Genomic DNA, 274,236 nt, shown 5'->3' on the forward strand with positions numbered 1-274,236 from the left:
GTGTCCAAAGCCTTGTGGAAAAAGGAAAAGAGCTCAGTTGGCGTTGGGGAGCCTCGGTGGGCTGTGCGGGATGGAAGTCTGGATGGGCGCGGCTGACCTGGGCCATCCAGAGCTTGCATCTCTGCAAAAGTCCACCTTGTCACTGGCGTAATAATGGCCACTGCAAGACCAGGCCTTCCACTTCATGCAGAAAAGCCTGTGACTCCAGAAACTAGTACTGGAGTCTGGCACCCGGATGTGACCTGCTGTAATGTTTCATGTGGCAGCCCAGGACACACATGCTGTGCCACTGAAAGAAAAGTTGCCCGAACATAATTATGATGGCGCTCTGACCTAACTGCATTTCATTTCAAAACAAGCTCACTGCAGTGCACGACAGAATCTTTGTATCCGCTCACTAAGAGGTCTTATTCAAGGTTACCTCTGTTTGGGTCTGTGGACTGTAAGGGAAATTTCCCATACTGAAGGACCTCTTTCTTGTTCATGCCCCAAACCAACATCATCCCAGTGATCAGCACCACTCCCCTAAAATATCTCCTCTGCGAGTCCTAGCTCTGACCATCAGGAGCAAGGCAGGGGGAAAGTTAAGACTAGGACTCAAAAAAAAGAAAAAAGACTAGGACTCAAGGAATTTACAAATACTAGAATTCCAGTATTAACTCCACAATCCTGAGATGAAGTATCTGAAAGAATCAGACGGTAACAGGGTAACAGTTAAGCACTTAGGTTGTCAACAGTTTTGAAGAAATATCGAAAACTTTAAGCAAATAATGTTTATTTTTATATCGATCATACACTTAATATATATATGTGGATTCGAGATACAAAATTCATTTACAAGAGTTCACACCTGATGAATGTAGTCACATTCCTAGAGAACATTTATCAATGCAAAATGTTTTCATTACACTGACATAATCAAATACTCTGTGATTGTAATTCTGTTATTCAGTAAACATCAAAACATTGCTTAACTGACTGTCCTCTAGAATTTAAGTGCCCTCTAGTTGGTAGGCACCATATAATATGAGAAAATATTGGAAAGACAAGGGCCTACTGAATCTGCTCTGCAGAATCACAGTGTTTACTCTGAAATTCATTTAGTGAAGTTGTGAAAAGTTTTCTATCCTTTTTGACAAATCACATATCATACAAGAGTCAAAATCGATGAACTCGAGAAAATAACATGATCCAATAACTTCTCAATTTCTAAAATCTATGAAGTATTAACCTTACCAGGAAAAGACTACTGAAAAGAAACAAAACTAGAAAACATCTTTAAAAGTATGTATGGCTTAAGCAATTTAGAAACACAACAGACAAGACTTTTACAGTATCACAAATGCTCAAGTCAAATGATATTGACAATATAATTTCCCCCCTTAATCACTGGTAGTAAGTAGCCCCTTCAAAATTTATTCTACTAATAACAACAACAATAACAACAACAACAAAAAAAACCTAATAAAATGATTTGCTGTCTCATACAGTTGAGTTGATGGTTTTGCTTTAAAGTAGTAACCCACACACCCAAAGTTTAATACAAATGGACAAGACTATGTCTCGAAGATTACAATGATTTATAAGTAGCTAGAGGCAACCAAATAGCTTCATTATTTGCACAACAGTTTAGCAGCACTTGGATAAGAACTGTTACATGAAAAATTATTGTGCTTCAATCTCTTGAGGAAAGCTAATAAATATCATTGTATAATCCCTATAGTATTACAACTCTATAACATTTTAGTTACAGACAAGCACAATTTTTAAAAGGTATTTCACACCACTAGAAAATCAAGTAATTATATTCTTCAAATGTTATTTCTGCTATGATTGAAATAAGTGCATTTCTGTCTAATATCCATAGTATAGACAATAGGTTCACCATTATCTTTAGGGAAAAAGATATAACATAACTCCAATTTGATTATCTTAGCTTTTAGCAATTTGAATAAAGATAAAAGATTTCCAACTTTACAATGGAAACTATTCAGAAAATATAATAATGTGGTTCAAAACAATCTTTAGAGCAAAGAAAAATGATTTATAACTGCTTCACTTGATTAGATGATTAATGAAAATTTGTACTGGAGACATACAAAGAAGACAATCTACTTGAATAAATTCTTTCACTTTTAAGAGCAACTATGAAAATATTAGGACATTTGTCTGTCTGTCCTATTACCTAATACCTTTTCTACCTCACTTGAAGAAATAGCTTCCAAAGCTTTGAAGAAGCCTTTGAAATGTACGACTTCCAGATTATTGAAAAGCAAGACTATTGAATTAAAAACAAACACACACCCCATCTCCACCCCAGAAGTAGCCATAAGCCTAAGAAGCCACAAACAAAATTATTAAATGGCCACAAGATAAACAAAAGTTCATTCAAATACCCCACTCTTGAGGTAACAATATTTCTTATTGCCCTAAGATATTTTAAGGAATTGTACTGCAAATAGTTAATACATCACAATGAAGTTATAATCTTAAAAAAAAAAATCAATTCAGGGGTAAATAGCATAATGGTTATGCAAAAAGATGCTCCTGCCTGAAGCTCTAAAGTCCCAGGTTCAGTCCCCGCACCACCATAAGCCAGAGCTGATCAGTGCTCTGGTAAAAAAAAAAAAAAGTACTGTATATAGATTATAGGAATCTAATCTTTAAAAATACAGTGGTTTTTTTCTCTTATGGTTTGGAACTATTTACTTTGGGATTATCTCACATTTTATAATGGTACTTACTGAATGTTTGATAGAATTTATGGATGGAATTATAATGTCTACAATTTTTAATTTTCAAATATTGACAAGCAGACATTCATGACTGCTTCAAAAGAGACTAGTGCTGATATAACATAAAAATTTAAATATCATTTATTGCAGACCTATAGGGAAGCTATGTAATATGAGCTAGTTCCTAACTCATTCTGAAAGTGATATTATCAATTCAGTCTACTAACCACCTTCATTCCATCGGCCTATTAGAAAAGTAAAAATCCGAACCCTGAAATTACCAGTGTCTTAATGAATAAAATTACATCTAGAAAGATTGTCTTCGGGTATAGACTGGACTTGTTTACCAAAGTAAGAAATTATGCTTTATTTGTAGTCTGTCCTCCGACCAAATTCACGATTAAGTGAATTTGGAGTACAGAATTCATATATATACTTCAAGTTATTTTTTAAAAAACTAGTGTTCAAATATGTTTTAAAACCATACTGCTTAATTTGTTAACTAATCTGAAAAATAATGTGAAAAACCACAAAAGAAACTAATAAAAGTAATTCTAAATGAAGAAGTGGTGCTTCAACTAGTGATTAAGTGATTAAATGGAATCCTCCTTAAAAGCAAACATCACACTAAGTAAGTGAAAATACCTAGTTTAGCTTAAGAAATCATTTCATATCTACTGAATTACAAAGGAAATATCTATATGCCACCAAGAAATCAGTTATACTGAATTTAATATAATTATTTTGCCCAATTAAGAGCATATTCCTCAACATCATCCTAATGCTATTCCCTTCAGTAAGTGATTGAGTCCATTCACACATCAAATATTTTTCCTTAAATACATGGCATATTTAACTAAATCTGTTCAAAAGCTGAGCAAAGCTGGGGTGTAGTAATAATATGTCTTTAAATTCTAGTTTGAGGACAATGAACTGGCGACTTTTTTTTTTTTCCTAAGGTAAAATTGCCACAGTATCTAGCAAAGACTGGGAGGTACAGCAGGGATAAAGTATCAATGTATTCAGAATACTGGAGACTAGAGAAAAAGGGACTGATTTTCTAAGCAATTCTTTTCTGGTTTAGCTGTAAAGCAAAATTGGCTTTACAACTGTTGTGAGTCAGAGTTCACATTCACAAAGTCAATCTCATCTACTGCACTTTTTTTTTTTGCTCTGCTCAAATTAATGTCTACACTGAGCCTGAGTCAGTTCCAGGACTTTTAAAAAGCACATCTGCTCTCCTGTTCTCCAGCTCTCCAGCTGCGATACAAGATTCCAGACACTATGGGCCTTTCCACTGACTTTTTTTTTCAGAAATAGTACATGACAGAATTTTAATGTTTATTTCAGAGAAAAGCTAGTATAATTTCACTTTAGATCTAATAATGTAATTGAGAACTGTTATGAATAATGAGGTTTTATAAGCATACAGTGAGGCTGGGAGAGATAGCATAATGGTTATATAAAGAGATTCTCATGCCTAAGGCTCCAAAGTCCCAGGCTCAGTCCCCCACACCACCATAAGTCAGAGCTGAACAGTGCTTTGATTAAACAAATAAACAAACAAAAAAGGCAAATGTAACTATTTGGGGGGGAAGTAAAACTAACTCCTGACTCTAAATTCTCTAATTCATTGTGGGGTCAGATAGCTTTATCTTCTCAGGAATAAAGGGGGTAACAAATTGCCTTGCAGATACATTTTATCATGCAAAAATGCTGTGAATGTATTAAAGGTACACTAAACATCTCCTACATTCTATCATGCAAATAAACATGCCAAATAAAGACAGGAGTAGTTGAACATTGATATTCTGTGGTCCCACAGATTCACAAATTGGCACTGTAAATGTTTACTATTCTGTTATCTCCACCTATCCCATCATCCTTGGTAGAGGCTTGAAGACCCAGATTTTATAACACGCCATGCACCTAATATTAAGAGTCCTACTTTACGTGTGAATATACCATCAATTTGCAGAACACAAATGGTCTCATAGAGACAAAGAAATACAACTGGAGGCATTTATTCACTGGAAGCATTTTCCTGGATGAGCACACTCATCTTTAATATGCAGTTCCAATAAGAAAAAACTCTATAGTCAAAAATGCCAATAAGAATTAAAGTAATCACAGCTGCTGGAAATATACAGATTAATCACTTCTAGTCCTCATTAAATCCCACCCCACCTTGGTAAAACATTCCCCTAGCCAATGCCTTTTTTTTTTTTTCTTTTCTTTTCCCTGCCTCAAAGAGACAGACATAAATATAGAAACACAGGTGAAAAACATTATTCCAAACTTAAAAATTAGCATCAAGTACTGAAATAGCAACTAGGAACATTTTATTTTATCTGTTTTGCCCATAGGCTCTTGATTTTCAAAATAAATATATTCTACTACTCAGTTTTATACTCAACTATGGGTCCAAAAATAAAGGACTAACAATATAGACTAAGAACTTGCTGGTGTCTCAGTTTCACATAATTAGATTTTTTTTAGGTTTATATCACAAATTCATTATCAGTTTAAATGGAAATTGGCAGATGATTTAAAGCTAAGAATGTCTTGCTTTCTGTTGAGACTTTCATATTCTCATTTCAACTCCCAATCAGCCCATTTTACCCAAACACAAGCCCCTCAAAATAGAGGCTCATGTATGAGATACAGCCACAACCTAATTACAGCTGCATGAACAATGCCACTATGATGTCCTCACAGAACTTAAATAAATTCAGCCCACAATGGGTATGGGTATATCGTATACACATACTGTATCGTTGCATACCAATATATTTACAACTATGTACATATATACAAAAATTGTACATAGATTGCATTTAGCATCACAAAATATACACATGCCATTACAAATAATAATTTCAAATAAATAAGGTCGACAACAACAAAGCCCTCAATGTAAATGACTTTTAGAGTCTCCAAAAAACCACACAGAACATATACATCCTAAATATCACCAAGAAATTCATACCATTCCTAGCCATATCAAATCATCTTACTCACTTAGGGTGAAGAGGTTCTGAATCACTGACAGTAGCCAAATCTGCAAGCCTTCCTGCATTTCCATTCCTGAATGTCCTCTTTATATCAGACCGATTACAAGTCACTATGGATAACTGAGTACAATTTACTAACAGACAGTCACGCAGGTCAGAGATTAAACTGGGAGGAGAAAGCACCACAGCATATAAATCAGCTTTGCTTTTGTTCCCTTTACCTCAATGGAATTCAGTACAATGACCACCTAACCTGTTTCAGGGAATTCTACGGCAAGACAGAAATAAAAGGTAGTAGTCGTTGAGAGTAGGGGTAGAGGTGGGGGGAGTCTCAACCTTTTATCAGTAAAGGGTCATGAGTAGATTGTACTTTGCCTGTATAATCGCAAAACATTTCAACTTGGTAAAAAAATATAAAGAGTACAGTAAATTCTGATGTGCTTTTGAGAGGTTTGGAGAGCACCACTTCCTAGGAAAGAAAAACATACACACATAACAAGAATATAATCTGGCTAAAATCAAAGATAAAGGGACTGATTTCTGATTTTTTTTTTTTTGATAATAAAAATTTGCTTGGGTTGACTGAATCACTGAGTTCAGTATTTGATACATATTTTTTAAAATGCCACAATCTTTTGCACCACATATATTTATTTACTTGTTTATTTTGCTTGTTATAGAAGACAACCTGAACTAATGGAAAGATTGGGCTGAGACTAGAAGAGTTTTAATTAAAAAAAAGTTTTGGGGGTGGGGCAGTAGCGCAGGGAGTTAAGCGCACATGGCATGAAGCTAAAAGACTGGCATAAGGATCCCGGTTCGAACCCCCATCACCCCACCTACAGGGGGATTGCTTCACAGGCATATCCCAGTTCAAGCCCCTGGCTCCCCACCTTCAGGGGGATCGCTTCACGAGTGGTGAAGCAGGTCTGCAGGTGTCTTATCTTTCTCTTCTCCGTCTTCCTGTCCTCTCTCCACTTCTCTCTGTCCTATTCAACAGCGACAATATCAATAACAACAACAACAACAATAAAACAGCAAGGGCAAAAAAAGGGGGGGAGGGGGAAAAGCAAATTAAAAAAATAAAATAAAAATATAAGAAAAGTTTTAGTTCTAGCTCTATCAGTATAAAAAAAAACTGTTTTGGGTGTGAAGGAGGAGGGTTCCCCTTTTTTTCTTCTGTAAAATAGGGAAGTTTCTTCACCAATTTCAGATGAGAGAGACTATTGTGCTTAATTTTTTTACAGTAATTTTTTTTTACATTTTTAAGATTTATTTTATTTATAGAGAAAGAAATTGAGAGGGACAGGGAGACAGAAAAGGAGAGAAAAACACTGCAGCACTACTTCACTCCTGCAGGTGGGGACCAGGGGCTTGAGCCCAGGTCCTTATACATGGTAACATGTACACTCTACTGGGTACAGCATTGCCTGGTCCCTGTAGTGTTTTTTTTTTTTTTAATATATGTATTTACTTATTAACATGAAGAAAGAGAAAGAACTAGAGCATCACTTTGGGACCTCATGCATGTAAGGTTGGCATTCTACCCACTGTACCTCCTCTCAGGCCACTATTTACAGTGATTGTTATGGGAGACAAGAAACTATCAGAATCTCCAGGGGAAGTTTATGCAATCTGAATGTAATGAGAGGTTCTTTGCCATTGCTTTGTGTTTTTCCAAACACCTAAATTCCAATTCCTATGGACCCTAAAAATCAATAAACATAGGACCTAATGCTTTTAAATAAGAGGAATGATGTGCACTGAAAAAACAGAGTTCTTCAAGACTGTCATCTTGAGTCCACTGATAATTGTCCTTTTACATTTCTTCGTCCTTGATGAAAGTCTTCAATTTTTACAAGGTAAATTATATATTATGTAGAACTTATTTGATGGGTACAAGAATGTTCATCAAATCTAGTGTATGTTTAAAACTTTCATAATAAAAAAACAACTTTCATAATAAAAAGTAAATAAGGTACTGGACGATAGCTTACCCAGTTAAGTATCATATGGAGGTGACAGCTTTGATTTCCCACACAACATGGGAGCACCACCCCTACTAGGATGGTAGCTCCACTGGTGGTGGAGTGGTGCTGTGGTTTCTTTCCCTCTCTATCTTTATATAATGTAAAAAGAGAAAGTTGGCTCAGAGTGGTGGAATTGTGTATGCATGAAGACCCAGTGGGGGAAAAAAAGGCTAAAAAAAAAAGGGGGTATGGTAGCACAATGGTTATGCAAAAATATTATCATGCCACAAAGTTCTAGGTTCAATCCTTAACCACCTAAGCCTGAGCTGGTCAATGCTCTGGTAAACAAAACACAGGAGAGGAATGCAAAAGAAACAAGAACTGGGTAGGGGTACATAGCATAGTGGTTATGCAAAGAGACTTTCATGCCTTGGGCTCTGGACAGAGTCCCAGGCTCAATTCCCCCATTTCACCATAATCCAGAGCTGAGCAGAGCTCTGGTAAAAAAAGAAAGGGTGTCTGGCGGTAGTGCAGCAGGTTAAGAGCAGGTGGCGCAAAGCACAAGGACCAGTGTAAGGATCCCAGTTCGAGTCCCCTGCTCCCCACCTGTAGGGAGTCACTTCACAAGCAGGTGTGCAGGTGTCTATCTTTCTCTCCCCCTCTCTGTCTACCCCTCCTCTCTCCATTTCTCTCTGTCCTATCCAACAACAACAACATCAATAATAACTACAACAATAAAAATAAGTGGGGGCAAAAAGGAAAGAAAATAAAAATTAATAAAATAAAATAGTTTTAAAAAATTGTATCCACACATATCTCCTCAATAAAGTCTAAGAGGATTACTCATTTAAATAGCCAATACAAGGGGAGGGGGAGATAACATAATGGTTATGCAAACAGATTCTCATGTCTGAGGCTCCCAGGCCCCAGGTTCAATCCCCAGCACCAACATAAAGCCGAGCTGAGCAGTGCTCTGGGAAAAAGAGAATGAAAAAAAAACACCAAAAAACAATCAAAACCCACAGCCAATACACAAATGAAAGATTTTTCTTATACTCTAAATTATCTCCACCCTACTTAAACTTTCTAATATAAAATTACTTGTTACATGTTTGATTCTTCCTGCTAAAATGTAACCTTCAAGAAGACAAGGATCTTTTTTGGCTTACCTTATTTGTTTCCCCAGTAAGAAAATCTGGAATACTTTGGAATTTTTCATTACACTTTTTCACTTTTTTTTTTTAAGGTTTGAATGAGGACCAATGAAATAGCTCACTTGGATAATGCACTACTTTACCATGTGTGCAAGCAAGCTAGGCCCCCCCCCCACTGCAATGAAGCTTTGATCTGTGCTGTTTCTCTCCCTTTCTCTACTTATGCTACTATCTCTCTCTCCTTGTGTCTGCAAAAGTCAGCATGAAGCTGAATAAGGAGAGAAAAAAAAAAAAGATTTGAACACACGAAGCAGTAATTTAACTTTTCCAGCATAGATTTTTTTTAAACTTAGAAATTCAAAATCATCACAGCCCACTTAAAAAACATTTTAATGGGGAGTCAGGAGATAGCGCAGTGGGTTAAGCGCACATGGTGCAAAGCGCAAGGACACGAAAGGATCCTGTTTCGAGCCCCCGGCTTCCCACCTGCAGGGGAGTTGCTTCACAAGCGGTGAAGCAGGTCTGCAGGTGTCTCTCTCTCTTCCTCTCTATCTCCCCCTTCTCTCTCAATTTCTCTCTGTCTCTATCCAATAACAACAACAAAAAAAAAACCATTTAAATTTATTTATTACATATGAATGAGAATCTCATGTGAGGCAGAGAGGAGAGGCAAGTCAGAGCACCACTCCTGTACATGTAGTACCAGAACTAGGAGCCTCAGGGATGAAAGGCCAATATTCTTCCAATTGAGCTATGTCCCTGGCCTCTAGTTTTTGTTTTAAACTACCATTAAGGAATTATAATACTATGAACATAAGAAATAATGTCATAATGTAAACTCAAATTGTGGGCTTTAATTAATTTTTTTTTTCATCAGTGGAACTTCAGTGTTCCAGGTAGACTTTTTCAGATAGAATGAGACAAAGAGCATAATGAATGAGACATAGAGCATAATGAGACAAAGAGCATAACAAAGACAGCATAATGGTTATGCAAACAGACTCTCATGCCTGAGGCTCCAAAGTCCCAGGTTCAGTCCCCTCCACCACCATAAGCCAGAGCTGAACAGTGCTCTGGTTAAAAAATAAAATAAAAAAAGAGACAAAGATAGAATAATATCACAGTGCCCAAGTTTCCTTTGAACTGAGATGTAAAACTTTCTTTGAATTTGGGTTGTGCCATGACAAAACAATCACACTATCCAAGTAATCTTTTGATGATCTGTTCTTGGACAAGCATGCTTCTAATCATGAAAGCTCTAATTTTTTTTCAGGACAGGATCCTTCTAATTAGTTTCAACAATTATGTGGGGCCCAGGTTATTAGCATGAACAAAACTAGGTAAAAAATTATCTAGAAAAGAAAATGCATTGTGAATTCAAACCAGGAAAACTAAATTTCCAGGCATCATGAGTGTAGAAATGAGTCCCATGAGTGCAACTATGAGTTCAAATTACAGAGCCATAGGATTGAAAAGAACGTTGGCCAACACTTTTTTACAGATGAGCTTGCTAAATAGACACAAGAGAGCTATCAAAGGGCACAGAGCTAGGTGCCAGGAGAACCAGGATTAGAACTCATGCTCTGGTAAAAAAAAAGGGGGGGGGGCACATCATAGCTATTACCTGCAAAATTATAAAAGAGATGACAGAGAAGGAAAACACAAAGATCTCTGTGATGTAAAGATGCAAATGTAACTTCCATTTTTAGTTAAATAACGAATCGTTGCCTCCAAGTGAAATTATCTGCATCTCTGACTTTGAAGTCTCATGAATTTGAGTGAGGTAAAAAGATTTCAAACTCTGAACCATATGCCACAGATTTCAGTCCTGGCAGTTTTTAAACTCGGTCTTATGAATTAAGAGTTTAAACAGAATCCCTTCTGGGAATAGTAATTATATTATAAAACTAGCTATCTGGTTTTTGACTGATCTATTTGAAAGCTATTGTTCTTTTTCATTTCTAGCTTACAAAGAAAACAAAATTGCAAACATATTTTAAGATAACACAAGACTCACATTCTAAATGATATCCCCTTAAGAACCCAACAGAAGATTTAACTTTGATATGCAAACTGATTCTTTACAGTTTCTGAAATTAACAAGATTTAAGCAAAGTAAATGATTTAAAGAAAGGCATTGATGCTTCAAAGAATCACACATCTTTCTACCTACTATTTTGGAATGAAAAGAAATGTTATGGAAAGACTCTGTTCTTGATTTTAGTAGTCCACGTTGACTAGTTTCATCTTTGTGAACAATTAGATATTTTCCAAATCCACACATTTGAGGTCCAGGTATAAGAATTGGATTTCCTCATTATATAAAAATAAATGATTTACTCTTCTCAGGGTGAGAATTGTGAATATTTTGAGTGTAGGATTAGATGTTGGAGGTAAATATCCATACCTCAAAACCAAAAAAATAAAAACTTCAAGATTTTTTTAAAAGACCTGAAAGACTGTATTTTAAAACCCTAAAAGTTTGAACAATTTCTTCAGTTTCTTTTTAAAATGGTGGTTTTAAATTAAAAAATAAAAACTAAGTAACACCTCTATGTGTCTCTCATAACATTAGAAAACTGCACCATTTAAAATCTGTGACAAATGAAAAACTGTTTCAATGAGAGGATTTTTAATAGTCATCTATGGTATTCTCAAAGAACACGTTTCGAACATCCAGAATGGATGCTAATTCCAAAATGTGCTTCTGGAGATGAGGGTTTTCTACTGTTTCATCTCTTGGTAGCTGTGGATATGATTCAGGGTAATTCCGTGTTTCCTAAAGGGGGGAAAAAAACAAAAACAAAAAACACAAGGTTTATAATTTAATGAAAAAAAGGTTACCTATAACATTACTAACATTACTGTCTAATGTAAAACATTAATTCCCCAATAAAGAAAAAATAAAAGGAAAAAAAAGTCCTAGAATTTCTTTTTGTACTTTTTTATTATCTTTTATTTATTGGATAGAGACAGCTAGAAATGAAGAGGGAAGTGACAGAGAGGGAGAGAGACAAAAAAAACCTAAAAATCTTCAAATATTTAGATATATAACAACAAATTTCTAAATGATTCAGGCATGTAAACAGACATACAATAGATGAAACAAAACTGTTTTAGATACATAATACACTCACTACCTCCAATTTACACTATAAAAAGTGATAAAGGAATTTGTAGTGGTTAGGAAGATAGCATTGCAGTAATACTCTGGACTTGTATGCATGGGTTCCTAGCTTGATCCCCAGCATCACTTTTTTTTCCTTCCTACAGAGTTATCACTGGGGCTCAGTGCCAGCACGACAAATCCCCTACTTCTGGTGGCCATTTTTTCCATTTTATTTATTTATTTATTTTTATATTTATTTATTTTCCATTTTGTTGCCCTTGTTTAACATTGTTGTGGTTATTGATGTCATTGTTGGATAGGACAGAGAGAAATGGAGAGAGGAGGGGAAGATAGAGAGGCAGAGAGAAAGAGAGACACCTGCAGATCTGCTTCACCGCCTGTGAAGCGACTCCCCTGCAGGTGTGGAGCCAGGGGCTCAAACTGGGATCCTTATGCTGGTCCTTGTGCTTTGAGCCATGCGCTTAACCTGCTGCGCCACCGCCCAACTCCCAGTTTTTTCCATTTTACTAGACAGGGCAGAAAGAAATTGAGAGAACAGAGGGAGGTAGAGAGGAAGGAAGAAAGAAAGATAGACACCTGCAGCAGGCCTGTTTCACCACTCTTGAAACATCCCCTTTGCAGGTTCTTTACACAGGTCCTTGTGCTTAGTACTATGTGCGTTTAACAGGGTTTGTCACCACTTAGCACCCAGCCCAATAACACATATTCTAGAGTAATACTCTGATGGTCTCTCAGACATTCCCTCTTTAATCTAAAAAAAAAAAAAAAAATCCATAGGGGGAGTCGGGCTGTAGCTCAGCGGGTTAAGCGCAGGTGGCACAAAGCACAAGGTCGGCAAAAGGATCCCGGTTCGAGCCCCCGGCTCCCCAACTGCAGGGGAGTCGCTTCACAAGTGGTGAAGCAGGTCTGCAGTTGTCTATCTTTCTCTGCCCCTCTCTGTCTTCCCCTCCTCTCTCCATTTCTCTCTGTCCTATCTAACAATGACAACATCAATAACAATAATAACTACAACAACAATGAAAAACAACAAGAACAACAAAAGAGAAAATAAATAAATAAAATATAAAAAAATTAATTAAAAAAAATCCATAGGGTCCATAAAGTAACAAAGTGTATAAAGCACTGAACACTTAAGCATGAAATCCCGAGTACAAACTCCAGCATCCCATGTGTTAGAGTGATGTTCTGGTTCCTCCCATCATGTTAATAAATAAATAAAATATTTAATAAACAAATAAATCTTTATTTATAACAAGAGAGATAAAATCAATAATAAACAAAGAGGACTACATCAACTACTACAAAAAAGTCAAAGAAAGTAAAAGAAAAACAAGACTGCAAACTACTATTTATTTATTTATTTATTTACTTTGGATAGACAGAGACTTTGAAAAGGAAGGGGAGGTAGACAGGAAGTGAGACAGAGAGACACATGCAGCACTGCTTCAACACTTGTGAAGCTTCCCTCCTGCAGGCGATTGGGGGCTTGAACCAGGGTTCTTCTGCACTGTAATGTGTCCACTCAAAAAGGTGCACCATCACCCAGCCCCCAAGTTACGAAGTGGAAGAAGACATATTTTCAACAAGGGGTCGATGTAAATAAGGTATATAGAAATTATACAACTCAACAGCAAAAATCCTACTTAAAACATGGGTAAGAAGCTTAAACACCTCTCCACAGAAGACATATAAATGACTCTCAGGCTTATTAAAAAAATTTTTTTTTCAACTTCCCTTATCATTAGGGAAATGCACAACGAGATATCACCTCACATCTGTGAGGTTGGCCTCTATCAAAAACACCAGGAACAAGAAGCATTAGTGAGGCTGGAGAGAAAAAGAAACTATTTTTTTTCTTCTACATTTATAATTACCATCATCTTCTTCTTCATTATTACTATTTAGCCAAGCAGAGTCACTCATGTGTAACTGCTCTGGGATACTTTTTCTTCTTCTTTTTTTTAAAGTAGAGTATGTTTATTATTTAAAATTTTTATTTATGGGGGGTTATGGATAATGAGTACACTATCTCATTTCTCTCTCTCATTTTTTTGCCCCCAGGGTTATTGCCGGAGCTCGGTGCCTGCACCACGAATCCACTGCTTCTGGAGACCATTTTTTCCCCTTTTGTTGCCCTTGTTGTTCCATCATTGTTGTGATTATTATTATTGTTGTTGTTGTTGGATAGGACAGAGAGAAATTGAGAGAGGAAGGGAAAACAGAGAGGGAGAGAAAGATAGACACCTGCAGACCTGCTTCACCGCCTGTGAAGCAACTCCCCTGAGGTGGGGAGCCAGGGAGCTTGAACCAGGAGCCTTACACTGGTCCTTGTGCTTCGCACCACGTGTGCTTAACCCACTATGCTACTGCCTGACTCCTTCTCTCTCTCTTTTTCTTTTTTTGCCTCCAGGGTAATTGCTGGGGCTTGGTGACTGCACTATGAATCCACTGCTCCTGGAGCTATTTTTTTCCCTTTTGTTGGCCTTATTATTGTTGTTATTGTTATGTTATTGGATAGGACAGAGAGAAACTGAGAGGAGGGGAAGACAGAGAGGGGGAGAGAAAGACACCTGCAGACCTGCTTCACCGCTTGTGAAGTGGCCCCCTGCAGGTAGGGGCTAGGGACTCGAACCAGGATCCTTACACCAGTCCTTGAGCTTTGCACCATGTGCTCTTTTTTTTTTTTTTAATATTTATTTATTTATCTATTCTCTTTTGTTGCCCTTGTTGTTTTATTGTTGTAGTTATCGATGTCATCACTGTTGGATAGGACAGAGAGAAATGGAGAGAGGAGGGGGAGACAGAGAGGGGGAGAGAAAGATAAGACACCTGCAGACCTGCTTCACCGCCTGTGAAACGATTCCCCTGCAGGTGGGGAGCCGGGGGCTCGAACCGAGATCCTTATGCTGGTCCTTGCACTTTGGTCCGTGCGTTCAACCCACTGTGCTACCGCCCGACTCCCTGCACCATGTACTCTTAACCCATTGTGCTACTGCCAGGGCCCCTTATTTCTCTTTCGTAGGTATCTGCAAACACTTTCACCCCCAATTTAGGCCCATTAATAAATAAATAATTTTTCCCCCAAAAGACATGACCAAAAGCTATTGCCATCAACATGGTCCACTCTTGGGACCTTAATTCACTATTAGAATGTAAATGTTATTTCTGATCTATTAAAATTTTATTAGAATATAGAAAAACTATAAAACGTGAATCTTGAAGTTCCAAGAATGTAAATTTGCCTTTTTAGTAACACTCTTTGTCTTACCCGAAAAATCTTGTGCATCCTCATGGTGGCTGAGCAAAAAATAAATCTTGTGAGAAGCAAACGAAGAAATTCATCTCCAAAAAACTGGAGGAATGCCTGATCTGCAAAAAGGAGAAAGGTGACAGTGATAGAATACTTAATATGGAAAATCCAGTTCCAAAGGTAAGAAAAACTATGGGAAAAACTTCCCAGTTTTCCTTCTTGGGACAGGTACCTTTAAAAATTCAAACAATGGAAACAGTTTAAAGCCATTTTTATAAATTCAGTTAGATTAGTAGGGTACCTATTGAACGTGAATGGGTCAGTAGCTGGGCAATATCACGGTTTATTTTCCGAAGATACTCTTGACATTTTTCCCATAGGCCTCTACGCATGCTTGACAATCCAGAGACAAATAGGAAGGCCATTAGAGGATTGTTCAAAAAGAGAGTGAAGAGGCTACCTCGTTGAGATTGATCTGAAAAACAAACATGTTATATATAGAGACAACAATTTTTCAAAAGGTAAGAAAGGCAATTAAGGAACACCTAAATATGCTGATAATATTTTCAGTATACACATAGTAAACTGATAAAATTAAAGTTATACCATCAAATCATAATTCAAGAAATCAGGTTTTGCATAGATATAGCAATTGGGTACAATGCTTTCTCCTGAATAAACTTAAGACAGAGTCTGGTAAACATCTTCTTTTACATTTCACCTTCTCACAGATTCATCTGTATGTGGTATGTGCTGGCTCATGGGCTGTTCTTGATCAAATTCTCAGAGGAGAGCTAGAATGACTAGTCGATTTTTTTGTTTTCCTTAATTGTTTTTACTCTGCCTATCCCTTATCCATATCAATTTTTCCCTTTATTAATACATTTCTGATTTCACCTACTACATTTTAGTTGTCAGTTATTAGTTTATTGATTCCAAGTGCTCTCTCTTTTAATATATTTATTATTGTATAGACAGAGAGAAATTGAGAGGGGAGGGAAAGATAGAGAGGGAGAGAGATGGAGAGCTACCTGAAGCCCTGCTTCACCACTCATGAAGCTTTCCCCCTGCAGGACAGGACCAGGGGTTTTGAACCTGGGTCCTTGTGTGCTGTAGTATGTGCACTTAACCAGGTGTACCACCACCTGGCCCCTGATTCCCAGCTCTCTATCTGAAGCCTGGCTTGAGCTTCTTCCAGCAAGAACTGCACTTTCCTATAGCAACTACTAGACACTGAAAATGTGTCTGGTTGTGAAGGATAAAATATACATGGAGGGGATCAGGTGGTGGAGCACCTGGTTGAGAGCACATGTTACAGTGCACAAGGACCTGGGTTCAAGCCCCAGTCGCCACCTGCAGGGGGAAAGCTTTGTGAGTGGTGAAGCAGTGTTCCAGGTGTCTCTTTTTCTCTCTCCCTCTCCATTTTCCCCTATTGTCTCACTTTCTGGCTGTCTCTATCCAATAAATAAAGATAATAAAAAATTACAAAAAAATAAAATACACATGGAGTTTTAAATTTTCAGTACAAAAGGATATATTGTTAACATTAACTTCACCTCTTTGTAACTCTTGCTATTATTATTTTTAATACAATTACTAGATAACTGTTCTAGAGTGATATCCAACTTAATTCTCAAAGATCCTTCAAATTCAACATGTCACAAATTGAAAGCAAATTCTTTTCTGGGCAACTGAACATTCAGTTCAGGTACTCAGGTACTCAAATCTTTTGTGGGAGTCGGGTGGTAGCGCAGTGGGTTAAGCGCATGTGGCACAAAACCCAAGGACCAGCGGAAGGATCCGGGTTTGAACCACAGGCTCCCCACCTGCAGGGGAGTCCCTTCATAGGCGGTGAATTAGGTCTGCAGGTGTCTGTCTTTCTCTCTGTCTTCCCCTCCTCTCTCCATTTCTCTCTGTCCTATCCAATAACAACAGCATCAATAACAACAACAATAATAACTACAACAATAAAATAACAATGCAACAAAAGTGAATAAATAAATAAATATTTTTTAAAAACCTTTTGCATAACCATTATGCTATCTCCCCAGGCTTACCCAGCTCATTAAAAAAAAAAAAAAAGGGGTCGGGCAGTAGCACAGTGGGTTAAGTGCACACATGGCACAAAGAGCAAGGACCACCACAAGGTTCCCAGTTCGAGCCCTGGGTTTTCCCCCCTGCAAGGGAGTCGCTTCATAGGTGGTGAAGCAGGTCTGCAGGTGTCTTTCTCTCCCCCTCTCTTTCTTCTTCTCTTCTCTCCATTTCTCTCTGTCCTAGCCAACAACGACGACATCAATAACAACAATAACTACAACAGGAAAAAAGAAAGAAAAGAAGGAAGGAAGGAAGGAAGGAAGGAAGGAAGGAAGGAAGGAAGGAAGGAAGGAAAGAAGGAAGAAAGAAAGAAAGAAAGAAAGAAAGGAAGGAAGGAAAAACAGTAATTCGGAAAGGCACCAAAATAGTGCTCTATCCTACACGGTGTTGATGAGTAAGCCTAGGCATGGTCGCATCAATGTAACAGAGGTTTGTTCCAGCTTTGAGCTACGTCCCTAGTCCTATTTAAAATCTAATTACTCAACTGTTAAAGCCTCACGACAAATCTTAAAGGTTTTTTATAAACCAGCCACATAATTCCTACTTTAATTTCGCTGAATATTTCACAAGCTCTCTGATCTCAGGCCTTTGGCACTATTTCATTTACCTACAGTAGTTGCCTATTAGGTGGTTCCATCTGCTACCAGACCTTGGGCTCTGAGACAATCACAACTACATGTGTCTGCTCAGAATATTATTTCCAGCGCTTAGCATAGTACCTGATAAATGCTGAGTAAATATCTTTTCAGGGAATCAAGTAACTTTTGATTAAAGAGAGAACTAGAGGGACAGAGACATAGCTTAGAGTACACAATTTACCATTTGTGAGGATCTGGGTTCAAACCCCCAGCACTACAAAGAAGCACCATGTGTGGAAGGGGCTGTGGTATTCTCACTTCTCTGTCTCTTAAGTTAAAAGGATGGGGGTGGGTAAAGTCTCCCAGGAATGATGGGATAGTATAGGCAAAAACCCCAGCATGCTGAGAAAGAGAGAACAATAGGCATTAGATATCAGAGGCTTCTACATGAAGCCTTATCTGACATTTTAAGTACTTAAGCATCTGCTCATTTTATGCTCAGTTCAGGCTTATTATAGGAATTAGTGATGTAAGCTTTATAGCATAAAAGACAGACTACAAGATTAAAAACTATAACTAAGCACATTAGAAGTGGTGATTATTAGCACATATTAAATGTTATGTACTCAACGTTATGATGTAGGTACTGTTATTATCTCCAGTGGACTGATAACAAAATTGAAACAGAATGGCTAAGTGACTTTCCTAGTCATACAGCTATTAAGTTGTGGAATTAGGGTTTCAATTTAGTCATCTGTTGCAGAGTTAGTTTTTACTTTCTACACACATACACAAAGCCTTTCAGATCAAGTAATCTTGGGATTAACCCACTGGGCCAAGCAATTTTAAAGAGTTGCATCTTGACAGGACAAATTGCTAACAAAAGTACAATCAAATAGCTGGAAGGGTCTACATTTCTCATATCATTTCATGATATGAAACAATTTAACCAAGTCCTCAAAGCAGGAGAATTTTACCGTTGTTTGAAGGTAAGTTCTATCCCATAGTAATTTGACTTTTGGATACATGAATTTATATTTCCATATGTCTTTTTTTTTTTTCTTCCTGTTAAACAACAGAACTTACCTTAAAACAACGGTGGAAAGTCTCCAGCTTCTCTCAGGCATTCAAATGCTGACCATCACTTCCTGTGTCAAACTATGTCAGCAGACAGGACTTCTGGCTGGGAAGTAGCAGTACAATGCCATCTCCCACAGAGAGACATCAGCACTATTCACAGTTAGGGAGATAGTGAAACAGTGACAAGTACTGCTAAGACAGTGTTAAGGTTTGTATAGTAGTTCACCTAGCTTAATGTCTGGGAGTTAGAGAATAAATTTTATGTGTTGTTTACTAAGGACAAGTTATTAGGGACAAAAAAAGTCTTTCATTTCTCAGCTATCTGAGAAATGATCAAACACTGACCTGTCTCTCTGGCGATACAAAGTAAAAAATGTGAATAAAAGAAATTGTTTACGTTGTGCCAGTTAGGTTATCCTAACTCTTAGGTATAGGTTGAGAAGTTTTCTAGAATAGAAATCTTATGGCCTTAAAGGTTGCCTAAAGTATGTAGCCAGAGATAAATGAAATCAGGTTATATGGATGATGATAAGCACACCAAAAACAAAAACCTGGAAACAAATGTCTAAATTCCTAAATCATGAGTTCCCCAACAACAAGGGGCCAAAGCCACCCTTATTTCACCTTCCCTTCCTTTTAGAATTATCTCATGGACTAATGGTAGCACATAAAAGAAGTCTGGTTATTGGCAAGACTTCTGGGCACATTTCAGGTTGACACCTGCCACATCAGACACTAGAAATCCACATGGAATCACAGGTAAGGGAGACAAAGATCAGTATTATTCAAAATGTAGACCATGTTTACTTTGCCAGCTTACAGGTTTTTACAGGTAATGACAAAACATACCTTGTAAAGCTTTTGGATATGCTGTAGGAGAAAGCAAGCAGACTAGTGGCTGTCCAAACAAGTTTGTGAAATTCTGTAACAGAAGAATTTAAAATTTTCTTTAAAGATCTGACCAAAGATTGTCATGAAGTTATTTTCCAAAGCATATCATTAGTATATAGATTTGGTCCTTTCAATCACAAGCAGGTGCAGAAACATCAGGATTAACTGAAGACACTGCCATTCACACATAATTACCACTCATAACAGGCTTAGCAGTGAAGCTTCTGAGTGAATTATTGATTTTTTTTTTCATACATAGGCAAGTGCATGGTTACAGAGAAGTCATCTGAGTCTTTACAAAGAGGCTACCCACAACTGGCCACACACACTAGTATTCACAAGGGAGACTTTGAAAAAAGTGAGGATCTGACATTCCATTTCAGGGCCTCTAAAATCTGACTCACCAGCATTACTTGGATTGACAATTAGGTCATCATCATTTAACTGCTCATGGAACATGGAACAATGTACAAAGCCAATGTGTTCAATTTACACTGAAAATTGAACTGACCAACTAAAACACTTCCTGCATAATTAAGAATATATTCTTTCTCTAAAGGCAGCTCTACATGGAAAATGAAATCATAAACTAGTGGCAGCCTAGGAGGTGTTACTGAGCATATACTGTTTATGAGACCCTATTCTTTTTATTTTTATTTTTGTATTATCTTTATTTATTGGAGACAGCTAGAAATTGAGAGGGCTTGAACCTGGGTCCTTGCGCATTCTAATGTGAGTGCTTAACCAGGTGCGCCACCACCTGGCCCCTATGAGACCCTATTCTAGGTGCACAGCTATTAGAATGTAAGAAATGCAGGGGGGAGGGGGTCAGGTGGTGGCGCACCTGGTTGAGCGCACATGTTACAATGTACAAGAACCCAGGTTCAAGCCCCCGGTCCCCACCTACAAGGGGAAAGCTTCACAAGTGGTGAAGCAGGGCTGCAGGTGTCTCTCTGTCTCCCTATCTCCCCCTTCCTCTCAATTTCTGGCTGTCTCTATCCAAAAAATAAATAAAGATTAAAAAAAAAAAAAGAAATGCGGGGGAGGGGGTCCGGACAGTAACACAGCGGGTTAAGAGCACATGGCACGAAGTGCAGGACCAGCTCAAGGATCCCAGTTCGAGCCCCTGGCTCCCCATCTGCGGGGGGGGGGGGTGTACACTTCACAGGTATTGAAGCAGGTTGCAAGTGTCTTTCCTCCTGTCCCCCTCTCTGTCTTCCCCTCCTCTCTCGATTTCTCTCTGTTTTATCCAAAAACAACAACAGCAATAACAACAACAATAATAACTACAGCAACAAAAACAACAAAAACGGGGAAAATGGCCTCCAGGAGCAGTGGATTTGTGGTGCAGGCACCGAGGCCCAGCAATAACTCTGGAGGCAAAAAAAAAAAAAGTAAAACTCCAACAAGGTAAATATCACCATCACATTATTTTGGAAAACAGCAAATAACTGCCCAGGAGGCGGTGCAGTGGTTAAAGCATTGGACTCTCAAGTATGAGGTCCCAACAACCAGGTGTCACAGTGATGCTTTGACTCCCTTTCTACTTTTTTCTTTCTCACAACTAAATAATCTGTTAAAAGAATCATAAGTGGGCCTGGGTGGTGGCACCCTGGTAGAGCACAAGTGCTACAATGTGCAAGGACCCTGGCTCAAACTCCTGAGCCCCTCTTGTAGGGGAAGTTTCAGAGTTGGTGAAGCACTGTTGCAGATCTTTCCCTCCACCACCACACCTTCCCGCTTCTCAATTTCTCTGTCATTACCTAAAATAAATAAATAAATAAATAAATTAATTAATTAAATTTGGCAGGGGAGGGGGGCAGGCAGTGGCACACTGGGTTAGGCGCACACAGTATGAAGAGCAAGGACCTGAGGAAGGATCCGGGTTCGGGTCCCTTGGCTCCCCACCTGCGGGGGGGGGGGTGTCATTTCACAAGTGGTGGAGCATGTCTGCAGGTGTCTCTCTGTCTCTCTCCCTCTCTATCTCCCTCTCCCCTCTCAATTTCTCTCTATCCTATCCAATAAAAATTGGAAAAAGTCACTGCTAGGAGCAATGGATTCATAGTGACAGTACCAAGCCCCAGCAATAACCCTGGAGGCTACCTTTCTCTCTCTCTCTCTCTACCTCTACCTCTATCTGTATCTCTATCTCACAAGTGAGTAAAGCAACAACAAAAAATTAAACTTCATTTTCATACTAAGTAAACTTAGTATTTGAAAGAAGTAACTGAAAATACTTCTGAACAATAAAAATGGAGCTATGTTCTTAGGAAGAAAAGCCCATGCTAAAGATGCTGTTACACTTGTAAAAGTTTAAACCAGTGGGCTGGGACATGGGACAGTGGATAAAGTATTCGACAGTGGAGTATGAGGTCTTGAGTTCAATTCCCAGCACCATAACTGCCATAGTGATCCTCTAGTTTTCTCTCTCTTTCTGGTATAAATTGTTTAAACAAAGAAAAAAAGCTTAAAGCAAACTCAGTTAGGAATTGGGCCCCAAAACAGATATAATGTAATCCAGTTTAAAGAGGAAGTTCAAATTAATGGAGAAAATAGAACAACCATCTAGACAAACAATTCCAAATTTATCAGTTAAATGTAAAAAATTAAAGTCTCTTTCTCTCTCCCTCCCCCTCCCCGCTTTTTTTTTTTTTTTTTTTTGCTTCCAGAGATATCTCAGGGGCTCAGTGTTGACACTATGAATCTACTGCTCTTGGCAGTCATTTCCTCCATTTTATATGATAGGACAGAGAGAAATTGAGAGGGATGGGGAAGATAGAGAGGGAGAGAGAAAGACAGCTACTGACTTGCTTCACCATTTGTGAAGTGACTCCCATGTAGGTGGGGAGCCAGGGGCTGGAACCAGGATCCTTATGCTGGTCTTTGCACTTTGTGCACACAACCCAGTGTGCCACCGCCTGGCCACCAATGTCTCTTTCTCTCTATCTGTATGAGAAAGTTACCTAGAGGTTCCACCTCCACAAAATACAGCTGCAAAATTAAAAGCAGAATCAAGGACAACAAAAATTAAATAAAAACCCAAATGACAAATTGGAAAATATCTGTAACTCATAATACAAATGATTAATCTCCTTAATGTAGAAAGTTCCTCTAATTTTATAAGAAAAGACTACAGGCTCAGTAGAAAAATGGGTGGAAGATAACAGGGAATTCATAGTATAGGAAATACAACTGGCTCAAAAAGCTATGAGAAGATGTACAACTTAGCCATTGCTGGGGCTCAGTGCTGGCCCTACGAATTCACTGCTCCTGGCATCCATTTTTTCCTTCCTTTCTCTCTATTTTATTTGATAGGACAGAGAGAAATTGAGAGGGAAGAGGAGATAAAGAGGGAGAAAGAAAGACACCTGCAGTGGTCTGGGAGGTGGCGCAATGTTAATAAAGCACTGGATTCTCAAGCATGATGTCCCGAGTTCAATCCCCAGAAGCACATGTACCAGAGTGATAGCTGGTTCTTTCTCTCCTCTTATCTTTCTCATTAATAGATAAATAAAATATTTTAAAAAATAAAGTATACAGCCTCTATTAAAAAAGAAAGAAAGAAAGAAAGAAGGATACCTGCAATCAGGCCTCACCACTTGTGAAGTTTCCTCCTGCAGATGGGGACATGAGGTTGAACCCAGGTCCTTGCACATGGTAATGTGTGAGCTCGACTTGGACGCATCATTGCTGTACTCCAAAATGTCGTTTTTTGGGAGTTGCGCGGTAGCTCAGTGGGTTAAGCACACGTGGTGCAAAGTGCAAGGACCAGCTTAAGGATCCCGGTTTCAGCTCCTGGCTCCCCACCTGCAGGAAAGTCGCTTCACAGGAGGTGAAGCAGGTCTGCAGGTGTCTGTCTTTCTCTCCTCCCCCTCCTCTCTCCACTTCTCTCTGTCCTGTCCAACAACGACGACATCAGTAACAACCACAATAATAACTACAACAATAAACAACAAGGGCAACAAAATGGAATAAATAAATATTAATAAAAATTTTAATGTCTTTTTTTTAAGACACAGAGGGGGAGAGAAAGATAGACACCTGCAGACCTGCTTCACCGCTTGTGAAGTGAATCCCCTGCAGGTGGGGAGCTGGGGGCTCGAACCTGGATCCTTAAGCGGGTCCTTGCGCTTTGCACCACCTGCGCTTAACCCACTGCACTACCGCCCAACTCCCCAAAATGTCATTTTAACCTAACAGCTTAGCAAAACTTCCACAAGTTTGGGACTATACATTACTGGCAAGAATACAGAAAGCAAACACTTCTGGGAGTCGGGCGGTAGCGCAGCGGGTTAAGCGCATGTGGCTCAAAGCGCAAGGAGGGCATAAGGATCCCGGTTCCAGCCCCAGGTTCCCCACCTGCAAGAGCAGTCGCTTCACAAGTGGTGAAGCTGGTCTGCAGGTGTCTTTCTCTTCTCCTCTCTGTTTTCCCCTCCTCTCTCCATTTCTCTCTGTCCTATCCAACAACAAATGGCATCAGTAACAACAACAATAAAAAAAAAAAAAACAGGGGCAACAAAAGGGAAAAATAAAATATAAAAAAAAAAACACCCTAAAAAAAAAAAAGAAAAACAAACACTTCTATGGGAGTGTGAATATAAACTAGTGCAAAGTCTTTAGGAGACAATTTGGCAATCTCTACTCAGTTAAAATGCATATCCCCTTGAGAGAGCAACAGCAGTATGAGAAATTTACCTAACAACTATATTCCCTCAAACCTGTGAAGTAACCTAAGGTTATAACTTGCCTTATCGTTATTTATAGCAAAGAGCTGGAAACAAACAACCAGGACTAAATTATCACAAAACCACATGACATAATATTAATATAATTTTAAAAGGATAAAGAAGCCCTCTATGGGGGGGAGGGTCAGACGGTGGCACACCCAGTTATGTACACATAGTACGAAATTCAAGGATCTGGGTTCCAGCCCCAGCTCCCCACCTGCGGGGGGATGTTTCACAAACGAGGAAGCAGATTTGCAGGTGTCTTTTTTTTCTCTCTATCTCCCCCTCCTTTCTCAACTTCTCTCTCTAAATCAAAAGGTGGTCCACAGAGGTTCAAGAGCACATGCATGAGGTCCCAGGTAAAACAAGCAAACAAAAAAACAAGTAAACAAGCAGAAAACTGAATGCTAATTTTTATCAGACTTTACCGAATACCACTGTAATAAGTATTGAGCGCTTATCTCCTATTAAAACATTTACAGTTTTTACAGTATGAACTGATTTTTCAATACTTAGTAACCTTCATGCATAATTCAAATGAACTATTTTGGCAGAGTATGATACTACTAGTAAGTACACCCACTGACTTTTTTTTAAATCTTTTTTTTATTTACTGGATAAGGACAGCCAGAAATCAAGAGGGAAAGGGGTGATAGAGAGGGAGAGAGTCAGAGAGCAGAGAGACACCTGCAGCACTTGCAAAGCTTTCTCCCTGCAGGTGGGGACTGGGTGCTCGAACCCGCGTCCTTGTGCATTGTAACACATGGCTCAACCAGGTGCAACACCACCTGGCCCCAAACCCACCCACTGGTATTTTACTTAAAATTTTCTAATCTATAGTGATATACTGTGGCCTGGAAGCTGACTGAGTGACTAGAGAGATGGACTTACAAGTATAAGGTTCTGAGTTTGACCCCTAGCATCACATGTACCAGAGTGATGCTCTGGTTCTCTAATCTGGAGTAGAGTTTTCTTCTTCTTCTTTTTTTAATATTTATTTATTTATTCTCTTTTGTTGCCCTTGTTTTATTGTTATAGTTATCATTGTTGTTGTCATCGTTGTTGGGTAGGACAGAAATGGAGAGAGGAGGGGAAGACAGAGAGGGGGAGAGAAAGATAGACACCTGCAGACCTGCTTCACTGCCTATGAAGCGACTCCTCTGCAGGTGGGAAGCGGGGGCGGGTGGTGGGCTAGAACCGGGATCCTTACAGCAGTCCTTGAGCTTTGCGCCACGTGAGCTTTACCTGCTGCGCTATCGTCCAACTCCCTGTAGTAGAGTTTTCTTTTGTGTGCTATTCACTGAGTGCTACATACTTTCCAAGTACTATTCTAACTTGATTAGATTCGATTCTGTAAGATCAATATTGCTGATTCATTTCACAGAGAAGGAAGAGAGGGCAGAAGTGATCATGAATGTGTTCAAGGTCATATGAGTGTCTTGTAGCCCAACTGTTATATAATGAATTGGATAGTCTGGCTCTCGTCTGTTCCTCTGGAATGATGCATTCAATTGTAAAAATTTGAACTTATTTATCAGTAAACCTAGAAAGACAAGAAGAGTCATTCAGATGGGGAAAAGGGACAATTGATAACTGTTCTCTCTTTCACTGCTTGTGACTGGGCTTTTCAAGAGATTATCACCTCAACTGAGATTATAAGACATATTACTTGCTGCTTTGCCATGTATGTGACTCAAATTCGACCCCTACCACAATGAAGGAAGGTTTAGTGCTGTGGTCAATCCAGACCCCTACCACAATGAAGGAAGGTTTAGTGCTGTGGTCAATCCAGACCCCTACCACAATGAAGGAAGGTTTAGTGCTGTGGTCAATCCAGACCCCTACCACAATGAAGGAAGGTTTAGTGCTGTGGTCAATCCAGACCCCTACCACAATGAAGGAAGGTTTAGTGCTGTGGTCAATCCAGACCCCTACCACAATGAAGGAAGGTTTAGTGCTGTGGTCTCTTTTGTGTCTTTTCTGTCCCTCTGTCTCTGTTTAACAGACAAGCAAACAAACAACATATTGCAACTTTAGGGGCCAGGAGGTAGCTCATCCCATAGTGTGCATGCTTCATCAGGTGTGTGTACCCAATTTAGAGTCCCCAGTTACCACACAAAGAGGAAGCTTCACAAGCAGTGAAACAGGACTGTGGTTTCTCTCCTCTCTCTGTTTAGAAAAAAAAAACTAATGAAAAAGAAAGGAAAGGAAATATAGTAGACAGGCAGCAGTGAAAATTACCATTATAAAACAAGACTTAGGGGAGTTAGGCGGTAGCGCAGCAGGTTAAGCGCAGGTGGTGCCAAGCACAAGGACCTGTGTAAGGATCCCGATTTGAGCCCCTGGCTCCCTACCTGCAGGGGAGTCACTTCACAGGCAGTGAAGCAGGTCTGCAGGTGTCTATCTTTCTCTCCTCGTCTCTCTTCCCCTCCTCTCTCCATTTCTCTCTGTTCTATCCAACAATGACAACATCATCAATAACGATAATAACTACAATAATAAAACAACAAGGGCAACAAAAAAGAATAAATATTAAAAAAAAAAGACAGTTTCAAAGACAGCTGAGCAGTGCTCTGTTTTTTGAAAAATAATAATAAATACATAAATATCTATTTTCTTCAACAGATACTTATTAAACCTGCAGACTAGATTCTATTCTGATTGTTAGGGCAATTAAAAAAAAAAAAGCAAAACAAGCAAGTCTGCCTTCCTGGAGCTGACATTTAGATAGGGGTGGAAGTAGCAGGTAGAGACCCAAAATAAAGAAGTTACATAATATCATAGTAGGTGACAAACACTACATATGGAAATACAGCCCAGACTGTGGTTAGCAGCACAGACTTTACAACCAGACTATGTTTAAATCCTGACAATGCCGTCATAAGGTGTGTGTGACCTTAAGAGTGTTACGTAAGTTTTCTGTGCCTTTGTCTCATCATTTCTTGTCTTGTTTTTTCTGACAGAAGTAGGAGAGGAAGAAAGGTGGTGGGGTGGGGCTCAGGCAGGCAGAAATCTATGCCTAAGCTTCCTTCAATGCAGTGGGGGCTGGGCTTGAACCCAGGTCCCACATACAGCAAAGCAATTCACTATCCAAGTGAAACTATTTTACCAGCTTGTTTACGTTTTCATATCAGTAAAAATGATGATAATAAAATTAACACATTAGCCAATGAGAAAATTTAATGTGTTTGATAGTCAATTTTTTTTTTTTTTTTTTTTTACCAGAGCACTTCTCAGCTCTGGCTTATGGTAGTGCAGGGGATTGAACCTGGAACTTTGGAGCCACAGGCATGAGAGTCTCTTTGCATAACCATTATGCTATCCCTGCCCAAGATTTAATATTTGGGAAGTACTTAAGCTGTTATGATCATTAAGATAATAAACCAAGAAAGGTGGATAAAGAGTAATAAGGCAGCATGTAATTTTAAATAAGTCAATTAAAGATTGACTTATTATTACTAAAAGGTTTCAGATGATCTCACACCTGCAGAACAATGTGGGCATCTTTGTAAGAGGATTAGTCAGGGGAAATGAAAAGATCCTAAGCAAAAGGCTCCCAGGTATGCACGTCTCCGTCACTCTCTTCTGCACAGCCACATGGATCTGCACACCAGGAAATAGAAGTCTTTTGAGGAGAAGGGGCCAGAAGTGTGAGGGCAAAAGACTTGGAGCTTTCCGTTTGAGGAGCCGTTGGAGATTTTGAGTAGAGAAGTGACATGATCTGATCTACTCAGTAAGGCAATAAAAACAGAAGACAGACTAGTTAGGAAGCTACTGTAAGAATTCAGGCTAGAGATGATGGTAGAATGGATCAGGGTATTGAGAGTGGAGGTAGTTAAGATTGTGGGTGTATTTCTTGGGTCAAGAGAAACTCCAGGAAAGAAGTGAAGGGAATGGAGTGAAGTATGAAACCAAGGAGTTGAGCTGGGACAACACTGTAAGTACAATAGTTGTTAACTGGTACGGGGAAAAGCTATAGGTGGAAAAGGCCTAGAACTCCTGTTTTGGGGGGCCAGATGGTGGTGTACACACAACACCATGCGTATGGACCAGGGTTCAAGCCTCTTTCCCCACCTGCAAGGAAAAAAGCTTCACAAGCAGTGGGGCAGTGCTAGAGAGATGTCTCTCCTCTCTTTCCCTTTCTGTTTCTCACCGTCTATCAGAGGAAAAACAAAACACCATTTCATTTTTGACATGATTTGCTTACACTTTCTCTATTAGAATTATTAATAGGGATAATGGAGAAGGTATATTATATCCAAAATTTGGAGTGACAGCGAAGTCTGGGCTAGAGGTAAATAATCTGGAAATTGTAAGCAAAGAGATAATAACAAGAGCCGTAAGAGCCTGTTGTACCTTAAGAAGAAGCAAGGATGAAGCTCAGGGGAACTGCAATAAAAAGAGAAGAGGAGGGGGTCTGGCAGTGGCACATCGGGTTAAGTGCACATAGTATGAAATGCAGGGACCTGCACAAGGATCCCGGCTCAAGCCCCCAGCTCCCCACATGCGGGGGGAGGGGGTGCGGGGGGGGGGGCAGATCGTCACTTCACAAACAGTGAAGGAGGTCTGCAGTGTCTATCTTTCTCTCCCCCATCCCTCTCAATCTCTCTCTGTGCTATCCAATAAAATGAAAGAAAAAAAAAAAAAAGCTGGCAGGAGCACTGGATTTGTAGTGCTGGCACCAAGCCCCAGTTATAATCCTGGGGGCAAAATAAATAAATATAAAAAGAAAGGCGAGGGGAGTCGAGCGGTAGCACAGCGGGTTAAGCACAGGTGGGGCAAAGCGCAAGGACCGGCGGAAGAATCCCGTTTCGAGCCTCGGAATCCCCACCTGCAGGGGCGTCGCTTCACAGGGAGTGAAGCAGGTCTGCAGGTGTCTGTCTTTCTCTCCCCCGTCTGTCTTCCCCTCTTCTCTCCATTTCTCTCTGTCCTATCCAACAACGACATCAATAACAACAACAATAATAACTGTAACAACAACAATAATAACTGTAACAACAATAGAAAAAGCAACAAGGGCAACAAAAGGGAAAATAAATTTAAAAATTTTAAAAAAAGAAAGAAAGGAGGGGGGCCGGGTTGTGGCACGCCTGGTTCAAGACAGTGGTCCCTAATTGCAGGGGGGAAGCTTGAGGAGTGGTGAAGCAGTGCTGCAGGTGTCTCTTTCCCTCTTTACTTCCCCCTCTCCTCTCAGTTTGTCTCTAAACAAAGTTTAAGAAAAGATTTATGTTATTAAAAGAAAAGGAGGAAAAACCAGTAGAAGAGACTGAGAAAATATCTGGGCTCCAGATTTCTTTTGCCATGAGATAATTGAGAAGCCTCAATTAAAATGTTAAAGGTCGGGAGTCGGGCTGTAGCGCAGCGGGTTAAGCGCAGGTGGCGCAAAGCACAAGGACCGGCATAAGGATCCGGGTTCGAACCCCGGCTCCCCACCTGCAGGGGAGTCGCTTCACAGGCGGTGAAGCAGGTCAACAATAATAATAACAATAACAACAACAATAATAATAACAATAGTAACAACAATAATAATAACTACAACAATAAAACAACAAGGGCAACAAAAGGGAATAAATAAATATTTTTTAAAAATTAAAAAAAACAAAAAACACACATAAAAAAATGTTAAAGGTCCTATCTGAATCAGAGAACAGAAGTCTAAGATGAAGGTTTAACAGAAAGCCAACCCTAATAAACTGGAATCCCAAGGTGTTCCTCCTTTAGCATAAGGATGCTAGAAATAAACTCAACCCCTGCTCAGTTGTACTTCCCAACCACTCAGGGAGCTTAAAGGAAAGTTATCATGGTGCTGAGCAAAGCAGGAAAAAATTTTCCCTCCAAAAGTTCCTTGAGGGTTGTAATTCTAAGCCTGTAACTCTTGTGTGGTTATAGCCCAAATTCATACTACCTAAGTAATTATAAAAATATAACCCCAAAAGAGTAATGCCTACAGTTGTCTAGCAAAAAGCAAGTTCAGAACCTCTCTGGGCAATATTTTCATTTTAGGGCTCAGTTAAACCCCCACAAAAAAAATGTAGTGGTCTGGGAGGTGCCACAGTGGCTAAGGCACTAGACTCTCAAGCATGAGGTCCTGAGTTCAGTCCCCGGCAGCACATGTGCCAGAGTGATGTCTGGTTCTTCTTCTCTCTCTCCTTTCTCATTAATAAATAAATAAAATCTTAAAAAATGTAAAGGTAATGGAAAGAATAAGACAAATATAATTAAGACCAACATACAGTGACATAAAAATAGCACATAGGGAGTGGTGGCACACTGGGTTAAGTGCACATAGGACGAAGCACAAGGATCAGCGTAAGCATCCTGGTTCCAGTCCTCCCCCCCCACCTCTGCTTCCCCACCTTCAGGGTGGGGGTCGCCTCACAAGCGGTGAAGCAGGTCTGCAGGTGTCTTTCTCTCCTCCTCTCTGTCTTCCCCTCCTGTCTCGATTTCTCTCTGTCTTATCCAACAACAGCAACAACAACAAAAAAAGTAAAAACTGGCTGCCAGGAGCAGTAGATTCGTAGTGCAGGCACTGAGCCCCAGCAATAACCCTGGAGGCAAAAACCAAAACAAAACAGTAAAGTAGGGAGTCGGGCTGTAGCGCAGTGGGTTAAGCGCAGGTGGCGCAAAGCACAAGGACCCGCCTAAGTATCCCAGTTCGAGCCCCGGCTCCCCACCTGCAGGGGAGTCGCTTCACAGGCGGTGAAGCAGGTCTGCAGGTGTCTATCTTTCTCTCCTCCTTTCTGTCTTCCCCTCCTCTCTCCATTTCTCTCTGTCCTATCCAACAACGACAACAACAATAATAACTACAACAATAAAACAGCAAGGGCAACAAAAGGGAATAAATAAAATTTAAAAAAAAACAGTAAAGTATATTTTTAAACAGCAAATGCAGATTTCAGTTATAAAAGTATCAAATAGTAAATAATAAATCCAGTATGCTTATAATTTATTACCATTATTGCTATTTGTCACTGCTGGGGCTACACCACTCCATGCTTTTTCTTTTCTTTCCCTTTTCTTTTCTTTTACAGATGCGAAGAAAGACAGAGGGAAAGACACCATAGTACTGAAGCTTCCTCCACTGCAGTGGGGGTCGAATTCAGACCTGAGTTGTGAGCATGACATAGCAGGTGCCAGATCCAAGTGAGCCATCTAACCGGCCCAGCTTATTAAATTTAAAGCATGGATTTGAAAGCAAAAAACAGGGAACTATATAAAGGGCAATGAATTATCTGAAAATAATCAAATACAACTTAAATCCAAAAATAGGTTTAAAAATAAAATAGACACAGTTGAGGAAAGGATTTGGGATTTGAAAATAAATAAGAAATGATCCAAACTTCAAACAGAGAAAGAGAAAATGAAAGAAAGAGGAAAGACCAAGAGCACGGAAGACATGGAGAGAGGGAATATACACACATATTCAAGAGTTTGATGAGAAATAGCAGTATAGCCAATATTTTATAAGAAAATATCTAAGAATTCTCCAAAAATAATGAAAAACTGCAACCTTCTAAGGTGGAAAAGAGAATGCCAAGGCAAAGAAAGAGTTAATTAACAAATTGTAAGGAGAGAAGCCCCAGAGAGCAGGAGACCTTGAGAAAGTTACCCCCCACCCCACCCCAATGGTGGATCTTATGCTGAGGCTAAACTTCCCCAGACAGAGCTGTGCAGGAAAAGATAACAGTAACTAAGGCAACTGTACCCTGAGCAATAGGTACAAGTCCCACCCCCTTAACCTTGCAGCCTCCGCTTCTGTAATGAAGCTTTCTGCTCTCAGCTGGCACCCCCCTATATAAGCCTGCACTGTCCCTTTGTTCATTGCGCAGAACTCTTTAGAGCATGAGCTTTTTCTGTGGCCCTTTAGTGTTACTAAAGTTCCTCTGTGTTGGCTCGGATTCTTGAACCTGCAACATTATCATTCAAGAAGTACATCAAATCCCAACAGGTTAACTACAAAGGAGGCATATTATAGCATAATTTCAGAAAGGAAAAACAGAGACAGTCTTCCCAAGTAGCAAGAAAGGAAGGAACAGGGGCTGTGTGGTGGTGCATTTGGTTGAGTGCACATGTTACCATGCTGAAGAAACCAGATGCAAGCCCCCTAGTGCCTACCTGTGGGGAAAAAGCTTCATTGAGTGGTGAAGCTGTGCTACAAATGTCTCACTTCCTCTCTTATCTCTCTCTTCTGTCTCTATCCAATAATAAATATGAATGAATAAATGAACCTGGGTCCTTACATATGGTACCATATGTATTCAACTGGGTGCGGCCCCAGAAGAGCTCTTAAACCCTAATTTAATGATGACGGTGAGAGCCTTAATAGACTGCAGTCAACTGCCGCCATCAGTCTAGTACTTTTTAGAAACAAACTATTTAGATAAATGTCTGTTTTGACAAATGTTTAAGTCACATTTCCATGGCAGGAATCCAGCTCTGACATATTTATAATTCCCCCCCCCCTTTTTTTTAAGATTTTGTTTATGAGAAAGATAGGGGGAGAAAGAAAGAACCAGACATCACTCTGGCACATGTGCTGTTGGGGATCAAACTTGCGACCTCATGCTTGAGAGTCCAAAACTTTACTGCTGCGCCACCTCCCAGACCACTTATAATTCCTTTTTTAAAAACAAAACAAACAAATAAACAAAAAAAGAACAAAAAATGTTACCCAGAATGACTGAGGATTTTTTTTTTTTTTTGCCTCCAGGGATATCGCTGGGGCATGGCGCCTGCACTACAAATCCACTGTTCCTGGTGGCCATTTTTTCCATTTTTATTGGGTAGGACAGAGAGAAATTGAGAGAGGAGGGAAGATAGAGAGGGAGAAAGATAGATATTGCAGACCTGCTTTACCACTTGTGAAGCAACCGCCCTGCAGGTGGGAACCCGGGGGCTTGGTCCAGTATCCTTATGTGAGGGTCCTCACAAATCATAATATGTGTGCTTAACCTGGTGTGCCACTGCCTGGCTTCCTGAAGGATTTTTTAAAAATATTATTACTTATTACTTTGGTTAGAGACAGAGAGAAGTTGAGGAGGCAAGGGGAAACAGAGAGGGAGAGAAAGAGATGCCTGCACACTGTTTCACTGTTTGTGAAGCTTCCCTTCTGAAACTGAGGCCTAGGGGTTTGAACCTGAATTCTTTTTTTAAATTTTATTTTATTTCTTTATTGGGGAATTAATGTTTTACATTCGACAGTAAATACAATAGTTTGTACACGCATAACATTTCTCAGTTTTCCATATAACAATACAACCCCCTTTAGGTCCTCTGTCATCCTTCTTGGACCTGTATTCTCCACCTTCCCCTCCACCTGCCCACCACAGAGTCTTTTACTTTGGTGCAATATGTCATTTCCAGTTCAGTGAACCTGAATTCTTATATACTGTAATGTGTGTGTTCTACCAGATATGCCACTACCTGGCACTGAGGGATTTTTTTTCCATCCAGGGTTATCACTGGGGCTCGGTGCCTGCATTACGAATCCACTGCTTCTGGAGGCTATTTTTCCCCTTTTGTTACCCTTGTTTATTGTTGTTGTAGTTATTATTGTTGTTGTTATTGCTGTAGTTATTGGACAGGACAGAGAGAAATCAAGAGTGGAGGGGAAGACAGAAAGGGAGAGAGAAAGATAGACACCTGCAGACCTGCTTCACCGCTTGTGAAGTGACCCCACTGCAGGTGGGGGCCAGGGCTCAAACTAGGATCCCTATGCCAGTCTGTGCGCTTCGTGCCATGTGCACTTAACCTGCTGCACTACCACCTGGCCCCTGTTTTTCTTTCAATATTTTATTTATTGACTGATGAGAAAAATAGGAGGAGAGAAAGAACCAGGTATCATTCTGGTACATGTGCTGCCAGGGACTGAACTCAGGACCTCAAGTTTGAGAGTCCAATGCTTTGTCATCTCCTGGACCACAGGGATTTTCTTTTTTAAACTACCACTAGCACTGTATTATGAAAGATAATTGTCTGTTTCCTAATGTAATTTGAGAGACAAAACATGAACCATGCTCACTAAACAGATCTTTGCATTTCACTGTTCTCTGCAAAGAGCCTCATGTTACCATTCAAAGTTGCTCTTTTCCTTAGCTTTGGAGTATGAAAAAGTTCTGGAATAAACTTAACCTCCACAGATAATGTTCCCTCAACTCCAAACTAAGGGCAGTAATGTCTATCTTCACTTAATCATCCAATAGATATTTCTTACAAATCCTTTAAGTCTGAGTACTGTGGGCACAAAGATATAAATATATAGAAACACAAACACACAGATTTTAGGGAAAACATGGCAGAATGCTAGTAAACAATTACATTCCAATATGGACAGTTGAATGAGTGAGTATGATCAGGTTACAAAGCAAAACTTAAAGATACTGACATCAAGAGAACACAACTCAGTGGTACAGCTCAGAGTGACAAATCCACAGCCTCAAAGATTATGATCATTCTGCTAACTTCCTTTCTTAAATCTGAGCAGACAAGCACAGATATAACACTCTCAGGAAAGACTCTAATATGAACGATATAGGCAAAAACAAACAGGACAAATCAACATGAGGAAAGACACCACACAAGAACAAAATTTAAATGAGCACTGATATTCTCACAGGTAAGAGAAAATATTTCACGCAAGATATATATATATATATATATATATATATATATATATATATATATATATATTTGTTTCACTCATATGCACATATATGTATATATGTTTGCATAGGTATTTTACACACACATGCACCCACAATGGAAATATCTAGATATCTAGACAATAAACAGAAAAATCTCAAGGTTAGAAGTTAAAGGCAGGGGGTTGGGCAGTAGTGCAGCGGGTTAAGCGCACATGGTGCGAAGCGCAAGGACCAGCGTAAGAATCCCAGTTCGAGCCCCCAGCTCCCCACCTGCAGAGGGGTCGCTTCACAAGCAGCAGCAAAGCAGGTCAGCAGATGTCTATCTTTCTTTCCCCCTCTGTCTTCCCCTCCTCTCTCCATTTCTCTCTGTCCTATCCAACAATGACATCAATAACAACAACAATAATAAAACAACAAGGGAAACAAAAGGGGAAAAAATAGCCTCCAGGAGCAGTAGCTTCGTGGTGTAGTGCACACCAGCAATGACCCTGGTGGTAAAAAAAAAAAAAAAAAAAAGAAGTTAAAGGTAGTAGTCCAGGAAGTGGTCCAGTGGATATAGTATTGATTCTCAAGCATCAGGTCCCAAGTTCAATCCCCAGCAGCACATGTAACAGAGTGATGTCCAGTCCTTTCTCTCTCTCTCCATCTATCTTCTTCATGAATAAATAAATAAAATCTTTTTTAAAAAGTTAAAGGCAAGAGAATATCATAAAAAGCAAAAAGAGAAGCAATTGCAGAAACCAGAACTCCCACCTCTGTACCCCCAAAAGAATTTTGGTTGATACTTCCACGGGGTAAAATGTTATGGGAAAATGAACAAAGGGCTCTGAACTTCAATTCCACCAGGACCCAGAGAGAGAAAAGGAAAAAAGGAAGAACATTCAGAAGTAGTAATAGGTGTACATGTGGCTTAGAAAGGAAGAGAGGGCAGGATAATAGGGAAAAAATGGGCAAATATTTAAATATAGGTAGACAGACAGCTATAGAAATAATAGTCAATCCCTACCTGTGACCTTGGGAGAACTACTGCAGTTTGCAATGGAGGGAATGGGGACACACAGAGCTCTGGTGGTAGGGAAGGTGTGGAATTATACCCGTTTTTTTTTTTAATATTTATTTATTTCCTTTTTGTTGCCCTTTTAAAAAAATATTTGCTTATTCCCTTTTGTTGCCCTTGTTGTTTTATTGTTGTAGTTATTATTGTTGTTGATGTCGTGGTAGTTGGATAGGACAGAGAGAAATTGAGAGAGGAGGGGGAGGTAGAGAGGGAGAGAGAGAGAGACATCTGCAGACCTGCTTCACTGCTTGTGAAGCTACCCCCCCTGCAGGTGGTAGCCGGGGGCTCCAACCGGGATCCTTATGCTCTTCGCCACTTGTGCTTAACCCGCTGTGCTACCGCCCAACTCCCTACCCGTTTTCTTATAATTTTGCAAATCAATATTAAATCAGTAATAAAAAAAGGAAAAGAAATGGTAAGAAAATTAAAGTATCAGACTGTAGGTTCAATACATGAATGATTAGTTTCTGAAACAGAAAACATGAGGGATGAAAATAATGAAAGGACTCAAGAAAATGAGATTTTAGACAGAAAAAATTTTACTGTGACAAACTACCCACGTTAAAATAAACTGAGCTCAGGACACACAGGTAAGAAGTTAAAACTGGGGGAGTCGGGCGGTAGCGCAGCGGGTTAAGCACACGTGGCGCGAAGTGCAAGGACCGGCATAAGGATCCCAGTTTGAACCCCCGGCTCCCCACCTGCAGGAGAGTCGCTTCACAGGCGGTGAAGCAGGTCTGCAGGTGTCTATCTTTCTCTCCTCCTCTCTGTCTTCCCCTCCTCTCTCCATTTCTCTCTGTCCTATCCAACAACGATGACAACAATAATAACTACAACAAGAAGATAACCAGGGCAACAAAAGGGAATAAATAAATAAATATTTTAAAAAAAAGAAGTTACAATTGGGATGTGAGGGCGATCTGGCTGCGACATCTGTCACCCTATTGATCGCCAGGGTTAATTCAGCTGATCTGCTTGGCTAGGCGGGTGTCCCCTTCCTCCCTCACCGCGCCATGAGCGTTCCTCCAGAAGCTGAGCGCTCTCCACCGTGGAAGAGGTCGGCCAGACTGACCGGTCTTTGGTCGAGGGTATACGAATAGCTGCGCTCCCCTGCTAGAACCTCCAAACAAGCTCTCAAGAAGTTAAAATTCGCAAGGACCTGAGGAAGGATCCTAGTTCGTACCCCCGGCTCCCCACCTGCAGGGGAGTCGCTTCAAAGGCGGTGAAGCAGGTCTGCAGGTGTCTGTCTTTCTCTCCCCCTCTCTGTCTTCCCCTCCTCTCTCCATTTCTTTCTCTCCTATCCAACAATGACGACATTAATAACAACAATTACTACCACAACAATAAAAAAAACAAGGGCAACCAAAGAGAAAATAAATATATATTTTAAAGGAGCCGGGCGGTAGCGCAGCGGGTTAAGCGCACGTGGCGCAAAGCACAAGGACCGGCGTAAGGATCCCGGTTCGAGCCCCCGGCTCCCCACCTGCAGGGGAGTCACTTCACAGGCGGTGAGGCAGGTCTGCAGGTGTCTGTCTTTCTCTCCCCCTCTGTCTTCCCCTCCTCTCTCCATTTCTCTCTGTCCTATCCAATAACAACCACATCAATAACAACAACAACAATAAAAAAGACAAGGGCAACAAAAGGGAAAATAAATAAAATTTAAATATATATATTTTTTAAATAAATAAACAAACAAACAAACAAATAAATAGATCCAGGACCTCACTCTACCATTACACCACCTCCAAGTCCCCTATGAAGGGAACTTCTAAAATCTAGATCCTAAAAATATATTTTTTTAAAGTTAAAATTGGGGGGTCGGGCAATAGCGCAGTGGGTTAAGTGGACATGGAGCTGACCGCCTAAGGATCCCAGTTTGAGCCCCGGCTCCCCACCCGCAGGGGCGGCGCTTCACAGGTGGTGAGGCAGGTCTGCAGGTGTTTTTCTCTCCCCCTTTCTGTCTTCCTGTCCTCTCTTGATTTCTCACTGTCTTAGCCAACAACGACAGCAATAGCAATAATAACAACAATGATAAATAACAAGGGCAACAACAAGAAAAGAAAGTTAAAATTGGACATATCCCAGGTTCTAGCTCAGCTTCCACAGCTGAAGGAAACTTTAGTGCTGTAGTGACAGTGTCTGTCTCTTTGGCTTGGAGTTGTGAAGCAGCAGTGATTTAAACAAAACAAAACAAAAAGCTGTCTCTCTCCTTCTCTATCACTCCCTTCCCTCTTGGTTTCTAGCTGTCTCTATCCAATAAATAAAGATTAAAAAGTGAAAAAAAGAGAGAGAAAAAACCAGTTAAAAATTACTGTGTGGTGGTCCAGGAGGTGGCGCAGTGGATAAAGCATTGAACTCTCAAGCATGAGGTCCTGAGTTCGGTCCCCAGCAGCACATATGCCAGAGTAATGTCTCGTTCTCTCTCTCTCTCTCTCTCCTATCTTTCTCATGAATAAATAAATAAAATATATTTTTTTAAATAACTATGTGGAACAAAAAGATCATACACGTTCCCAGAGACTAACAACAAGTTATCAAAGAATCCAGAATGAAAATGCTATCTGTGTGGCTCTTATGAACTACTAGAAACTAAAAAACAATGCAGCAATACCTTCCAAATTTTGTAGAGAATTAATTACTACTAGTGCGTACCAAAAATCATCATTAAAGTACAAATTAAAATTAAAACCCTTTGCAGAATCATATGACCTCGAATATAGTTGTTGAAAAAGTCATGATGTGTGGTCCGGGAGGTGGCGCAGTGGCTAAGGAACCAGACTCTCAAGCATGAGGTTGAGTTCAATCTCCGGCAGCAAATGTACCAAAGTGATGTCTGGCTCTTTCTCTCCTCCTATCTTTCTCACTAATAAGTAAATAAAAAAAATTTTTTTTTCCTCCTCCAGGGTTATTGCTGGGCTCGGTGCCTGCACCATGAATCCACCGCTCCTGGAGACCATTTTTCCCCCCTTTTGTTGCCCTTGATGTAGCTTCGTTGTGGTTATTATTATTGCCCTTGTTGACGCAATTCGTTGTTGGATAGGACAGAGAGAAATGGAGAGAGGAGGGGAAGACAGAGAAGGGGAGAGAAAGATAGACACCTGCAGACCTGCTTCACCGCCTGTGAAGCGACTCCCCTGCAGGTGGGGAGCCGGGGGCTCGAACCGGGATCCTTACGCCGGTCCCTGCTCTTTGCGCCACATGCGCTTAACCCACTGCGCCACCGCCCGACCCCCGTAAATAAAATATTTTTAAAAAAGAAAAGTCATGATGTATTTTTGCATAGAAAGAGATTTTTTTAAAAAAAGGCGCCAGGTGGTTTAAAAACATAAAAAGGCACCTGGCTGTGTGCACATGTTACAATGTGCAAGGAGCTGAGTTCAAGCCCCCAGCCCCTCCTGCATGAGGGAAGCTTTGTGAGTGGTGAAGCATGGCTATAGGTGTTTCTCTTTCCCTCTCTATCTCCCCCTACCCTTTTGATTTCTGGATGTTTCTATCCAATTAAAGATAAAAAAAAAAGTAGTTTAAAAAAAGAAAGAAAAGGGAGTTAGTTGGGTGGTAGCGCAGCGGGTTAAGCACAGATGGTGCAAAGTGCAAGGACTGGCATAAGGATCCCAGTTCCAGCCCCCGGCTCCCCACCTGCGGGAAGAGTCGCTTCACAGGCGGTGAAGCAGGTCTGCCAGTGTCTGTCTTTCTCTCCCCCTCTCTCCATTTCTCTCTGTCCTATCCAACAATGATGACAACAACAATAACTACAACAATAAAACAACAAGGGCAACAAAAAGGAATAAATATTATATAAAAAAGAAATATAAAAATGTCACAACCTTTTCAACAATCCAATGCATGCATGCATATGTGTGTGTGCTTTACTCAGTATCATGTGTGTGTGTGTGTGTGTGTGTGTGTATGTGTAATTTATTCATTCATTATTTGGGTCACAGGGGCTTCACTGTTCAAGGCTGGCTTTTTCATACAATGAAATAGAGACAGAAATAGACAGAGTGGGAAAGACACCATAACACTAAAGCTTCCTCTAAGGTAGTGGAGTCCAGGTTTGGTGACATTCATTTTGTTTCATTATTATTTTATTTATTTTTACTAGAGCACTTATGGTGCTCGGGCTTATAGTGGTGCTGAGGATTGAACTCGGAGCCTCTGAGTCTCAGGCATGAAGGTGTTTTACATAGCCATTATGCTATCTCCCCTACCTTCTGACTTCTTTTTAAAAAAATATTTTTTATTTATTGATTAATGATGGGGGGGAGAGAGAGAGAGACAGAACCAGAGCATCACTATGGAACATGTGATGCTGGGGATTGAAAACAAGATTCATGTTTCAAAGTTTTAATGCTCTAGCCACTATGCCACCTTATCAGATCACATCTATTTTTTTAAAAAAGTAACATTTTAATTTTGTTGCCACTAGGGATTTACCATGACACACCAAACTTTTATATAGACAGAGACACAAAGAGAGGTAGAAAAAGTCACAGCACTAAAAGTTCCCTCAGTGCAATGGGGGCTAGACTTGAACCTGAAGCCCACGCATAGAGAAATAGGTGCCTTCCCAACTGAGCTATTTTGCTTGCCCAACTTCAGATCTCTTGCCTCATACTGTCTCCTTCTCAGATGCTCCTATGACTGAAACTACACAAGAATGAGATTGTCCAAGAGGAAGACGCAGGACTCGGGAAACAAAATTCAAGCAAGAAACAGGTAAAAAACTACTAAGATAATAATGAAGATAATCATCACAAAAATAAAATTAAGAGATTAACACACTTGAACAAACTTAAAAACACAGACTGTTGGGTGGGGACTACAGCAGAATTAGCAATAACATCAATAACTGTACTTACTGCAGACCATTAATCCCCCAATAAAAAATACAAAAAAAATTAATAACAATTATTTGCTCCAGGAAAAGTAGTCATAGTTTATTACATGCTTTATAAGCTGTTAAAAGCACATGATAGTGGTAATAATGTAAGCACACAATATTCAGCAAATCAAAATTATGATCCAACTCAATTGTGTTGTATATAATAGCACTTAAAAGGTATAAACGTGGGCCAGGGATATGAAGAAGGAAAAGAGTTAAATTTTTCTTCTATAATTGGACATTAATACATCATGCTTAAAAGCTAAAGTAACAAGAAACCTTGGGCTGGCAAAATAGTTCAGTGGAATTCTGCACTGCTTTGCCACAAGGATAACCCAGGTTAGAGCCAGGCTTCCACTACAATGAAGAAAGCTTTAGTGCAGTGATCTCTTTCATTATGTCTTCTTTAAAAAAATTTTTTAATATTTATTTATTTTCCCTTTTTTATTATCGTAGTTATTATTGTTATTGATATCGTTGTTGTTAGATAGGACAGAGAGGAATGGAGGAGGGGAAGACAGAGAGGGGGAGAGAAAGATAGACACCTGCAGACATGCTTCACCACCTGTGAAGCGACTCCCCTGCAGGTGGGGAGCCGGCCGGAACAGGGATCCTTATGCTGATCCTTGCACTTTGTGCCACATGCACTTAACCCGCTGCGCTACCCCCTGACTCCCTTAACTTTTTTTAAATATTTATTTATTTTCCTTTTTGTTGCCCTTGTTTTTTTTTATTGTTGATGTAGTTATTATTGTTGTAGTTATTGATGTCATCTTTGTTGTTGGATAGGACAGAGAGAAATGGGGGGGGAGGCAGAGGGGGGAGAGAAAGATAGACACCTGCAGACCTGCTTCACCACCTGTGAAGCGACTCCCCTGAAGGTGAGGAGCTGGGGGCTTAAACTGGGATTCTTACGCCTATCCTTGAGCTTCGTGCCACGTGCACTTAACCCGCTGCGCTACCGCCCGACTCCTTCTTTGCCTCTTTCTGTTACTCTTTATATATGTGTCTGTCTCTCTGATAAAGCCAAACTGGAGCATTGAAGTCCCAGTGACAAGATAAGAAAGAAAGAAATGCTGTAGCTCTGCCTGCCTGCCTGCAGAGCTACAGCATTCCCATATATCATGCTGGGGCTTAAACTTGGGCCACTCATAGCAAGGCAGGTACCTCACAGGGTGAGCTCTCTATTTCTCTCTGAAGAGATAAACTTTTAAAAATGATACTAAACATGAAAATTAGATGAATAAGATTTATAACTGAATGGGGTCAACAGTCTTGGCTACCAGGCATTTCCACTGCTCTCCTGAAATGAGCCTATTAATATTTGTAAGCTGGGAGGTGGTGTCGTGGCTAAAATGTGAGGTTTACAACAATGAGGTCCAGGGCTGGGTGGTGGCGCACCTGGTTGAGTGCATACATTACAGTGCACAAGGACCAGGGTTCAAGCTCCACATCCCCACCTGCATGGGGAAGGCTTCATGAGTGGCGAAACAGTCTCTCTTCTCCCCCCATCTCCCTCTATCCCTATTGAGTTATCTGTCTCTATACAAAAAATAAATATTACATATAAATATTAATGTAAACATATTATATATTAATATGTAATTATAAATATATTAATATAATATAATCAAAAGGTCCCTAGTTTGATTTCTGACATCATATGTGCTAGAAAATGCTCCTGTTCTCTCTAATGTAAATAAATAAATACATAAATAAATAAATACAGAGGAGGACCTGGTGGGGGTGTATTGTGTATAAAACTGGGAAATGTTATGCATGTATAAACTACTGTATTTTGCTGACTGTAAACCGCTAATCCCCCAATAAATAAATAAATAAATCCCTTGTAAAAGCTTAATACTAACTTCTCTAATTTTATGAATGCTTACAACAGAAATAGACTTCATTGGCACATCTGTGTTCCCAGCATATTTTTAAACATATTGTTCATTCATGAAATATTCTAACCACAAAGGACTCAAAGATCTATTTTCATTTTCCCATAATTAGTACAGTGTGAATTCTAATAGTCGACTTTAAAATGTTTCATTATTGGCATTATTTATACAAAAGTTGAAAAACATTGTGTCAATAGAAAAGGAAAAGATTTTCAAATTTGATTCCTGTTAATATTTTTTCACATGTAGATCATCTGGCCATCAACACACAGAGGCATCTTTCTACACTATCATCACAACATTTTCAAAAGATATGTATATCTGAAACAATTTATGTCAATATGCAATGACTATAACTGTATGGCATGAAATAGAAATTTCACTTAAGTTATAACAGCCCAGTGTACAGAAGAGGAAAAAGTTGGAAATCAAAAATTAAATTTTCCCACATACTTCTACCTCTATAAAAGGAAATTATTCTGAGTTATATAACAAAAATAAACCTCCCACCAGAGATCTTGGAAATCTTGAATTTTTTTTTTCCTGAAGGAGGATTTATTATTTTCCACTGAGTGTCCATTCATGCGTTTTCTTCTTGTTTCTATTCATAGCACCAGATCCTGACTAGCATGCACAACCTCAAAAGAAAAGAGAGACTAAATACAAACTGTGTAAAATTAAACAAAGCAAAAGATAAAGGTACACATTAAGGGCAGTTACCTGAAGTTGGTGCTATAATGTGTCTAATGTGCCAAAATGTTTATGGAACTCACCTTATATGCAACACTATTGGATGAATCCACAATGATAAACAAGGGTTTCCTTGTGAAAGGATAGAGGTCTCCAGGATGGAGGCTGGGAAAACAACAATAAATCATTACTTGTGTAATAATATCAGAAATTTTTACTTTCCAGTTGGGTCTGCATATATTGCATTTTTACTAAGGCACTAAGAGAAACATCAAAATTAAGCAAAAGAAGACAAATCTATGCATATTATAGAAGTCAAGTTAACAACTATATTTGGTGGACAAAAGCTCAGAAGTAATTTTTTTTTTTTTATCATCTTTTGGACTTCACTGCTACAGGCTGACTTTTTTTTTTTAATATTTATTTTATTTATTTATTCTATTCCCTTTTGTTGCCCTTGTTGTTTTATTGTTGTAGTTATTATTGTTGTTGTCATCGTTGTTGGATAGGACAGAGAGAAATGGAGAGAGGAGGGGAAGACAGAGAGGAGGAGAGAAAGATAGACACCTGCAGACCTGCTTCACCGCCTGTAAAGCAACTCCCCTGCAGGTGGGGAGCCGGGGTTCGAACCGGGATCCTAATGCCAGTCCTTGTGCTTTGCGCCACCTGCGTTTAACCCGCTGCGCTACAGCCCAACTCCCCAGGCTGACTTTTTGAGTGAGTGAGAGAGAAAGAGAGAGAGACTACAGCACCAAAGCTTCTTCCAGTGCAGTGGCCAGGTCCAAACCTGGGTTGCATGCATGACAAAGCAAGCTCAGTATCCAGGTGAGCTATCTTACTGACCCTGACATATTTGTTCATGTGTATAGTTCTCCTCCAATGTAAATATAACTTTAGTCACAGTCATATTGTCAAGTGTTTACATAGTGCCTGACATGTAATAGAGATTCAAGAAACAAATTATAAGCCAAAAATTCTAATTTCTTATGATCAGAGTCTGAAATGTTGCTGGAACCCAAACAAGTATCACTAATAGTACTGTGCGGGAACACTTCTAGTATTAAGAAGAAAAAAAAGGCCTTCATTTCACTTAATATTTGACAAAAGAGAATTATAAATTCTCCCCTCTCCTTCTTCCTTACCTTTATCAAAGCAGTGCTCAGTTCTGGCTTGTGGTGTTGCTGGGGATTGAACCTGGAACCTTTGGTGTCTCAGGCATGCAAGTCTTTGCAATAAGCACTATTCTATTTCCCTAGCTTAAAATTAAAAATCTTCCAGTGTGGAAAATATCAGAATACGTACCAGTGCATTTCCTTATGGGATTGATTCCTTTTGTGGATAGCATCTCCATTTATAATATCTCGGTTACTATTAGTAAGTACCCCTCCAAAATCATAAGGACCTATAAAAACAAAAGGAAGAATCCTGGAAATCAATTGGAGATAGCAGTGATCTGAGAGTCAAATGAAAAAGCACTGGGTGACTTACTGCTGGAAGAGGAAAATCATTGTAAGACATTTTAATTACTTTAAACGTTAATGTTCTAGTTAATGCAGTATTTAAAAGAGTTCAACATCCTGTCCATTTCAACATTTAAAAAAGTATTTAATTTTAAATCCTTGAAACAGAACTTGAGAAACAAAACAATTATCTAGCACATCCCGTCATTCTGAGGGGTTAAAGGGGTGGAGATTGGGATGTGGTAAATGGTCTTTACATTTCAAGCAAAACTAAAGTAAGAAATTTGCAGAATGAAATATTAATGCTATCTTAACTATAATTATAAGCGAGTTGTTGGCTGTAAATTTTAGGGAATTTTAAAAATAAACCTGAAAAATTCTAATTGACAAAAATGAGAATAGTCATTTTTGTGAAAAGAACTGTCAGATTTCATTTTGTGTGTATTATATTCATTACTTTATCAGCCTCTGTAGTTTTGGCTTTAAAGTCAGACTTTACCCAACATTCATACCAGTAAATTAAATAGTGCATGTTATAAACATAGAAGAAATTACTTATAAACGATTAACTTTATTATAAAAATCTAAAGTCATTTATGGTTTTGCATCACTTTTAATGGTAAGAGGTTTTTTCTTTTTCATCCTTTAAAAAAAGTCATTGCAATGAAAAGACTGCTAAAATTTACTTTGCTTTGTTTTCATTTGACCATTTAAGAGGATCTGTAGATCATGCAAGAAAGATGACAGGGGCATGCATTGTATAAAGGAATGCAAATTTCAACAAACAGATGAAGAGGAAAATGTTAAGGATGTCAAGAATTTTTTCTTTTGCCCAGACAAAAATCAAATTATTTACATCCAAATTCTCTTCTATCCTGGCCAATTTCACATATTCTGGACAGTTTAAAAACTTTTATTATGAAACAGCATCCCAATATTCTAGAAGTTGAATCCATAAAATCAAATAAAGGACAGAAAACAAAATCATGACAAGGACTTGAACTTTCACAGTTACAAAAGAATTTCTACAAAGACTTTTGGCCATAATGAAACCACTGACCAGATTCCCTAATGCACTTTAAGTTGGTTAATTATTTACCTTTTAGAACTTCAAACATGAAACTTTTACATACACACACACATATATATTTTTTTAAAGAAAATTTGATAGTGAGGCATATATCAAATAAATAAATTGGTTAGTGATTTTTAGACTTCAAGATATAACAATCCAGCAAATGAAACAGACTGGGTATCCACATGATTAAAATCAATAAATAGATCAAGTTTAAAATTTGAGTCTTTGTTCGTTGTTTTGTTTTGTTTTTATAATCAGAACATTGCTCAATTCTGGCTGCTGGTGGTGCTGGAGATTTCCAGCCCCAGGTTTTTCAAATTTGAAAGCCTCTCTAGACACTTGAGATGGTCTGTGGACTATGGCCCATTGTTTTGTAGAAAATAAAGAGAATTCAAGCCCTGCTCACAACAGGGAGCATTCCTTTATTGTACCTTCACTATCAGAACGACCTGTGGGGAAAACGCCAGTGGCTGACAGGTAAATCAGAAGCACACTATTGGCAGGCAGCTCCTGAAATTAAAGAAACACACATATACAAAACAACAAATAGGGAAAATCAACGGTTAATTTACAGTTCTTGGTATTTTAAAGTTATGAAAAAGGGGCTGGTAGCTCACTTGTTAAGGTGTGCACCTTACTATAAATTAAGCTTTGGGTTTGAGCCTCAGCACCGAAGAACTCCATGGGTGGTCAAACATTGCTGAGGTGTCTCTACTCTGTCTCTTACTTTCTATAACATTAAAAAAAAAAAAAAGGAATGAAATGTTGGTCTAGAAGAAGGCCATCCAATGGAATCACATATACATAAAAGTCCCAAGACCACTCCACAGTGCTGCATACACACACACACACACACACACACACACACACACACACACACACACACACACGGTTATGGGGAAAATGAGAACCTATGCTAATATACTATTTATTGTATCTCCTAAAGTAAGAGGACTCTTGCTGGTCCCAACTTGATCTACTACTTATCTATAACGACTGTCAATAGTTTGAAGAGATTCTCTGCTTCAAGAAACCCAATCATTTAGCCCATTCAATAGTCCCTGAAAAACTTGAAATGAAGAAGTAAAGTCCCTGGGTATATGTCCAAAAGACAAACTCTCCCGCTCTCCCACTTGGCTTTCTCTTTTTTTTTTAAATATTTTTTTAAATGTTTGTTTATTCCCTTTTGTTGCCCTTGTTGTTTTATTGTTGTAGTTATTGATGTCGTCGTTGTTGGATAGGACAGAGAGAAATGGAGAGAGCAGGGGAAGACAGAGAGGGGGAGAGAAAGATAGACACCTGCACACCTGCTTCACTACCTGTGAAGTGACTTCCCTGTAGGTGGGGAGCCGAGGGCTCGAACCGGGATCCTTTCACCGGTCCTTGCACTTTGTGCCACATGTGCTTATCCCCCGTGCAATCACCTGACTCCTGGCTTTCTCTTTATGAACTTTAGGAGGAATGCCTATTTCTCATAATTCTTTAGATAACTGAGATTTGTCCCAGAACTGCTTGAATATGTAACAGGCTTAAGCAATATCCATTCCTGTTTTTTTTTTTTTTCTATTTTGCATTGACTTATATGCCTAAAGTAGTCAAGCAGTAAAAACCCGGAGGAAGGAGAATGATAATTTTTTTTTTTTTACCAGAGCAGTGATCAGCTCTGGCTTATAGTGGCGCTTGAAGGATTGAACCTGGGACTTTGGAACATCAGGCATGAGAGTTCCTTTGCACAACCATTATGCTATCTACCTCCGGCAGAATGATAATTAATCAATGCTTTCATTAATTACTGATAAGAAATATATATAACATAAGCAATTTTCAAAACAGCTATCATTAGGATATTCTAAAAGCAGGTGGGTTGTTTGTTTGTTTTTTGCCTCCAGGGTTATTGCTGGGGCTTGGTGCAGGAACTATGATTCCACTGCTCCTGGAAGCCATTTTTCCATATATATATATATATATATATATATATATATATATATATATATATATATATATATATATAGGATAGGACAGAGAGAAATTGAGAGAGGAGGGGAAGATAGAGAGGAAGAAGGGCAGACACCTGCAGACCTGCTTCACTGCTTGTGGGGAGCTGGAGGTTCAAATTGGGATCCTTGAGTGGTCTGGGAGATGGCACAATGTATAAAGCACTGGATTCTCAAGCATGAGGTCCTGAGTTCAATCCCCAGCAGCACATGTACCAGAGTGATGTCTGGTTCTTTCTCTCTCTCCTCCTATGTTTCTCATGAATAAATTAATAAAATAATTTTTAAAAAAATTGGGATCCTTGAGTTTCGTACTACGTGCGCTTAACCTGGTGCGTCACCACCTGGCCCCTTAAAGACAGTTTTCATTCTCACGTTCTATCTAAATTCTCCACTCAGATATTGAAATAATAGCTCTAATCTTAGGTTCCATTTATGGCATACACTCCCCAGACAGCAAAAGTACTGGCTCATTGGCTCATATATACCTTAAAAGATGCTGCTAAGAATGTGTATAGTTGACTGAAGGTTGGTTTGTAGAGCAGATACTTGTGGGGGTTTTCTCGTCTGGTAGGTTTGTCAGCTGATTCCTATTTTTACACAGAAAACAACAGACATACGTTGTATTTGATAGGTGAATTATCAGTGCCTATTTTTTTTACTATCATCTTCATTACTTCTCTCTCTTTATTCAATATTTCTACTGTCATGCTTATCTATTTCTCCTGTGTCACATCAAAAATATTCTATATCCATGCTTGTAGCACTTATTGAAGAACAGCATTCCATAAAGAACAGGAGCAGTGAGCATCATTATCAAAACTGAAAATATAGAGAGAAGATCACCTGCATTCCTGGTTTATTCATCTGGGAAGCTAAATTCATAGGCTCCCTCTCCAAGGCTTGTAACATCCGAAACATGTCAACTGTTAGTTCACTGAACTTAACCTGCAGGGAAAACAAATCTGACCATTAATGAGGTTAATGTATATTTAATGATGTATCTTTTTTGTTGGAGGGGTGGGGTGGGTAGGGAGACAGGTTAGTGGTTTTGAATAGGGAAAGAGAGAGGCAGACTGGGAGTATGGACCGACCAGTCAACGCCCATGTTCAGCGGGGAAGCAATTACAGAAGCCAGACCTTCTACCTTCTGCAACCCACAACGACCCTGGGTCCATGCTCCCAGAGGGCTAGAGAATGGGAAAGCTACCATGAGAGGGGGCGGGTTATAGGGATTGGGTGGTGGGAATTGTGTGGAGTTGTACCCCTCCTACCTTATGTTTTTGTTCACTAATCCTTTCTTAAATAAAAAATTTTTTAAAAATAGCTTATTTTTTAATGGTTTACAGTGCAGTCTTTGACACATAGACATAACCTCTCATTGCCCCTTGATAGGCATCTGGGAGACACTCCCCCAACCTAGTGTCTCATCCCCCATCATACACAGGACCCTCAACGTCTCTTCTTCCCATCCCTTCCTCTCCTTCCAGAGTCCTTTGTTTTGGTGCAATACACTACACCCTTTACAAGTCTTTCTTTTTTTTTTTTAACCTCTCCAGTCAAAGTCTTAATAACATATCTTATTTTGAAAAATTTCTAAAGACAGGAAGGTTGAAAAGAATTGTACAGTGACACCAACATGCTCATGACCTAGATTTACAACAATGGCATTTTTCTTTCTTTTTTTTTAGATAGGACAGAAAGAAATTGAGAGAGGATGGGAGATAGAGGGAAAGAAAGACACCTGCAGACCTGCTTGAAGCATCTCCCCTGCAGATGGGGTACAGGGACGCGAACCAAGGTCCTTATGCCTGGCCCCAATACTGCATTTTTCTACATTTGCCTTACTATATATATCTACCCATACTTCATTAACTTCTTCATGTATGTTTCTTCCCCCCTTCTCTCTCTCTCTCTCTCTCTGCCTCTCTCTCTCTCTCTTTCCACCAGCATTGCACAGCTCTGGCTAATGTTGATGCTGGGGAATTGAACCTGGGACTCAGGTTGTTTCTTTTTTAATATTTATTATTTTTTATTGTTGTTGTAGTTATTATTGTTGTTGTTATTGATGTCGTCGTTGTTAGATAGGACAGAGAGAAATGGAGAGGAGAGAAAGAAAGACACCTGCAGATCTGCTTCACCGCCTGTGAAGCAACCCCCGGCAAGTGGGGAGCCAGGGCCTCAAACTGGGATCCTTGCCGGTCCTGGCGCTTTGCACCACGTGCACTTAACCCGCTACACTACCGCCCGACTCCCTATTTATTTATTATGTATTCCCTTTTGTTGCCCTTGTTTTATTTACTATTATAGTTACTATTGTTGTCGTCATTGTTGGATAGGACAGAGAGAAATGGAGAGAGGAGGGGAAGACAGAGAGGGGGAGAGAAAGATAGACACCTGCATATGTACTTCACCACTTGTGAAGCGACTTCCCTGCAGGTGGGGAGCCGGGGGCTTGAACCCGGATTCATATGCCTGTCCTTGCCCTTTGTGCCATGTGCGCTTAACCTGCTGCGCTGCTGCCGGACTCCTCGTATTTTTTTTTTTCAAACAAAAGCATGTGAACATATAGATCTCTGTTAAGCCGTATAAAACATGACAACTTTTGGCAAAACTAAGAGGTTGCAGATAATATTTCATAACCCCCTCATTATATTTTGGCATAATGCATTATTTAATTTTCCATTTTTTTCTATTTTGAAGATTATTTCAGGTGGTTTGGGAGGTGATGCAGTAGATAAAGCATTGGACTTTCAAGCATGAGGTCCTGAGTTCAATCCCCACAAGGACCAGGGTTCAAGCCTCTGGGGGATTCCTTCACAAGTGGTGAAGCAGGTTTGCAGGTGTCTCTCTCTCCCTCTTTATCTCCTTATCCTCTCTCAATTTCTCTCTGTCCTACCAAATAAAATGATGGAAAAAAGAAAAGGCCACCAGGAGCAGTGGATTTGTAGTGCTTGCACTGAGCCCCAGTGATTAGAGGCAAAAAAAAAAAAAAAAAAAAGAATTTTAACCTCTACTACACATGAAAACAAATATAATTTTCAAGTAAACACAGATCTAAATGTGAAAAATAAGTAATAAAGATTTCAGGAGCATAAAAGACTATCTTGATATCAATGAAGCAGAAAAAAATTTCTCAAAAGATTATACACACAAAAGTTCTTACCAGAAAGGAAAATTTAGAAACTGGTTTAAATTTAGGGATCTCTGTTCAGTAGAACTCCAGTCCCCTGACAAGGTCTGGCACATAGAAGACTCACATAAAAAGAAACTACCAAAAGTACTTTTTCGTGATCATGGTACCTCTCCTGCCAGGTAAGTATATTATTTTTTCAAATGGAGGAAATAAGGAAAAAGAGCAAGGGAGCAAGCAAAGTTAAATGAAGACAATACAAGACAGATCAAGCTCCTGTTCTTATAGACCTGAGAAAATCAGAGAGGCTGAGGGCAGGTTGCAAGAGATGAGGTGATTTTTGTGGTGATCTGGAGGGGGAGGGATATATATCAACATGGTTTGAAGAGGTGAGAAAATGTACTTTTTAAATTTTTTAAATTTTATCTCTTTAAATTTTTATTTATTTATGAGAAAGATAGGAGGAGAGAGAAAGAATCAGACATCACTCTGGAGCATGTGCTGCCGGGGATCGAACTCGGGACCTCATGCTTGAGAGTCCAAAGCTTTACCACTGCACCACCTCCCGGACCACTAATTTTTAAAATATTTATTTATTTTCCATTTTGTTGCCCTTGTTGTTTTCTATTGTTGTTGTAGTTATTATTGTTGTTGTTATTGATGTCATCGTTGTTAGATAGGATAAAGAGAAATGGAGAGTGGAGGGGAAGACAGAGAGGAGAGAAAGATAGACACCTGTAGACTCGCTTCACCACCTGTGAAGCGACTTCCCACAGGTACTTTTAAAATATTTAAAAATGAGGGAGTCAGGCGGTAGTGCAGCGGGTTAAGTGCACATGGCACAAAGTGCAAGGACAGGCATTAAGGATCTGGGTTCAAGCCCCCCAGTTCCCCACCTGCAGGGGAATCACTTCACAAGCAGTGAAGCAGGTCTGCAGGTGTCTATCTTTCTCTCCCCCTCTCTGTCTTCCCCTCCTCTCTCCAATTCTCTCTGTCCTATCCAACAATGACAATGACATCAATACCAACAATAATGACTACAACAATAAAAAAACAAGGGCAACAATAAGGAAAATAAATAAATAAAAAATATATTTAAAGGTGCAGCCAAATAGATGGTGTAGAGGATAAAGCATTGGACATTCAAGCATGAGATCCTGAATTCAAATCCCAGCATCACATGTGCCAGAGTGATACACTGATTTTCTCTCATCTCCCACCGTTAATATATATATATATATATTATAAATATTATTATTGTATGAACTAAGGTTGCCTAAAAAAAAACAACAAATTCAAATTATTATTAAAAGAAACTTCTCCCTCTTATTGCTTAACTATAAAGTAATATATACAGAGGCCAGAAGCTGGCTCACCTAGCATAGTGAACACTTGACTGTGAATGAGGACCCAGCTTCAAGTCCTCAGCCATCATGTGGGGGCACTTGCACAGGGGAAGCTTCCCAGTGGTGGAGTAGTGCCACAGCATCTCTCCTTTCTCTATGTGTCTCTCTCTCCTTCTCTTACACACTTTCTAAAAAAATAAAATGTGCAAGTCTGCTATGAGAGTGGAACTGTGCAAGCATAAAGTATCGTGAAAATCATGGTGGAGAAACATATAATATACATATGTATATAGTTATGAAAAAGTAAAATTCACATATAATTTTCTATTCAGAAAATTTTTATGGTATCATTAATTTTTTTCCTTTTTTTTTTTTTTTGCCAGAGTATTGGTGTGGAAGATTGAAATTTGGGACTTCAAAGCCTCGGGCGTAAGAATCTCTTTGCATAACCAGTATGTTATCTAACCCTGCCTAACAGTGGTAAATTTCTTCCTACTCTTCTTGCAAGGGACATATTCATTTAAGTATCTATGAGATAATTATGTTATATAGCTGCATAACTACTTTGATGTTCATTTCCTTTTTTTCCCAATATTTGTTTATTCCCTTTTGTGGCACTTGTTTTATTGTTGTAGTTATTGATGTCATTGTTGGATAGGACAGAGAGAAATAGAGAAAGGAAGGGAAGACAGAGAGGGAGAGAAAGATAGACACCTGCAGACCTGCTTCACTGCTTGTGAAGCATTCCCCTGCAGGTGGACAGCTGGGGGGCTTGAACTCGGATCCTTACGCCTGTCCTTTTGCTTTGTGTCACGTGCGCTTAACCCGCTGCACTACCACCTGACTCCCAATGCTCATTTTCTAAACCTTTCAAATGTTTGTAAGTAGCCCATATTGGGCTGGGATGTTGAGATATTTATAAGAAAACAATACTTCTATAATAATTAAAAGTACCGCTTTTCAAAGTGCATTTAAAGCATAATTATTTTACTGTTCTTTACCTGATTGTTACAATTACCAATAATGAGTGCATCAGCCAGAGATAACTGTCCCACAATCATGCCCTGTTCCAGCAATGGGGCTCCTGTTTCAGCAAGGCGGTTAGATGTAATAACAATGGTATTGTCATCATTTAATACCATTACAGGGTCCGCCTAGAGAAAACAAAAACCAAAAACAAAGTGGACAACTTTCTAAAAGCATGTACAAAGAGCTTCAATTCTGCTTTCTTCTTCAACTACGTCTAGAAGCACACATAGTCTGACTTAATGAAGTCTATATTCTGTGAGTTCTGAAGAAAACACAAAAAATATTAAGGTCATTTTTCTTGATCAGACCCAGCTTATATCAGTTTGAAGTTTCAGTACAAGAATCCTGGCTTAATTTTCTTAGATGGCTCCAGTGAGAGTTTCTTGCTTGTTTGGATCCAAAGAGTCAAAAAGAATGCATTCCTTTTTTGTGAAGTACATATTCAATGAAAAGTACATATTGTAGGTTTTTACATATATGTAAGTATCTTTCTATTTATTGTTACAACAAACTTTATTGTTAAAAGCTAACCTCTAAGAGCACGGTTCAAGCCTACGGTCCCTCACCTGGAGGGGGGAAGCTTCTCAAGTGATAAAACAGGGCTGCAGGCATCTCTTTATCTATTTCTCCCTCCCCTCTCAATTTCTTTTGTCTTTTTTTGATAATAAATAAAACATTAAAAAAAAAAAAACTAACCTCAATGAAAGATGCCACTTCTTGAAGCACCAAATTCCATTCCACTTGATCTTCTGTATTAAAGCGGTGAGTATAATCTTCGATTTCATCTGATAATTCCTAATTTTTAAAATATCATGAAGAAAAATGATCATTGAGCTGGGGAGACAGCATAATGGTTATGGAAAAGACTTTCATGCCTGAGGCTCTGAGCTCCCAGATTCAATTCCCAGCACCACCATAAGCCATAGCTGAGCAGTGTTCTGGTCTTTTCTCTGTGTATACCTCTCATTAAAAATAAATAAAGAGAAAAATCTCAAAAAGAAAAATGGTCATTCAAAAAAATTCATAAAAACCATATTCCTGAAGGAAACTGATGTAGATAAAAAGCTTGATTTATTATCAATATATAGTTCCAAATATAAACAAAACCAAAGAATAAAAACTGCATGGATTTGCTTTAAAATAAGAAATCTTCAGATGACCTATATCTGTAGGATTTTCCTAACAGTCTAGAGTGATCTCTACCTATTCAGTGCTACATTAGCAGTTAGCTTTATAATAGAACATTTTGTTTTTGAGGGAAAGAAACAGAGAGAGAGAGAGAGGTTAAAGTACACATAGTACTATGCAAAAGGAGCCACAGAAAGAATCAGGCTTCAGGCCCCACTTCACAAATAGTAAAGCAGATATGCAGGTGTCTTTTTCTCTCTCTCCCTCTCTATCTCCCCATCCCCTCTCAATTTATCTCTGTCCCATCGAATACAGGAAAAAAGAAAAAATACGGGGAAAAAAGAAGAAGAAGAAATTGGCAGCAGGAAGTGGTGGGTTTGTAGTGCAAGCGCCAAGTCCCAGTGATAACCCTGGAGGCAGAGAGAGAGAGAGACCGACCAACCATCCGACCAACCAATATACTGTTTACCATTTGTGAAGTTTCTTTGGTACTCTGTGTAGTACCTGGGATCAAACCCAGAGCCTCATACATAGTAAGGCATGTACCACATTCACTGAATTTTATCTCAGATCCAAAAGAAAACTCTTAAAGGTAAAAACCCAAACTTTTAACATCCAAAGAAATAATATTGGGGACCTGGCAGTGGTGCACCCAGTAGAATACACATATTACCACGTGCAAAGACATGTGTTCGGGTGGGGATAGATAGCAAAATGGTCAAGCAAAGAGATTCTTCTTGCTTGAGGCTTCAAAGTTCCAGGTTCAATCCCCCCCACACCACCATAAGCCAGAGCTGAGTAGTGCTTTGGTTTAAAAAAAAAAAAAAAAAAAAAAGACATGGGTTCAAGCCCTTTGGTCCCTATCTGAAGGGGGCACTTTTCATGAACAGTGGAGGAAAGCTACAGGTGTCTCTCTCCCCCTTCTTTCTCTATAAGAAAGAAAACAAACAAACAAACCCCCCCCCTCAATTTCTCTCGTCCTATTAAATAAAATATAAAGAAAAGGGGTTGGGGCAATGGCTACCAGGAGCAGGGATCTGTGGTGCCAGCAATGAGCCCCAGCTAACCTGGTAGCAATTAAAAATCAATCAATCAATCCTCTGTAGATATTTTCCTTGTACTTAAATCATACTTAAAAAATAATTTTACTAGGGGCTGGGTGGTGAGTACCTGGTTGAAAGCACATGTGCAAGGACCCAGGTTCAAGACCCCAGTCTCAAGCTGAAGGGAGAAAGCTTTGCGAGTGGTGAAGCAGGACTGCAGGTGTCTCTCTGTCTCTCTCCCCATCATTCCCTTCCTTCTTGATTACTGGCTGTCTCTATCCAATAAATAAAGCTAATAAAAAATAAAAATTGTACCAGGTACTGGGCACAGAGGGGCATAGGGAGGACTTTGTTAAAAACTAGTAAGTTATATATCAATACAAAAATAAGTATGTCATTAAAACCACTAACAGAATACAGTATGCAAGAATTATAACTATTAAGTGGCCCATGACTGCAACTAACTCAAAATTATTGGAGTTTTTAAAAGGACAATAATATAGACATACTAAAGAGAAGAACAAAACAGAAATTATTCACTATACCCTTATGAAATATTATATCCTTTTTCTTGACATAACTTTTCAATCACTATTTTTTTTTTTTTTTGCCTCCAGGGTTATTGCAGGGGCTTGGTGCCTGTATTACAAATCCACTGCTCCTGTGGCCATTTTATTTTATTATTATTCTTTTTTGATAGGACAGAGAGAAATTGAGAGAGGAGGGGAAGAAAGGGGGAGAGAAAGACACCTGCAGAACTGCTTCACCGCTTGTAAAGTAACCCCCATTGCAGGTGGGGAGCCAGGGGATAGAACCAGGATCCTTGTGCTTCATACTATGTATGCTTAACCAGGTGTCCCACTGCTGCCTGGCCCCCTCAGTCACTAATTTAAACTATTTTAACTTTTTTTTTTTTGGAGGAGAGGAAGTTAATGGTTTACAATACAGTTGTTGGCACATGGGTACAATTTCTCATCTCATCATGACAGGCATCTACAAAACATTTTCACCATCCTAGGTCTTTTTCCTTCATCATGTTACAGGACCACAAGCCTTTGTTCCCTCCACCACTCCTCAACTGACTGTGCCATAGCTCAGACTCTAGATAAATTATTTCTGATTAGTATTTGAAACATGAAATGAGTTGAGAAAGTTTGTGATTAATTTTGTCAGAAGTTATCATAATTTGAATTTTATAATGATTTAGATATACCACAAATTATTTTAAGCTTAAATCTACTTAAAAAAATTATTCATATGCAATTAAGGATAGAGATTTTAAAGTACATTTACCTTTACCAGGTCCTTCACAACATCCATTTTATTGAGAAGAAGACAAACTACTATAAATCTTGCGTAATATCTTAGTTTCTTAACCACCAACTCAGGTCTATGGAAAATTTAAAAAAATCATATTAAATAATAATAATAAAATCTAATTTAAAAGTTTTATCACATTTATGGTATCCTTAAAAAATAAATATTTGGTGGTCTGGGAAGTGGCGTAGTGGATAAAGCACTGGATTCTCAACCATGAGATCCTGAGTTCGATCCCCAGCAGCACATGTACCAGAGTGATGTCTGGTTCTTTCTCTCCTCCTATCTTTCTCATTAATAAAGAAATTCAAAAAAAATTAAAATAAATAAATAAATAAATAAATATTTGGTAGTCGGGTGGTAGCACAGCGGGTTAAGTGCACGTGGCACAAAGTGCAAGGACCGATGTAAGGATCCCAGTTCGAGCCCCCCCCCCCCCAGCTCCCTGCAGAGGGGTCGCTTCACAGGTGGTGAAGCAGGTCTGTAGGTGTCTATCTTTCCCCTTCTCTGCCTTCCCCTTCTCTCTCCATTTCTCTCTGTCCTATCCAACAATGACAATATCAGTAACAATAACTACAATAAAGAATTAAAAATATATATATTTATTCCATTTATTACATATGAAAGAGATTGACACGAGACAGGGAGAAATAAGCCAAAGCAGCATTTCCGGTACACATGGTACTGGGCATTAAGCTGGGAACCTCAGGTGTAAGTGTCGGTTGCTCTACCAGTTGAGCTATTTCTCTAACTGCCTGGTAACTTTTGATATTTTTTTTTGCACAATTATAAACATTTCTGCATACAATATATACCCCCTTCTCTTTTCACAAATATTTCCTTGCTCATTCAATTATCGATAACTTAGCTGTTTCGGATAATATGCTAAGTGCTAGAAGTACAATGATGATAAAAGAAACTATAAACATAGTGCCTTCTTCACAGATCTTACAAATAGAAAATAGCATTTAAAGTGTTGAAGAAGGGGTCAGGTGGTAGCACATCACAGGTCAAGCATACACAGTAGGAAGTGCAAGGACCAGATCAAGGATCCCGGTTCCAGCCCCCGGCTCCCCACCTGCAGGGGGGAAGCAGGTGTCTATCATTCTCTCCCCTTCTCCATCCAATCTCCTCTCTCTCAATTTCTCTCTATCCTATCCAATTAAAAAAAAAAGTGGGAAAAAATGTCCTCCAGGAGCACTGGAATCCTATTTCCTACACCAAGCCCCAATAGTAACCCTAGAGGCAAAAAAAAAAAAAGTGTAGAAGAGAGGACTTGGGGAGACATCATAGCAGTTAGGCAAAGACTCTTGCATGAGGCTCCAAAGTCCCATTTTCAATCCTCTGCACCACCATATGCCAGAGTTGGGAAGTGCTTTGGTAAAAATAAATAAATAAATAAATAAATAATCAGTTAAACAGGAAGTATTTTCTTATCAGTCCATATATATCACTCTTTTTCTCCTAGTTTCAATTTTCATTTCAAAGAAATCTCTACTGTTTACATCCCAAACTGATGACATTACAAGTTTGTCTTTAACAGAGGTGACAAAGTTAAAAACCTGGGTGTTTCCCTCTTTTTTCTTGACAGCTAAATTATTGATTAAGGGGATAATTGGTTTACCTTTTCCAGCCTATCTAAATGTTTTGGGACAGGCAGTACTTTGTTTATCTTGTCTGTCACATTGTCAGAGGTGGGACTCAAAACAGAAGGAAAATTTTACACGCAAAACACTAGTAAGACAATTCCATTGATTTCTGAATAAAAATAAAACAAGTTCTATGGATCTGTATCACAGATCACACAGATAAAAAACATTAACTATGTAACTATGTATTGAACCAGAGATTAGCAAACGTTCTCCAATGGTGAAATAAACATTTTAGGCCTTACAGGTCACAGATAGTCTTTGCTTTTCTTAGAATCCTTAAAAAGGTGAAACTAATTCTGAGTTACTAGGCAGTACAAAAATAGGCCATGGTTTTCTGATCCCTATAATAAAAAAAACATGCATGAGTGGGTAATGCATTGTTTTGGAAATCACTGTGTTGAACAGCAAAGCACAGATTAAGGTCAGGGCTACTCACTCAAAGATAAAAAACATTAACTCAATCAAGCGTGAACCCTGGACAGACAGCTGGTAGCCTACTGCCCAACTTCACATCTAACTGCAGAAAAAAAAGGTCATCTTGCAAATGTCCTCGGAAAGGCCCAACTCAAGTCCTCCTCACCAACACCACCAATAGGAAGTGCCAAAGTTCTCAAGTTTAGATTCCTGATTTCCACTACGAAATAACTTTGTAAGGATAGCACTGAAGGTTGACATCCTGATACTCCTGACAAAGTTGCTCTGACTTTCCAGAATGGCAGGCTTGTCCTTGTCCAACCTGCCTCACCCACCACTATTCATAAGACAGACTCTTCAGTCATCATTTCTGGGATGGTTTTATTCAGATAGATATGGGGGGGGAAGGTTGTGGGAAGGGAGGGAGACACACGTGGGGATGGGAGAAAAAAGAAGAAACCAAAGCACCGAAGAGTGCACTATCCAAGTGAGCTACTTTGCTGGCCCAAAACAGATTCTTTTTTTTTTTTAAATATGGACCGCTTCAGGAATTTGTGTGTCGTCCTTGTGCAGGGGCCATGATAATCTTCTCTGTATCGTTTCAATTTTAGTATATGTGCTGCTGAAGTGAGCATGCCCAAAAACAGACTCTTTAACTACAAAGTACCTGAAAAGTTTTTTTTTTTTTTTTTTTTTTGAGGGTAGGGGTGATAGTATAATGGTCTTGCAAAGAGACTCTGGAAACTTTCAAGCCTGAGGTTCCAAATTTCCAGGTTCAATGTCCTGCATTGTCATAAGCCAGAGCTGAACAGTGCTCTGGTAAAAATAAATAAATAAATAAATAAATAAGGACTTTGGTCAGGGAGGTGGTGCAGTGGATGAAACATTAGACTCTCACGTATGAAGTCCTGAGTTCAGTCCCCAGCAGCACATGTACCAGAGTGATGTCTGATTCTTTCTCTCTTCCTATCTTTCTCACTAATAAATAAATAAAATATTTTTTTTAAAAAAGTGTTTTTTTTTTTTGAGATGGTTAATTGCAACATCTCCCCCACCTTCTGTAAACTTAGAAGCTTCACCTTTTCCATACTGAACTCTGGATCAGGTTTACCCATTGGTAAGCATGAGGATTTATGTTTACCAGAACAAACGATTAGGGAGTTGGGCGGTAGCATAGTGGGTTAAGCACACGTGGCGTCAAGCACCAAGGACCGGCATAAGGACCCTGGTTCGAGCCCCTGGCTCCCCACCTGCAGGGGAGTTAATTACAGGCAGTGAAGCAGGTCTGCAGGTGTCTATCTTTCTCTCCCCGTCTGTCTTCCCCTCCTCTTTCCATTTCTCTCTGTCCTACCCAACAATGATGACATCAATACAAACAACAATAATAACTACAATAATTAAAAAAACAAGGCCAACAAAAAAGGGGAGAAAATAGCTGTAAAAAATGGTGACTTCACTGTTTTCAGCCGATCTTGGATGGACCTTGAAAAAATCATGTTGAGTGAAATAAGTCAGAAACTGAAGGATGAATATGGGATGATCTCACTCTCAGGCCGAAGTTGAAAAACAAGATTAGAAAAGAAAACACAAGTCGAACCTGAAATGGAATTGGAGTATTACACCAAAGTAAAAGACTCGGGGGTGGGTGGGTGGGGACAATACAGGTCCATGAAAGATGATGAATGACATAGTGGGGGTTGTATTGTTAAATGGGAATCTGGGGAATGTTATGCATGTACAAACTATTGTATTTACTGTTGAATGTAAAGCATTAATTCCCAAATAAAGAAATAAATTATTTAAAAAAAATAAAAAAACAAAAAAAGGGGAGAAAATAATAATAATAGAAATAAAAAAGACAAACGATTAGACAGGAATGCCTCTAGCAACCAGAATGTATCCATATAGTGGAGTAGTCTGAGAACTGCCTATGCACTCTGATTTTTGCTGGAATGTACAGTTCCTCAGGCTTTGACACAGTCCTTAGGTACTAACAGTCCAGAGAGAACTTGCCCTTGGGAGGGGGAGATTTTATGCTTTAAATCAAAGATGACCATCACAGTTCTCACAAATTTTAGAAAACAATTTGCTTGCTTCAGGTTTTCTTTTTCCAAGTTCATGTGTATCAAATCTCTACATTCCTTACATGAATAAATTAGCCAGTGGTGGTCCTTCATCTCTTTATTTATTTTGCTAAGCATATCACCTCCAGTTTCATCCATTTTGTCCCAAAGTACACAATATAATCTTTTTGATTGCAGACTAGTGTATATATATATATATAATCTTCACTAGGAAAAAGACAGAAACAGGCTGGGGGATATGGATCAACCGGCCAACACCCACGTCCAGCAGAAAAGCAATTACAGAAGCCAGAACTCCCACCTTCTGCACCCCCCAAAAAATTTGGCCCATACTCCCAGAGGGGGAGAAATGTTGGAGGAAGATGACCAGATGGTTCTGAAACCCAATTCCACCAGGATACAGAGAGAAGGAAGGAAAAAAGGAAAGATATTCAGAATTAGTAATAGATGTAGGTGTGACTTAGAAAGGAAGAGAAGGCAGGACCATAGGGGGAAAAATGGACAATATATATAGATAGATAAAGGGACAGTTTTAAAAAATATTAAATTTATTTGATAAAAAAGAGCCAGTTTCACTCCAGCATGTGCCGTGTTAGGAAGTAAGTTTGTGACGTCACATATGGAAGTCCTATCCTGCTGAGCTGCCTCACAGCTGCTGAATGAAAGTTTTAAACAAATGTACACTTTTGTGAATATTTGCCACAAAGGCTAAGAACTTTTGAGTATTTCTCTTCTTTCTAACAATAGGTACATACCTGTCTTCTTTATTGACTTGAGAATAATATGATCTCTGTCTTATTGCAGAATAAAAGGAGAATGCTTCGTTTAGATAGCTGGTCTCAGATGTGCGTAGGCTAGAAGAAAAAATTATTTTTAATTTGTTAGTGTCTAAAACTCTTCACCATGATAAATACTTGTTCCTCAAGTCTTCTACATGAAGGGATAGGAATTACTGTTCTAAACTTGAATTAACAAGGCAATAATTCTATATCCCTTACAATCAGTAATGGTATATATTTTTAAATTATTGAATAGAAACAGAAAGAGATTGGGGGGGTAGGTAAAGAGGGAAAGAGACAGAGGGACACCTGCAATCATGTCTCACCGCTCATGAAGCTTTCTCTTTGCAGGTGGGGACCAGGGGCTTGAACTTGGACCTTGTGCACTGTAGTGTGTGCATTTAACCAGGTGCACTATTGGCTGGCCCCCAGTAATGATAATATTTTAAAACCTCCTCACCCTCTGAAGCTACACTATTTTTACTCATCAAAGGGACTCTCCAAACATCACTCCACCTCATTAAATCTTCTCACCAGGACAGAGCATGACCTTCCACAAATCCAAACAAATTCACTTGTTCTTTGGGTTATTTCTTTAATTTTTTTGTTTTCACAGGATTCAGAAATGGACTAATCTTCAGAGGATGCTGATGAATTAGTTCTTCATTCTATTTTTCCAGTTTCGGAGGGACTTTTTTTTTTTTGCCTCCAGGCTTATCACTGGGATTCCGTGCCAGCACTACAAATCCACTGCTCCTGATGGCTATTTTTTCCATTTTATTGGTAGGGCAGACAGAAATTGAGAGAAATGGGGATGATAGACATGGGGAAAGAAAAACACCTGCAGATCTGCTTCACCACTTGCGAAGCGACCCCAGAGGTGGGGATCCGGAGGCTCTAACTTGGATCCTTAAGCGGGTCCTTGCGCTTAATACTATGGGCTCTTAACCTGGGGGGGGGGGGGGGGGGCGCTACAGCCCCACCCTCTGGATGGGATGTCTTAAGAAAATATTATATCAGGGAAAGTCATTAGGAGTAACAAGCCAAAAGAGAGGACAAAGAAGGATTTTTCTTGCCTATTCAATTAAAAATGGTCCACATTTTTTTTAAACGCTATACTTGACACTACCTCACGATAATGAGATTTTGAGTCATATAAAGTACTCTCTAGGCCAAGTGGTGGCACATCCAGCTGGGTGCACATGTAACAATGTACAAGGGCCCAGGTTCAGTTCTCCAGTTCCCACCTGCAGGGTGGAAGCTTCATAAGTGGTGAAGCAGTGCTTCAAAATCCTTTCTTCTTTTCTTGACTCATGGATAGGACTATGTAGCTGTTTTTGTTCTAAGAATATAATTTAAAAAATCTTTTTTAAAAAAATATTTATTTATTCCCTTTTATTGCCCTTGCTGTTTTATTGTTGTGGTTATTACTGCTGTCATCACTGTTGGATAGGACAGAGAAAAATGAAGAGAGGAGGGGAAGACAGAAAGGGGGAGAGAAAGATAGACACCTGCAGACATGCTTCACTGTCTGTGAAGTGACTCCCCTGCAGGTGGGGAGCCAGGGGCTTGAAACCGGGATCCTTATGCCTGTCCTTGTGCTTTGCACCACACGCACTTCACCTGCTGCACTATAGCCCGACTCCCTTAAAAAATCTTTATCTACTTCATGTAAACTTATAAATATGAGATTTACCTTGCCTTTATTTTATTAAGGAGAGAGAAAGAAATAGGCAGAGAGAGAATGAAAGAGAGAAAGAGAGAGACCCATCCAAAAAGATCTGTGTACACATATGTTCTTGGCAGCACAATTTGTAATAGCCAAAACCTGGAAGCAACCCAGGTGTCCAACAACAGATGAGTGGCTGAACAAGTTGTGAGATATATATAGTATATATATATTACTCAGCTATAAAAAATGGGGATTTCACCATTTTCAGCCCATCTTGGATGGACCTTGAAAAATTCTTGTTAAGTGAAATAAGTCAGAAACAGAAGAATGAATATCGGATGACCTCACTCTCAGGCAGAAGTTGAAAAACAAGATCAGGAAAGAAAACACAAGTAGAACCTTAACTGGAATTGGTGTATTGCACCAAAGTAAAAGACTCTGGGGTGGGTGGGTGGGGAGAATACAGATCCAAGAAGGATGACATAGGACCTAGTGGGGGTTGTGTTGTTATATGGAAAACTGGGAAATGTTATGCATGTACAAACTATTGTATTTACTGTTGAATGTAAAACTTTAATTCCCCAATAAAGAAATAAACCCTAGATCTTTATTTAATTTTTTTATCTTTATTTATTTATTGGATAGAGAAGGCCAGGAAAAAAGAGAGAGAGAGAGATCAACCAATCATACATACATGGTGCCAGGGAGTTAACCTGGGATCTCATGCTCACATGTCCTGAACTCTACAGCCCCGAGAACCTTGAGTTTTAAAACATCCTCCTGAAAAATCACTCATTCAAACACATAATTTATCAATAGATTATCAAGATTTAAGAGAGGACAAAAGAACTATAAATTCATTTATCTATAATCAAGATCTTACTCCTTTATAAATGAGACTGGCTAAATTATTCAGACAGTAAAGCAAATAATATTTTGATAATGAAAGATCATTTCATGGTGCTGGCTTGATCAATATGGTCTAAACTACTAGGGTTTCACTTGCAACATATCAGCTTTCTCTTATACATACTTTTGCTTCATGAAAAGATGTTATTTATTTTCAATATGCAATGCACTTACTAATAATGGTAGTATAGCTGCCCAATCTTAGAAGCAATTTCTCCTATTTGCCACCGCTTCAAGCCATACCGATTATCCAAGACTTGTCTGTTTTATACAGGAAACAAGAAATTAGATATCATAAAAATGCCAAAAGCATCAAAATCTGCCAATTTCATAGGATGAAATATCACCCAATTCAGCAAAATGAAAGATATTTTCATAAAATACCAACATAAATAATCGACTGAATTTATTAATAAGCATTTATTAAATGTCTACTTAAAATAAGTTGAAATATGGAAAGAAACTTTTACAAGATATGCTCATGAAAAGAGAAGCAACACTTCTCAAATAATCTTGGCCATTAAATAACAGCTGTCTTAGAATAAAACCACACACTAGTCCACCTATATTAGTGCTAATCTTAACCACCGCAGATATAATGACTTTAGAAATCAGATTAAAACATCCCAGTTCTGTCTCTTACAGAAGTACGGGGTGGGAATACATTTGGTCATTTGAGTCTTAAAAAAGAAATGTTAAAAAGAAGCAAAAGATTAAGAGAACTGGGGAGTCGGGCGGTAGTGCACCAGGTTAAGCGCACATGGCACAAAGCACAAGGACCCGCACAAGGATCTCAGTTCAAGCCCGCGGCTCCCCACCTGCAGGGGAGTCGCTTCACAGGTGGTGAAGCAGGTCTGCAGGTGTCTATCTTTTTCTCCCCCTCTCCGTCTTCCCCTCCTCTCTCCATTTCTCTCTGTCCTATCTAACAATGACGACATCAACAACAACAATAATAACTATAACAACAATAAAAAAGACAACAAGGGGAACAAAAGGGAAAATAAATTTAAAAAAATTTTTTAAAAAGATTAAGAGAATGAAGTAAGAAAGGTCAAAACTGGGGTTAATCTAAAGTGGACCCTCCTTTAGTTATAAAATTCTTTTACCTATGCTGCTGTTGGAATTTCCAGAGTTTGGTGTAAACATCAAAAGTTCTTCCAAAATAGGATTGCCACTGCTTCTGCCCATATTGTGGTAAATCTCTATAACAACATATAAACATTCAATTAAAGATTTAATTCTATATTCATAAGACAACAGAACATCATTTCAGCACATGTGATGCTGGAGATCAAACTCAGAGTCTCATATTTGATGGGTCTAACACTTTATCCACTGTGCACCCCTCTGAGCTGCTTTTTCTTTCTTTTTTTTGAAAGAATTTATTTATTTATACATGAGAAAGACAGGCAGAGAGAGAAAGAACCAGACATCACTCTGATACATGTGCTGCCGGGGATTGAACTCAGGACCTCATGGTTGAGAATCCAATGCTTTATCCACTGCACCACGTCCTGGACCACTGAGCTGCTTTTTCTTTTCTTTTCTCTTTTTCTTTTCATCTCTTCTCTTCTCTTCTCTTCTCTTCTCTTCTCTTCTCTTCTCTTCTCTTCTCTTCTCTTCTCTTCTCTCTCTCTCTTATAACCCCAGGCTTATCACCTGGTTTCCTGGCTTGTATGACTCCACTGCTCCAGGTGGTGAAATTAGCTCAGATCTACAGGGATGCAGAGGTCACATAGGCTCCTAGGCTGAATATGGGCCCCAGATCAGATCAAATAGATGGGATTTACAGTCAACAATATTTATACACCTTAACAATATTTATACACCTTTCCCATATTTGGGAGCTACTCTCTTCCCTGATCTAGTTTTCTGGTCCATTTTCCAGCCATGACATCATCTCCCCAGACAATAAATTGGATCCACCTGCATATCAGATGTCAGGCTCGGGGAAAAAAACAAAACAAAAACTAGTATAGTCATGGGCCCTTAGGAATATAACTAAAATAGGCCTACTATCTACAAAAAAGAGATCCCCAAATCTTCATCTACAATATTCTAGCCTTCAGGTTCATAATTAGTCGACAATTTGTTTGGCTTTATATGTTAACTCTTCTTTCAGTCACCAGATTCCAGATGCTACCATGACACCAATGGGACCTCCCTGGGCAAATTACACCATCATCAATGTGTCCTGCAGTCCTGCTTCCCCAGAGCCCTGCTTCACTAGAGAAAGAGAGACACGCTGGGAGTATGGCTAAAGCTGTCAACACCCATGTTCAGCGGGGAAGCAATTACAGAAGCCAGACCGTCCACACCCCATAATGTCCCTTGGTCCATACTCCCAGAGGAATAAAGAATAGGAAAGCTGGAAGTCGGGAAGTAGAGCAGCGGGTTAAGTTCACATGGCGCGAAGGGCAAGGAACGGCATAAGGATTCTGGTTCCAGCCGCGTGGGGAGTCACTTCACAGGCAGTGAAGCAAGTCTGCAGGTGTCTCTCTCTTTTTTTAAATCTTTAACTTAACATTTAATGAAAACAGCATTTTAAACAGGTTCTATGCAGACATGCTTTTAATACTGATTTGTTGTTACCTTATTTTTGAAAGGAAGTGGTGATGGAGAGATACAGAAGCCAGGTTAACCTGGCCTCAATGCTGAGAATCGTAACTTAGGAGTTACACAACTCAGATGTTGACTCTACAAAGCATCAATTGAAGCAGTAAATGCCTGTTTCTACTAGCACATCAAACTTTCCTTTACCTTTCAAAATTAGGTGGGCATGTACGTAAGGCAAACACCCCAGGTGAACAGGTATTTTATAGGCTGTTTTTTACAGGTGTCTATCTTTCTCTTCCCTTCCTCTCTCCATTTCTCTCTGTTCTATCTCACAATGACGACATCAGTAACTACAACAACAATAATAAAAAAAGGGCAACAAAAGGGAAAATAAATATTCAAAAAAATTTTTTAAAAAGAACAGGAAAGCTATCGGGAGGGAGGGGATGGGATACAGAGTTCTGGGGGTGGGAACTGTGTGGAGCTGTGCCCCTCTTGTCCTATGGTTTTTGTCAGTGTTTCCTTTTTATAAAAACTTTTTTTATTCGTGAGTGGACAATTTTTTTAGATAGTGAGAGACTGAAAGATGGAGAGACATCACAACGGGGGGGCAGGTGGTGGCGCACTTGGTTGAGCGCACATGTTACAATGCACAAGGACCCAGGTTCAAGCCTCCCCCCCCACCTACAGGAGGAAAGTTTCGCAGGTGGTGAAGCAGTGCTGCAAGTGTCTCTCTGTCTCTTACCCTCTCTTTCACCCCCTTTCCCCTTGATTTCTGGCTGTCTTTATCCAATACATAAAGATAATAATATATGAGACATCATAGCAGTGCTCTCATGAGGTATCCAGGGTCTCAAACCCAGATCCTCACTCGTGTGCACTTTTCGAGGTGAGCCACCTCCCAGCCCTAATTTTAAATTATCTGGAAGTTAAGTCTTTTTTTTTTTTTTTTTAAATCTTTATTGGCTAGACAGCCAGAAATTGAGAGGGTAGGAAAAGACAGAAAGGGAGAGAGACAGAGATACACCTGAAGCCCTGCTTCACCACTCGTGAAGTTTTCCCCCTACAGGTGAAGACCAGGGGCTCGAACCTGGGTCCTTGTGCACTGTAACATGTGCGCTCAACCAGGTGCGCCACCACTCAGCCCCTGGAAGTTAAGTTTTTTTAAAAAATGATTTTCCCTTTTGTTGCCCTTGTTGTTTTTCATTATTGTTGTTATTGATGTTGTCGTTGTTGGATAGGACAGAGAGAAATGGAGAGAGGAGGGGAAGACAGAGAGGAGGAGAGAAAGATAGACACCTGCAGACCTGCTTCACCGCCTGTGAAGCGACTCTACTACAGGTAGGTAGCCGGGGGCTCCAACTGGGATCCTTACCCCGGTTCTTGAGCTTTATGCCACGTGCGCTTAACCCACTGCGCTACCTAACACCCTGACTCAGAAGTTAAGTCTTCTGGTACTGCTAACTGGATAGACTGGAAGCACTTGCATTCAAGCTTCTATTTTGAAAGAATTCTAGATTTTGAAATCAAAAGAGCTGCATAACAAAAGTCCAGGACATGCTTTTCCTATTTCTCCCTACATCTCCAATACTTAAAAAAAATTTTTTTAATTATCTTTATTTATTTATTGGATAGAGACAGCCAGAAATCAAGTACGAAAGGGGAGATAGGGAGAGGGACAGAGAGACACCTGCATCTCTGCTTCACCACTCGCAAAGCTTTTCCCCTGTAGGTGGGTACCAGGGGCTCAAACCTTGGTCCTTATGCATTGTAACATGTGCGCTCAACCAGGTACACCACCACCCGGGTCCCTCCAATATTCTTTTAGTTGCATCTGTAGATCCTAGCACTCCAACTCCTCTCCCTGAGTGATCTTATTTGCATTTACTTTCATGTCAATTGCTTTAAAATGTTTACCTTTTGCTAATGAAATGTAGGAGAGGTGAAAAGAGAAAAATCAATATACTTCTTTTCTGTCATTCATGATGTTCTTTTTAAATATTTATTTATTTATTCCCATTTGTTCCCCTTGTTGTTTTATTGTTGTAGTTATTGTTGTTATCATTGATGTTATCAATGCTGGATAGGATAGAGAGAAATGGAGAGAGGAGGAGAAGACGGGGAGAGAAAGATAGACACCTGCAGACCTGCTTCTCTGATTGTAAAGCGACTCCCCTGCAGGTGGGGTGCCGGGGACTGAAACTGGGATCCTTATGCTGCTCCTTGTGCTTTGTGCCACCTGTGCTTAACCCTCTGAGCTACCACCCGATTCCCCATTTATGATGTTCTATGGGGCCGGTGGTGGTGCACCTGGGTTCAAGCTCCTGGTCCCCACCTACAGGGGGAAAGCTTCAAGAGTGGTGAAGCAGTGCTACAGGTGTCTTCCTGTCTCTCTCCCTCTCTCAGTCTCTGCTTTCTTCTCAATTTCTGGCTGTCTTTTACTCAATAAGTAAATAAAGATAATAATTTAAAAATTTATGATGATGTTCTATTTGTTTTGTCCTTTAGTGTTGGTGACACGGGGCCTCCAGCAAATACACATATACAGTCTTGCCTCTCGGTTCGAGCCCCCAGCTCCCCACTTACACTGGGTCTCTTCACATGTGGTGAAGAAGGTCTGAAGGTGTCTATCTTTCTCTCCCCTTCTCTGTCTTCCTCTCCTCTCTCCATTTCTCTCTGTCCTACCCAACAACATTAACAACCAGGACAAGAGCAACAACAAGGGTAACAAAATAGGAAAAAATAGCCTCTAGGAGCAGTGGATTTGTAGTGCAGGCACTGAGCCTGAGTGATAACCCTGGAGGCAATAAAACAAAACAAATAAATACATGTCTTATATTAATAACATGAATAGTTAGGAGACATGAGTAAAAGCTAAGTTTTTGTAAATGGAGTTGAATATCTGCATTTCTGTACAAGATGTTAAGACAGTGAATAAAAAAGCCAAAGGCTTTTCTACTGAAAATTTTCAGGTACACAGAACAAGGATGATTTAATGATTGCATTTTTAAATCCATTTCCATTACCCTATAATAAGCAGAAACTCAGTTCAGGGTATAGAAATAGATTAACTACAGTTTCCACATTTATTACAAGTTTTCATCTATTTTTATGTCTCCAAGAATCTCTAGCAAGAACCTGCATTAGACAGAATTAATTGGATATTTTTAAATTAACTTGCTGCTAGAATCTTTAAAACTCTTATCAAGTAGCTACCGTTAGGAAGACTATTACTATGTAGAAGTATTACACAGCAAAGCCAACTTCATGAGAACTGACAGCTCTTGAGTGTCTCTTTGAAGACACTGTATAAAGATGCAAAACTTTCAAGGAAATATTTGTCTGCAGTTTCCTTTACATTTCCTGAACTGACAAGCTTAATAAGCCTTAGTAATCTGTTCTGTTCCAGGTGCTCAGTGTAAAGGGATTTAAGAGAAAGAAAATTTATATCATGCTTGAAAGCACACAAAAGGTGAGCTAAAATGCTAAGAAAGAGATTCTGGTATCCAGTTGTAACATACAAATAGTTTCTGGTTTATAGATGCGAACAGTGTGAGCTATGTTCTATGCTATTTTTTTCCTCAAATGAATTTAAAATATCACTCCAATCTAAAGAATTAAGATATTTATTGGTAATGGCAGGAGCTGGGAAATAAATTCAGGGCCTTATGCACATGTGATACTGCTGATTTACCTCCCCAACTCTTTTTTTTCCCACCAGGGCTATTGCTTGGGGCTATTCATTGCCCACTCACGGCCCCTCCAGCCCCCTGCAGCCATTTTTTTTTTCTTTCCTTTTTATTTGATAAGTCAGACAGAAATTGAGGCAAGGGGAGATAGAAAGTCAGAAAGAGAGACACACATCTGCAGAAATGCTCCACTCCTTAAGATTCCCCTCTTTTGGAGTCAGGCTGTAGCGCAGCGGGTTAAGCGCAGGTGGCGCAAAGCACAAGGACCGGCATAAGGATCCCGGTTCGAACCCCGGCTCCCCACCTGCAGGGGAGTCGCTTCACAGGCGGTGAAGCAGGTCTGCAGGTGTCTATCTTTCTCTCCTCCTCTCTGTCTTCCCCTCCTCTCTCCATTTCTCTCTGTCCTATCCAACAACAACAACAACAACAATAAAACAACAAGGGCAACAAAAGGGAATAAATAAATAAAATAAATATTTAAAAAAAAAAAAAAGATTCCCCTCTTTGGGGGTCGGTTGGCAGCGCAATGGTTTAAGTGCACGTTGTGCAAAGCGTAAGGATCCTGGTTCAAGCCCCTGGCTCCCCACCTGCAGGGGAGTCACTTTACAGGCGGTGAAGCAGGTCTGCAGGTGTCTATCTTTTTCTTCCCCTCCTCTCTCCATTTCTCTCTGTCCTATCCAACCACAACGACATCAACAACAATAATAACTACAACAACAAGAAAAAACAAGGGCAACAAAAAGGAAAATTAATAATAATAATAATAATAATAATAGATTCCCCCCCTTCAGGTGGGGACCAGGTGCTTGAACACAGACCCTTGTGCATGGTAACTTGTGTGCTCAACTGGATATACCACTGCCCAGCCCATCAACTCAATTCTTATACTATATTTTTCAGAGAGAATTATGTGTATGGAAGAGAAAGAAAGAGGGAGGGAGAAAGGCACAGAGACAGAGAAGGAGGAAGAAATAGCAAACCACCACTCTACCACACATGGAATCCCCTTGATGCTGAGGATACAACCCAGGGCTTCATGCATGGTACGCACTTTATCTCTTTGTTGTTCTTCTTGTTCTCCTCCTTTTGTTTTTTTTAAATGACTTCTAGGCTTTTTCTTTTCTTTTCTTTTTTTTTTTTAGATTTTATTTATTTATTAATGAGAAACACAGAAGGAGAGAGAAAGAGCCAGACATCATTCTGGTATACGAGCTGCCGGGCACTGAACTCAGGACCTTGAGTTCAAGGTCTCATGCTTGAGAGTCTGATGCTTTATTGACTGCACCACCTCCTGGACCACTCTTCCTCCTTTTTTTGCCACCAAGGTTATTGCTGGGGCTTGGTGCCTGCATGACAACAATTCTACAACCCTAAGTGGCCTTTTTTTTGCTTTCCCCACTGCAGGTGGGGTCTAGGGTCTTTGCTCATGGCAACATGTATACTGTACCAGTGTGCCACCACCCTCTTTTTTCTTGTCAGGGCTAGAGTAGGGCTTCATGCCTACACAATTCTACTACCCCAAACAGACTTTTCCCCTTCCAGATAGAGGGTGAAAGGCAGAGAAGAGAGAGAGAAAGAGAAAGAATGAAAGAGAGAGAGGCCAGGCAGTGATGCACATGGTAAGTGCACACATTACAATGCACAAGGGTCCAGGTTCAAGCCACTGGTCCCCACCTGCAGGGGGAAAGCTTTTCAAGTGGTGAAGTAGGGCTGCAGGTGTCTCTCTGTCTCTCATCATCCCCCCCCACACTCAATTTCAGGGTGTCTCTAGGCAATAAATAAAGGTAATTTTTAAAAAATTAAAAAGAGAGAATGAGAGAGGGAGAAGGGAGAGAGAGAGGACAAAATTCTGACTGACTGCTTATGAAACTTCTCCTCTGCATGGTACTCCCATGTGGTGGCTGAAGGCTTGAACCTGGGTCCTCACACATAGTAAAGTGTGAGCTTTACAAGGTGAACCATCTCCTAGCTCCCATCTGTTTCTCCTATTTCGTTTGTTTGTTTCCTGACATAGATGTAGGTGAGCGAGGCCAGAGCATATGTGGTGCCAGGGACTGAGCTCAGGACCTCCAGCTTGCACAGCCAGGGCTCTAGCACTATGTCACCTACCAGGTTCACCACCTTTTATTTTAATATGTTATTTTTTTTTTACTTTAATAGGAGAGAGATGCAGAGAGAAAAACACAGAAAGACAAGAGCACTGCTCAGCCATGAAAAAAAAAATCGTTGTTTTTTTTTTTTTTTGCCTCCAGGGTTATTGCTGGGGCTGGGTGTCTGCACTCCTAATCCACTGCTCCTGGAGGCCATTTTTTCCCTTTTGTTGCCCTTGTTGTTATTGCTGTCATTATTGGAGAGGACAGAAAAATTGAGAGAGGAGAGGAAGACAGAGAAGAGGAGAGAAAGAGAGACACCTGCAGACCTGCTGCACTGCCTGTGAAGCGACTCTTCTGCAGGTGGGGAGCCTGAAGCTCAAACCGGGATCCTTACACCAGTCCTTGTGCTTTGCACCATGTGCACTTAACCCGCTGCGCTATTGCCAAGCCCCCAAGGGATAAAAATCTTTTGTATAACTATTATGCTGTCTCCCTTATCACCCAAGTTTACCATTTTATCTACTGAACCACCTCCAGGCCCTAAAGAATCACCTTTAATGACATGAGTTTATTTTTAAAAATATAATTAAAACATTTTTTTAATTTCCTAAATTTCACCCTTTAAAAAAATTAGAAATGCCATAAGCTAACATACAAACTCCTATAATGATTAGAGTCTAAAATTAAATACAGTACTTTTATAAAGAGCTTTAGATAAAATATTGTACTATTCAGAGTTTGACTATGGTCTTAACATCTGAATATATCATTTGTTCATTATTACTGCCAGTAGAAATTGGAAATTAATGGTCCATAGAATTAAATTAAATGGAGCTTTGTAAATTATCCTGTAAGCTAAATGACCTTATATTTCATATTTGGCAAAGATCCTGAGGGCAAAAATTGGCTTCTCCTATTCTTTTCTTCAAGGCCTTACAGGGAAATTTAAGTATAATACTAATCTCTCTTTTAAAAAAAAAATTCCTGTTTGATTAATAGAAGTCAGAAAGTTATGGAAGGAAAAATTATAGTGCAAAGGACTAACCTGATTCTCAAGAGATGTTTCAAATATAACATAAATGGGGGGCTGGGAGGTAGCGCAAAGACAGGCTAAAGGATCCCAGCCCCAGTTCCCGGCTCCCCACCTACAGGGGAGTCACCTCACAAGCGGTGAAGCAGGTCTGCAGGTGTCTATCTTTCTCTCCCCCTCTGTCTTCCCCTCCTCTCTCCATTTCTCTCTGTCCTATCCAAGAACAACAACAATAATAACTACAACAATGATAAACAAAAAGGGAAAAAATAGCTTCCAGGAACAGTGGATTTCCCCTGGAGGCCAAATATATATCAACCACAGAAATACAGGGACTTTATTGTAGACTATCTACAATATTCTTCGAATCAGCCATCTTTACTCATGTAAACAAGCTAAGAACACTGATGTTTTACTTACATATAAAATCCAAGACACTTTTCAGTCCTCCTTAAAATAGTCCTCTCTATGGTTTGGGAACTAATGACCATTATTGTTGAGTTACTAGGCTGGGTGGTGGTGCACTCAGTTGAGCAGACATGTTATCACGCTCAAGGAAATGGGTTCAAACCCCCAACCCCCACCTGCATGGTAGAAACTTCATGAGCAGTGAAGCAGTGCTGCAGCTGTCCCTCTTTCTCTGTCTCCTCCTCCCCTCTAAAATTCTGTCCTATCAAAAGATGAAAGAAAACAAAAAAAAAAAGTCCTGTGAGTGACTGATTTGTCATGCAGTCACCAAACCCCAGCAATAACCCTGATGGAAATAAAAATTCAAAAAATAGGGAACCGGGGGAGGCGGGTGGTAACACAGTGGGTAACGTGCAAGGACCGGCCTTAGGATCGAGTCCTCGGATCCCCACCTGCAGGGGAGCCACTTCACAAGTGGTGAAGCCGATCTGCAGGTGTCTATCTTTCTCTCCTCCTCTCTGTCTTCCCCACCTCTCTTGACTTCTCTCTGTCCTAGCTAACAACAACAACAGTAATAACAAAAATAACAATATGGGCAATAAAACTGAAAAAATGGCCTCCAGGAGCAGTGGATTCATAGTGTAGTCACTGAGTCCCAGCGATAATCCTGGAGGTAAAAATAAATAATAGTAATAAATTAAATAAATAAAAATTTTAAAATAAAGTAAAATTGGGTTGGCAGACAGCATAATGGTTATGGGAAATGACTTTAATGCCTGAGGCCCCAAAGGTGTTCGGTTCAATCTCTAGCACCACCATCAATCAGAGCTGAGCAGTGCTCTGGTCTTATTCTCTGTATCTCTCTTTTTAAAATAAATAAAAATTTTTCAGCCACCAGGTTACAGATGCTACCATGATGACAACTGGACCTCCCTGGGCAGATGCCCCCCCCCCAATGTGTTCTGGAGCCCCGCTTCCCCAGAACCCTGCCCCACTAGAGAAAGAGAGACAGGTGGGAGTACGGATCAATCTGTCAACGCCCATGTTCAGCGGGGAAGCAATTACAGAAGCCAGACCTTCCACCTTCTGCACCCCATAATGACCCTGGGTCCATACTCCCAGAGGGATAAGGAATAGGAAAGCTATCAGGGGAGGGGATGGGATATGGAGATTGGGTGGTGGGAACTGTGTGGAGTTGTACCCCTCTTATCCTATGGTTTTTGTCAGTGTTTCCTTTTTATAAATAAATGTTTTTTTAAAAAAATCAATCAATCAATAAAAATTTAAAATAATAAAATTGACTATTGAGGTATGATCCAAATTCAAACCTCTGATGGTCTTTTATATGTTATGGCAATTGTATTTGTTTTTGAGGTAACTGGATTACAGTACTATACATATTTTAGAAGTAAAATTTCTCAATTATTCAAAAATGCTAGCTAATAATCACATATTAACCCCCACCAAGCCACCAGTATCCCTCCACCAAAGTCCCCTGGGCCCCCTTTACCCTTTGCACCTCACTTCTCACCTTTTGGTCTGCGAGCAAAGATATGTCTTCATTTGATTTGCTTGCCCTCTTGCTTTATTTCCCATTTGGCATTTTTTTTTCTTCTTTTTTTTTCTCTAATATTTATTATCCCCTTTTGTTGCCCTTATTGTTTTATTGTTGTAGTTATTATTGTTGTTGATATCGTCACTGTTGGATAGGACAGAGATAAATGGAGAGAGGTGGGGAAGACAGAGAGGGAGAGAGAAAAATAGACACCTGCAGACCTGCTTTACAGCTTGTGAAGTGACTCCCCTACAGGTGGGGAGTTGGGGGCTCAAACCACGACCCTTGCACTTTGCACCATGTGCACTTAACCTGCTGAGCTACCGCCTGACTCCCAGCATTTTCTTTTATATAAGTCCTATTAGTGGTTTTTTTGTTAATATTTACTTATTTATTTATTTATGCCCTTTTGTTGCCCTTGTTTTATTGTTGTAGTTATTATTGATGTCGTTGTTGTTAGATAGGATAGACAGAAATGGAGAGAGGAGGGGAAGACAGAGAAAAGGAGAGAAAAATAGACACCTGCAGACCTGCTTCACCGCCTGTGAAGCGACTCCCCAAAGGTGGGGAGCCGGGGGCTCAAACCGGGATCCTTATGCTGGTCCTTGTGTTTTGTACCACCTACGCTTAACCCACTGCACTCCCACCCTGAAAAGATCTTCATCACTCCTTCTGACTCACTTATCACTCATTCTAGATGAATAACTTAGTTGGGTAGAATATTCTGGAGTGGAGGTCTTTTCCATTCAAAACTTTGAATGTGTCCTGCCAGTATTTTCTAGCCTTCAGAGTTTCTGTTGAAAATCAGATAGTCTTTTATTGTTGTTGCTGCTGTCACTTCGGGCTTCACCATTCCAGGATGCATTTTCCAGACAGAGACAGAGAGATAAAGAGGCAGAGAAAGAGAGGGAACACCGGGGGAGGGGGGGCGCAGGGTGGTGGCACACCTGGTTGAGCACACGTTACAATGCGCAAGGACCCAGGTTCAAGTCTCCCCCCCATCCCCACCTGCAGGGGGGAAGCTTCATAAATGGTGAAGTAGGGCTGCAGATGCCTCTCTTTGCCTCTCTATCATTTCCTTCCATCTTGATTTCTTTCTGTCTCTATCAAATAAATAAATAAATATTTAAAAAATAATTAGAGAGAGAGAGAGAGAGAGACGCCACAGCAATGGTCTCTGGTGGCAGTGGACTTGAACATGGGCCATGCACATCATAAAGTGGTACACTATCCAAGTGAGCTACTTTGCCAGATAGAAATCAAAGTCTTTTTTTTCTTTTTTAAATATTTATTCCCTTTTGTTGCTCTTGTGTTGTAGTTATTATTGATGTCGTCATTGTTGGATAGGCCAGAGAGAAATGGGGAGAGGTGGGGAAGACAGAGAAGGGGAGGGAAAGACAGACACCTGCAGACCTGCTTCACCGCCTGTGAAGTGACTCCCCTGCAGGTGGAGAGCCGGGGGCTCGAACCAGAATCCTGACGCAGGTCCTTGCGCTTTGCGCCACCTGCGCTTAACCCACTGCGCCACCGCCCGACTCCCCAAAAAGTCTTTTACCAGGAATTCACTTATAGTTTCTCCAGCTGCTTTTAAAAATCTTTGTGTGGCCCAGCAGGTGGCGCAGTAGATAAAGTACCAGGCCTTTAAGACAGTTCCCACATTTGATCCTCAAGTATCACATGTGCTAAAGTGATTCTCTCTCTCTCTCTCTCTCTCTCTCTCTCTCTCTCTCTCTCTCTCTCTCCTCCCCCCAATAAATGAATAACCTTGGTTACTGCTGGGTCTTGGTGCCTACACTACCAATCCACTATTCCTGGACATATTTTTTTCCATTTTATTGAACAGGACAGAGAAAAATTGAGAGGGGAGGGGGGAGATAGAGAGAAAGACAGAGCTGCAGACCTGATTCACCACTTGTGAGGTGTCCCCTCTGTGGGTGGGGAGCAGGGGACTCGAACTCGGGGTCCTTGTGCTTAGTACTATGTGCACTTAAGAAGGTATGCCACAGCCTGCCCCCAATAATCTCTCTTTTCCTTTACTCTCTTTTCCTTTGATCTTTGCCATTTTAATTGCTATATGCCTTGGCGAGTTTAAATGTGAATTTCTTTTTCTTGCTGCTCTTAGAACTTTCTGGATCTGAGGATATTATCTCTTTCTTCAGTCTGGAGGAAATTCTCAACTAATATTCCCTTCAAATGAGAATTCTGTTCCATTTTCTCTCACTCCATCTGGCACTCATATAATGCAAATGTTATTTCTCTTGAAATAAAGGATCCTGCCTGAGATGCAAGCACATTTCCAACAGGGGATTTCTTTTATATTTTTGCAGAGTTAGGGGCTTACACATGTGCGATTTCACCATAATAGGCTGTTTATTCACCCAGAAAGAGAAAGGAAGAGAGACACCACAGAGAGACAGCAGAGTTTCTTCCAGTGCTGTAGCACATCCCTAGTGGTGCTAGCTTACACTCGCTCACATGTGTGGCAATGACAGTACCCTAGCTGGACCCACCAAACATTGAAAATACAAAATGCGTTGAGGTATAAAAAAAAAAAAAATACTGTCAAAGATCTCAATTGTGTGGGGATTTAACCTGGGCCCTTTGAGGCCTTAGGCATGAAAATCCTTTTGCATAACCACTAGGCTCTTTTCCCAGCCCAATAATATTGACTACAAATTGAAGCTCTTTATTTTCTTTTTCTCTTTCTCTTTGTTTCTTTTCTCTTCTTTTCTTCCCTTTTTTCCTTCCCCTGCCAGGGGTTTCATACAGCATTATTTCACTGCTCCCAGTCGATTATTTGTTTTCTTTTTTTCCAGATAGAAGGAAGGAGAGAAGGAGAAAATAACAGAGAAAGAGAGAGAGAGAGAATGTTAAAGGGGGAGAGAGAGCAGAGGGTAGATAGCATAATGGTTATGCAAATAGACTCTCATGCCTAAGGCTCCAAAGTCTCAGGTTCAATTCCTCACACCACCATAAGCCAGAACAGAGCAGTGCTCTGGTTAAAAAAAAAAGGGGGGGGGGATTCGAGCCACCGGCTCCCCACCTGCAGGGGAGTCTCTTTACAAGTCGTGAAGCAGGTCTGCAGGTGTCTATCTTTCTCTCCCCCTCTCTGTCTTCCTCTCCTCTCTCCATTTCTCTCTGTCCTATCCAACAACGAACATCAATAATAACCACAACAATAAAACAAGGGCAACAAAAGAAAATATAAAAATAAATAAAAATTAAAAATATTTTTAAAAAAGGGGGGGAGAAAGAGACACACACACAGAGAAGCTACAGCACTGCTCCACAGTTTGTGAAGATTCCCCTTTTTTCAGTGCTCTCACTGGTTTGTTGGAGGTTCAAACCCAGGTCTCTGTGCTTATTAAAAAATGTACTCAACCGTTTGCAGTGAGTACCTCCCTAATACTTCCTCTCCACTTTTCCAAGCTTTGGGTCCATGATTGCTCAACAATTTGTTTGGCTTTGTATGTTAACTCTCTTTTCAGTCACCAGGTTCCAGGTGTCATCAGGATGCCGGCCAGACTTCCCTGGATTGAAGACACCACCAATGTGTCCTGGAGCTCAGCTTCCCCAGAGACCCATCCTACTAGGGAAAGAGAGAGGCAGACTGGGAGTATGGACCGACCAGTCAACGCCCATGTTCAGCGAGGAAGCAATTACAGAAGCCAGACCTTCTACCTTCTGCAACCCTCAGTGACCCTGGGTCCATGCTCCCAGAGGGATAGAGAATGGGAAAGGTATCGGGGGAGGGGGTGGGATATGGAGATTGGGCGGTGGGAATTGTGTGGAGTTGTACCCCTCCTACCCTATGGTTTTGTTAATTAATCCTTTCTTAAATAAAAAATGAAAAATAAAAATAAATAAAAAAAAAAAAAAAAAGAAAACACAAGTCGAACCTGAAATGGAATTGGAGTATTACACCAAAGTAAAAGACTCTGGGGTGGGTGGGTGGGTGGGGAGAATACAGGTCCATGAAAGATGATGAATGACATAGTGGGAGTTGTATTGTTAAATGGGAATCTGGGGAATGTTATGAATGTACAAACTATTGTATTTACTGTTGAATGTAAAGCATTAATTCCCCAATAAAGAAATAAATTATTTAAAAAAAAAAAAATGTACTCAACCTAGTTAGCTATCTTCCAGCCACCTAAAATGTTTCATGAAGGGTAGGGGTAGATAGCATAATGGTTATGCAAAGAGTCTCTCATGCCTGAGGCTCCAGAGTCCCAGGTTCAATCCCCTGCACCACCATAAGCCAGAGCTGAGCAGTGCTCTGGTAAAAAAAATAATAAAAAATAAAAAATAAATAAAAAAATAAAATGTTTCATGATACTGAACCAGGGAAAAACACTGATTACATTTGTTTTACTTCTTTCTTTGATCAGAGTACCACTCAGCTTGTCAATTGCTGGTGCTAAGGTTTCATGTATGCAAGTCCTATGTGCCACTGTGAAGTCTCCTTAGACCTCCTTCTATATTCTTTCATGTAGTCATTAGAAAATTTAAAATCGGGGCTGGGTGGTGGCACACCTGGTTAAGCGCATGTATTACAATGTGCAAGGACCCAGGTTCGAGCCCCAGGTCCCCACCTGCAGGGGGAAAGATTTACAAGTGGTGAAGCAGTGTTGCAAGTGTCTCTCTGTCTCTCTCCCTCTCTATCACCCCCTTCCCCCTTGATATCTGGCTGTTTCTACCCAATAAATAAAGATAATTTAAAAATATTTTAAAAAAGAAAATTTAAAATCAGTGGTCTGGGAGGTGGCACAGCGGATAAAGGGTTGGACTCTCAATCATGAGGTCCTGAGTCCAATCCCAAGCAGCACATGTACCTTTCTCTCTCCTACTATCCCTCTCGTTAGTAAACAGATGAAAATAGTTTTTAAAAAATTAAAAAAGAACTAAAATTTAAAATCACATTTGTAGGGTTCTGGCAGTGGCACACTTGGTTGAGCACACTTGTTACTATGAAGGATTCGGGTTCAAGCTCCCAGCCCCCCAGCTGCAGAGCGGGGAAGCTTCAGAAATGGTAAAGCAGCATTGTGGGTATTTCTCTTTTTTTCCTATTTCTTCTTTCCCTCTCACTTTATGGCCTATCAAATTAATTAAAATAATTATATCACAAATGTAGCATCTATCAACTTTTTATTACTCAATGCTTCTCGAGAACATGAAATTAGGATATCTACTGCACTCTGATGGTGTCTAGCTTCAGTTGCAAGCCCCAGCTAATGTAGAGAGAGCCATATAAAACAAAGGCATGTGTCACAAGCACATACAAATAGCTGTGGATCTAGCTGCCTGAAATATCACATCCCTCACTTTACCAGTTTACAGAACTTGTCTCTTAAGAAGTCTTTTCCTTTCTTTCCTCTCTGGAACCAACCAGGGGGACTCATGCATGTCTAATACTACCAAACGGCTTCTCTGGACCCCAATACAGAGAGTAGTGAGAAGGGAGAGGAAGAGACATGAGGGAGAGGCATCAAAGCCTTGTTCTGTCATGTATGAAGTTGCCTCAGTACTGTCTACTGTGTTGGGGATTAAAACCAGAGCCTCACGCACACCAAGATATGTTCTCTACTCACTGAGCTCTCTCTCAGCACCAAAAGGATTATTTTATTTATTATTATTTTTTAACCAGAGCACTGAACAGCTCTGTTTTATGGTGATGCTTGGGCCTGAACCTGGGACTCTGGAGCCTCAGGCCTGAGAATCTATTTGTATAACATTTTCATATCTACTCCCACCCTAATTTATTTCTTTAAAGCAGAGCAATGCTCAGTATTGACTTATGATGGTGCTGGAGATAGAACCTAGGAACTCAGAATCAACAGCCTGAAAGTTGTTTGTAAAACCATTATGCTGTCTCCCCAGTTCTAAAAGAATTATTGACAACCCCACCAATGTGTCCTGGAGCCCCACTTCCACAAAGCCCCCCCCACTAGGGAAAGAGAGAGGCAGGCTGGGAGTATGGATCCACCTGTCAATGCCCATGTTCAGTGGGGAAGCAATTACGGAAGCCAGACCTTCCACCTTCTGCACCCCATAATGACCCTGGATCCATACTCCCAGAGGGATAAGGAATAGGAAAGCTATCAAGGGATGGGATGGGATGGGATATGGAGTTCTGGTGGTGGGAACTGTGTGGAGTTGTACCCCTCTTATCCTATGGTTTTTGTCAGTATTTCCTTTTCTATAAAAAAAAAAAATATTTCTTTGAAGGAGGAAAAGGAACAAGGAGGAAAGAAGAATGAGAGTGGAAGTAAAGAAAAAGGCAAAGGAGGAGATAGTAAAACAAACAAGTTCTCAGTTATCTTTTCCTATTTCCTATTTCCGAATAAGGACAACCTAATGGTAGGTTTTTACTTGTTTGTTTGTTTGTTTGTTTTTGCCTCCAGGGTTATCCCTGGGACTCAGTGCCTGCACTACAAATCCACTGCTCCTGGAGGCCATTTTTCCCATTTTGTTGCCCTTGTTATTATTGCCATCGCTGTTGTTGTTGGCTAGGACAGAGAGAAATTGAGGGAGGAAGGGAAAACAGAGCGGGGAGAGAAAGATAGACACTTGCAGACCTGCTTCACCGCCTGTGAAGCGACCCCCCTGCCGGCGGGGAGCCAGGAGCTGGAACCAGGATCCTTAAGCTTCCTTGACTTCAGGCCATGTGTGCTTCACCAGCTGCGCTATCGCCGACCCTCTAAAGGTAGGTTTTTAACTTGATTACCAAGAGCATATTTAATAAAAATAAAACTTCTTCAATGACTTCTATCTAAGAACACTTTGGTACACTTCCCCCACATCAAAAGCTATGGGTGGGAGTCAGGCGGTAGCGCAGCGGGTTAAGCGCACGTGGCACAAAGCACAAGGACTGGCGTAAGGATCCCAGTTCGAGCCCCAGGCTCCCCACCTGTAGAGGAATCGCTTTATAGGTGGTGAGGCAGGTCTGCAGGTGTCTATCTTTCTCTCACCCTCTCTGTCTTCCCCTCCCCTCTCCATTTCTCTCTGCCCTATCTAACAATGACGACATCAATAACAACGATAATAACCAAAACAATAAAAAAAAAGCTATGGGTATTACTGGTTGACACAGCTGTGACCTCAAACACGTGTGTCAGAATGCTGCCTTATGTAATCCCACCAAGTATTCCATTCTGCCTCAACAGCCTTAGTCACCATGACAACTAGAACCCTGCAAGCATTCTGCTTTTGATTATTTTCTGACAATATTGAAAGCTACTTCTAGCATTACTCTCACTTCATTACTAGTGCAAACTACATGCAGGAGCTATTATAAGCAAAACACCATTCATTTTTATCCATTTCCCATTCTCTGGACTGTTTTCTTACACAGTGAGTGGATAGTAGAGCAAATTTATTATGTATATATTATGAGAAGAAAATACTCCATTAAGATCCTCAAGGCTAGGAAAATTAAAAGGCTCTGACAGCTAAGATGAACATGTTACTGTGAAATGGAAACACCTCCAGTAGAGAGAATTTATGATATCCTGAATAATACAGAAAATCTGAGGTTTTTCTTTTATTTCTTATTTTTCTTTATTTTTTTAAATTTTTATTTATAAAAAGGAAACACTGACAAAACCACAGGATAAGAGGAATACAACTCCACACAAGTCCCACCAGCAGAACTCCATATCTCATCCCCTCCCCTGATAGCTTTCCTATTCTTTATCCCTCTAGGAGTATGGACCCAAGGTCATTATGGGGTGTAGAAGGTGGAAGATCTGGCTTCTGTAATTGCTTCCTCGCTGAACACGGGCTTTGGCAGGTTGATCCATACTCCCAGCCTATCTCTCTCTTTCCCTAGTGGAGCGGGGTTCTGGGGAAGCAGGGCTCCAGGTTTTTAAAAGACAAGAGTGAGACCAGATAAAATACCTACCCAGGTGAACTACGTAGCAGGCTCTCAATAATTAATTTAATAACCAATTTTGTGAACTAAAGAAAGGCAGAACACAAAGGAAAACTAGCAACAAGATAAGCACCAACAGTCAGATGAATGTGGGGGAAGAAGGGCCCGATGTTAAAATCTGAAGCTGTTATTGGGGCAGCTTGGAATGTTCCTATTTATGACCGACCACAGTATGTGAGCTCAGATCTACATGGATGCAGAGGTCATATAGACTCCTAAGCTGAAAATGGGCCCCAGATCACATCAAATCAATGGGGTTTACAGTCAACAATATTTATTTATTTAGTCAACACCTTTCCCATATCTGAGAGCTACTCTCTTCCCTGATCCAGCTTTCTGATCCTTCTGCCAGCCATGACATCACCTCCCCAGACAATAATTAGGATCCACCTGCATATCAGATTTTAGGCTCAGGCAAAAAAAAAAAACAAACAAAAAAAACTAGTATAGCCACAGGCCCTTTGGAATATAACTAAAATATGCCTACTAGCTACCTACAAAATGGAGAGAGACGGGGAAGACAGAGAGGGGGAGAGAAAGATAGACACCTGCAGACCTGCTTCACCGCCTGTGAAGGGACTCCCCTGCAGGTGGGGAGCCGGGGGCTCAAACCAGGATCCTTACGCCAGGTCCTTGCACTTCGCACCAAGTGCACTTAACCCGCTGTGCTACCACCCAACCCCCAGTTCTTTTTGTTTGCTTGTTTATTTGGTTTTTAAAGATTGTATTTATTTATTAATGAGAAAGATAGGAGGAAAGAGAGAAAGAACCAGACATCACTCTGGTACATGTGCTGCCAGGGATTGAACTTGTGACCACATGCTTGAGAGTCCAATGCTTTATCCACTGCACCACCTCCTGGACCACCAGTTCTTTAGTTCTTTTTTTAAGAGAACAAATACCACTGCTAGATTCAACCTGCTTCTCAGATACACTCAATACAAAATTTTACTTCCATTTATAAACATATCAACATTTCTAGTGTGTTATTTACTTAACTAGAGAAGATAGTAAACTTTGAGTCAGATACAATATCTAACTTTTCAAAAATTCATGTAGCAAAAGATGCAGATTTGAAATGCCAGCATAAAATATCTCGGTCCTGGGGCCAGGTGGTGGAGCACCTGGTTGAGTGCACATGCTACAATGTGCAAGGACCCAGATTCAAGTCCCCGGTCCCCACCTGCAGGGGGAAAACTTTGCAAGTGGTGAAGCAGAGCTGTAGGTATCTCTCTGCCTCTCTCACTTTCTATCACCCCCTTCCCTCTCAATTTCTGGCTATCTCTATTCAATAAATAAACAAAGACTTAAAAAATTAAAATATCTCAGTCCTAAGGTGGACACAATTGAGGCACTGACTGAGTAATTTGAGAAAAATATAGAGATGAAAAGCAAGAGCTGACTAGACAGGATTTAGATTGCATATTTAATCCAAGCATTACACATATCAATAAGAAGGGAGGGGGGACACGTAGTAGCATAGTTGAATGAGCACACGTTACAATGCACAAGGACCCAGGTTCGAACACCTGTTCCCCACCTGCAGAAGGAAAACTTTGCAAGTGCTGAAGCAGTACTGCAGGTCTCTCTCTCTCTCCCTTCTCTTTCAATTTCTGGCTGTCTCTATCAAATAAATAAATAAATAAATGTTTTTTAAAAATCTTAACAGAAGAGATACAAGGAACAGGGAACAAAATGGTTCACAGACTGAAAGATAAAAGTCCAAACCACAGAACTCTTGGAAAAAAGAAACACAAAAGTAAGTCTTGGTTATCTCAGGTTAGGTAGTAATTCTGTAGATACAAAAATATAAGCAAATAGAAGAATGACAAGTTGAACTTATTAAAAGATTTTGGGCTCCACAGTTGGATACCATCAATAAAGTGGAAAGAGAGATGAACATACAGAATGGGAAAATAAATATTTGCAATCATTAACTCTTACAAGGAATTTGTATTCATAATATATAGAGAATTATCTGAGGGGGCCAGGCAGTAGTACAGTGGGTTAAGCACACATGGCACAAAGAGCAAGGACCAGCTTAAGGGTCCCAGTTTGAGCCCCTGGCTCCCCACCTCCAGGGGGGTCACTTCAAAAGTGGTGAAACAGGTCTGCAGGTGTCCGTCTTTCTCTCCCCCTTCTGTCTTCTCCTTCTCTCTCGATTTCTCACTGTCCTAACAACAACAACAGCAATAATAATAACAACAACAACAATGATAAACCACAAGGGAAACAAAGGGGAAAAAATATCCTCCATGAGCAGTGGATTTGTAGTGCAGGCACTGAGCCCCAGCGATAACCCTAGCGGCAAAAAAAAAAAAAGAGAGAGAGAATTATTTGAGATTACAAGTGCCAGAGTCATGCTCTGGTTCTTCTCATTCATTCATTCAGCCATAAATAAAGTATTTATAAAAACACATATAAATAATCCAGTTTGATAAAGGTCAGAGGGTAGAATAGGTATTTCTCTTAAGACATAAAAATAATCACGAGGGGGTTGAGCAATAGCACAGCAGGTTAAACGCAAGGACCGGCGTAAGGATCCCAGTTTGAGCCCCCAGCTCCCCACCTGTAGGGAGGTCACTTCACAAGTAGTGAAGCAAGTCTGCAGGTGTCTATCTTTCTCTCCTCCTCACTGTCTTCCCCTCCTCTCTCAATTTCTCTCTGTCCTATACAACAACAATGACATCAATAACAACAATAATAATAACAACAACAATGAAAAGCAACAAAAGGGGGAAAATAGCCTTCAGGAGCAGTGGATTCATAGTGCAGGCACTGAGCCCCAGTGATAACCCTGAAGGAATAGTAATAGTAATAATAATAATAATAATAATAATAACCACTAGAGCCCATGGAAAGGTACTTAGCATCACGAGTTTCTAGGAGGAAATGTACACCAGAACCATAAAAGATTTCACTTTATACCCAGTAGGACACCTCTCAGCATAGAGATAGATAACAAGAGTTGGTGAAAGTGTAGAGAAACAGGAATTCTCACTGTTGGTGTTGCAGTCTTGCAGTTAGGTACTCCTGAGAGTTAACAGAATACCAGATGATCCAGAAATCCCACTACTAAGCATAAACTCAGGAAAACTAAAAACGTGTCCATACAAAAAGTTGTACACATGTATTCATTCATTTTTTTTAACTTTTTAAATTATCTTTATTGGATAGAGACAGCAAGAAACTGAGAGGGAGGGGGGTGAAAAGAGGGAGAGAGGCAGAGAGACACCTGCAGCCCTGCTTCACCACTCGAAAAGCTTTCCCCCTGCAGGTGGGGACTGGGGATTCGAACCCTGGTCCTTGCACATTGTAACATGTGTGCTCAACCAGATGTGCCACAACCTGGCCCCACATATTCATTCTTGACAAAAGTACCATTCTTGACAAAGCCAAAAATGCAAACTAGCTAAAATCTCAACCAATTGGTGAGTGGATAAGCAAAATGGGGTAAATTTACACAATGAAATACTAATCTGCAACTAACAGAACAAAGAGCTGACACACACAACTAAACAAATGAAGTTCAACAGTATTAAGTGAAAGAATCTAGTCATGAGAGACAAAGTGCAGTAGGATTCCATTTATATGAACTGTCCAAAATAGGTAAATTCATACAAAAGAAGTAAATTTGTAGATGTTGGAGAGTGTGTGTGTGTGTGTGTGTGTGTGTGTGTGTGTGTGTGTAGTTATTGATGACTGGAATGAAGTTTCTTTGAGGGATTATTCAAAAGTTCTAAAGTTAGAATGTGGTAATAATACAGCTCTGTAAACTCATACAGCCATTTCACTGTAAACTTGTAAACTCTGAGTAGCTGGATTTCATTGTATGAAATTAAAGGAGAAAAAGAAAAAGGGACCAGTTTTTTGTTTTTTTTTTTGCCTCCAGGGTTATTGCTGGGGCTCGATGCATGCACTAGAAATGCACTGCTCCTGGAGGCCATTTTTTCCCCTTTGTTGCCATTGTTGTTTGTCATTGTTGTTGTTACTGTTATGGTTGCTATTGTTGGATAGGACAGAGAGAGATGGAGAGAGGAGGAGAAGACAGAGAGGGGGAGAGAAAGACACCCAAAGACCTGCTTAACCACTTGTGAAGGGACTCCGCTGCAGGTGGGAAGCCGGGTGCTCAAACCGAGATCCCTCTGTGAGTCCTTGTGTCACTGTGGGGGCCCTGAACCAGAGCTTTTTTTTTTTTTTAATTTATTTATTCCCTTTTGTTGCCCTTGTTGTTTTATTGTTGTAGTTATTATTGTTGTTGTCGTTGTTGGATAGGACAGAGAGAAATGGAGAGAGGAGGGGAAGACAGAGAAGAGGAGAGAAAGACAGACACCTGCAGACCTGCTTCACCGCCTGTGAAGCGACTCCCCTGCAGGTGGGGAGCCGGGGTTCGAACCGGGATCCTTACGCCTGTCCTTGTGCTTTGCGCCATCTGCGCTTAACCTGCTGCACTACAGCCCGACTCCCCGAACCAGAGCTTTTAACAGCAGGGGGCTCACCCAGTAGAGTTAGTTTTTCATGAACAAGGACCTGGTTTGAGCCCCAAACCACTACATGGGTGCACCTGCAGAGGGGAAGCCTCATGAGGAACGGAGCAGTGATTCTCTCTTCCTTTCAGTCTCCCTCTCTCTCTCACCTTCTATCAAAAAAGAGGAAAAAGAAAAAACAAAAACAACCAAACAATGGGAATAGTGGAGGTACTGTTCCAGTGATTGTCTTGGTGGGAAAAAAAAAACAAAACTATGTTAACATTTTAACGGCACGGCTGAGCATAAAGGAGTTTGAGAGCCAGAAGTTATTGTTGGGATTCTCATGTGGTTTTTTTTTAATTTCTTTATTGGGGGATTAATGGTTTATAGTCAACAGTAAATATAATAGTTTGCATATGCATAGCATTTCTCAGTTTTCCACATAACAATTTAACCCCCACTAGGTCCCCCTCTGTTCCAGGACCTGAGCCCTCCCCCAACCCCAGAGTTTTACTTTGGTGCAATACATTAACTCCAGTCCAAGTTCAGCTTTGTGTTTTCCCTTCTGTTCTTATTTTTCAACTTCTGTCTATGAGTGAGATCACCCTGTATTCATCCTTCAGTTTCTCACTAACATAATTCCTTCAAGCTCCATCCAAGATGGGTTAAAGAAGGTGAATTCACCATTTTTAATAGCTGAGTAGTATTCTACTGTGTATATAGACCACAACTTTTTCAGTCACTCATCTGTTGTTGGACACTTGGGTTGCTTCCAGGTTTTGGCTATTACAAATTGTGCTGCTATGAACATAGGTATACACACATCTTTTTTGGATGGGTGTGTTGGGTTCCTTAGGATATATCCCCAGGAGAGGAATTGCAGGGTCATAGAGTAGGTCCACTTTTAGCTTTCTAAGAATTTTCTAGACTTCTCATGCACATTTTTATATGTCATTTATTTCACTCTTAAAAATTACCAACTTTTTTTTGTTTGTTTTGTTTCAATTCCAACAGACACACAGAGATATGTGGGAAGTGTGCTAAATAGATATGCTAAATCTGAGTTTAGCAGTGAGTAGAAAGTGGCTGTATGATTTGTATTTTTATCATTTCCTCACAGAGCATTTGAGGACATAGACTGTAATTTTTATCTTTCAATTCTTTGTATCCAATATATGGTAAATACTGGAGTCAAGTAAATATTGAGCAAGTAAAATTATATTTGGAGCAGCTGGGAAGGTAGTATAGTGGATAAAGCATTGGACTCTCAAGCATGTAGTACTAAGTTCTATTCCTGGCAGTACATGTGGTTATAGAGGCGATGTTTTATCTTTAACATTATAAAAACTGTTTTGAGAAATAAATTAGTGGGTGGGGGAGACAGCATAATGCTTATGCAAAGAGACTGTAATGTCTATGTATCCAAAATCCCTGGTTCAATCCCCAGCACCACCATAAACAAAGGGGGGGGGGATAAATTAGCTTATTTAGAAGTAAACTCTGCATAGTTCCACAAGTAGGGATATATAATACAATTATAAGACATATGAGGGACAGAGGGTAGATAGCATAATGGCTATGCAAAGAGACTCTCATGCCTGGGCCTCCAAAGTCCCTGGTTCATTCCCCTGCACCACCATAAGCCAGAACTAAGCAGTGTTGTGGTAAAAACAAGCAAATAAAAAATAAAAATTTACAAAATTAAAAAATAATAATAATACTCTTTTCCTGCTTTTATTTTTCCTCCAGCGTTGTTGCTGGGGCTTAGTGCCTGCACTATGAACTCACTGCTCCTGGAGGCTATTTTTCCCTTTTGTACCCTTGTTGTTTATCATTGTTGTTATTGCTGTCATTGTTGTTAGACAGGACAGAAAGAAATCAAAAGAGGAGGGGAAGAAAGAGAGGGAGAGAGAAAGATAGACACCTGCAGACCTGCTTCACCACTTGTAAAATGACCCCCCACCCCCCACCCCCGCAGGTGGGGAGCCAGGGGCTCAAACTGGGATCCTTATGCCGGTCCTTGCAGTTTGAGCCTTATGTGCTTAACCTGCTGCACTACCACCCGACCACCCCCTTTTCTTTCTTTCTTCTTCTTTTTTTTCCTCCAGGGTTATTGCTGGGCTCACCATGAATCTACCGCTCCTGGAGGCCATTTTTCCCCCTTTTGTTGCCCTTGTTGTTGTAGCCTCGTTGTGGTTATTATTATTGCCATTGTTGATGTTGTTCGCCATTGGCTAGGACAGAGAGAAATGGAGAGGAGGGGAAGACAGAGAGGGGGAGAGAAAGATAGACACCTACAGACCTGCTTCACCGCCTGTGAAGCGACTCCCCTGCAGGTGGAGAGCCGGGGGGTTCGAACCGGGATCCTTACGCTGGTCCTTGCGCTTTGCGTCACATGCACTTAACCCACTGCGCCACCGCCCGACCCCCCTTTCTTCTTCTTTTTTTTAATCTGAGAATAAAGAAATAGCATCAAAAGAAAAAAAAATCACTTCTACTATAGATACATATAATACCCTAGATGTAATTTACAGAAACTTACCGCATATTTGCTATATAGGAAATAATACAGAACTAGAGAAAAGTTGAAGATATCCAGAGTCCACTAACCTTAATCCATTGAACAGTTGCTTAGATTTATCCAGAAGATAACAAAAATCTGTAACTGTTTTTCTCTCTCCCTGCGGGATGTCATCTTCAGCACCTCCAGAGGACATGATTTCTTTAAGAGCAAACTCAGTTCTGTAAGAAAACATATGTCTGGTAGGTAAAAATAAAAAGAGAAACACTTGTTTCTTGTCAGAATAACATTGTTTATAGCATTTCTTTTCAAGAAAGACAAAATGATCCTGACTATAATTGACTCATCAAGAACTTAAAGCCTAAAATGGTGGAAACAACTTCCTATTCTCAATAGGAATGACAATGGCACAATTATATCGGAAATTATTTATTTATTCATTTATTGTCCCTGGGTTTATTGCTAGAGCTTGTGCATGAATGACAACTCCACTGTTCTTGAGATTTTTTTTTTTCTTTTCTTGATAAGAGAGTGAGAGAGAGAAACAGGAGAGGCACTTGCCAGCATTGCTCTCTGACTCATGAAGCTTCCTCCCCATCGATGGGAGCTGAGGACTTAAATCCAGAATGGAAAAAAAATTTTTTTTACAACATTCTTTCCTCTGATAAATATTACTTGAATGTCTATGGAAACACAACATACTTGTGGTCCAGGAGGTGGCGCAGTGATAAAGCTTTGCACTCTCAAGCATTAGGTCCTGAGTTTGATCCCCGGCAGCACATGTGCCAGAGTGATGCCTGGTTCTTTCTCTCTCCTCCTAACTTTCTCATAAATAAATAAATAAAATCTTAAAAAAAAAAAAAAAAAAAAGAAACACAACATACTTAAGAATAAAAAAGCATCCTTTATATCTATTTACCTGTTTGACCTATTCCATAAACCCATTTTGGAGCATGATGTTGAAGGTATTTGGTGAAGTATCATCATATTTGGAAACTGAAACCACTTAAAAGAACAAATAAGAGAGGGGCCGGCAGTGGTGCACGTGGTTAAGTGCACGTATGGCTATTCACAAGGATCCAGCTTAGAGCCCATGCTCCTCATCTGCAGGGTGAACGCTTCATGATCAGTGAAGCAGGTCTGCAGGTGTCTTTCTCTATCCCTCTCTGTTTCCTCTCCTTTCTCAATTTCTCTCTGTCCTGTCAAATAAAAATAGAGTAGAAAGGTTTAGGGGGAAAAAAGGCTGCCAGAAGCTGACGATTTGTAGCACCGGCACTAAGCCCCAGCGACAACCCTCGTGGCAAAAAAAGAGAAAAAAGAGAAAAAAGGTGGTTAAGCACTTCATAGAATATTAACAACTTTACCCTAACATCAACTTTAATTATCTTTAAGACAAGTTGATAATATGGAAAACATTAGTATACAGGGAGTATAAATATCATGCACACGGAAGTTGGGCGGTGACACACCCAGTTAAGCACACATAGTATGACGCACAAGGACCTACGCAAGGTTCCCAGTTCCAGTCCCCGGCTCCCTACCTGCAGGAGGGGTCATTTCATAAGTGGTGAAGCAGGTCTGCTGGTGTCTATCTTTCTACCTCTCTCTATCTCCCCCTCCTCTCTCAATTTCTCTCTGTCCTAGCCAATAAAATAAAATAAAATAAAATAAAAAGGAAAAAATGTCTGCCAGGGCAGTAGATTCGTAGTGCAAGCACCAAGCCCTAGTGATAACCCTGGAGGCAAGTAGATAAATAAAATCACACACATATACAGAAATATATTAAAGATATATTATATTGAACCCAAACTATTCTGTAGATAATTAACCATGCTAATCAGTGATTCTGAAAACAGCAAGCTGAGGGGCCAGGTGGTGGCGCACCTGGCTGAGTGCACGTTATTGTGCGCAAGGACCCAGGTTCGAGCCCCTGGTCCCCACCTGCAGGGGGAAAGCTTTGCAAGTGGTGAAGCACGGCTGCAGGTGTCTCTCTGTCTCTCTCCCTCCTATCTCGCTTTACCCTCTCAATTTCTGGCTGTCTCTATCCAATAAATAAAGATAACAAAAAAAAATGTTTTTAAAAGAAAGAAAACAGCAAGCTGAGCAGCCAGGGAGGTGGTGTAGTTAGTGGGTATAAAACCTGGCTTTTATGCATGAAGTAGGTCCCGAGTTCAATTTCCAGTACCACAGATGCTAGAGATGATTTGGTCTCTCTCATTACTCTGTCTCTAACTCATGAAATAATACTCTGTCTGCTTCCCATCTCTCTTTCTCTTTCATTAATAAATAAATCTAATATATAATTATGTATGTATGTATAGGGTACTGCTTTGTCATGCAAGCAATCCAAGTTCAAATCCAGATACCACTACACTGGAAGAAGCTTCTCAGTGCTGTGATATCTTTCCTGTCTCTCTCTGTCCCTCTGTCTGAAAGTCAGCCTGGAGCAGTGAAGTCTTACAGATCACACACACACACACACACACATAACCATTACATTTATACAGAGATGGAAATCCTAGGAGGGTCAGGCAGTGGTACCTCTGGTTGAGTGCACAAGGACCTAGTTTGAGCCCCCAGTTCCCATCTGCAGGGGGTAAGCTTCATTTGAGTGGTGAAGCATTGATGCAGGTGTCTCTGTGTCTCTCTCCCACTTTATCTCCCCTTCCCTCTCAATTTCTGACTGTCTCTATTCAATAAATAAATAAATAAGTAAATATAAAAACAATCCTATGGGGAATCGGGCAGTGGCGCAGCAGGTTAAGCGCAGGTGGCACAAACTTCAAGGATCCTGGTTCGAGCCCCCGGCTCCCCACCTGCAGGGGAGTCGCTTCACAAGTGGTGAAGCAGGTCTGCAGGTGTCTGTCTTTCTCTCCCCCTCTCTGTCTTCCCCTCCTCTCTCCATTTCTCTCTGTCCTATTCAACAGCAACATCAATAAACCACAACAATGTTAAACAATAAGGGCAACAAAAAAAGGGAAAATAAATAAATATATTTTTAACAAATCCTATGAAGAACACATGGAAATTTGGTCCTGATTTAGAATGAAAAAATACACGGAGCAGACAAAGGCCAGACATCAGAGTTAGAATATGATACAATGGGGGGCGGGTGGTAGCACAGCTGGTTAAGTGCACATGGTGCTAAATGCTGGGACCAGCCTAAAGATCCCAGTTGGAGCCACCAGCTCTCCACCTTCAGAGCCGTCACTTCACTGGCGGTGAAGCAGATCTGCAGGTGCCTATCTTTCTCTCTGTCCTATCCAACAACAACAATAGCAATGGCAACAATAATAACAGCAATGGCAACAAAATGGGAAAAATGCTTACAGTCAACAATATTTATACACCTTTCTCTTCCCTGATCCAGCTCTCTGGTCCTTTCTCCAGCCATGACACCATCTCCCCAGACAATAACTTGGATCCAATAACTTGGATTTCAGGCTCAAGGGAAAAAAAAAACAAACTAGCATAGTCACAGGCCCTTTGGAATAGAACTAAAATAGGCCTACTAGCTATCTATCAAACAGAGACCCCCAACTCTTCATCTGCATTATTCCAGCCTTTAGGTTCATGATTAGTGAACAACTTGTTTGGCTTTTCAGCCACCAGGTTCCAGATGCTAAGATGATGCCAACCAGACTTCCCTGGACAGACAACCACACCAATGTATCCTGGAGCTCTGATTCCCCAGAACCCCACCCAACTAGGGAAAGAGAGAGACAGGCTGGGAGTATGGATCCACCTGCCAAAGCCCATGTTCAGCGGCGAAGCAATTACAGAAGCCAGACCTTCCACCTTCTGCACCCCACAATGACCTTGGGTCCATACTCCCAGAGGGCTAAAGAATAGGAAAGCTATCAGGGGAGGGGATGGGATACAGAGTTCTGGTGGTGGGAACTGTGTGGAGTTGTACCCCTCTTATCCTATGATTTTGTCTGTTTCCTTTTTATAAATAATAAAAAAATAAAATTAAGAATATAAATACCCAAAAAAGGGGGGGGGGTTGGTGGAAATGGCCTCCAGGAGCAGTGGATTTGTTAGTGCAGGCACCCAGTCCCAGGAATAACCCCGGAGGCAAAAAAAAAAAAAAAAAAAAGATGGTACAACTATTTTGTTAAATATTTTTTTTCTCTAACATTCATTCTCACTGTGGTTGTAAGGCAGAGAAATAGCAAGCCTAGAACACACAAATAGCACTGGAGCAGTTAGTGGGTAAATAGCTTTCAGTATGCAGAGGGTACTGGCTAGTCAGTCTTTCTTCCCACCAGCTCTTCCTACATTTTGTAGGCAAGGGTTCTGTTGTTGTTTAACAAAGAAAAGCATCTTGAAAAGTGCTAGGAGGGACTGAGTAACGGTGCACCTGGTTCAGTGCACGTTACCACATGCAAGGATCCAGGTTCCAGCACTGGGTTCCCCGCCTATAGGAGGGAAGCTTTACGAGTGGTGGAGCAGTGCTGCAGGTGTCTCTTATTCTCTCTAGCTCCTCCCCCTCTCAATTTCTCCCTGTCTTATCAAATTAATAAATACTAAATAAATAAATGTAAAAAGCAAAGTGTTGGGCTGGGAAGATGTTTCACACTGTGGTGATCCTAGGCGTGTCCCTCTGCCTCCTACTCCAGTTCCACCTTAGCCTTTAAACTAAAAAGGGAAGACAAAAACTAGGCATAAATTAGACTGTATCTTTCCCCTTCCAACACCATATACTTCATGAGCCAAGGTGATTAACATCCACAAAGCTTATGAATAATAATTAAAAAAACAAGCTAAAAATCTAAAATAAACAGGGACAAGGAGATGGCTAATCTGGCAAAGTGTAAGTCTTACAAAGTCACAGATGAAAAAAAAAATCTCAGACGGTGTACTGCGCCAAAGTAAAAGACTTTGGGGTGGGTTGGGGGAGGGTTCAGGAATGGGAACATAATGACACAGGACGGCCCTAGTGGGGGCTGTATTGTTACATGGAAATGTTATGCATGTACAAATTATGTATTTCACTGTCAACTATAAACCATTAATCCCCCAATAAAGAAAAAAAGAGAAAGTCTCACAGCTGGAATTCCATGCTGGTACCACATGGGGGCGCATGGACAGTGCCAAGAGAGCTCTTTGGACACTGGATAGAGGTGCTTTGCCTTTCCTTCTCTTCCCTCTACCTCTTTTCTTTCTCTCACCATGTGCTCTCAACCAGGTGCACCACCACTTGGCCCTTGATAATAATTTTTTTTTTAAACAATAATATTAGAAATAAAGCAGTGAGAAAATGTCACAAGAAGGGCCCAGGAAAATAGCACATCATTTTATGCAACAGGCATACCTCAGGTATCAGCTGGTCTACGCTCAAGTAAAAGGGGGGGGAAGGGCGGTAGCGCAGCAGGTTAAGCACACAGGGTGTGAAGCACAAGGACTGGCGCAAGGATCCTAGTTCGAGCCCCCAGCTCCCCACCTGCAGGGGGGTCTATAGATGTCTGTCTTTCTCTCCTCCTCTCTGTCTTCCCCTCTTCTCTGAATTTCTCTGTCCTATCTAACAGCGACATTAATAACAACAATAATAACCACAACAACGATAAAAACAACAAGGGCAACAAAAGGGAAAAAAAATAGCCTCCAGGAGATTGGTGGTATGGGCACCAAGCTCCAGCAATAACCCTGGAGGAAAAAAAAAAGGAAGGGAGCCAAGTGGTGGCAGTCAGAGTACTCAAGACACCATGTGTGAGGACCCTGCTTCAGGTCCCTACCCACAAGGGAGAAGCCTCATGAGTGGCGGAGCAGTGCTACAGGTGTCACCTCTTTCCCTCTCCACCTCCCTCACACCTCTCAACTTTACTCTGTCTCTATCAAAAAGAAAGAGAAGCAGGGGGGAGGGCAGGTAAGAAGGAGGATGAGAAAGAAAAGGAAAAAGGAGGAATGTGTGATTTTTTTTTTCAACAGTGCTACTTCCTCCCTCAAGACTAAAGATACAATAACTACCATTCCTGGAATTCTCAGTACATTTTCATTACTTTAAAAAAAGTATGCCACATTTCAACTGTATAGCAATAAACCTGGAAAACTAATAAAAAACAAATTAAACCCTAGGAACGTAACTAACATGGACTTCCTAATTTTCATTTGCTCTATTCCTACTCTATGGTTCCTGTTCATTAAACATTTTGTCCTGCTTTATATCTTATTGCATTTTAGCTACCAAGTTGCAGGTGCTACTATGATCCATCCTTCACTTCCTGGGCAGATGACCTTGCCAGTGTGTCCTAGAACCTCACCTCTCCTGAACCTACCCCACTAGGGAAAGATAGAAACAGGCTGGGGGTATGGATCAACTTGCCAGTGCCCATGTCCAGCAGGAAAACAATTACAGAAGCCAGAACTCCCACCTTCTGCACCCCATAAAGAATTTGGGGTTGGGGGGAAGTGGCACACTGTTAAGTGCACATAGTATGAAGCACATGGATCCAGTTTCAAGCCTCTGGCTCCCACCCAGTAGGGGGGATGCTTTATAAGTGGTGAAGAAGGTCTGCAGGTGTCTCTCTGTCTCTCCCTCTCTGTCTCCTCCTCCATTCTCAATTTATCTACATCCTGTCCAATAAAATGGGAGGGGGGGAATGACCACCAGGGGCAGTGGATTTGCAGTGCCAGCACCAGATCCTAGCAATAACCCTGGAGGGGTGGTGTGGGGAAGAATTTTGGTCCACATTACCAGAGGGGTAACGATTAGGGGAAGATGACCATAGGACCTGGAGAGAGAAGAGGGACAATACCTTGACACTCATAAAAGTAGATTTCTCTACAAATTTTTTAAACATTGGAGAGCTGGGTCATGGTGTACCTGGTTAAGTACACGTATTATCATGCACAAAGACCTGGGTTCAAGCCCCCAGCTCCCATCTGCAGGGAGAAAGCTCCACAAGTGGTGAAGCTTGAGTATCCACTGGATAAATGCCCAAGAGTGGTACTGCTGAATCATAAAGTATTTCCATTTTTGTTTGTTGAAGGAATCTCCATACAGTCTTCCAAAGGGGCTGTACCAGTTTGCATTCCCACCAGCAGTGAAGCACAGTTCCCTTTTCTCCACAACCTCTCCAACACCTGTCGTTTCCTGGTTTGTTAATGTAAGTCATTCTCTCAGGTGTGAGATGGTATCTCAGCATAATGTTAATTTGCATTTCTCTAATGATAAGTGAAGTGCAGCATTTCTTTTTAAATTTTTTTATATTTTATTTATTTTCCCTTTTGTTGCCCTTATTGTTGGTTTTTTTTATAGTTGTTGTTGTTGTTATTGATGTCATTGTTGTTCGATAGGACTGAGAGAAATGGAGAGAGGAGGGGAAGACAGAGGGGGGAGAGAAAGATAGATACCTGCAGACCTGCTTCACTGCTTGGAAGCGAACCCCCTGCAAGTGGGTAGCCAGAGGCTCAAACCGAGATCTTTACGCTGGTCATTGCGTTTCACGCCAAGTGCGTTTAACCCGCTGTGCAACCGCCCGACTCCTGAAGTAGAGCATTTCTTCATGTTTCTGTGGACCATGTCTCTTCTTTAGAAAACTGTTTAGAGGGGTCGAGCGGTGGCACAATGGGTTAAGCACATGTGGCGCAAAGCGCAGGGACCCGCGTAAGGATCCCGGTTCAAGCCTCCGGCTCCCCACCTGCAGGGGAATCGCTTCACGGGGGGTGAAGCAGGTCTGCTGGTGTCTGTCTTTCTCTCCCCATCTCTGTCTTCCCCTCCTCTGTCCTATCCAACAACGAACAACATCAACAATGGCAATAATAATAACCACAACGAGGCTACAACGAAAGGGGGAAAAAATGGCCTCCAGGAGCGGTGGATTCATGGTGCAGGCACCGAGCCCAGCAATAACCCTAGAGGGAAAAAAAAAAAAAAAAAAAGAAAGAAAGAAAACTGCTTAGTTCTTTGGCCCACTTTTCTATTGGGTTATTTTTGCTTCTTTTGTACATCTGTACCAATACTGTATAAATGTTTGATGTTAGTCACTTGTTTCTTGAATAAAATTTTTAAAACTGGTCCACGAGGTATCTCAGTGGATAAGGCACTAGACTCTCAAACATGAAGCTCTAAATTCAATCCCTGGCAGCACATGTACCAGAGTGATGTCTGGTTCTTTCTCTCTCTCCTCCTATCTTCCTCATTTAAATGAATAAATACAATATATATTTTTTCCTGCCTCCAGCATTATCACTGGGACTCAGTGCCTGCACTATGAATCCAATGCTGCAGACCTGCTTCACCGCTTGTGAAGTGACCTCCCTGCAGGTGGGGAGCCAGGGGCTTGAGCAGGTCCTTGCACTTTTTGCCACTTGCGTTTAACCCGCTGCGCTACTGCCGAGTCCTTTTTTTTTTTTTTTTTCGTTTTTTGGAAAATTCTTTATTGAAGGATTAATGGTTCACAGCAGATAGTAAAATGCAATAGTTTGTACATGTATGGCATTTACACATAGCAATACAACCCCCACTAGGTCCTCCTAAAAAGATTTACTTATTTATGAGAAAAGAGAAGAGACAGACCCAGAGCATCACTCTGGCAGTGTGTTGCCAGGGATCAAACTCAGGACCTTATGCTTGAAGATCCAACATTTTTATCCACGATGACACCTTCTGAGTCACAGAAATGACATTTTTATCAGAGAAAATTACAACCGGACCTAACATCTAATTAATATAGCATCTGATCTCTGTCATGAGTCACCACCTTCCTGGTATATGAGTCCCCCCTCATCTTTCCCTGAAGCCCTGAGCTACTATCTCATCCCTTAGCTCAGAATACAGAACCACATGTATACATAGACTTGGTGACCTTGGAATCCACAGCTTTGTAGATTCCACGTAAGTATGTAACTAGATTTGCTTTCTAGTTCTGTTTGTCTCTCTATTGTTATTTTGATTGCTGGACAACCCATGAAGAACCCAGAAAAGCAGGTGAACCCATCCTGCATAGATGTGAGAACAAAGGCTGTTGTTAAAATTCGGAGGCTCTGGCCGGGCTGGCTTGCTTCACGGCGGGTAACAGAGACGCGGAGACAACGGCTGGGCAGGGAAGCTGTATTTCTTTATTCAGGAACAACGATTCATAAACTAAGACAAACTAATCACCAAACAGAACTCCGCTGTCTCTTTGCGGCGGCGCAAGCACTCTCTCTTTTTTACTCTCGAACTCAGGAACCCTCTCCAACTCTGGAACTCTCGTACTGGGGAACCCTCTGAAACTCTGGCACTCTCGAACTCAGGAACCCTCTCTCGGGGTTCCTTGGGGCGGGGCCAAGCGGGCCTGCGAAATTAACTGGACTGATCCAATTCTCTTGGCGGGGGAGAACTACCCAATGTAAAGCATACAACAATTCCCCCTTTTCTTTTAACTAAATGGCTACAGTATCAAGGGTGTGGGGTGAACAGAAACCTATATCATACAGGCATTTTTATAAAAAGAAACTGGCACAAACATGGAGAAACATGCAAACGACAAGAACCAGTGTGCTGCTAAGGGAAGGCCTGAGGGGGCCATATCTGCCTCTGTGGGCTAAACTTTATCAGCTTAAAAAAAACATTTCTTGCCTCTGGGGGGCTACTTGCATGGGGGCGGGGAACGGCCTAGAGTCCCAAAGGCAGCTGGCTGCAACTTACTTACTATGAAACAAAACTAATAAGGAATTTCAAAAGGTTAAAATCGGAAGTATGGATAACAGTCTAGCAAATGTTAAGCAAAAGAAAATAAGTATAACTATGCTATTTGTCAAAATTGATCTTAAGTTTAAAATAAAAATCTGTAGAGATGAAGAGTATTTCACAGTAACAAAATGCTCCATTCACTACAAAGACAGAAAAACTGTAAAAATTTCATACACCTTACAATCTTGGGAAACAGTATGGAGTTTCCTCAAAAAAAAAAAAAAATAGAATTGCCATATGATCCAGCAATCCCACTTCTGAGTATTTAGCCAAAAAAACATGAAATCATTAACAACAAGAGTTACATGTTCCACACTGTAGCATTATTCACAACAGCTAGAATATGGGACTAGCCCATCGGTAGATGGTGAAATAAAGAAGATGTGGTGCATATTACATACAATGAAAAACTTCCATTTATTTATATATATATATATATATGTATATATATATATATAGCCATTTATACAAAAATGTAAGGACCTTGAGTGAGTTGTACAAAGCAAAATAAGTGAGAATGACAAACAGATCCCATCCCTCTTTTTGGGGGGGCTCGATGCCTGCACTACAAATCCACTGCTCCCAGCGGCCATTTTTCTTTCTTTTTTTTTTTTTTTCTATTTTTATTGACAGGTCAGAGAGAAATTTAGAGCGGAGGGGAGACGGAAAGGGGGAAAGAAATATAGATACCTGCAGGCCTGCTTCACTGTTCATGAAGCGTCCTCCCTGCAGGTAAGGAGCAGGGGCTCAAACCTGGGTTATGTGCACTTGACCGGTTGTGCCACAACCTGCCCCCCTCTCACACTCTCTCCCCACTTGCTTCTCAGTTTCTCTCTGTTTCTATAAAAAAAAAAGATAAAATAAAAATAGATATATCTATACTGTGTATAAAACAAGTCCTGACATGTTGCCAATAATCAATTACACTGCATTTCAAGTGAGAAAGCAACAACCAAAACATAATTAGATTGTGTATACCCATGTTCATAGCAGCACAATCTGTTAATAGTCAAAATCTGGAGGCAACCCTGGCATCCAACAACAGATGAGTAGCTGAGTAAATTGTGGTCTTATATACACAATGGAATACTACTCAGCTGTTAAAAATGGTGATTTCACTTTCTTCACTCCATCCTGGATGGAGCTTGAAGGAATCATGTTAAGCGAAAGAAGTCAAAAAGAGGATGAATATGAGATGATATTACTCATAGACAAAAGTTGAAAAATACTACCATGATGCCAGCCTGTCTTTCCTGGGCAGACAACCTCATCAATATGTCCTGGAACCCCACCTCCCTAGAGCCCTACCCCACTAAGGAAAGATAGAGACAGGCTGGGTATATGGATCAACCTGCTAATGCCCATGTCCCATGAAGAAGCAGTTAACAGAAACCAGACCTCCGACCTTCAATGCCGCCTTAGAGATCTTTGGTCCATACTCCCAGAGGAATAAAGAATAGGGAAACTTCCAATGGAGGGGAGTGGTATATGGCACTCTAGTGGTGAGAACTGTATGAACTATCCCACAATCCTGTCAATCATTATTAAATCACCAATAATAAATATAAAAATAAGATGCTGAAAAAATAGGAAAACACAAGGCAGAACATGAACTGGGTTTGGTGTATTGCATCAAAGTCAAGGACTCTGGGGTGGGGTGGGGGGTTCAGGTCCTGGAACATGATGTCTAAGGACCTAAAGGGGGTTGAATCATTATGTGGAAATTTTATACATGTACAAACTATTGTATTTATTTTTTGTCACTGTAGTTTATTGTTGACTAAACCATTAATCCCCCCAATTAAAAAAATGAAAACAAAAACAACTGGAAAACTTGTCCTGTTTGGAAATGAAGAAATATCTATCTAGGGCTGGGGAAATAGCATAATGGTTATACAAAAAGCCTTTATATATTCTTTTTTTTTTTCTTCAAAAGTAAGTATAAATGAGATAAAGGAGGCAAGATAACCAGAGCATCACTCTGACATTTCCTTAGGACTTTATGCTTGAGATTTCAACACTTTATCCACTGCACCACCTCCTGGGCCACAAAATATGTATTTTTTTCTTTTGGCCTCCAGGGTTATTGCTGGGGCTCGGTGTGGCATTACGAAACCACTGCTCCGAGTGGTAATTTTTTTCTATTTTATTGGCTAGGACAGAGAGAAATTAAGAAAGGAGGGGAAATAGAGAAAGAGAAAGAAAAAGATAGCCACATGCAGATCTGCTTCACCACTTGTGAAGCTTCCTCCCTGCAGGTGGGGTGCCAGGAGCTTGAACCCCAATTCTTGTCTGGGTCTTGGTACTAAGCATTATGTGCGTTTAACCCAGTGTGCCACTGCTCAGCCCCCTCAAAATATATAGTCTTCAAATATATAAATATATAGAAAATAAATTAGGAAAAAAAACAACTAGTAAGAGCAGTGTTGAACACGAAGAAAATAAAAGGAAAGAAATATAAAGAGACCCAGGTTCGAGCCTCCGGTTCCCACCTGCAGGTGGAAAGCGTTGCAAGTGGTGAAGCAGTGCTGCAGGTTGTCTCACTGTTTCTCTTCCTTTTTTTTAACCAGAGCAGTTCTCAGCTCTTGTTTATGGTAGTGCGGGATTGAACCTGGGATTTTGTAGCCTCAGGCATGAGTCTCTTTGCATAACCATTATGCTATCCACCCCTGCCCTGTCTCTCTTCCTCTCTACCTCCCCCTCCCCTCTCTATTTCTATATACAACAAATAAAGATCACAAAAATTTAAAAATAAATATAAAGAGATTATTAAATAGAAAATATATACAGCCAAATTAACCAAGCTAAAACCGGACTCTTTGACAAGACAAACCAAAATCCTAATAAGGTTGATACAGGGAAGAGACAGAGAGAGAGAAAACAAATAGTTAATATTAGAAATGAGAAAAGGAGTATCTCTATGAATGAAATCTGTCAATCAATAAGAACATTTAATTAAAACTGACAAACATGGAGAGGAGTACTTCTTATTAATTTTGATATAAAGAAAGGAATTTTAAATAATCCAATTTACTGAAGAAATGATTAGCATTTCACCAAAAAATTCTACAAAAAAAAAAAAGACCACCATACACACATGCATAAACTATAGAAGAAACATTCCCCCGACTCATTTTATAAAGCCAATAGAAACTTTGACAGAAAAATCTTCCCAGGGTATTTTGAGAAAGGAACAGTGTAGACTATTCTAACAAATGAATGCAGATGCAAATATACTAAAGCAAGTGTTAGCAAATGCATTTTGCCAATATAGAAAAAGAACAAGAAAAGAAAATTGAGGTTTATTTTAGGAATGAAAAGGTCGGTTTGATATTGAAAATCAATCACTGTAATTTGCCACAGAAGAATAATGAAAAGGAAAAAAAAAAATCACATGACAACTGCTCAACAGATGCAGAACATGCATTTGGTAAAATCTGGCATAAACTCAGAATCTTGTCTTTTTGTAATGTGTTAGTAATTATTTAAAACAGCCTCTTTGTTTCTGAGCACCAGTTAGCTCTTCTTTTAAAAAAAAATTTTTTTTTTTGAGCTTGTTTTGTTTCGTTTCTACAGGGCAAGTCTAATTGCAGATCCCCTTAAATCACACAGCTGGGCACTGTGGTGGTTTAAAGCTAGCTGATATCCCCTGTAAGCTCTCACCAACTTCTAGAGCAGGGGTGGAGGACCTTTTCTCTGTCAAGGGCCATTTGGATATTTATAACATCATTCAAGGACCATGCACTATTATCACCTAAAAAATTACCCTTCCTCCCTCCCTTCCTTCCTTCATTTCTTTTTTGCCTCCAGGGTTATCAATGGGGCCCGGTGCCTGCACAATGAATCCACTCCACTGCTCCTGGAGGCCATTTTTTCCCTTTTGTTGCCCTTGTTGTTTACTGTTATTATTGTTATTGATGAGAAATACGTGACAGAAGCAGCCTCTCAAGGAGTTTTTAACACACGGAGAGGAGAGAAATTGGTCTATAGCTGGCGGCCAGTGTTGGGTCTTTCTTTGGTTTCAAAACCGCTATAATCTTCGCACGACACCAAACTTTGGGCATAGACTCAGATTCCAAGATGTGGGACAGGAATGAAGCGAACCACTTCTTTGCCGTGGGGCCCAAGTTAAGAATGAGTTCTGGGGTGATGTTATCATAGCCAGCAGCTGTTCCCGGTTTAACCCTCTTCAAAGCGTCTTCCAGTTCACAGTGTAAAGGGAGAGAGTTTTGGAGATGGACCAGATAACCGGAAGTGCTAAGATCGACCCACTCATGGGAAATTTCTCTTTTCCAGACTGGGTCGATCTTAGCACGTCCAACTTGAGTTAGGTGACTGGCCACTGAGTTTGGAGATACGGGAGGATGGGAGACGGGAGGGGGTTGGCTACCGGCACCCAGTCTGTGAAGAAGCTTCCAGGCCTTCCTACTTGAGTGGGTGAAGTTCAGACTTTCCGTGAGTTGTTGCCAGCGGGCTTGGCGTGCTGCATCCAGGGAGGCAATGAGATGGTCAGCCACATCTGGGTCGCCCGACTCATCATACTGCTTTAGTAGTTGCTCGCATTCAGCATCAAGACAAGGCGTATAGTTAGCACGTCTCCCACGAGGAATGGCTTGGGAAGCTGCTTTGAAGATGGCTTGGCGGAAGCGCCTGTAAGAATCTTCAGAGGGGATAGAGTTAATTGGAATTGCAGGAATAGATTTGTTGGTAAGATCACTGAACAGACGCCAGTTTGCTTTCCAGAAGTTCCATCTTAGTTTCTCCGAGCACAGAATCAGTGGGAGCTGGAGACCAATGTGGATGATAGCTGGAGACCAATGTGGATGATAGCTGGGCGGTGATGACTGTGCGGGAAGATCTTGAGAACTTGTCTCGTAGCGGGAAAGGCTTGACCGTTGACTGTGCTAATCCAGCACAGGTCGGGTGACGAGTCTTTATTCCATCTAGCACTGTGAAAAGAGCCTGGCTGTTTGGGATTGTATAATAGGGAGAGGTCATCTTACAGAGAAATTCCTATCACCCGCCCAAGCTGGTTTCCGCCCAGGAAGATCTACCTGCGAACAAGCCCTGGCCCTCTCAACTTACATTGAAAATGGATTCCAGAAAAATTTAAAGACAGGTGCTGTCTTTGTTGATCTCACAGCAGCCTATGACACGGTCTGGCACCGTGGTCTCTAGTCAAGATCTCAAGATGCCTGCCTCCATGGGTGGCCAACACTATATCGTTTCTTTTCCAAAACAGAAGATTCCGGGTGCATCTGGGTGACAAGTCTAGCAGATGGAGACTTGTCTCAAGTGGCCTCCCCCAGGGCTCTGTTCTGGCTCCTACGCTATTTAATATTTACATCAATGACCTCCCAGAAACTTCTTCAAGGAAGTTCATCTACGCCGATGACATCTGCTGTGCAACTCAGGCATCCAAGTTTGACATCCTCGAGGAAACACTCACGGAGACATGTCTCTGATATCTGATTACTGTAAAAAATGGCGACTAATCCCTAGCACTGCAAAAACGGTATCATCTGTTTTCCATCTACACCATGCCTCGGCCTCGCGTGAGCTTAATGTGCAGCTTGGCTATACGAGAAGCCCAGCCAGTCTATCTTGGCGTTACTCTCGATCGCACTCTGTCATTTCACGAACATCTCATAAAAACTGCAGCAAAGGTGGGCGCGAGGAATAACATCATTGCAAGACTGGCCAGCTCCTCATGGGGCGCGAGCGCTTCCACACTACGATCATCATCTCTGGCATTATGCTATTCCACTGCAGAATACTGTGCCCCAGTATGGTTCCGTAGCCCCCATGTCCACTTGGTCGATTCCAAATTATATTCCTCCATGAGGATCATTTCTGGAACCATCCGTTCCACCCCGGTTCCATGGCTGCCAGTTCTTAGCAACATCGCCCCGCCAGATATTCGTCGGGATGCGGCATCATCTAAGTTCATTTCCCACGTCTACGCTCGACCGGACCTGCCAACGCTTGACGTCTCCTCACCCAATCTGGTCCCCTATGCCTACACTGAACTTCTCTGTTCCAGTCTCTTGGAAACAGAGTTGGCAGTCAGCTGAGGTAAAGAACAAACACCTCATCACAGACCCCTGCAAGCGTCAACCCAGTTTTGACCTAGCACGTTATGATTGGGCCCTCCTCAATCGCTATGGAACAGGCCATGGCCGGTGCGCCGCTATGTTCCATCGCTGGGGAGCCAGAGACGACCCGAACTGCCCCTGCGGCTCCAGACAGACTATGACCCACATAGTCAACGACTGCCACCTCTCCAGATTCAAAGGAGGTCTCGAAACTTTACATCAGGCTCAACCTGACGCTGTTGACTGGCTACGGAAGAAGGGCAAACGCTAGAAGAAGAATTGTTATTGATATCATTAATGTTGGATAGGACAGAGAGAAATGGAGAGAGGAGGGGAAGACCGAGAGGGGGAGAGAAAGATAGACACCTGCAGATCTGCTTCACCGCCTGTGAAGCAACCCTCCAGCCCCCTGCAGGTGGGAAGCTGGGGGATGAACCTGGATCACTGCATTTGGTACTGTGTGCTTTTAACCTGTTGCGCCACCACCTAGACGCTGACACCATAAATTTTCTAATCAAATATTTATTATTTAGGCCTAGACACCCTCCCCTCCTACCTGCTACTTCACTTCCCTCTACCACTCCATCTACTCAATTAACTACACAAAAGAAAGTAAGCTATATCTTCTAATTGCTTCTAACAACATCAACATAATTGTCACCGCTTGATAATTTTTAGAAGAAACACTTACAGTTAGCAAGAGATGTATTGGCAAAAAAGTATATATAGATATAGATAGATAGGTAGATAGATAGATTTATTTATTTATTTAAGGAAAATTACTGTCTTTATGACAACCTTTATTAGAATCACGAAGGAAGTAAATGCAGTAAAGCTTGAGGTTAACTGAGACCCCACTAAAATCTTAGGTGTATTTCCTCCCCAACTTGAGGGCAGACCCCATAAACCTAATTCCAGTTTGGATACAACAAAAGACAAAGCTATGATTTAACGACTGGAAGAAAGTCTAAACTTGCCAGATAAAGAAGGGACTACAAGACCTGGAAAAGGCAAGAAGTTGGTTCACTTAATGATCCTTACAGAGGTCCCTGTGCTTAGCACTATGTGCATTTAACTGGGTGCACCACCACCTGGCCCCAGGAGAAGAGAAGTGATCAGAAAAAAAAAAAAAAAGACACCTGTCACTGTTGAGCTTGAAATTAACACTATATGGTAAAAAAAAAAGGGGGGGGGAGTGGTGATAGAGAAAGACAAAAAGAGAGAGGGAGAGAGAAACACCCTAACACTACTTCATCCTTGTGCAGGTGTTCCAATGTGGCGGGAGGTGGCACCCCCAGGCCCTCACACATGGCAGTCTGCATACACTACTGCTGGGTGGGATAACTTCTGAACTTTTTTTTTCCAGGCTTCAAGGTTATCGCTGGGGCTCAACGCCTACTCTACAAACCCACTGCTCCTGGAGGTCATCTTTTTTCCATTGTTGTTGTTGCTGGATAGGACAGAAAGGAATCAAGAGAGGAGGTAGGAGGTAGCGCAGCGGGTTAAGTACATGTGGTACAAAGAGGAAGGACAGGCTTAAGGATCCCAGTTTGAGCCCCTGGCTCCCCACCTGCAGGGGAGTTGCTTCACAGGCAGTGAAGCAGGTCTGCAGATGTCTCTCTTTCCCTCCCCATCTGTCTTCCCCTCCTCTCTCCAATTCTCTCTGTCCTAATGACAACAACATCAACAACAATAACTACAACAACAATAAAAAAAGGCAACAAAAGGGAAAAATAAATATGAATATAAAAATTTTTTAAAAAGATATGTTGCAATACTAACTCCTTCTACTTGTGTATGTTGCCTTATTTGGAAACAGGGTTTTGCCAGTTATAATTAAAATGTAAGTTAACATAAGGTCATGTTGGAATGGAGTGAGGCTGGACTTCACTACTGTAGCCAGTGTCCTTATTAGCAAAGAAGAGATGCAGAAACAAGCAGCCACAGAGAAAAGAATGCCATGTGAAGGCACAGAGGGAAGACAGCGGTGAGAAGACACTGGAAGTATGCAGTCAGTAAGCCAAGGAACACCAAGGATTGCTGGCGAGCAGCAGACACAGGGAAGAAGCAGAAGCATGGAACAAATTCTCCCTGTGAACTTCAAAAAAGGAAACAGTTTGCCAACAGCCTGATTTTAAACTTCTGATCTCAGAAGCATGAGAGCATAAATTTCAGAATTTGCTGTGTGTGTGTGTGTGTGTGTGTGTGTGTGTGTGTTGCTACTAGTAATTGCTGTGGATCTATGACTGTATGATTCTACCGCTGCACCGCCCCCCCCCACACACACACGGAGGACTCTTCTTTTTATTAAAATAATAATAATAATAATAATAGTTTGACGGGCCTGGCAGTGGTGCACTGAGTGGTGAAAGTGTCTCTCTCCTTCTCTATCTCGCCCTCATAATTTCTCTCTGTCTTGATCAAAAAGGCAAAAAAAAAGAAAGAAAGGAAAAGAGTGCCGAGAAAGGAGAGACACCACAGCACTGCTTCACTACTTGTGAAGCTTCCCCTGTGCAGGTGCTCCCATGTAGTGCTCAGGAGCTCAAACCAGGATCCTAGTGTGTGGTAATGCATGCACTCCACTGGGTGTGCCAACTCCTGGACCCAAATTGCTACTTTTTTTTTTTGCCTTCAGGGTTATAACTGGGGCTCAGTGCCAGCACTATAAACCCACTGCTTATGGAGGCTATTTTTCCCATTTTGTTTTCCTAAATAGCTGCTTTTAAAAGTTGCACATTTGAGAATCTTCATTATAAAATCCCCAGGATACTCAACCAAATATGATAGAGTGCTGACACAGATTATAAAAACTGACACACGGGGGGCTGGGTGGTAGCGAAGCAGGTTAAGTAAACATGGAGCAAAGCCTAAAGACAGACATAAGGGTCCCAGTTAGAGCCCCAGGCTCCCCACCTGCAGGGGAGTCACTTCACAAGCGGTGAAGCAGGTCTGTGGGTGTCTATCTTTCTCTCCCCCTCTGTCTTTCCCTCCTCTCTCAATTTCTCTCTGTCCTATCCAACAACAACAACAATAACAATAATAAGAAGAAGAACAAGGGCAACAAAAATGGCCTCCACGAGCAGTGAATTTATAATCAGGTATCAGCCCCAATGATTACCCTGGAGGGGAAAAAAAAAAAAACCTGACACACAAGCAAAAGAGTGCTAAGTAGGGACAATGACTACTCTGATAAATATATAATATCTAGCAAATTACTGACTTGCCTTGTTGACAGTTTCTTTGACTATGTTGTTGTTTATTTGTTAAAGAGAAACAGGGCAACAAACCTGTGATTAGACACAGCAGAAGAAATAGATTAGAAATATATAGTAAAAGAAATAAGGGAGGGGGGATAGAATAATGGTTATACGGGGCCAGGTGGTGGCGCACCTGGTTGAGCGCACATATTACAGTGCAAAAAGACCCAGGTTCAAGCCCCTGGTTCCCACCTGCAGGGGGAAAGCTTCATGAGTGGTGAAGCAGGGCTGCAGGTGTTTCTCTGTCTCTCTCCCTCTCAATTTCTGGCTGTCTCTATTCAATAAATAAATAAAGCTAATATAAAAAATTAAAAAAAAAAAGAATAATGGTTATACAAAGAAACTCTCATGCCTGAGGCTGCAAAGTCCCAGGTTCAATCAACCAGCCAGAGCTGAGTAGTACTCTGGTAAAAAAAAAAAAAAAAAAAAAAGAGGCCAGGTGGTGGCACATCTGGTTAATTGAACATGTTACAATGCATAAGGATCCAGGTTCAAGCCTCCAGTCCCCACCTGAAGGGGGAGAGCTTTGTGAGTGCTGAAGCAGTGCTGCAGGTATCTCTCTTTTTCTCTCCTTTATCTCCCATTCCCTTTCTCAATTTCTAGCTGTCTCTATATTATAAAGATTTAAAAATTTACAAAAAAGAAATGAAAATTGAATAAAAATCCAACAAAAAATATTCTAACAAAGAGAATATACTTACAGAAGTCACGCAGTAGAAAAGAGATCACTTTTTTTTGTTTGTTTTTGCCTCAGTCTGAGCACTCTGTGCCATCTGTGCTTAACCTGCTGTGCCCGGCCCCCAAGAGATCACTTTCTTATATGTTTATATTTGTATTTACTTTATTTTTTAAAGATTTATTTATTTAATGCAAGAAAGAAAAAGAAAACCAGAGGTGGTCCTGGAGGTGACGCAGTGGAAAAAACATTGGACTCTCAAGCATGAGTTCCTGGTTCAATCCCTGGCAGTACATGTACCAGAGTGATGTCTGTTTTTTTTTTTTCCTCTCTCCTCCTATCTTCCTCATGAATAAATAAGTTAAATCTTCTTTAAAAAAAAAAAAAACGAGTCGGGAGGTAGCGCAGTGGGTTCAGCGCACATGGCGCAAAGCACAAGGACAGGCATGAAAATGTCGGTTCAAGTCCCCAGGTCCCCACCAGCAGGGAAGTCGCTTCACAGGCGGTGAAGCAGGTTTGCAGGTGTCTATCTTTCTTTCCCTCTCTTTGTCTTCCCCTCCTTTCTCCATTTCTCTCTGTCCTATCTAACAACAACATCAATAACAATAACAACAACTACAACAACAATTACAAAACAAGGGCAACAAAGGGAAAATAGATATAAAATTTAAAAAGAAATAATAAAAGAAGAACAGAAAGGGAAACTAAAACAGGATCTGATTAAATTGAGAGTAGGGCAACAAAGTAAAAACCCTGTGGTGAGGGGAGGGTGGACATTCAGCTTCCCTGGCGGTGGGGGAAGGATGGGGGGGATGGGACACAGTCTTTTGGTGGTGTTTATGTACACTCCTATTAAAGTGTAGTCATATAAACCACTATTCAATTAATATGAGAGGAGGAAAATTGATCATATGTCTAGAATTTTTTAAAACACAGACTGAGTCTTTTTAATACATAGGCTGAGTCTTTGATATATTGACTCTCTCAAAAGCCTAGACCAGGGAGAACAGAAGCAACCAACCAGTGGCACCACTATATACAAGATACTTGGTATTATACAGCAAACCCTAACAAAGGGACATTTCAAAGTTAATCCAATTACCAAATAATGTGATGATAACAATAACTATCCATTGTCTTCTTGAACCCTAAGACAACAGAAACCTCACATTTCCACTATAGAGCCTATATTTCCCCTAGTCCTGGAACCTTAGGGTGGGGCCCACTTTCCTGCATGCTCCTCTCAATTCGTAGCAAATAATATTGCATCCGCCGATGGCAACCTAATCAAGGCAACAAATGCCACCCCAGCATGCTTCACTTCAGACTGTGTCCAGAGACTTCAGGTGTTGAATGATAATCCTTCAGCTTCATTACTCGGGTGAGATCTTTCCTTTCATAGTATTCTCTAGTTCCATTCCAGGTGTTCCACTCCCCAGTAAAGACCCAAAACCTAGATATAGACCAGGTCCCCTGAGATAGATCATATGTTCACACGTGTCCATAAACCAGGGAAAAATATATACCTGAAAGCAGAAGTACACAAAAGTCTGCAGAGAGGACCCCCCAACACTTCATTTGCACTATTCCAGCCTTTAGGTCCATGACTGTTGAGCAATTTGTTTGGCTTTGTATGTTAACTCTCTTTTCAGCCACCAGGTTCCGGTTGCCAGCAGGGTGCCGACCAGACTTCCCTGGACAGAGGACCCCACCAATGTGTCCTGGAGCTCTGCTTCCCCAGAGCCCCACCCTACTAGGGAAAGAGAGAGGCAGACTGGGAATATGGATCAACTGCCATGTTCAGCGGGGAAGCAATTACAGAAGCCAGACCTTCCACCTTCTGCAACCCACAATGACCCTGGGTCCATACTCCCAGAGGGATAGAGAATGGGAAAGCTATCAGGGGAGGGGATGGGATATGGAGATCAGGTGGTGGGAATTGTGTGGAGTTGTACCCCTCCTATCCTACGGTTTTGTTAATGTCTCCTTTCTTAAATAAATAAAAAAAAAAGAAAGAAAGAAAACCAGAGGGAGTCGGGCGGTAGCACAGCGGGTTAAGCACACATGGCACAAAGTGCAAGGACCAGTGTAAGGATCCCCATTTGAGCCCCCAGATCCCCACATGCAAGAGAGTCGCTCCACAAATGGTGAAGCAGGTCTGCAGGTATCTGTCTTTCTTTCCCCTTCTCTGTCTTCCCCTCCTCTCTCCATTTCTCTCTGTCCTATCCAACAACGACGACATCAATAACAATAATAACTACAACAATAAAAAAAACAAGGGCAACACAGGGAAAATGAAATAAATAATAAATAAACCAGAGCATCATTCTATGCTCAGCTCCTGTAAAAGATATGACAAGAGATAGAATGCTATATTGTTGGTATGCTTCTAACTCTGCTTCTAAAAACCCCTTCTGTTTCATTTGGTTTAATCCCCCCTGCTTAACACTATTCTATTTACATAACTAAGCACCAGCATGCCTGCATGGCATTGGTTTAATCCCCACTGGTCCATGATGTCTTTTTGCTCTGCCCCCTCTTGTAGTACACCCTGATTTGCACCAGTCACTTTTCGCTCCACCCTCTCTGCGTCACATCCTGTTTCCACCCTACTTGGTGAGTATATATATATAGGACTGTGTTTTTAGTTTAGTTTAGTTTTTAGTTTAGTTTAGCTTAGTTTGGCCGTAGATTGTGCTGCGTCCTGCATGAATAAAGAGATACTGCGTACAACCCAGCCATGAGTCCCTGGTCGTCTGTCTCCCGCTCACGAAGCCAGCCCAACACTATATAATTAACATCAGCATAGACAAGTATCACACATGTTTTCTCTGCTACTAAAATGGAGTATTAATAATGGGTAGTGTGAGTCGGGTGTAAGTGCAGCAGGTTGAGCGCATGTGGCACAAAGCGCAAGGACCAGCATAAGGATCCTGGTTCAAGCCCCCGGCTCCCCACCTGCAGAGGGGTCGCTTCACAGGCGGTGAAGCAGGTCTGCAGATGTCTATCTTTCTCTTCCCCTCTCTGTCTTCCCCTCCTCTCTCCATTTCTCTCTGCCCTATCCAACAATGACAACATCAATAACAACAATAACTATAACAATAAGAAACAAGGGCAACAAAAGGGAATAAATATAATAAAGTTAACCAAAGTTTTAAAAAAATAATAATAATGGGTAGCACATAAAGACTTCTGGACATTAAAATGAACTAATGGATATGAAACTGCCATGTGAATTGTAATACACTCTAAAAAGGACTAACTTTGGGTTTATTGTAAACACATTAAAAATGAAGCATAAATTGAAAAAAAAAAGCCCCAAAACAATGTTGAATGTATATGTAGGGGGTGATTATGGTGTTTTTGCCATATTCAGTGTAAAAGGAACAAGGAGTTACTGCTCAGTACAGATGGCTCTTCTATAATAGGAACAAACAGCAGTGCTCAGAAAGCTGGTCCTTACCAAATGGAGTGTAAAGCATCTATTGCATTGAGCACAGCAAAATATTATAATGAATTATATGCAAGTTATTTTGTGGAAACAATCTTTCTCATATATCCCAACATACTAGTGAAGCTAAATTACAGGTTGTAGTAATAATAATAATAGCAGAAATACAATGGTGACAAACTTCTCAATGTTCAATGTATAAATAAATTGAATGACAGAGGACAAAGAATTTAAGAACAGCCTTGGCGGGGCCTGGGCAGTGACACACCTCATAGAACACACATGCTACAATGCACAAGGACCTAGGTTCAAGCCCCCAGCCCCCAACTGATTCACAAGTGGTGAAGCAGGATTGCAGGTCTCTCTACCCCCCTTTCCCTCTCATTTCTCTCAGTATTCATCCAAAATACATGGAGAGACAGACAGACAGAGAATAATAAGGGGTGTGTTCGTGGTAAACTTGGTTGAGTGAAGACATTACCAAGTGTAAGAACCTGAATTCAAGCCCCCATCCCCACCTGCAGGGGCAAGCTTCACAAGCAGTGAAGTAGAGTTGACAAGTATCTCTTTCTCCCTCTCTGTCTCTTCTCCCACTCTCAATTTCTCTCTGTCCAATCAAATAAGAATAAATAAATAAAAATGTAAAAAAAAAGAAAAAAGAGGGGGCCGGGCTGTAGCGTAGCGGGTTAAGCGCAGGTGGCACAAAGCACAAAGACCGGCATGAGGATCCCGGTTCGAACCCCGGCTCCCCACCTGCAGGGGAGTCGCTTCACAGGCGGTGAAGCAGGTCTGCAGGTGTCTATCTTTCTCTCCTCCTCTCTGTCTTCCCCTCCCTCTCTCCATTTCTCTCTGTCCTATCCAACAACAACGACAACAATAATAACTACAACAATTAAAAACAACAAGGGCAACAAAAGGGAAAAAATAAATTAAATAAAATAAAAATATAAAAAAAAATTTTTTAAAAAGACTTCAAATGCTAGGAAAAAAAAAAAAGAAAAAAGAAAAGGATGATTTTAAGAAAAGGATATCAGTAACCCAGGAGGTGGAGCAGTGGATAAAATGCTAGACTTACAAGCTCAGTCCAGTGCATTGTGCATGCTAGAGTCATGCTCTGGTGCTCTCTCTCTCTCTCTCTCTCTCTCCCTCCCTCCCTCCCTTCCTCCCTTTTGTAAATAAATAAATAAGGGAAGAGGGGAGATTAAGGAGGGTAATGGGGAGATAGCAAAGTGGTTATGCAAATGACTTTCATGACTGAAGGTTCAAGGTCCCAGGTCCAGTCCTCACACTACCATAAGCCTAAGCTGAGGAGGCCGAGGGACAGGGGATGGCTCACCCAGTAGAGGTCACAAACTGCCATACACAAGGGCCTTGATTCAAGATCCAGGATTAGACAATATTCATAATATTAAATCAGTAAAAGGTATACAAATGCTAAAACTGATCATTATGGGGCTGGGAGATAGCTCGCCTTGTAGAGCACACACTTCCCCATGCCCAAGTACCCAGGTTCCAGCCTCTAGTACCACATGGAGCACCATCCGCAGAAAGGAAACTTCACAAGCTGTGGAGCAGTGCTATGGTATCTGTCCTTCACTCTCCACTTGCTCTCCCTCTCTGTCTCTACCTGTTAGGAAAAAATGAAAGCCCACTGGAAGTAGTGAAATCACAGTCAGAAAAAACCTTGTGGCTAAAGGGGTAAAAAATGATGGGGGCTGGGCGGTAGCGCACGGGGTGGAGTGCACATGGGTCAAACTGCAAGGATTCCGGTTGGAGCCACAGGCTCCCCACCTGCAGGGGGTCGCTTCACAGGAGGTGAGGTGGGTCCGCAGGTGTTTGTCTTTCTCTCCCCCGTCTTCCCTTCCTCTCTTGATTATGTCTGTCCTATCCAACAACAGCTATAACAACAATAACAATAATAACAAGGGCAACAAAATGGGGAAAATGGCCTCCAGGAGCAGTGGATTTGTATTGCTGGCACCGAATCCCAGAGATAACCCTGGAGGCAAAAAGAAAAAAAGGGGAAAAAAGATTATACTATCAGTCACAGCATGCGTTGCCTGATGTTTGATCATTTGACAAATAGTAACTAAAGCTGTTCAACACACCAGGTATCTTTCTATTTTTTATATTTTACTTATTTATTTCCTTTTTGTTGCCCTTGTTTTTATTGTTGTTGTAGTTATTGTTGTTGATGTTGTCTTTGTTGGACAGGACAGAGAAATGGAGAGTGGAGGGGAAGACAGAGAGGGGGATAGAAAGACAGACACCTGCAGACCTGCTTCACCACCTATGAAGTGACTCCCCTGCAGGTGGGGAGCCAGGGGCTCTAACCCGGATCCTTATGCCGGACCTTGCACTTAGCACCACCTGCGCTTAACCCACTGCGCTATCTCCGGACTCCATTACATATTTTTCTTTCTTTTTTTTTTCCCTCCAGGGTTATTGCTGGGCTCGGTGCCTGCACCATGAATCCACCGCTCCTGGAGGCCATTTTGCCCCCTTTTTGTTGCCCTAGTTGTTGCAGCCTCGTTGCGGTTATTATTGCCATTGTTGACGTTGCTTTGTTGTTGGATAGGACAGAGAGAAATGGAGAGAGGAGGGGAAGACAGAGAGAGAGGAGAGAAAGATAGACACCTGCAGACCTGCTTCACCGCCCGTGAAGCGACTCCCCTGCAGGTGGGGAGCCGGGGGCTCGAACCGGGATCGTTATTCCGGTCCCTGCGCTTTGCGCCACGTGCGCTTAACCCACTGCGCCACCGCCCGACCCCCCTTACATATTTTTCTAAGTACTAAAATATACAGTGAATAAGCATAGTAAGCTTCTTTGCTTTCACAGAATGTGTTTTCTCTTTTTCTTTCTTTTTTTTTCTTCCTGTGTCCAGTGTTATTGTTGGGAGTCAGTGCCAACACTTTGAATCCACCACTCCCAGCAGCCATTTCCCCCCTTATTTTGTTCAATAGGACAGAGAGAAATTGAGAGGGAGATGGGTAGGGGAGTGGTCAGGGAGATGACGCAGCAGATATAACATAGGACTCTCAAGCAAGAGGTCCTGAGTTCAATCCCCTGCAGCACTTGTACCAGAGTGACATCTGGTCCTTTTTCTCTCTCCCATCTTTCTCATTAATAAATAAAAGCTTAGAGGAAGAGAGAAGGGGGGAGGGGGACACAGATATAAGGAGAGACAGAGATGGACACTTGCAGACCCGCTTCAATCCTTGCTGTAGGTGGGGAGTGGAGGCTCCAACCTGAGCCCTTGCCCTGGTCCTTGCAAATGATACTATGTGTGCATAACTGAGTGCGCCACCGCTGGCCCTCCAGAATGTGTTTTGTAGTCAAGAGACAAGAACAAATGCCATATTCCAAGTGATAAGATGAACTGTGGAGGAAAGATAGTAGGGAGGGAAAGGGCATAGCCAGGGGTAAAATCTTTTTTTTAATTTATTTTTCATTTTTTTATTTTTATTTTTTTATTGGGGAATTACTGTTTTACATTCAACAGTAAGTACAATGGTTTGTACATGCATAACATTCCCCAGTTTCCCATATAAACAGTACAACCGCCACTAGGTCCTCTGAATCCTTCTTGGACCTGTATTTTCCCCACCAACCATGGGTAAAATCTTAAAGCAGGTGGGGTAATATCTCAGCAGGTTAACACTGGAGCAGAAACCAGGATGAGTAGAGGAGTGAGACTGGGGTTGGGAGTAACGATCAGGGTTCAGGCTCCAAAGGGAAGGCAAAAAAGAAAAAGCAAGCAAGCAACAAAGAGCTAACAGGTGTATGCTAAAGAACAAGAAAAGATTGTCTATAAATACAGCACTAAAAAAAAAAAATTGGGGGGGTCGGGCGGTGGCGCAGTGGGTTAAGCGCATGTGGCGCAAAGCGCATGGACCGGCTTAAGGATGCCGGTTCGAGCCCCCGGCTCCCCACCTGCAGGGGAGTCGCTTCACAGGCGGTGAAGCAGGTCTGCAGGTGTCTATCTTTCTCTCCCCTTCTCTGTCTTCCCCTCCTCTCTCCATTTCTCTGTCCTATCCAACAACGAATTGCGTCAACAAGGGCAATAATAATAACCACAACGAAGCTATAACAAGGGCAACAAAAAGGGGGAAAAAAATGGCCTCCAGGAGCGGTGGATTCATGGTGCAGGCACCGAGCCCAGCAATAACCCTGGAGGAGGAAAAAAAAAAAAAATATATATATATATATATATATATATATATATAAAATTGGGTGGTCCAGGAGGTATCGAAGTAGATAAGGCTTTGGACTCTCAAGCATGAGGTCCCGTGTTCAATCCCCGGCAGCACAGGTAAGAGTGATGTCTGGTTCTTTCTCTCTCTCCTATCAGTTTTCATGAATAAAATCTTTTTTTTTTAAATATTTATTTATTTATTCCCTTTTATTGCCCTTGTTGTTTTATTGTTGTAGTTATTATTGATGTCACTGTTGTTGGATAGGACAGAGAGAAATGGAGAGAGGAGGGTTAAGACAGAGAGGAGATAAAGGAGAGACACCTGCAGACCTGCTTCACCACCTGTGAAGGGACTCCCCTGCAGGTGGGGAGCCGGGGGCTCAAACCCAGATCCTTACGCCAGTCCTTGCACTTTTGCACCACCTGCGCTTAACCCACTGCGCTACCACCCCGACTCCCAATGAATAAAATCTTAAGAAAAAAAAAATTGGAGGCATAAGGATCCCAGTTCAAGCCTCCGGGTTCCCCACCTGCAGGAGAACCGATTCACAGGCGGTGAAGCAGGTCTGCAGGTGTCTATCTTTCTCTCCCCCTGTCTTCTCCTCCTCTCTACATTTCTCTCTGTCCTGTCCAACAACAATGACATCAATAACAACAACAATAATAACTACAACAACAAAACAACAAGGGCAACAAAAGGGAATAAATAAATATTTTTTAAAAATTGGGGGGCTGGGTGGTGACACACCTGGTTGAGCACACACATTACAATGCTCAAGGACCGAGGTTCAAGCCCCCGGTCCCCACCTACATGGGGAAATTTTCACAAGTAGTGAAGCAGGGCTGCAGGTGTCTCTATCTTTCACCCTCTCTATCTCCCCATTCGCTCTCAATTTCTGGCCGTCTCTATCCAATACATAAATAAATAATAATAATAATAATTTTAAAAATTGGAAGCAGGGCAGTGGCACAGCCAGTTGAATGCACACATTTCTCTCCATGTCCATTCCCCCTCCCCTCTCGACTTCTCCCTTTGTCTATCCAAAGTAAAGAAAATGTATTTTTTTTTAAAACCAAATCCTCATAAATATAAACAGGGTTTATATTTTACAACTGCTGGGTTTTGAGCACTACATAAAAGGAGCAGGGTAGAATTAAGATCCAGATGCCCAGCACCTCACTTTGCGGTAGAAGCTGTCCTCAGAAGGTATGTCTCTAACTTACCCATCCATGAAGCAAGATTGCCTTTCCCTAATTTGCACAAGCACACAGGCGCCCTGCAGTCCCTGCAGGACTTCTATTTTGGTAGATTTTGTTGAATTTACAATCACCAAAATGCTGTTAATAGTTCTATTGACTAACAAATGAAACTTCACTGATTATTATAAACTAGGGTCTATAATGACAGTCATTAACAAGTAGTTTCAGTGTGGGATAATCACATCTCATTGTTCTTCTTTATCTTGATTTTGATTTTTTAAAAAATGCTTTAACTCAATAGGTAAAAATAAGGCCATGTGATATACACTGGATCTATATTCTGAAGACACAGGAGAAGTCTCAGTTGTACCATTTCCCCCAGTCACATAATTTCCTTTTGTTTTTTCCTCCTCATCACTGAGACTATGCCACACTAGGTCAACTTTTTCAGAGGTGGGGGAGACAGACTGTGAGAGAGAGAAAGACTACAGCATGAAAGCATCCTCCAATATGGTGATCAGATTTTTCTTGTTTTGTTTTATAGTTTTTGCCTCCAGGGTTATTGCTGGGGCTTGGTGCCAGCACTACAAATCCACTGCTCCTGGTGGCTATTTTTTCCATTTTACTGGATAGAAACAGAGAGAAATTGAGAGAGGAGGGGAGATAGAGAGGGGAAAAGATAGACCTGCAGACCTGCACTGCCACTTGTGAACCGTCCCTCCAGCAGATGAGAAGACAGGGAGCTTGAACCCAGCTCTTTCCACAGGTCCTTGCATTTAGTACTATGTGTGCTTGACCAAATGTGCAAATGTACCACTGTCCAGCTTGGGAAGATCAGATTTAAACCTGGGTCATGTGTATAACATATCAAGGTGCACTATTCAAGTGAGCTATTTTGCCACCTTTTATCTCATCTCCCCAGGCAATTGCTATTAATTCTATTCAAATGTAACCATATTTTCTTACTAAGATAGCAAGTAAAATAAAAAAAACACCTGCAATTATAATAATAATAATAATAAAACATCTCATATTAAAGAAAAAGACCAGGCTGGCAAAATAGTTCACTTAGTGCACTGTCCTCATGTGCAAAGCCCAGGTTTGAGCTGGGTACCCACTGCACTGAAGGAAACTCTGGGATGGCTCCTTTCCCCCAACTCTGTCTCTGACTCACTTTTTCTATATGGGGGAAAAAAAAAACTGACCCAGAATTTTGTAGATCCAGGAGAGAGAGAAAAAAAAGAAAAAGAAGAAGGAAGGAAGGAAGGAAGGAAGGAAGGAAGGAAGGGAGGGAGGAAGGAAGGGAGGGAGGGAGGAAGGAAGGGAGGAAGGAAGGGAGGAAGGAAGGGAGGAAGGAAGGGAGGGAGGAAATACTGCAAATAACATGAAGAAAGAAATAATAAAGATAAAAACACAAGTCTCTGAATGGAAAAAGAAAAAGAATATAAAAAATGGTGGGGTAGATAACATAATGATTACAGAAAGAGACTCTCATGCCTAAAGCTCCAAAGTCCCAGGTTCAATCCCCCACACCACCATAAACCAGAGCTGAGCAGTGCTCTGGTAAAATAAATAAATAAATAAATAAAATAAAAACAATATAAAAATAATTTTTAAAAGGGGGGCTGGGTGGTGGTGCACCTGTTTAAACACACATGTCACATTTTAAACGGACCCTAGTTCGAGTCCCCAGTCTCCACCTGCAGAAAGAAAGCTTCAAAAGTGGTGAAGCAGGTCTGCAAGTGTCTCTCTGTCTCTCTATCTCCCCATTCCTTTCAATTTCTGGCTGTCTCTATCCAATAAAATAAAGATAAAGAAGTCCTTTCTTTATAAAAAATAAAAATAATTAAAAGGGACTAGGGAGGGCTAGGGAAACAGCATAATGGTTGTTTGAAAGACTTTCATGCCTAAAGCTCTGCCAAATTTAATCCCCAGCACCACCATAACCCATAATCCAGTCAAGAGCCCTGGTTTCTTTCTCTTTATCTTTCTCTCTCATTTAAAAAAAAAAAAAGTGATGCACCTGGTTGAGTGCATATATTAGGACTCACTAAGAACCCAATTCAAGCCCCCAGTCCCCACCTGTGAGGAAATGATTTACAAGCAGGGAAGCAATACTGCAGGTGTCTCTCTTTCTCCTTCTCTATCTCCCCTTCCTTCTCCACTTCTATCTCCAATAAATATATAAAGATAATCATTAAAAGATATCTTATGTGTATTAAGACTTTAAAGTAAAAATGCTTAAAAAGTTAAATAGCACTAGACTTCTACATTAAAAAGCAGCACGGTTCTTTACTGTTGAGCAGTTTCATCTGCTCCCACTGCTTAGAACCCACCTAAGGGTTAAAATGTGGCACCAGCATAACGATCTCATAAAAATAGAGCAATGGTGCTGACTGGGGATTTCTCAGGAGAGAACGAAGCATCAAACTGATTGGAGGCTCTCTTTCATCTGAGTTGATCAAGTCTTATTCTTCCGTCAAGCATCTATTCTTGGCAAACTACAGGCCCATCCTTAGCAGAGGAGGCAGTGATTTTTTTTTCCCCCCAATTTGACAACCATTAAACTGACTTAAGTGTCTCCATCTCCACAAACTTTTCTGGATTATGCAGGTGGGAAATGATTTGTTTTTCTCTAAACTCATACAGCGGACTTGCCTCATGTCACAGCTGTATGTGTACATTCATCCTCCCTTGCACTGGGTTGAGTGCACATACTATGAAGTGCAAGGGCCCGCTCAACGATCCCAGTTAAGAGTCCTTGAGCCCCATCTGCAGGGAAAGCGTCACAAGCAGCAAAGCAGATCTGCAGGTGTCTCTCTCTCTCTCCTCTATCTTCCCCTCCCCTCTCAATTTCTTTCTGTCCTAGCAAATGAAAAGTAGTTAAAAAAAAAAAAAAAGTCACCAGAAGTGGTGGACTCATAGTGCCAGCACCAAGCCCCAGCAACTGGAGGCAAAAAATGAATAAGTAAATACCTGAAAGCAATAGCTACCTAAAAAATAATAGCTACCTAAGGATCTCAGGGGCCAGGTGATGGTGCACCTGGTTAAGTATACACATTACAGTGAGCAAGAACCCAGGTTCAAGCTTCTGGTCCCTACCTGCAGGAGGAAAGCTTCATGAGTGGTAAAACAGGGCTGCAGGTGTCTCTCTGTCTGTTTCCCTCTCTATCTGCCCCTCCCCTTTCATTTTCTCTCTGTCTTTATCCAATAATAAATAAAATATTTAAAAAAATAAAATATATGTATATATATATTTTTTAGTTACTATTTTTATTGATGTTGTTGTTGTTAGATAGGACAGAGAGAAATGGAGAGAGGAGGGGAAGACAGAGAGGGGGAGAGAAAGACAACTGCACAACTGCTTCACCACTTGTGAAGTGACCCCCCTACAGGTGGGAAGCCGGAGGCTCAAACCGGGATCCTTACACCAGTCCTTGAGCTTCACACCATGTGCACTTAAACCGCTGCGCTACCACCCGACTCCCTGTATATATTGTTATTATTATTTTTTTTAACCAGAGGACTGATTAACTCTGGCTTCTGGTGGTACAGGGATTGAACCTGGGACTTCAGAGCCTCGGGCATGAGAATCTCTTTGCATAACCATTATGCAAAATAAAATATATTTCTCAGAGGAAGAACCCAAAGCTTTGGATATTATTCCCAGACAACTCTAAAATGGGAATAGATCAAAGGTAGATAGAGATAGAGAGTTGTGAATTTAAGATATGAAAAACGGGGTAGACCATAGCACAGTGACAACAGACCGTATGTGTGGAAAAGGGTCCAGGTTCACTCTCCACTGCTAACACCAACAGTAAAAGCTGAGTAATGTTCTAGTCAAGAAGAAAAGGGAAAAAAAGGACACCAAAGATGGTCAAAAGTGAGGCCAAATGACTGTGGGAGCAAACTGAGAATATGAAAAAGCTGAGAATACTAGGAAGGAAAGCCAAGAAGCTGGCATTAAGAGAATGCAAAATGAATGAGAATATGTTCAGCCTTATGGGAAAAGTCTATAATCAAAGTGGCATATCCATATATGAAGAATCTATAGGGATTTTCTTAAGGCAAGGAATCCTTGGACAGGCACAATGTCATGTGGACAACAGGTTTGAGTCCCATCCTACAGCACTGGAGGAAGATTTGGTGCTGTGGTGTCATCTGTCTGTCTGTTTACTATCTATTTGAAAAAGTTAGCTGTAGCAGTGAAGCCCCACAACAACAATGGGGGCTGTCTGTCTTTCTCTCCCCCTCTCTGTCTTCCCCTCCTCTCTCCATTTCTCTCTGTCCTATCCAACAACAATGACATCAATGATGACTACAACAATAAAACAACAAGGGCAGCAAAAGGGAATAAATAAATAATAAAAAATGTTTTTAAAAATAAATAAATAAAATCTTTTTATTTTCCTCCAGGGTTAACACTGGGTCTCGGTACCTACATTACAAATTCACAATGGCAGAAATTTTTTTCCATTTTTTTTTAATTAGATAGTATAGAGAAATTGAGAGGAGGGGGAGGGAGAAGGAGAGGGAGAGAGACAGAGAGACACCTACAGACCTACTTCATCACTTATGAAGTGGCCACCCTGCGGCTGGAGAGCCAGGGGCTCAAACCGGGATCCTTGCCCGGGTCCTTGCTCTCTATATGCACTATATGCACTTAACCTTGGTGTGCCACTGCTGGGCCCCCTGTTTAAATTCTTTATAAGAGCAAGTTTTATTTTGTTTTTTAAATTCACCTACATTATAGTCTCATTTATTTTTTATTTTTTATTTTTATTTTTTTTATCTTTATTTATTGGATAGAGACCGTCAGAAATCGAGAGGGTAGGGGAGATAGAGATGGGAGAGAGAAAGAGAGACACCTGCAGCCCTGCTTCACCACTTGCAAAGCTTTCCTTCTGCACGTGGGGACCAGGGGCTTGAACCCGGGTCCTTGTGCACTGTAACATGTGCGTTCAACCAGGTGTGCCACCACCCGGTCCCATAGTGTCAGTTTTATAAAAAGCACCTTTCTTTATTCTTATAACTGTATGCATGGAAAGATACCTGGAATTTAATTTCCACCTAGTGTTAATGGTGGTTATCTGGGGTTGAAGAGATTTGGAAGAGCTTCATTACTTTTCCTTCCTGAATCTTCTGCATTGTTTGAATTCAAAATCGCGACTGTGTCCGTTTCCCCATAATAATGCAGTGATGTTATTGGGGCTTTTTGCTTTTGGTTTGTTTTTGTCACAAGGCTTCACTACTCCAAGCTGACTTTTTCCAGATACAAAGAGAAATAAGAGAGACGGGGGAGAAAGGGAAAGACTCCATAACACTGAAGCTTCCTCCACTGGGGTGGGAGCTGGGCTCAAACCTGAGTTGTGTGTATGACAAAGCAGGCACAACATCCAGGTGCGCGATCTTGCCAGCTCAATATCTGTTGGATCAAAAGTCTAAAATCAAATATGACAAAACATGAACATTGGTTGAATTTGATCAGTATGAATATAGATGTCTGTATTCTATTTGCATTTTCAACATTGTTTATAATTAAATAACAAGTAAAAATTAATCACATATATTTGTGCCAATTTTCTAACATAAGGTTTCCCAGCCATGGCATGACTGACATTTTAGACCAGGGTCTAAAATGCTGAGGGTGTGTGTCTTGTACATCCCCGGTCAACTCATTAGCAATAGCACCTCTATCTTCCTAGCTGTCATGACGACTAAAACCATCTCTAACTATTATCAATGTGTCCTAGAAAATGGCATCCCTAGTTATAGAACCACTGCCTGGGGTCAAGGATGAAGCTCAGTCATAGATGAATGGCTCTGGCTAGGCTCTGACTCTAGTCCATGGCATCCCATAACACCTCCAAAAAAGAATCACTGCTCTGACAGAATGTCTTTTTTTTTTTTATATTTATTTTATTTATTTATTTATTCCCTTTTGTTGCCCTTGTTGTTTTATTGTTGTAGTTATTATTGTTGTTGTCGTTGTTGGATAGGACAGAGAGAAATGGAGAGAGGAGGGGAAGACAGAGAGGGGGAGAGAAAGACAGACACCTGCAGACCTGCTTCACCGCCTGTGAAGCGACTCCCCTGCAGGTGGGGAGCCGGGGTTTGAACTGGGATCCTTATGCCAGTCCTTGTGCTTTGCGCCACCTGCGCTTAACCCGCTGCGCTACAGCCTGACTCCCCAGAATGTCTTTTTTAAATTGCCCCCTGAGGACTTACACTCACACAATTCCTCTGCTCTGGATGAGCTTTTCTTTTTATTTCTTTTTTTTTTTTAAATATTTATTTACTTGTTCCCTTTTGTTTTCCTTGTTTTTTTTTTATTGTTGTTTATTATTGTTGTTGTTATTGATGTTGTCATTGTTGGATAGGACAGAGAAAAATGGAGAGAGGAGGGGAAGACAGAGAGGGGGAGAGAAAGATAGACACCTGCAGGCTTGCTTGCAACTCTCCTGCAGGTGGGAGCCGGGGGCTCAAACCGGGATCCTTATGCTGGTCCTTGCACTTCGCACCACCTGCACTTAACCTGCTGCGCTACCGCCCAACTCCCTCTTTTTATTCCTTTTAAATGTCTGACAGAAAGACACAGAGAAGGGAAGAGAAAGAGAGAGGCAGACAAAGAGACGGGAGACACTAGGTACTGCTTCGTTATTCAGAGGTTTCCCCTTACCATGCAATGAATGGTGTTCTCATGAGGTGCAAGGGGACTTGAACCTGGGTTCTGGTGTATACTAAAGTATGTGCTTTACTGGGTAAGTTAAATCAAAGCCTCTAACATTACTTTATCAAAAACATTCTCAATTCTGGAAAAATAAATAAATAAAACAAACTTCCAATCTTTAGGTATAGCCTAAATATCTAATAGTTTCAACACTACATCCCTTTCTCTCTTATTCTGAATTCAGTTATTAAATACTCTACTTATAGTGCAGATTACCTCAAGTATATAAACCAGTTTTGCTGTTGAAGATTTAAATAGTCAATAAAAATATTATACTGCTTTTGACCCTTCTCTCATTTGGTTCTAAAGCCTGAAACTGAAAAACTCAGGCTATATATAGTATTATAACCTTCAGGAATGTTGGGGAAAGCATTAAAAGGTTATATAATCCAATCTTCTTAAAATATACTACTGAACCTTTGGTCAAAGTAAACCACCCAAAACATGCCCCAAATCAGGGCAACTCAAGCAAAGAGAAAAGCTCATAGGATAATACAGTTGTCATCTGGCCTCTTACTACTCAAAATGAGATCTGGAGACCAACAGCAGTATCACCTAGAGTAGAAATCATCTCAGGCCCTGCCTCAGAGCTACTAAATCACAAGCTGCATTTTGACAAGTCCTCCCAGTGATTTACATGCACCTTAAGTTGGAGGCACAGTGCTCTAGAGGTTGTATCTTTTGTCTTGTCTTGCCTTGTCTTGTTTTCACTAGAGCAATACTCAGCTACGCCTTCCTGTAGTGCTTGAGATTGACCCTGGGACTGAGTTCTGCTATCTTTCCAGGTCTTCCCTATTTGTTTTTATACAAACTGTTTTGACACTCAAGTTCAGAAAGCTATGTCTGTATGATAAAAGAACCAGTTTATTGAAGAGATAAAATAAAAAATGCAAAAGTCACAGAGTAAGAGAAAACTTAATGGAATTCCCTGTTCTACCATAACTCTCACCCCCCCAAAAAAAAATAATCTTATGAAGCCAATCTCAAAGAAAAAATGTCATATTTTTAAGGACAAGCTGAGAAATTCACTCACAATCTGGGAGGGTAGATAGCATAATAGTTATGCAAACAGACTCTTATGTCGGAGGTCACAGGTTCACACACACACACACACACACACACACACACACACACACGAATTTTATTATGTTTAGGATGCAGAGAGAGGGGAGGGGAGGGGAGGGGAGGGGAGGGGAGGGAAAGGGAAGGGAGGGGAGGGGAAGGGGAGGGAAGGGAAGGGAGGGGAGGGGAAGGGGAGGGAAGGGAAGGGAGGGGAGGGGAAGGGGAGGGAAGGGAGGGAACAGGAAGGGAGGGGAGAGAAGAGGAGGGGAGAAAAGAAGAGAGGAGAAGACAGGGAAGGGAGGTGGGGAATGGGAAAGGGAAAGGAGGAAAACAAGCCGGTAGGCAGTTCATTTTTCTAAAGGGGGGCCAAAATACTAAATGATGAAAGAAGAGTCTTTTCAACAAATAGTGCTGGGGAAATTGGGTTGAAACATACAGAAGAATTAAACAGGTGCTCCACATATCACCACGAAGAAAAAAATCAACTCCTAGCAAATCAAAGACAAGGATGTTAGACCAGAAAACAAATATATAAACGAAAACATTGGCAGAACACATCATGATGTTTGCTTCGAAATTGTCTTTGAAGACTCGAGCCCTACAACAATGCAAATAAAAGCAAAAATAAACAAATGGGACTACATCAAATTGAAAAGCTTCTGAACAGCAAAAGAAATCACGACCAAAACAAAAAGACAACTCATCCAATGGGAGAATATTTTTACATGCTACTAATCAGACAAAGGGCTGATAACCAAAATAAAGAAAAAGCTTTCAAAATTCAGTAACAAACAGCTCCATTAGAAAATGAGGAAATGACATGAACAGAATCTCCACAAAAGAACTGATCTAGGGAGTCGGGTGGTGGCGCAGCGGGTTAAGCGCACGTGGCGCAAATCGCCAGGACCTGTGTAAGGAACCCAGTTCGAGCCCCCAGCTCCCCACCTGCAGGGGAGTCGCTTCACAGGTGGTAAAGCAGGTCTGCAGGTGTCTGTCTTTCTCTCCTCCTCTCTGTCTTCCCCTCCTCTCTCCATTTCTCTCTGTCCTATCCAACAACAACGACATTAATAACCACAACAATGTTAAACAACAAGGGCAACAAAAAGGAAAATAAATTAATTAATTAATTAAAAAAAACAAAAAGAACTGATCTAGATGGCCAACAGTCTTTTGAAAAAATGCTCCAAGTCACTGATTGCTACAGAAAGAAACAAAGACAACAATGACATACCACAACCATGAGCCCCAGAAAAATGCCCTAGTGGCAAAAAAGTAAATAAAGTCGGTCAAGAGGGGTGAAGTCTTGACAATGTCAAATAAGAAAGAAAGGAAGGAAGGGAGAGTTGGACGGTAGCACAGCGGGTTAAGCACACATGGACCCTGGAAAGGATCATGGTTCGAGCACCCAACTCCCCACTTGCAGGGGCGTCTCGCTTCACAGGCAGCGAAGCAGGTGTGCAGGTGTCTATCTTTCTCTCCTCTTCTCTGTCTTCCCCCTCCTCTCTCGATTTCTCTCTGTCCTATCCAACAATGACGACATCAATAACAACAACAATAACTACAACAATAAAAAAAAAACCACAAGGACAATAAAAGGGAATAAATAAATAAATATTTTTTTAAAAAAGGAAGGAAGGAGAGAAAGAGAAGAAATTCAGCGACAACATAAAAGGATATATTATGAACCTGTATACTTTTGTTCATGAGAAAAAGAGAAGCCTGTGTACCAATCTGGTACACACAGTGCTGAGAATCCAATTAGGAGCCTCACACATGCAAGCTCTGTGCTCTACGGCTCAAGCTGCTAAGTTACTTCCCTGATCTTGCTCATCATATGAAGGTTTTTTTTCTTTTTTTTTTAACCAGAGCACTGATCAGCTCTGGCTTTTGGTGGTGTGGGAGGATTGAACCTGGGACTTCGGAGCCTTAGGCATGAGAGTCTCTTTGCATAACCATTATGCAATCTACCCCTGCCTATTCTTTTTATTTAATATTCATTTACTATTTTGAATGTGATATCAGAGAAATTGAGAGGGAAGAGGAAATAGAGAGGAAGCAAGAAAGAGAGGGAAAGAAGGTGGGAGAAAGGGAGGAAAGGAGGGAATTGCTTCACTGTTTATGAAGCTTTGCCCCCTACAGGTGGGGACCGAGGGCTTGAACCTGAGTCCTTGTGCACATGGTAATGTATGCCCTCAATTAGGAGCACCACTGCCCTGGCCCTAAACATAAGTTTTGAAGGAACACAAAACATTCAGGACATAACAGCATCAAGTAAGGTGTCCCAGTGGTGTGACCTTGGCAACAATTCCAGGTCTCCTGATTCTCTTGGTTCCTGCCTGTTTCTGAGCCACATTCTCCTGTCTTCCCATCAGAGCTATCAGGTACTTGACAACTTTCCAATAAATTCCTTTTCTGCTTAAGTTGGCTGGAATTAAGGTCTGTAATTTTCAGCTAGAACCTGGAACAAAGCCATGTCATTTTCCTTTTTTAATAACCTGTCAATCACTAAGTTCAGCCTTCCAAAAATGAATACAGTTAAAAAGTTAGACTTCTAAAAACCATCCATAGCACCAGCCTCCTGGAAACAGCATTCAAAGTGAATAATTAAGAGGTCAGGGAGACAGCATAGTGATTGATTACACAAGAGACACTCATGCCTGAAGCTCCAAGGTCACAGGTTCAATCCCTGACACTATCTTAAACCAGAGTTTAACAGTTCTCTGGTTAGGGTAAAAAAAAAAAAAAAGTGGGGAGTATGGATCAACCTGTCAACGTCCATGTTCAGCGGGGAAGCAATTACAGAAGCCAGACCTCCCACCTTCTGCATCCCACAATGACCCTGGGTCCATACTCCCAGAGGGATAGAGAATAGGAAAGCTATCAGGGGAGGGGATAGGATACAGAGGTCTGGTGGTGGGAATTGTGTGAAGTTGTACCCCTCTTATCCTATGGTTTTGTCAATGTTTCCTTTTTTTAAAAAAAAATTATGGGGGTCGGGCGGTGGCGCAGTGGGTTAAGCGCATGTGGTGCAAAGCGCAAGGACCAGCGTAAGGATCCCGGTTCAAGCCCCCGGCTCCCCACCTGCAGGGGAATCGCTTCACAGGCGGTGAAGCAGGTCTGCAGGTGTCTATCTTTCTCTCCCCCACTCTGTCTTCCCCTCCTCTCTCCATTTCTCTCTGTCCTATCCAACAACGAATAGCGTCAACAAGGGCAATAATAATAATAACCACAATGAGGCTACAACAACAAGGGCAACAAAAGGGGGAAAAAATGGCCTCCAGGAGCGGTGGATTCATGGTGCAGGCACCGAGCCCAGCAATAACCCTGGAGGAAAAAAAAAATTATATTCCATTTTGTTGCCCTTGCTGTTTTATTGTTGTAGTTATTATAGTTGTTATTGATGTCGTTGTAGTTGGATAGGACGGAGAGAGGAGGGGAAACAGAGGGGGGGGAGAGAAAGACAGACAGACACCTGCAGACCTGCTTCACCGCTTGTGAAGCGACTCCCCTGCAGGTGGGGAGCCGGGGGCTCGAACCAGGATCCTTACGCAGGTCCTTGTGCTTTAATGTTTCCTTTTTGTAAATAAAAAAAAGTGAATTATCTTTATTTATAACTTGGTCTAATCCAACCCTCTAACTACTCCGAACTTGCATATGGACACCTAAATCTGGCTGAAAAAAACATACAGGGAGTCAGGCAGTAGCGCAGCGGGTTAAGTGCACGTGGCCCAAAGGGCAAGGACCGAGTAAGGATCCCGGTTCAAATCTCTGGCTCCCTACCTGCAGGGGAGTCACTTCACAGGCAGTGAAGCAGGTCTGCGGGTGTCTGTCTTTCTCTCCCCACCTCTGCTACAACATCAATAACTACAACAATAAATAAATATTTTTAAAAAACCATACACTCACACTGGGAGATACCTCACCTGGTCAAGTACACGTTATCATGCAGAAGGACTTGGATCTGAGACCCCAGCACCACATGAGAGCACCATGCAAAAAGAAAGCTTTGCAAAGGTAGAGAGAGCAGTGCTGTGGTGTCTCTCCTCTCTTACTTTAATTCCTTCTCCCTCTCTGTCTCTCACCCTCTATCTTAAAAAGACTCTACTGGGAGCACTGGAATTGGACAGACACAAAGTCCAGGGAGGGGGAAGAAAAAAAAAAAAAGAAAAAAGAAGTACTGTTGATTAGTCTCATTCTCAGTTCATGACCTCAAAATGGAAACTCCCATATTTTCCTAGTCCATTCATTCTCTGCCTTCCTAAAGCATTCTTTGAGTCAAACATCCAATATTCCATAACCCATAGTCACTTTTCACATGATTATCTTCCACTAAAATACCAGAGATAATCAATAAAGCTCTCCCACACACACCAGCCACACAAGTGCCAATCACTTGCCTGTGTAACCATAAGCCTTACCGCGTCATCCCTTCCATTACCTTGATTGAACTGACAATGTTCCTATCTTAGGCCACTATCTCTACTCATATGTTAGCTCTCCTAGCCCATCTGCTACTCCAGAACATCAGTGCAGCAACTGTTTTTTCTCTTTGGCACCATCAATCGTCCCCTCTGAATTTCACAGCACTCAAAGAGACTATGTTACCTCCCAATTTAAAAAACTGCTTACAGCCTCCTCTGACTTGTGTGCATTTTTCTACTCTTCTACAGTTTTACATTTTCTACTCCATCACAGTTTTGTTTTGTTTTGTTTTTCTTAACCATAGCACTGCTCAGTTCTGGCTTATGGTGGGTCAGGGGACTGAATCTGGGACTTTAGAGCCTCAGGCATGAGAATCTGTTTACATAACCATTGTGCTATCTACCCCTGCCCTACATTCTAATTCTTTTTAATTTTTTTTTTTTCAGGGAGTCAGGCAGTAGCACAGTGGCTTAAGCACAAGTGGCGCAAAGCCAGTTCGAGCCCCCGGCTCCCCACCTGCAGGGGAGTCGCTTCACAAGAGGTGAAGCAGGTCTGCAGGTGTCTATCTTTCTCTCCTTCTCTCTGTCTTCCCCTCCTCTCTCCATTTCTCTCTGTCCTGTCCAACAACGACGACATCAATAATAACTACAGCAATAAAACAACAAGGACACCAAAAGGGAATAAATAAATAAATGTTTAAAATTTTTTTTTCATTATCTTTATTTATCAGATAGAGTCAACCAGAAATTGGGGGTGGGGGGAGGGAGAGGTTGAACGGGGGAGAGATAGAAAGCAAAAGAGACAGAGAGACACCTGCAACACTGTTTCACTCTCACAAAGCTTTCCCCCTGCAGGTGGGGACTGGGGCTCAAAACAAGGTCCTTGTGCACTGTAACGTGCACTCCACCAGGTGGGCCACCACTCAGCCCCAGTCTAATTCTTTAAAAGAAGTATCCATATAACTCTTTGCAATTCAACACTGATTCTCTCCTGTCCATGCCCCCCCCCCCACACACACACACTGTTCCCATCATTCCACTAAAGCACTATAAGTAGTGACATAAATCAGTACTAATGTCCCCAATGCTGGTAAATCCCCTGGGTGGATAATCCTCCGACCTCATTTACATATAACTTATCAATATCCCTGGACATAATTTGTCATCCTCTTTTTGAATACTATTTTTCTTCAAAGACACCACTGTCTCCTCTTACCTCATTTGCTGCCTCTCTAGTGGCCAGTAGGGGTTCACCTCATTATTTAACCTGAAGATGCTGAAGTACCTCAGAACTCAAACCTCTGAGATAGTCTCTACTGAGTCTGTAGGTAAGAGCACGCAATCTTGTGGCTTAAACAACCATACACTAGAGAACTCACAAATTTTAAATCTATAAATTGGACCTTTCTCCAGAATTCTAGTTTCACCATCCAATCTCTTACTTGATGCCTCTATCTGGATGTACAATAGGCATTTCGGGGAGCTGGGGAAACAGCATAATGGTTATGCTAAAGACTTTCATGTCTGAGGCTGTGGAGTCCCAGGTTCAATCCCCAGTACCACCATAAACCAAAACTGAGCAGTCCTCAGGTCAAGTAAAAAAATAAAGGAATACAACAGGCATTTCAATGATGAAATACCCCAAGTTGAAATCTACCTACTCTGCTCAAAACCTGCTCTACTCATGGTTCTCCCCTTCTCAATTAAAGGCAATTCCACTCTTCCAGTTACTCAGGTACAGTTGACAGAAAAGACAGCAGATGGAAATAATGAATCATGCACAGGGAAGTTGCTGTTCTGTTGAGGGTCACTAGGGAAGGCTTCTCTGATAAACTGATTTGACTGGAAGCAGGAATGAAATGATGTAACTAGCTAGGCAAATATTTTTGGTGAAGAGAATTCCAAACAGATTATAGAACATGCTCAGACACCCCTGTGGCAGGAATATGTTGCCTTTTACTCACTGGAGTAACGCCACTGTGATTAGACTAGAATGACCAAGGACTGCAAGAGGTAGTCTTGGTCCATGTAGTATACAATAGCTGTCAGATCACATTCCCAAATAACATGTAAACTCCATGAGGAGAGACTACTTTGTTTTGTCATTTCTCTAATTTCAAATAATTGCTCCAGAAATCCTTGTGGAATGAATTAAACTTTAGCTTTCTGTTGTTGTTAAAAATAGGTACATCAGACCAGCAAAATAGTTCCCCTAATAGTGTGCCTTCTTTGCTATGCATGTGATTCATTTCCGCCCTTCCCTACTTACCCCCCCCCCCCCCAGCACTGCTCAGCTGTGGCTAATTGTGGTGTAGGGGATTGAGCCTGGGACCTTGGAGTCTCAGGAATGAAAGTATTTTTGCATAACCATTATGCTAACCCCACCATCCCCACCACCGCCACCACCACCCCTGTCTTATTTGAGCCCAGAGCCCACCACACTGGAGGGAGTTTCAGTGATACTGTCTCTCTAGTTCTCTCTTTTCCTCTCCCCCCACCCCTTCTCCCTCTCTCTCTCTCTACACACACAATCAGCTCGGAGCTATGAAGTCCCCATGATGACCAAAAACAAAAGTAAAAACCAAACAAACAAAACTTAAACTGGGGGAAAAAAAAAGAGAGAGAGAGAGAGAGTCCAGTAGGAACAGTATAATCATACAGACACAAAAACTGTGGAGGGCAAAAGTTTAAAAACAAAGTAGGTTAATGAACATCCCTGTGGTAGTAATACAAGATGCATTCTCTCCTCCCCCAGAAATGCTTGTAACAAAATCCCTTAGGCTTTACCTGGGTGTAAGGCCAACCAGTAAAAACTGATTTTTCCCTTGTGTCAGGAAGATAAAGTGACGTGTGTGAATTTCTTGATCATATCGGAAAAACTAATTTGCCCTCCACCCTCATATCTCTCCTGCCCTTTTCTTATGAATGAGAACATTGACATAAATGTAAGCATCCTGGACCGTACAGATGTGAACAATAGCCTTGTAACAACGGAACAAAAAGGAGTTTGGATCCCTGTGCAGCCATCCTACTGGCACTATACTGCTCAGGCTAGGTTATTACATGACAAAGAAATACATGTCCATCATGCTTGCACCTCTATACATGTGTGAGAGCTACAATGGCTTTCAACTACAACTCCCCTTCACCCTGAATTCTCACTCCTGACAGCCAGCACCTGCAGTAGGAAGGCCACCTACCCTATAGTTGCCAACACTCCCGGGTGTCCCCGTCCTCCATCAGAGGCAGTCCTTGAGCAACTGCTGATGGTTATGGGAATATAAATGCTCTGTCCTTCTCTCTTTAGCCTTAATAGTGACAACTGTTCAGTCAAATCCTCAGAATTCCTCAGAATGTAAGGCTGAGTCAATTATCCTCCATAGAGCCTTTTCTACACAGAGGATTGGTCTCTAGTTTCATTCTCTCTTCCCACTCCCACCTCCCCAGTCCCTAACCAGCTTTACCTGAAACTCCTCCTAGTAAATCACTTGCCCATAAACCCTCATCCTACCTTCTGCCTCTGGGGGGGGGGGGGGGGGAGGTATGAGGCAGTACTCTAATTCCCTAGGGTTCATCAGAGGTAATGACTATACATCTTTTTCTTTGCATAATGAAATTATATGATATAAATTATGTGCCTTGTCTTTACCATACTTCAGGGACTATATTCCATGACAGCAAAATATATACACCTCATTATTTTCTAGGATGCATGGTTACCTGTAATTTAATGTCTCAATAAATAACAAAAATACCTTTGGAGGAGAGATATGACTTAAAAAAAAAAAAGAGGGAAGGTGGGTGAGACAGCATAATGATTACTGAAACAGGCTTTCATGCCTGAGGCTCCAAGGTCTCAGATTCAATCTCCAACACCACCATAAACCAGAGATGAGGGGGCCAGGCGGGTTAAGCGCACATGGTGTGAAGCACAAGGACTGGTGGAAGGATCCCAGTTTGAGCCCCAGGATCCCCACCTGCAAAGAGGTAGCTTCACAAGTAGTGAAGCAGGTCTGCAGGTGTCTATTTTTCTCTCCCCCTCTCTGTCTTCCCCTCCTCTCTCCATTTCTCTCTGAACAACAGCAATAATAACAATAACAATAATAAACAACAAGAGCAACAAAAAATAGCCTCCAAGAGCAGTGGATTCATAGCGATGTTCACAGTGGATTCACTGAGCCCCAACGATAACCCTCGAGGCAAAACAAAACAAAACAAAACAAAAAACAAAAAACCCAGAGCTGAGCAGTGCTCTGGTAAATAAATAAGGGGAGAACAACTGTTAATTTAATGAGTTTTCTTTCTTTTTATTATTTTTAATATTTATTTATTTTCTTTTTGTTGCCCTTGTTTTTATTGTTGCTGTAGTTATTATTGTTGTTGATGTCATTGTCATTGTTGGATAGGACAGAGAGAAATGGAGAGAGATGGGGAAGACATAGTGGGAGAGAAAGATAGGCACCTATAGACCTGCTTCACCACCTGTGAAGCGACTCCCTTACAGGTGGGGAGCCGAGGGCTTGAACTGGGATCCTTAAGTGGGTCCTTGCACTTTACACCACATGCACTTAACCTGCTGCGTTACCGCCTGACTCCCATGAGTTTTCTTTTTATTGGAGCAAATGACTCTTAAGACAGTTGGCATCAAATGAATACAGTTTCTTATCTTCCTGTGCTAGGTGTCTGCACATCATCCCTGCACACCACTGTGCACTGGGCCCCCAACACCCTCTCAATCTCCTGCCTTTACACTTCAGAGTCCTTAGCTCTGTTGCAGTAAACTATATCTAGTCTAAGTTTCAGTCTGTATTTTACATTTGTTTCTTAAATTCCAAGAAGTAGACTTTTTAAAAAAAATTAGCTTTATTTATTGGATAGAGACAGCCAGAAATCAAGAGAGAAGGGGGTGATAAAGAGGGAGAGAGACAGAGAGACACCTGCAGCCCTGCTTCACCACTTGTAAAGCTTTCCCCCTACAGGTGGGGACCGGGGGCTCAAACCTGGGTCCTTGCGCATTGTAATACATGCACTTAACCAAGTGCGCCACCACCCAGCCCCACGAAGTAAACTTTTTAAATATGAAACACTTCACAAATTTGCATGTTATCTTTGTGTAGAGGCCATGCAAATCTCTGTAAAAAATCCCATTTCTACCAAGGTGCAGCTAAAGTGAGCACCAAGGAGGAAATTTCTTTGGTTCACCACTGTAGGTCTGCTCATCGGTGAGATTTTATTTCTCTTTTGCAACAGCATGGAGGAAACTGGAGGGAATCATGCTGAGTGAAATATAAGCCAGAAAGAGAACATACTGAGTAATCTCATGCATGTGCAGGACGAAAGGAAGAAAGAAAGAAAGAAAGAAAGAGAGAAAGAAAAATGGATAGATATATAGATAGCAAGAAAGGAGAGGGAAGCTGCTAAAGAGAGTCAGGATCTAATACCCTAAGGAAGAGGGTAAGGTGTACTGACATTCATCTTGGGAAGTGTGGAACAAGGAGGCCAGGAGGTAGCGAGCACACCTGGTTAACCGCACATAGTACTAAGCACAAGGACTTGCTCAAGGATTCAGGTTTGAACCCCCAGCTCCCCACCTGCAAGGGGAAAGCTTTATAAGCGGGGGTGCAGGTCTGCAGGTGTCTCTCTCTCTCCCTCTTTTTTTTTAACAACCAATTATTTACTATTATTATTATCTTTATTTATTTATTGGATAGAGACAGCCAGAAATTGAGAGGGAAGGGGGTGATAGAGAGGGAGAGAGACAGAGAGATATCTGCAGCACTGCTTCATCACTTGTGAAGCTTCCCCCCTGAAGATGGGGACAGGGAGGCTTGAACTGGGTGCTTGTGCATTGTAGTATGCGTGCTCAACCAGATGTGCCACCACTTGGGCCCTCTCCCTCTCTATCACCCCTTTCCTTCTTGCATTCTGGCTGTCTCTATCCAGTAAATAAATAAAGATAAGAGAGAAATTTAAAAAATAGTCAGCAGGCAGTAGGAATTTCAATACAAAACTGTTTAAGAATATAAACATTTGGGACTCAGGCAGGTTAAGCGCACATGGCACAAAGCGTGAGGACCAGCATAAGAATCCCGGTTCGAGCCCCTGGATCGCCACCTGTAGAGGAGTTGCTTCACAGGTGAAGCAGCTCTGCAGGTGTCTTTCTCTTCCCCTCTCTTGTTTTCCCTTCCTCTCTCCATTTCTCTCTGTCCTATCTAACAACAATGACATCAATAACAACAATAACTACAACAACAATAAAAAACAACAAGGGAAAATAAATAAATATAAAAAAATTTTTAAAAGAATACAAACATTTGCGATTTGGGCGGTAGCACAGAGGGTTAAGCGCACATGGCGCAAAGCGCAAAGACAGGCACAAGGATCCCTGTTCAAGTCCCCTGGCTCCCCACCTGCAGGGGAGTCACTTCACAAGCGGTGAAGCAGGTCTGCAGGTGTCTATCTTTCTCTCCCCCTCTGTCTTCCCCTCCATTCTCCATTTCTCTCTGTCCTATCTAACAATGACAACATCAATAACAACAACAATAATAACTACAACAACAATAAAAAACAAGGGCAACAAGAGGGAAAACAAATAAATATAGGAAAATCAATAAAAAAGAATAGAAACATTTAGAACACAATTGAAAAATATAACAATAAAATGGTCTCCTAAAGGATAGTAAATCTGGATTAATGCTGTAAAAGAGACTTAATAAAGCAATGTAATATTTATTTTCCATAAAAATACTATCTGGGGGCATAAAATTAAATAGAAGTCTTTAAAACACAAACTCTTCTGAATGAGACGATTACTTAAAACTCATTTGGAACTGTTGAATATCACATACTAAAATATTTGGTGGGTCAATAATCTGTACATATTATGATTTACTATCCCTTGGTCTCTCTAAATGAAAAAACAGGCAAAGAGCAGATAAATCACACATAAGCAAGGCCTCCACTCCAGAAAAAAAATACTAGAATGAGGCATGGTGATGAGATGCAGTTGTTCTGCTGGTAAATTTAGACATGGAGGAGGTAAGATGTGGGAGAAACTGTCTACAGTGGTGTTTTTCCTATTTGTGCACTGCAAAAGGAAATCTCCAATCTGGTTATTAAACCTTCAGTCTGTCTGAGGTAATAGCTATTATGCCAAAAGCAATTACACAGGATAGAACTGGGGATTTGAGGACTTTGTTGTGGTTTAGCAGAAGTAAGATAATTCCTGGGTTTGTTTATATGTGAGCTTATTTCTTAATCAGCTAATAAATATGCAATATCAAAGTTCTTTCACCTGCTCCTACTGATATCTGTCTTGAATGGCAAACTCACAGATTAGAAAACGTATACGTACTATGGAAATCTAATCTTTGACAAAGGGGCCCAGACTATTAAATGGGGAAAGCAGAGTCTCTTCAACAAATGGTGTTGGAAAAAATTGGGTTGAAACATGCAGAAGAATGAAACTGAACCACTGTATTTCACCAAATAAAAAAATAAATTCCAAGTGGATCAACGACTTGGATGTTAGACCACAAACTATCAGATACTTAGAGGAAAATATTGGCAGAACACTTTTCCACATAAATTTTAAAGACATCTTCAATGAAATGAATCCAATAACAAAGAAGACTAAGGCAAGCATAAACCTATGGGACTACATCAAATTAAAAAGCTTCTGCATGGGAAAAGGTACCACTACCCAAACCAAGAGACCCCTCACAGAATGGGAGATCTTTACATGATCTTTACATCAGACAAGAGCCTAATAGCCAAAATATATAAAGAGCTTGCAAAACTCAACAAAAAGAAAAGAAATGACCCCATCCAAAAATAGGGGGAGGACATGGACAGAATATTCACCACAGAAGAGATCCAAAGGCTGAGAAACACATGAAAAAATGCTCCAAGTCTCTGATTGCCAGAGAAATGCAAATAGAGACAACAGTGAGATATCACTTCACTCCTGTAAGAATGTCATACATCAGAAAAAGTAACAGCAGCAAATGCTGGAGAGGGTGTGGGGTCAAAGGAACCCTCCTGCACTGCTGGTGGGAATGTAAATTGGTTCAGCCTCTGTGGAGAACAGTCTGGAGAACTCTCAGAAGGCTAGAAAATGGACCTACCCTATGACCCTGCAATTCCTCTCCTGGGGATATATCCTAAGGAACCCAACACACCCATCCAAAAAGATCTGTGTACATATATGTTCTTGGCAGCACAATTTGTAATAGCCAAAACCTGGAAGCAACCCAGGTGTCCAACAACAGATGAGTGGTTGAGCAAGTTGTGGTATGTATACAAAATGGAATACTACTCAGCTATAAAAAACGGTGACTTCACCATTTTCAGCCAATCTTGGATGGACCTTGAAAAATTCATGATAAGGGAAATGAGCCAGAAACACAAGGATGAATATGGGATGATCTCACTCTCAGGCAGAAGTTGAAAAACAAGATCAGAAAAGAAAACACAAGTAGAACCTGAAATGGAATTGGTGTATTGCACTAAAGTAAGACTCTGGGGTGGGGGGGAGGGAGAATACAGGTCCAAGAAGGATGACAGAGGACCTAGTGGGGGTTGTATTGTTATATGGAAAACTGGGAAATATTATGCATATACAAACTACTGTATTTACTGTTGAATGTAAAACATTAATTCCCCAATAAAGAAATAAAAAAAGAGAAAACGTGTGTGTGTTTGTGTATAATACAAACATCTTTTAAGAATTTTTATTTTATTTATTTTCCCTTTTGTTACCCTTGTTGTTTAACATTGTTGTGGTTATTGATGTCGTTGTTGTTGGATAGATCAGAGAAAGAAATGGAGAGAGGAGGGGAAAACAGAGAGGGAGAGAGAAAGACAGACACCTGCAGACTTGCTTCACCACTTGTGAGGCGACTTCCCTGGAGGTGGGGAGCCAGGGGCTCGAACCAGGATCCTTACGCCGGTCCTTGCATTTTGCGCCACATGCCCTTAACCTGCTGTGCCACCGCCCAACTCCCTACAAACATCTTTGAAAAGCAGATTTACTTGTAGGGGATTTTTATTGAGATGGGAGAAGTGACTGTAGTTCCTTAGAGATCATTTCTGACACTGTTAGTGACCTTATGGACATACTTTAAGAATAAATACATGTGGGAGCCCGGTGGTAGTGTACCTGGTTAAACACACATAATGCAAAGCACAAGGATCCTGGTCCGAGTCACCAACTCCCCACCTGCAGGAGGGTGGCTTCATGGGAGGTAAAGCAGGTCTGCAAGTATCTATCTTTATATCCCTGTCTTCCCTTCCTCTCTCAATTTCTCTCTGTCCTATCCAACAACAATAACAGAAACAGCAATGGGAAAAAAGTGGCTGCCAGGAGCAGTGGATACATAGTGCAGGCACTGAACCCCAGTGAGAACCCTGGAGGCAAAAAAAAAAGAGGGGGTTGGTCGGTGCCAGGCTAGTGTGAGGGTGTTTCTTCCCGGGCACTTGCTCTCTGGGTTGGAAAGAACTCGACCTGAGCCAACTTTGGCTGCTGCTTACTCAGTGACGCGGGAAAGAGACCAGGAATTCATGGTGGAGCGGGAACGCAAAGTGTCTTTATTGATCAGAGACAATGCTTTTATATATTTAGAACCTGAAATGGCAAGTCGGAAAAGGAAATGGCTAGGAAAGGGGGTGGAGAAAAGGAAAGAGTGGGAAGGTAGAAAGCTTCTGTAGCAACGGTTGCTAGGGTTTTAACTGGCGAGATTAATGTACCCTGCAGGTAGGGTGGGTCTCAAGGTAGAAAGAAGATAGATCAAAGGTGGGGATCTTTCAGGCAAAACAATGTTTATGTAACAGCAATGGAAGATGGAGCAGGGGGGCTACCCGACAGGGTGGTAGCACAATGGGCTAAGTGGTGCAAAGCACAAGGACTGACCTAAGGATCCCAGTTCGAGCCCCCAGCTCCCCACGTGCAAGGGAGTCGCTTCACAAGCAGTGAAGCAGGTCTGCAGGTGTCTGTCTTTCTCCCCCCTTCTCTGTCTTCCCCTCCTCTCTCCATATCTCTCTGTCTTATCCAACAACGACGACATCAACAACTATAACAACAATAAAAAAACAAACAAGGGCAACAAAAGGGAAAATAAATTTAAATAAAAAAGAATAAATACATACAGGGGCTAAGAGATACTCATATGGTAAAGTGATGCCATAACTTCTGTGGGGCCCTACATTAGATCTTCAGAACCACATGGGATCACCATGAATAGCACCAAAGGAAATTCCATGGATGACACAGCCGTGCTATCATGTTTCTCCCTTTACGTACATAAAATAAAAATGTGGGCCAGGGACTCTGCTAAGTGGTGTTATAAATGTATGAGACCGTGGTCCAGAAGATGGACTTCAAGCATGAGGCCCCAAATTCAACCCCCAGCAGCACAGGTACCAGAGTAATGTCTGGTTCTTTCTCTCCCTCCTCCTATCTTTCTCATCAATCAATAAATAAAATCTTTAAAGTTTGGAATTCCATAGTTGGAAGGGAAAAACAGTAATGAAAACAGCTGTCATTGGGGCTGGGTGGTGGCACACCTGGTGAGCACACATTACAATGCACAAGGACTTGGGTTCGAGCTCCCAGTCCCCACCTGCAGGGGGAAAGCTTTGCAAGTGGTGAAGCAGTGCTGCAGGTGTCTCTCTGTCACCCCTTTCCCTTGATGTCTGGCTGTCTCTATCCAATAAATAAATATAGTTGTTTTTGTTTGTTTGTTTGTTTGTTTGTTTTTGCCTCCAGGATTACTGCTGGGGCTCAGTGCCTGTACCATGAATCCACTGCTCCTGGAGGCCTTTTTTTTTTCTCTTGTTGCCTTGTTGTTATAGCCTTGTTGTGGTTATTATTGTTGTTGTTGATGTTGTTCGTTGTTGTATAGGTCAGAGAGAAATGGAGAGAGGAGGGGAAGACAGAGAAGGAGAGAGAAAGATAGACACCTGTGGACCTGCTTCACCACCTGTGAAGCAACTCCCCTGCAGATGGGTGGCTGGGAGCTCGAATCCTTACGCTGGTCCTTGCACTTTGCACCATGTGTGCTTCGCCTGCTGCGCTACTGCCCAACCCTCAAATAAAGATAATTTAAAAAATTAAGTTAAAAAAAAAACATCTATCATTTATTGACTAAGTGTCAGATTTTGAGATAAGAGCTCTATACACAAGGAAGAATACATAGTATTACAGCCAGTCAAGTGATGAAAGTATAATATTTACCTAAATGTATTTTTTTCAGCATGTTAACAGTTGTTAAGAGTTAGAAAAAGAATCAATTAAACAGCTGTAAGTTTGAGTTTCTCTTGAGGAATTTTCAGACTATAATGAATACATGTTTTGCTGAGGCTTTCAAATAGTGGATGTATTGAAACCAGGCTCAAATTTCTTAACTTTTACTGAAGATCATGCTGCAGGAATGTCCTAACCCAAGGTTCCCAACCACAATACTACCAGCATTTGGGTCCAGATCATTTCTGATGTGGGGTACTGTCCTGTCCATTGTAGGATGTCCAGCAGCATTCCTGTTCTCTCCATACTAGATGCCAATAGTACACCCCCCAACTTCTGACAGCTAAATAGATCTCCAGACATTACCATGGCCCTGCAAGGCAAATCATCCTCAAGAGAGGCTCACTGGTCTGTTCTCTTTTCCTCCTCTCTACAAAAGAACAGCCACTCCTGTTAGCCACCACCTGTGCCCTGGGTTCCAGTCCCACTTGCCTCCTACCATCACATACCCGTCGCTTAGCCTCTAGCCAATAACTTCTTCCTTAGCTTCCAAGCATGCTTGCTTCTTCTCTTCTCTAAACAAATATCCCCAAGTCTTTTCCCCTTCCCTTTAAATTACTGTTGCCTTTCTACACCTAACTTTTCCTAAGGATCCATCTCCACTTACGACCTCAATCCACTCTTCTTCACCTCACATACCTCACATTTACTTCTCTGCCTGATAAAAATCTCAGTCTATAATCACTTATTTCGATTTCTCAAAGATTGAGACCACCTACCTGTTCAGATCAATGCTTTCCTCAAGGCTCTTCCAGAATGTGATATCATTTAGTGACTAAAATGTTTTGGAATTAACTTCTGAAGAAAATATTTGATCTGGTGAGCAATGTATCTCTTGCTATAACATTCTGCTAAGTTGCTTTTTGTTCTTGTTGTTTTGGGTTTTTTGTTTTTTCATTTTATTGATGGATTTTTCTTTTGGTTTCCCTGTTTCTTCTAAATATAGACATTCCTTTGGGAATGATTTTTGTAGTCACCTAAATGATCACCATGACTCCCAATACCCCTAGGAGTTCCCTATTTATTCCTGGTTTCATGATTATATTCTGAGTTCCTAATCAAGAGTTTTAATAGTAACATGGTAGAATTTGAACAAAAGAAACCAGAAATAGTGTGAAAACAATAATAATGCTAATTGTCACTCAAAAACACCTTCAGGGAGTCTGGTGGTAGCGCAGCAGGTTAAGCACAGGTGATGCAAAGCACAAGGACCAGCGTAAGAATCCCCATCTACAGGGGAGTCGCTTCACAAGCAGTGAGGCAGGTCTGCAGGTGTCTATCTTTCTCTCCCCCTTTCTTCCCCTCCTCTCTCCATTTCTCTCTGTCCTCTCCAACAACGCCAACATCAATAACAACAACAATAATTACTACAATAAAACGACAAGGGCAACAAAAGGGAATAAATATATTTTTTAATTCTCTTTAAAAATAATAAATAATAATCACAGGTATGCAACTTTTGGGCTCCATTTACCACATTAAAATCTCAAGCAGATCTTGGGTAATAATAGCTCGGTGTGTTAGAGCACAATATTAGTAGGTCTAAGGCACCAAAATCCAAGGTTCAATCTCTAGCACCACCATATGCCAGAAGTGAACAGTGCTCTGGTGTCCCTCTCTATTTCTCTTAAAAATAAGTAAGGTTTGATCTTGTCACTTTCTAATTCTTTTTGTGTGTGTGTGTGTGTGTGTCACTTTCTAATTCTATAACTTTTTGTTTTTTCACAGCACGATTCAACTTTAACTTATGGTGATTCTGGGGACTGAACCTGGGACCTCAACCTCAGGCATGAAAGCATTTTTGCTTTTCTGTCATTATCTGATCTGAGGGTGATTAATTGCTTAATGATTCCAATTCATGTTTTACCACAAAATAATCTTTTATTAATCATTCAAAGAAACCATTCATAACAGTTTTTTTTTAACAGCTTAATTGAGTTATAACACATACACCATAAAGCTCAACCCTTATGATTTTTACTGGGGGCGGGGGGATTGATTAATGGTTTACAGTAAATATGTTTGTTGATACATGTGTAAAATTTCTCAGTTTTCTGCAAAACACTCACCCGCCCCCAGGCTAGGTCTTCCCCCATCACCATTTACCAGGACCTGAAAGTGCCCACACCCTCACTCCCCCAAAGTCCTTCACTTTGGTGCAATACACCAAACCCAGTCCAAGTTCTGCTTTGGACTTATTCTACTCTCTGTTCTTATTTCTCAACTTCTGTCCATGAGTGAAGTCATCCCATATTCATCCTTCTCTCTCTGGCCTATCTCACATGAGTTTTTACTAGTGGTTCTCAGTATATTCACAAAAGTCTACATTAAGCATCACTATCTAATTCCAGAACACTTGTAACATCCATAAAAGAAAGCTTGTAGTCAGTTGATAGGCATGTCCCATTTTCCCCTACCATTAACCCCACCAACCATGAGCCTAATTTCTCTACATAACGATTCACCTCTGGGAGTCGGGCTGTAGCGCAGCGGGTTAAGCGCAGGTGGCGCAAAGCACAAGGACCGGCATAAGGATCCCGGTTCGAACCCCGGCTCCCCACCTGCAGGGGAGTCGCTTCACAGGCAGTGAAGCAGGTTTGCAGGTGTCTATCTTTCTCTCCTCCTCTCTGTCTTCCCCTCCCTCTCTCCATTTCTCTCTGTCCTATCCAACAACGACAACAACAATAATAACTACAACAATAAAAAAAAAAGGGCAACAAAAGGGAATAAATAAAATAAAAATAAAAATAAAAGATTCACCTCTATGGGATATTTCATATAAAAAGATTTAAAAAATATTTGCCCTTTTATATCTTCCTTATTCACATAACAACTTCTGAATATTTATCACTACTGAGGCATGTACTTTTTTTCTTTTTTTCTTTTTTAACAAGAGCACTGCTCAGCTCTGGTCTATGGTGGCACTGGGACTGAAGACAGGACTTTGGTGCCTCAGGCATTAAATCATTAAATTAAATTATGCTATCTCCTCAGCCCCCCAAATTTTTTCCTTCAAGCCTTTTTTTAAAATTTGTGATTAATAGTCGTTTACAAATTGTAGGGTCATAGGGAGTCGGGCTGTAGCGCAGCGGGTTAAGCGCAGGTGGCGCAAAGCACAAGGACAGGCATAACGATCCCGGTTCGAACCCCGGCTCCCCACCTGCAGGGGAGTCGCTTCACAGGCGGTGAAGCAGGTCTGCAGGTGTCTATCTTTCTCCCCTCCTCTCTCCATTTCTCTCTGTCCTATCCAACAACGACAACAACAATAATAACTACAACAATAAAACAACAAGGGCAACAAAAGGGAATAAATAAATAAATATTAAAAAAAAAACAAAAACAAATTGTAGGGTCACAGGGTATAGTTCCACACCACACCCACTATTAAAGTCCTATATCCCCCACCCTCCCAACGATAACCACCATAGTTCTCACAAAGCCTTCGAGACAGGCTGTTTACTTATGGGTTTTTGCTTGTTTGTTTTGCAAGTTCATGTGTTTCAATTATCTAGACCCCAAATGAGTGAAACCATCTGGTTGTTGTCTTTCACTTACTCTAATAAGCATAATCACCTCCATCAACACTTTTCTTTTATGACTAGGTAATATTCCATTGTATGGATAGAACATAGTCTTTTTAAAAATTTATTTACTGATTTATTAATGAGAAAGATAGAAGGAGAGAGAGAAAGAACCAGACATCACTCCGGTACACGTGCTGCCAGGGACTGAACTCGGGACTTTATGCTGAAGATTCCAATACTTTATCCACTGTGCCACCTCCCAGACCACAGAACATAGTCTTATTTTATCAACTCATCAATGAACATTTGAATTATTTCTATCTCTTGGCCATTATGAATAATGATGCCTTGAAAATATATGTACAAGTTTTGTGTGATGCTATCTATGTTTTACTTTTTCTTGAGTATGTACATAAACATCACCCCCTGCCTGGACACTTCTTTCCCATGTATTCCATTTTCCAGCACACCTGATGGATTGTTTTCTAGTTTTTTTTAATTTTTTTATTATTATCTTTATTTATTTATTTATTTATTTATTTATTTATTGGATAGAGACAGCCAGAAATTGAGAGGAGGGGAGATAGAGAGGAAGAGAGACAGAAAGACACCTGCAGACCTGCTTCAGCATTTGCAAAGCTTTCCCCCTGCAGGTGGGGACCAGGGGCTCAAACCGGAGTCCTTGTGCACTATAATATGTGCGCTTACCCAGGTGCGCCACCACCCGGCCCCTGGATTATTTTCTAGACCTGCAAATCCATGTGCCACCCTGAAGCATTCCTTTCATTATTCTATACCGGGGCTGATGTTTCCTGAAGCCCATTATCGTCATCTTTCACCACATACTCCTTTAATTTGCTACAGAACATTCTTCAGTAGTTTCCTAAGAAAGAATACATGAAAGACAAAATGTCTAAGCCTTTTTTTTTGATGGGAAAATGATTATGTTAGAGCTAAGTCTTGATTATTTAATTAGGTGTCAAATTCAAATGGAAAACAGTTTTCATCAGATTTTTTTTTTTAAGTAGCATTCTATTGGATTTCAGTGTCTAGAGTTGCAATTGAGAATTGGTTCTATGTCTAGTCGTTATTCCTTAAAAGTGATATAATGTATGGGGGTTGTCTATCTTATCTGTCTATCTATAAGCTTTCAAAACATTTAACTTCTTCTGTAAAAGGTGTTTTGTAGGGCCAAGAAGTAAGCTGACCCAATAAAACATAAGGTTCTGGGTTTCAGTCCTGACACCATAATAGGAGCATCATGGACAACACTGGGGAATTCCATGGGTGGTGGAACAGTGTTGTGGTGTCTCTCCTCCCGCCTTTCCCTCTAAAATAAAGAGTGGGAAGGGGCAGGCGGAGGTAGATAGTATAATGGTTATGCAAAGAGACTCTCATGCCTGAGGCTCCGGTTCAATGTCCCATACCACCACCATAATCCAGAGGTGAGCAGTACTCTGGTAACAGCCTATCCACTTTTGTTTTGTTGTTGCTGCTTAAAGATATAAATTATTCATTAATTGAAATGGGGAAAGGAGAAACCAAAGTATCATTCTGACACATGCATTGCTGGGACTGAACTCACAACCTCATACTTGCAAATCCAGAGCTATACCACCGCACCACCTCCTGCTGCTCCAGGTCCATTAGTTTAGAGACACCACTGCAAACAACTTCACCCAGTTCTTTGTATTCCCATGCACAGGTGGGAGCTCAAACCTGGGTCACAAGGATACTGGCCCCTGTTGTTTTATGAAATTTTTCTCTTTTCTCTCCCTTATGTAAGGATTGGATAAGTTATTTGTTCTGTGTGTCAGACTGATACAAACATGAGTTATTCGTCTAAAATTTGTCTGTGAATTTCAAGAGGTGTTCATAATGACAGAAAAATGTGTCACTAATACAGAAGAGGTCTAAATTAAATAATGTCACAAAAGCCTTCCCTCAATCCTAAAAAGCTGCAGCTCTTCATGTTTTACTTAATGTATCAAAAGTACTTTGTTTCCTGAATGGAATTTAAAAGGGCTGACAGTTTTTACTTTTGCAGGCAGTGAACTCCAAGATGATACACTAACTTTTAGAAGCCAACTGGTGATGAGAAAACCAGAGCCATCAAATACTATGCAGAGTGAATAAACTACATGTATCTCGACAATAATTCCCTCCCCTTCCCCATGTAATAAAGGTAAATAGTCACTAAAAGTCTTTTAGGGGTCTGGGAGGTAGCCCAGCAGGTACAGTGCAGTCCTTACTATGTATGAAGCCCTGGGTTCAAGTCCAAGAAATCAGAAAAGTGCCAAGGGAACTCCACAGATAGTGTAGCTATGTTTTAGTGTCTCTTTCTCATCCCACACCTCCCACCCCCAAATAGGAAGTAAAAAAGATACAGGAGCCAGGGAAGTGGCTCAGCAATAGCACACATAAACTAGACCTTGGGCTCATTCCCCAGCACAAACAAAAGTCCCTTAAGCTCAAAATTCCTAGACCTGATTGTGTACAATAAAAATTAGAAATATGGGAGTAGGGCGGTAGCCAGCTCAAGTGGTGCAAAGCACAGGGGTCTGCGTAATGATCCCACTTGCAGGGGAGTCGCTTCACAGGCGGTGAAGCAGGTCTGTAGGTGTCTGTCTTTCTCTCCCCCTCTCTGTCTTCCCCTCCTCTCTCCATTTCTCTCTGTCCTATCCAACAACAACAACAATAACTACTACAACAACAACAAAAAAGACAACAAGGGCAACAAAAGGGAAAATAAATTGATTAATTAAAAAAAAAACAAGGTCCCAGATTTCAATCCCCAGTACCACATATTTCAGAGTGCTGCAGTGACCACTCTCCCCACCTTGTCTCTCTCTAACAGAATAATAATTTTAAAAAATTAGAAATATGTGGTCGTGGAGGTGGCGCCATGGATAAAGCAGTGGATTCTCAACCATGAGATTCTGAGTTCAATCCCCCGCAACACATGTACCAGAGTGATGTCTGGTTCTTTCTCTTTCTGCCTACCTTTCTCATGAATAAAGAAATAAATTCTTTTTAAAAAATTTGGGTGATTCGGGCATAGCGCAGCGGGTTAAGCGCACATGACGCAAATCGCAAGAACCAGAGTAAGGATCCCGGTTAGAGCCCCTGAATCCCCACCTGCAGAGGAGTCGCTTCACAGGCGGTGAAGCAGGTCTGCAGGTGTCTGTCTTTCTCTCCCCCTCTCTGTCTTCCCCTCCTCTCTCCATTTCTCTCTGTCCTAGCCAACAACGACAGCAATAACAACAACGACAAACAACAAGGGCAACAAAAGGGAAAATAAATAAATACATATAAAAAAATTTTTTTAATTGGGAGTCGGGCAGTAGCGCAGCGGGTTAAGCGCAGGTAGCGCAAAGCACAAGGACCCGCGTAAGAATCAGGGTTCGAGCCCCCGCGCCCCACCTGTAGGGGCATCACTTCACAAGTGATGAAGCAGGTCTGCAGGTGTCTGTCTTTCTCTCCCCCTCTCTGTCTTTCCCTTCACTCTCCATTTCTCTCTGTCCTATCCAGCAACGACGACATCAATAACAACAACAATAACTACAGCAATAAAACAAGGGCAACAAAAGGGAATAAATAAATAAATATAAAAAATTTGAAATATGTATTAGAAATAGAAGATGATAGGTTAGCAAAAGTGACATATTTCTACATTCCTATTTTCAATTAAAAAATTGATTTAAAATTTTTATTTAAGATTTTATTAATGAGAAAGACAGGGGAGAGAAAGAACGAACCAGATGTCACTCTGGTACATGTGCTAGTGGGGATCAAACTCCGGAACCTCATGCTTGAGAGTCCAGTGCCTTATCCACTGCACAACCTCCTGGACCACCAAAATTCTTTTTTTTAATTGCCACCAAGGTTATCACTGAATCCATCTCCATTTTTGGAGGGGGAGACAGAGAGGGGGAAAAAAGAGAGACATCTACAGCACTGCTTCACTGCTCATGAAGCTTCCTAACTGCAGATGGGGACCAGGGGCTTGAACTCTGGTCCTTGTACATGGCAATGTGTGCATTCTACCAGATGTACCACTACCTGGCTCTAAGTTACTTAAAATTCAATGTCTTAGGGGTGAGAGAAAGTTCATCTGGTAGAGTATGTACCTTACCATGCACAAGATCACTGGCTCAAACTTTGACACCAAATAGAAGCACCATGGCACCAGGAAAAGCTCCACAATTCCTGGAACAGTGCTGTGATGTCTCCTCCCTATCCCAGCCACCCCCACCCTGAAGTAAAAAGAATTAAAAACCAATCAACTGGGGGGGGGGGTGCTGCATATGTACAAAGGTCCAGAACAATTTATATTTTATTTTACTTTATTTTATTTTACTTCCAGGGTTATTGCTGGGGCTCAGTGCCTGCACTATCAATCCACTGTTCCTGGAGGCTATTTTTTTCCCTTTTGTTGCCCTTATTGTTTATCGTTGTTGTTGTGATTGTTGTCATTGCTATCGTTGTTGGATAGGACAGAGAAAAATGGAGAGAGGAGGGGAAGACAGAGAGGGGAAGAGAAAGATAGACACCTGCAGACCTGCTTCACTTGCTAGTGAGGTGAGTGGAGAGCCAGGGGCTTGAACGTGGAGAGCCAGGGGCTTGAGTGGAGAGCCAGGGGCTTGAATCAGGATACCTACTCCAGTCCTTGCACTTGATGCCATGTGTGCTTAACCTGCTGCACTACCACCCAGCCCCCTTTATTTTATTTTTATGTATTTATTTATTCTTGGACACAGAGAGAAATTGAGAAGGGAGGGGGAGATAGAGAGGGAAGGAGACAGAGAAACACCTGCAGCCCTGCTTCATTACTCATGTAGCTTTTCCCCTGCAGGTGAGGACCATAAGCTTGAACCTGGATCCTTGTGCATTGAAATATGTGTGCTTAAACAGGTGCACCACCATCTGGCCCCTAGGGCAATTTTTCAATCTGTATTTTATCTACAAGAACATAAAACTCCTATTTTCTTAGAAAATGTCCCCCAAAAATTCCAAGTCTTAATCTCAGAGTACAAGCACTTAATAGGAAAAAAAATATATATATATATATTTTTTGCCTCCAGGGTTATTGCTGGGGCTCAGTGCCTGCACCATGAATCCACTGCTCCTGAAGGCCATTTCCCCCCCTTTTTGTTGCCCTTGTTGTTGTAGCCATGTTGTGATTATTGTTGTCGTTGATGTTGTTCGTTGTTGGATAGGACAGAGAGAGATGGAGAGAGAAGGGGAAGACAGAGAGGGGGAGAAAAAGACAAACACCTGCAGACCTGCTTCACCACTTGTGAAGTGACTCCCCTGCAGGTGGGGAGCCGGGGGCTCGAACCGGGATCGTTACACCAGTCCTTGCGCTTTGCACCATGTGCACTTAACCCACTGCACCACTGCCTGACCCCCCAAAATTAATGTTTTTATGCAGTAGGCTTTTAAATCTTTTCTTAAATTTGGATTTAATTTTCCTTAAAGGTTCAAATAAGTATAAACAACTATTCAACATTTCTAAAAAGACAGTCAAAATATAAGCACTAGAGTATTCATTTGCATTGCAAGTTTTTACTTCCTGTCTGACATCCTTAGAGACCTAGTTTTTGACAACTCCTCTGTACAATTTCTACTACAAGTACTCTGGCCTCTCTTGGCCCATACAAACTGCTGCTAGGTGCTATTTCTTTTGGCAACAAATTACATACTTTATAGCAACAGACCTTCAAATGAACTTTCTCCATTCACACTCAAATAGTTGCAGAACATGAATTTTAAGCCAGGTCTTCTGTAACAAGATATTAAATAGCCACTAAAATTTGTTTTCTGTTGTCACCAGGGTTTTACTACTCTGGGTAAACTTTTCCAGGCAGGAAAAAGAAAGGCGGGGAGACAGCATAATGAAATGCAAAAGACTTCTATATTTCACTCTGAAGCTCTCAAATCTCAAATTCAATCCCCCTGCACTACCATAAACCAGAGCTGAGTAGTGCACTGGAAGGAAGGAAAGAAGGGAGGGAGAGAGGGAGGGAAAGAGAGAGGAAAAGAAGGGAAAAAGGAAAAGACTCCATAGCATCAAAGCTTTCACCAAGTGCATCGGAAGTCAGGATTCAAACCTGGACAGTGCACTTGACAAAGCTGGTGAACTACCCACATGAGCTATCTTTTCAACACTGCTTTAAATTTTTTTTTCGTTTTTTTTTTTTTTTTTTTTACCAGAGCACTGCTCAGCTCTGGTTTATCGTGCTTTAGGGGATTGAACCTGGGACTTCAGAGCTTCAGACATGAGAGTCTCTTTGCATAGCCATTATGCTATCTACTCCTGCCCTTCTTTTTGTTTTTGTTTATACCAGAGCACAGCTCAGATCTGGCTTATGGTGGGTGGTGTGGGGGATTGAACCTGGGACTTTGGAGCCTTAGACATTAAAGTGCATTTGCATAACCATTATGCTATCTAGCCCTGCCCCCTTAAATTTTTTATAACAGATTTCAATGCAAACTGTATTCTCACTTAAATAGAAACAAAATAAGGGGGCAGGAGTAGATAGCATAATGACTTTTGCTTTCTTTTTTGTTAATTTTTAAATCTTTATTTATTTATTTTGAATAGAGACAGAGAGAAATTGTGAGGTGAGGGGGAAATAGTGCAGGAGAGACAGAGAGACACCTGTAGACCTGCTTCACCACTCATGAAGCTTTCCCCCTGCAGGTGGAGAGCAGGGGCTGAAACCCAGATCCTTGCGCATTGTAATGTGTGCGCTTAACCAGGTGCGCCACCACCTGGCCCCGGCTTACGCTTTCTTGCAACCACCACCTTAGAATTATAGGCAGGATGGCTCCCCACCTGCAGGGGGCTCACTTCACAAGCGGTGAGGCAGGTCTGCAGGTGTCTATCTTTCTCTCCCCCTCTGTCTTCCCCTCCTCTCTCCATTTCTCTCTGTCCTACCCAACAATGAACGACATCAACAATATCAATAATAATCACAAGGCTTCAACAACAAGGGCAACAAAAGGGGGGGGAAAAGGCCTCCAGGAGCAGTGGATTCATGATGCAGGCACTGAGCCCCAGCAATAACCCTGGAGGCAAAAAAAAAAAAAAAAGCATTGGGATACATACCTCACAACTCAATGGATGGAGCATTGTGATCTCACTGCACAGAGAACAAACAGAATGTGGGGGACCTGAGTGACAACTCATTGGGCAGAATGCACACTACCATGTGCAGGGACCCAGTTTGAGCTCCTGGCCATCACATGCAAATACCACTCAAAGGGGAATCTTCATGATTTGATGTCTCTCCTTCTCTGTGTATTTCACCTTCTCCCTGGGGGGAGGGGGGAGCAGTCTGGAAGGTGACATAGTGGATACAGTGTTGGACTCTCAAGTATGAGGTCCCTAGTTGGATCCCTGGTGTGGCACATACCAGTCATGTCTGGTTCTCATTCTTTCCTTTCTTTTTTAAGATATTTTTTAAATTTTAATTATTTTACTATTGGATAAAGACTGAGGGGGTGGGGGAGATAGAGAGGGAGAGAGACAGAGATACACCTGCAGCCCTGCTTCACCACTTGTGAAGCTTTCTCCCTGCTGGTGGGGGACCAGGGGCTTTGAACCCAGGTCCCTGCACACCATAGTGTCTGCTTAACCAGGTGTTCCACCACCTGGCCCCAATAAATAAAATCTTTAAAATAAAAATTAAATTAAAGGTGGAGGTATAGCAGAATGGTTATATGCTGGCGTATGGCCGTGTGGTCAATCCCCCACACCGCCATAAGCCAGAGCTGAGGAGTGCTCTGGTTAAAAATTTAAAAACAGCCGCAGCTGGTTAAGCGCACGTGGTGCAAAGTGCAAGGACCAGCATAAGAGTCCCGGTTCGAGACCCCGGCTCCCCACCTGCAGGGGCGTCTCTTCACAGGCGGTGAAGCAGGTCTACAGGTGTCTATCTTTCTCTCCCCCTCTGTCTTCCCTCCTCTCTCCATTTCTCTCTGTCCTATCCAACAACAATATCAATAACAACAATAATAACTACAACAACAATAAAAAAGGGCAACAAAAGGGAAAATAAATAAATATTAATTTTTTTTTAATTAAGAAACACTGACAAAAACCATAGGATAGGGAATCCAGCAGTAGCACAGCAGGTTAAGCGCACATGGCGCTTAAGGATCCCAGTTCTAGCCCCTGGGGTCCCCACCTGAAGGGGGGGTTGCTCACAAGCAGTGAAGCAGGTCTGGAGGTGTCTCTTTCTCTCCCCCTCTCTGTCTTCCCCTCCTCTCTCCATTTCTCTCTGTCCTATCTAACAATGACAACATCAATAACAACAATAACTACAACAGTAAAACAAAAATGGCAACAAAAGGGAATAAATATTTAAATAAATCAATCAATCAAAAGAGGCCAGGTGGTGGCGTACTTGATTGAGTGCACATGCTACAATGCACAAGTACCCAGGTTCCAGCCCCTGGTCTCCACCTGCAGGGGGAATGCTTTGTAAGTGGTGAAGCAGTGCTGCAGGTGTCTCTCTGTCTCTCACTCTCTATCACCCCCCCTTCCCTCTCTATTTCTGTCTGTCTCTATCCAATAAAAAATAAAGTTAATAAAAAATAAATAAAAATAAAATGATAAAAATTAAAATTTTTTTAAAAAATAACTCCACAGGAAGTAGTGGAAAGCTTCAGGAAAGGGAGAGTAAAACCCTGACAGCAGGAGAATAAAAAAGCACAGACAGAATGAAAAATAATGTTGCAGCCATCTCTGGGAAATACTATCTATGACACCAATGAAAAGTCTATGTGACCAAAGCAACGATTGCCACCTCAACATGCTTCACCTCAGACTGTATCCAGAGACTTCACATGTGGAATGACAACCCTTCAACTTCATTACTCGGGTGAGACCTTTCCTTTTATAGTACACTCTAATTTCATCTTAGGTAGTTCACTTTCTAACAAAGTCCCATAATCTAGATATACACCAGTTTCTGTGAGAGAGAGCTTATGTGCACACGTATCCATAAACTACTGCAAAATATATACCTGAAAGCAGAAGTACACTAGAGTTTGCAGTGAGTACCTCCCTAACACTTCCTCTCCACTATTCCAAGCTTGGGATCCATGATTGCTCAACAAATTGTTTGGCTTCATATGTTAACTCTCTTTTCAATCACCAGGTTCCAGATGCCACCAGGATGCTGTCTAGGCTTCCCTGGATTGAAGACCCCACCAATGTGTCCTGGAGCTCAGCTTCCCCAGAGACACACCTTACTAGGAAAAGAGAGAGGCAGACTGGGAGTATGGACTGACCAGTCAATGCCCATGTTCAGCGGGGAAGCAATTACAGAAGCCAGACCTTCTACCTTCTGCAACCTTCAACGACCCTGGGTCCATGCTCCCAGAGGGCTATCATGGCAGGGGGTGGGTTATGGGGATTGGGTGGTGGGAATTGTGTGGAGTTGTACCCCTCCTACCTTATGTTTTTGTTCACTAATCCTTTCTTAAATAAAAAATTTAAAAAAAAGAAAAAGAAAAAAGTCTATGTGGTGGTCTGGGAGGTGTCACAGTGGATAAAGGGTTGAACTCTCAAGCATGAGGTCTTGAGTTCCATCCCCAGCAGCATATGTACCAGAGTGATGCCTGGTCCATTTTCTCTCCGCCTATCCCTCTCATTAACAAACAAATAAATAAATAAATATTTTTTTAGAAAAAGAAAGGCTATGTGTCAGAATATACTGAAACTGACTACTACATAGACTTCCCACAAAAAAGCAAGAGGCAAAGAGATAACAAACAATAAGATGGAGCCTGCTATCCACTGTGATGAAATCATATCAGTGGTCTACTAGGACCAAACAACAGAGGAAAAGGAGAGGTCTGCTTAGGTACTTTCCTCAATATCTGTAAGCAAATACTAAAGTGAGGATCTGGGGGCGGGGGCTTTTAGATCCTGGTGCACTATGGTGCTGAGGTGAGAGTGCACCAAAGAAAATGGAGAAATGTTACAGAAGTGCCAACAGCTGTAATTACTGTAAACCATTAACCCCCACAATAAAGACATTTTAAAGAAATAAAAAGATGATGATAAAGAAAGTGAGGGGGGCTGGGCAGTAGTGCAGCAGGTTAAGCGCACATAGCGCAAAGCCCAAGGACCCATGTAAGGATCCTGGTTCGAGCCCCCAGCTCCCCACCTGCAGGAGGGTCGCTTCACAAACAGTGAAGCAGGTCTGCAGGTGTCTGTCTTTATCTTTCCCTCTCTGTCTTCCCCTCCTCTCTCCATTTCTTTCTGTCCTATCCAACAACAACAACAGCTAAAACAATAACAACCACAACAAGGGCAACAAAATGGGGAAAATGGCCTCCAGGAACAGTGGGTTCATAGTGCCGGCACCAAACTCCAGGAATAACCCTGGAGGCAATAAATAAATAGATTATAAATAAATAAATAAAGTGAGTGGAAATTAAATATAGTAAATGGGAAGAAACTTCAAGTATTCAACTGCCTCTTCTCTAACAGGTACTAGAAAATTGCACTTTTCTCATTACTTTTACAACTTAAGGTAAATGAAGGTTAGGGGACTCTCTCATAATTAGTAAAGCTTTACATTCTAAAATGTATACATGTGTATTCATACATTTCAATATATGGTAGCAAAAGCCCTTAAAAATTAAACAGCATCTGGGGGCCAGGCGGTGCGCACCTAGTTGAGTGCACACATTACCATGCACAAGGACCCAGGTTCAAGCCCCTGGTTCCTACCTGCAGGGGGAAAGCTTCAAAAGTGGTGAAGCAGGGCTACAGGTGTCACTCTGTCTCCCTAAACCCTCTTCTCTCTCGATTTCCAACTGTCTCTATCCAATAAATAAATAAATAAATAAATAAAGTAAAAACAGCATCAATAACTTTCAGAGATCACAAGGTAAGGGAGAAGCTGAGGTACCTGCATCCTGTCTCAAATACAGGTTGGTGAGCAGTGGAAACAAGATTGCATAATGGATGTTAGGCAAAAGATGAATCAAGTCACTGGGGCATGTAGAAGGAGGGTAAAAAAAGGAGAAGGAGGAGAGGAAAAGAGGAGAGGAGAGGAGAGGAGAGGAGAGGAGAGGAGAGGAGAGGAGAGGAGAGGAGAGGAGAGGAGAGGAGAGGAGAGGAGACTAGGAAGCAGGCAAAGCTCTAGAGATGTCACCAGTATGCTATTCTATAAGTTCTTGAAACACATTCTTACACATACAGACTCCATCCTTCATCCGCCATCTGTTTTGCACACGTAGGAATGAGAAATGACTCCAGAGATACCTAACCCAGTGGCCCCAATATTTTCAACTATAAAAGCCTTTTTTGATTGGTGGACATTCATATGACAACTGCTATTATAGGGTTACTGAGAAAAATCAATGAGAGAAATACAGCAAACTAAGTGCTATTCATATTTTGTTATGACAAACTTAGTGCTAAGTGTTGGGGCTCACCTGGTTAAGCGCACACACTACAGTGCACAAGGATCCAGGTTCAAGCCTCTGGTCCCCATCTGCAAGGGGAAAGCTTCATGAGTGGTGAAGTGGAGCTGCAGAAGTCTCTCTGTCTCTCACCCTCTCTATCTCCCCTTCCCCTCTCAATTTCTGTCTCTATCCAATAATAAATGAATAAAAAATATATATTAAAAAAACTAAGTGCTAAATGTTATGAACAAACTCAGTGTTATTCATATTTTGCTATGACTTGGGGGATTTATACACAATTATGGATATTAGATATTTGCTGTAGGTAAAATCCTTAGGAACCTTTGCGACTATGTCAGTGGCTGGGGAATGTGTGAGTACACTGTATTTGAAAACAGAGAGAGTAAGAGGGGCCGGGCAGTAGTGCACTGAGTTAACCACACATAGTAGGAAGCGCAAGGATCCTAATTCGAGCCCCTGCCTCCCTACCTGCAGGGGGGTCGTTAGTTACACAAGCAGTGAAGCAAGTCTCCAGGTGTCTGTCTTTCTCTCCCCCTCTGTCTTCCCCTCCTCTCTCCATCTCTCTCTGTCCTATCTAACAATGAGGACATCAGTAACAACAATAATAATAACTACAACAATAAAAACAAGGGCAACAAAAGGGAATAAATAAATATTAAAAAAAAAAAAAAAAGACTCATGCCTGAGGCACCCAGGTCCCAAGTTCAATCATCCTCACCACCATAAGCTAGGTGAGAGGGGGAAAGGGGGAAAGAAAAGAAAAACAAAACTCAACAACAAAAAAAAAAGTGTAAAGAATGGCTCCTGGGATTGGGCAGTAGCACGCCTGGCTGAGCACATGTTACCATGTGCAAGGACCCACCCTGATTGAAGGACCCTGGTCCCCACCTGCAAAGCTTCATGAGTAGTAAAGCAGTGCTTCAATTATCTCTGTCTCTATCCAATAAATAATAACATATATATATATATTTTAATTGTTGTAGTTTGTTGATGTTGTTGTTGTTGTTGGATAGGAAAGAGAAAAATGGAGAAAGGAAGGGAAGACAGAGAGAGGGGGAGAGAAAGACAGACACCTGCAGATCTGCTTCACCGCTTGTGAAGTGACTCCCCTGCAGGTGGGGAGCTGGGGGCTTGAACCGGGATCCTTATGCCGGTCCTTGCGCTTAGTGCCACCTGTGCTTAACCGCTGCGCTACCACCCGACTCCCAACATATATATATTTTTTAAATGCAGGAATAAGGCGCCAGGTGGTGGCACAGCAGGTTAAACCCACATGGTATGAAGCACAGGGACCGGCCTAAGGATCCCGGTTCGGCCCCTGGCTCTCCACCTGCAGAGGGGATCCCTTCACAGACAGTAAAGCATGTCTTATCTTTCTCTCCCCGTCTCTGTCTTCCTATCCTCTCTCCATTTCTCTCTGTCCTATCCAACAACAATAATAACAACAATACTACTAACAACAGTAATGATAACAGCAACAATAAACAACAAGGGCAACAAAGAGGAAAAATAGCCTCCAGGAGCAGAGGATTCATGGCGCAAGCACCATGCTCCAACAACAACCCTGGAGGCAAAAAAAAAAAAAAGGCACCAGGTGGTGGTGCACCTGGTTAAGTGCTCACATTACAGTGTGCAATGATACAGGTTCAAATCCCTGGTCCCCAACTGTAGGGGGAAAGCTTTGCAAGTGGCAAAACAGGGCTGTAGGTGTCTCTCTGTCTCTCTCCATCTCCATCTTCCCCACCCCTCTCAATTTCTCTGTCTCTATCTAACAATAAATAAATAAAAATATTTTTTTTAAATGCAGGAGTAGATAACATAATGGTTACACAAAGAGACTTTCATGCTGGGGCCAGGTGGTGGTGCACCTGGTTAAGCACACACATTACAGTGTGCAAGGAACCAGGTTCAAACCCCTGGTCCCCACCTGAAGGGGGAAAGCTTCACAAGTGGTGAAGCAGGACTGCAGGTGTTTCTGTTTCTCTTCTTTCAGTTTCTCTCTGTCTCTATCCAATAATAAATAAATTAAATTAAAATAGAAGGTTTTTTTAAATTTCTTAAAAAGACTTTCATGCCTGAGGCTCCAAAGTCCCAGGTTCAATTCCCTGCACCACCATAAGCCGAAGCTCAGCAGTGCTCCAGTTAAATAAAATTAAAAAAAAAAAAAAGGTTCCTAGCATCAGTACAAAAAGTTTCCCAGATATTAGTTGCTATGAAAGGCAGTATATTTTTCTCAAAAAAAAATTAAGAAATACCATATGATCAGCTTTTCCACTCTGCATTATTGGTCAGATATTATCTGAAGGACTCCAGGTATTATCTAAAGAACATGAAAACCCTAATACAGTGGCCCGGGAGGTGGCACAGTGGATAAAGCATTGGACTCTCAAGTATGAGGTCCTGAGTTTGATTCCTGGCAGCACATGTACCAGAGTGATATCCAGTTCTTTCTTCCTCTCTCTCTCTCTCTCTCTCTCTCTCTCGCCCCTCTTATCTTTCTCATTAATAAATAAATAAAATTTTTTAAAAACCCTAATACAAAAAAAAGTATAGAGTGCTAAAGAAATATCTCACTGGGTAGGGTCCTGGCACACACAGAGTGCTACAAAGGCACTGAGGATAGTTCTGGTACTGTGGTGGCTCTTTTTCTTTCTGTGTGTCTGTCTGTTTCTCTGTCTTAATGAAAAAGTTGCTAAAAGCAATGAAATTGCAAACATGAGGCCTTGGAAACACACATACACACATGCACACACATACACACAAACATAGGTGTACATATATGTTGTGCATTCCTATTTTCATTGCAGCACTATTTACAATCAAGATATATAATGCATATGAATATGAATGATTGGATAAAGAATACACATGCCACCAATGGGAATAATGGTTTTCTTGAGGGAAAGAAAAAAAAGCAGCCAGGTAAATCATTAAAACACCAATGGCTGTTTTATTCTCACAGTACTCTCTAATCCCCATGAAACTAAGACGTGTCTCAGGAGAAATTTGTGTTTGTTTTCTGAAAACGTGAACTCCAGGAGGAGATTATGCTAGAGGAAGGGTAGAAAGGTATTACCTTTCAGGAGAGGGAGGTAGAAACAACAAGAACAAAGGGAGTGATCTACCTGGAGACCCCAAAAAGGTGGGATGTACAACTCCACGATGAGCAGTGCTCAACATGAATGACAAGTCCTTAGACATGAGTGTGCGCTAGAGCTCAGAAAGCTCCAGCAGCAAACCCCACACCTAGCAAAAGTTCTGGGGCCTGAAGTTGGCCACAAAACAGCAACATGGAGGAAATCCTGTACTACACTAAAACAAGTACCTGTTACTCTATATACTTAGAACTCAACTTTTTAGTAAAATTAAGAATTCAGTGGTCCAGGAGGTGGCGCAGTTCGATCCCCGGCAGCACATGTGCCAGAGTGATGTCTGGTGTTGTTAAAATTCAGAGGCTCTAGCTGGCCAGGCTAGCTTCACGGGCGGGTAACAGAGACAACCAGAGACATACGGCTGGGCAGGGAAGCTGTATTTCTTTATTCAGGAACAACGATTCATAAACTAAGACAAACTAATCACCAAACAGAACTCTGCTGTCTCTTTGCGGCGGCGCAAGCACTCTCTCTATAACTCTCGCACTCTGCAACTCTGGAACTCTCGGGGTTCCCAGGGGCGGGGCCAAGAGGCCCGCGAAACTAACTGGACTGATCCAATTTTCTTGGCGGGGGAGGGCTAGAACAAACCAATGTAAAGCATACAACAGTCTGGTTCTTTCTCTCTCCTCCTATATTTCTCATTAATAAATAAATAAAATCTTTAAAAAAAAAAAGAATTCAGATTACGGGAAGCTCAATAACAAAAAGAAAATTATTGGGAGTCGGGCTGTAGCACAGCGGGTTAAGCGCAGGTGGCGCAAAGCACAAGGACCGGCATAAGGATCCCGGTTCGAACCCCGGCTCCCCACCTGCAGGGGAGTCACTTCACAGGCGGTGAAGCAGGTCTGCAGGTGTCTATCTTTCTCTCCCCCTCTCTGTCTTCCCCTCCTCTCTCCATTTCTTTCTGTCCTATCCAACAACGACGACAACAACAATAACTACAACAATAAAACAACAAGGGCAACAAAAGGGAATAAATAAATAAAATAAATATTTAAAAAAATTATTTCCTCAATAAATAAATATCACAGGGGAAAAATACAGAAAACTAGCAATCCAAAATGAAAAAAATAATATTGTAATCTAATCTTCAGCTTGCAAGTTATAAACCTTATCTACATTCTGATTTGAACAGATTTTTGTGCCTTTTTAAAATACTTATTTCACGGGGCAGAAGCATAGCATTGCCTGGACACCACTTGAGCTAATCAAAGTGTTTAGAATAAAATATTCCCATGAAAAAGCAGAGGTTGGACTGGTGAAATAGCTCACTTGAATAGTGTGCTGCTCTGCCATGTGCATGACCCAGGTTCAAGCCCAGACCCCACTACACTGAACGAAGCTTCTGTGCTGTGGTCTCGATTGGTGTCTGTCTGTCTTTTTCTTTATTAATGAATAGAGACAGAGAGAAACTAAGAATGGAGAAGGAGATAGGGAAAGAGACAGAGAGACTCCTGCAGCCCTGCTTCACCACTCAAGCCCTGCAGGTGAAAACCAGGGGCTTGAACCTAGGTCCTTGTGCATTGTAATGTGTGTGCTTAAGCAGGTATGTCACCACCTGGCATTGTTTGCTCTATGTTAACTCCAGGCACTATTCTCTGTACTCCTCTCTCCCTCTAAAATAAATTTTAAAAACTGGCCCAGGAAAACCACTCAGTAATGGTACTGCACATGTGCTAGACCTTGGCACTGAACTCAAAAACTTTTTTTAAATATATTTAAAATTTATTCCCACCACCAAAGGTCTGTGTCCCTACACCCAATCCCCTATAGTGAAGCTGAAAATCTACCCTCATTTTTTTAATGATAAAAATAAACAGCTTGGATCTCTCCATTATTACCAGTCATCTCTATAGATCCCTTTGTGGGCCCCCATTACCCTCAACTTGGATCAACAACAGTAGAGAATGTTTCATCCTCTGAAGGGAGGATGGACAACATACTCTATGCTACACCTGAGGAAGATGGGTCGATACTGGGGCAGCTTGGAACGTTCCTACTCATGACCACAGAATGTGAGCTCAGATCTATAGGGATACAAAGGTCACATAGGCTCACATGAGCTGAATATGGGCCCCAGATCACATAAAATCAATGAGGCTTACAATCAACAATATTTATACACCTTTCCCATATTTGGGAGTTCCCTGATCCAGCTTTCTGGTCCTTTTTCCAGCCATGACATCATCTCCCCAGACAATAACTTGGATCCACCTGCATATCAGATTTCAGGCTCAGGGAAAAAAAAAATTAGTATAGCCATAGGCCCTTTGGAATATAACTAAAATAGGTCTACTAGGTATCTACAAAACAAGACCCCCCAACTCTTCATCTGCACTATTCCAGCTTTTAGGTTCATGATTAGTCAACAATTTGTTTGGCTTTATATGTTAACTGTCTTTCCAGCCACCAGGTTCCAGATGCTAAGATGATGCCAACCAGACTTCCCTGGACAGACAACCCCACCAATGTGTCCTGGAGCTCTGATTCCCCAGAACCTTGCCCCACTAGGGAAAGAGAGAAGCAGGCTGGGAATATGGATCGACCTGTAAATGCCCACGTTCAGCGGGGAAACAATTACAGAAGCCAGACCTTCCACCTTCTGCATCCCACAATGACCTTGGGTCCATACTCCCAGAGGGTTAAAGAATAGGAAAGCTATCAGGAGATGGGTTGGGATATGGAGTTCTGATGGTGGGAATTTGCCGGGCTAGCTTTGCGGTCGGGAGAGAGGATCCAGGGACTTGTGGCTGAGCGGGAACACAATGCAATGCCTTTATTGATCAGAGACAATGCCTTTATATCTTAGAAACCGGAAGTGGCAGGTCAGAAAAGGAAATGGCTAGGAGAGGGGGTGGAGAAAAGAAAAGAGTGCGAAGGTAGAAAGCTTCCATAGCAGCTGTTGCTAAGGTTCTAACCAATGGGATAAACCAATACCATGCAGGCAGGGCAGGTCTCAGGCAAAACAATGATTATGTAAATAGACTATAGTATCAGCGATGGAGCAGGGTGTAATGCCCAACAGGAATTGTGTGGAGTTGTACCCCTCTTATCCTATGGTTTTGTCAGTGTTTCCTTTTTATAAATAAAATATATAAATAAACAGCTTGAAGGCCGGTGGTGGCGCATCTGGTTGAGCACATGTTATAATGTGCAAGGACCCAGGTTCAACCCCCAGTTCTCATCTACGGGGGAAAGCTTCACAAGTGGCAAAGCAGGTCTGCAGGTACTTCTGTCTCCCTCCTATCTCCCCCTTCCCTCTTGATTTCTGGCTGTCTCTATCCAATAAATAAATAAAGACAATAAATAAATAAATAATTTTTAAAATATATAAGAGGGCTGGGTGTTGAAGCAGGTCTGCAGGTGTCTCTCCCCCTCTCTGTCTTCTCCTCCTCCTCTCTCCATTTCTCTCTGTCCTATCCAACAACAACAGCAATGGCAACAATAACATTAACAACAAGGGTAACAACCATGGCAACAAAATGGGAAAAATGGCCTCCAGGAACAGGGGATTCGTAGTATAGGCACTGAAAGCCCCAGCAATAACCCTGGAGGCAAATATATATATATAATTTTAAAAAGTGAAAAAAAAAAAAAAGGATGGGAAGTATAATGGTTATGCAAAGAGACTTTCATGCCTGAGGCTCTCAAGTCCTAGGTTCAATCCCCCACACCACCATAAGCCAGAGCTGAGCAGTGCTCTGGTTAAAAAAAAAAAGTTAAAGAAAAAAAAGCTTTACCAAAATTCGTTGTCTCTGTAGAGATGTTGCTGAGATAAACACTACTTCAATGCAACTCTAAATAGAGGGTGTTTCAGTGGAGATTAAAAATATCCCCCGAGTTTTCCATATAACTACCTCTAGAAACTCAGCTTTAAAAAAAAAAAAATATATATATATATATATATATGTATATGTATATGTATATGTATATGTATATGTATATGTATATGTATATGTATATGTATATGAGTCAGGCAGTAGCACAGTGGGTTAAGTGCACATGGAGCAAAGTGCAAGGACCCGCATAAGGATACCAGTTAGAACCCCCGGCTCCCCACCAGCAAGAACCAGCATAAAGATCCCAGTTTGAGCCCACAGCTCCCCACCTGCAGGGGAGTCACTTCACAGGCGGTGAACAGGTCTGCAGGTATCTGTCTTTCTCTCCCCCTGTCTTCCCTTCCTCTCTCCATTTCTCTCTGTCCTAACATTGATGACACCAATAACAACAATAATAACTGCAACAACAATGAAAAACAACAAGGGCCACAAAAAAATTATAAAAAAAGGAAAAGAACAGGTTCAGGGGTTAAATGCTTTGTATCAGAGTAAAATCTAAGATGTGTAAGAGCTGGGATGCAAGTCCTAGCCCTGGATTTTTCTTCATATATACATATATATATATATATATATATATATATATATATTCCCTTTTGTTGCCCTTGTTTTATTATTATAGTTATTATTGTTGTTATTGATGTCGTCATTGTTGGGTAGGACAGAGAGAAATGGAGAGAGGAGGGGAAGACAGAGATCTGGGGGAGAGAGACAGACACCTGCAGACCTGCTTCACCGCCTGTGAAGCGACTCCTCTAAAGGTGGGGAGCCGGAGCTCGAACCCAGAACCTTCCGCCAGCCCTTGCGCTTTGAGCCACGTGCACTTAACCCACTGTGCTAACGCCCAACTCCCCTGATTTTTCTTTTTCTTCATTTCCCCCCTTTGGTTGCCCTTGTTGTTTATTGTTGTTGTTGTTGTTATTGTTGTTAGATAGGACAGAGAGAAATCAAGAGAGGACAGGAAGACGGGGGGGGGGGGGGGGGGAAGATGGACACCTGCAGACCTGCTTCACTGCTTGTGAAGTTGACCCCCCTGCAGATGGGAAGCTGGGGGTTCAAACTGGGATCCTCACACCGACCCTTGTGATTTGTGCCACCAATGCATTGAAAGAAGCTACAACACTGTGGTATGGGGTGTCTCTCCCTCTCTCTTAACAAAAAAAAAAAAAAAGGGAGGCTGCGTAATGGTGCACCTGGTTAAGCCTAGACATTACCCATGTTCCAACCCCTGCTCCCCACCTGAAGGAGGGATGCTTTAAAAGCAGTGAAGGTCTGTAGGTATCTCTGTCTCTTTCCCTCTCTATCTCTCCTCTCGATTTCTCTCTGTCCTATGAAGTAAAAGAAAAGAAGAGGGGGAAAAATAGTCACTAGGAGCAGTTGGTTTCATTTTTCAGGCACTGAGACCCAGTGATAACCCTTGTGGCAATTAAAAAAAAAAAAAAGTGTGTGTGTGTGTGTGTGTGTGCCTTTATCTTGAACATCAAGTGTTTGGTTTTATAGAAAACCAGAAATTGAGCTTTGATTTTGTTGTTGTTGTTATGCTCTATGCAAGTCACCTTTAGTAACTCTACTACGTGCACTTAATCCAGTGTGCCACTTCCTGGCTCCCTAGCAACTGTAATAGTTTTTTGTGTTTTTTTTTTAATTTGCTTTTTTCCCCCTTTTGTTGCCCTTGTTTTATTGTTGTTATAGTTATTTTTATTGTTGTTGTTATTGATGTCATCATTTTTGGATAGGACAGAGAGAAATGAAGAGAGATGGGGAAGACACAGAGGGGGAAAGAGAGAAAGACAGACACCTGCAAACCTGCTTCACTGCCTGTGAAGCGACTCCCATGAAGTTGGGGAGCCGAGGACTCAATCAGGATCCTTAAGTCGGTCCTTGTGCTTTGCGCCACGTGCGCTTAACCCACTGTGCTACTGCCCGACCACCTGTAATAGTTTTTTTTTTTTTTTACTATTTTTTAAAGTCTTTTTATTATCTTTATTTATTTATTGGATAGAGACAGCCAGAAATTGAGAGGAGGGGAGACAGACAGGGAGAGAGACAGAGAGATACCTGCAGCACTGCTTCACTACTCGCAAAGCTTTCCCCCTGCAGATGGGGACTGGGGGCTCGAACCCGGGTCCTTGTGTATTGTAATACATGCGCTCAACAAGGTGCGCCACCACCCAGCCCCCAGTTTTTTGTTTTAATATTTATTTTCCCTTTTGTTGCCCTTGGTTTTTTATTGTTATTGTTGTTGTTATTGATGTCGTTGTTAAATAGGACAGAGAGAAATGGAGAGAAGAGGGGAAGACAGAGGGGGGGAGAGAAAGATAGACACCTGCAGACCTGCTTCACCGCCTGTTAAGTGACTTCCCTGCAGGTAGGTAGCCGGGGGCTTGAATCGGGATCCTTACAGCGGTCCTTGTGCTTTGCGCCAATAGTTTTTTAAAAAATATTTATTTCGGGGTTGGGCAGTAAGCGCATTGGATTAAGCGCACATGGCGCGAAGCGCAAGGACCAGCGTGTGGATCCTGGTTCTAGCCGCGGCTCCCCACCTGCAGGGAGGTCGCTTCACAAGTGGTGAAGCAGGTCTGCAGGTGTCTATCTTTGTCTTTCCCTCTCTGTGTTCCCCTCCTCTTTCCATTTCTCTCTGTCCTATCCAACAATAATGACAATAATAATGACAACAATAAGGGTAACAACAAGGGCAACAAAATGGAAAAAATGGCCGCCAGAAGCAGTGGATTTGTAGTATAGGCACCGAACCCCAGCAGGATATATATATATATATATATATATATATATATATATATATATATATATATTTTTTTTTTTTTTTTTTAATGGCAGGGGAGATGGTATAATGGTTATGCAAAGAGACTCTCACGCCTGAGGCTCCAACGTCCCAGGTTCAATCCCCCAACCACCATAAGCCAGAGCTGAGTAGTGCTATGATAAAAAAAAATTTTTAATTATTTAATTATTAATGGAGTAGAAGGAACCAGGGCATCACTACGGCACATGCAATGCTGAGGATGGAACTCACAACCTCATGCTTGCTAGTCCTGTACTTTAGCACCTGAGCTACTCCTATGCTGCCAGTGCAATACCTCGTAGTCTTTATCTAACTTTGTCACTGATGTAGTCTTACTATCCTCTTATTTCTTGTCTTAATATCTTTATTTGTAATCCTATAGGTTGCATGTGGAAAAGGTAGTAAATCAAAGGTTAAGAGCTTGACTTCAGGGACTGGGTGGCGGCCTCCCAACAGAGCACATATTACCATGAGCAAGTCCCCAGTTGCAGGGAGGAGCTTCACAAGGTGTGGAGTAGTGCTGCAGGTGTCTGTCTCTCTGTCTCTCCCTCTCATTCTGTCTTTCACCCTCTATACAAAAAAAATATACATAAATAAATAAGGCTGTTGTTAACAGTGGAGCTGTGCAGGCTTCAAACACCAATAGCCCTCATAAGAAAATAAATTTTTTTAAAATATATTTTTTAATTCTTTTTTTTAACTTTTTAATTTATCTTTTATTGGATAGAGACAAAGAGAAATTGAGGGGAAAGGAAGACAGAGATGGAGAGAGACAGAGAGACACCTGCAGCCCTGCTTCACCACTCGTGAAGCTTTTCCCCTGCAGGTAGGAACCAGGGGCTTGAACCCGGGTCCTTGTGCACTATAGTGTGTGCGCTTAACCAGGGGCACCACTGCCTGGTCCCAATAAATAAATTTTAAGCTCCAAAGTCAGAATATCTGGATTCAAATCCTGGTCCTACCATTTATTCAATATATGGAGGGGGGGACTGGACTATTGTGTGTGTATGCTTTTGGTCCCTCTATGCATCAGTTCCCTCTTCAGCAAAATAAAGATAATGTATATACTTCCTTGGGGTTGTTCAAGGATTGTAAAATAAAATGTAGTGGCCTGGGAGGTGGTGCAGTGAATGGGGCACTGGACTTTCAAGCATGTCTTGAATTCAGTCCTCAGCAGCACACGTATCAGAGTAGATGTCTAGTTCTTTCTCTCCTATCTTTCTCATTAAAAATTAAAATATTTTAAAAGAAAGAAAATACATAAGCAGCTTTTGGACACAGATGTTCAACAGCTTTTAATTTTTTTAAATATTTTTAAATATTTTATTTATTGGATAAAGACAGCTAGAACTTGAGAGAAAAGGGAGATGGTGAGGGAGATAGAGGGCAGGGGTAAACAGGATAATGGTTATACAAAGAGAGCCTCAAGCCTGAGGCTCCTAAGTCCCAGGATCAATCCCCTGAACCACCATAAGCCAGAGCTGAGCAGTGCTCTGGTTAAAAAAAAAAAAAAAAAAAAAAAAGGAGAAACCTGCAGACTTGCTTCACCATTTGTGAAGCCTTCCCCCCTGCAGGTGGATACTAGAGGCTTGAACCTGGGTCCTTTCACATTATAACGTGCACTCAACCAGATGCACCACCAACTGGCCCCCGCTTTTTACTTTTAAAAGATGTATCTTATTGTGTGTGTAAGAGTCCGGAGGCACAAATATGCTGCCATAAACAGTGCCAGGGACACATGCAGGAGTCTCTGACTTGCATGTCCTGCACGCTACCACAGGCACATTTCCTGACCTCAAGAATTCTTTTAAACAGAGCTGGTGGAGAGGTGGAAATTATGACCAAAGCCAAAACAAAATGAAGCAAACAAAAAGAAAAAAGAAAACAACGTAAGGATTTCTCAATTATGCACATCTTTTTCAACAGTGTCTTCGTTTTGTTTTAAAAAGTGTAAAGGTAACGCTTAAAGCACAGCCAAGAAAGGTCTTATATGTAAGTCACATTCACTAAGAAAGGAGCTAAATAATAATAAAAAAAAAAAACTTCATCCACTGACAGTATATAATTATGCAGCATGACATAGGTATAGCACTGCAAGAGGAAAAACACGAAGCAAAATAGGAAGGCATTTTGCCTTACCTGCTTTTCCGTTTCCGAGGTGGTTTCTCCACTGTGCCAGTCAGTCTACAGACCAAATAAGATGGTAACTAAAAGTAACATACAAGACACATCTCCAGGGCCCACTGGGCCAACGGACTCAATGTATCACCCTCTACGACTGTAAACCCATACCTGACCTTACAAACGGCTTGTGCTATTTCCCTTATTTACCAAGACCAAGCAATCGCAATCGGGGACTCACTGTTCCCCTAATGTCCTCTTAGCTCAATTCCTGTTCTGCCTCCTGGTCCCTCACTCCATCCTCAGCGCCGATTTGTCACAGCCGGGCTCCCCAAAACCACCCACCTCCACCTCATTGTCTGCATGTCAGCCCCCCCGCCCGACCCCCCCAAGCCCCATCGACCTCCCCTTCCCGTGCCCACCCCCTCCCGAGCTTGCAGAGCCGCCCAGCCCCGCCCCTCGGGCCCCGTGCCCCCCGCATTCCACTGCCCCTCCCCTCTCAGCGCCCCCAGCCTCTCACCCCTCGGCGCCCCTGCCTTCACACACCCCTCTCGCCCGGCCTCGAGGCTGCGATCGCTGCCCAGTCCCACAGTTCCTGGGTGCCCCCGCCCTCCCCCAGTCTGAACCCCCCGCCCCTCCAGTCTCGCACCCCAATGCTTCCCGGCCCCCAAGCAGCTGCCCCTGGGCCCGCTCCCGCCCCATCTCCAGCCTCGACCTCCACCCAACTCCCCCGCCCACCTGGGTGCCAGGCGACTCCGCGGCTGCTGGGACTGCCGGGCTCCCCTGACCATCCGGCTCCTGCTCCGCCGCGGGAGCTGCTCCGGCGGCCGCAGGGCTCGCTCGGGAAGCAGGGGCGGCGGGGGCTGGAGTAGGAGGAGAGGCGGGAGGAGGGCCTCGCGCCTCTGCCAGGCTTGCCCAAGGGCCCGCCTCCCCCGCGTCTCTTCCCGCCTCCCATTGGCCAGAGCCGTAGTGCAGCCGACAGCATGGACGTTGATTGGGCGCCCAGACCGTCACATCCCGCCACCCAGAGTTTGGTTGAGACTGCAGGTGGCGGCGGAGGTGCCTCAGTGACTGCAAGCAAGGCCAGGGAGTCCTAAGCGCCACCGTGCGCTGGAAAGAAGAAACCGCATCTCCGTCGCCAGACACCTGCTGGCCCATTCTCCTGAATGTGTCCAGCGTCCAGACACACTTGCTGGCGCTTCCAACACTGGACCACACCAGGAACAAAAGCCAGACTCTACAGTCTTCCAAACTCCATGAGCAGGTGAGACGGAGGGAGGCCTCCAAAATGAGCTTCACTTTGAAATGCATTCGTGGTCCCCCGTGAGTGCTGAAATAGACTCACAACTCAAACCATAGAGGATCTAGCCAGAAAATTATTTTAACATAACAAAGCGTGGCTTAGATGCTCAATAAACTTCAGTACAGACTTCCGAAAAAGCAAAATAATTTTTAAATTGCCATGAAAAATCAGCACTTTTACTCAAGGAAATTGAAAAAACACAAAGAAGTGGAAAGATATTCCATGTTCATGGATTGGAAGAATTCACATCATCAAAATGAATATACTACCCAGAGCCATCTACAAATTTAATGCTATCCCCATCAAGATCCCAAGCACATTTTTTAGGAGAATAGAACAAATGCTACAAATGTTTATCTGGAACCAGAAAAGACCTAGAATTGCCAAAACAATCTTGAGAAAAAGAACAGAACCAGAGGCATCACACGCCCAGATCTCAAATTGTATTATAGAGCCATTGTCATCAAAACTGCTTGGTACTGGAACATGAATAGACACACTGACCAGTGGAATAGAATTGAGAGCCCAGATGTAAGCCCCCACACCTATGGACATCTAATCTTTGACAAAGGTGCCCAGACTATTAAATGGGGGAAGCAGAGTCTCTTCAACAAATGGTGTTGGAAAAAATTGGGTTTAAACATGCAGAAGAATGAAACTGAACCACTCTATTTCACCAAATACAAAAGTAAATTCCAAGTGAATCAAGGACTTGGAGGTTAGACCACAAACTATCAGATACTTAGAGGAAAATATTAGCAAAACTCTTTTCCACATAAATTTTAAAGACATCTTCAATGAAATGAATCCAATTACAAAGAAGATAAGACAAGCATAAACCTATGGGACTACATCAAATTAAAAAGCTTCTGCATGGGAAAAGGAACCACTACCCAAACCAAGAGACCCCTCACAGAATGGGAGAAGATCTTTACATGCCATACATCAGACAAGAGCCTAATAACCAAAATATATAAAGAGCTTACAAATCTCAACAAGACAACAAATAACCCCATCCAAAAATAAGGAGAGGACATGGACAGAATATTCACCACAGAAGAGATCCAAAAGGCTGAGAAACACATGAAAAAATGCTCCAAGTCTCTGATTGCCACAGAAATGCAAATAAAGACAACAATGAGATACCACTTCACTCCTGTGAGAATGTCATACATCAGAAAAGGTAACAGCAGCAAATGCTGGAGAGGGTGTGGGGTCAAAGGAACCGTTCCTTCTACACTGCTGGTGGGAATGTAACTTGGCCCAACCTCTGTGGAGAACTCTCAGAAGGCTAGAAATGGACCTACCCTATGATCCTGCAATTTCTCTCCTGGGGATATATCCTAAGGAACCCAACACACCCATCCAAAAAGATCTGTGTACATATATGTTCTTGGCAGCACAATTTGTAATAGCCAAAATCTGGAAGCAACCCAGGTGTCCAACAACAGATGAGTGGCTGAGCAAGTTGTGGTCTATATACACAATGGAATACTACTCAGTTATAAAAAATGGTGACTTCACCATTTTCAGTAGATCTTGGATGGACCTTGAAAAATTCATGTTAAGTGAAATAAGTCAGAAACAGAAGGATGAATATGGGATGATCTCACTCTCAGGCAGAAGTTGAAAAACAAGATCAGAAGAGAAAACACAAATAGAACCTGAACTGGAATTGTCATATTGCCCCAAAGTAAAAGACTCTGGGGTGGGTGGGTGGGGAGAATACAGATCCAAGAAGGATGACAGAGGACCTAGTGGGGGTTGTTATATGGAAAATTGGGAAATGTTATGCATGTATAAACTATTGTATTTACTGTTGAATGTAAAACATTAATTTCCCAATAAAGAAATTAAAAAAAAGAAAAATCAGCACTTCAACATTATGTCATAACTAAAAGCTATGTGTTCCATTTTGAAAGGCTTGGTGTTAGTCCTTAAGCATGTGCTAACAGTACTTGAGACCAAAAATGACTTCTCCACCCAGTTATCCATAATAAATTTCACTACATTTTTGTGTTTGCAAAACTATCAGCACATAGTACAATAATAGTTGACTTTCCTCTTCTTCTTAAACAAGGCTGTTCTTGATAGCTCATTAACACAAGATCCTTTCTTTCAATGTATCGTTATTCCATTCCTTGGATAGTTTTTGTGTGGTAGATCTTTAGCATCCACTTGGATCTGGATGAAGGCATAAAACTTAAGCTGCTTGTTCTACATATCGAAAGCAAACTGCAAAAGGATAACCAGGCAACTCAGCAAATTGAAGAAGACATTTGCACATCACACATTTGGTACGTGATAGATAAGGAACCCCTATACAGAATTGATACAGATCTACAACAGAAGTAAAAAATAACCCAATAAAAAGTGGACCAAAGGAATAAACAGTTATCTACAGAGGAGATACACATGGCCCACAGACACATGAAGAAATGCTCCACTTCCTTATCATTAGAGAAATGCAAATTAAAACTACACTGAGATACCATCTCACACCTGAGAGAATGTCCTCCATCAACGAATCAGGAAATGGCAGGTGCTGGAGAGTTTGTGGAGAAAAAGAAACTATGTTACACTGCTGGTATGAGTGCAAACTGGTGCAGCCCCCTTGGGAAACTATATGGACAGTCCTTAAGACAAATAAAAATGGAATTACCTTATGATCCAGCAATACCATTCTTGGGCATTTATCCAAAGGACACTTAAACACGATTTCAAAGGGACATGTGTACCATTATGTTCATAGCTGCATTGTTCACAATAGCTAATGATTGAAAGCTGCCTAAATGCCCATCAGCGTATGACTGGCTAAAGAAGTTATGGGAGTGATCTGGGAGATGGCACAGTAAATAAGGCATTAAACTCTCAAGCATGATGCCCCAAGTTAAATCCCCAGCATCACATGTACCAGAGTGATGTCTGATTCTGTCTCTCTCCTGTCTTTCTCATAAATATTTTAAAAAGGAAGAGAAAAAGGAGTAGTAGTAGTTATGGGATTGTGGTCCCCGGGAGGTGGCACAGTGGATAAAGCGTTGGGACTCTCAAGCATGAAGTCCTGTGTTTGATCCCCCAGCAGCACATGTATCAAGGCGATGTCTGGTTCTTTCTCTCTCCTATCCCTCTCATTAATAAATATTAAAAAAAAAAAAAATTTACTAAATAGATGATATTGTGTCCTTTGGGACAAAAATGTATGAAACTGGAGGTTATACTTAGCAAAATAAGAGATGAAGACAACTACCAAATGGTGCTAAAGAACTGGTACATATGAACTTGAAAAAATAAAAAAGCAAGCAAACTGTTTCTAAGACTGATGAGAACTATAGTAGTTATCTTTGGGAGGTGGGAGGGTGTGGATACAGAACTCTGGTGGTGGGTGTGATGTGGAACTCTACACTGTAGTCGTACAATCTTGTACCCTATTAATCACAAATGAAATTACAAAAAACCTGCTTATAGTATTTTATCAGAATATTTTTGCCACCAGGGTTATTGCTGAGGCTCAGTGCCTGCACAACTCGACCATCCTCAGAGTTTTCTTTTTGATAATGAGAAACAGAAATAGAAGAGCCACCTGGAACACTGCTCCACTGCTCATGAAGCTTGCCCCACCCCTCTTATGGGGTCCAGGGGCTTGAATCTGGGGTCTCAGGCATAGTGGTGTGTGCACTCTAATGGGTGAGCCACCACCCCATCCCTATCAGAATGTCTATATGGTGTGCGTCTACGGCCATACCACCCTGAACACGCCTGATCTCAGAATGTCTATATGAATCAAAAAGTGACAGCCTAGAGTACTATGCACAAAAGTTTTAGGCAAAAAATCTCTTATCTCCAAAAATGAACCTATTAGATTTTTTTGTTTGCTTTGGTAAGGATTCATTATTGTGAGAGGAGAGATAAACAGATCTTCACTCTGACACATGGCAATGTCAGGGATTGAACCTGAGACTTCATACCTGAGAGTTCATTGTTTCATCCACTAAGCCACCTCCTGAGTCGCCTTTTTAAAATTACATTTATTTGGCAGTTACATTGATCTGGTTCAGCAGTACAGCACAGGACTTGCATGCCCAAGAGGTGCTCTGACCTGTCTCTCCTCTTAGGAAATAATCATGGGGGGGGGGGGAGGGGGCTAGTAAGCTAGTATAACAATGGTCATGCAAAACAATTTCATGCCGAAGGCGTGGGCCAGGTTCAGTCCCACCCCCCTCTCCAGCACAATAAACCAAAGCATGCTTTGGTTAGTAATTGGTTTGATGTAACTTTCCTTTATTCAGAGATGACTATGCATATACTTGACATTAAAAATCACATCCATTCTAGAGTAAATAGTGTTTTCTAATAGCTTCGACAAGGAAAGAAATGCTGAATCTGTGTTGGTTCCTCAAATTAGTCCCTTCATAAACATCAAACCGCTAAATCACAAACCATCTCAAATCCTAAGCAAAATACCCAACTTTACTATGGCAAATTCATGGAGGAAAAGAACTGCAGAAATAATTTGCCAAACAACACAGGGAATTGGGTAGGGGAGTCCTGGTGGAGTCATCAACTCACCATTAGGAAAACTAATCTTAAATATCACTCATTTCCTTAAATTTGAATTAAAACCTTCTGCTTTGGCTCTCAAAGTCTTTCATAATTGGCTGAAACCTTTGGTACATTAAACACTGCTATAGCTAAGGGTGGATGAGATAGCATAATGGTTATGCAAACTCTAATGCCAAAGTCTCCAAGGTCCAGGTTCCATCCCCCCCACCACAAGCCAGAACTTAACAGTGCTCGGTTTAAAAAAAAAAAAAGTTCCATAGCTAAAGTCTAGAAATCTTTGCTTCTGTGTTTATTAGCCAGAGCACTGTTCAGCTCTGGTTTATGGCGGTGTGGGGGATTGAACTTGGAATCTTAGAGCCTCAGACATGGGTCTGTTTTGCATAACATTATACTATCACCCCCACTCAGATACTACAAATTTTTTTTTGCTCCTGTTAATGGTCATCTCGACCTTCTACATTTATCTTGTTACTCTGAGTCTTCCCCAACTATTCTACTCCAGACCCAGTGTTTCCTTCTCCAAATTTCTTATGCCTATGTAAATTACACTCTGTAGGCAACTACATATTGCTTTGGAGTACCCTTTACTTTCCTATTATAATTTGGAAAATGCTGAGTGGGAGTTCATAAATGGCAGCTTTAGGCCAGGTAATAAGTGTCCATGTGTGCTATTTCTAATCCTGAAATCAATACCTTATGGTACGTTTATAATAAACAGCTTACAGTTCAAAGAACCCAACTTCCACAGGGCCAGCAACCACAATCAGTGATGCTTATAAAGGCTAGGATGTGTTCTAGTGCGTTCAACTGGGCTTCAAGTTCCAGCTCTTGTGCAACCTTGGGCAAATTACCTAAGCCTGTTTCTTAACCTAAATTAAAAAAAATAAAAAGCATTATACTCACGAACCATATTAAGGACTCCACTAAACATGACATATCTAGCACTTACCTAGATGTGCTCAATATACGCTAACTACTGTTACTACCTGGCAGAGGTGAAGTTTTTACCTAGAGTTTATCCTAAAGCCTACATTCCTTCCATGATTCCATAGTGCTTCCATGCAATTTTTATATTCTATTCCCATTTATACACAAAAGCAGATGCCAAGAATACTGGATGTCCAGGAAGTGAGTGGAATATACTTATGCAAGTATTTGTGTTGACACATGCAAAAAAATCATAACTTTCATGCATTTTGAATTAAGAAAACATTTGAATGATTCAAAACAATAAAGTTACACTCATGGGGTGGGGGCTGGAGAAGGAAGCCACATATTTACTGACAAATAAAAAGGGTGGGATAAGGAACCAACCTGGCCCAAACATTTCCTGTTCAGCATAATGCTAAGGGACTTTCCAAATGCTTCTTTCTTGGTGTTTACTTCTGTGTACTTTATCAGTAGGACTGCATACTATTAAAAATACAACTGAAAAGCTGTGACCATCTCATGAAGGAAGGTTCTGGGCACTGGAATACTGCCTTTAATGAATCAGAACACAGCTCAGTCATGTGGAACAATAGAAAGTTTCACTTCTGTTTACTAGTCGAGCAACCAAGTAAAGGAATAAGCACTTTTAAATTATGTTAAATGCTAGCTTCTTGCCAGGACATACTACAGACTATGCATTAGTCTGACAAACTTCCTATAATCTCTTTATTAATTTACACTGAGAGAATACAGCACCTTTCATCCAAAGAACTTAAGGCGCTTTACAAACATTAGCATTTAAAAAACAATTTTACATTTAAAAATCTGATTCTTGCTGTTAAACTTCCTTGACTCCAGATACACAATTTTCTGGAAGCTGATGGAAAGCAAGTCTATTTCTGACAATGGGAAGAGGCTCAGAAAGAGTTCAGCTTTGCTTTCACAATACAGGCATTTTCCAAAACCTCGTGCTGGGCTTACAAAGCAAAAACACACAAATCTTAAATGTATTGAACAGTATTTCAAACCTTATTTCAAAAGAAAAACCCAGAGTTTATGACATCAAGATCTTCTAATAGTTCTAGACATCCAGACAGAGTAGGAGATGACCCAAGTTTTACACTAGATGTGCTCTTGATCCACACTTTTAGGACCACACACAAATAAACACATTTCATTAGTGAGATTTTTCAGGAAAAAGCATTAGCCTATTAAAACTAGCCAAGAACATACCTGGCAAATAAAGGGAGTAACTGGTAATTAAAAGTAAACAGTCCTCACTAGAACCTAGGACACTTTTTATTAGAAGCCAAGTATATCATAGGCAAATGAGGAGTTAAATAGTTATTGCCTCCATTAATACAACACAAGGGATTTTACATTCAGTCTAGACAGAGGGAGTAACAAGTGTTCCTGCCTACTAGTCAATGACTTGCATCTTCCACCACCTGGTCACTTTATATAGTACACAGCCCTTATTAGAGGAATCCAAATATTCCTTTTAGGCTTCCAAAGTCCAATGCATTCACTCTCTCTTGCTCTAATATATCTAATAGTAGAAATTATTCTTTTCATGTAAAAAGTCATTATTCAGATGAAGAGAAAATTTTCAAGTAAAACAGATGGCAGTTAAGGAATGGACAGAATAATACTGGCACAAAGCCCAACATGACAGACAAATGTAGCACACCAATACTTAAAAATAAAGTCACATTACAGGGACAACTAAAACAATGACATCAATCTGACCTAAGGAGTGTCAAAGGGGAAGGGACAGCTGTGGGTTATGGTTTTATTGGTACAACTCAAAAGCAATGGAGACCAAGCACATACATACAATTAACGTTAACAGGGAAGAAAAAAAAAACACTGCAGAGAGCTGTTCAAACACCATACCAATGTCTGCATTGTTAATATCCAGTGTTTTACAATTAGTAAAATTCATAGCTACAAATCCTTGTAAGACAAAAAAATATCTTTCCCCCTGAATTACACTAGGGTGGGGTCTTAACACAAAGTTAGTGACCCAAAAGTTCAAGTGTGTGAAGCAAATGCCACAGCAACTTCTTTCACATAGCTACAAAATTAACAACTACACAGGGAGCTGGTTGATTGGGGAGGGAAAGGAAAACAGTATTGTGCTCATTTAGTAAAAGAAAACCCTGATGAGAAATTATGTGCCAAGAAGCTTAGACTATAAAGGTTTTTATTGCATTTTTAGGTAACCTGGAAGTTCTTATCCTAAAGGGGAAAAGTAGGTTTTCAAAACTACCTGAACAGATGCTAAAGTGCGTATTAATTGGCTGGCTTTACAAAGGTTTCCTGGAATGATAAGAACTAATCATCATAGTAAAGGGGTACCAACTATTTCAGAAAATGGTCAATTTTAACATCTTACGACCACAGTCATAAGAAATACTGGAACACTTGTCCTTATTAACTGGACAGTTGCATATGAAGAACTGATATCACAACCCTTTGGATATTCAAATTATATACACAAAGCTGAAACATGGTATCACAGACCTTTACAAAATAAATGAATTTTTTTCTACACTTAAAAAAAAAAACTGCTTCAGATTACAGTTCACAAATACAAGAGTCCTGCCTTTCCAACCTTTTCAATTGCAATGAAAATATGAACACTTTCTAAAAGTCAAAGTGGTGTTACACAAGAGAATGATTTCTTATTGAAAAGTACATAGATTTTACTTAATATATATATGTGTGTGTATATATATATATATATACACACACACACACACATGATAGATTGTAAACTGGATTGATCACATTCTACTTAACTTGGTATCAAATGAACACATCAGCATTACAAGTATTAAGTGTTTCTCTATTACTATAGAGGATATAAACCAAAACAGTAATATGGCAGTTATGTCTTATAGGCACAGTTTAGTGATTTTTTTTTTAATAAATAGTACTGAATTTCAGTTGAAGATTTAAACTCAATAATCAAAGGGTCAAGAACTCCAATTAGAAAAGAAAAAAATAACTTTAAAGTAACAATGAAAGCTTCTTAAAATTTTTAACACTTTAACCTATCTGTGTTTTAAGATTATTTTATTAAAAATACAAGAAATCTGAAAAAAGAGCATTACAATTATCTTAATGTACAAAGTCAGAAGCTGTAGCAGTTTTCAACTAAAATTTAAAAACACAACGAGGAGGGCAGCCCTTTAGACCAATTTATTTTATATCCATTTAAAATATCATCCAACAAAGGACAGTGAAGTGAACAGTTGGGACAGGTATACATAACTCAAGGCATTTGCAGTCCATCGTGCCCACTGAATACTTTGCTGCTGAAATTTCTTAAAACTTACCAAACTAAAACAAAAGGCTGAATGATACACAAAAGGAGTATTTCGGTGTAGTCTGTTCTGTCAATTGCCTTTTTTAAAAAAGGAAACACATCTTGTTTCCCCCAGACCAGTAAATAAGCAGGAGCTACATGCAGCAGTATGAGTATTAAGACATTTCTCAAGTCTTCTCAAATGAGTCCAAGGTGAGGATGGGATGGGGGAGAAAATTGATAGAAAAACATTGCTATAGACACCATAACAAACAATAAATTTAGATAATTTTAAATTAAAAAAAGGCAAGAGGCAGCATTTCAGCAGCAAAGTGCTCAATAAAAAGTATATTGTAGAGGGTAATACACGGAAGATGGGGTGAGAAGAGGGCAGAAAAATGGGTCAGCAGGATGGGCGAAGGCCTCAAAGGAAATACGGCGTTGTTGTTCTGGGAGGAATAACACGCTCTGAATCTGGAACTGCCCGGAATAACTTTGGTTCTCTTGTATTTACATCTTTGAAGACCATGATTGAAGCAATATTTCCACAACGATAGCAGTAATTAGGAGCAGACCATACTGTTACCAGCTTCTCATCAAACATAAATTTATAGCCTTCGTGCACTAGTTGGTGAGCTCTGCAGATGAGTTTTAAGTTGTTGATATGAACAAACTGTAATTTAGAAAGGTTTATTAAGTATCCAGCACATTAAGACATATATATGTACATATATATGAAATCAGTTGTATAAATAAAGAATTCTTTTACTACTTTAACTACAGAACCCATAATACACTAACCACCAATGAGCTTTCAACAAGCTGTAAACAGTCACTTTAGCCTGATTCTATAGTTAGAAAAATTATGTAGTCATATATATATATTTTTGTTGTTGTTGTTGTTGTTAGAAGCTTCTGGAAGAAATGCCCTCTTTAAGTGCTATCAGATGTAAAACATTTTCTTTCTTTTGGCTTAATAGTAAGAATACTGTCATCAATATCTATCATAGAGGTTTTAATAGGGTTCCTACAATATTCTCAAAAATAATTATTCTCCTCTTGTTCAGAGACTCAGAGGATAATTCACCTAAGTTGTATTGCATTGATGGGGTCAAAAAGTAGCTCTGAGTCCCTTATACTGGGTTATTTTTCCAACATAAACTCACCTATACATACATAAGTGTGTGTGTGCTCTTTTTTTTAAATTAAAAATAGTTAAATTTCAAAAAAGTTGCCTAGTCACAAAAGACATACACTAAATCATGCTATGCACCTAAAACTTATAGTATATGTCAGCTACATAGCTGTGTATCTTGACAATACTCTATTCTCAACTACAATATTTGAGAGAAAAGAAAGTTATTTTACATATATTATCACATGAACACTGAAAAAGATGGTTTCACTGTGTAAACTCAATTAGCCATTAAAAGCATATATGATACATTAGATGAGAAAATGACATCCATAGATACTGTAGTTTGGGTAAACTAGACTAAATGTCTGATATCTATAGCTACCACATTCCTTTCTACTCTCCATTAGCAAACAACCAATTTTTCCAAAAAGTTGGTTTTACCTCATTTGTGACCTTTGCACCAAACAGCCAACCTGCTCCCCGGGGACTGATTGCCCAAGTATCCACATCTTCAGGATCTGACCAAACAAGATCACAAAATGCTCCTTTATGAGGAATTTCCTGATTCCGTTCAATGGTTCGAATTTGATCCAGTGTTTTGATATCAGGAGATAAACCACCATGAACACACAAAATCTGCTCATCTATTAACTGGTTAGAAAAATAACAGAGTTGAACATATACTTATAAACTCAGTCATAACTAAATTCATCAGCAAATGTTAACAGCACAATATAACTGAAATGGCAATTGGATAAAATCAAACAGTGTGGGCCAGAGAGTTCATCAGGTACGGACGGCACTTGCCTTGCCATGCTTGCAGTCCAGATTCAAGCCCCATAACAACATGGGAGGTACTATATATAGCACTAGAGGAAACTTTGGTGCTGTGGTAGCTCTATGTATGTGAGTGAAAAGGTAGCCCAGAGAGGTTAAATGGCCCATACATGAGGCCCCAGCTCCATGCAAAAAAAATCAATTAATTAAGCAGTATTGGGGGATGGGGGTGGCGGGCAACAAAACTTGAAGTTGTTTAGTTTTAGACCACAGCACTTCTCAGTGCTGCACACTGACTGGTGCCAGGGATCATAAGCACGAATTTTCAGCAAGTCCTGAGCACTATCACAGTGTTGTATCCCCAGAACAAGACTTGAAGTTTTAAGATTTATAGGGTGGCTAGGGAGAGACAGCATAATGGTTATGCAAAACGAATTTTGTACCTGAGGCTTTAAGTCCCAGGTTCAATTCCCAACACTACCATGAGCTATAACTGAGCAGTATGCTGGTCTCTTTTTCACTTTGTATCTCTCCCATTAAAATAAATTATATATATATATATATATATATTTTTTTTTTTTTTAAAATTAATTAAGTTTTAACCAGAGCACAACTTTCTGGCTTATGGTGGTAGTGCTGGAAATTGAACCTGGGATCTTCAATGCCTCAGGCTTGAGAGTTTGTTTGCATAACCATTATGCTATCCCCCCAGCCCTAAATTAAATATTTAAAGGGGGGAGTTGAATGGTAGCGCAGCGGGTTAGCGAAGGTGGCACAAAGCACAAGGACTGCGGAGTCAGGCGGTAGTGCAGTGGGTTAAGCGCAGGTGGCATGAAGCGCAAGGACCGGCTTAAGGATCCCGGTTCGAGCCCCTGGCTTCCCACCTGCAGGGGAGTCGCTTCACAAGTGGTAAAGCAGGTCTGCAGGTGTCTGTCTGTCTCTCCTCCTCTCTGTCTTCCCCTCCTCTCTACATTTCTTTTTTTTTTTAAATATTTATTTTATTTATTTATTCCCTTTTGTTGCCCTTGTTGTTTTATTGTTGTAGTTATTATTGTTGTTGTCGTTGTTGGATAGGACAGAGAGAAATGGAGAGAGGAGGGGAAGACAGAGAGGAGGAGAGAAAGATAGACACCTGCAGACCTGCTTCACTGCTTGTGAAGCGACTCCCCTGCAGGTGGGGAGCCGGGGTTCGAACCGGGATCCTTATGCCGGTCCTTGTGCTTTGCGCCACCTGCGCTTAACCCGCTGCGCTACAGCCCGACTCCCTCCTCTCTCCATTTCTCTCTGTCCTATCCAACAATAACGATATCAATAACAACAATAATAACTACAACAAAAACAAGGGCAACAAAAGGGAGTAAGTAAATAAATAAATATTAAAAAATATTAAAAAAAAAAAAAGCACAAGGACTGGTATAAGGATGCCGGTTCGAACCCCAGAGTCCCCATCTGCAGTGAAACAGGTGTCTATCTTTCTCTCCCCTTCTGTTTTCCTCTCCTCTCTCCATTTCTCTCTGTCCTATCCAACAACATCAGTAACAACAATAATAACTACAACAATAAAACAAGGGCAACAAAAAGGGAATAAAGTATTTTTTTTAATATTTTATTTTCTCTTTTGTTGTCCTTGTTTTTCATTGTTGTTGTAGTTATTGTTATTGATGTTGTTGTTGTTAGATAGGACAGAGAGAAATGGAGAGAGGAGGGGAAGACAGAGGGGGAGAGAAAGACACCTGCAGACCTGCTTCACCACCTGTGAAGCAACTCCCCTGTAGGTGGGGAGCCGGGGGCTCGAACCGGGATCCTTGCTGGTCCTTGCGATTTGTGCCACATGTGCTTAGCCCGTTGCGCTACCACTGGACTCCCAAAAATAAATATTTTTTAAAAACTTAAAAAAATAAATATTTAAAAGGGAGGAAGGTGATGGCACACCTGGTTAAGTGCTCACATTATAGTGTACAAAGACCCAAGTTCAAGCCCTTGGTCCCCACTTGTAGGGGGAAAGGCTTCCTGAGTGGTGAAGCTGGGCTGCATGTCTATCTCTTTTTCTATTTCCCCCTCCCCTCTCAATTTGTCTCTATCCAATAATAAAGAAATGAAAATATTTTCAATATTGATTTATCTATTTAGTCCCTTTTGTTGCCCTGTTGTTTTATCGCTGAAGTTATTGTTGCTGCTGTACTACTGCCCAACTCCCAAACACATATTTTTTTAAAGAAAATGTACTGCAACAGTACAACAGCAAGGGCGACAAAAGGGAATCAATCAATCAATCAATCAATAATTTAAAAAATATTTATAGGGTATAGGGAGGTTGTTTACCCAAAAGAATACATATGCTACCAAGTGCAATGACCTGGGTTTAAGCTTCTGCCTACCATATGTGAGCAGCACCTACAGGGTGGAAGTTTCACTAATGGTGAGTGCTACAGTATATCCTTTTCTCTTGGTCTTTCTCATTCTCTCTCACCCTCTATCTAAAAGGGAAAAAAAGCAGCCAAGACCAATAGAATCATGCAGGCACTGAGTCCTAGCAATAAGCCTAATGGCAATTTTAAAGAATGATTCATAAAAACTTACAGCTGCTTTCTTCAAGTTTGGGAACGCTGATCCAACTTTTTTTTTTTAATTTATTTCTTTATTGGGGAATTAATGTTTTACATTCAACAGTAAATACAATAGTTTGTACATGCATAATATTCCCCAGTTTCCCATTTAACAATACAACCCCCACTATGTCATTTATCATCCTTCATGTACCTGTATTCTCCCCACCCACCCACCCTTGATCCAACTTTCTAATCCTATTCTCAACTCTGAATACGACTTCCCAGACAAAACATATACATACATACATATATATCCTTCAGAGTTATTGCTGGGGCTCAGCACCTGCATCATGAATCCACTGCTCCTGGAGGCCATTTTTCCCCCTTTTGTTGCCCTTGTTGTGGTTATTATTGTTGTTGTTGATGTTGTTCGTTGTTGGATAGGACAGAGAGAAATGGAGAGAGGAGGGGAAGACAGAGAAGGGGAGAGAGAGATAGACACCTGCAGACCTGCTTTACCGCCTGTGAAGTGACTCCCCTGCAGGTGGGATGCCGGGGGCTCACGATCCTTACTCCAGTCCTTGCGCTTTGCGCCAAGTGTGCTTAACCCGCTGTGATACCACCCAACTCCCTCCAACAATATTTTTAGCCCACCTCCATGTTAGCTATCAAGCTCAAGCAAAAATCACCAAAGTCAAGGCCCCTTAGGAACATACCTAAAATAGACTTCCTAGCTTCTTTTCACCCTAAAATCCCTATTCTCATCTTCTCTAGTCCTATTTTTTTTTTGTTCCTGTTTATTGAACATTTTGTCCTGCTAAAGTTGCAGATGCTACTATGATTTCATCCTGAACTCCCTAGGCAGATGACCTCACCGATGCATCCCAGAACCTCACCTCTCCAGAGCCTTACCCCACTAAAAAAGATAGAAACAGGGAGTTAGTTGGGCGGTAGTGCAACGGGTTAAGTGCACTGGCACAAAGCGCAAGGACTGGCGTAAGGATCCCGGTTCAAGGCCCCGGCTCCCCACCTGCAGGAGAGTTGCTTCACAGGTGGTGAAGAAGGTCTGCAGGTGTCTATCTTTCTCTCTACCTCTCTGTTTCCCCGTCTCTCTCGATTTCTCTCTGTTCTATCCAACGACAGCAGCAACAACAATAATCACAATAATGATAAAACAACAAGGGCAACAAAAAGGGAAAAAATGATCTCCAGGATCAGTGGACTCGTGATGCAGGCACCAAGCCCCGGCAATAACCCTGGAGGCAAAAAAAAAAAAAAAGATAGAAACAGGCTGGGGGTATGGATTGAACTGCCAACATCCATGTCCAGCGAAGAAGCAATTACCAGATCTTCCATCTTCTGCACCCCATAAAGAATTTTGGTTCAGGTGGGAGTCGGGCAGTAGTGCAGCGGGTTAAGCACGTGGCAAAGTGCAAGGACCGGTGTAAGGATCCCGATTCAAGCCCCGGCTCCCCACCTGCAGGGGAATCTCTTCACAGGCGGTGAAGCAGGTCTGCAGGTGTCTCTCTCTCTCCCCCTCCTCTCTCCATTTCTCTCTGTCCTATCCAACAATGACGACAACAATAACTACAACATTGAAACAACAAAGGCAACAAAAGGGAATAAGTAAATTAAAAAAAAAAAAAAGAATTTTGGTTCAGGGAGGCGGGCGGTGGCGCAGCAGGTTAAGCACAAGTGGTGCAAAGCACAAGGACCATCGTAAGGATCCCGGTTCGAGCACTGGCTCCCCACCTGCAGGGGAGCCACTTCACAAGCAGTGTCTTTCTCTCCCACTTTCTGTCTTCCCCTCCTCTCTCCATTTCTCCCTGTCCTATCCAACAACGACATCAATAACCACAACAATGTTAAACAACAAGGGCAACAAAAGGGAAAATAAATAAATATTAGAGAAAAAAAATTTTTGGTTCAAGGGGCCAAGAAGTGGTACACCTAGTTAAGTGCACGCATCCCAGTGTGCAAAGACCCATGCTCAAGCCCCTGGCTCCCACCTACAGGGGAAAAGCTTCACAAGTGGTGAAGCAGGGCTGCAAGTGTCTGTCTCTTTCCCTCTATCTGTATCTTCTTCCAGAGAAGAAATGTTAGGGGAAGGTGAGCAGAGGGCTCTGAACTCCAACTCCATCAGGACTTGGCGGGGAGGGGTATGCGCAGAAGGACACTCAGTAGTAGGTGTGACTGAGAAAGGAAGAAAAGGCAGGACCATAAGAAAAAAATGGGCAAATATATATGAATAAAGTTATAGAAATAATAGTCAACCCAAATCTGTGATCCTGGAAGAACTGCTGTAGTTTCCAATGGAGGGAATGGGGACACTGAACTCTGGTGGGAGGAACTGTGTGGAATTATACCCCCATTATCTTATAATTTTGTAAATCAATATTAAATCACTAATAATAATTTTTTAAAAACTTACAGCTGCTACAGTAAGCATGTCGAAAACTTTGGTACAGTATCTCCAGGCATTAGCATTTCCATATTTGGTTTGGCACTCATCTATGAAAGAGATAGAACAGTTCTCATTAATGAAGTTCTGAATCTGACAATTTAAACAAAGCATACTAGCATACACCACCTGCTCCCCCCTTTTTTAATATTTAATTTAGGACTGGGGAGGTAGCATAATGGTTATGCAAACAAACTTTCAAGCTATCAAGACAGTAGAAAAAAAACTTAAACTAGGACAACAGGTTATATTTAGTTCTAGTAGGCAGAACCTCCACAGTCAAAAAACTGTCTAAACTGTGAGTGCACCTCCAGCCTTAGAATGTGGCACTGTTTTCCTTTTCTTTCTTTCTCTGGCCTCCAGGATTATTGCTGGGGCTCAGTGCCTGCATTATGAATCCAATGCTCCTGGAGGCCATTTTTCCCCCTTTTGTTGCCCTTGTTGTAACCTTGTTGTGGTTATGATTGTTGCTGTTGATATCGGTTTGTTGTTGGATAGGACAGAGAGAAATGGAGAGAGATGGGGAAGACAGGGAGAGAGAAAGATAAGACACCTGCAGACCTGCTTCACCACTTGTGAAGTGACTCCCCTGCAGGTGGGGAGCCGGGGGCCCAAAGGATATGCATTTAGAACATAATAAAGTGTGTCTAGCTACTTAGAGGAAGAGATAAAAGATACCAAAGGATCATTCCACCACCCAAGGCAATTCCTAGTCCTGTCCAAGGTGTTCCCATGTGGAACTGGGATGAAACCCAGGGCCTACATAGTAAGGCATACACCTTATCTGCTGAGCCATCTCCTGGGTACCTAAGATATTTAAAAACAAAAACAAAAAAAAAAAGTATTTAACTTTCTTAAATGTTTATTAATGAGAAATGAGAAATGAGGGAGAGAGGTAGAGACTGAACTCCGCTGGGAGGTGATGAAGAGGATAAAGCATTGGATACTCAAGCATGAGGTCCCAAATTCAACCCCCGGCAGCAGCACATGTACATGAATGATATCTGACCCCCCCCCCCCAAGAACAAATAAATAATCGTAAAAGAAAAAGACTGAACTCAGTCTTCATGCTTGAAAGTTCAACACTTCATCCATTGTACCACCTGTCAGGTCACCATATTTGACTGTTTAAGATTTACTCGTGGGAGTCGGGCGGTAGCGCAGTGGGTTAAGCATAAGTGGCGTGAAGCGCAAGGACCTGTGTAAGGACCTGGATTCGAGCCCCCGGCTCCCCACCTGCAGGGGGTTCTCTTCATAGGTGGTGAAGCAGGTCTGCAGGTGTCTGTCTTTCTCTCCCTCTGTCTTCCCCTCCTCTCTCCATTTCTCTCTGTCTTATCCAACAACAACAACAATAATAACTACAACAATAAAACAACAAGGGCAACAAAAGGGAATAAATAAAATAAATATTTATTTAAAAAAAAAAAAAAGATTTACTCGTGTAAAAGATTTACTTGTGTAAGACAGACAGGGAGTAGAATGAAAAAGAGACCAGAATAGCACTCAGGTGTGTCAGATGAAATGCTGGGAATTAAAACTGAGGCCACAGGTGGGCCAAACAGTGGTGCACCTGGTTAAGCGCACATAGCCATGAGCAAGGACCCAGGTTTCAAGCCTCCAGGTCCCACATGGGGGGTTACGAACGGTACAGCAGTGCTGCAGGTGCCTCTCTTCCATTTTCCTCCTCGCCTGTCAATTCTGTCTCTATCCAATAAATTACATAGAGTATTAAAATTTTTTAAAAGCCTGAGGACAAAGGCACACAAGTCCTATGCTTTCTCATTAAGTTATTTCCCTGATCCTTGTGTTTCCTTTTGTTAAATTAAATAAGCCATAAAACCTAAATGAGCCTAGCTGGGGTCAGGTGGTGGTGTACCTGGTTAAGTGTACGTATTACCTTGCACAAGGACACTGGTTCAAGCCCCGGATCCCTACCTACTGGGGGAAAGCTTCATGAATGGTGCAGGAGGGGGCGATAGCATAATGGTTATGCAAAAACCTCTCATGCCTGAGCCTCTTAGGTCCCAGGTTCAATCCCCAGCCCACCATAGACCAGAGCTGAGCAGTACTCAGGTTGGTTAGTCTCTTTCCCTCTCAATTTAAAAATAAATAAAAAAACAATAAATAATAAAAATAAAATGAAGTTTAACAAATACCATCTAAGAAAATAAATGAGCGTAGCTTGGTGGGGGGACAAGATGTACAACTGTTATTTTTATTTGCATGTTCAACTCTAGTTTAAGTTGGTGTCAGGGACTGAATCTAGGGCTTCTGCAGCTCATGTTTTTTACATACCCACTATTCTTTTGTTTTTTAATCTTTATTTATTTATTGGATAGAGACAACCAGAAATAAAGACGGAAGGGGGTGATAGGGAGCGAGACAGAGACACACCTGCAACACTGGCTCACTACTTGCAGTTTTCCTCCTGCAGGTGGGGACCGAGGGCTCTAACCCAGGTCCTTGTGCATTGTAGCACATGTGATCTACCAGGTGTACAAACACTCAGCCCCTATACCCACTATTCTATCTCAACCCTGTGTGTGTGTGTGTGTGTGTGTGTGTGTGTGTGTGTGTGTGTGTGTGTGTGTGTGTGAGCGCGCACACGGTGGCAGGGCTTTGTTAGGGTTTTGTATCTGTGAGATTCCAGTGCTCACAGCAGAGCTGAATTTTTGTTTGTTTGTTTATTTGGTCTTTCCTTTCCATTTATCCAGATACAGGGTGAGAGACAGAAAGGGAGAAAACAAAACCAATACATATATATATAAAATCAAATAGCTAAAGAATTTAAAATCAATATTCTCAAATCTCTTAATATCTGCCTTAATTGTGGCGTATCGTGGAAAATACACATTAATGATCTTATTTGTTTTATATTTTTTTATTTATTATTGGATAAAGACTGAGAAATTGAGAAAGGAGGGGAGACAGAGAGGGAGAGAGACAGAGAGACACCTGTAGCCCTGCGTCAACTCATGAAACTTTCCCCCTGCAGGTCCGTGCACTGTGTTAGTTTAACAGGGTTTGCCACCACTTGGGTTGAGGAGATAGCAAAATGTTTACAAAAACACTTCCATGCCTGAGACTTCCATGTCCCAGGTTCAATCTCCAGCACCACCATAAAACTGATCTGAGCAGTACTTTGCTTATAATGAAAAAGTAAAAAAATAAAATAATAAAATAATCTTACTAGCTCTACTGCCTACCTCCTTCAAAGTTTACTTTATAACTTCATTTTATAAGAACACATTTACTTATAACAAGAAAGGAAACATTTTATAAGAACACATTTACTTATTACAAGAAAGAACACATTTACTTATTACAAGAAAGAACACATTTACTTATTACAAGAAAGGAAAGGACATGTACACGAAAGACTGCTCACCTGTCAGAAGGTTGTGCCAGGGACTGAACCTGTACTTTTGGAGTTTTGGGTATGCAAGTTTGTGTTTGAACAGGCTTTGAGCCCTGACCTCTTTTTTTTTTTTTTTTTAATATTTATTTATTTATTTTCCCTTTTGTTGCCCTTGTTTTTTTTTTTATTGCTGTAGTGATTGTTATTGATGTTTGTTGGTATTCTTCGTGTTGGTTTGGTCCCCTTCCCCCTACCTCTGAGAGAAATGGTTTGGCCCTTGCTAGTTTCACGCCCCTCTTTCTCCCCGCCCTGTATGCTAAGGACGTCCAGAGTCCCAGCAGCAGCAGCAGAGGAAAAAACATGGGGAAGCACATGGTGTGGGGATTTGCCCGCTCGTGAATAAAGATTAAACTGCAGCTTCTCAGCCCAGCCGTGTGTCCCCGAGTCTCTCTACCGCAGCGACGCTAGCCCGGCCAGCTGGAGCCTCTGAAACATTAACAACAGATGTCGCTGTTGTTAGATAGGAAAGAGAGAAATGGAGAGAGGAGGGGAAGAGAAAGATAGACACCTGCAGACCTGCTTCACCCCTTCTGAAGTGACTCCCATGCAGGTGGGAAGCCGGGGGCTTGAACCGGAATCCTCATGCCGGTCCTTGTGCTGCACTACACCGACTCCCCCGGCCTCATTTTTAAAAATCTTTTAAACATAAAAGGTTTACAGATGTAGCTAATCTTCTTTAAATGATTAAGTTCTGTTCTAACCCCTGAGGTACTAGCACTCTCTAGAGTAAATACAAACTTGTGCATGCAAGCACACACATACACATTTAACAGGATATTCATGTTTTCTTGGGAGATCATATATAACAAGCACTCATATTTGTACATATATACACATATATATTCATCAGTTACCTAGATAACAATATCTTATAAACAATAATGTCCACTGATTAAAAAAAATGTTATATGGGAAACTGGAGAATGTTATGCATGTACAAACCATTGTACTTACTGTTGAATGAAAAACATTAATTCCCCAATTAAAAAAAAAAAGAAAAAAAAAAATCACAGACTGAGTCTTTTTAATACATAGGCTGAGTCTTTGATATGTTGACTCTCTCAAAAGCCTAGACCAGGGAGAACAGAAGCAACCAGTAGCACAGCTATATATAAGATGCTGGGTACTATACCCCAAACCCTATCAAAGGGACTTTCCAAAGTTAACCCTATCACCAAATAATGTGATGATAACAATAACTATCCATTGTCTTCTTGAACCCTAAGACAACAGGAACCTCACATTTCCACTATAGAGCCTATATTTCCCCCAGTCCTGGAACCTTAGGGTGGGGCCCACTTTTCTGCATGCTGCTCTCAATTCAAATCAAATAATATTGCATCCACCAATCGCAACCTAATCAACGCAACGAGTGCCACCCCAGCATGCTTCACTTCAGACTGTGACCAGAGACTTCAGGTGTGGAATGACAACCCTTCAGCTTCATCACTCGGGTGAGACCTTTCCTTTCATAGTATTCTCTAATTCCATTCCAGGTGTTCCACTCCCCAATAAAGTTCCCAAACCTAGATATAGTCCAGGGCCCTGAGATAGAGCATAGGTTCACCTGTGCCCATAAACTAGGGGAAAAATATATATCTGAAAGCAGAAGTACACTAGAGCATGCAGGGAATACCCCCCAACATTTCATCTGCATTATCCCAGTCTTTAGGTCCATGATTGTTCAACAATTTATTTGGCTTTGTATGTTGACTCTCTTTTCAGCTACCAGGTTCCGGATGCCAGCAAGATGCTGACCAGACTTCCCTGGACAGACGACCCCACCAATGTGTCCTGGAGCTCCACTTCCTCAGAGCCCCACCCTACTAGGGAAAGAGAGAGACAGGCTGGGAGTATGGATCCACCAGTCAACGCCCATATTCAGCGAGGAAGCAATTACAGAAGCCAGACCTTCCACCCTCTGCAACCCACAATGACTCTGGATCCATACTCACAGAGAGATAGAGAATGGGAAGGCTATCAGGGGAGGGGATAGGATATGGAGATCAGGTTATGGGAATTGTGCAGATTATGGCAATTGTACCCCTCTTATTCTATGATTTTATTAATGTCTCCTTTCTTAAATTAAAAAAAAAAATTGAAAAAAAAAAAAAAAGGTTAGGGGCCGGTTAAGCACATATGTTACAATGCTCAAGGACCCAGTTTGGAGTACCTGGCCCCCACCTGCAGGGAGAAAGCTTTGTAAATGGTGAAGCTGTGCTGCAGATGTCTCTCTTGTCTCTTTCCCTCTCTGTCTCCCCCTTCCTCTTGACTTCTGGCTGTCTCTACCAAATAAAGATAATTTTTAAAAAATTTTAAAAGGGGGAGTTGGGCAGTAGCGCAGCAGGTTAAGCACATGTGACGCCAAGTGCAAGGACCAGCATAAGGATCCCGGTTCAAGCCCCAGGCTCCCCACTTGCAGGGGAGTTGCTTCACAAGCAGTGAAGCAGGTCTGCAGGTGTCTGTCTTTATCTCCCCCTCTCTGAATTCCCCTCCTCTCTCCATTTCTCTCTATCCTATCCAACAATGATGACATCAACAACAACAACTACTACAGCAATAAAAAAAAAAGGGCAATAAAAGGGAATAAATAAATATTTTTTAAAAGGCAGGGGAGCTTTAAAAAAATTTTAAAAGGTTAAATAACATATCCATATAATACAACGCAACTATAAAAATACTGTTAATTAAGTGAAAATTCTGGCCATAATATTAAGTGAAAAAAGGGCATACTTTCATTGAAGGATGGTATGTATACAAACACACACCTACAGGCATATACAGAACAAGTTCTCAAGCTTCAGTCTGCAGAACACTCACATTCATCAAGTTCTACCACAGCACAAGGTCTTCTGTGAAACCCCATAATCAACATTTTTAATGAGCATCCCAAGTATTTCCAATGAAGTAAAGTAAACAATACACTTTGAAATACTAATCTAGAAAAATGTACACAGGGGCCCGGGCAGTGGACCATGTGGTCAAGCACACATAGTATGAAGTGCAAGACCCCGGGTTCGAGGCCCAGCTTCCCACGTGGAAGGGGGGGTCCACAAGTAGTGAAACAGGTTTGCAAGTGTCTATCCTATCTCCCCTCTTAATCCTATCCAATTAAATAGGGGGGAAATGGTCACTAAGAGCAGTGGATTCGTCAGCAAAAAAAAAAAAAAGATGTTTACAAAAAGTTGAGAGTGGTTCTTCCTTTGTATATAAGACTTTTTTTTTTTATTAAAGATTTTCATTTGACTGAGAAAGAGGGAAAATTAAGTGGGGGGGGGCAAGGAGTATGAGACAACCCTGCAATACAGCACAGCACTTGCTTGTTTAAGGTTTCAGGTTCAAGCCCTGATATCACATATGCCAAAGTTGAACAGCACTCTGGTGTCTCACCTAAAAATTTAAGAAGTGCGGCTGGGGAAGTGACTCAACGATATAGCATTGAACTTGTACAACAGGAACATTACATGTACTGGGGTGATACTCTGGTTTCTCTCTCTCTGCCTCATATGATGCTCTCTCTTTCACCTGGAATGAAAAAATTAATCAAGTATTTTTTAAAAAGAAGTGGAGAGGCCGAGTCACTCAGCAGATTGCAAATCTTGGCCCTGGGAGTACAATAGTTCTGGGGCAAGTTCCACAGACCATAGAATGGTGCTGTGGTCTCTCTCTTTCTCTCTCTCTCACCAGTTCAGCTCTGGCCTTTTGTTGGTGCAGGGGACTGAACCTCAGACTTTAGAGCCTCAGGCATGAGAGTATGTTTGCATAACCATTATGCTATTTACCCCCTCCCTCTACTTCTCTTTCTATCTGAAATTAAAGGATGAAAAAAACTGAGCCAGGGATAGTGGTATCAAGCATGTGTGAAACTCCAAGGCTACTAAAAAAAAATAGGAAAAAAAAACTGTTTTATTACAAATCACTTGTGTGGCTTTTATCTCAAAGAGATATCTCATAAGACAATATTCAAAATCGGAGAAATGAAAGATCTTACCATAAAATCCATATACTTGCGTTATCTGTCTACTCTCATGATTTCCTCGCAAAAGTGTAATACGATCAGGCCATTTAGCCTTTAGTGCAAGAAGGTAAGTGAATGTCTCCAAACTATAGTAGCCTCTGTCTACAAAGTCACCCTGTAAATTTAAAAAACAAATTTAGTTAAAAATGATTCAATAGATATTTTTAAAAGTTACATCAAAGCCAAAATAACAAAGCTGAAGTTACATATTGAATTCTTTGAAAGTTGGATTTTAACAAAAACTAGTCTTTTTAAAAATTTTTAAAAATATTTATTCCCTTTTTGTTGCCTTTGTTATTTTTATTACTGTAGTTATTTTTGTTGTTATTGATGTCATTGTTGGATAGGACAGAGAGAAATGGAGAGAGGAGGGGAAGACAGAGGGAAAGAAAAAGAGAGACACCTGCAGATCTGCTTCACCACCTGTGAAGTGACGCCCCTACAGGTGGAGAGCCGGGAGCTCGAACTGGGATCCTTATGCGGGTCCTTGTAGTACTTTGTGCCACCTGTGCTTAACCCACTGTGCTACCACCCAACTCCCAACAGAATTCTTTAAATCATATGTAATAAGTCAGGTGTTTTACATTTTATGTCAGTACTTACATACCATAAATATGTAGTTTGTGTCAGGAACCTGGCCTCCAGTTCTGAATAGTTCACAAAGGTCATAAAACTATAAAAGAAAGGTAATATATGACAATTACAAATTCTTGTAATAAACTAATAAAATTGAGAGCAAAGTGTAGAAGACAGCAATTAAAGGATTTCAAATGCTGATATTAATGAAAGAAATAAAATATAAATAAAACTGCCTGGTAGAGAGAATTCTAAAGTCTAGAAACAAAAGGAACTACTTAAAACTCAAAATTTCCATTAATCATTAAAGTTACAGACATCCTTCCCCTCACCCCCCAATTTCTTTCATGTATCTCCTCATCTATCACTTAAGAGTTGTGCTTTTTTGGGGGGGAAGGGGTGATGGTGGAGAACCAGGGTTCTTGTTCCTGCATATAATTCCATCACCCCATCAATTCTTTACTTAAAGATGAGTTTTTTAAAGATATATTATACCAAGTTGAGAAACAAAGGAAGAGAATCAGAGAAAGAGAAGTGACCCACTACTCTATCAAAACAAAACAAAAAAGAACAGGAAAATTTTAAAGGGGGAGGGGAGGGGAGGGGAGGGAAGGGGCCACTAAGAGAGTGAACCTGGTGTACAGGCAGAGGGTAGGGAGAGATAGAGAGGGAGAGAGAAAGAGAGACACCTGGTAGCCAGGAGATGGTGCAGTGGATAAAAGGTTGGCCTTTCAAGCATGAGGTCCTAAATTTAATCCCTAGCAGCACATTTAATAGAGTGAAGTCTGGTTCTTTCTTCAAAAAAATTATTATTATTATATATATAATTATAAATAATAGTAATTATATATATATAACTGGATAGAGACAGAAATTGAGAGTGGAGGGAAAGGCAGAGAGGGAGACAAGAGAGACACCTGCAGCCCTGCTTCACCAATCATGAAGATTACCCCCTGCAGGTGGGGACCAGGGGCTTGAACCTGGGTCCATGTGCATTGTAATGTGTGTGCTTAAACAGGTATGCAACCACCAGCCCCTTTATGTCTGATTCCTTCTCCTATCTTTCTTATGAATAAATCTTTAGAGAGAGGGAGAGACCTGTAGGCCTGCTTCACTACTTGCAAAGCTTTCCCCCTGCAGGTAGTAACCAGGTGTTCTTACACACTGTAACATGTGCTCTCAAGCAAGTGCACCACCATCTGGCCCCATTTTTTTGTTTGTTTGTTTGTTTGTTTTTGCCTCCAGGGTTATTGCTGGGGCTCAGTGCCTGCACTACAAATCCACTGCTCCTGGAGGCTATTGTTTTCCCTTTTGTTGCCCTTGTTGTATATTGTTGTCATTACTCTCATTGTTGGGTAGGACAAAGAATAAGCCAGAGAGGAAAAGAAGACAGAGGAGGAGAGAAGAGAAAGACACCTGCAGACCTGCTTCACTACTTGTGAAGTGCCCCCATAGCAGGTGAGGTGGCAGGGGCTCAAACCAGGATCCTTAAGCCAGTCCTTGTGCTTTGCACCATGTGTGCTTAACTCGGTGCGCTACTGCCCAACCTCCCTGATTAATTTATTTTAATTTTAATTTTATTTTTTATTTATTCATTCCCTTTTGTTGCCCTTGTTTTTTTTATTGTTGTAGTTATTGTTGTTACTGATGTCATCGTTGTTGGACAGGACAGAGAGAAATGGAGAGAGAAAGGAAGACAGAGAGGGGGAGAGAAAGAGACCTGCTTCACTTCCCTGCAGGTGGGGAGCCGGGGGCTCGAACCAGGATTCTTACACCATCTGTGCTTAACCCGCTGTGCTACTGCCTGACTCCAGATTAACGTTTTAAGTTTATTAATTTATTTAGGATAGAGACAGAAATTAAGGTAGAAGGGGGAGATAGAAAAGGAGAGATACCTGCAGCACTGCTTCACCACTTGTGAAGCTTCTTTACTGGTGGGGACGACGGGCTCAAACCAGATCCTTGGGTACTATAACATGTGGAGTTCACATCACTTTCTGACCTCTTGATTTTTAAAAAAAATTTATTTATTTACTCATGAGAAAGATAGGCAGCGAGAGAAAGAACCAGACATCACTCTAGTATATGTGCTGCCGGGGATTGAACTCAGGACCTCATGGTTGGAGAGTCCAGTGTTTTATCCACTGCACCACCTCCCAGACCACCTGATCTCTGGATTTTAACTGCAGTAGTTTAAAAATATCTCTAACTTCCAGATCTTTAATCAATTATATCTCATATATTAGAAAGCCCTTGTTAATATTGGTAACACTTTTTTTTTTTGTCACAAAAGTTATCACTGAGGTTTGGTGCCTGTACAACAATTCCATTTCTCCCAGTAGACATTTTTATCCTTTTCTTTTTAATTTGGTAGGACAAAGAGAAATCGAAAGGGGAGGAGAAGGGAGCCAGAGAAAGAGCACTACTCTTGATGCTTCCTCAAGGGGGGGTGGGGAGGCGGCAGTGCTAAGAACTTGAACCTGGTCCTTGCTCAACTAAGTACACTACACTACCTGCCCCTATTTTGTCTTCCTTTTCCGTTTCTCCTTCCTTCCTTGCTAATATTGCCAGCAGGGTCGTTATTGGGGCTCAGTGCCTGCACTACAAATCCACCACTCCTAGCGGTCAATTTTCCCTTTTTTTTTTTTTTGATGGGCAGACAGAAATTGAGGTTGGGGGTAGCGAGGGAGAGACACCTCAAGATCCACTTCACCATTCATGAAGTTCCCCCCATGCCGGTGGGGAGCAGGGGCTCAAACCCAGATCCTCTTAGATGGTAATGTGTATGCCTAACTGGGTATCCCACTGCTTGGACCCCCTATTTTCTTTTTAAAAATATTTTAATGTTTTTAATACTTATGGGGTGGTGGGCAGTGGCACACTTGGTTAAGCGCACATAGTACTAAGCACAAGGACCCGAGCAAGGAGCCAGGTTTGAGCCTCCAGCTCCCCACTTGGGGGGGGATGCTTCACAGGCAGAGGTCTGCAGGTGTCTCTGTCTCCCCCTCCTCTCTCAATTTCTCTTGGTTCTAGCCAATAAAATGAGGAAAAATGGCTGCCAGGAGCAGTGGATTCATAGTGCCAGCACTAAGATAACCCTGGAAGGAGGGGGGGAAAGAGAGAGAGAGAGCGCACCAGCCCTGTAAGGAGAAAGAGAGAGAGAAAGAGAGAGAGAGAGAGAACCAAAGTATTGCTCAGGTACATGTGATATCGAGGATCAAACTCAGGACATCATGTTTGGGAATCAGTACTTTATCCACTGTACCACTTTCCAGGCTTCCACAGTCAATTTTCTTATTATAATCAGGAAGAATACTGCTTGACTTTTGTCATCTTCTTAGAAATGTGTTAAAGGGGGAGTCGGGCAGTGGTGCAGCGGGTTAAGCGCATGTGGCGCAAAGCACAGGGACCAGTGTAAGGATCCCGGTTCGAGCCCCCGGCTCCCCACCTGCAGGGGAGTCGCTTCACAGGTGGTGAAGCAGGTCTGCAGGTGTCTGTCTTTCTCTCCCCCTCTGTCTTCCCCTCCTCTCTCCATTTCTCTCTGTCCTATCCAACAATGACACCAACACCAACAATAACAACTATAACAACAATAAAAAAACAACAAGGCCAACAAGAGGGAAAATAAATAAATAAGATATAAAAAAAATAAATACAAAAGATGATGAATGACATAGTGGGGGTTGTATTGTTAAATAGGAATCTGGGGAATGTTATGCATGTACAAACTATTGTATTTACTGTTGAATGTAAAACATTAATTCCCCAATAGAGAAATAAATTATAAAATAAATAAACAAACAAATAAATAAATTGTTTATAAAAAAAAGAAATGTGTTAAAGGTACTGTTTAAATTAATATCCTATATTTATATTAGCAAAACATAAGTGTTTATCATACTATTTCCCTTTAGAAGCTGATAAAATGCAAATAACACATATATTATAACCTCAACCATTGAGAGAACAAATTAGAACTACCAAAAGGAGAACAGTCCTCTAAGGTAGTCAAAACTGTAATTTATCATGGAGCAAAGCCCTCAGCTACAACCAGTCACACACAGTCCTGCTGATTTAAGTAGCCATATTATGGCAGGAAGATTGCACCGATAATAAGTTCTGTTGGTATTTACAAATATTTTATTGTTTACAATGTGTTGGCTGCCACCAGGGTTAACACTGGGCTTGGTGCTTGCATCATTCCAACACTCCCAGTGGCCCTTTTTATTTTATTTTATTTTATTCTTTTTTTTTTTTTTTGTCTCCAGGGTTATCGCTGGGGCCTGGTGCCTACACTACAAATCCACTGCTCCTGGAGCCCATTTTTCCCATTTTGTTGCCCTTGTTGTTATTGATGCTGCTGTTGTTGGCTAGGACAGAGAGAAATCAAGAGAGGAGGGGAAGAAAGAGGGGAGAGAAAGATAGACACCTGCAGACCTGTTTCACCACTTGCGAAGTGACCCCCTGCAGGTGGTGAGCCGGGGGCTTAAATGGGATCCTTGTGCTTCGCACCATGTGCGCTTAACCTGCTGTGCTACTGCCCAGCCCCATTTTATTCTTTTTGACAAAGCGTGAGAACAGTGAATAAGGGCAGCACTGCTCCACTACTTGTTAAGTCTCCCTCCTGCACTGGGGTCTAGGGGCTCTAACCCAGGTTCTCACACATCTACTATGTGTTTTATAACCACCACTCCTTTGAATGCATGTACAACAGGCCAAAGTGTTCAGTTTTCATTTTCCAGTTAAACAAACAAACAAAAATCCTACAAATACAAGGGTCTGTCAACCAGGTTATACATGAACTAGATTAGAGGTGACTCCTACCACTACTTTGAAACTATTAAAAACAAAAGAGGCCTGGAAGGTGGGACAGTGAATGAGAACCTGGACTCTCATTCAAGCACGAGGACTCATGATTAGATTCAGTCAAGCATAAGGCTCAATCCCCTGCATCATGGGTGCAGAGTGACGTTTGGGTCCTCTTCCTCTCCCTATAATCAACAAATCTTTAAAATAAAAACAAAAATACAGGTGATGAAAAAATAAATTTGTTTAACCTTGATTTATTTAATCTGATAGATCAGAGAGAAATTAAGAGGGATAGGGAGATAGGGAAAGAAAGGCACAGAGACACCTGCAGCACTGCTTCACCACTCATGAAGCCTCATGTAGGGAGGACTAGGGGCTTGAACCTGGGACCTTGAGCATGGTAATACATGCACTTAAAAAGGTGCACCACGGGGGTCGGGCGGTGGCGCAGTGGGTTAAGCGCATGTGGGGCAAAGCGCAAGGACCAGCCTAAGGATCCCGGTTTGAGCCCCCGGCCCCCCACCTGCAGGGGAGTCGCTTCACAGGTGGTAAGGCAGGTCTGCCGGTGTCTATCTTTCTCTCCCCCTCTCTGTCTTCCCCTCCTCTCTCCATTTCTCTCTGTCCTATCCAACAACGAACAACATCAACAATGGCAATAATAATAACCATAACGAGGCTACAGCAACAAGGGCAACAAAAGGGGGAAAAATGGCCTCCAGGAGCGGTGGATTCATGGTGCGGACACCAAGCCCAGCAATAAGCCTGGAGGAAAAAAAAAAGGTGCACCACCCAGCCTGAATTAACTCAATTTTACCCCATCCTAGCAATAACTTAAGAAGTTATGCACTGGGGAGTTGGGCGGTAGCACAGCGGGTTAAGTGCATGTGGCACAAAGTACAAGGACCGGGAGTAAGGATCCCAGTTCGAGCCCCAGGCTCCTCACCTGCAGGGGGTGTCACTTCACAGGCGGTGAAGCAGGTCTGCAGGTGTCTATCTTTCTCTCCCCCTGTCTTCCCCATCTCTCTCCATTTCTCTCTGTCCTCTCCAGCAACAACGACATCAATAATAGCTACAACAATAAAAACCAAGGCCAACAAAAGGGAATAAATAAATAAAAAGAAGTTATGCACTAACAATACTGTCTTTCTGAACCTCAACTCCTCCTCTATGGAAATGATAGTTTTCCCCCAAAGAAAAATACACGTAACTAGAAATAAGTAACTAGGACCTACAAGCAAAGTGTCAACCCATTGTAATAACTACAAGCAGTCCATATTTGTGTTTACTATATCTCCCTTTCAGGGCCAGGTGGTGGCATACCTAGTTGAGTGCATGTGTTACAATGCACAAGGACCCAGGTTCAAGTCCCAGTCCCAATCTGCAGGGGAAAAGGTTTGTGAATGGTGAAAAAGTGCTGCAGGTGTCTCTTGTTTCTCTCCCTCTCTCCCTCCCCCTTCTTTCTGGCTATTTAATAAAGATAATTTTTAAAAGTTTTAAGAGAAATTTTTAAAAAATCTTCTTCCACATAACATGGCATTCTAGTCACTCTGCAAGTACAGTTTCAATAAACTCCATGAATAATTTGACCATAGCTTTTTTTGTTTTGTTTTGTTTTAATTTATTATTGGAGACAGACAGAAATTGAGAGGGAGAGAAACAGAGAGACACCTGCACCCCTGCTTCACCACTCATGAAGCCTTCCCCCTGCAGATGGGGACCAGGGGCTTGAACCTGGGTCCTTGTGCACTGCAGTGTGTGCGCTTAACCAAGTGTGCCATCGCTTGGCCCTAACCATAGCTTTTTAAATTTGCAGTAACGATAACCACAAATCATTAGTGCCATACAGATTGAAACAATCTAATCAGTCAATAACTGTTGTTTAAAAAAAAAAAAAAAAAAATCAGCTCATGAAATCTTACCTGTCCATGTATGTCTCCACACACTGTTACTGGTGTTGATACTGGTTGGACATTTGACTCTTCCAAGAGGAGATCACAAACATAGTCACACAGCCGCTATAACAAGGGGGGAAAATAATCTCTTATTGCAATGTTAAAACTAAGGATCTGGGTTCAATCCTCGATACCACCATAAACCAGTGTTTAAGCAGTACTCTGAAAAGTCTGGTAATTAAAAGAGGAAGGGGGCCCAGGTGGTGGCACACCTGATTGAGCACACATTACAATGTGCAAGGACTTGGGTTCAAGCCCTAGGCCCCCACCTGCAGGGGGAGTCTTATAAGTGAAGCAGGGCTGCAGGTGTCTCTCTGTCTCTCTCCTCTATCTCCCATCACATCTCAATTTCTGGGTGTCTCGATTCAATAAATAAGGATTATTTTAAAAAATGTTTTTAATTGAGAGGAAGCATGTATCGTATAAATCATTTCCATAATAAAATTTATATGTATATTTAATATATTTTATTTGTTTTTAATGTGAGTGATACAGAGAGAAAGATACAGAGCACTACTTAGCTCTGGCTTAAGGTGGTGCTAGGGATTGAACCTGGGACCACTGAGTCTCAGGCATGAAAGTTATTTGCATAACCATTATGCTATCTCCCCAGACCTCCACAATAAAATTATTTAGAAAAATCAAAGAGGAAAAAAAAAAGAAAAATCAAAGAGGGGTAGGGGTAGATAACATAATGGTTATGCAGACTCTCTCACACCTGAGGCTCCGAAGTCCCAGGTTCAATCCCCCAAAGAAAAATACATGTGGGAGTCGGGCTGTAGTGCAGTGGGTTAAGCGCAGGTGGCGCAAAGCACAAGGACCGGCATAAGGATCATGGTTCGAACCCCGGCTCCCCACCTGCAGGGGAGTCGCTTCACAGGCGGTGAAGCAGGTCTGCAGGTGTCTATCTTTCTTTCCTCCTCTCTGTCTTCCCCTCCTCTCTCCATTTCTCTCTGTCCTATCCAACAACGACAACAACAATAATAACTACAACAATAAAAAAACAACAAGGGCAACAAAAGGGAATAAATAAATAAAATAAAAAATAAAAATAAAAAAAAAAAAAAAAAGAAAAAAGAAAAATACATGTAACTAGAAATCAATCTCCTGTACTACCATAAGCCAGAGCTGAGCAGTGCTCTGGTGTTAAAAAAAAAAAAAAGAAAGAAAGAGGGAGTCGGGCGGTAGCGCAGCGGGTTAAGCGCAGGTGGCACAAAGCTCAAGGACCGGTGTAAGGATCCTGGTTTGAGCCCCCGGCTCCCCACCTGCAGGGGAGTCGCTTCACAGGTGGTGAAGCAGGTCTGCAGGTGTCTATCTTTCTCTCCCCCTCTCTGTCTTCCCCTCCTGTCTCCATTTCTCTCTGTCCTATCCAACAACGATGACATCAATAACTACAACAATAACTACAACAATGAAAAACCAGGGCAACAAAAGTGGAAATAAATAAATAAATAAATAATAAATATTTTTTAAAAAGAAAGAGAGAGAGAGAGAAAGAGAAAGAAAAATCAAAGAGTGCTCACTTCAGCAGCAGCAGCACATATACTAAAATTGGAAAGATACAGAGACGATTAGCATGGCCCCTGTGCAAGGATGACATGCAAATTCGTGAATGGTTCCATATTTGTAACAAAAAAAAAGTCCCTTATCAAAAAAAAAAAAGATAGAAAGGAAATCAAAGAGCAGAGTCAGGTGGTGGTGCACCTGGTTGAGCACATGTATTACAATGCCCTAGGTTAGAGCCCCAGACTCCGCCAGTGGGGAAAGCTTTTCAAGTGGTAAAGCAGGGCTGCAGGTATCTCTCTCCCTTTCTATCTCCCCCTACACTCTCAATTTCTGGCTGTCTTTATCCAATAAATATAATAAAGATAAAAGGAAGGAAGGAAGGAAAGAAAGAGAAAGAAAGAAAGGAAGAAAAGGAAGAAAGGAAAAAAAGAAGGAAAAGGAAGAAAGAAGGAAAGAAGGAACGAACAAGGAGCCAGGAGGAGGCACACCTGGTTAAGGGCACAATTACAGTGCACAAGGACCGAGGTTTGAGTTCCCAGTCTTCACCTGCAGGGAAGAAGCTTCATGAGTGGTTAAACAGTGTTGCAAGTCAGTCTCTGTCTCTCTGTGTCTCTCTCTCTCTTCCCTCTCAATTTCTGTCTATCCAAAATAAATATTAAAACAAAAAAAAAACTTTTAAGTGGTCGGATGATAGCATGCACATGGTACAAAGTGCAAGCATTGGCGTAAGGATCCCAGTTTGAGCCCTGGCTCCCCACCTTGGGGGGGAGGGTCACTTCACCATGGTGAAGCAGGTCTGCAGGTGTCTCTCTTTCTCTCCCCCTGTCTTCCCCTACTCTCTCCATTTCTCTCTGTCCTATCCAACAACAACAATAATAACTACAACAATAAAACAAGGGCAACAAAAGAGAAAATAATTAATAATTTAAAAAATTTAAATAGCTAAGGACCTACAATATTATACATTTTTACAAAGGTAAGAAGTAATTGACATGGTCCAGGAGGTGGCACAGTGGATAAGGCATTGGACTCTCAAGCATGAGGTCCTGAGTTCAATCCCTGGCAGCACATCCATCAGAGTGATATGTTTTTTTTCTCTCCTCCTATCTTCCTCATAAATAAATAAAATATTTAAAATAAAAAGAAAATAATTTATATATATAAAGGAAGTAATTATAAGGGGCCAGGCAGTGGTACACCTGGTTAAGCGTGCACACACAGTGCACAAGGACCCCGGGTTCAAGCCCCTTGTCCCCACCTGCAGGGGGAAAGCTTCACAAGTGGTGAAGCAAGCTGGCATATGTCTCTCTCCCTCTCCTCTCAATTTCTCTGTCTCTATCCAATAATAAGTAAATAAATATTTTTAAAAGAAGTAATTGTAATATGCTACAATGTAAATAAACTTCAAAAACATCTTGCTTGTGACCAGGGAGGTAGCTCAGTGTTAGATCCCAGGTTGAATCCTCAATACTGTATATGGCAGAACTCTGGTCTACCTACTTATGTCTCTCTCCTCTTTTGTAAAATAAAGCTTTAAAGGTCAGAAAAACACCTGACTTGGATAGTGTGCTGCTTTGCTATGTGCATGACCCAGGCTCATGCCCAGCCCCCATCACTTTGGTGCTGTGTTGCTGTGGTCTAGTTCATTCTCTGCCTATCTTTAACAAAACAAATAAATAAACGCGCCTCAGGTGGTCCAGGAGGTGTCATATGGTAGCACAGTGGATAAAGAATTGTACTTTCAAGCATGAAGTGCCAACTTCAGTCCTGGCAGCACATGCTGGCAGTTAGCGCTCTGGCTCCCTCTCTAATAAACAAAATCTGGGGGTAGATAGCATGATGGTTATGCAAACACTCTCATGCCTGAGGCTCCAAAGTCCCAGGTTCAATCCACTGCCCCAACATAAGCCACAGCTGAGCAGTGCTCTGGTAAAATAAATAAATAAGTTCTTAAAGGGGGAGGGGGAAGACAGGCAGTGACACACCTGGTTAAGCGCTCACATTACAGTGTGCATGGATGCAGGTTCAAGACCCTGGTGCCCACCTATAGGGGGAAAGCTTCACAAGTGCTGAAGCAGGGATGCAGGTGTCTCTCTGTCTCTCCCTCTCTATCTTCCCCCTCCCCTCTTGATTTCTGGCTCTCTCTATCCAATAATAAAAAAATTAATTAAATAAATAAGTAAATAAAACCTCAGTATCAGGAGGTGGTGGTGAACCACGTAGAGTACACACATTACCTACCTACCATTTGCAAGGACTCATATTTAAGTCCCCAGTCCACACCTGCAGGAAAGAAGCTTCACTAGAGGTGAAGCAGTGCTGCCGGTGTCATATTTTAGCTCCCTCTCTCCCATTTCTTGGTTTCTGTTAGGGAAAAAAAAAAAAAAAAAAAAAGGAGGAAGGGAAGGAAGGAAGGCTGGAAGGAAGGAAGGGTGTGGTACGGCTGTTGTGCTGACTCAGCTCCAGCAATAAGACCAGAAAAAAGCAAAAAAAAAAAAAAAAAAAATCATCCTGGGAAGTGGCACAGTGAATAAAGTGTTGGACTCTCAAAAATGTTGTCTTGATCTCCAGGGTTGCATGTGCCAGTGTAATGCTCTGATTCTCTCCTTCTAATAAATCTTAAAAAAAAAAAAAAAAAATTCATCTTGCTAAAGGAATAAAAACAAACATGAATGGCCCAATGCTATATGATTCAATTTTTACATTAAACAACAAGAGTAGATAAATTCATAAAGAAAGAAAGAAAGAAAGAAAGAAAGAAAGAAAGAAAGAAAGATTAGTGATTAGTGGTTGATAAGGTCTGAAGAAGAGTTGAAAAATGACAGTATTAGAACTAGTTAGAGGTGATGGTTGCACAACAATGTCAATACAGTAAAACTAAAGAATTTGGGGGTTCAGGTGGTGGTGCACCCGGTTAAGTGCACATAGTACTAAAGCACAAGGATCCATGCAAAGATCCAGGTTCAAGCCTCCAGCACCCCACTGGCAGAGGGACACTTGACGATCAGTGAAGCAAGTCTGCAGGTGTCTATCTTTCTCTCTCCCTATCTCCTCCCCAACCCCTCTCAATTTCTCTCTGTCCTATCCAATAACATGGAAAAAATGTCTGCCAGGAGCAGTGAATTTGTAGTGCCGAAACAAGCCCCAACAATAACCCTGGAGGCAAAAAAAAAAAAAAAGTACATTTTTAAATGGTTGACTTGGAGGGGCGAGGCAGTGGCATACCTAGTTGAATGTACATGTTGTAATGTGCAAGGACCTGGGTTCAAAGCCCCAGTCCCACCTATAGGGAAAAAACTTCATGAGCAGTGAAGCAGTGTTGCCAGCGTATTCCCCTCTCCCTATCTCCCCCTTCTCTCTTGATTTCTGCCTTTGTCCAATAAATAAATTTAGAAGAAAAAAATTTTTTTCATGGTGAACTTGGGTCAAGCGATAGCTCACACAGCAAAGTATGTGCTTTATCGTACATGAGGTCTTGGGTTTGAGCCCAGCACCAAGAATGCATACCAAAGACACCACTAAGGGAAGCAGTGCTTTCTGTCTCTACTTCCTTCTTTCTCTCCCCTGCCCTTAGGAAGGGAGGGAGGGAGGGAGGGGAGTAAGGAAGGGAAAAGAGGGAAGAAACAAAAATATTTAAAAAAAAAAAAAAAAAAAGGAAAGAAAGGGAAAAAGAAAGGAACGAAGCCAGCCAGCAAGGTCGCAGAGGTGGTACTGAACATATCTGAGGCTCATTCTCTAACTCCACCTCAAAAAAAAACATTAAAATTAAAAAGGTCAACTATTAGTTTATGTTATGTGAATTTTATCTCAATTTAAAAAGGAAAAATTGGGGGGCCAGGCGATAACACACTGGGTTAAGTGCACATGGCACAAAGCACAAAGACAAGCATAAATAAAAAGAAAAAAGAAATAAAACTAAGTGCTAAGTGCAAAAAAAGACAAGATCTAATATTTGTATTCTTTGACAGCAAATTAAGCTATTGTTTGCAAATACTGGGATTAGATTTCTAACAGCTTTCACTATCATTTCATAATGCCCAAGACAAATAGGACAGTTATTAAAAAATGCCAACTCCCTGGCTACATAAACAATAGGTTTAGAAGACAGAAGATTTACGAGAAAATGTAAAATAATGCTTTTCACCAAGATATTGGCTAGAGGCAGCCAGAAATTGAGAGCAATTGGGGGAGAGGGGCGGGGGGGGGGGAGAGAAAGAGAGAGAGAGAAACACTCTCAGGCAAGCTTCACCATTCATGAAACTTTCCCCCTGCAGGTAGGAACTAGGGGATTGAACCCATCCTCACATACTTTAACATGTGCGCTCAAGTGGGTGCACCACCACCCTGTCCCTAAAAAAAAAATTTTAATGTGTTACAGAATGACCGTAGGACCTCATACATATGTCATACCACTGAAAGGCCTCCTAGTTCTGTTTCTTTTTTTCTTTTTTTTTTAATATTTATTTATTTACTCCCTTTTGTTGCCCTTGTTTTATTGTTGTAGTTATTATTGTTGTCATCGCTGGACAGGACAGAGAGAAATGGAGAGAGGAGAGGAAGACAGAGAGGGGGACAGAAAGACACCTGTAGACCTGCTTCACCGCTTGTGAAGCGACGCCCCTGCAGGTGGGGAGCTGGGGGCTCGAACAGGTATACTTACACTGGTCCTTGTACTGTGCGCTTAACCCACTGTGCCACCGCCTGGCCCCGATCTCCTTTTTTTTTTTTTAATATTTATTTATTTCCTTTCTGTTGCCCTTGTCTTTACCGCTGTTGTAGTTATTATCGTTGTATATGTCATCATTGTTGGATAGGACAAAGAGAAATGGAGAGAGGAGGGGAAGATAAGAGAGGGGGAAAGAAAGATAGACACCTGCAGACCTGCTTCACTGTGAAGCAACTCATCTACAGGTGGGGAACTGGGGGCTTGAACCGGGATCCTCATGCTGGTCCTTGCACTTTGCACCATGTGCGCTTAACCTGCTGTGCTACTGCCCAACTCCCTTTCCTCTTTGTCTCCCCATCCTCTCTCTATTTCTGTCCTATCTAATAAAAAATAATAATAAATAAAATATTAAAAGAAAAAATGGTCTCAAAGGTTCCTTCAGTTACAGAAGTTAAACCTTTGTAAAATTTCTTTTTAGGGCAGGTAGAACATAGCATAATGGTTATGCAAAGAGACTCTCATGCCTGAGGCTCCAAAGTCCCAAGTTCAATTCCTTACTCAACCGTAAGTCCAGAGCTGAGCAGTGCTCTAGAAAAAGACAGACAGACAGACGAGACATACCACAGCACCTTTCACTTTGCATGATGATCCCATGTAGTGGTATAGCAATGAGACTGAATAATAAAGTGTGTGCTCTTCTGAGATGAGCTATCTCCCAGTGTACCCACCTCTAAGTCCGTTTATTAAAAACACAGAAGAGGTGATCCGGGAGGTGGTGCAGTGGCTAAGACACTAGACTCTCAAGCATGAGGTCCTAAGTTTGATCCCCAGCAGCACATGTACCAGAGTGATGGCTGGTTCTTTCTCTCCTCCTATCTTTCTCATAAATAAATAAATAAATAAATTCTTAAAAAAAAAAAAAAAAAGAAAGAAAGAAAGAACAGAAACACAGAAGGGAAGAGTTACCTCAAAACTACTCCATTATCCATTGGACTCCCCTAGCGATGTCTACAGTGCCCTCATATGTTGCCAGGGCTCAATACTAAGGCCTTGCAAATGGCAAGGAACTGGGGAAAGAGAGAGAAATGGAGAGCCTCCTCTACCAATTGTGAAGCTTCTCTCTGCAGGTGATGAACAGAGGTTTCAACGAGGGTCCTTGTACATGGTAATTTGTGTAGTTTACCTGTTGCACCACTGCCCAGCACCTAATGAAAAATTTGAAAGTAATCATGGGATCTAGGAGGTGGTGGCACAGTGGATAAATTGATGGACTCTTAAGCATGAGGTCTCAAGTTTGATCAATGGCATACCACGCACCACAGTGATGCTCTGGTATTCTCTCTCATGTAAATAAATCTAAGAAGGTAGGAAAGAACCAAACACAGCACAGATTCCTGAAGGACCTGATCATTTCCATTTTGTTTAGTATTTTATTACTTTATTATGATAGACACAGAGAAACAGGGCTAGAGACAGGTAGAAAGAGAAACAGCGGCAGCATGTTCACTGCCTATGAAGCTTCTCTCCAGGAGGTGGGGGCCAGGACCTCAAACCTGGGTCGTGCCCATGGTAACCGGTGCCACCCAGCCCCCTTCATTTCCATTTTTAATATTTATTTAATGAGAAATTAGAAAACTCTGACCTGGGCAGAGGATAAATAGCATAATGGTTATGCAAACAGACTCTCAAGCCTGAAGATTTGAAGTCCCAGGTTCAATCCCCTGCACCACCATAAGCCAGAGCTGAACAGTGCTCTGGTAAAAAATAAATAAATAAATAAATAAAAATTAAAAATAAATTTAAAAAAGAAAAGAAAGCTCTGACATATATTGTGGCAGGGGTCAAACCCAGGGCCTGTGTTTTACCTCCTAAGTCACCTCTTTAACAGCTATGATTCCTATTTTGAATATGCCAGAATTTAGGATCCCTATTTTGAATATGCCAGAATTTAGTATAATGGCTATAACAATTTTCTTTATTGATTGATAAGACAGGAGGAGAGAAAGAACCAGACATCACTCTGGTACATGTGCTGCCGGGGCTTGAACTCAGGACCTCACACTCAAGCGCTTTATCCACTGTGTCACCTCCCAGACCACAGGGCTATAAAGATTTTCATGCCTGAGGCTCTGAGGTCCCAGATTCAATCCCCATCCCCAGTACTACCATCAGCCAGAGTTGAGCTATGCTGTGTGTGTGTGTGTGTGTGTGTGTGTGTGTGTGTGTATGCTATGTGTGTGTGTATGTGTAAATTTATAGGGCGAGGGCAGATAGCATAATGGTTATGCAGAGACTCTCATGCCTGAGGCTCCAAAGTACAAGGTTCAGTCCTCTGCACCATGATAAGCCAGAGCTGAGCAATGCTCTGGTTTAAAAAATATATATGCCAGAACTTAATATGCCATATATGACTGGCTCTCCTGGCCTATAAAACCTCCCTGACAATTGACCCATGCTGATTAGATAGTCATAGTAAATAATATCTTTTCTGCTTATAACGCAATGTATATAAAAGTGCTCTGAAAAACCTATTGCTGTTAATTTTGAGCATGTGGTGTCATATTTCCCCTAGCTGCAAAATAAATCTTAAAAACAAACAAACAAAAAAAACCTCAGGTGGAGGAGATAGTACGTAAGACTTTCATGCCTGATGTTCATAGGTCCCTGGCACCACTGTATACCAAAGTTGAGCAGTGCTCTCTGGCTTTCATCTCTCTCATGAAATCAAAACAATGTATATGTTAACAACTGTACTGTAAACCACTAGTCCCTCAATAAAAGTGAAAAAAGAAAATGATTTTTTTTATAAAGATAGGGGGTGAAAGAGGGAGAGAAACAAACAAATAAACAAACAAAAAAAGGACACACACACAGCACTATTCCACTGCTAATGAAGCTTCCCCTGCTCATGGCTAAGAGACTTAAGCCTAGGTCCTGACACATGGTAACATGGGAGCTCTCAATTTGTTAAAGTCAAAACCTGGAAGCAATCCCAATGGCCAACAGAAGATGAATGCTGAGAAAGCTGTAGTATATATACACAATGGAATATTACTCAGCTACTAAAAATGGCAAATTCACCTTCTTCACCTCATCTTAAATGGAGCTTGAAGGAATCATGTTAAGTGAGATCAGCCAGAAAGAGAAGGATGAATATGGGATGATCCCACTCATAGACAGAAGCTGAAAAAGAAGAATAGAATGGAAACTTGGACTGGATTTGGTGTACTGTACCAATGCAAAGGACTCTGGGGTGGGGGTTAGTGTTCATGATGGAACAGAGGAGGACCTAGGTAGGGGGTAGGTTATTATGCAGAAAACTGAGAAATGTTACACATGTACCAACTACTTTACTGTCAAATGTGCCGATAAGGGGGGAGAAATGTGTGCTCTACTAGTAAACTACCTCCCAGTCTGGGGAGGGGAGGCATTCACAGAGGGCCTGGGCAATGGTGCACCCACCACAGCACACATACTATAGTGCACAAGGACCTGGGTTCAAGCCCTGTGTTTCCACCAGCAGGGGGAAATCCTCAAGAGCACTGTCCCTTTCTCCCTCTCTATCTTCCCCTTCTCTCGATTTCTGTGTATTCAATAAGTAAATATTTTAAAAAAACAAAAAAAAACTATTTATGGAGAGGGACAGCATCCCATAGGGTGTGCTCAGTAAATCAAGGAAGCCCTGAATTCAAACCCAGGCACCACATAAAAGAGCCAAGGCACCTGGGGAAAAAGCTTCATGTATACTGAAGCATTGATGTCTCTCTCTCTCTCAACATATATATGAAACTCTAAAGAAAAATGAAAAAAAAATCAAGCTGAGCAGAGTGGAACTGAGTGTGTGAGAGGTTTTGTTACTGAGAATAAAAAAATTAAAAATTCCCATGAAGTTTTTAGACAGAGGTACAACTTTACAGTGCAGGTAGTTTAATATGGAAAACTCACAGATGGCTCAGACTAAACATAAAAGTGAGTTCCAAAAAAAGTATACTAATTAGGGCTAAGGAGATAATGGTTATGCAAAACAACTTTCATGCCTGAGGCTCTGAGGTCCCATGTTCAGTACCCAGCAGCAGCATAAGCCAAACCTGAGCAGTGATCTGGTGAGAGGAAAAAAAAAAAATTCATGAAAGTAGTTACAGTTTCTTGTGTTACATCTCTAAATCAGACATTATTCTCCCAACACATACATAGTAACTTTCTTTTTTAAAATTTTCTATTATTTTTATTTACTGACTAAAGACAGCCAGAAATTGAGAGGGATGGGGGAGGTAGAGAGGGAGAGAAACAGAGACACCTGCAGCACTACTTCACCACTCACAAAGCTTCCCTCTGCAGGTGGGGACTGAGGGCCCAAACCTGGGTCCTTGCACATTGTAACATGTGTATTCAACCAGGTGTGCCATCCCCCCACAGTAACTTTAAGTCTTTTGATTAAATAACTGAACAAATGTATGGTTACTTTTATCTTACATTGTAATAGCTTCCAAGAGATCAAATGTCAAGTTAAAAAACCTTACCTCCAAAATAATATTTCAATTTTCATTAACTGTGCTTTGTGAAGTTCTGTTTTTTAAATCTATCTTATTTTACTTATTCATTCATTTGTTGGACTGAAACTGAGAGGGAGAGGGGAAAGGGGTGATAGGCACCAGTAGCACTGGTCACCAGTCATGAAGCTTCCTTCCCCTCTGCAGGTGGAGACCAGGGGCTTGAACCCAGGTCCTTGTGCACTGTAACGTGTTCTCAACTGAGTATGCCACCACTTGGCCCCATAAGCCTGCCTTTTATCATTTATTCTCACTTGGCCAGATGTGAAACACACATATCTTCTATGATTTTCACTGAAATCTTTACTGTGAATGCAAAACATTTAGTTCTATATAAAAAAAAATTATGGGGAGTCGGGTGGTAGCGCAGTAGGTTAAGCACAGGTGGCACAAAGCGCAAGGACCGGCGTAAGGATCCGGGTTCCAGCCTCTGGCTCCCCACCTGCAGGGGAGTCGCTTCACAGGCGGTGAAGCAGGTCTGCAGGTGTTTATCTTTCTCTCCCCCCCCCCCCCCCGTCTTCCCCTCCTCTCTCCATTTCTCTCTGTCCTATCCAATAACAACCACATCAATAACAACAATAATAACTACAACAACAATAAAAAACAAGGGCAACAAAAGGGAAAATAAATAAATAAAATTTTTTTTAAATTATGTTTTGGTCCATTCACTTTTACATATTTTACCCTTATTCTTCCAAAACTGTTATATTGATTAGATTACAACTAGAGATTTGAGGGGCCGGGTGATAGCACACCTGGCTAAGCGCACACATTACAGTGCACAAGGAGCCAGGTTCAAGCTCACAGACCGCACCTGCAGAGTAAAAGCTTCATGAGTGGTAAAACTTCTGCAGGTGTCTCTCTCACCTCTACCCCTCTACCCTCTCTATTTCTGTCTCTATCCAAGAAGAAAAAAAAAAGGAATACAACTAGTGACTTAACCACATAGTTCAGGTATAAAGAAACTGTAAGGGATCAGGCAGCGGCACAACTGGTTGATCGCACACACCACAGTGCGCAAGGACCCGGGTTCAAGCCCCCGATCCCCACCTGTAGGGGGAAAGCTTCACGAGTGGTGAAGCAGGGCTGCAGGTGTCTCTGTCTCTCTCCATCTCTATTTCCCCTTCCCCTCAATTTCTGTCTCTATCCAATAATAAATAGAAACTGTAATTAGATCTAGAACATATTTGTTATTCTTTTTTTAAAAATATTTTATTTATTTTATTTCTGAGAGAGATGCAGAGAGAAAGACACAGAGAGAAACACAAGAGCACTGCACAGCTCTGCCTTATTATGGTGCAGGGGGATTGAACCTGGGACTTTGGAGCCTCAGGCATGAGTCTCTTTGCATGACCATTATGCTATATACCCCCACCATCTGTGTTACTCTTTATTACCTTCAACTTCTAGTTAATTTAAAACTTGTGAATTTCTGCCCTTTCTACCACAACAAATCTTTTTCAAAATGATTAAGTAGTCCCAATGCTTTATTTTCACATAGAAATTTCTCATAGATAGCTTTCCTTTAGGCTATCAAAACTCAGAAATAGTGCTCCTGGAATATTTTTGGCTTAGTTTTAATTTGCACCTCATGCCAAAATATAGAACATTAAGTTTCTTTTTTCAAAACATTATTTATTTATTTAAATAAGTGAGAAAGAGACAAGAGCACTGCTCAGCTCTGGCTTATAGTGGTGGCTTAATCTTCAGGATCACAAGCAAGTTAATCTAATAAAGGCTTCTTTTCTTTCTGTCTTTTTTTAGTATTTATTTTCCCTTTCGTTGCTGTTTTTTAAAATATTTATTTATTTATTCCCTTTTGTTGCCCTTGTTGTTTTACTGTTGTATTTATTACTGTCATTGTTAGGACAGAGAGAAATGGAGAGAGGAGGGGAAAACAGAGGGGGGGAGAGAAAGACAGACACCTGTAGACCTACTTCACCGCCTGTGAAGCGACTGCCCTACAGGTGGGGAGCCAGGGGCTTGAACCCGGATCCTTACTCCAGTCCTTGCGCTTTACACCATGTGTGCTTAACCCCCTGCACTATCACCTGACTCCTTCTTCTTTTTTTTTTAACCAGAGCACTGCTCAGCTCTGGCTCTCTGGTCTCGGGTTTATGGTGGTCCTAGGGACCAAACCAGGGACTTTTGGTGCCTCAGGCCCGAAGGTCTTTTTGCATAACCTTTAAGCTATCTCCCAGCCCAGACATTTCCAAGACACACACACACAAAAGGAGAGCCTTCTTTTTTGATAGAAATTTCAGAATTGTTTCTCAGTTATTGCCCAGATTAAAAAAAGGAAAACTTGGGTGGAGGTATAGCATAATGGTTATGCAAAGACTTTTTTTTTCTCATTTATTTATTCCCTTTTGTTGCCCTTGTTGTTTTATTGTTGTAGTTATTATTGTTGTTGTTGATGTTGTTGTTGTTGGATAGAACAGAGAGAAGTGGAGAAGAGGAGGGGAAGACAGAGAGGGGGGGGAAAAGACAGAAACATGCAGACTGCCTGTGAAGCGACTCCCCTATAGGTGGGGAGCCGGGGGCTCAAACCAGGATCCTTATGCCAGTCCTTGTGCTTTGCGCCACATGCGCTTAACCGCTACACTACCGCCCAACTCCCTCGCAAAGACTTTCTTGCCTGAGGCTCTCAAGTCCCAGGTTCAATCCCCCACACCGCCATAAACCAGAGCTGAGCAGTGCTCACGTTAAAAAAAAAAGATTTAAAAAAGGGAAACTTGATTGTGTATTGCACCAAAGTAAAAGACTGGGGGGTGGGGGGGAGGTGTTCAGGTCTTGGAACTTGATGGCAGAGTACCTAGTGAGAGTTATATTGTTATGTGGAAAACCGTGAAATGTTACGCATGTAACAGACTACTGTATTAACTGTCGACTGTAAAACATTAATCCCTCAATAAATAAATTTAAAAAATAGAAAAATTTATTTAAAAAGCATGGTCTGGAAGACTGCACAGTGGATAAAGCACTGGATTCTCAAGGATGAGATCCCGAGTTCAATCCCCAGCAGCATATGTACCAGAGTGATGCCTGGTTCTTTCTCTCCTCCTTTCTCATAAATAAATAAATAAATAAATAAAATCCTGGGGCCAGGTGATGGCGCACCTGGTTGCGCGCACACATTACTATGTGCAAGGACCGGGTTCATGCCCCTGGTCCCCACCTGCATTGGGAAAGCTTCAAAGTAATGAAGCAGGGCTGCAGGTCTTTCGCTGTCTCTCACCCTCTCTATTTCCCCTTCCCCTCTCAATTTCTGGCTGTCTCTATCCAGTAAATAAATAACAAAAATTTAAATAAAAAAATTTTTTTTAAAAAAAAAGGTACCAGCTGAGGAGACAGTGTAATGGCTAATGCAAAAAGACTTTCATGCAGGGGTCGGGCGGTAGCGCAGCTGGTTAAGCGCAGGTGGCGCAAATCACAAGGACCAGCATAAGGATCCCGGTTCGAGCCCACAACTCCCCACCTGCAGGGGAGTCACTTCACAAGCGGTGAAGCAGATCTGCAGGTGTCTGTCTTTCTCTCCCCCTCTCTGTCTTCCCCTCCTCTCTCCATTTCTCTCTGTCCTATCCAACAATTAACGACATCAACAATAACAATAACCACAACAAAGCTACAACAACAAGGGCAACATAAGGGGAAAAAATTGGCCTCCAGGAGCAGTGGATTCATGGTGCAGGCACTGGGCCGCAGCAATAACCCTGGAGGCAAAAAAAAATGAGGTACCAATGGTCCCAGGTTCAATTCCCAGCACCACCATAAGCCGTAGCTGAGCAGTGCTCAAGAGAGGAAATAAAGGCAGATACAGGGAGTTCACCCACTGGCGAACATTTACGGAGGGGGGACACCTGGCTGTTGGGGGGGGTGGGGAGGGGGAGGCACTAAATACAACTCAACTGTGTTACAAATAAGTCACATTTACAGCAATTGTCTGGCCTTCAGCATCCTGCGTACTGTTAACTTTGTTAACTATTAACTTCGTGGGGGGTGGGGGGGTAGGGTTTTCCTTAGGAGAAAAGAATTCATGAACCAGTTGCTCACTCCCCAGAATTTAAACAAGAAAAAAGAAACGTAAAACTACACTCCAGCTGACCCACTTACCATATGGCAAATCAATGATAACTGAATAAAGCAAACGGGCACTGGCGCGAGTCGCTCAACACCGCTGGCCCCCAGCACTGCCGTCAGGACCGCACAGCAACACGCCCCGGCAGCGGTATGTCACCCCCACTGCTCTATTCGCACGTTTACAGCCAACTCGAGATCCGCGCTAACAGGGAACAACTCATCTCCTCTAGGAAACCACGGAAATCTCAAGTTAAAGGGTGAGAAGCGACTGATTTAAGGGACCCTCCCACCAAAAAAAAAAAAAAAAAAGCATTGCCGAGACACATTTACTCATGTATATTTAGCTCCTCAAGGCACTCGAATGAGCGGAAGAAAAACCAAGCCCCCTGCAAGGCCATTTGGAGGAGTGGTGAGGGAGACGAGGGGCGACTCGCTGTTCACGCCCGTCGCGCCCACGGCCATTCATTCCCTGGACACCTAAACGCCCGGGGTCGCCGTCAGGAAGCCAGCGGCTGCTCCTGTCAGCGCCTGTCAAGCCGCGCTGCTCCCGCCGCCCTGGAGCCCCGACCGCACCCCCGGCACCGGCCGTCGGGGCTCGGCTCGGGACTCGGGGAGACCGGGGACGCGAAGGGGGAGAGGGGGACCCCCCCAGCAGAGCTGCTGGGCGCCGAGCCCGAGGCCAGGAGCCGCAACCCGGGGACAGCGGCCGCGACGTCCACGGGGATCCCGGCTCGGGGGAGGAGGCGGGAGGAGGCGGGAGGGAGATCGGGCTCTCCGCCCATCTCGGCTTGATTCCGAGTCGGACCGGGAGGCTTCGCGACGCGTCAGGCCCTCGGCCGGGACCGGACGAGATGCCCGGCGAAAGGATCCCGCGGAGAGAGGAAGGGCGGGCCGGCGGGACCTCACAGCCGGAAGGGGCGAACCCCACAAGCAGGGCTCCCGCCCCGGCAAAACTCACCTTCAGGTCGTTCTCCGGCAGGTATTTGCATAGCCGCGCTATCTCCACATACTTGTCTAAATCTAGGGGCGCCATTTTAGAAATAACAAGCCCCAATGTAGCGGCGGTGGTGGCGGCCGTACTAGCGGTAGCAGCGGCGGAGGCCGAAGCCGGAACTCTTTCTACGTCACGTCCGGTCCGTGGGAGGCTTCTGCGCAGCGGCGTAAAGTTTGACCCGATTCTCCCGGCTGCCTCTTGACGCACCACGCCCTCTCCTGCTGCACCCAGGCCTCTAGAAGTCTCCCCGGGCCAGCCGGCGGAACCTGCCGTGACCCGTACTTACCTGTTGTGGGGCGTGCTGGGATTTGTAGTTTTCAATAGTTGCCAACGACTCCCACCCCCCTTTTTTTCTTGTCCCTTCCTCCTGACTCACCTCTGGGGACCCTGGGAGGCTTTTACTGATGCAAAAGCATGAAATAGATAGCTCTAGCTATTCCCAGGTGTCATCATCCATCATCCCCCCGTATAATCATCAGTTATTAAAATTGAGTTAAGGTGGGCTGGGAATAGTAGAATGTTTATGTGAGATTTTCATGCCCGAGGCATCAAAATGACCCAGATGCGATCTCCTTTTATTATTATTTAGTATTTATTAATGGATAAAGACAGAGAGAAATTGGGCGGGGGGGGGGGAGATAGCATATGGTTATGCGAAGAAACCCTCATACCTGAGACTCCAAAAGCTCCAGGTTCAAGTCCCCGCACCACCATAAACCAGAGCTAAACAGCGCTACTTTTTCCATTTAATTGACTATAATATCGGTCTGGCTGGCTTACGTACACTTGAGTGTGAGTCCCTCAAGACAGCTTTCATCCATTTACACAACGCAAAGAATACTACATAGCACTTAGTATGCTTTAAAACATTCACTTAAAAGCTACTTATTGAACACTATTTGTTCAACAAACTGAAGACAGTTTAGCTGTCAACAACATAGATGTGATACCTGACCCCATGGGACTTATGATCTGATAGGGAAAAGAAGCAAGGAGCACATAAATGAGCAAATAATTGCAAAGTGATTTAGGCTAAAGAGCGAAAGAAGGGGAGTCGGGCGGTGGCGCAGCGGGTTAAGCGCAAGTGGCAGGTGGTCCCCGGCTCCCCATCGCTTCACAGGCGGTGAAGCAGGTCTGCGGGTGTCTTTCTTTCTCTACCCCTCTCCGTCTTCCCCTCCTCTCTCCATTTCTCTCTGTCCTATCCAACAACGACGATATCAATAACCACAACAATGTTAAACAACAAGGGCAACAAAAGGGAAAATAAATAAATAAATAAATATTTTTAAAAACTTAAAAAAGAGAGAGAGAAAGAAGGGGTATAGTGAGCAATAAAAATGGAGAAGATACCTACTTTAGTTTGGTGGTATAATGGATATAAAATCCAGTACCAGAAGGCCAGAGTTCAAATCCAGGCTCTATTATTGTGCTGTGTGATTGTGGCAAAATTAGTCAGCTTCTCTTTGCTCTAGTCTTCTCAGGCCCAGTATGGAGAATATAATAATACCTACCTCAGTGGCCTGGGAGGTGGTGCAGTGGGTAAAATGTTAGATTCTCGCATATGAGGTCCTGAGTTCAAATCCCCGGCAGCACATGTACCAGAGTGATATCCTGTTCTTTCTATCTCCTCCTATCCCTCTCATTAATAAACAAATAAAATAGTAATAATAATAATACCTACCTCAAATGGATATGATAAAAATTATAGCTTACAGATTGGTACAAAGATTTAATACAGTTAATATAATAGAACTTTTTATTTATTTTGCCTCCAGGGTTACGGGTAGGGCTTGGTGCCTGCACAACGAATTTACTGCTCCTGTGGCCATATTTTCAACTTTTTTGGATAGGACAGAGAAAAATTGAGGGGGGGGGAAGACAGAGAGGAGAGAGAAAAACACCTGCAGATCTGCTTCACAGGTTGTGAAGCGACCTCCCTCCAGGTAGGGAGCCAAGGGCTCGAACCAGGATCCTTGCATGGGTCCTTGTGCTACATACTATTTGCACTTAATCTGGTGTGCCACAGCCAGGACACCACTTTTTTAAAAAAAAAAATTTTTAGATTTTATTTATTTATAAGAAAAATAGGAGAAAGAACCAGAAATCACTCTGGCACACGTGCTGCCGGGGATCGAACTCGGGGCCTAACACTTCAGAGTCCAAAGTTTTACCACTGCACCACCTCCCAGACCACCACTTTCATTTTTTTTTTAATATTTATTTATTGATTCCCTTTTGTTGCCCTTGTTGTTTTATTGTTGTAGTTATTCTTGTTGTCGTCATTGTTGGATAGGACAGAGAGAAATGGAGAGAAGAGGGGAAGACAGAAAGGAGGAGAGAAAGGTAGACACCTGCAGACCTGCTTCACCTTATGAAGGGACTCCCCTGCAGGTGGGGAGCAGGGGCTTGAACCGGGATCCTTAAACCGGTAGGTGCGCTTCATGCCACGTGCTGCGCTACAGCCCCACTCCCCACTTTCACTAAAGGCTTTTGTTTTGTAAATAAGAGAGAGAGGGAGGAAAGAGCAAGCAGAGCACTGCTCAGTTCTAACTTAAGGTAGTGCTGGGGGGTTGAACCCGGGAGCGTTGGTGCCTCAGGCATGCAAGTCTTTTGCATAACTGTTTGTTTTGCCTCCAGGGCTATTGCTGAGGCTGGGTTCCTGTATCATGAATCCACTGCTCCTGGAGGCTATTTTTTTCCCCTTTTATCATTGTTGTGATTGTTGTCATTGTTGTTGTTCTTGGATAGAACAGAGAGAAATCAAGAGAGGAGGGGAAGGCAGAGGGGGAGAGAAAGATACCTTTAGACCTGATTCATCGTTGGTGAAACAACCCCTCTGCAGGTGGGGAGACTGCGGCTCTAACCAGGATCCTTATGCAGGTCCTTGTGCTTAGCGCCATGTGTGCTTAACCCGCTGTGCTACCGCCCAACCCCTGAATAACTATTTTATACTATCTCCTCAGCACAATAAAGCTTTTTTTTTTTTTTTAAGAAAAATACCTTCTCAAAGATGAGAAGGAAGGCACGGAGATGGACATGTACTTCATAAACAATAAAGTGCTGCCCCACCAATATGTCCTGGAGCTCTGCTTCCCCAGAGCTCCACCCCACTAAGGAGAGAGAGAGGTAGTCAGAGAGTATGGATCCATCTGCCAATGCCCATGTTCAGCGGGAGGCAATTACAGAAGCCAGACCTTTCACCTTCTGCATCCCACAATGACCTTTTTGGGTCCATAGTCCCAGAGGGTTAAAGAATAGGAAAGCTATCAGGGGAGGGGATGGGATACGGAGTTCTGGTAGTGGGAACTCTGTGGATTTGTACCCCTCTTATCCTATGGTTTTGTCAGTGTTTCCTTTCTATAAATAAAAATAAATAAATAAGAAAGCAACTCAAAAAATAGTAATAATAGTAAAGTGCTTAAAATAAGTTGACTCTGGCAGGGGAATAACGGTTATGCAAACAGACTCTCATGCTTGAGGCTCCTAAATCCAGGTTCAATCCCCCGCACCACCATAAACCAAAGCTGAGCAGTGCTCTGGTGTTTCTGTGTGTGTGTGTGTGTGTGTGTCTGCATCTCTCTCAATAAATAAATAAATAATTTTTAAAAATTTAAAAAGGGAGTCGGGCTGTAGCACAGCAGGTTAAGCGCAGGTGGCGCGAAGCACAAGGACCGGCATAAGGATCCCGGTTCGAGCCCTGGCTCCCCACCTGCAGGGGAGTCGCTTCACAAGCGGTGAAGCAGGTCTGCAGGTGTCTATCTTTCTCTCCCCCTCTCTGTCTTCCCCACCTCTCTCCATTTCTCTCTGTCCTATCCAACAACGACGACAAAAATAATAACTACAACAATAAAACAACAAGGGCAACAAAAGGGAATAAATAAATAAAATAAATATTTTTTAAAAATTAAAAAAGAAAGTAAAAAAAATAAATAAGTTGTCTCTGGGAGTCGGGTGGTAGCGCAGCAGGTTAAGCGCATGTGGCACGAAGCGCAAGGGCCCGAGTAAGCATCCCGGTTCGAGCCCCCCCCCACCCCCCAGCTTCCCACCTGCAGGGGAGTCACTTCACAGACAGTGAAGCAGATCTACAGGTGTCTATCTTTCTCTGCCCCTCTCTGTCTTCCCCTCCTCTTTCCATTTCTCTCTGTCTTACCTAACAACGATGACGACATCAGTAACAACAACAATAACTACAAGAACAATAAAAAATAAAAAGGGCAACAAAAGGGAAAATAAATACATAAAATAAAATAAAATAAGTTGTCTGGCCTCCCCTCCTGCCCCCAGACCTCAAGCGGCCTGGCGCTGCTTTCCTCTCCGCCTACAGAGATGACTCTTGACCCCTCAGAGCAACAGCTCAGACATGTTGAAAAAGATGTTTTGGCAGAGTCAGGTGGTAGAACAGCGGGTTAAGCGCGCACGTGGCGCAAAGCACAAGGACAGGCTTAAGGATCCCGGTTCCAGCCCGGCCCCCCACCTGTAGGGGAGTTGCTTCACAAGCTGTTAAGCAGGTCTACAGGTGTCTCTTTCTCTCCCTCTCTCTGTCTTTCCCTCCTCTCTTCATTTCTCTCTGTCATATCCAACAACAACGACATCAATAATAACTACAACAATAAAACAAGGAAAACAAAAAAGGGAATAAATAAAGAAAAGAAAAAAAAGAAAAATGTTTTGATCCCTAAAATAATGAGAGAAAAGGCCTGTGAGAGATGTCCTGAGCAAGTTCAAGATTTTACCAGATGTTGCAAAGACTCTGGATTGCTTATGGTAGTAAATGCCGGAAAGAAAATGCTTCACTGAAAGAATGTCTGACTTCCTATTATAAGGATCCAGCCTTTTATGAAGAATGCAAAATGGAATACCTGAAGGAAAGGGAAGAATTCAGAAAAACTGGAATTCCTACTAAAAGAAGGCTACAGAAGCTTCCCACAAGCATGTAGGCAAATATTCAAATGATATGAATGCTAATATTCATGGAAATATAGTCACCTGAAATAATGGACTTAAGGGTGTATGCTTTATCCTGAGTTATGGAAATTCTCAATATTATCTGATATAAAGGTGTTTTGTTTAAAAAAAAATAAGTTGTCTCTATACCATTGTTTTCCTTGTTGTTAAATCAGTGAACAAAGAGGTAGATAATGAGGTTATTCTTTGCCTTTCTAGAGAGAAAAGTTACTGATCTTTTTACCAAACCATCTGGTAGTAAGAAGTTCCTTCCCTAGCTGACATATGTCATTCAGTGAACTCTACCCTTGACATCCCTAACAGAGTGAAAGGAGGCAAACTGCTATGAGAGTGGTGGGCAGATTCTTGGGAAAAGTAATTGATGGGGGCTGGATGGTGGCACACCTGGTTGAGTGCACAAGGACCTGGGTTCAAGTCCCCAGCCCCCATCTGCAGGGGGAAAGCTCATAAGTGGCGAAGCAGTGCTGCAGGTATCTATCTGTTTCCCCCCTCTCTAGCTCCTCCTTTCTTCTTGATTTCTAACTGTCTTGGCCAAGTGGTGGCACACCTGGTTGAGCATACATGTTACTGTGCACAAGAACCCAGGTTCGAGCCCCTGGTCCCCACCTGCAAGGGGAAAGCTTCACAAGCAGTGAAACAGGCCAGCAGGTGTCTCTCTGTCTCTCTCCCTATCACCCCCTTCCCTCTCAATTTTTGGCTGTCTCTAACCAATAAATAAAGATTAAAAACAGATCTCAGCAGTTGAGGAGGTAGTGCAATAGGTAGAACACTGTGTTTGCAAGCATAGGGTTCTAGGTTTGCATCCTGGGATCACATATGACAGAGTAATGTTCTGCTTCCTCTCGCCTTTGTTAATAAATAAATAAATCAGCCTAAAAAAAAACCAGGAAGTCAGGCTGTAGAGCATTGGGTTAAGCGCAAGTGGCACAAAGCACAAGGACTAGCGTAAGGATCCCGGTTGGAGCCCCCGGCTCCCTGCCTGCAAGGGAGTCACTTCACAAGCAGTGAAGCAGGTCTGCAGGTGTCTGTCTTCCCCTCCTCTCTCCATTTCTCTCTGTCCTATCCAAAAACAATGACATCAATAACAATAACAATAATAACTACAACAATAAAAAACAAAAACAGATTGGGAGACCAGGTGGTGCCATATATTCTACTGGGTACACATTATCCTGTGCAAAACTCTGAGTTCAAATCTCCAACCCCCATGTGCAAGGAGAAAGCTTCACAAGTGGTGAAGCTGTGTTGCAGGTGTCTCTTCATCTTCCTATCTCCTTCCTTCTCAATGTCTGTCTCAAAAAAAGAAAGGGCAGCAGGGGGCTGGTCAGTGGCACACCCAGTTAAGTGTACACATTATCATGCACAAGGCCCTGGGTTCCAGTCCTTGCTCCCCACCTGAAGGGGGGACGCTTCAATGGTGAAGCTGGTCTGCAGTTTCTATCTTTCTCTCTTCCTCTTTACCCCCAGCACCATAAAGCAGAGCCGAGCAGTGTTCTGGTCTCTGTATCTTTCTCTCTATAATCCTCTTAGGTAAAAAAATAATAATAATAATAATCGGGAGTCGGGCTGTAGCGCAGCGGGTTAAGCGCAGGTGGCGCTAAGCTCAAGGACTGCCGTCAGGATCCCGGTTCGAGCCCCCGGCTCCCTACCTGCAGGCAGGTCCCTTCACAGGCGGTGAAGCAGGTCTACAGGTGTCTGTCTTTCTCTCCCCCTCTCTGTCTTCCCCTCCTCTCTCCATTTCTCTCTGTCCTAGCCCACAACAACGACATCAATAATAACTACAACAATAAAACAACAAGGGCAATAAAAGGGAATAAATAAATAAAATTTTTTTAAAAAGAACTAAATACCAAGTATCCAGATATAGGGAAAAAAATCAATAAAAACCTAAATAAATCTCAGCATTAACATGCTCAGCCACCCATGTTCAAGCCATCTGTCCCCACCTGCAGGAGGCAAGCTTCATGAATAATGGAGCACAGCTGTAGGTGTCTCTCCTTTCCTCTCTCTCTTTTTAAAAATAATTTATTTATTCATGAGAAAGATAGGAGAGAGAGAAAGAACCAGAAATCACTCTGGTACATGTGTTGCCGGAAACTGAACTTGGGACCTCATGGTTGAGAATCCAGTGCTTTATCCACTGTGCCACCTCCTGAACCACTCTCCTCTCTCTGTCTCCCTTTCTCTATCTCTCATCCTTTGTCAAAAAAAAAAAAAAAAAAAAGGAAGAAAGAGAAGAAAGGTTGTATTGCACCAAAGTAAAACACTCTGGAGGTGGCTGGGGGGGAGAGTACAGATCCAAAAAAAGATGGCAGAGCAACTAGTGGGGGTTGTTGTGTTATGTGGAAAACTGAGAAATGTTATGCACGTACAAACTATTCTATTTACTGTCGAATGTAAAACATTAATCCCCCAATAAAGAAATTTAAAAAAAAGAAAGAAAGATAAAGAAAGAGAAGAAAGGAGAACAGCCACCAGGAATAGTGGAATCATGCAGGCCCCGAATCCCAGCTATAACTCTGGTGGTATGGAAAATAAAGTATCAGGGAGTTGGGCATAGCACAGCAGGTTAAGCGCACGTGGTGCAAAGCGCAAGGACAGGCATAAGGATCCCAGTTTGAGTCCCCGGCTCCCCACCTGTAAGGGAATCACTTCATAGGTCTGCAGGTGTCTATCTTTCTCTTCCCATCTCTGTCTTCCTCTCCTCTCTCCATTTTTCTCTGTCCTATCTAACAACAACGACATCACTAACAACAACAATAATAAGTACAACAATAAAAAACAAGGGCAACAAAAGGGAAAATAAGGGCAGGGGTAGATAGTGTAATGGTTTTGCAAAGAGACTCTTATGCCTGAGGCTCCAAAGACCCAGGTTCAATCTCCAGCACCATCATAAGCCAGAGCTCAGCAGTGCTCTGGTAAAAAAAAAAAAAAAAAAAAAAGGAAAATAAATATAAAAAATATTTTAAAAATATATATCATGGTCTGGAAGGTGGCACAGTGGATAAAGCAATGGGCTCTCAAGCATGAGGTTCTGAGTTCAATCCCCAGCCGCACATGTACCAAAGTGATGTCTGGTTCTTTCTCTCTCATCTTCTCTTTCTCATAAATAAATAAGTAAAATCTCTTAAAAAGAAAATAAAGGATATCAGGGGCCAGAAGATAGCTATGCAGGGACACAACTCTGCAGGTAGGGCACACACCCTCACGGGCATGAGGCTGTTGTATTGTTATGTGCAGGTGTCTTTCTGTCTCTCTCCTTTATCTCCTCCTCCCCTTTCTTTTTTTTTTTTTTTTTAATTACAACCACATGGCCACCCCAGGTAGGATCTATTGAAATCTTGTCTTATGATCTCTGGCAACAAAGAAAACAAGTGAAGTGCTCTTATTCCTTTCTTACTAGGCACAACACAAATACAACTGAAAGTGTCACACATGGAATGTAAGGATGACTGCAGCAGCACCCCTACCTTCAGACATGTACAATTTTGGCAGCATAAAATGTGGTAGACTTAGAAGCATGAGGTGGGAGTTGGGTGGCAGTGCAGCGGGTTAAGCCCAGGTGGCGCAAAGAGCAAGGACCGGGGTTAAGGATCCCGGTTCGAACCCCGGCTCCCCACCTGCAGGGGAGTCGCTTCACAGGCGGTGAAGCAGGTCTTCAGGTGTCTATCTTTCTCTCCCCCTCTCTGTCTTCCCCTCCTCCCTCCATTTCACTCTGTCCTATCCAACAACAATGACATCAATAACAACAATAATGACTACAACAATAAAACAACAAGGGTAACAAAAGGGAATATATATATATATGGAGGGAGAGAGAGAGAGAGAGCATGAGGTCCAGAGTTTCCAGAACACTGCTCTGAACTCTCAATAGTCTTTTTTTTTAATTTAAGAAAGGATTAATTAACAAAACCATAGGGTAGGAGGGGTACAACTCCACACAATTCCCACCGCCCAATCTCCATATCCCACCCTCCTCCTCCCCTTTCGATTTCTCTCTGTCTCTACCCAATAATAAATAAAAAATACTTTTAAAAAAAGAATTAATGGGAGTCAGGCGGTAGCGCAGCGGGTTACGCGCACTTGGCACAAAGCGCAAGGACCTGCATAAGGACCTGGTTGGAGCCCCGCCTCCCTACCTGCCGGGAAGTCAATTCACAGGCGGTGAAGCAGGTCTGCAAGTGTCTTTCTCTCCCCCACTCTTGTCTTCCCCTCCTCTCTCCATTTCTCTCTGTCCTATCCAACAACAACAACAACAACAACAATAATAACTACAACAATAAAACAAGGGCAACAAAAGGAAATGAATAAATAAACAATAATAATAATAAAACAATGGTTGGGGAGGTGCATAAAACTTTGGTGGTAGGTGCTGTGTAGACCTAATCCTCCATAATTTTATAATTTTGCTATTGACTATTTATTAAGTTACAAATACACTTTATTTTTTAAATATTTTATTTATTTATTAATGAGAAAGATAGGAGAGGAGAGAGAAAGAACCAGACATCACTCTGGCACATGTGCTGCCGGGCATTGAACTCAGAACTTCATGCTTGAGAACCCAGTACTTTATCCACTGCGCCACCTCCCGGACCACACAAATACATCTTAAATACATTTAAAATTTAAAGAGAAGTAAATCACATACAAAGAAAAAGTGTGTGTGTGTGTGTGTGTGTGTGTGTGTGTGTGTGTGGTGGTAGAGCAGTAGCACAGCGGGTTAAGCACCTATGACGATGCCGGACCAGCGTGTGGATCCCGGTTCTAGCCCCTGGCTCCCCATCTGCAAAGGGGTCCCTTCACAAGCAGTGAAGCAGGTCTGCAGGTGTCTCTCTTTCTCTTCCCCTCTCTGTCTTCCCCTCCTCTCTCCATTTCTCTCTATCCTATCCAACAACAATGACAGGAACAATAACAACAACAATAAGCAACAAAAGAGAAAAAATAACCTCCAGGAACAGTGAATTCATGGTGCTAGCACAGATCCCCAGTGATAACCCTGGAGGCAAAAAAGAAAAAGAAAAAAAAAAAAAGGAAAGAAAAGTGGTGAGGTGGTACAACCGGTTAAGCGCACATATTACCAAGTGCAAGGACCCAGATTTAAGTGCTCTCCACCTGCAGGGGGTCCACTTCACAAGCAGTGAAGTAAGTCTGTGTCTTACCTTTTTCTCCCTCTCTCTATCTCCCTGTTTTCTCTCTCTTTTTAAGATTTTATTTATTTATTAATGAGAAATATTGGAGGAGAGAAAGAAAGAACCAGACATCACTCTGGTACATGTGCTGCTGAGGATTGAGCTCGGGAGCTCATGCTTGAAAGTCCAGTGCTTTACCCTCTGTGCCACATCCCAGACCACTTTCTGTCCTCTCTCAGTTTCTCTTTGTCCTATCTAATAAAGAAAAAGAGGGGTTACTTCACAGGCTGTGAAGCAGGTCTACAGGCGTCTTTCTCTCCCCCTCTCTGTCTTCCTTTACTCTCTCGATTTCTCTCTGTCCTACCCAACAATGATGACAGCCATAACAATAATAAAAGCAACGATAAACAACAACAATGAAAAAAAAAAAAAAAAAAAAAAAAAAAAAAAAAAAAAAAAAAAACAACAACAATGAAAACGATAGCCTCCAGGAGCAGTAGGTTCATAGTGCAGGCACTAAGCCCCAGTGATAACCCTGGAGACAAATAAATAAATAAATATGAAAAAGAAAAAGGAGAGAAATCAAAAAAAAAGAAGGAAAGAAAAAAATAGCTGAACCCCAGCAATAAACCCGGTGGCAATTTAGAAAGAAAAAGTGGTGACCCAGGAGGTGGCACATCAGATAGAACAGTCTACTTGCAAGCCTGAGGTCCTGAGCTCTGTCCCTGGCATTGAATATGCCAGAGTGATACTTTGGTTCTCTCTTTTCCCTTCACTCACTCATCAATAAAATATAGCGGGTGGAATAGATAGCATAATGGTTATACAAAGAGACTCTCTTCCCTGAGACTCTAAAATCCCATTTCAGTTCCCTGCACCATCATAAGCCAGAGCTGAGTAGTGCTTTGGTTTAAAATAAGTAAGTAAATCATAAGAAAATATTTATATATTTTTATATTATTTATTGGTAGAGAGAAACTGATGGAAGGGGAGGTAGAGAGGGAGAGAAAAAGAAAGACAACACTGCTTCAACACTCATGAAACTTCTCCCCAGTATGTTGACAAATGGATACTTGAACGCAGGCCCGTGTGTACTCAACCACCCAATCCCCAAATAATATAAATATTTTCAAAAGTGATTGGGCCAGAGAGGCTACTCAATGATATTATGCTTATGTGAGGCCTTAAATTCATTTCTCAATATCACATAAAAAATAGAATAGGGCCTGGGAAGTGAAGAGGTGGATAAAGCATTGGACTCTTTAAGTATGAGGCTCTAGTTGTTTTTTTTTTAATATTTTATTTATTTAAATGAGAGATAGAGAAGGGAGAGGGACCAGAGCACTGCTCAGCTGTAGCTTATGGTGGTACTGGGGATTGAACCTGGGACCTTGGATCCTCAGGCATGAAAGTCTCTTATTTTTTTAATGTTTTTTTAAAATTAATTAATTTATTTTCCCTTTTGTTGACCTTGTTATTTTTTATTGTTGTTGTAGTTATGATTGTTGTTGTTATTGATGTCGTCATTGTTGTTTGATAGGACAGATAAAAATGGAGAGAGGAGGGGAAGACAGAGAGGGAGAGAGAAAGACAGACACCTGCAGACCTGCTTCACCGCCTGTGAAGCGACTTCCCTGTAGGTGGGGAGCCGGGGTTTGAAGCAGGATCCTTTCGCTGGTCCTTGTACTTTGCACCACATGCGCTTAACCCGCTGCTACTGCCCGACTCCCATGAAAGTCTCTTTGCGGGAAGTCGGGCTGTAGCGCAGCGGGTTAAGCGCAGGTGGCGCAAAGCACAAGGACCGGCATAAGGATCCCGGTTCGAACCCCGGCTCCCCACCTGTAGGGGAGTCGCTTCACAGGCGGTGAAGCAGGTCTGCAGGTGTCTATCTTTCTCTCCCCCTCTGTCTTCCCCTCCTCTCTCCGTTTCTCTCTGTCCTATCCAACAACAACGACAACAACAATAATAACTACAACAATAAAACAAGGGCAACAAAAGGGAATAAATAAATAAAATAAAATATTTAAAAAAAAAAAAGAAAGTCTCTTTGCATATCTATTATGCTGTTTTCCCAGCCCTGAGGTTCTAGTTCAATCCCTTGCATGCCATGGGCCAGAGTAGTACCCTGTTCTTTCCCACTTGTAAAGAAATACATACATACATACATATATACGTACATACATACATACATATCTAGGGTGGAGGAGACAACACAATGGTTATACAAAAATACTTTCAGGCTCTTTCTCCCCCTCTATCCCCTTCTCTCGCCCAGTTCCTCTCAGTTTTTATCATAATAATACTTTAAATTAAAAAAAAAAACTTTCAGGCCTTAGGCTTCAAAGTCCCAAGTTCAGTCCTCAGTATGACCATAAATCAGAGGTGAGTACTGCTCTGGTAAAAAATAAATATTAAACTTAAAAAAATGATAATGAGGGAGTCGGAGTAGCTCAGCGGGTTAAGCACACGTGATCACGCAAAGCGCAAAGACTGGCTTAAGGATCCCGATTTAAGCCCCCAGCTCCCCATCTGCAGGGCAGTAGCTTCACAGGCAGTGAAGCAGGTTTGCAGGTGTCTGTCTGTCTTTCTCTCCCCCTCTGTCTTCCCTTCCTCTTTCCATTTCTCTCTGTCCTATCCAACAACGACGACATCAATAACAACAATAATAACTACAACAATAAAAACAAGGGCAACAAATGAGAAAATAAATAAATTTTAAAAACCCCACCTTATCAATTTCATTTACAGATGATGACAGTGACACCAGAAAACAGTAACTTCCATAGGAATACTTTTATGAATTGTTGTTGTTACTATTGTTATTATAATCATTACGAAAGCACTGCTCAGTTATGTATCTCCCCAGCACTTATTATTTAAAGATTTATTTTACTGATTGCATATCAGAGATTTCCACATGAGACAGAGAGAAAGAAACCAGAGCACAGTGTGGAACATGTGGTGCTGGTAATCCAGCCCTGAACCTCTAGCATGCAAGTCCAGTGCTCTAGCAGTTGAGCCATTTCTTCAGTCACTTACATTTTTTGTAAGTTTTTTTGTTATCTTTATTTATTTATTGGATAGAAAAAGCCAGAAATTGAGGGGGGGGGGTGATAGAGAGAGACAGAGAGACACCTGCAGCCCTGCTTCACCACTCCTGAAGCTTCCCCCCTGCAGGTGGGGACCGGGGGCTCAAACCCCAGTCCTTGAGAACTGTAACATGTATGCTCAAGCAGGTGCACCACTACCCAACCCCAGTCACTACCCAGCCCCAGTCACTTACATTTTTAACAAGAACACTCACTTATGGTGGTGCCTGGGATTGAACCTGGGGCCTTGGAACCTCATCTATAAAAGCCTTTTGCATTACCATATTATCTCCCCAAGTCTCCTTTACTTACTTTCATTAGAGAAAGACCATAGCCAACCCAGGACCTCACATACACAATTCATACGCTCTACTGCTCAGCCATCTCTCAGGCTTTTAGTTGAATTTCGTTTTCCTTATACTTTTTATGATTGTACCTACTTATTCTATCTCTCTCTTTTTTTTTTTTTTTTACCAGAGCAGTGACCAGCTCTGGTTTACGGTGGTGCACGGGATTGAACCTGGGACTTGGAAGCCTCAGGCATGACAGCCTGTTTGCATAGCCATTATGTTATCTACCCCTGCCCTCTCCTTTTTTTTTTTCTTTTTCCTTTTAGCTATTCTCTCTCTCTCTCTCTCTCTCTTCCTTTAGATCGCAAACACCAGGAGGCCAGGAGCGATGTTTCTGTCCTTAAAAGACAGAGTGAAGGGGGGACAGGCGGTGGCGCAGTGGGTTAAGCGCATGTGGCGCAAAGCGCAAGGACCGGCCTAAGGATCCCGGTTCGAGCCCCCGGCCCCCCAACTGCAGGGGAGTCGCTTCACAGGCGGTGAAGCAGGTCTGCAGGTGTCTCTCTTTCTCTCTCCCTCTGTCTTCCACTCCTCTCTCCATTTCTCTCTGTCCTATCCAACAACAAACAACATCAACAATGGCAATAATGAGAACCACAAGGAGGCTACAACAACAAGGGCAACAAAAAGGGGGAAAAATGGCCTCCAGGAGCAGCGGATTCATGGTGCAGGCACCCAGCCCAGCAATAACCCTGGAGGGAAAAGAAAAAAAAAAAAGACAGAGTGCAGCCAAAGTTAGAGAAGCTAATTATGGAATGAGTCAGCTGTTTAAGGCGCCAAAGATTAAACTGGCCTAAAGAGTTGGCGGGAGAAAGTCCACATCCAGCAATGCACCCTTAGCTCTTCCTTTCAGCAGCCAGGTCTAACAACCGCTAGTGCTGAAGCGACCCCAGTCCCTTTAGGATGGCCTCGCTGCCCATGGAACTGGATCACCCGAGTGGACGCCCAGCTCCCCAGCAATTCGACTCTGAGCCGTTTCCAAGTACCCTGGGCTTAGTTACTGTGAGGTGGAAGAGGGAAGGCCCCTGGGAGCGCCAGTTCTGTTTGGCTCGGGAGACCTGCTTCGCCGGGGGAGGCCGCGCCCTGGGGGCGGGAGCAACCGGGCGGTTGGCCGGCGCTGCTCCGGGGTGCCGGGGAGGGGCGAGGGTCTCCGTCCCGCCTCCATTCGGGCGGAGCCACGGCGTGGGACCAGAGTGAACCGCCGCAGGTAACGTTGTTGGGGCCGATGGGGGGACTCAAGATCCCGGTCCTGCGCCATCCTCGGTAGTGATAGCTACGTCCTTTGCAGGAGTGTCTAGATGGAAAGCGCTAGAAAGGGCCTCCTCCGGAAAAGGACCAGCCGATTCTCTTCTGACCTTGTCTTCTAGCCTCTGTCCCTGCCACGCGGTACGAACCGGGCTTAGGACCTCAGGGGTGACCGCAAAGTCCCCAGTGCAGGAGAAGTTTACCCCATTGGGCTTTGGGCTTTAAGCACAACTATTAGTGGCTTCATTCATTCACCCTCATTTCTACTCTGTTCTGGGTGGGCCCTTTGCTAGGTCCTCTGAGTGAATGAAAGTGAGCCTGTTTTCTTGGGATTTAGTCTAAAATCTATAGTCTAGAGGTTTTATGTATTGTTACATTTTTTTTTTTAACCAGAGTACTGCTTAGCTATGGGTTGTGGTCATGCTGGAGACTGAACCTTGGGACCTTTGGAGCCTCAGCCATGAAAGTTTTCAAATAACTATTATGTTATGTCCCCAGCCCAAGATTTTATTTTTTAAAGATATTTAATAAGTAGATTCAGGGTAGTCTGCATAATGCTGGTGGCTCAGTAGATTTAATTTTTTTTTAAGTTTCTTTATTGGGGAATTAGATTTAAAAAATTTTTAAAATTTATTTTATATATTTTAAAATTTTATTTATTTATTTATTTTGAGAGAGATGCAGAGAGACACACACAGAGAGAGAAACACCAGAGCACTGCTCAGCTTTGGTTTATGGTGGTGCTGGGGATTGAACCTGGGACTTAGGAGCCTCAGGCATGAGAGTCTGTTTGCATAACCATTATGCTGTCTCCCCCGCCCAGATTTTTTTAAAAATATAAATCTTTATTACTTATTGGAGATAGCCAGAAATCGAGAGGGAAGGCGTGATAGAGAAAGACACCTGCAGCACTGCTTCACTACTTGCAAAGTTTCCCCTCCTTCAGGTGGGGACCAGGGGCTGGAACCCCGGGTCCTTGCACATTGTAACATGTGCACTCAACCAGGTGCGTCACGTCACCATCTGGCCCCCCTTTTTTTTTTTCTTTCTCAGTAGATCTATTCAGAGAACAAGTGGAGAAGGACATAAATATATATGGAAAATAACAAATCAGGGGACATTTATAGAAGTTTTTTTTTTTTTTAACCAGAGCACTACTGAGCTCTAGTTTATCATGGTACAGGAGATTGAACCTGGGACTTTGGAGCCTCAGGCATGAGTGTCTTTGAATAACCATTATGCTGTCTACCCTCCCACCCCCATCAGGGGACATTTAAACTGGGCCTTGAAGGTTGACTAAGAATTTGCTAGTTGACCAGAGAGGAGAGAACATTTCAAATATGGGAGGCAGCAGAGCCTGCAAATGATGAAAGAAAGCACTTGTCCTTTGTCCCATTAGAGGAACAGGCACAGTTCAATATCCTAGAAATTGTGGAGGGAAGTTCCTGGAATGAAGGTTGAAACCAAATGCTTTGAATGCTATACAGAAGTCAAATTCATGGTCCATGCTCCCTTGCTCCCAGAGGGATAAAGACTAGGAAAGCTTTCAATGAAGGGGATGGCTTACGGAGTTCTGGTGGTGGGAATTGTACCCCTCCTATCCTATGGTCTTGTCAATATTTCCATTTTATAAATCAAAAAAAGTCAAGTTCAATATTTTATCAACTTTGAAATGTGTTGTTTTTGAATTGGGGATATAACATAATGGCTATGAAAATTATTTCCTTTTTAATTAATTGATAAAATAGAAAGGTTGAGAGGGGAAGAGGAAGTAGAGAGGAAAAGAGAAAGAGACTTGCAGCACTGCTTTCCTGCTAGTGAAGCTTCCCTCCTGCAGCTGGGGACTGGAGCCTTGAGCCCAAGTCTTTACACATTGTAATGTATACATTCAACCAAGTGCACTACATCCCAGCCCCACAATTTTCATGTCTGAGGCACCAAAGGCCCTAGGTTCAATTCCCAGCACCACCATAAGCCAGAACTAAGCAATATTATGGTAAAAGAAAATAATAATTTAATTAAATACATTTTAAAAAGTAAATAAAATAATAATAAATGAAATTTTCCTTTTGATAAGTACAAACATCTTATGGTCTTTAAATTTTTATTTTGGGTGAGGGAGATAGCATAATAGTTATGCAAAAGGCTCTCATGCCTGAGGTTCTGTGGTTCAAGGTTCAATCCTCAATATAAGCTAGAGCTGAGCAGTGCTCTGGTTTAAAAAAAAAAAAAAGGCAGAACTGAGCAGTGCTCTGGCCCTTGAATTTCTCTTATTTTTATTTTTATTTATTATTTACTTTTTATTTATTTGCTTTTTTGCTTCCAGGGTTATCTCTGGGTCTGGGTGCCTGCAGTATGAATCTACTGCTACTGGCGACCATTTTTCCAATTTTGTTGCCCTTGTTATTGTTGCCATTGCTGTTGTTGTTGGACAAGACAGATAGAAATCAAGAAAGGAGGGGAAGACAGAGGGGGAGAGAAAGACACCTGCAGACAACTGTTTCATCACTTGTGAAGCGACCCCCCTGCAGGCAGAAAGCTGGGGCTCAAACCGGGATGCTTACACTGGCCCTTGCGCTTGGCACCATGTGCGCTTAGCCCCCTTTGATTTTTTTATTATCTTTATTTATTTATTTATTGAATAGAGACAGAAATCTTGAGAGGAAAGGGGATGATAGGAAGAAAGACAGAGAGACACCTGTAACCCTGCTTCACCATTCACAAAGCTTCCCTCCTGCAGCTGGGGACCGGGGGCTCAAACCTAGGTCCTTGTGCATTGTAACATGTGCACTCAACCAGGTGCGCCACCACCCGGCCCATTTTTTTTCCTATTTAATTTTTTTTTTTTTTTTGTATTCCCTTTTGTTGCCTTTGTTTTATTGTTGTAGTTATTATTGTTGTTATTGATGTCATTGTGCTGGATAGGACAGAGAGAAATGGAGAGAGGAGGGGAAGACAGAGAAGGGGAGAGAAAGGATAGACACCTGCAGACCCGCTTCACTGCCTGTGAAGCGACTCCCCTGCAGGTGGGGAGCCGGGGAGCTCGAACTGGGATTCTTACGTAGGTCCTTAAGCTTTGTGCCATGTGCGCTTAACCAGCTGCGCTACTGCCCGACTCCCTCATTTTTATTTTAAAGTATTTAAAAAATGTATTGGGACCAGATGGTGTTATACCAGGCTAAGCACAAAGGCCTGGTTCAAGCCTTTATCCTCTCCTCCCCTCCCCTCCCCTCCCCTCCTAATTTCTCTCTGTCTATCAAAAGGAAAGAGAGAGAGAGAGAGAGAGAGAGAAAGAAAGAAAGAAAGAAAGAAAGAAAGAAAGAGGGGGTCAGGCGGTAACGCAGCGGGTTAAGCCCAAGGACCTGCATAAGGATCCTGGTTAGAGCCCCGGGCTCCCCACCTGCAGGGGAGTTGCTTTACAGGTGGTGAAGCAGGTCTGTAGGTGTCTGTCTTTCTCTCCTCCTCTCAGTCTTCCCCTCCTCTCTGTCCAATCCAATAACGAACAACTTCAACAATAACAATAATAATCACAACAAAGCTACAAGGACAACAAAAGGGGGGAAAATGGCCTCCAGGAGCAGTGGATTCATGGTGCAGGCACTGAACCCCAGCAATAACCCTGGAGGCAAAATATAAATAAATAAATAAATAAAAGAAGGAAAGAAAGAGCCCCAGAAATAATGGATTCATCATGCAGGCATCAAGCTCTAGTGATAACCCTAGTGGCAATAAAAAAAAAAGAAAAGAAATTATTTTGAGGCTTGGCAGGTATAGCTGTGGACTTCAAAGTATAAGGCATCAGATTCAATCCTTGGTATCACATAAGCTGGAGTGCTATTCTGGTATCTCTTTCATCTATCTTGTGAAAGAAATCCCTTTAAATGTACTTTGAGGGCCTGGGTGGTGGCATACCTGGTTAAGTGCATGTACAAGGTACTGGGTTCAAGCCCCTATCCCCACCTGCAGGGAGAAAGTTTCACAAGTGGTAAAGCAGTGCTCCAGATGTCTCTCTCCCTTTCTTTCCTTTTTTTTTTTTTTTTTAAATCTTTTTACATTTTTATTTATCATTGAATTGATAGAGGATGGAAATTGAGAGGGGATGGAAGATAGAGAGGGAGAGAAACAGAGAGACACCTGCAGCCTTGCTTCATCACTTGTGAAGCTTTCCCCCTGCAGGTGGGGACCAGGAGCTTAAACCTGGGTCTTTGCACACTACTGTGTGTGAACTTAAGCAGGTGCTTCACTACCTGCCCCCCCCCCCCATTTATGAGAAAGATAGGAGGAGAAAGAATCAGACATCACTCTCGCACATGTGCTGCTGGGGATCGAATTCAGGACCTCATGCTTGAGAGTCCAAAACGTTATCACTGCACCACCTCCTGGACCACCCCCACTCCCCCCCCACCCCGCTTTTTAACCATAGCTCTGCTCATTGTTGGCTTTTGGCAGTGGTGGGAATTGAACCTGGGAACTCAGAGACACAGGCATGAAAGTTGTTTTGCATAACCACTGTGTTATCTCCCTAGCCCATTAAAGTTTTTTTTTTTTTTTTTAGGGATTTTATTTATTTATTAATGAGAATGTTAGGAGGAGAGAGAGAGAGAACCACACATCACTCCAGTGCATGTGTTGCCAGAGATTGAACTTGAGACCTTCTGCTTGAGAGTCTAATGCTTATCTACTTCGCCACCTCTTGGACCACAAGATTTATTTTATTTTATTTACTTATTTTTTTTAACTCTTTAAAAAAATTTTTTTAAATCTTTATTTATTGGATAGAGACTGCTAGAAATCAACAGGGAAGGGGCTGATAGAGAAGAAGAGAGACAGAGAGATACCTGCAGCACTGCTTCACCACTCACAAAGCTTTCCCTCTGCAGGTGGGGACCGAGGGCTTAAACCCAGGTTGTTGCACATTATAATACATGCACTCAACCAGGTGCCACCACCCGGCCCCAATTTTTTATTTTTTTATTAACACAAAATAAATGGAGAGAGAGAACCAGAGGATCACACTGGCCTAAGTAATGTCAGGGACTGAACTTGGGACCTCATGCTTATAAATCCTAAACTGTCTTTGGACTACCAACAGGAAAAGTGTTTTTTATTTTTGTTTATTTGTTTGTTTTTAGACTTGATTGTTTGCGAGAGACAGGAGAATAGAGAACCAGAGCATCATTCTGGCATATGGCAATGCATGCCAGAATTGAACTCAGGACCTCATGCCTGAGAGTCTAACACCCCATCCACTGAGGCACTTCCTGGACCATTTCAACAGGAAAGGTTTTAAAGAAAGGAGGATCTAATTTATTCTATGTTTTAAATAAAAAGTAACTATTAGTGTCTAAAAGTGTCTTTCTTTCTTAGGCCTAGAACACCATGAAGCAGCTGCCAGTTTTGGAGCCTGGAGACAAGCCCAGGAAAGCAACTTGGTTAGTAAGGAAGGATTCAGACACAGGGGAAAAAAAAGCAAAAAAAAAAAAAAAAAAAAAACATGAGGTTTTTTTTTTTCATTTATAACTAGTTTACTAACATATTTGATCATCAGTGAAAAAGGGTAGCAATGGAACTCTCTACAGCTTCTAGTAATTAGACTCAAACTGTCTGAGAGGGCCTTCAGAGGGAAGATAGTGGGGGCAGCAATTATCACAGAGCAGATGTTGATTTTATTAAAATTCATTTACCAGGAAAATAAGGCACTGACCATCTGGCATCTCAGCACCAGTGCTGTATTTTCCCTTGAGCTGTGACTCATTTTAAAGACTTTCAGGGAAATGGATTTGGATTAAATTAGCTTCACTATTCTTGGCTGCTTGCTCAAACAGCCCTTCATTCACTGGTCTAATGGGGGCGCTGCTGTGTAAGCAGGTGCTGCAGGCACAGAAGTGCATACATAGCCTTGTACTGGCGAAATAGTTCACTTGAGTAGTCCACTGCTTTGCCATGAGCACGACCCAGGTTCAAGCCTGGCCCCCACTGCGTTGAAGGAAGCTTTGGTGCTGTGGTCATTTTCACTCTCACTGTAGTCTCTGTTTTTTACGAAAATGAAAGAGAAAGAAAAAGAAAGAAAGAGAAATAGAAAAGAGATGTGAGCAGTATCATAGCACCGCTCTACCATTCCAGAAGCTTCCCTAAGCTGTGTCCATGTGGTTTTAGGGGCTCCAACCTTGGTTCTGTCTATAGCAAAGTGTGAACTCCCAAGTCAGCCATCTGCTGGCCACCCAGCCCCCACCCCCTTTATTTACTTCTTTGAGAGAGTGATGGAAACAGACATAGGAAGAGAAGAGACATCACTATAGTGCTCTCCCACCCATGGCATGCGAATTGGTGCTTAACAGCCTGAGCTATCTATCTCCCTGGCCCCAACAGGACAGATTTTAAAGAAGGGTCATGCCATTCCTGGTAGTCCTGTGTGGTGCCAGGACTCAAGTTCAATGCATGTGCATTACTGGATGATCCAATTTCCAGGCCCAGTCTCAGTAAAATCAAATAAAAAGTTGAACAATTGGAAATAAACAAAACCCTTTTGTGTCTTCCTATTGATTATGATTATGATGATTTTTCTTTTCTTTTAAAAAGATTTTTAAAATATTTATTCCCTTTTGTTGTCCTTGTTGTTTTATTATTGTAGTTATTGTTGGATAGGACAGAGAGAAATAGAGGAGGGGAAGACAGAGAGGGGGAGAGAAAGATAGACTTTTTTTTTAATATTTATTTTATTTATTCCCTTTTGTTGCCCTTGTTGTTTTATTGTTGTAGTTATTATTGATGTCGTTGTTGTTGGATAGGACAGAGAGAAATGGAGAGAGGAGGGGAAGACAGATAGGAGGAGAGAAAGATAGACACCTGCAGACCTGCTTCACTGCTTGTGAAGCGACTCCCCTGCAGGTGGGGAGCCGGGGTTCGAACCGGGATCCTTATGCCGGTCCTTGTGCTTTGCACCACCTTCGCTTAACCGGCTGCTCTACAGCCCGACTCCCGAGAAAGAAAGACTTGCAGACCTGCTTCACCACTTGTGAAGTAACTCCTCTGCAGGTAGGGAGCCAGGGTCTCCAGCCAGGATCTTTATGGCGGTCCTTGCGCTTTGAGCCACCAGCGCTTAACTCACTGAGCTACTGCCTGACTCCCCAATGATGATGATTTTTAATTTTTATTATTATTTATTATTATTTATTTTTTTTACCAGAGCACTGCTCAGCTCTGGTTTATGGTGGTGCAGGAGATTGAACCTGGGACTTTGGAGCCTCAGGCATGGGGAGTCTGTTTGCATAACCATTATGCTATCTACCCCTGCGATTTTTAATTTTTTAATATTTATTTTCCCTTCTTTGCCCTTGTTGTCTTTTTTTTATTGTAGTTATTATTGTTGTTATTGATGTCATTGTTGTTGGATAGGACAGAGAGAAATGGAGAGAGGAGGAGAAGACAGAGAGGGGTAGAGAAAGACACCTGCAGACCTGCTTTACCGCCTGTGAAGTGACGCCCCTGCAGGTGGGGAGGCGGGGGCTTGAACTGGGATCCTTATGCGGGTCCTTGCGCTTCGCATCACATGTACTTAACCAGCTGCGCTACAGCCTGACCCCCGATGATGATTTTTTTTCTTTTTTTATATATATTTATTTTATTTATTCCCTTTTGTTGCCCTTGTTGTTTTATTGTTGTAGTTATTATTGTTGTTGTCGTTGTTGGATAGGACAGAGAGAAATGGAGAGAGGGAGGGGAACACAGAGAGGAGTTGAGAAAGACACCTGCAGACCTGCTTCACCGCCTGTGAAGGGACTCCTCTGCAGGTGGGGAGCCGGGGTTCGAACCGGGATCCTTATGCCGGTCCTTGTGCTTTGCGCCACCTGCGCTTAGCCCGCTGCACTATAGCCCGGCTCCCGATGACGATTTTTAAAGCATAGTCCTGGTGCCTGGGAGATAGCACACTGTTTATGCAGAAAGAGTTTCATGCCTTAGGCTACAAGGTCCTAAATTCAATCCCTGGCACCACTATAAACAAGAGCTGAGCAGTACTCTGGTAAAAAAAAAAAAAGGTGGGGGGACCAGGGGAACTTGGCAGTAGCACACTAGGTTAAGTACACATAGCATGAAGCTCAAGGACCAGCCCAAGGATCCTGGTTCAAGCCCCCCAGCTCCCCACTTGCAGGTGAAGTGGGTCTGTAAGTGTCTGTTTTTCTCTCCGCCTCTCTGCCTTCCCGTCCTCTCAGTTTCTCTCTGTCCTGTCCAACAACAACAATGGAAAAAGATGGCCACCAGGAGCAGTGGATTTGTAGTGCAGGCACTACAATAACACTGGAGGCAAAAAAAAAAAAAAAAGTTTTTAAGGTTAGCAAAATAACTCCTTGGATAGTGCTCTGCCTTGCCATGTGTGATCCAGATTCAATCAAGGCTTCCACTGCAATGAAGGAAGCTTTTTTTGGGAGTGGGGGTAGACAGCATAACGGTTATGCAAAGACACTCTCATTCCTGAGGCTCCAAAGTGCCAGGTTCAATCCCTGTACCACCAAAAGCCAGAGCTGAGTAATGCTCTGGTAAAAAAAAAAAAAAAAAAAGGAGAAGGAGAAGCTTTTTTGGAGTCATATCTAGTAGACCACACATGTTAGCATGTGTGAGGACCCAGGTTCAAGCCCCTGCTCCCCACTTACAGGGAGAGAGCTTCACAGGCAATGAAGCAGTACTTTGAGGGTCTCTTTCTTACTTCTTTCTGTCTCTATTAGGAAAGGAAGGAAGGATAAAAAAGAAGGAAAGTGGGGGGCCGGGTGGTGGCTCACCTGGTTGAGCATACATATTACGTTGCACAAGGACCCAGGTTCAAGCCCCTGGTCCCCACCTGCTGGGGGAAAGCTTTGCGAGTGGTGAAGCAGTGCTGCAGGTGTGTGTGTGTGTCTCTCTCTCTCTCTCTCTCCCTATCTCCCTTCCTCCTCTCAATTTCTGGCTGTCTCTATCCAATAAATAAAGATAATAAAAAAAATTTTTTTTAAAGGAAGGAAAGAAAAATAGCCACTGTGAGTGGTGGAGTCATTGTGTAGGCACTGAGCTCCAGCAATAACCCTGGTGGCAAAAAAAAAAAAAAAAAGTAGGGGGCAGTGGTGCACCTGGTTAAATTCACATATTACCTCTCAAAGACCAGGGTTCAAGCCCCCCCTTCACCTGAAAGGGAGGATACTTCATGGGCAATGAAGTAGGTCTACAGGTCTCTCTCTCTCTTTCCCCTCCTCCCTCAATTTCTCTTTGTCCTATCCAATTGAAAAAAGAAAAAAGTAGAAAAAGAAACGGCCACTGGTCGCAGTAGATTCATAGTACTGGCACTGAGCTTCAGTGATAACTCCGGTGGCAATAAAATAAAGTGGAAAAAAAAGGTAGAAAGGTTGAGTGACTGGGGAAGTGGTAAAGCATCAGACTTTTCATGTGAAACTCTCTCTCATGTAATCAACTTAAAAATCTGACAGAGTGGGAGAGAAAGCTATTAACATTTTTTTTTTGACCAGAATGCTGCTTAACTCTGGCTTGTGGTGGTGCTAGGAATTGAACCAGGGACTTTGGAACCTTTTTTTGCGTAACCATTATGCTGTCTCCCCAGTCTAATAAGTCTTCTTAGTCTACATACCCTTCCTTCCTTCCTTTCTTTTTAAAAAATATTTTATTTATTTATTAATGAGAGGGGTAAGAGGAGAGAGAACCAGATGTCACTTTGGTACATGCGCTGCCAGCGATCAAGCTCAGGACCTCAGACTTGAAAGTCCAATGCTGGGAGTCTGGCGGTAGCACGGCAGGTAAAGCACACACAGCGCAGAGTGCAAGGACCAGCGGAAGGATCCGGTTTGAGCCTCCGACTCCCCACCTGCAGGGGAATCGCTTCACAGGCGGTTCTTCTTCTTCTTCTAGCGTTTGCCCTTCTTCCGTAGCCAGTCAACAGCGTCAGGTTGAGCCTGATGTAAAGTTTCGAGACCTCCTTTGAAGCTGGAGAGGTGGCAGTCGTTGACTATGTGGGTCATAGTCTGTCTGTAGCCACAGGGGCAGTTCGGGTCGTCTCTGGCTCCCCAGCGATGGAACATAGCGGCGCACCGGCCATGGCCTGTTCGATAGCGATTGAGGAGGGCCCAATCATAACGTGCTAGGTCAAAGCCGGGTTGACGCTTGCAGGGGTCTGTGATGAGGTGTTTGTTCTTTACCTCAGCTGACTGCCAACTCTGTTTCCAGGCGGTGAAGCAGGTCTGCAGGTGTCTGTCTTTCTCCCTCCCTCTCTGTCTTCCCCATCTCTCTCCATTTCTCTCTGTCATATCCAACAATGATGACATCAATAACAACAATAATGACTACAACAATAAAACAACAAGGGCAACAAAAGGGAAAATAAATATTTTTTAAAAAGTCTAGGGAGTCGGGCTGTAGCTCAGCGGGTTAAGCGCAGGTGGCACAAAGCACAAGCACCGGCATAAGGATCTCGGTTCGAGCCCCCACTCCCCACTTGCAGGGGAGTCGCTTCACAAGCGGTGTAGCAGGTCTGCAGGTGTCTATCTTTCTCTCTCCCTCTCTGTCTTCCCCTCCTCTCTTCATTTCTCTCTGTTCTATCCAACAACAATGACAGCAATGATAACTACAACAATAAAACAACAAGGGCAACAAAAGGGAATAAATAAATAAATAAAAAGATATGGAAAAAAAATCCAAAAAGGAATTTAAAAAAATAAATAAATGACAAATAAAAAAAGTCTAATGCTTTATCCACTGTGCCACTTCTCAGACAACCCTTCCTTCCTTCTCTCCCTTCCTATCTTCCTCCCTCTTTTTTTCTTTTTCATTTTTTTTTTTTTACCAGAGCACTGAGCAGCTCTGGTTTATGGTGGTTCAGGAGATTGAACCTGGAACTTCAGAGCCTCAGGTATGAGATTCTCTTTGCATAACCATTATGCTAGCTACCCCCACCCATTTCTTTTTTTCCTTAGAGATTTTATTTATTTATTTATTTTCAAGGGAAATGACTTACTATATCTATTGTTTATGACAAAATTTGAGCTTTTAGGTGAAAATTTTGAGTTTTAGAGAATTTGTAATTGTCACCAATTGTCTGACAGCTTTCCTTTTTTTCTCTCTTTTTTTTTTATTGGGGAATTAATGTTTTACATTCAACAGTAAAAGATTTTATTTATTAATGGGAAAGATAGGAGGAGAGGGAGAAAGAACCAGACATCACTCTGGTACATGTGCTGCTGGTACATGTGTGAACTCAGGACCTCATGCTTGAGAATCTACTGATTTATCCACTGCACCACCTCCAAGACCACACATTCACCTTTTTAAAATTATCTGTACTTATTTATTGGATAGAGACAGCCAGAAATTGAGAGGATGGGGTTGAGAGAGAGAGGGAGAGAGACAGAGAGACACTTGCAGTCCTGCTTCACCACTTGTGAAGCTTTCCCTCTGCAACCAGGGACCAGGGCTTGAACCTGGGTCCTTGCCCATTGTGATATGTGTGCACAACCAGGTATGCCACCGCCTGGCCCCCACATTTACCTTTTCAAGTAAGCACTGTTGCTCTTATCATTTTACAAATGAGGAAATTGAGGTTCATGAAGATCCACATATCTAAAAAGAAAAGAGTGGGAATGGATGAGGTCTGTCTGAACCAACAAATCATGTTCACAGCTACCATCCAATGGCACAGCAACACCAACACCAATGAATATTTCTGAGTGTTAGTTTCCCATTCTACTGATTCTACTCTCCCAGGGTATCTCCACTAGATTACTATGTGATGATTGGGACAAAATGAAAAAGCCATAACTTTATGTGTAAATAGAAGGTACTGTTATTAAGGGGCTGGGTGGTGGCGCACCTGATTGAGTGTTCATGTTATAATGCACAAGGACACAGGTTCAAGCCCCCAAACCCCCACCCCTGCAGGGGGAAAGCTTTGTGAGTAGTGAAGTAGAGCTGTAGGTGTCTCCCTATCTCTCCCTCTTTATCACCCCTTCCCTCTCAATTTCTGACTTGTCTCTTATTTTTATTCTTTAAATTTTATTTATTTATAAATATTTTATGTATTTATTATTGGATAGAGTCAGAGACAGAATTGAGAAGGCAGGGGGATAGGGAGAGAGACAGAGAGATGCCTGCAGCCCTACTTCACCACTTGTGAGAGGCTTTCCCTCTGCAGGTGGGGACTAGGGTCTTGAACACAGGTCCTTGTCCAATGTAATCTGTGTGCTTAACCAGGTGTGCCACCTCCTGGTCCCAATTGCTGATTGTCTCTATCCAATAAATAAATAAAGATAATTTAAAAATTATATATATGTATATATACGGTATTGTTAATAATCAGACTGCTTTGTTGGCTACAAGTTCAAGTGTGGATGTGTAAGAATATCCCAGTGAATACTTTCTGAGGAATGTAAAGAATGTATTGTTGCATTTAATCTGCTCAGACCTTCTGAACACATCATCCTTTTGGCAGGTATACCTTGGCCCCTTCTGGAGACAATCCCTGTGCTCGGGTTGGCCACAGCTGTTCCTATCTACCCCCAGTAGGTGATGCTACGAGAGGGAAGGTTTTCATTGTTGGGGGAGCAGATCCAAACAGGAGCTTCTCAGATGTGCATGCCATGGATCTGGGTAAGAACGGCAGCTGCAGAGCACTTGCTCTCTAGTGACAGAGCAGCACTTTTGTGCTGACCACTATTAAGAACTCTAGTTCGGGGTTACTAAAATACTGCACTTAGTGCGCTGCTTTGCTATGTGTGCGACCCCAGGTTCAAGCCCGGTCTCCACTGCATTGAAGGAAGCTTCAGTGCTATTGTCAACTTTTTTTTTTTTAATTTTACTTTTTTAAAAAATATTTATTTTTGGGAGTTGGGCGGTAGCACAGCGGGTTAAGCGCATATGGTGCAAAGCGCAGCTCCCCACCTGCTCGAGCCCCCAGCTCCCCACCTGCAGGGGAGTCGCTTCACAGGCGGTGAAGAAGGTCTGCAGGTGTTTATCTTTCCCTCTCTCTGTCTTCCCTTCCTCTATTTCTCTCTGTCCTATCCAACAATGATGACATCAATAACAATTTATTATTTATTCCCTTTTGTTGCCCTTGTTGTTTTATTGTTGTAATCATTATTGTTGTTATTGATGTCATTGTTGTTGGATAGGACAGAGAGAAATGGAGAGAGGAGGGGAAGACAGAGGGGGAGAGAAAGACACCTGCAGACCTGCTTCACCGCCTGTGAAGCGACTCCCCTGTAGGTGGGGAGCCAGAGGCTCAAACCGGGATCCTTATGTGGGTCCTTGAGCTTTGCGCCACCTGTGCTTAACCAGCTTTACTGCTGCCCAACTCCCTATTGTCTTTTTTAAGGCTTAAGACTTAATTTTTTTTACCTTTATTTATCTATTGGATAGAGACAGCCAGAAATTGAGAGGGAAGGGGGTGATAGGAAGAGAGACAGAGAAAGACACCTGCAGCTTCACCACCTGCAAAGCTTTCCCCTTGCAGGTAGGGACCAGGGGCTCTAGTCTGGGTCCTTGAGTTCTGTAACATGTGCACTCAACCAGGTGCACCACCACCTGGCCCCTGTTGTCTTTCTTTCTCTCTCTCTCTCTGTGTGCCTATCTAAAAGGATAATAAAATAATATTAAAAGAAGAAGAAAGGGAGGAGGAGGAGAAAGAGGAGGAGGAGAAGAAGAAGAAGCACAATTGTCAGGTGGTAGCACATCAGGTTGAATGGACATGCGCAAGGACCTTGGTTCAAGCCCTGTCCCCACCTGCAGGGAAGAGCTTCACTAGTGGTGAAGCAGTGTTACTGGTGTCTTTCTTTCCTTCTCTCTTTCCCCTTTACCATTCAATTTATCTCTTGTCTCTATCCAATAAATAAATAAAATATTAAAAAATTTTAAAAAGGAGAACACCAATTCAGATTGGAGAGAGATTTTTCCATAAGAAAATGAACATCGGGAGTCCGACGTCAGCGCAGCGGGTTAAGCGCACGGCGCGGCAAACGCTAGAAAAAGAAGCGCATGGCGCAAAGCGCAAGGACCGAGTAAGGATCCTGGTTTGAACCCCAGGCTTCCCACCTGCAGGGGAGTCGCTTCACAAGCAGTGAAGCCGGTCTGCAGGTGTCTTTCTCTCCCCCTCTGTCTTCCCCTCCTCTCTCCATTTCTCTCTGTCCTATCTAACAATGACGACATCAATAACAACAATAATTACTACAACAATGAAAAACAACAAGGGCAATAAAGGAAAATAAATAAATATTTTTTAAAAAATTAACATCACTGGGAGTTGGGCAGTAGCACAGTGGGATAAGCGCACAAGGCACAAAGAGCAGGGACACGCTTAAGGATCTTGGTTGGAGCACCTGGCTCCCCACCTGCAGGGGTGTCGCTTCACAGGCGGTGAAGCAGGTCTGCAGGTGTCTTTCTTTTTCCCCTCTCTGTCTTTCTCTTCTCTCAGTTTCTCTCTGTCCTATCCAAAAACAACGACATCAGTAACAACAATAATAATAACCACAACAACAATAAAATAACCGGGGCAACAAAAGGGAAAAAAATAGCCTCCAGGAGCAGTGGATTCATGGTCCTAACCCCAGCAATAACCCTGGAGGTAAAAGAAAAGAAAATGAACATCATTGATATTCCTAAGCTCTCAGCAGACAATTGGAACATTTCCCCCAAACCATCACCTTGTTTCAGGCGAAAGAACTCATGGAGCCCTGCTCACCTAGCCTTAGCTCATGAAATCCTTCTCAGAGATGCCTTGATAACACCTCCTCCTCTTCTATTCCTGTGTATTTCCAGTTAATCACTAAATCCTAAATAGCTCTGTCTTTTTTTTTTCTTTTTCCTCCAGGGTTATTGCTGGGGCTTGGTGCCTGCACTACGAATCCACTGCTTCTGGAGGCCCCCAGCTCTGTCTTTTTAAAAATATTTTTATTGGGAGTCTGGCGGTAGCACCATGGGTTAAGTGCACGTGGCACAAAGTGCAAGGAATGGCTTAAGGATCCCAGTTCGAGACCCCGGCTCCCCACCTGCAGAGGAGTCGCTCTACAAGTGGTGAAGCAGGTCTGCAGGTGTCTATCTTTCTCTCCTCCTCTCTGTCTTCTACTCCTCTCTCCATTTCTCTCTGTCTTATCCAACAACAACAATAATAACTACAACAATAAAATATCAAGAGCAACAAAAGGGAATAAATAAATATTAAAAAAATTTTTTTATTTAGTGGCCAGGAGGTGGTGCAGTGGATAAAGCATTGGATTCTCAACCAAGTGGTCCCAAGTTCAGTCCCAGGCAGTACATGTACCTAGTGATGTCTGGCTCTTTTTCTCTCTCCTTTCTTTCTTAGGAATAAATAAATAAATTCTTTAAAAAATGTATTTTTTACTTATTGTCTGGAGACAGAGAGAAATTGAGAAGGAAGGGGGAGGTAGAAAGGGAGAGTTGGGCGGGCCGGAGGTTAGCGTAGTGGGCTAAGCACACAGGCTGCAAAGCACTGGGACCAGAGTAGGTGTAAGGATCCCAGTTCCAGACCCCAGCACCCCACCTGCAGGCAGGTCACTTCACAAGCAGTAAAGCAGGTCTGCAGGTGTCTGTCTTTCTCTCCCTCTCTGTCTCACTCTCCTCTCTCCATTTCTCTCTGTCCTATCCAACATCAGTAACAGAAATGACAATAACAGCAAGGACAACAAAATGGAAAAAATAGCCTCCAGGAGCAGTGGATTTGTAGTGCAGACACCAAGCCCCAGCAATAACCCTGGAGGAAAAAGAAGAAAGAAAAGAAAGGGAGAGGGAATGGTTCGGAAGGTGGTGCAGTGGATCAAGTGCTGGGCTCTCACACATGAGGTCTTCAGTTCAATTTCTGACAGCACATGTGCCACAGTGGTGTCTCATTCTCTCTCTCCACTCCTATCTTTTCATGAATAAATAAAACCTTTAAAAAAAAAAAAAGGAAAAATAATTACTGTTTTAAAAGGGAGGGAGATGCCTGCAGCCCTGCTTCACCACTTCTGAAGCTTTCCCCCTGCAGATAGAGACCAGAGGCTTGAACCTGGATCCTTGTGTACTGTAATGTGTGCACTTAACCAGGTGCACCACCCTGGCCCCAGTAGCTCTGTCTTTATCCACGTCTGCCTATTTCACTACTCCCATTTATATTACTACATCAAGCTCCTGGGGTTTTCCTGCTTCCAGCTTTACAGACTATACTGTGCATTCTCCATGCCTAGCCAGAATTTTTTTTTTTTTTTTAGATTTTTTAACTTTATTTGATAGGACAGACAGAAACTGTGAATGAAGGGAGCTAGAGAAGGATAGAGAGACACCTACAGCACTGCTTCACCACTTATGAAGCTCCCCCTTCACCCCCACCCCTATGCAGGGCCTTTAACTGTGGCCGGGGTCCTTGAGCATGGTACCATGTGCATTTAACCAGGCATGCCACTGCTTGGGAGAGAAAGACAAACACCATAGCTGTGATTCTCCATTGTGGTGATAGGGGCCTGAACTCAGGTCCTTTCACATCGTAAAGTTTGCACTTTACCAGGTGAGCTATCTTCCAGCTACCTGTTTGTTTTTTGTTTTCTCCTCTTTCTTCCTTTTTCTTGATTTCTTCCTTCATCCCTTTTTTTATTTCTTTGCCTTGTTGCTGGGGCTCACTCACTGCCTGCACTCCAAATTCACTGCTTTTGTGGCCATCTTTTTTTTTTTTTGTATAGGACAGAGAGAAATTGAGAGGGGAGAAGGAGAGAGAATGTGTGTAATATAGACACCTGCAGACCTGCTTCACTACTTGTGAAGCGACTGCCCTGCAAGTGAGGAGCCAGGACTCAAACTGGGATCCTTACGCGGCTCCTTGTGCTTCATACTGTGTGTGCTTAAGCCCACGCGCCACCGTCCGCCCTCCTTTCTCTTCCTCTTATTTTATTCTTGCTATTATTATTATTATCGTTATTATTATTTTGCCTCCAGGGTTATCTCTGGGACTCAGTGCTTGCACTATGAATCCACTGCTCCTGGAGGCCATATTTTCCCCATTTTTGTTGTCCTTGTTGTTATTATTGTTGGATAGGACAGAGAGAAATTGAGAGAGGAGGGAAAGACAGAGAAGGGGAGAGAAAGTCACTGCTTGTGAAGCGACTCCCCTGCAAATGGGTTGCTGGGGGTTCAAATCAGGATCCTTACTGGGTCCTTGTGCTTCATGCTATGTGCACTTAATCCATTGTGATACTGCCTGGTCCCCATTTATTTATTTATTTATTTATTTATTTATTTATTTTAATTTCTTTATTGGGGAATTAATGTTTTACATTCAACAGTAAATACAATAGTTTGTACATGCATAACATTTCCCAGTTTCCCATTTAACAATACAACCCCCACTCGGTCCTCTGTCATCCTTCTTGGACCTGTATTCTCCCCACCCACCCCAGTCTTTTACTTTGGTGCAATACACCAATTCCATTTCAGGTTCTACTTGTGTTTTCTTTTCTGATCTTGTTTTTCAACTTCTGCCTGAGAGTGAGATCATCCCATACTCATCCTTCTGTTTCTGACTTATTTCACTCAACATGAATTTTTCAAGGTCCATCCAAGATTGGTTGAAAACAGTGAAGTCTTTTATTATTTTTTTTTTCCTTTCCCTAACTAGACCATGCTCAGTTCTGGCTTATGGTGGTGTTGGAATTGAACCTAGGATCTCAGAGCCTCAAACATGAAAGTTTTTTGCATAACCATTATGCTATCTCCCTGGCCCTACTCTTTTATTTCTGTGTTTTTGGTTTTATGTTTGTTTCGTTTTTGTAAATAGAGATAAAGAGGGCAGAGAGAAAATGAAAGAGACCACAACACCAAAGCTTCCTTCAGTGCTGTGGGAGCCAGGCTCGAATTTGGGTCACAATGTTAAAGCATCATTCTATCTAGGTCAGCTATTTTGCCAGCTCCCCAGCCAGTTTTGTCTCAGTCTCTCAAGACTCTTCCTATTCCCTATTTAGATACTGAACCCAAATAAACTGTGCTTTTTTTTTTTTTTTCCTCCAGGGTTATTGCTGGGCTCGGTGCCTGCACCATGAATCCACCGCTCCTGGAGGCCATTTTTCCCCCTTTTTGTTGCCCTACTTGTTGCAGCCTCATTGCGGTTATTATTGCCATTGTTGACGTTGCTTTGTTGTTGGATAGGACAGAGAGAAATGGAGAGAGGAGGGGAAGACAGCGAGAGAGGGGAGAGAAAGATATACACCTGCAGACCTGCTTCACCGCCCGTGAAGCGACTCCCCTGCAGGTGGGGAGCCGGGGGCTCGAACCGGGATCCTTACGCCGGTCCTTGCACTTTGTGCCACGTGCGCTTAACCCACTGCGCCACCGCCCGACTCCCTAAACTGTGCTTTTTATCTTTCAGCTCTTAATGAGAAATTCCTACAGTTCCTTCCTCAGGTTCAATCAATTTGTTGAGGACCAGAAAAAGTTTAGTCATTAGATTATTTATTTAATACATAAGGGTATAATTTAGGAAAAGCCAGATGGAGGACATATGGGAGATAACACAGTAGATAAAGCATTGGACTTCCAATCATGAAGTCCCAAGTTTTATCGCTGGTGTCACATATACTAGAGTGATGCTCTAGTGTTTCTTCTCTCTCCCTCAGAAAGAAATAAAATAATCTGAGAGTCGGGCGGTTGCGCAATGCACAAGTACCGGCGTAAGGGTCCTGGTTCTAGCCCCTGGCTCCCCACCTGCAGGGGAGTCGCTTCACGGGCGGTGAAGCAGGTCTGCAGGTGTCTATTTTTCTCTCCCCCTCTCTGTCTTCCCCTCCTCTCTCCATTTCTCTCTGTCCTATCCAACAATGACAACATCAGTAACAGCAATAATAACTGCAACAACAGTAAAAACAACAAGGGTCACAAAAAAGAAATAAATATTAAAATAATAATAATATAAAAAAATAAATAAATTTCTGGAGATTAACCATGTTCACTTTAGATGATGTGATGACTTATTCACATATGCTTTTGACACTTGTCTTTATCCTTCCTGAAGTTTGTCAATCAGTATATGAATGTGACAGCCCTAATCTGGGATCTGGGAATGTTTTTCAGAGACACACCAGTGGGAGTTAGCCACTTCAGAGGGCCTCTTGCCTCGCTATGAGCATGCAAGCTTCATTCCCGCCTGCACACCTGACAGCATCTGGGTATTTGGAGGTGCCGACCAGTCAGGAAATCGTAACTGCCTGCAAGTTCTGAATGCTGGTAAGTGGCCAGAGGGTGTTTTCATTGTCTATTTATATTTGTTTTAGAAAGTATTTATTTAAAAATTATTATCTTTATTTATTTATTTATTTATTTTTAAAAGAATATTTATTTATGAGAAAGATAGGCAGAAAGAGAAAGAATCAGACATCACTCTGGCACATGTGCTGCCGAGGATTGAACTCAGGACCTCATGCTTGAGAATCCATTGCTTTATCTATTGTGCCACCTCCCGGACCACTTATCTTTATTTATTTAGATAAATAAATAGATAGAGACAGCCAGAAATTGAAAGGAAAGGGGGAGGTAGAGAGGGAGAGAGACAACTGCAGCCCTGCTTCACCACTCATGAAGCTTTCCCCCTGCAGGTGGGGACCAGGGGCTTGAACCTGGATCCTTGTGCACTGTAACATGTGTGCTCATAGAGGTGCGCCACCACCTGGTACCCAAAAATACTTATTTTTTATTTGATGGGAGTGAGAGACAATGAGAGTGAAAAGGCAGGGAGAGAGAGACCTACCACTTGTGAAGCTTCTCCCCCCCCCCCCCCCCCCCGTAGGTGGAGACCAATAGCTTGAACCTGGGCCCTTGAGCATGGTAATGAGTGTGCTCACCCGGGTACACCATCACCTGGCCCCTATATTTATTTATTTTATATTATTTTATTTTTATTTATTTTCCATTTTGTTTTATTGTTGTAGTTATTGTTGTTGTTGATATTCTCATTGTTGGATAGGACAGAGAGAAATGGAGAAAGGAGGGGAAGACAAAGAAGAGAAGAGAAAGACAGACACCTGTAGACCTGCTTCACTGCTTGTGAAGTGACTCCCTTGCAGGTGGGGAGCCGGGGGCTCAAACCAGAATCCTTATGCCTGTCCTTGCGCTTCGCGCCACCTAAACTTAACCCGCTATTTTATTTTACTTTTCCTTATTTTATTTTATTTTAATTTACCAAAGCACTGCTCAGCTGACTTATGGTAGTGTGGGTGATTGAACCTGGGACTTTGGATCCTAGGAATAAGAGACTCTTTGCATAACCATTATGCTATATTTGCCCATCCTGTATGTGCTTATTTTAAAGAGGCATATATTTATTTATTTATTTTAAAAATAATTTATTTATTTATTCATGAGAAAGATAGGAGAAGAGAAAGAACCAGCCATCACTCTGGTACATGTGCTGCTGGGGATCAAACTCAGGACCTCATGCTTGAGAGTCTAGTGCCTTAGCCACTGTGCCACCTCCCGGACCACTAAAGAGGCATTTATTGACTTAATTTGAAAAAGAGACAAACACAGCTCCATTCTGACATATGCAGTGCCAGGATCAAACCTAGAAACCAGGACCTCACACATTTAGGTCCCATGCTCTACCCACTGAGTTACCACTCAGTCATACGTATGTCTACATATGTCTAGTGAGAGAGAGAGAGAGAGAGAGAGAGGAGAAACACCAGAGCATTGCTCCATTGTGTGGTTTACTAGAAATCAAACTCAGGACCTCACAAATGGAAGTCCTACATGCTACTACTGACTCACCTCTCCCAACGACATTTTTGCTGTTGTTTAATTTTGTTTTTTAATTTTTTATATTTATTTATATATTCCCCTTTTGTTGTCCTTGTTGTCTTTTTTTATTGTTGTTGTAGTTATTATTGTTGTTGTTACTGATGTCGTTGTTGTTAGATAGGACAGAGAAATGGAGAGAGGAGGGGAAGACAGAGATAGGGAGAGAAAGATAGACACCTGCAGACCTGCTTCACCGTCTGTGAAGTGACTCCCCTGCAGGTGGGGAGGACTGATCAACTCTGACTTAGGTTAGTGTTAGAGGTTGCACCTGGGTTGTGGACTGTGGTCTGCAAGGTGGTGCAGTGGATAAAGCAGTGGACTCTCAAGCTTGAGGCTGAATTTGATCCCCAGCAGCAGTGTGTGTACCAGAGTGATGTCTGGTTCTCTTTCTCCTCTTTTCTCTCTCTCACTAATAAATAGATAAAATAAAAAAATAAAAAAGATACTGGACCTAGGACCTCAGAGCCTCCAGGCATAAAGGCTTTTTTTTCTTGTATTATCTTTATTTATTTATTTATTGGATAAAGAATGCCAGAAATCGAGAGGGAAGGGGGTGACAGAGAGGGAGAGAGACACCTGCAGCCCTGCCTCACCACTCACAAAGCTTTCCCCTGCAGGTGGGGACTAGTGGCTTAAACCTGGGTCCTTTTCTTGCTTGTTGTAATGTGCGTTCAACCAGATGTGCTACTGCCCAGCCTCCACATGAAAGGCTTATTGCAAAACTATTATACTATTTCCCTGCTCTGATTATTGACATTGTAATTTATTAATAATGATTACACTGGAGGACAAGCAGATATGCCACCTTGTAGAACATACACTTTATTTTTATTTAATTTTTTTATTCCCTTTATTTATGTATTGGCTAGAGACAACCAAAAATTGAGAGGAAAGAGGAAGATAGAGAGACAGATACCTGCAGCACTGCTTTACCACTTGCAAAGCTTTTCCCCTGCAGGTGGGGATGGGGTCCTTGTGCATTGTAACATGTGTGCTCAATCAGGTGTGCCACCACCTGGCCCCTATTTATTTATTTATTAATAATTATTATTTTTCATTACGAACCTTTTTTTTTTATACCATGTATCTTTTGGACAGCTGGGAAACCTTTTTTTTTTTTTTTTTAATTTTATTTATTAAAAAGGAAACACTGGGGAGTTGGGTGGTGGCGCAGCGGGTTAAGCGCAGGTGGCGCCAAGCGCAAGGACGGGCCCAAAGATCCCAATTCGAGCCCCGGCTCCCCACCTGCAGGGGAGTCGCTTCACAGGCGGTGAAGCAGGTCTGCAGGTGTCTGTCTTTCTCTCCCCCCTCTCTGTCTTCCCCTCCTCTCTCCATTTCTCTCTGTTCTATCCAATAACAATGACATCAATAATAACTACAAAAATAAAACAACAAGGGCAACACAGGTGTCCAACAACAGATGAGTGGCTGAGCAAGTTGTGGTCTATATACACAATGGAATACTACTCAGCTGTTAAAAATGGTGACTTCACCATTTTCAGCTGATCTTGGATGGACCTTGAAAAAATCATGTTGAGTGAAATAAGTCAGAAACAGAAGGATGAATATGGGATGATCTCACTCTCAGGCCGAAGTTGAAAAACAAGATCAGAAAAGAAAACACAAGTAAAACCTGAAATGGAATTGGCATATTGCACCAAAGTAAAAGACTCTGGGGTGGGTGGGTGGGGAGAATACAGGTCCATGAAGGATGATAAATGACATAGTGGGGGTGGTATTGTTAAATGGGAAACTGGGGAATGTTATGCATGTACAAACTATTGTATTTACTGTTGAATGTAAAACATTAATTCCCCAATAAAGAAATAAATTTAAAAAAAAAACAAAACAAGGGCAACAAAAGGGAATAAATAAATATTAAAAAGAATATTTAAAAATTTTTTTTTAAATTTAGGTGGTTGGCGGTAGTGCAGTGTGTTGAGCGCAAGTGGTGCAAAGCTCAAGGACCGGCATAAGGATCCCAGTTCGAGCCCCTGGCTCCCCACCTGCAGGGGAGATGCTTCATAGGTGGTGAAGCAGGTCTGCAGGTGTCTATCTTTCTCTCCTCCTCTCTGTCTTCCCCTCCTCTCTCCATTTCTCTCTGCCCTATCCAGCAATGATGACATCAACAACAACAATAATAATGACTACAACAGCAAGACAACAAGGGCAACAAAAGGGAAAATAAACAATAATAAAAAAATTTAAAAAAAGGAAACACTGGACACCCCGGGGCTGGAAAAAAAAAAAAAAAAAAAAAAAAAAAAAAGGAAACACTGACAAAACCATAAGATAAGAGTGTTACAACTCCACACAGTTCCCACCACCAGAACTCTGTATCCCATTATGTATTATTTTTTAAATTTTTATTTCATTTTTTAAATATTTGTGTATTTATTTCCTTTTGTTGCCCCTTTTTTATTGTTGTAGTTATTATTGCTGTCATTGTTGTTGGGTAGGGCAGAGAAAAATCGAGAGAGGAGAGGAAGACGGGGAGAGAAAGAAAGACACCAGCAGACCTGCTTCACTGTTTGTGAAGCGACCCCCCTGCAGGTGGGGAGCCGTGTGTATTTTTTATTTACAAAAAGGAAACATTAAGGGAGTCGGGCAGTAGTGCAGTGGGTTAAGCACACGTGGCACAAAGCAAGGACCGGTGTAAGAGCCACTTGCTCCCCATCTGCAGGGGAGTCGATTCACAAGCGGTGAAGCAGGTCTGCAAGTGTCTATTTTTCTCTCCCCGTCTCTTTCATCCCCTCCTCTCTCCATTTCTGTCTGTCCTATCCACCAATGGCGACATCAGTAACAACAACAATAATAACTACAACAATATAAACAAAAAGGGCAACAAAGGGGAATAAATACATATTTTAAAAAAAAGAGGAAACATTGACAAAACCATAGGATAAGAGGGGTACAATTCCACATAATTCCCACCATCAGAACTCTGTATCCCATCTCCTCCCCTGATAGCTTTCCTATTCTTTATCCCTCTGGGAGTATGGACCCAAGGTCATTATGGGGTGCAGAAGGTGGAAGGTCTGGCTTCTGTAATTGCTTTCCCACTGAACATGGGTGTTGACAGGTTGATCCATACTCCCAGCGTGTCTCTCTCTTTCCCTAGTGGGTTGGGGTTCTGGGGAAGTGGGGCTCCAGGACGCATTGGTGGGGTTGTCTGTCCAAGAAAGTCTGGTTGGCATCATGTGAGCATCTGGAACCTGGTGGCTGAAAAGAGAGTTAACATATAAAGCCAAACAAGTTGTTGACTAATCATGAACCTAAAGGCTGGAATAGTGCAGATGAGGAGTTGGGGGGGGGGGGTGTCTCCATTTTGTAGATAGCTAGGAGGCCTATTTCAGTTATATTCCAAAGGGCCCATGACTATACTAGTTTTGTTTTGTTTTCTTTTCCCTGAGCCTGAAATCTGATATGCAGGTGGATCCAAGTTATTGTCTGGGGAGTTGATGTCATGGTTGGAAAAAAGACCAGAAAGCTGGATCAGGGTAGAGAGTAGCTCCCAAATATGGGAAAGGTGTATAAATATTGCTGACCCATTATTTATTTTTTATTTAACTACAACAATAATAAAAAAGGGCAACAAAAGGGAAAAAAATATATATATATAGTAAATTGGACATTTACACAGCAAAATCTTTTTTTTTTTTTTTTGGCTTCTTTCAGTACAGTGGGGGTCAGGCTCATACACATGGCAAAGCAGTGCACTAACCAAGTGAGCTATTATTTCACTAACCCTGGGAAATCAATTCTTGTCCAGTTATTTCTAGTCAAAGAAACTGATTTCCCACCAGAATTTTTTTTTTCTAGTCTAGAAAGTGTAATTTGATAACTCCCCAAGAAATAAAATAAAATGTGAGTGAATCATTAGTTGCAGTGGTGGTTAAGGAAAGTCTCTAAATCCCTCAAATGACTTAAGACTCCTTTGTGGGATTTTTACTGTTTGTTCTGGCAGCAATACATCTCTCTAATCCACAAGTTCTCCAGGTTCTGTAGTCATAGAGACAGTTACATTTTGCTTTGAATGTAGTCAAGGCTTATTTGGTCTCCACGTTCATGTTTGAGTTCCACATAGTTTACAAATATTTTGTTTGGTATTTAAAAAATTTTTTAAATTATATTTATTTATTTTCCCCTTTGTTGCCCTTGTTGTTTTTGTCATTGCTGTTGTTATTGATGTTGTTGTTATTAGACAGGACAGGAGAAATAGAGAGGAGGGGAAGACAGAGAGAAGGACAGAAAGACACCTGCAGACCTGCTTCACCACCTGTGAAGGGACTCCCCTGCAGGTGGGGAGCCGGGGGCTCGAACCGGGATCCTTACACTGGTCCTTGCGCTTTGCTCCATGTGCGCTTAACCGCTGCACTACTGCCTGACTCCCACTTTTTTTTTTCCTCCAGGGTTATCACTGGGATTCATTGCCTGTACTATGAATCCACTGCTCCAGGAGGCTATTTTTTCCCTTTTGTTTTCCTTGTTTATCATTGTTGTTGTTATTGTTATTGATATCGTTGTTGTTGGATAGGACAGAGAGAAATCGAGAGAGATGGGGAAGACAGACGGAGAGAAATATAGACACCTGCAGACCTGCTTCACTGCCTGTGAAGCGACTCTACTGCAGGTGGGGAGCTGGGTTCTCGAACCAGGATCCTTAAGCCGGTCTCTGCACTTTGCACCATGTGTGCTCAACCTACTACTACACTACCACCTAGCCCCTCTATTTGGTACTTTGTATATGGAATGAGGGCCTTTACTATTTATTTATTCTTTCTATTTTATTTGATAAGAAAGAGAAAAGTTGAGAGGGGAGGAGAAATACAGAGGTAGAGAGAGGGCCAGGCAGTCGTGTACCTGGTAGAGTGCACATGTTCCAGTGTGCAAGGACCCAGTTTCAAGCCTGATGTGGTTCAAATTGTTTTAAATTTTTTGAGTCTCAGTTCTTTTATCTGCAAAGTGGGGTTAATCTTTTTTTTTTTTTTAGTTTTAATTTTTTTTATTACATTTATTTATTGGTTAGAGATAGCCAGAAATTGAGAGGGGGTAGGGGGTGATAGGGAGAGAGAGACACCTGCAGCACTACTTCACCACTCATGAAGCTCGCCCTCTGCATGTGGGGACCTTGGGCTTGAACCTGGGTCCTTGCATACTGTAACATGTGTGTTCAACCACGTGCGCCACCACCCAGCCCCCGGGGCTACTCTTTACCCCCCTTGCAGGATAGAGTAAGGACAGTAAGGACAGTGGGGTTATGGTTTGGCAGATAAAAATCAGTTATGGAGCCTTGGTGTCTCTTGATTTTAATGATGGCATCCATATATATATATATATATATATATATATACAGAGAGAGAGAGAGAGAGAGAGAGGGGAGTGGGGGAGGGAAGAAGGAGGAGGGAGAGAGAGAAGCTGGATTAGCAAAGCTGGCTGAGTGCACATGTTACAGTGTACAAGAGTCTGGATTTGAGCCCTCTGTCCCCACCTGCAGGGGGAAAGCTTTGCAAGTGATGGAGCAGTGCTGTAGGCATCTCTCTGTTTCTCTTCCTTTTTATCTTCCCTTTTCCTCTCAATTTCTGACTGTCTCTATCCAATAAATAAATAAAGATAATAAAAATTTTCTATATATATATATGTAGAGAGAGAGAGAACCTGGAAAGCAAAGGAATTAACTTTCCACTGGATCTCTTTTCACTCCTATGAAGTATAATTTGACACCATGCCCAAGAAATTTTTTTTAAATTTCTTTATTGGGGGACTAATGGTTTACAGTCAACTGTAAAGTACAATAGTTTGTACATGCATAACATTTCCACATAATAATACAACCCCCACTAGGTCCTCTGCCATCCTGTTCCAGGACCTGAACTCTTCCCCATACCCACCCCAGAGTCTTTTACTTTGGTGCAATATATCAACTCCAGTCCAAGTTCTGCTTAGAGTTTTCCCTTCTGATTTTGTTTTTCAACTTCAGTCTATGAGTGAGAACATCTCATCTTTGTCCTGTTTCTGACCTATCTCACTTAACATGATTTCATTTAAAAAAAAATTTATGTATTTATTAATGAGAAAGATAGGAGAGAGAAAGAACCAGGCATCATTCTGGTATATGTGCTGCTGGAGATTGAACTCGGGACCTCATCCTTGAGAATCCAATGCTTTATCCATTGTGCTACCTCCCAGACCACAACATGATTTCTTTTTAAAATCTTTTTTTCATATTTTTATTTATTTATTAGATAGAGACAGAGAAATTGAGAGGGGGAAGGAAGATAGGGAGAGAGACAGAGAGACATCTGCAGCCCTGTTTCACCACTTGTGAAGCTTTCCTCCTGCAGGTGGGGACCAGGGGCTTGAATCCAGGTCCTTACACATGTAATGTGTGTGCTTAACCAGGTGCACCACTGCCTGGCCCCTATAACATGATTTATTTCTTTTTTTAAAGTTTTTACATTCTCATTGAACACGTCTTTTGTCTTTTACTTATTATTTTTTAACTTTATTTTTATTAGATAGAGACAGAGAAATTGAGGGAAGGGGAGAGAGAGATGGAGAGAGACAGAGAGACTCCTGCAGCCCTGCTTCACCACTCAAGAAGCTTTCACCCTGCAGGTGGGGACCAGGGTCTTGAATCCGGGTCCTTGTGCACTGTAGTGTGTGCGCTTAACCAGATGTGCCATCACCTGGCCAAGATGGGTTAAAGAAGGCAAATTCACCATTTGTAATAGCTGAGTAGTATTCCATTGTGTATATATACCACAACTTACTCAGCCACTCATCTGTTATTGGACACCTGGTTTGCTTCCAGATCTTGGCTATTACAAATTATGCTGCTATGAATATAGGAAGACACACATTTTTTTTTGGATGGGTGTTTTTGGTTCTTTGGAATATATCCCCAGGAAAAGAATTGCAATATCATAGGATATGACCAATAAATTTTAAAAAGTAAGTGAACCTTTAGTTGCTTTGGTGACTAAGGCAAATCTCTTGAGGTAGATACTCAATTACTGCCTTTTCTTTTTGTCCTATACACTCTTGTTTCATTCTAAAAGGAAGAGATGGTGCAGTAGATAGACCATGGGCTTAGAAATATGAGGTCCCTTGGAGCTTCAGTGGCTCAATCAGTTAGCGCGCGCGGTACTTATACAGAAGTATGAAGTCCCAAGATCAATCCACCAGCATGGCATATGCCAGAGTGATGCACCTGTTCTCTTTTTTCTTCCTTTTCTTTTTCTTTCTTCCTTCCTTTCCTTTCTTTCTTTTTTTTTTTTAATTATCTTTATTTATTGGATACAGACAGCCAGAAATCTAGAGGATGATAAAGAGAAGAGAGAGAGAGAGACATCTCAAGCACTACTTCACCACTCTCAAAGCTTTCTTCCTGCAGGTGGGGGGGACAAGGGGGCTCGAACCTGGGTCCTTGCTCATTGTAATACTTGCGCTCAACCAGGTGCGCCACCACCTGGCCCCCTTTTCTTTTCTTTTTTTCTTTTCTTTTATTCTCTTTTATTCTCTTTTCTCCTCTTTTCTTTCTTCTCTTTTTTCTCCTTTGTTCATGTCAATAAATTTAAAGAAACAAAGGAGTTGGGGAGACAGTATAATTGTTATGCAAAAGACTTTCATGTCTGAGGCTCTGAGGTCTCAGGTTCAATCCCCAGCACCACCATCAGCCAGAGCTGCTCAGTGCTCTGGTGTTTCTCTCTGTGTCTTTTTCTCTGCATTTCTCTCATATAAGTAAAACATTAAAAAAGAAAGAAGGACGTGGCACAAAGTACAAGGGCCAGCATAAGGATCCCGGTTCGAGCCCCCGGCTCCCCATCTGCAGGGGAGTCACTTTTTCTCTCCCCCTCTCTGTCTTCCCCTTCCTCTCTCCATTTCTCTCTGTCCTATCTAACAATGACGACATCAATAACAACATCAATAATAATAACAATAAAAAACAAGGGCAACAAAAGGGAAAATAAATATATAAGAAATTTAAAAAAATAATAAAAAAAGAAAGGAAAGAGAAGAAAAAAGTTTCTATACATTTACCAAGGTTATGAAATGTTAAAGTTAAAGGGTAGAAAATATATATCTCTTAGTCCTATTGAAGCAGGATTTAAATCTCAATTTAGCCACTTTGTTTATTTATAAAGATTTATTTATTATTTACTAGAGAAAAGGAGAGGACCAGGGCATCAATATGACACATGGCATGCCAGGGGTCAAACTCTGGACCTCAGGCTTAAGGCTCAATGCTTTATTCACTGTGACACCCCAGGCTCCTGATTTAATAATATTTATTTATTTATTTATTTATTCCCTTTTGTTGCCCTTGTTCCAAGTTTATTTTATTTTATTTTTTTTTAAAGAGTTTGTTCATTTGTTAATGAGGAAGATAGGAAGAGAGATAGAAAGAACCAGATGTCACTCTGGTACATGTGCTGCCGGGGACTGAACTCAGGACCTCAAGCTCGAGCGTCTGATGCTTTATCCACTGCACCACCTCCTGGACGACCCAGGCCCCTGATTTAGCCACTTTAAACAATTACTTACTTAATCTCTCTCTCTCTCTCTCTCTCTCTCTCTCTTGCCTCCGGGGTTATTGCTAGAGCTCAGTGCCTGCATTATAAATCCACTTCTCCTGGCTGCCATTTTTTCCATCTTATTGGATAGGACAGAGAAAAATTGAGAGAGGAGGGGGAGATAGGGAGAGAGAAAGACACCTGCAGACCTGCTTCACCGCTTTTGAAGCCCCCCCACCCCCACAGGTTGGGGCCGGGGGCTAGAACTGCCATCCTTGCACATGTCCTTGTGCTTCGTACTATGTGTGCTTAACCCAGTGTGCCACCGCCCAGCCCCCATTACTTAATCAACTTCTACATTTATTTCCTTATCCATAAATTAATATTTATTTAGTACTTATATTTAGTAGTGACTTTTTAAAAAAATTGTTTATTTATAAAAAGGAAACTTAGACAAAACCATAAGATAAGGGTACAGCTCCACACAATTCCCACCATCAGAACTCTGTATCCCATCTCCTCCCCTGATAGCTTTCCTATTCTTTATCCCTCTGGGAGTATGGACCCAAGGCCATTATGGGGTGCAGAAAGTGGAAGGTCTGGCTTCTGTAATTGCTTTCCCACTGAACATGGGTGTTGACAGGCTGATCCATACTCCCAGCGTGTCTCTCTTTCCCTAGTGGGTTGGGGTTCTGGGGAATAGGAGCTCTAGGACACATTGGTGGGGTTGTCTGTCCAAGGAAGTCTGGTTGGCATCATGTGAGTATCAGGAACCTGGTGGCTGAAAAGAGAGTTAACATATAAAGCCAAACAAGTTGTTGACTAATCATGAACCTAAAGGCTGGAATAGTGCAGATGAGGAGTTGGGGGGGGGGGGTGTCTCCATTTTGTAGATAGCTAGGAGGCCTATTTCAGTTATATTCCAAAGGGCCCATGACTATACTAGTTTTGTTTTGTTTTCTTTTCCCTGAGCCTGAAATCTGATATGCAGGTGGATCCAAGTTATTGTCTGGGGAGTTGATGTCATGGTTGGATAAAAGACCAGAAAGCTGGATCAGGGAAGAGAGTAGCTCCCAAATATGGGAAAGGTGTATAAATATTGTGGACTGTAAACCCCATCGATTTGATCTGATCTGGGACCCATAATCAGCTTAGGAGCCTAAGTGACCTCTGCATCCCTGTAGATCCAACCTCACATTCTGTGGTCATGAGTAGGAACGTTCCAAGCTGCCCCAATTTCAGGACCTGTCTTCCTCCCGGTGGAGCATAGAGTATGTTGTCCATCCTCCCTTCAGAGGATGGAACATTTTCTACCGTTGTTGATACAAGTTGAGGGCAAAGTCCTATAGGGGCCCACAAAGGGGTCTATTGTGTTGTTCCTGATAGAGATGACTGGTAATATTGGGGAGAGGGATTTATTCGAGGTCTAGGCCCATCATGTCTGTTTGGGAATCTCAGGACTCCCCAAATAGGTCACCAGCTGATGGGGTGGCCTGATAGTGACTAAAGAGTCATCGTTAAAGTATGCCAGTCTCTTGCCCTTATTCAGCTTTTGCAGTCCTTGAGTAGTGGCTATTTTTAAAAAACATTTATTGATGAGAGAACCAGAGCATCACCCTGCATGTTTGATGCTAAAGATCAAACTCAGGACCTCGTGATTCTAAGTCTGTAACTGTAGACACTACATTACATCCCAGGCTACTCTTTACTTTTTTTTTTTCTTTTTCTTTCTGATCTTCCTATCTTCTTCATTTTTTTTTTTTTAAGATTTTATTTATTGGGAGTCAAACAGTAGCACAGCAGGTTAAGCGCAGGTGGCACAAAGCGCAAGAACCATCGTAAGGATCCCAGTTCTACAGATTGGAAGAGAAGAAGTCAAACTCTCCTTATTTGCAGATGACATGATAGTATACATGGAAAAACCTAAGGAATCTAGCAAGAAGCTTTTGGAAATCATCAGGCAATACAGTAATGTGTCAGGCTATAAAATTAACATTCAAAAGTCAGTGGCATTCCTCTATGCAAACAGTAAGTTAGAAGAAATTGAAATCCAGAAATCAGTTCCTTTTTCTATAGCAACAAAAACAATAAAATATCTAGGAATAAACCTAACCAAAGAAGTGAAAGACTTGTATACTGAAAATTATGAGTCACTACTCAAAGAAATTGAAAAAGACACAAAGAAGTGGAAAGATATTCCATGCTCATGGGTTGGAAGAATTAACATCATCAAAATGAATATATTACCCAGAGCCATCTACAAATTTAATGCTATCCCCATCAAGATCCCAAGCACATTTTTTAGGACAATAGAACAAATGCTACAAATGTTTATCTGGAACTAGAAAAGACCTAGAATTGCCAAAACAATCTTGAGAAAAAAGAACAGAACCGGAGGCATCACACTGCCAGATCTCAAACTATATTATAGGGCCATTGTCATCAAAACTGCTTGGTACTGGAACATGAACAGACACACTGACCAGTGGAATAGAATTGAGAGCCCAGAAATGAGGCCCCACACCTATGGACATCTAATCTTTGACAAAGGGGCCCAGACTATTACATGGGGAAAGCAGAGTCTCTTCAACAAATGGTGTTGGAAACAATGGGTTGAAACATACAGAAGAATGAAGCTGAATCACTGTATTTCACCAAATACAAAAGTAAATTCCAAGTGGATCAAGGACTTGGATGTTAGACCACAAACTATCAGATACTTAGAGGAAAATATTGGAAGAACTTTTTTCCGCATAAATTTTAAAGACATTTTCAATGAAACGAATCCAATTACAAGGAAGACTAAGGCAAGTATAAACCTATGGGACTACATCAAATTAAAAAGCTTCTTCACAGCAAAAGAAACCACTACCCAAATCAAGAGACCCCTCACAGAATGGGAGAAGATCTTTACATGCCATACATCAGATAAGAGTTTAATAACCAACATATATAAAGAGCTTACCAGACTCAACAACAAGACAACAAATAACCCCATCCAAAAATGGGGGGAGGATTTGGACAGAATATTCACCACAGAAGAGATCCAAAAGGCCGAGAAACACATGAAAAAATGCTCCAAGTCTCTGATTGTCAGAGAAATGCAAATCAAGACAACAATGAGATATCACTTCACTCCTGTGAGAATGTCACACATCAGAAAAGGTAACAGCAGCAAATGCTGGAGAGGATGTGGGGTCAAAGGAACCCTCCTGCACTGCTGGTGGGAATGTCAATTGGTCCAACCTCTGTGGAGAACAGTCTGGAGAACTCTCAGAAGGCTAGAAATGGACCTACCCTATGACCCTGCAATTCCCCTCCTGGGGATATATCCTAAGGAACCCAACACATCCATCCAAAAAGATCTGTGTACACATATGTTCTTGGCAGCACAATTTGTAATAGCCAAAACTTGGAAGCAACCCAGGTGTCCAACAACAGATGAGTGGCTGAGCAAGTTGTGGTATATATACACAATGGAATACTACTCAGCTGTAAAAAATGGTGACTTCACCGTTTTCAGCCGATCTTGGATGGACCTTAAAAAAATCATGTTGAGTGAAATAAGTCAGAAACAGAAGGATGAATATGGGATGATCTCACTCTCAGGTCGAAGTTGAAAAACAAGATTAGAAAAGAAAACACAAGTCGAACCTGAAATGGAATTGGAGTATTACACCAAAGTAAAAGACTCTGGGGTGGGTGGGTGGGTGGGGAGAATACAGGTCCATGAAAAATGATGAATGAAATAGTGGGGGTTGTATTGCTAAATGGGAGTCTGGGGAATGTTATGCATGTAAAAAAAAAAAAAGAAGTAGAAACGCAAAGCAGAAATTGACTGAGTTTGGAGTATGGCACCAAAGTAAGAAAGCAGAAGTATACTAGAGTTTGCAGTGAGTACCTCCCTAATACTTCCTCTCCACCTTTCCAAGCTTTGGGTCCATGATTGCTCAACAATTTGTTTGGCTTTGTATGTTAACTCTCTTTTCAGTCACCAGGTTCCAGGTGTCATCAGGATGCCGGCCAGACTTCCCTGGATTGAAGACACCACCAATGTGTCCTGGAGCTCAGCTTCCCCAGAGACCCATCCTACTAGGGAAAGAGAGAGGCAAACTGGGAGTATGGACCGACCAGTCAACGCCCATGTTCAGCGAGGAAGCAATTACAGAAGCCAGACCTTCTACCTTCTGCAACCCTCAATGACCCTGGGTCCATGCTCCCAGAGGGATAGAGAATGGGAAAGCTATCGGGGGAGGGGGTGGGATATGGAGATTGGGCGGTGGGAATTGTGTGGAGTTGTACCCCTCCTACCCTATGGTTTTGTTAATTAATCCTTTCTTAAATTAAAAAAAAAAAAAAAGGATCCCGGTTCAAGACCTCGGCTCCCCACCTGCAGGGGAGTTGCTTCACAGGCAGTGAAACAAGTCTGCAGGTGTCTGTCTTTCTCTCCCCATCTCTGTCTTTCTCTCCTCTCTCCATTTCTCTCTGTCCTATTCAACCTATTCAACCACAATGACAATAATAACTACAACCATAAAACAACAAGGGCAACAAAAGGGAATAAATAAATGTTTTTAAAAAATAAAAGAATAGGAAAAATGTATTTATGTATATATGTATTTATAGGAGGAGAGTGAAAGAACCAGACATCACTCTGGCACACCTTTTTTTTTTTTTTTAATTGCCATCAAGATTATCACTGGGGCTCTCTGCTTGCACTATAACTCCACTGCTCCTGGTAGTTATTTTCCTTCCTTCTTTCTTTCTTTCCTTCCTTCCTTCCTTCCTTCCTTCCTTCCTTCCTTCCTTCCTTCCTTCCTTCCTTTCTCTTTTTCTCTCACCCTATAGGGAGAGAAAGAAACTGAGTGGAAAGTGGGGGGATAGGGTAAAAAAGAGACACCTGCTATACTGTTCTATTGCCTGTGAAGTTTCCTCCCTAAAGATGGGAATGAGGATTGAGCCTGGGTCCTTGAGCATATTAACTTTTGTGCTCTACCGGGTGTGCCACCACCCAGCCTCCACATGTAGGTTTTTAATCTTGTCTACTTGAGAAATTCAAACTATTACGATCTTACCCTTCCTTGACTTTGGTGGCATCAGATCTTTGTGGTTATGCAAAAGATTTTCATGCCTGAGGCTCTGTAGTCCCAGGTTCTTTTATTTATTTATTTATTTATTTATTTGCCTCCAGGGTTATTGTTGGGACTCCGTCTGCTTCTGGAAGCTTTTTTTTTTTTTTTTTCCCTCTTGTTGCCCTGGTTGTTTTATCATTGTTGTGGTTATTATTATTGTTGTTATTGCTGTCATTGTTGGATAGGACAGAGAGAAAAAGAGAGAGGAGAAGAAGACATAGGGGGAGAGAAAGATAGACACCTGCAGACCTGCTTCATACTCATGAAGCGACCCCCTTGCAGGTGGGTAGCCGGGCTCTGGAACAGGGATCCTTAGGTCGGTCCTTGTGCTTTTGCGCCATGTGCATTTAACCACTGCACAACCACCCGACTCCCCAGTCCCTGGTGTTAAATTGCTACTAACACAGATAACTGGTGGAGATAAAGTTTTATTCAGACAAATACACACAGAGCCAATGGCCAGAACTTCAAACTTACACAGTCACACAGGCTTCAGCTGAGGGGTCCACAAGCCAGAATGCCAAAGAAGCCTCATAGCTTGTGGGACAAATAGCTCTTTAAACTAGGGGGTTTTATAATGTTCAGGTATGGGGGTGGTCACTTCTTATCTAAGGGAGGCAGAGGGGCAAGGGGGCTTTATGCAAGTAAAGGGTACATTCCACACCTCATCTGTTATACATTTCAAACTCTATGGCACCAATCTAAGCAAGCATTTACAGAAGCAAAATAGGGGGTTAATTTTAAACTTTTAAATTTAAATATGACCACATGTTTTACAATGTCACTTTAGTGCACTGGGCTAGTTCTTATCAGGGAGCAGCCAGCTGGTCTTAGGCAGTTCCTGCGAGACTAGCTTTTTGCCTGTCATTATTCTATGGCTATTAAGCTTTTAAACTGGGAACTTCTAAAATAGAAGAGTTAATGTAACTCACTCTCTCATATTTCCTCACACCAGATTGTATCCCTAGCACCATTGTAAACCAGAGATGAACAGTACTCTGGTCTCTCTTTGTATCTCTCATTAAAATAAAATAAATGTGGGGGGGGAGGGTCAGGCGGTAGCAAAAAGCTCACATGGCCCAAAGCGCAAGGACTGGCGGAAGGCACCCGGTTCGAACCGCCGGCTCCCCACCTGCAGAAGAGTCGCTTCACAGGTGGTGAAGCAGATCTCCAGGTGTCTCTACCCCTCTCTGCCTTCCCCTTCCCTCTCCACTTCTCTCTGTCCTATCCAACAACAATGACAAGAATTACAACAATGATGAACAACAAGGGCAACATAAATGAAAAAAAAATAGCCTCCAGGAGTTATTGGAGGCAAAAAAAAAAAAAAAGAGAAAGAAAAAAAGAAAGAAAAGGAAAGAAAAAAAGGAAAAAATGGCCTCCAGGAGCAGTGAATTCATAGTGCACACACCGAGCCCCAACAATAACCCTGGTGGCAAAATAAATAAAATAAAATTTAAAACAAAAAAAAATCCTACATACTACACTATTTTATTTGGGGGTTGTAGTTTGAAATGTGACCCTGCTTCAGGGACTAGGAAATAGCACACCTAGTAGATTTGAGTTCATATTTTGTCATGCTCTAGGACCCAGGTTCCAGCCATCATTATCATATGGAAATACCAGACAAAGAGGAGGCTTTACAAGTAGTAGAGCAGTGCTGTAATATCTGTCCTTTCTCATTCTCTCATCCTCTAAAAAACAAAACAAAACAAAAAACAGGGAGTTGGGCGGTAGCACAGTGGGTTAAGTGCACTGGTTAAGTGCACGTGGTGCAAAGCGCAAGGACGGGCATAAGGATCCCGGTTCAAGCCCTGGGCTCCCCACCTGCAAGGGAGTCACTTCACAAGCAGTGAAGCAGGTCTGCAGGTGTCTGTCTTTCTCTCCCTCTCTCTGTCTTCACCTCCTCTCTCCATTTCTCTGTCCTATCCAACAATGACGACATCAATAACAACAACAATAACTACAACAATAAAACAAGGGCAACAAAAGGGAATAAATAAACCTGCCAGGAATGGTGAAATCATGCAGGCATGGAGAACTATTGAAGTCTTGATGGCAAAAAAAAAAAAAAAAAGTAACCCTGTCCAGCCCCATAGTCAAGATCAGAGGCTCCTCTGCCCAGGTATTTTAAGTTCCTGTCTTTTCTCTGGATCAGAAACCAGGACTTGGACCATGCCTGAAGTAATCAGCCCCCCACCATCCCCAAGAACATTCCACACATCGTCAGCAGCCATTGGAAACCAGCTGTATGTCTTTGGGGGCGGAGAGAGAGGAGCTCAGCCTGTGCAGGATGTGAAGCTGCATGTGTTTGATGCAGGTATGAACCTTGGGGGTATGCAGCCTATCAAGTGAGGGAGGTCTTGACTGGATTAACCAATGGGAGTGAATGAGCCCAAGATCACTTCCTATTGGTTGTATCTTTGCCTGCTGTTGGCAGTTGAGAGTTGATTGTATTGTTCACGCTATTACATCACAGCTTTGCCATCTAATGCCAACCTATATACTTTTCTAGATACCCTGGCCTGGTCACAGCCAGAGACACTTGGAGAACCTCCCTCTGCCCGGCATGGTCATGTAATGGTGGCAGCAGGGACAAAGCTCTTCATCCATGGAGGCCTGTCAGGGGATAAATTCTATGATGATCTCCATTGCATTGACACATGTAAGCAGAGTGGAGGGCATAAGGGTCTGTCTGCTTGGAATGAAATAAAATACACTTTGGTCGTATAACTGAGGAGCTGGCTCAGAAAGTAGAGGGTAGGATTTCTGTGAGGCCCTGGGTTTGATCTTCAGCATCAGAGCATAGTGGTACTCTGGGGTTTCTGTTTCTCTCTCTCTTTTTCATAAGATAAATAAGTCATAGGGGCCAGGAGATAGCTCATTCTGTAGAGTATACACTTTACCATATTCAAAAACCTAAGTTTATGTCCTTGCCCACTATGTGGGAGAACCACACAAAGCGGAAGCCTCAAGAGTGGTGAAGTAGTGCTGTGGTATCCTTCCTCCTCCTTCTCCCCACCCCAGCTTTCTCTCTCTTTCCCTTATAATATATATTCATATACCAGAGCACTCCTCAGCTCTAGCTTATGGTGCAGGGGATTGAACCTGGAACTTTGGAGCCTCAGGTGTAAAAGTCTCTTTGCATACCCAATAACCATAATGCTATCTACCCCTGCCCAATATATATTTACTAAAGAAGGAACCAGAGCATCACTCTGGCACATGTGATGCCATTGATTGAACTCATGACCTCATATCAGTCCAGTGCTTTATCATTGCCTTACCTCCTGGGCTTCCCACCCACATACCTGGGGGAAAGAAAAGAATCAGCTGGGAGGTTGGGTGGTAGCACACCTGGTTGAGCACATAGGTTATAATGCAAAAGGACCCGAGTTCAAACTTGCAAGGGGAAAGCTTCACAAATGATGAAGCAGGACTATGGGTGTCTCTCTGTCTCTCTCCCTCTCTAGCTCCCCTTCCCCTCTCAATTTCTGGCTATCTCTACCCAATAAATAAATAAAGATAATTAAAAAAAAAAAAGAATGTGGTCCAGGAAGTGGCACAATGGATAAAGCAGTGGATTCTCAACCATGAGGTCCTGAGTTCAATCCCTGGCAGCACATGTACCAGAGTGATATCTGGTTCTTTCTCTCTCTCTCCTCCTATCTTTCTCATTAATAAATAAATAAAATCTTAAAAAATAATAATAAAAAGAATCAGATGGAGGGGCCAGGTGGTGGTATACCTGGTTGAGTGCACATACATGTTACAATGCACAGGGACCTGGGTTTGAGTCCCTACCTGCAGAGAGAAAGCTTCAAGAGTGGTGAAACAGTGCTGCAAGTGTCTTTTTTTCTCTTTCCTTCTCTATCTCTCCTACCTTCTTAATTTCTGGCCATATCTATCCAATAAATAGAGATAATATTTTTTAATTAAAAAATATGTATTGAAAAATCAGCTGGTAGCTGTGGAATCATGTGGACATGAAGTGCCAGTGATGGCTCTGATGGCAATAAGTAAATAAATAAATGTGGTAAATAGTGGGTAAAGTGTAAAGTTCTGAGTTGTATCCCCAGCATTACATGGGCTAGTACTGGTTCTCTCTCTCATTTGTTAATAAATAAATATATCGGGGGCTGGGTGGTAGCACAGTGGGTTAAGCGCATGTGGTGCAAAGTGCAAGGACCAGCGTAAGGATCCCATTTCAATCTCCCACCTGCAGAGAGGTTGCTTCATAAGTGGTGAAGCAGGTCTGCAGGTGTCTCTCTCTCCCCCTCTCTGTCTTCCCCTCCTCTCTCCATTTCTTTCTGTCCTATCCAACAACAATGACACCAGTAACAACAACAATAATAACTACAACAATAAAAACAAGGGCAACAAAAGGGAATAAATCAATATTTAAAAAAATAGATTGATTTCATTTCATACTGACTAGAGGGTGGAAGAGGCCAGACACTAGTGTATTCATTGCCTGTGATCAAACCTAGGGCTTCACAATACTAGTTTTGCATTGTACTTGCTAAGCTATCGCTGTAAGAACTTAGGTATCTTTATTGATTTGATAGAGATAGCCAGAAATTGAGAGGAAGGGGGAGATAGGGAGAGATACAGAGATGCAGCACCACTTTACCACTTGTGAAGCATTCCCCTTGCAGGTGGGGACTGAGGGCTTGAACCCTGCTCCTTGCACAGTGTAACATGTGCACTCAACCAAGTGTACCACCAGTAGGCCCCTTAAGAAATGACTATTTAGTGGTCCGGGAGGTGGCACAGTGATAAAGCTTTGGACTCTCAAGCATGAGGTCCCGAGTTCGATCCCCGGCAGCACATGTGCCAGAGTGATGTCTGGTTCTTTCTCTCTCCTATCTTTCTCATAAAAATAAAATCTTAAAAAAAAAGAAATTACTATTTAAAACATTCAAGTATGGGTACATACAGGCACACTTGGCACCTACTTGAGAGCCCTGAAATAATTAAAAGTGACAGCCACCAAAGATAGTGTCCCATTTTTGAGTGTTCTCTAAAGAATAATTGGGAGGCTAACTAATACTATAGGTTATGATCAGCCAAATAGCTCACTTGGATAGGATATGTATGAGGTCTCAAATATGATCACTGACATTACATTGCTAGAGTGGTGCTCTGCTTCTTTCTTTTCTTTTTTTTTTTTTTTAGTACTATTTTTTTTTTACTGGGGAATTAATGTTTTACATTCAACATTAAGTACAATAGTTTGTACATGCACAACATTCTCCAGATTCCCATATAACAATACAACCCCCACTAGGTCCTCTGAATCCTTCTTGGACCTGTATTCTACCCACCCACCCACCCCAGAGTCTTTTACTTTGGTGAGATATGCCAATTCCATTTCAGGTTCTACCTGTGTTTTCTTTTCTGATCTTGTTTTTCAACTTCGGCCTGAGAGTGAGATCATCCCATATTCATCCTTCTATTTCTGACTTATTTCACTCAACATGACTTTTTCAAGGTCCATCCAAGATCGGCTGAAAACGGTGAAGTCACCATTTTTAACAGCTGAGTAGTATTCCATTGTGTATATGTACCACAGCTTGCTCAGCCACTCATCTGTTGCTGGACACCTGGGTTGCTTCCAGGTTTTGGCTATTACAAATAGTGCTGCTAAGAACATGTATACACAGATCTTTCTGGATGCATATGTTGGGTTCCTTAGGATATATCCCCAGGAGAGGAATTGCAGGGTCATAGGGTAGGTCCATTTCTAGCCTTCTGAGAGTTCTCCGGACTGTCCTCCACAGAGATTGGACCAATTGACATTCCCACCAGCAGTGTAGAAGGGTTCCTTTGACCCCACACCCTCTCCAACATTTGCTGCTGTTACCTTTTCTGATGTATGACATTCTCACAGGAGTGAAGTGGTATCTCATTGTTGTCTTTATTTGCATTTCTCTGACAATCAGAGACTTGGAGCATTGTTTCATGTGTTTCTCAGCCTTTTGGATCTCTTCTGTGGTGAATATTCTGTCCATGTCCTCCCTCCATTTTTAGGTGGGGTTATTTGTTGTCTTGTTGAGATTTGCAAGCTCTTTATATATGTTGGTTATTAAACTCTTGTCTAATGTATGGCATGTAAAGATCTTCTCCCATTCTGTGAGGGGTCTCTTGGTTTGGGTAGTGGTTTCTTTTGCTGTGAAGAAGCTTTTTAATTTGATGTAGTCCCATGGGTTTATACTTGCCTTAGTCTTCTTTGTAATTGGATTCGTTTCATTGAAGATGTCTTTGAAATTTATGCGGAAAAGAGTTCTGCCAATATTTTCTTCTAAGTATCTGATAGTTTGTGGTCTAACCTCCAAGTCCTTGATCCACTTGGAATTTACTTTTGTATTTGGTGAAATATAGTGGTTCAGTTTCATTCTTCTGCATGTTTCAACCCATTTTTTTCCCCAACACCATTTGTTGAAGAGACTCTGCTTTCCCCATTTAATAGTCTGAGTCCCTTTGTCAAAGATTAGATGTCCATAGGTGTGGGGGCTCATGCTTCTTTCTTAATAAATAAATAAGACAGACAGAGATAGTTGGAGCCCTGAGGGGAAAATAATTAATTAAATAAATAAATAATAAAAGGAAGATTTGGTACTTTTTCTCTTTCTTCCTCTATCTGAATCAGTGAAGCCCCGGACATGACCAAACTCACACATTCTCTTCTCTTCTCTCTCTGTTAATGAGCTTTCTTTTCCTGAATCACACAAACAGAATTCTATGCTCTATCAAGTGATTTTTAAGCACACTGAGTTCTCAGGTCTCGCCAATGACATTTGGTGATTGCTTTGTAAACTACAGGAGCCTGTCAGGTAAGTGTGAAACCACGTTCTAAGTCATGTTATGTCTCTTTCGTTTGTCAGGTGACATGAAGTGGCAGAAGCTAAATCCCACGGGGACAGCTCCCATAGCCTGTGCTGCCCACTCAGCTGTGACCGTGGGGAAACACATGTACATTTTTGGAGGCATGACGCCCACAGGAGCACTGGATACAATGTACCAGTATCACATAGGTGAGTAGGTGTTCACTGTAGGTTTACTAATTTTTAATTTGTTATTAATAGTACATTACAAGATTGTAAGATTATAGTGTATAAGTTCCACACTATACCCACCACCAAAGTTCTGTATTCTCATCCTCTCACCTCCCAAAGATAACTACGATAGGGGCTTAGTGGTGACACACCTGGTAATGTGCAAGTATTTTTTTTTATTTTATTTTATTTATTTATTTATTTATTTATTTATTATTTATTTCCTTTGTTGCCCTTGTTTTATTGTTGTAGTTATTATTGTTGTTGTCATTGTTGCATAGGACAGAGATGGAGAGAGGAGGGGAAGAC

General features: G+C 41.7%; 3 protein-coding genes, 2 non-coding genes and 2 pseudogenes across 8 annotated transcripts in view; 3 read left to right on the forward strand and 4 right to left on the reverse strand.

Moving 5' to 3' along the window:
• Positions 1-10,831: 10,831 nt before the first annotated feature.
• On the reverse strand, positions 10,832-170,969 carry SCAI (suppressor of cancer cell invasion). 2 transcript variants are annotated; one of them, XM_007539984.3, is made up of 18 exons: positions 170,789-170,969; positions 170,069-170,113; positions 91,178-91,309; positions 65,941-66,036; positions 65,009-65,095; positions 62,230-62,328; positions 57,301-57,397; positions 54,533-54,631; positions 53,809-53,961; positions 49,175-49,276; positions 48,817-48,918; positions 46,766-46,844; positions 45,099-45,198; positions 43,880-43,961; positions 19,855-19,927; positions 15,555-15,728; positions 15,272-15,372; positions 10,832-11,652 (listed from the first exon to the last, which is right to left on the reverse strand). In XM_007539984.3, the coding sequence occupies exons 1-18, from the start codon at positions 170,839-170,841 to the stop codon at positions 11,506-11,508; spliced, it is 1,821 nt and encodes a 606-aa protein (XP_007540046.1). In that variant the 5' UTR covers positions 170,842-170,969; the 3' UTR covers positions 10,832-11,505. The 2 variants fall into 2 exon arrangements, 1 of the variants encoding a protein (XP_007540046.1); XR_009552093.1 differs by lacking the exons at positions 10,832-11,652; positions 15,272-15,372 and adding an exon at positions 19,012-19,155 and having other exon boundaries at positions 15,591-15,728.
• On the reverse strand, positions 59,919-60,025 carry LOC132541031 (U6 spliceosomal RNA). Its single transcript, XR_009552225.1, has one exon. It is a non-coding gene; the product is annotated as a U6 spliceosomal RNA (small nuclear RNA).
• On the reverse strand, positions 136,931-137,035 carry LOC132541088 (U6 spliceosomal RNA). Its single transcript, XR_009552266.1, has one exon. It is a non-coding gene; the product is annotated as a U6 spliceosomal RNA (small nuclear RNA).
• Positions 170,970-179,032: 8,063 nt separating the features above from the next.
• On the reverse strand, positions 179,033-217,795 carry PPP6C (protein phosphatase 6 catalytic subunit). The gene is made up of 7 exons (XM_007539985.3): positions 217,615-217,795; positions 201,822-201,917; positions 195,125-195,190; positions 194,491-194,632; positions 187,052-187,131; positions 181,736-181,945; positions 179,033-180,829 (listed from the first exon to the last, which is right to left on the reverse strand). Exons 1-7 carry the CDS (start codon positions 217,687-217,689, stop codon positions 180,581-180,583), a joined length of 918 nt encoding a protein of 305 aa, XP_007540047.1. The 5' UTR covers positions 217,690-217,795; the 3' UTR covers positions 179,033-180,580.
• On the forward strand, positions 203,370-203,482 carry LOC132541029 (U6 spliceosomal RNA; annotated as a pseudogene).
• A 4,525-nt stretch (positions 217,796-222,320) lies between the features above and the next one.
• On the forward strand, positions 222,321-222,672 carry LOC132540771 (COX assembly mitochondrial protein homolog; annotated as a pseudogene).
• A 9,344-nt stretch (positions 222,673-232,016) lies between these two features.
• RABEPK (Rab9 effector protein with kelch motifs) overlaps positions 232,017-274,236 on the forward strand; it is a 45,583-nt gene continuing 3,363 nt past the window's right edge. The window contains exons 1-7 of one of the 3 annotated variants that reach the window (XM_007539988.3): positions 232,017-232,390; positions 237,796-237,860; positions 244,889-245,046; positions 251,500-251,652; positions 269,028-269,189; positions 269,385-269,534; positions 273,757-273,906. In XM_007539988.3, the coding sequence (XP_007540050.1) occupies positions 237,808-237,860; positions 244,889-245,046; positions 251,500-251,652; positions 269,028-269,189; positions 269,385-269,534; positions 273,757-273,906 (826 nt within the window). In that variant the 5' untranslated portion in view covers positions 232,017-232,390; positions 237,796-237,807. Of the gene's footprint in view, positions 232,391-232,416; positions 232,570-237,560; positions 237,683-237,795; positions 237,861-244,888; positions 245,047-251,499; positions 251,653-269,027; positions 269,190-269,384; positions 269,535-273,756; positions 273,907-274,236 lie in introns of those variants that run through there. The other 2 variants (XM_016185006.2, XM_060200146.1) reach the window with 2 other exon arrangements.

This window comes from Erinaceus europaeus, chromosome 10 (assembly GCF_950295315.1).
Source record: "Erinaceus europaeus chromosome 10, mEriEur2.1, whole genome shotgun sequence".
Classification (NCBI taxonomy): Eukaryota; Metazoa; Chordata; class Mammalia; order Eulipotyphla; family Erinaceidae; genus Erinaceus; species Erinaceus europaeus.

Coding starts and splice junctions, on each gene's coding strand:
- PPP6C (XM_007539985.3), bottom strand. CDS start 217,689: ATGGCGCCCCTAGATTTAGACAAGTATGTGGAGATAGCGCGGCTATGC. Junction 201,918..217,614: donor TGCCGGAGAACGACCTGAAG/GTGAGTTTTGCC, acceptor CCCTTGTTATAG/CGGCTGTGTGACTATGTTTG. Junction 180,830..181,735: donor GTGCAAAGGTCACAAATGAG/GTAAAACCAACT, acceptor TCTAAATTACAG/TTTGTTCATATCAACAACTT.
- SCAI (XM_007539984.3), bottom strand. CDS start 170,841: ATGGTCAGGGGAGCCCGGCAGTCCCAGCAGCCGCGGAGTCGCCTGGCA. Junction 54,632..57,300: donor TTGTGAAGGACCTGGTAAAG/GTAAATGTACTT, acceptor TTTAAAAATTAG/GAATTATCAGATGAAATCGA. Junction 46,845..48,816: donor TCTTAGCAGCATCTTTTAAG/GTATATATGAGC, acceptor CTTTAATTTCAG/GAGCTGCCTGCCAATAGTGT.